The 288,358-nt window shown below is 36.8% G+C and overlaps 1 long non-coding RNA gene and 1 pseudogene across 1 annotated transcript; both read right to left on the minus strand.

Annotated features, from left to right (window-relative positions):
• Positions 1 to 42,695: 42,695 nt before the first annotated feature.
• On the minus strand, positions 42,696 to 171,636 carry LOC132593807 (uncharacterized). Its single transcript, XR_009559665.1, has 3 exons — positions 171,345 to 171,636; positions 66,565 to 66,745; positions 42,696 to 42,765 (listed from the first exon to the last, which is right to left on the minus strand). It is a non-coding gene; the product is annotated as an uncharacterized lncRNA (long non-coding RNA).
• Positions 171,637 to 279,519: 107,883 nt separating this feature from the next.
• Positions 279,520 to 279,935, minus strand: LOC115858354 (zinc finger CCCH domain-containing protein 18-like; annotated as a pseudogene).
• Between the last annotated feature and the right edge of the window lie 8,423 nt (positions 279,936 to 288,358).

Below are 288,358 nucleotides of genomic sequence, written 5' to 3' on the forward strand. Positions count from 1 at the left end.
CTCTACTTAACAAGGAAACCGCCAATATTGTGTCTCATGGTTAATTTACCAGAGAGATTTATTATTATTTTTCTTGAGAGATTTATTATTGATAAAGGTGTTTGCATATTTGGTGACTGCTGTTCTTTCTATAAAAGGGAAATTCTTTATTCTCATATTTGAGGGTTAAATACGCAGCTTGACAAACAACAGTGGATGCTTGTATCCCCTCAATAACTAGAAATCTAGAAACTGTTCAAGGAAGCAATGAGAAATGTATGCAATGACAAAGTCTCATCAAAAGTGTAACATATGACTTTAAGTAAGCATCTGTTATATTCCTGCTTAGCATTTAATGAAAAGCACATTTTCCAAAATGTTTTCTCAAAATGGGCATATTAAATCCATAGTTATCTGAATTAGAATTTTTCCCCTATTAAATGCAATTTTTTCTTTAAAGTAGATGTGTTGTTTCAATGATCTCTGCTCATCAGTTAAGAAGGGAAAAACACATTTTACCACACGGATTCACGATAAAGCAATGAAGGTGCTTTCTCATAGCTTACTTAATCCTCCATTACAAAGGGGTGAGAAGAAAAGGGATAGTCAATATTTTAATAAGTCTTCAGACTTTCTTGCAGCCCAAATGGAGTTTAAGAAATGTGAAACATGAGATACTAAAGCATTCTAATCATTGACAAACTGCAAATATACCTGCTTTATTTTGCTTAGAGTAATCATCATTATTAATTTAAACAGCCCTCAGTATTTGCCTATATCTTTCACAAAGTTCAATCTTTAGAAGTCTCAAATAGCTCACATTTTGGAAGAAGGCAGGCAGCTGGAAATGTGCTCTTTGCACATTGATCTTCAAGCAGTCATTCATTTTCTCTGGTATTTTATGTAAGCTCCCTTATTGGGAATATGCTAATGACATCCGCCATGATTACTGATTTTCTTTGAATCATTATTCCTCTGTGGGCAAAGCAATCAGAAAGGGAGAACAGGAGATTTCCTTCTTGCTTGTGTGCCTTCTTTAACCATCTGCTCTCTCCTGATTTATTTGAATAAGATCCGTAGTTTTTACATTCTTTACTACGACACTCTAAGGCATTTGATAGCTTAAAAGTAGTTAATCGTTATCTATGTCACAAATGTGGTTCTTGGTACATTCTAGCTGTAAACTTACCTACCCAGGGTTTACATGGGCAAATTAATTTTTTAAGTAAAAAATGGTAATGTGGGTTAGCTGCTTCATTATATGGAATGTGTCAGTTCTGAACACTTTTGCTATTAATGGCCTTGGGCACAGACGTTGCCAAAAAAAAAGAGTAACCAATGTATTAAAACAAAGTATTCCAAGAAAAGAACTGTGGATTCTCAATCTCCCAAGGTGAAGAAAAAAGTAAAACTGCAGAATGAGAGAGACAGAGAGAGACAGAGAGAGGCTATGTATAAAAGGAAGTGTTGACATACCCTTTTTAGAGTAACATTTGTAGGCATTTTGACAAGCATCTTGGACTAAGAATCAAGACTTCTGAGTGCCAGCCCATACCCTGCTACCAAAATACGGTGTACTCTTAGAAAAGTTACTTAATTTCTCCCAGCTCCTGTTTCCTCTGTGGTGACAGGAAATGAATGTCATAGGTGACATTTAAGGTTTTCTCCACCAGCAAGATTGTGTGACTGTATTATTTATTCCACAAAACACATTGTAGATGATGGGAAAGTTACTTTATGGTTTGGTTTTAGCATGTGCATTTGATCTTGCCCAGGGAAAAGCCGTTTCAAAATAACTATCTACCTTCAGAAAAGGGACTCAGAGCCTTCTGATTACACTTTTAAAAATGATGAGTACAGTCGTAATTTTAAAAATGGGACACCACATCTTGCTTCAGTTTACATGGAACAGATAAATTGCTAAGAATGTTGCTGATTGATAGAAGCAAGTCTTCCACTTCAGTGAGTGAGAATCAGCAAGATTCTGACACTCCTAGCAAGGCAGAGCTAACTTAATATGCAGAATTGGCATTTAGGCAAGAGAGTTTGCAAAACTTGGGGCTATTAGGTCAGTGAACATTGTCAAAACATGAAGGAGATGTGAGTTTGGGAATGTTGACACTCTTTTGGTATTCAGCTCATTTAAAAGTGAATAGACCTGTTAATGTAAAATTGTTTCAGAAGGTGCCTGGATCTTGTCCTGCTCACCCAACAACTTCTCTTATTTCCTCCACGTTAAGAATCAGACTGAGAACAACCCAGCTGCCCCCATGTTTTAAAGAGTTATGGGATTTTTGAACAAGTATATAGCATCCACTGACCCAAACTTCTGATGATGAAACTGCTGGCTTGTGCTGTGAATGACCAGTGACCACTCCCTTCACCTTATAAATGTAATTCTTCTGATTCTGTGCATTTTCTCTGGCAACCATTACTGATTTGTGTCCTGGTTCCTGTTTGATAGTTCTGGCTTATTACAAACTGAGTGGCAAAGCCAAGACTTAAATAGAAATTACTTCACTGATGTGTTTCAGCTGACCAGAGACAAACTCGCACCCAAAATAACCTCCACTCCCTTCCTTCCACATATCCCAACAAAGGGAAGAAACATACAGGCACTCTGTCTTCCTTTCTGATGTACTATACAAACAGAACACTTTTGAGAAAAAGGACTAAAAATAGGAGAGCACAAGTATATCTTAATATTTCATGAGCTAAATTTCAAGGGCCTGAAATTGAAGATAGGCAGGTAGCCAATGATATAGGAGAGAAATATTTATTGCAATCATTGGCCTATATTTGAAGAACAACAAATATTCTTTCACTAGGAGTTCAGCTTTTGTCTATTGTAATACACTGTCTTGTAATTGTGATGTGCTGGGCAACCTGATATTGCATCTGCTCAGCTATCACGCTATTGCATTTCGTTTTTTAGGATTTTGTTTGTTTGCTCCATATATATATATTTCACAGATCTCCTTAAGATTGAATGACTGCCTCTTGTGATAGTTAGAGGTGTACAGCATTTAGATGAGGGTATTTCTCAATAGTACTAGGATTCTATATTTTTTAAAAAAAGGATTTTTTAGTTCCTTTTTTTCAGGTTTTATCTATTACTTACATATACTTTTTTTTTTCTAGATTAAAAAATATACATTATATACTTGGTGTCAGAAGAGGTCATAATTCAAGTCATTTTATATTGCTCACATACTCTTCTATTCCCCAAACATATGACATTCCCGTTCTGTTTCTGGATGAGGAAAAAATCCAGAATGGAAGTACATTCATTAGTCCCTACATCAGCACATTTCCAATCGACGTCAGTAGTACACCCTGCATCGGCACATCAGAACAGTATCTGGACGGCAATATTAAATGCCTTACTGTTTAAAATGTCTTTCTGAACTGAGAATATTGAACAGTATATCCAATTTTGAGGATGATTTTATTCATATGAAATCAGTTTTTCAAAGTTTAGAAATGAAGCATTTTTAGTTTAGGTTTAAATATTGCACAGTGATGATTTTCAACGATTACAAACACGTTTGTCCTATAGCACATCTAGGCCCAAGTATTTCTCATTTACAATCCATTTTTTTTTCCTAGCAATAATCTAAGTATTTCTAGGTTTTATTATATTTCTTACTCCCATGTGATATTGGTCAATAGACTGTCATTATCACAGTAAAGTTCTCTACATTTAACTGAATTTTGAACTTATGAAATATACACAAATCTACTTAAAAATTGGTATTAAAAAAGTTAATAGAATTTAAAGTGTTCTTCACTTCTTTGGTCATTTTACAAAAATAGTTATGTAAAAACAACTTCTCGTTTGTATGTTTAACATTTACCATTTGCTTTTCTTCTTTTATTTATTCAAACTATATATGCAAAGTCACAAGAGTTTTAAATATATTAGGTAAAGATAATCAAAATATTAGATTGGAAAAAGGATGAAAGAAATATCACTGAAGATTGGCAGTTTTATTTTCTATTAGAAACAGACAAAACAGTTATAATTAATGCACACTCTTTACTAAAATATTTCACTGAATTGAATGCATTTTGTAAGTATTTGTAAGGCAAATGTACTTTAGACTGACATATATGTATATTTTTCTACATCTCCTCTTCAGCCTGCCCATTTTTCAAGTAAGTAAGAGGTTACCTGAATACTCGGATAACCTTCTGCTTCAAACTTTAGAGTATAACCTTGAAATGGTTATGTGAGTTGACAGTATTATTGAATATACAACTTTAGCTCCTTTATACTTCATCAATATTGCCCATTTTCTAATATATCTTTAAATGTGTTTATATTGCTTGAAATTCAGGCATGACTAGGCCCCTTTTATATTTCTTTGTTTTCAGTTCATGCAATTAGCCTGTCCGGTACTTGTGTCTGGTCATCTCAACACTTCCTACTACATTTCTAAAGTCTTAGACACTTTCAAACAGGTACACATTTTGTTGAAGTTACTTTTTCCCTGTTGAATCAACAGTCACAAAATAGAACTAGAAATTAAAGTATTCAGACATTTAGAAATCTGCCAAACATGAGACAGATTTTCTAACTCGTATATCCAAAGCATGAGAAATGCATCTCCATGTACAGTCCGAATGAAAAAAGGACAAGGGGGAAGACTTCTATAACTCCGGAAGCAAAAGATAAATTCAGAATCTGTGAGTTTTCTGGGAGAAAAAAAGACATAATGATTATAACTTGATATTCATTTTAAATAATTCACTTCTATTCATTAGCAGTATACATTTTATTGAAATTTTATCCCTTTGTAGTAAATGTTCCTCATTAATCTATCAATAATTGGATTTGGCTTTTAAAATCTCAGAATGTGTATTTTTTTTTTTTTTTTTTTGTGATACGCGGGCCTGTCACTGCTGTGGCCTCTCCCATTGCAGAGCACAGGCTGCGGACGCGCAGGTTCAGCGGCCATGGCTCACGGGCCCAGCCGCTCACTCCGCGGCATGTGGGATCCTCCCGGACCGGGGCACGAACCCATGTCCCCTGCATTGGCAGGCAGAGTCCCAACCACTGCGCCACCAGGGAAGCCCCCGGAATGTGTATATTTTTCTCTCGAATAGTTAATACTTATGACAAAAATGTTGATTTTTTACGATTCCTTTTTGGACTGCCTTCAAAGACAACTTTTGAATCACACAAAAACATCAGATCTTTTCAACCAATGGGCAGTGTGTCAGGGGTTGAAATAGAAAGATGACAATAACTTGGGTCCTGATCTTGAAAATCAGCCTTATAAACAGATGATGTAGATAAAGTTCAGGAGGGTCAATGAGAAGGATGCACACACATGGGTTTTTGACCACGTGTACACTGTCTGACTTATTAATCCAACTCACTAAACATGGCTACAACTACCTTTTGCCTCGTTTCAAAACCAAACTCCTCTCAGAAATTACAATCTCCTCTTGCTGAGGATGTTCAAAGGAAAGATTTAGGCATGTTTTCACAAGAAAGTTAGCACTGTGGCTTGTATATGAAAGGCATCAAAAAAATTGTTGAAGCCGTACATGCACACAAAGCATGAGGAAAGCGTTGTACATAGGGCGGAGGTGTTGGCTCCGTTGATGTCTAATCTCTCGTGGAGGTTAACTCTTGAGTCTTTACTTTTACATGCTGATTGTCTTTGATCTTCAGTCCTTCACTTGATTCATCATTTATACATGATTCATTGATAGGTGAATCAGGCTGGACTGCTAATCAATGTTTACTTGAGTGGATCTGGTTCTCTCTTTCCCAAATGCTTGTTTAGTCTTCGTGGAGTCAGGGGCAGTGTTCATCAGCAAACTTCCTAATGCAGAAAAGTTACACCACTCTTTGGTACCTGTTGATACTTTTGTGTACTCTACAGCAGTGCTAAGAGATTATTATTTCCCTAGGATACTTGTGCTCATTGCTCTTGAGGCATCTTAGAAACACCTCTTTAAAAATAAAATATTGCATTTAAACCAAGCCACACAAGTACCATTTAAACATATAAAGGAACATTTTGATGTTTATATTCTGCTTCAATAACAAATATACTTCAAAGTATACCATTTTAATATGTGACAGAAAACTTTTGTCACATATTCCTAAAATCATTTGAAATCATAAAACAGGAGAGACATGGAAACTCTAGGCTTTTAATTTGAGTTAATTTTGCCTTTTCAGACAACCTCTCTTATAGACCTTTACATTTTTCCCTCTGAATTCTTCTGATCTTGAAAATCCCCTTAAGATTTTGATTTCTTTTCTCAGTTTCTAATTATTGTACTCCACTGTAAACTTATTTTCATTCTTCAAGCACTTTAAAAAAAAAATTCCTTGCTTTTCATCTTTAGACTCAATTTCCCAGTCTAGCTGAACTAACAATGTTCTATCTAGGGGCATTTGAATATCATAGCTTGTCAGAGCACTCAAGGCATACGGTATATTTATCATCCTATAAAGTTTTTAGTTTTTCTTCTGAATTGCCCTCTGAATCTGGTTTCTGGCTTAACTAATAAAATAAGACAAAAAAGGAGTGAAATGAAGACAAAACTAGATTTTCCAGATATTTTATGCACAGAATCCTTCATTTGCTTATACTAGCTTCACTCAGATTTCACTTACGGGAAGGGTATGTGAGATATGCAAACCTCCTAGTTTTGAAGGGGAACAAATAAATGATATTTGGGCATTTCAAAATTGTTTTTTTAGTACAGTGCATGGAAAGATGAAAAATTATTGTAACAATACATTTTCCTTTATAAAATGGCGCTTTTTTTCCTTTTAAGAGGCTGTGCTTTATGCCAAGTCGTCCTGTTCATGAAGCAAAAACCTAAAATCCTACTTCCGTTGTGTACAAGATAACCTGCTATACACTACTTGTAACTGAATCAAAACGGAAGCGAATCATAGTTTAGAGAAGAAAACTAAAAGTGGCTCTTCCTGCTACTGGTTTTACTCAGCAGTAAAGAAAAATCCTTGCAAGTGTTGTTTACACAGTACGAAATCCTTGTAAAGTCGTAGTGGAACAAGTCTGGTATCTGACCCAGCCTTTAGGGCTCCTTAAACACCTGTGGATTTATGGAGTTCAGATGTCTGCAAGGGTCTGTGTGGAAGTTCATTCAGAAACCTGGAGCCCAAATAAAATGATCTGTTGACATGGGCAAGCTGTTTTGTTTCTCTGTAGTCCAATCAGCCTTTTGAACTTTTAGGAAAGAAATTAAGATTTAAGAATGTACTCTTTAAATAATTAGATTTAACAACAAAAAATGTGGAAGTATTTTTTATTCATTGTGTGATTTTGATCAATTAATCTTTGAATTTTATTCTTAAATTTAAATTTATAAAAGCCAGATCAATAGGGGATTTATTCCCCTACATTATGTGTGTATAAGTAGCCCCCAGCAGGTATACACACACATCTGGTGAGGGGAGCTGGCCCTTTTATACTGAAGACTTACACAATTTAAAACATGAAAATCTATACTCTTTGGAAACCTATACCCTTTAAAAATGATCAAATATAGCCACAAAGTTGTCTTAATTAACTCCATTACAATTGCTTTCATTTGGGGATTTGACTTAACCTTTTGAAAATCAAGACACCATGATTTAGAGAACATTTTTCAGTCTTATTTCAGAGAGCTTGAAATGAGCTTATTTTATAATTGTTAAACATGTGTCTTCCATTTCCATATGTCTATTAAAAGCTTTATGAAAGGAAATATGGTTGAAAACACCTTGTTTAAACTCAAACATCAAGTCACATCCAATGTAAAAAATACTCTTGTCAACATATCTCCTATTTTTATTCTCTAATCATTCTGGGACTGACAATATGTGTGGAGATGTGGGTAAGACTTCACAGTGTCTGGCTTCTTGATTCTGTTTACACATTGTTTTTTTTTTTTTCCTTTTGCTTCTGAAAAAGAATATATATTCCCATGCAGTTTTGGGTTTATGTAGTGTTATCACTGAAAGAATAAATTACCCTGAAGTACAAATAGCTGTTTATCAGATAATAATTTGGCTCATTTATGTACTGTTCTGCTCCCTTTTAAAAATTTACCCCAGGAATATTCTGTAATTTGTCAGTACACTTCTATGCTTCTAAAGGCACCAAGGTGCTTGAGCATTCATCTTGGCTGTTTCATATTCTTGACTGATTCGTCTATCTTGTTAGGATACACCAACCACGAATCTTTTTTTAAATGGGTTAAAAAAGATTCAATATGAAAGGCACTTATCACTCCTAACTTGAACTTAAAGGTCTAAAGAGTGTCTCATAGGAGGCTACATAAGACAGACATAGTTTTAGAAATGATCCTGTGATGTTCACGTTAGGTTTGGGTTTAGGTTTCCTAAAACAGCTCATGGAGAATTATTTTAGTAGTGAGTCCATGTTCTGAGGATTATAGTTTTTTACCCCTTGTGATGTCACATGGTGGTCAACTTTGTAGAGTAAGTGTGAAGACAAACCAAATAAGAAAAATAACCCCCAAGGCTTGGGTATATTCATACATAAACATATTGGAGAAAGCAAGAGGAGTCAAGGAGGAACTCGTGACCAATTTAAATAAAAGTAGAGTGGTGTATAATAGGTCTCTGTGTGCTTAATGTAAAATGTAAGGATGTATATCATGCAGGTGTAAGGCTTAAAATGATAATGTATAAGAAGGAATTATCTATATCACATCTATAAACAGAATCCTACCTAAGGTCTGCTCTGTTCATAAATACGAAGTAATGATATATTCCTGCTGTGATATATTTGGTCAATTTTATACTTATTATTATCCTACTAGCATAAAGCACTGATAGTGATAGAAACACAAGTGAAAAGCAAAGGGAAAAAACTCAGTGAATTCTTTCAATGTAAAGTGGACACAAGGCAATTAGTATATGTGGCTAATTCAGATATTTTGGCTTCGGCTTCAGAATCATACAGACAAAACAAGGTACAAATGGCTATTTGCCTAATTTCTGTATAATAAATTATATGTGTGAGTTCAGGTAAAAAAGATAGTAATTATATATTTTTGAATTAAAACATTTTCTCTAATGCACATGTTTTACTTGGGTAGCAAAAAAATAATACACATTTTTAAAGTGGATACTGAAATGAAGCCTCCACTAGCACTTTTCCAAGGGAAAACAATGCAGAAAGATACAATGCTTTTTTAAAACTTTTTTGAGGCCACAAACTACATTCTATGTCAGAAATAACCAGTATGTTTCTACTAAAGACAAAATAATTGCTTAGTGCAGTCATAGCAGTGCTAAAATATCAAACACTTTGATATTTTAAAATAATATAAGCAGTTGGTATGTTGGATTTTTATTTTTCAAGGGAATATTTAACCTTGTATAGATAGAGACTTTTCAGGCTGAAACAGGGATTAGTGAGGTCTGTTAGGAGAAAAAGAGCTGTAGAAAACAGAATTTGTGGACACAGTGTGTCTGGAGACATCAATGGAACACATAGATATGGGTGGAAAGATCCTAAAGATTTGCTGGTAATTGGCTTGAAAAGATGGGAAGTGAATCTGGGTGAGATGGAGGGGAAGAAACAGGGAAGGACTAAATATTTAGGGAGGGTGGAAGTAAGGAGTAGGAAAACAAGGAATCTACATAGGTGTAGCTACAAAGTAGTTGGATGTACTCTGCCGTTTTCAAAGTGTTTTCTGACCCTCTTTGAAAATAAGCCCATACTATAAACGGGGCCAAAAGTGGGTTAGGGAACATTGTAATCTCATTTCACCTTATTTTGCTATGTGCCAGAGATCTCAGCAGGTAGGTCAATTAACTCCCATTAGTTAAATGAGAAGAAAATGAGGTTACCCAGATTAACAAAACACAACTCTTGGTTCTCCTCCAAAACAAGGGGAGGAAGGCTTCTGGCTGCCCATAGCTGGTCCAGCCCCAGGCAACTGTCCACTTGCCCAGGAGCTTCTGAGCTAAGGACCATAGCTCCTCCCTGCAACCTCACCAGAGACAGTGGAAACAACCTCAGAAGGATGACTAAAGCATTAAAAGTGAGGTTGAATATTGCATTCTTCTAATTTCTTTCTCTCTTTTTATGGAATTAATGCATAAGCTTCATGGGGAAAAAATTTCCCATGTGATTTTACATCTGAGATAATTTGAAAAGGAACTTTTTTTTCCTAAAGCTTGAATTCTGTGGAATTATTTCCCTGTTGACAGTTTATTGGGTTTCCTACTTCAAAAACTGCAATTAGCTCCTCTATTATTTTCACAAATAATTTCCCAATATCTACAGTTTTTTTTTTTTTTTGGTACGCGGGCCTCTCACTGTCGTGCCTGCTCCCGTTGCGGAGCACAGGCTCTGGACGTGCAGGCTCAGTGGCCATGGCTCACGGGCCCAGCCGCTCCATGGCATGTGGGATCTTCCCGGACCAGGGCACGAACCCGTGTCCCCTGCATTGGCAGGCGGACTCTCAACCACTGCACCGCCAGGGAAGCCCTACAGTTATTTTTAATATGTTTAAAATAATTGTCAGTAGACACTGATAGAAATAACTGGGAAACATTTAATGAACAAATATTTTTAGTGTTACCCAAAGTTCAAATTAAATTTCTTTAGTTTGTATCTATTGTCAACATTATTGAGTAGGTTTACTGACAATGACTGATTTTAACAAAAAGTAACATAGGGCTTCCCTGGTGGCACAGTGGTTGAGAGTCCACCTGCCCATGCTAGGGACACGGGTTCGTGCCCCGGTCCGGGAAGATCCCACATGCCGCGGAGCGGCTGGGCCCGTGAGCCATGGCCGCTGAGCCTGTGCGTCCGGAGCCTGTGCTCCGCAACGGTAGAGGCCGCGACAGTGAGAGGCCCGCGTACCGCAAAAAAAAAAAAAAAGAAATAACATACATGCTGAAATACACATATGTTATAATCTGGGCATACAAAAGTTTAGGGCATCTCTTCATTACTATAATCAATATATTGGCAAAATTACTCTTACAAGTAGTAGTCAACTTATTTTAAGACAGTATATTGTGATGGTTGAATGTGGGCACTATTATTAGACTGACTAGCATAAATTCCTGAACTGCGTGACCTTGCCTCTTTGCACCTCAGTTTCCTTATCTGCAAATGGCTTTAATAAAAATCATACAACAGATAATTTTGTTGTGAGAATAAAATAAATTTATAAAAAGTAATTAGTAGTTAAATAATGAATGCTAGCTATTACTGTTGATCTATGATTATGATGAACAAGGAGAAGCAGCAAGTAATGTTGAAAAAAATGTGTACTTCCTTTCCTCAATATGTTTATCTATACCTTCTGCTATTTATAAAATATTTTCCAAATGTTTTATATAGAGGTAGGGTAGGTTTACACCATATGTTCTGAAATAAAACTTATATTTGAAATATCACTCTATTTCACGGCGAATTGTCAAGATAAACACCATATAGCTCCTAACTGACCAACTGAGAATATTTCAGTTTCATCTGGTAATGTTAGATTAGGCATCTACAATTTTGATATAAAAGAGAAATGAAGGTAACTAACATATGCTGTGCCAAATATCTGATCTTTTACCTTATCTAGTCTTCATAATAATCATATGAGTGTGATACGATTTTGTCTATTTTATAAATGATAAAACTAGGTTCTGGGAAGTTTAGCTGCAAGACCAAAGTAACATGGTTAATAAATGTCTGATCCCATAATTAATACCTAAGGCTGCATCACTGCCCTCGTTGGTTGTTTACTAGGTGAGAGAGTATGGTGGAAGGTAGGTAGGTCAGTCTAGAGCCAGTTAGCATGTTTCCACCCTTTTGTTGTATACCAGGGACTGAGCTTGGGATCTGCCAACTCTGTCATCAGCTGGGTGACCCCAGCCCACAACTTAGCTTGTCTGAATTTCAGTTTCCTTATCTATAAAATTCAGAATTGTCATGAGAACCAAATTTGATAAGGTCCAGAAAATACTTTGCATACAATTTAAGGTATAATTATGACACGTAATGATAATTTTAAAAGGATGATCTTGAAGTTGAGAGAACAAATGAAGACATCTGGTAGGTTGCTTAGAGTATGATGTAAAAATGAAGTAATTTTAATTTGCACTATTTCATTCCCTATCTCCAAATCTTAGGTACCTGATGCTTAGAGAGTATATAAAGGAGCTTAAGAAGAAATCAAAGAAAAGGCAAATATTTTAATCAACAACTCTAATCTTGGGGACAAAAGCCAACAGACATACAAATTGATTATAAAATAGATTAAAATGCTATTTATGTAATAACTTTCAAGCACAACACACATCAAGATAATTTATAAAGAAATAGGTTAAATACTGATGGTGAAATAACTGTACAGAAAAACAGAATACATTAAGCACTTACATGTAACTCACCGTGCAGTTTTAGGTATTAACACTCATGTTATTGAGGAAGAGATGCAATGAAATGGAATGCATCTAAAAAGCATCCCATTTTTGGCCCCACTGAAACAAGGAAAAAACCCTCAGATAAATGCATGCAGATGCCGGTATTTTTCTCATAATTGCAATGATCAACAAGCACCACCCAAAATGCTAAAAGCAATCAGCACAAACTTTGAACCACAGAGAAACACTGATGCCCGTATAGAGACTTGCTTGGGGTGCATATTATAAAGGAGAATCTGAACACTGCTGCTACTAATAAGACTACAAATTGTAGCCCATCAAACCAGAAGGAGCCTTGAACGTATTTTCTGGGCATTGCTTAAGGCTTAAACACCAGGGACTTGAAGCAAACTGTTCTTATCACCTTTTTCCAAACAGAGATTAAGATTTACAATGAAAGTGCCAGCACCAGCTGCACTTAAAGAAAGCACCACAGGTCTCCACAAACTCCAAGAAAATGGAATGGAGCCCAGTTCAAGCTGGAGGTGTCATCTTGCTCAAGCCAGCTGGGTGACACCATGCTGAAAGTGATGAGGTGCTCACTAAAGTGGATGAACAGAGTCTCATCGTAGGTAACTTCCAGTGGCCTCCACAGAACCAGCTAGAACCCTGCACATATTGCCCAGCCTGCCTGGACACAGGAACCAAGCATGAATTCCAGCATCTCTTATCTGGTACTTCACCTTTCAGATTTTCCCCACAATGGTCTTAGTTGGAGATGATGACTCCTCTTGTCCATTGCACCTATTTACCACTTCTCCTGAGGAATAATTATCACACGATGCAAAGTGTTGAACACAGACCCCTTCTGAAAGCAGAGATTAAAACAACAACCACTGGGCTTCCCTGGTGGCTCAGTGGTTGAGAGTCCGCCTGCCGATGCAGGGGACACGGGTTCGTGTGTCCCAAGATCCCACATGCCGCGGAGCGGCTGGGCCCGTGAGCCATGGCCGCTGAGCCTGCGTGTCTGTAGCCTGTGCTCCGCAACGGGAGAGGCCACAACAGTGAGAGGCCCGTGTACCGCCAAAAACAAACAAACAAACAAACAAAACAAAACAAACAAAAACAACCACCACTAGATTAAGGTCTATCTTAAAAAATAAAAACGAACGGAAACCCAAGCTGCATATAACACAGATGTACTACACCTATGGGAAACAAGCAAAAATCACACCCAAACATACAAGAAATGTTCTCTTCAATTCTGCAACACAGCATCAGATTTGTTCCATCATATTTTTCATACCTCTTCCTATTGAAACCACACAAGACAATGTTATAGCCAGAACTACATTATAGTGACAGATCATTTAGAAATGTTTGCAGCAGCCCTGGTAACTGCTTTTCAAAACAGAACACGTGACATGACCTAAAGCAGCTGAACCACTAAAATAAAGAAAACACACTTTTTTTCCTATATCTAAAATGATAACTTTACCAAAGTTTTCCTGATGTTAGACTGTTTAATACACAGCACACTGATTATCCAATCTGCAGTATATTTATTCAATGTTCCTGTGCATCTCTTCAGTTTTTCACATGATTAGTAAGTAAACTACTGAATCTATCATCCAAATGAGGCAGTGCCGGGGAATATTATCCTGTCGCGAACTTTAGTAGTTTGTGTAGTCTAAATTTCTTTTCTACCCAAAGACTTCTACAACAGTCGTGAGTCTGAAGCCATTACTTTGCCAGGAAGCTTGTTTCTTTGCTGTATAACGCCACCTTTAAAGAAGTTCTTTAATAGACTGACTGAAATCTTATATTCACATAATCTCAATGCATTGTTCCAGTTCTACCCTCTGTAGAAACAGAATAAATCCACCTCTTCTTATACATCTTTCCTTCAGGTTGACATGAAAATGTTATTTTCTCTCAAAACAGTCAGATATCAGTAGTAATCCTCGCTCCATGACTTATTAGCCTAGTGTCCTTTTGGTCAAGTTACTTAACCTCTTAGTGCCTCCATTCCTCATTTGTAAAATGGGCATAATAATCCATTGTGGAGGGTTGTTGTGCTCATTATATGATATGACACATATAAACTGTAGTGAAGTGCATGGTGGGTAGAGAGTATTGGTTCAAAAGTAGGTTGCCAGGAACTGTCAACCGATCTGGAGAACAGAAGGGAAAGTGGGTCTATAAACAGAGTAGATAAATTTTATTTTAGACAAGTTGAACTAAGGTATGTGTAGGACAACCATGGGTATTTCTACTGGGCAGGTTGAACACAAGGCCAACATTTAGGTAGTCTAGGCTAGGCAGGTAGATCTGGGCATCAGTCATATAAAAATACAGTTTGATCCATGGTTGTCATGAACATTTCTGAGGTCAAACATTTCGAATGAGAAAGCTGAGGACAGAATCTAAGAAAATATTGTCAGAGTAGGAGGGGCCAGATGAGGGGCTGGAGAAAGACGTAATATGACTACCAAAAATCCACAGGGTCTCTTACGTTAAAATAACATAATGTTACCTGAAAGATGTAATGAAAGATGTGTAATGATGCACTGCAAACTGGACATTTAGCAAATCTTTAAGTAGGAACTTAGTGAGATTCCAATGGAATGGAATGGCATCCATTGTAAGGAGTTGAGAGGTCAATGGAAGAAGAAAAATGGAAGGTTACTGGGCACGCTATTCTTTCAATAAATTTGTCACACAAGAGAAGGAGGAAGGATCTTGCATGAGGGGAGGGAGCATAGGTGGAAGCTTTCACTTTGGAAAGAAGGAAGGCTGTTGTTTCCATAGTAAATCCAATCCATCTTTTTCTCTTTTTGAGCACTGGAAGAATATTTGCCTCATACCTAGATTTCTAGAATTTTGGGCACTCTCTACAATTCTTTTTTTTTTTTTTTTTTTACTTAGAGTAGCCCATCAATCATGTATTCAAGTTCTCTCAGTGGTTTAAGGAATAATAATGAAGACCTCAAAGATGTGAATTAGTCTGAAAGAGTCAAATGATCTTATTCTCCTCCTTTTCTTTTTCTTTTTTGGGTATATGTTCTTTCCAAACCATGAATTTGTTTTAAATTTAAATATCTAGTGGGAAGAATATTCTACTCAGTGGAAAAAATAAAATCAGAACTAGTTCCTCAATGTTGGCATAACTAGGATTCTCTGACATTGATGGTGACTCTTCGTCCTCTGAACACTCACTGGTTTTCTTGTTGTGGCAGAGAACTTTACCTTCTAGAATAGAAATGGAAATACATGGCTTCTGTGACCCTACTACCCCATTCCTGCACTATGATCATGACACTCTTTCCTACACAGATTGTAGTAGCCTTAAAACTTTTTTAAAGAACCTGCTCCAAATTTTTTTTAAAGAACCTGCCACTATTAACCGAAGTTGACGAATTGACGACAATTTGATATTCCTACACTTTGTTCCTTTTCTATCTATTTGATCTACTTGTCCCAATGTTTACCCTACTGCTTCCTTGTCTTTCGTACTTCTCTGCCCATCTCCCATAGACTGCTGTTTTTCTCCTCAAGGAAGATGAAATCATTTACAAAATTATTAATGGTTGCAGCATTCTTTTTTCACCATCCATGAAATGATGGAAATTAGATTAAAATTGGCCCCATTTTTATTTCAAGAAATAGAAAAACAGAGATTCCTAGTTCCCTTTCATAAAATATTCTAAAATATGCATAAATGTTTAAAAACTTTTTGAGAAAGATTTCATCTATTTAGCTTAAAGGCGAGTTGATACCTTTGAACAAAGATGTCAGGCAGCGAAGAAAGAGAAAGAGCTACTGGGACTTGGACCAAAGTAATGGAAACTGTGATGGTCAACCTGGGCTCAGGGGAGGGGCTGATTATCCGCACTTCTTTTCAGGTAAGTTCACATGCCCAGATAAAAGAACCATTGCCATCTTATACTTTGAAATACAATAATCATGAATATGCTACGGGTATATTTTTATGCCTATGAGTATATTTTTCAAAAATGTTCAGGCATGAACTTTTTTTAACTAGAAGTTTAACATTTTATCACATTTGTTGACTTTGAAGTACAAAAACTGATGTCAGTGACTTCTAGAACAGAAATAGAACACTGAAGCCTTATAAACCTAAAGAACTAATCATGTTGACTTTTAGGCCCTGAGTCCTCAGTGCAGGGATCACAAACCACCTAACAAGGTGTTTTGCTAGAGAAGGTTAGACTCCAAACAGGTGGCAACATATATCTCTGTCAAAGTTACAATCTTTCTCACTTTTACTCGAATCTACATAAAATAATGAAAAGTGTTCATCATACTCAAAACTCAATCTCCAACAAAATGACCAGTAATTGAAAAAACAAAGGTAATTGGCCATGAATGATGGAAGAAATTTTACTAAGGATCTTACTAACTGAACGATTTTCAATAACTCTAAAACACTGGAAATATTTGAAGCACCACAAGCTTTAATATGAGACTACTGGTAGGGAAAATTTAAAAGAGTTCTGGATAGTACAGAATCATGCAGTGATTTGACTATACTCTATAATTTCTAAAATGGACTGCATTTGCTGAACTGACCAGCAATCCCTCCCCTTGTCTACCAGCCACTTCAGGCTTGTTAAATGACATAGGCATTGCTTTTCCTAACAGAAGAATCAAGTTTATTGAACATGCTAGACTCCATAGGTACAAAAGGAAGCACTTTCTCTTACAATTACTGCTGCCTTCAATCTTACAGTGTCAGATTCATTTATTCATCCATTCAACCAATATTTATTGCATACCTACTATGTGCCAAGTACTGTTATAGGCCCATTGGAGTATGCAAGTGGAAACAAAACAAAAACAAACAAAATGACTCTGGCTTCCTGGAGCTTAAATTCTAATGGAGGAGGGCTTCCCTAGTGGCGCAGTGGTTGAGAGTCCGCCTGCCGATGCAGGGGACACGGGTTCGTGCCCCAGACCGGGAAGATCCCACATGCCACAGAGCGGCTGGGCCTGTGAGCCATGGCCGCTGAGTCTGTGCGTCCAGAGCCTGTGCTCCGCAGTGGGAGAGGCCACAACAGTGAGAAGCCAGTGTATCGCAAAAAAAAAAAAAAATCTAATGGAGGAGACAGACAACAAATGTAATAGATCTTTTAACGCCTCTGAACTTGGAAATATTCCATATATTTTCTGGTCTTTTTCATGTATTAGAAGTATCACTTTCAGCTATTAAAGAGTCCAGTTCTAGCCAAACCAGAATGTTCATTTTGCATACTATTCAAATCTTCTTTCTTTTCTCCAGCTCAAGCCTGCTCACATTAGGAAACCTCCAATAGGGAGAGGGGAAGTGGTCTCTTCCTTCTGCCTTCTTGCTCTCCCTTCTCTTCTCCTCTAACTATAGCCTCTGACTTTCTCCATTTGCAAGAAACCCAAGTTAAGTTTTTCTAAGAGCTTTCTTCCAACTTCAGCTCCATGTACCAGGGGAGAAAGTTGCCTAAGGGTTTCTGCAACCCTACAAACATCTATATAGTGTGAGGTGTCAGTCTCTCCTTTGGATCTACACCTCAATCTGAACAAAGGGTACTCTTTTGAAGTTCTTTGCTTGGCTTGAGGTGGGGAGAAAGCACCATCCCTTGTTCAATGGAAGGAAGATGCCACAGTGCTACACTTGGCAGGTCTATATTTTTCCTTTACAAAGCATTCTTCACTCTCCAATTAGTTTGACAATATTAAGCTAGAAGTGGGTGATGGGATGAGGGTCATAGAACCATTTCTACTATCTGTTAGCAAGGGTCTCCTGGATAGTACAGTACTGTGCTGTCCAACAGAAATATAAAGCAAGCTGCATACATAATTTAAAAGCTTCTTTTAGTCACATTTAAAAAGTCAAAAGAAAGAAGTAATATTTCATTCATCCAAATTAATCCAAAATTTTATTATTTCAATGCATAGTCAACACAAAATATTAATAAGATATTTTATATTCTTTTTTCATACCATGTCTTTGAAAACTGGTACACACTTAACTGCACATCTCAGTTCAACTAGACACATTCCAAGTGCTCAACAGACTCATGTACCTGGTATCTACTCTAGAATGCACAGGGCTAGTCCCTCTCTTGAAAGTAAGGTAATGGTCACTTTTTATTCTCACTTTTTGGATCTTTACTGAAACTAGGGCAATTGGATAACTCAATTCAACATTCTAAACCTACACAAATCTTTCTTGCATATCTCACCATTCCCTCTGTCACTTCTATCACCATTATCCCCTACCCTCCATGTCTGATTTGCTTACATTGATCCATCTAGGTCACATAACAGGCTCTGGAGTCCTAATCGTGAAGAGAATTTCCATAAAATAGCTGGGAAATTAATAAATCGGTCTTCAAATAGACCTTCCTGCTCTCAGTTTCCTTCCTACTCCCGCCAACTGTTTTTACTTTCTCTTTCTTCCTAAAGTATTTAATATGTTAAATCATAATCTTACGTAAAATATTGCCAACTTGAAGTGTGGATAGAGAATCAGGCAAAGAAAAACAGAATCTTCCTTATATTGTCCTAAAACTTCATTTTCTTTCCTAAAATTTCATTACAGTGCCATTTTGTTTAGAGTTGGGGGTTAGCAATGTAGGGTACTACCAGGGCACATAATGAGAGATATTTAGACTAAAGATTTCTTTTAGGCTAGTGGATTTTCCAAGTTCTCTTGTTAATGTTTTTGGCTAAAATGCACATATAGGCTATCTGACACGTATTCAGAGAAAAAACATGTAAAGTTGGGATTGGGAAAAAAAATATCCAATAACTCCCTCAGATATAGATAACATGTTTTTTTTTATTTGATTTTTATTTGTTTTCTTTGAACTTTTCTATTTTACATGTAGGTCATGATATGTCAAAGGAAAGGAGATTTAAATTACATTTCTTCATATCAGTATGGAGCTTCAAAAAGGAAGTTATTTGGTATTTCAGGGAAAAGTAATTTGAGGGTAAAATATTGAAGAATGAATGCTCAAGCCTTCTAACGCTAAGTTTTGACAAAAATTTACATTATCTTTAGCCAATAGCCAATATCCTGAAGTAAATGATTCCAGAAATACCTTAGATTATTTATTCTCTCAGAATTCCTATTCTAACAATGGGTAAGATGCTTAAAATTTTAAATATGGTTTTATCCAGTTATGAATAATAAAGATCTCACTTATTAAATGAAATTTAAAATTTAGATTTTGTCCAGTTATGGATAATAAAGATCTCATTGTGCTTCTGCAAGTAAAATATGTGGAAAAATCCAATTAGGGCATTATATTAGGCCTATATAAACTTTTCTTAGCAATTTTAATTTGATTCTGGCTTAAAACTCTGTTTCTATTCAACAGCTGTTTACTGTTACATGAGGTGAATCATTTCAGTTTCTAGTGGCATGAATTCCATAAATACTACAGTAAAACACTCTGAAACCCTTCAATATTAAACTACCTTGCAAAGGGTATACATTACTTAATCATTAAATAGGATACTAATGAGTCTTTATTAAACCTTCCAGATAAACATTGTATTGACATCTAGTGGCTATAGAGGCTGATAACAGATATACTATTTTGAAAGCATATGGAGCATTTTAATATGTTTTCCATTTAAAATTCACTTGAATGAAAAATGGGCAAAGTATACATAATACTGAATAATGCTAATTATTGATAAGAAAGTATAAAATCTCTTTGTATTGGTATGTTAAATGCTAGGGATGGATTTGGGGTGGTCTGAAAACAGAATCGTATCAGAATGCACGTAGCAGAATGCCCAAGGATTATAGGGAAAATACCTAGATACTTGGTAAACGGTTTACTGAGACATGTCGATAGCAATAGTGTCAACTGCCATTTACACAGTTCCTCCTACGTCCCAGCCTTGCAATGTGCTTAACAGGTCTTATCTCATTTAGACCTCAAAATTTTCCTCCAGATGAGTTATGACTTACACCTGTATGTTACCAATGAAGAAAGAGACGATGAGAGGGTTAGTTGCTTGCTGAGGGTTACACAACTAGCAAAAGTGAAGTCAGGATATGAAACAGGTCTGTCCTGTTCTTAAGTCCAAAGGCAGAGAAACCACTCTTCTCTCTATAATATACAAGTAACTCTATATGTTAATGACTTCATCTAAAATTAACAAATTAAAAATAATATGTCAGTTCAATTCATTTTTCCAAAACTCACTTTGTGACATTTTTAACTTTCCCTGTGATAACTGAATCTTGCTTTTTGATTCTTGAGCAATTCTTCTTGTATGCTATTATGAGCTTGTTTCTACATCCAAAACGGTGTACATAATCATGTGACACATGTGTATTAAATAGTTTAGAAATATAATGCAGAAAGAAGTTGGGGTTCTTTCACTGGCATATATATATATATATATATATATATATTCCCCCCCCCCACTGGTATGTATTTGACTTTAAAAATGTGGGGTTATTTTTTTGTTTGTTTCTTTTCCTTTGAAAAGAAAAAAGACTTTGAAAAAAGTCTTACTTGAAAAATTACCATAGACAAGTGTCATGGCAAGAAGTAAATTTACAAGGTAGAGTTGAGAAAATACAAGGTGGTGACTTGGTAAATGAGAATGTAGAAATTGAAAGTAGGTGATGGAGACAAAAAAAAGAATAGGGAAGACAAGAAGTAGTTGAGTGTAGAATCTGATGAGAAGGGAAATAGTGAGTGGGAACACCAGTGGGCAGAAACAGGGATAATGATGGATTTTACAAGGCTCAGTTTATGTAGGAAACGGGCCTTTGAGGTGGAAGGCAAAAGGACATTCATTTCTTTTATAAAAATTTTCAAATAAGTCTGCAATTTGCATCATCTGAAAAAGAATAGAACACATACATAGATGTTTATAACTCTCAGTTCTGTGTCTTCCTTCCTGGCTCTATGGATGATCCTGACTCAGTGTTAGCTGTGTGAATCTGAATAAAATGAGTTGAGGAAAGGAGAAAGAAATAAGGGTAAGGAACAAATGTGTTTCTAAGGCTTACAGTAATTCCTTGACATCTAGAGAGGCTCTTGGTCATCCATGTTGTGGAACAGCTCTACAAATAGCATCCCTTTGGTGCAAAAGCATTACGTATTGCTATCAATCCCAAGGCAGACTCTCATCCAGACCTATAATTCTGGGGTTATTTTGGGACTGAAGGAGCCCCTGGGAAAAGAGAATAGGGAGACAAATTGGATGGGATGTGTTTAAGAAACAACACTCTTGAGATGTTCATAATGAGCAAGGGAAATGACAAGAAGTCTGACAGTAGCATTTTGCACAGGAAAGCGATGAGCCTATTGGGAGGAGACAGAAAACTAGAGTCTGAAACAGAAAAGTCCACTATAATGAGATAAAAAATTGCTAAGAGTCTTAACTTAGCTCTAGGATGAAGATTGAAGAAAGGAATAGAGCCTGCCTGTGGGTTTTTGGATAAAGGGAAAGAAGTAGCTAACACTGAAAAGGAAACTTTTTCATGCTTAAACTGGAAATAAGATACCAAAGATAGCTAAAGACAGGAAAGTGAATAAGAGCTGAAAACTCAGAGGGATAACAGTTCATCTGTAGTAATTTAGGGGATGAAAGAGTATAAAAGGAACAATAAGAAAGAAGCTGAGAGTGGATGAGAGGCTCTAAGTGAGTCTGGCAGAGGCACTGAGTATGGTGATGTGATCCTTCTCAGAAAAGATAGCAGATCAAGGAGCCTTGTGCCTGATATCAACTGTAAGATGGAGAAGCATTTCTTTTTTTCTTTTTTTTTTTTGCGGTACGCGGGCCTCTCACTGTTGTGGCCTCTCCTGTTGCGGAGCACAGGCTCCGGACGTGCAGGCTCAGCGGCCATGGCTCACGGGCCTAGCCGGTCCGCGGCATGTGGGATCTTCCCGGACCGGGGCACGAACCCGCGTGCCCTGCATCCTGCATCGGCAGGCGGACTCTCAACCACTGTGCCACCAGGGAAGCCCCCGGAGAAGCATTTCTTGTAACTAGGTACAGGAGAGGACACTGGTGTCTTTTCAGACAAAGTTAGAGAAAACTGAGGGAGAAAGCATATACAGCCCTGTTTCCCAAATTTTGCTACACATTAGAATCTCTTGGAGAGCTTAGAAAAATCTCTTGATGCCTGAGTTACACCCCGTACCAAGAAATCAGAATGTGTATGGTGGGAGCCAAGCCTGGGACTTTTTCAAAGATCCCCAGGTGATTCCAATTTGCTGTAAAGTGTGAGAACAGCTTACAGAGCATGCCTTGAAAATTTGAAGGGAAATTGAAGAGCAGATGGTGGGTCAAATGGTCAAAAAAGTAGGACAGAAATTGTCTCATGATATGGAAGCGTGGATTATTAATGACCCACATAAATCCTAACACTAGCCACTCACTGGATTGTACTTGTTTTCTTGACCTCTGACTTCCATGGAGGCTCCCTGACAGTCTATTTTTGTTATTGTGATACATTGGATTTTCTCTTACTATCTCAGTATATTAACATACTGAGCACACAAATTACAGAACTTTGTACGTCAATTGAAAAATGAAAAATGCTCGGTTGATGAAAACTTGGCATAAATTAGTCACAACATATTCAAAAAATGCAGCTTGAAAGCTGAGCTACACACAGGATATGCATGAAAATCTGATGTGGTGATTATTTCGTGCACAGGGTATTGGATTTACGCTGTCATCCTTTAAATATTAACAACTTACGAGTTATCGAAAATGCTTCTATTCAAGTTTGGGAGGTGGTTTCAGTCACACATTTTGCTCTGCTTTGGGTTTTTTTTTTTAAAAACACAGTTTGTGTGCATTGTTGTCACAGAAAACAACTTTTCCCACAAGAAACCAACTCTTATCAAAGTACCCTGACAAATGATGGCATGCATCTTATTTTTATTCTTTGATTAGGCTTGTTTAATTCTGTATTATCTGCCTTAGCTTTAATGCCAAACAAGAGTAAATTTTCAAGTATAATATGCTAAATTTATAATGGTGAATTTAAAACAAAATTACTTATAAGAAACCAACCTCAGCACCTAGGGACAAGGATGAACTATTAGCATAATTTATACCAGTAAAGATATTCTACCTTAATTATTTGTGGCCAATTATCAATTACTGGTCAATGCTAGAATCACTCACCATAATTATTTCCCTAAGGAATCTTCTCTGGATATAATGGAGAGCTTCATCATATTTCTTTTCTTACAAAAATAACACATCTTTTTTTCTTCAAGATTTTTAATCTAAGAGAAAAACAAATCTAAGCTTTTACTACCGAGGATTTCTCTAAGACTTTAAATCTTCGGGTCTTAAATATCTAAAGCAAAGAGCTGAATGTATGTATCCATGACCAGCTTGAGAAATTTCTAGAAAAGACACCTAAAATATTGCTATTTCGTCCTCTTATTATTTTTGATTAATTTCAGTTCTGAAAAAACATTTTGAAATTGGAAAGATTAATTTATACTTCAGAAGTTAACATTTTAAACATTAATTCCTTTCCTTACATATATAGTTCCTTTCTATTAAAATCGGTCTCAAAGCCTGCAAACACTATCCTTACATTTGAATTCCTAATGACTCCTCCTATTGTCTCACTTCTGTTTGAACCTGTCAATCAATGGTGAAAAGTGTTAATCACTCCCAGAAACCCCAATCTTGCTCACAAAAGTACCAGTCACTGAAAAAATAATACCGATTGGTCATGGATGGGCAGGAAATCTCACTAGGGATCTGAGTGCACAATGGAGTTTATTAAGTCCATTTTGCTCAAGTCCAGCTCTCCCTGCATGCAGGGTTTGGAACTTTAATTTCAAAGTCAGCTAAAACCAGCTAAGGTAACTTATATTCATTAGCCCAGCTCTGACTGAAGTGCTGTGAAATCTCTTGGCTAGTGCTTTTGGCTCTTGATAATAGCAGCAGCATTTATTTTTACTATTTTTCTCCCCTTCTTTCTAAAGAGCAGAAAGAGACTTAGTTGGATGCTAGTTGTTTTAAATTTTTAATTGGTCCATGTTCTTTTTCATCTGCTTATTATTTTCAAACTTCATTCTTTTAAATGACTAAACAGCCACACGAAAGATATTTCCCATTAATTCTCCCTATGCAGCAGTGCCCCCTCTCAAAGCCATGGCTGCATTTATTACGGAAAAGCAGTTATGATGTGTATATACAGCATGGGTCATAAAGTATTATAGCCTCAGGTCACAGAAAGGGATGAAGTTCAGCAGTCTGATTGTCCACATATGCAGAACACCAACAACTTTCTTCCAGTCTTGTTTTTTTAACTGCAGCTTATTTGCTTTCTGAGAGGTGGCAGCTGCAAAGGGCTGGTGTGAAGGAAAAAGAGGAAGACGGTACTATCATTAAAGAATAAACAGTAATTACCTTGTAGAAATCTCTAGAGTGATTGATTACCTCTGCAGCTTATAAGAACAGGCCTGGGAATATACAATAATTGATTTCTATTAGTCATGTGTGTTTTCCCTTTAACTTTCTGAAGAAGCAATGTAGTTTAATTGACTTTAATTTCAGATTATGTATTTTTATGACTTTTTCTAGAGTTGGCTAGGAATTAGAATGAACAGAGTTGCTGGCCCCATGAGCCATATTATCAATAGAAAGTAGGAAGATAAGGTGTGTTTGTGAGATATATATTATATGTACCTAGCATTGGGTTGCTTTTATCTTTTAATATAAGTAGTTGTTAGATTTAGATGGGTTTAGAGGAATTCCAGGGTTTATCAAATTTGAGAGTGAGCAGTGTAGTTTTAGCAAGGTCTGGCAAAGACACAGTGGGGATGAAACCTCTTCAAGGCAAGCCTGACAGATAAGTGTGGGACAGTCCCTTGAACAGGGTCAAGCTGGGCACCATCAGACATCAAATTGTGCTGGCCCTGCTGTGATGCCATGGGTTCAGTCACATTCCTATGAAATTGCAGGGAACTGAATTTATTTAACCGACACCTTCAACTTATATTGATACTTTGGCATCGTGAAAATCAGACATGTTTTGGAATAACAGTATGCCTTTTGCTGCCTGGGAAATTGAGGCATGGATTGTCACATAGGGCATCCAGGAGAAAAAGAATCAAATTATATATAACCAGACCCTTGCCCTTGACAACACTGACAGTGGCTTGGGCTAGATAATATTTTGCCATTACGTGAAGCAGAGAAGATGGTATTCTCTGAAGCATCGTGTCTCTTGGCTTCCTGCAAATTACTTCTGGAATGCTTCTCTGACATTTTACACGTTTTTGTACACTGTACTTTCATATATATAGGTATATGTCTATACCTATATATAGTACCTTTTCACATCAAGCCATAAATATTGGTTAATGGACCATTTTGCTTCTTTTTGAAAATGATTGCTGCCTTTTCAAATTCTTATTTCCATTGCTTAGCCCAGTCTGTGGCACAGTTTACGTGACTGAAAATATGTGTTAGGAGTCTATAATGACTGATCTCTGAGATACTGATTATATCATTCATGCAGATGCTATGTCCATTCTGCTTTGTTTGGACAAAAGTGATTAGGATGCTATTTATTCTTTGGTACTATAAACAAAGCAATGTTACAAAATAACAAAAGACAGCAGAGCTAAAGGATACCTACAACATTTCTCTAATTTCAATATACTAAGGAAATGAAGATGGCTATAAAGAAATCTAAAACTCCCTAGGAACTGGTGTACCCATATTTGGGGGACCTAGAAAAGATTTTTAAGTTCTTAATATTACTGTGAACTATGATTCCGTGAAAAAATCTACTAGATTAGCAAAAATCATGTTATTAGCATCTGCAGCTTAAAAGATTTAGGAGTTTTCCAAATGGAGAACTTTTTTTCCTCCTTCTAAACATGGAGCACGATTAATTATTTTAATGTAACAGGTATAAAAAAAAGTGAGTTAATTTCTGTTATTTATATATTACCTTATACAAATAAAATCATGTTCCAAATATTCAAATTATTAATTTCTGATATCTAATTTATACATTTCTCTAAAAGTAATAGAGAGACTTTTTCAAAATTCAAACCTAAAGATCTTAGCTCAGTAGATTCTCAACAAGTTGACACTGCCGAATAGCTTTCTGTTGAAAGAATTATTGCTTTTATGTTGTGTAAAATATTTGTAACTCTAGGAAATCAGATTGTAGTATTTGAAGCTGTCACTTTAATAGTGAAGGATTTCACAAACAATACAGTGGATCTAAACAATGTAGCTGATATATGTGACCACAGACATCAGGGTATCACTTGGACAATGCCACCAATAGCATGAGTGACACTTGACGGTGAAACAGTGGGCGACTGGTACTTAGTGGTCTTGCGCTTTCTCAAGTATTCCTTTTTCTTTTCTTTTCTTTTCTCTCCCCAGTGGCTACTTGTCATTCTCGGAAGACTACAGACTTCCCTTCCCCTGGACCTTTTTGAACTCTGCTGTCTTTGAACATCATGGATATTGCAAAAGAAACTATTTACTAGGCAGTAATTATATGCCACCCCTCATGTAAAGGTAAATGATAATGAGGTATGTGTGAAGAATAGGCAGCTCTGTCAAAGGGGAAAAGAGCGGCTTTTAAAACTTAGAGCCATGCAAAATGCCTTATAGACTTGTTCTGGAGTAACTGTATCAATTAACCCTGCTAAAAGCTCTAACTCAGATGGGCACTGCACACAGCATGTCTACTAGTGTTTTATTATCAAGTCCATTATGATGAGTTCTTGTCCTAGACAAAGGGAGAACAGAAAAAGAATTCAGGCTGACAAATTAGACTTGAAATCAGTTTCATTTACATAACGACTGGAAGTTCATTAATAACAGAGTTTTAATTATTCATGCTCTTGTTTCACTAGATACAGCAGTTTTCCCCCTGCTGTGCGGGATGTCTGGATTAGCTAAAATGAACCTTAGCAAACTGATAGGCTGCCCAGATCCTCAAATGCTTTTCTATTTTCACACCACTAGAGACGGGGGTGGGGTAGGGGAGGATGGAGTGTGTGTACAGATTGGGGCTGGGTAAAGAGGAGAGGTAGGAAGGCGAAGAGGAAGGCATTAGAGAAAAAGAAAGGTAGCTGGCAGGATTCTTTTGGATTTACATTTTGCCTTTGCGGAAAAGAAAGAGAAGGAAAAAAGTCAACTGTTGTAAATTTATACTTCATGGGAGCTTCCACTTGAGATGATAATACTTTAAATATCAATCATTTCAAGATTTCCTGATGGGGCGTACTACTAATATGATTGTGTGCATGAGCAATTCTTTTCTTTCAGATATAGGAGCACTAATAGGGTTTATTTTGGTTTGCATTTTGAAAAAAAAAAAAGGAAGGGAGGAGAGAAGAAAAGAAACTTTTTTCCTTATTTTACATTATCTGGACAAGTCTGAGAGACAGGTTTAAAGCCGGCTTCCTTACAACTTTCTTTAATAAGGGCAGTGGTGATATTTTCATTCTAACTAGTAATAAATAGTGGCACTAAGAATACTTTGCTGCAAAGAATCTGAACTGTTTTCACACACATCAGTCTTCTCACTCAGCCTCAGCACTACCTCATGAAGTAAGTAGTTCAGGGCCAATTGGGCAGGGGATTATTGCATTTCTGGTTCATTTATTGTCTATATATTTTCCTGACTAATTTAGGTGACTGTCTCAAAAAAAGAGAATCCACGACAAATAAAAACAAGACTCAATTGTTCCCAACACCTTTAGAGTTCAGCCAGAGAGGGAACGAGGCCAGAGGAGAACCTCTCTTCATTTTGAAATCAGACAACAGCTGCAGGTTTGGGTTTCCAGGGCTGTCTTTGGAACAGCTTTGTAACAAAAATTCTTAGTTTGGGGAACCATCATTTACAACAAATAGTAGAAATATTTTAAAGAAAAAAAAACTTAGTACAGAGAAATTATATTTAACAAAATCTGACCGAGTACCAAACACTTTGTCTAAGTTCTCCCGCTTGATTTAAATGACACAAAAATTATTATATCCATTTTACTGAGGAAGAAATTGAGCCTCAGAGAGACTAAGAGTTTAGCTAGTAAAGAAGGGGGTAAGATTCGAAATCTTGTCTGTCTGACACCAACTCTCCCCCTGCTATATACACATTTGAAGACAATGATTATTTATATTTTTTAGATAAAGTTTGTACAACTTGTTTTATTTTTCTATGTCAATTTTCTTTACCCTCCCACTGATAAATGATTTTCTACAAAATAAATACAACAGCCTGTTTTTTCAGAATATGGATAGCTTTCTTAGATCTGGACTAACCAGAAAGTCATAAAAGTCAAATATTTAAACAGGTAATAATACAGGAGCAAGGTGCTAACATGAGCAAGTCCTATTTCGTGTAACAGATAATTGAGTGAAAATTAGACAGACTACCTGATAACTTTAAGTCAAATGCCACATTTGTAGCTCACATACGAAAAAAATTAATCACCAGAAGCTGCCATCTCTCATTACTTTAAGTTTGCTTCTAAGTAGGCATTTTGTCAATGTACTGTGAAGAGCAATCCCCGACTAATTAAGCTAACTTTTCTTCCCTTCCTTCATTCCTTCCTTTCTCCCTCCCTCCCTCCTTTCCTTTCTCTCTCTCTCTCTCTCTCTCTCTCTCGCGCTCTCTCTCTCTCTCTCTCTCTCTCGCTCCTTCCTCCCTCTCTCCCATTTTTCTTCCTTCTTTCCTCTTTATTTTCTTTTTTTGTAGGGCTACCAGCTATTCATTTCTGCTTTGAGGAATTCATGTTTACTTGCTACTTTTAATTTTTATTTCATTCCTTCACTCGTGGGCAGATCCCTCCCCCAACCCTGTTTTGGCTTGTTTTATAAAGCTATCTTCATATGGGAAATTTGCATAATTAATTACTGCTTCATTGTGATCAGAAGCTCTCAACATATTTACAATATTTTATCTTTTTATCTCTTTGAAGTATATATATAGATATTAAAGTACAAAGAGGTTACATGACAAGCCTAAAAAAAAAGTGTTTTGAAAAGATAAAACAAGATACTTTACTAGAGAGCTACTCCAAGCAACACACTGGATTTCATAGTAAAATGCAATAAATGGAAATAAATGGACAGTTAGAACTATGTACTGATGAAAATCAGAATCAGTGCAGGTGGCTGGGACATTATTGATACTCAGACATCTGAGATAGTACTTTCTCAAAAATTGTCTTAGCCAATCTAAAAATTAAGCCAAGAAAGACACTCTTCTAAATCTCTGACCAAGGATTACTACAAAAATCTGCTATGTTTTTGAAAAAGATAATGAAAACCAAACTTTTTAAAAGACTGAAACAAACTAATTTTTCAAAAAAGCTTTAACTGATCAATGGGTGATGTGTTTGTTCTGCTTTAAAAAACATATTTTGTTCTATTTTCTGGGCTCCTTTAAAAACTTAGAAATATTGCCAAAGGACAAAGAAAACAATGGAAGGTTGTATGGGGAAAAGGAGGAGACAGAGGAGACATCTGGATTGCGTTTGATCTGGCAGCTCTCTCCCTGTCTGGTTAGGTGGATGCTGCCCTGGGCAAGCAGGAGGGGTCTGCCTGGGCTGATATTTGATTTCCAGGTGCAAGTATTCACTCATCTAAATCCTGACCATATGCTGTCATACATCTGCATAAGTACTGCTGTTTCCTTTTGAACTGGATATGAAACTGAGACATACAAGATAGATGGTCCTGAAGCGGTGAAAACTCCAGCAATTTTGCAGGGAAGATTTAGGCCATGGAAATGTTTCTTACAGCTTGAGTTCTGACATGTCTTTTGCCTAGTTAGAAGTGGCATTCAGAGGCAAATTGAGAGGAGTAAGGAGATCAAAATTTTCTAGTCTTGTTTCTGACCATTTTGCTTGTCACGTATAAAGTAAAAGGGGTAGCTCTTCAAATCCCTAGAGGCATATCCAATCTGTGGCGGGAGACATGTTAAATGCACAAATTCTGCTAAGTTGCAGTTATACAAGATAAAGAAGTTCTAGAAATCTGCGCAACACAGTGCCTACAATTGACCATATTGTATTGTACACTTGCAAACATATTTTAAGGCTAGATCTCATGTAAATGTTCTTAGTACAATAAATAAAAACAAAATGAAACAAAAACATTTACTAACCATTGGTAAACTGCTATTTCGCAGGATGTTGCTATTTGCCAAACAGAACAGAAAGTCTATGTAGAATAATTATTGATTTAGTGCATTTGAGTATCATTGGTTTACTCATCTGATCTTGTTATTTTCTTATATTGGGTCTTCGTAAGAATTCAAGATAATACAAGTAAAAGCATCATAGCTGCTTAAAGCATGGGAGTAATCGTTATTATCTGACTGAAAGTTAGGATGCCAGTTTTATCTACTGGGCTTTCAATTTGTAATTTGAAGTTACATAAATTCTGTAGTGGCAAATTAAAAGGCATGTGTGATTTACTCTCAAGAGTGGGACCAATGATTGCAAAGGCGACTCCAGCTGTGGAATGATGCGGGGCCTCCATCTGGAGAATGCAGCAGGTATTCAAAGAGAATACTTTGAAAATATCAAAACTTTCATATTTCATCTCTGGGCCATTTTATATATAAACCCATTACTTAAAAAAAATTATTTGGCTGGAAATTTCTGTTAACTCTCATTTTGTAGATTTTTGGTAGTTTTTATAATTATTAAAGAGAAATTTAAGGGGAAAAAATTAAAATATATTTTTGTTAGTGGCATTTTACTATATTCCAATCCTTTGATTGTTAGTTATCATATATATTATGTTAATAAGTTAAAACTTAATTCCCTGACAGTGGTAAAGGATAGATAATACTATTAAAAAAAAAAGGAAAGAAAGAAAAAAAATTAAAAATAAAAAAAGGAAAGAAACATTTTCAGAAATAATAGCTAGTTAGTATTGAATGTCTAACTTTTCTTCTAGTGCATTAAGAGACCTATTTTTTTAGCATTATTTTAACATTTTAAAAATAGAAAATGTAATTAACGTTCTTGTTCCATACTAACTGACTATTGAGGAAAAGTATTTTTTCTATATTGAGGACTACAGAGACCTTTAATAGTTTCTGTTAGCAGGGAAAAAAAAAAGTAAAGGTTAAGAAAAAAAAAATGTCTCAGCACTTGGAAAATTATCCTTACTACAATTTGTGGCATCTGAATTTGGTAGAATTTTTGTTCTCTTTCATGCCATAAGTTTTTCTTTTAACAGTTGGAAAATGAATTTAGCACTACATTGGGTGACTCCTTTGGTTGCTATTTAAAATATCCAAAGGGTAAATAAAATCTGAATCAGACTTACAATTCTGTGTGCTGCGTTTCAGTTTAGGTAATAACATAATTAGGGAAAGAGGAAGAAAGGAAGGGAGAAGAGACAGGGGAGTGAAGTGGAGAAAAAGCTGTAGAAACTTAGAAAAAAAGCCAAAGATAGCAAAGAGGGAAAGAGGAGGAAGAAAACAAGGGAGAACGAAAATAAAAGGCAAAAGGAAGAGGCCTGGAAGTGGCATGGTGGATCCTTTGAGAAAATGTAAAATCACATACTTAGTGGGAGGGCAACTCGAAAGGCAGATACACAGCAATGGAGTAAAAACATCTGTGATGAAGCCACTTGAAAATGTTTTGCTCTCCTAGTTTTAAAGCTGTAACCTGTTTAGGAAAGAGGATGCAATAACACTACAAACTGAATTTCATCAATAAATGGGTAATTATGGGCCAGATACATGACTAAGTTCTGTGAAGCAACTAAATATGCAACAAGAATAATGATGAATAGAAAAAAATAATTTGTATAAGCATTTGCTGTTTCTTTAAATATTATATTCTAGGTAAATTATTTTAAATCCATACATACTGTAAATGTAACACTTTGAAGATAATCTCAGCAATAAATTCTAACAGTGCATTGATACTTAAATTAATTGCATAGATCCTTACATATTTATTTATTGCTTTGTTTATGAGATTATTACACCTCATTTTTTTAAAATGAGAAACTTTGAAATTTGCACCTATAATTTCTGATAATTTTAAAATTATTTGAATCCAAAGATTCAAGTACCTAAATGCTAAACATCAAAAACTCACCATGACCTTTATAATATCTCACTATGGCCTCCATCCTTGATTCACCCCTTTGTCTTCACATTCTTTCTAAAGTCTTCATTTTAATTCCAAGTGTCTTAAAAATTCCAAATTCCCTTTAGTGTTTGATGCTACATCTAAAATGCTGAACTAGCATGTATGTTTAGGTCTTTGTTAAAAATAATTTGCCAAAAAGCTAGGATACATAAAAATTTTTAAAAAATTGTTCTCCCTTTTCCACTTTCTCTTAAATGACTTTTTCAAATACTACAGGGAGGGGAAAAAAAACAAAAATACATGGCTTCCTCCTTTATCATCTTCTAATAGGTAACACACCTTTGGGGTACATGGATAATATGCCCAATACTCAGCATTGCATGCACTGCCACATTTTATTCTTATGAGGAAAAAACTTTTAACTGTTGCCATTTTTCAGAGAGGCAGAAATCTACCAAGTGTCACACAGCACAGTGTTGAAGACAGAATAGAATTCAGGTCTGGTCAATTCCAAAGCCCATATGCTGGGACTTCCCTTGGTGGTCCAGTGGTTAAGACTCCATGCTTCCACTGCAGGGGGCATGGGTTTGATCCTTGATCAGGGAACTAGAATCCCGCATGTCACGTGGTGCGGCCAAAAAAGAAAAAAAAGAAAACCAGAAAAACCCCAAAGCAACAACAAAAACAGAGCCCACATCCTTGTACATCCTGCCTTATAGTTAGTTATCTACTTTCCACCTTCCATGCGAAGGCTTCTGAAAGTTAGGTTCTCTAGGGCAAGTACCAGGTTATACCCATCTGTGCTTTGATACAGTGACTGGCCCAGAGTAGGTTCAAAAAAGTTTTGGAAAAGGATAAAGTCCAAGTTTCAACTTTATAATTAAATTACTCTTAAGCTTTGGAGAAAGTGACTGCTTCTCCTTTTTGGTTAGGTTTCTGATTACCTAAAACAGATCTGGATGTTCTGTGAATGGGGTTCTGGAAGGAAGGAAATTACAGTGTGATATACCTGATCATGTACTGGGCCTCCAGACTTCCTGGTCCTACACCAGCAGTCCTCAATTTGTTGTTTAATGTTATTTATACAAACAAGATGTTCACTCTGAGTTTCTGCAGAGGAATCCCTTCTATTGTTAAACTGAGAAATCATCAAATACTAGGGTGGTACATGCTTTAGAATTATGGGGCCTTTTCTTCCCCCTCAGTTTTGGTTCTAAAACATATTAAGCAAACCTGGCTCGGTGGGACCAAAAGTGATAGAGAAGGAAAGCAAGGAGCATTCCAGAGATGGAGGTCCCAGATGAAAGCTTTGCTCTTACTTTATGAATGTTTGTTAAGCAGCATTTTCAAGTTTGTAGTCCATTTATTGCGATGTTTTTGCATACTCTCACCAGGTGTTTTTCAACGAAGCACTAAACTTCCCCTTGTAGACTCAAAGGGGATACCTTCAGGTAGGTTTAATGTAGAAGATTAAGACTGCATTAAGATCAAGTCTTAAATGTTCTGCTACCAATTAGCCCTCTAGTATTTCTGTAAGCCTTGAATTTTTGATGCGATCAATGACACCAGTGGAGCCATCTTCTGTGGAGTGGTTATTAAAGATATAAAAATCAATACAAAGATGATACTTGGAAATCTATATCACAAGATAATGAATCACCATGAGAGCCAACTAAGAATGTCAGCAAACCAAACAGAAGTTTTGTGCATAACAAAGTGTTTCATGCTGGTAGAATTTAAGCTAAATTTTGCATGAGACAGAAGTCTTCAGTCTACACTTATGATACATTTGCATGACAGCGTTTTAATAAGATGAAGACACAAGTCCAACTATGCAAAGGGTTTCTAGTGCATTTGAAAAAAAAACTAAAAGAGCAAAAAAGGAGAGTGAAGATAGAGATGTTCACAACTGAGCAAATAATAGCATGATTTAACTTTAATGACAAAATAGCATCAAAACTTTCCCTGTCAGTAATCCTCATTCAATTTCTTTTAAATGAAATATTATTTGCCTGCACCTTAAGTCTGTTAAGTACTGATTGTTATTGGAGCTGTGTATTGGAGCTTCACAGAATAGTCCAAATTTAATTTGAACTGGGGATTGATTTCATTTCCTTCAAAGGAAGATTTTATTTCCTTCCAAAATTGAGCTGGTGCATGACTTTGCAAGTTCATTTTGGTTTTCTACTTGACCCAATTGTAAGTGACAGGAGAACATTTATGTGTTTTGTCCTTAAGGGATATCACGATATTGCTAATGATGCCACAAATGACTAGGAGCTATTCTTTGGCTTTAGAGATATGGATTCCCTATGATCCCATATTATTCACTGCCAGAAAAAGCAAAAATAAGCAGGCCCGCTACAGTAGTCAGTCGGCTACACCACTGTATATTTATTAGATATCGAGTTTTATGCCTGAGATTTCCCAACTTACAACTACATAAATAAAGTTTTATAGTCAGGGATTAGATGAGGGTGTGTTTTTGTATATGCTGGGTGGTGCAAAAGTCATAAATGTTTCTATTTCCTACTTTCTCTAGGCACATATATGAGTCTCTCCTTGGAACTCTTAAGTGGAAGCTGTTTTGGAGGGACATGCTCAAAATCACTTCACATCAAGTCCTTAATGGCAAAGTCTGGCTCTTCATTAATCAGTAAACTTACTGATTTAGAGGTAGATGTCTTTGCTTTTCTTGGAATTTTTTTCATCTACTTCTCATCCTGGTGCCAACACATTTTTTTTAGAAAATGAAACAATGATTCGTTTATTTTATTGAATACTAAGTTTGGTTTTCTCGGTGTTTTCATTACATGTTTCAAAGGTTGACTTAATCACCTGTGAGTTGTTATGAAGTCAGTCAGGGTGGAATTCCCAGAGATTTTTTTTCTCCCAACATATCACATAACAATAAGAGAGCTACACACACCTTGTGTAGTTTTAACAAGTCTTTGCAGTTTCGACTTAATTTGTTTCCCTCTACTTTATCCCTCAGGCTCCCAAAGCAAATGAACCATTCAGTAGCATAAAACAAGGGGAATTAGTTTAGACTTCAATAAAACACAGACCTCTAGCTGGCAGTATCTTCCCTGATGCAGTGTCTGCAGTTTAAAATATTGCGGTGTCTTGATTGTCCTGACACCTCACAATTGTCCTCTTGAACCCTCATTGCCTGGGGAACCTCAACACTCACAGCTGTTCAGTTCTCAGGCTCATCCTCAATGGTGCTGATATTTCATCTCCTTTATCTTTATCTGTAAAATCTACCCTACAGATGCATGAATATACTTAGCAGTTTTCCAATAGTTCTAGACTCAGGGGTTACCTTGGATAGTCTCTTTTAAGGAGTATGAAAAAAAAATAAATTTGAGAGATGCTATTCTCATAGGCAAGAGGTTCATAGATAGCATTTGAGGAAACATATTTTTTTGTGGAAGAAAAGGTTTTTGCATCTCATCCAAGCTATGAAAACCTTTAGTCCTCATAAGTCAGGAGTTCTGTGTGCTTGGGGAATAGGTTTTGATGTCTTAAAAGATATTATTGATTCATTTACAAATAGCTAATGATGGTATGCTATGTGCTCAGTGCTGGGGATACATTTTGTATCAGGGAAACTGTGAGAAGGGTGTTTAGCAAGACTGTGAAGCTGTTCCTCCTGTGAGATCACGTTTTACAGTTTTGGGGGGAACAGTTGGTTAGTGTCTTTAAAAGTTTGGTTAGCAAACAAATTTAAACTGGGTAAGTGTCTAAATCTGTAGGAAATAATCAAACATTATTCTTAATAGGTGAAAGAAATGAGATGTATAGCAATTATCTAAGAGCAAATCCTTCCTAATGGGCTAAATGATAAAAAAGTTGACCCCAGAATTGGGCAGGTAAATCATATGGAGAAAGTTAAGGTTTCGGACAATGTATGTTTAACAGATAAAAACTGGTGGGGATTAAATAAGCTGGGGGGATAAAAAGGGTCGATATCTAAAAAAGGGCAAGCTGAACAAGAAAATTCCACCTTCCATACAGTTAAGATGGGCTCTTACAAAGGGGAGAAAACCCACAGAGGGCATTTATAATACCATGTGAACACAAATAGTTTTTAAAATCTATAATTTAATTTAGAAATCAAGAAGACAGATGTATTATTTTATAATGCCATGTCTTACATAATCCAGTATTAATGTATTTTTCTAGCTTCTATGAAATGAAAGAGTGGTTTTAATTAACAGGAAATTAACACAAGATGGAAGCCAAGAGAACAATTACCCAGGAGTTGCACATCAGACCATTTTGGAGATTTATCTTTGCAAACAAGCCCAGAAATAGGAATACTTCTAAACTTTGATGAGTCAATGCTTCACCAGACCTCTTAATGGTCAACCTTCCTACTGGCTAGTTGACTCCTATGAATCAAGGGAATTGGGTGAATCCAAATCTTAGTGGGTCTGGTTTCAGGAGAAACAAAGCAGGATAAAAATATAGTAAGGCAGGGAGAGTTTAAGTTATAACAAAACTCAATATGTTTAAAAAAAGAATAGAAAGAAATATAACAAAATGTTAACAATGCTTTTCTCAGGGTGTTGGCATAAACAATTACTTTTTTTTCTTCTTTGCATGTTTTGATATTTATAAATTTTCTACAATAGCATTTCTACTTTAACCAGAAAAAAATAGATCAATGAAAAGTATAATCTAACAGTTAAAATTACTATTATTATATACAGAAGAATACATTTTACCACTGGTAATGCCTTTGGCTATAGAGGAATGATGATTCACACAGAAAGATGTTTTATACCTAGTTAACTGGAAAAGCTTTGGGCAAAATCAGAACTACGGATCCTAGAAGCTGAAAACAGTGAAGATTTGATTGACATGAGGAAGAAAAGGTAAGATGAATGGAAGGTCTTCCAGACAGTGAGAACAGTCTCTTAGAGTGTGTAAGAACATGACGAATGTGAAAACAAGGCAAAGTGAGCCTTTTATCAAAGTGAATAATAAATAAGAGATTAGGAAGTAAACTGGCCTTGAATCTGAAAGTAAGAGCAATGACAAAATTCTGTATTTTTGACATCAAAATTAAGAAACTCTGTTGGGAAATAAGTTTACGGAATGAGTAAAATGAACCTTAGAGTCAGACTGATTTCTACTTTGGGGGGCGGGGCTCTAAGTCATTAACATTGGGTCTGTTTTATTAACACTATACTTTCCCTTTACTTCCAAGAAAAAGCACATTTAATGCTTTTACTCTTCATAATTCTCTTGCTTAGTGAAATATTCATTGATTTTTCTGAATCTGTAGCCCATCTGCTTGCAAAACACTCATTGACTTCATGGGACTAAATAATAAGTATTGGCTGACTTTAATGTACATACATGCAATAAAACTGTCAACTCAGTCATCTTCCTGGTATACCTGAGTATATAAGAAAATCATCATTAGTCAGGGAGGCAGCACTGTCTGAAAGGTGATGTACCTAATGGAAAGAGCATGGCCTTTGGCTTCAGAAAGTCAACAGTTCAAATCCTGGCCCTGTCACTTGTTACTTGTTAAATTTGATCAAATTAAAATTTTGAGCCTTATTTCCTTTTTTTAAGAATTTATGTATTTACTTTTGGCTGCGTTGGGTCTTCATTGCTGCACGTGGGCTTTCTCTAGTTGCGGTGAGCGGGGGGCTACTCTTCATTGCAGTATGCGGGCTTCCCCTTGTGGTGGCTTCTTTTGTTGAGAAGCATAGGCTCTAGGTATGCGGGCTTCTGTAGTTGTGGCATGCAGGCTCAGTAGTTGTGGCTCGTGGGCTCTAGAGCACAGGCTCAGTAGTTGTGGCGCATGGGCTTAGTTGCTCTGCGGCATGTGGGATCTTCCCGGACCAGAGCTTGAACCCGTGTCCCCTGCATTGGCAGGCAGATTCTTAACCACTGCATCACCAGGGAAGCCTTGAGCCTTATTTCTTTGACTTTAAACTGGGAACAATACATTTTCCTAATAAAAATTTTGTGAGGATTAAACAAAATATATGTAAGTTAAAGCATAAAGTGCCAGGCATACAACAAACTCTGAATAAATGGCAGCTATGATTAGCATTGTCTTCAGCTTACTCATGGTTTACTTTCCCAGCACAATGCAACTTAGAGTTCCAAGAACAAGATCTAATTTTAGTTTTCTTTGAATGAGTCAAGCTTTGGATTATTAATATGAGAATTATCTCATTTTTTGCTTAGATAGCAAATGGTTAGTTTACAGAACTAGATATGAAATAGACTCATCTTTTACATTCTCAAATATTTCTCTGTCCAGGTCAATGATACTAGCTTTCTCTTTCACATTGGGGCTGGTCAGAAACCCAAAGAAAGTAGTTGATGAACCTCAGAGACGCTGGATTTCTATTTCAGATAGATGCGATTACTCAGTAAGCTTTATACCCATGACCAACATTTGGGTCTTAAAGGCTTGAACTTAGCTACAATAGCTGTAGTTCTCCCTGAGGGAGATGAATTCTTTCCATCCATTCTGGAATCTTCACTGCTGAAATCTGAGGGGAGAGCCTCATATTCCAGCTAAGCTTGGGATTTTCGTGGTAGGTCTATTTGCACTTTCACTGGGCATAGAAGAGTGAAAGACTTGTTTGCTGGCAGTTACCCAGCTTTCATGGTGAGTTAACCAGTCCCATAAACTCCTCCTTTGCTTTGCTTTTAGTGGTCAAACAGCTTATTACATAGACCCTAGATAATATAAATATAGGACCACTGGTTATTTAGCCCAGAGAAGCACTACATATCCAAGCTGTATTCATTATTAAAACCCTATCTTGGATCCCACCTCTTCCATCATATCTTCTACAAAATTCATAATTTATAATACTGAGATGAGTACATGCATGTATTTTTTTTTCTGATGTTAATATTTATTTTGTATGTGTTGACTTTACCTCTATAAATAAACTTCAGAGAGTAGGGGCCATACTTTACACTCTCTTTATACTTCGTTGTGAACAGTTTTGGACATATTATAGACCCCCAATAAAATAAGTTAAATGATTTTTTTTAAAAGTTCTCCAAGGGCTTCCCTGGAGGTGCAGTGGTTGAGAATCTGCCTGCCAATGCAGAGGACACGGGTTCGAGCCCTGGTCTGGGAAGATCCCACATGCCGCGGAGCAACTGGGCCCGTGAGCCACAACTACTAAGCCTGCGCGTCTGGAGCCTGTGCTCTGCAACAAGAGAGGCCATGACAGTGAGAGGCCCGCGCACCGCTATGAAGAGTGGCCCCCGCTCGCCGCAACTAGAGAAAGCCCTCGCACAGAAACGAAGACTCAACACAGCCAATAAATAAATAAATAAATTTATTAAAAAAAAAAAAAAGTTCTCCAAACATCTAGTTGGTGAGACTAAAAAGTAAATTTAGTGTATATTTTTCTGTGATTTTAAAGTTTCCAGTGAACGTGAAAAGGTTCCATTTTAAATTAAATTTTCATTCTTGAAATGATGGGATCAGTGGGGTAGAGTAGGCAGGTAAGTGTATGAAAAGACTGACAGCAGAATGTAGATTTGATGCATGTTAAGATTTGCTAAATATCTTTGTTACTTGAAAGTTTTTCCTAAAAATCAGCCTTTATTTTTGAGTCTTCTTTATTTATTTCTTCAAATTATATATCAAAAATTTTACTCAGATACATGTTAATTGATCAGCCTCACTCAGAACATTCAGATGCAGATTTGGGGCTAGAACTCAAAATTGGGATACCAGCGATGTGTTTTTAACAATGATACTTTCCTGAAATGCTGGTTACAGAGAACAGACATTATCCATTCATGTTTCTTACATTACCATAGCAATCAAAGTTTATTTATAACATAGAGACCCCAGAAAAATTATACTGGAATATTTTAACATAAAACAATTTAAAATTTCTAAACTATTACACTGAAGCAACTGTCTTAATAGCTAATATTATCCCTTCCAACTATTACTTGTCTTACTTTCAATATTATAATTATGATATTATTCAGGATTATATTAAGATCTACTATATTTACTAGATATATTTTGAAAACAGGAACATGAAAGAAATGCACTGAAATTTGAGTAAGAATCATTATGGGGACTTGTATCTATTTTATTTATTTTTAAATTTGAAGATCTAATTAGCTTTATTAGGCAATTCATGAATCGGGCAATATCCCATGTAGCAACTAGAAGGGCACCCCCTAGTATCTATTGTTTTTATGAAAAATTTTCTCTTCCAATAAATAACCTACTGTTAATACCTATGCTTTAGAACACACATCATTATGTCAACTTTGCCAAATTTTGCCTCTTTAAATGACTTTAACACTAAGTATCACTGTTGACTAAACATTATAATAGTGTGGTTAATTAAAACAAAATTCTAACTTCAGTTTAGGTCTTCTTATTAAAATTAATAGTCTCTAAATGGTTCAGCAGATAACTTGCTTAAACCTTATAATAGCATTTTCCTCATTTGGGTTATTAAAGTAAAAATATAGCCATAATCAATGATAATATTAGTGACAAATAACTAAATTAAGTAAAATAAACCACATCCCTATATATTTTTATCTTTAAAGTTATCTTTGGAAATAGGATAGTGATCAATTACATTTTGGAGGTGAGAAAACTAGGTCAGACAGCAGTTAAGGGTCACTTTTGGATTGAACCCAGGTTTTTGAGGGTTCTATAAACCATGCACTGGTGGTGTTTTCTTTTCTCTAATCTGTTACTTTTGGTCATGAAAGGAAAGAAGGGGATGGTAGATTTGAGAAATTGCTTTTGGTAATGGAGGAGGGGGAAATCCAGTGACTTGTTCTGACCAACAAGCACTATGGCTATGCTTCTTAGAAGGATGGATGCGAGTGGAAACGGACTATTGGCAAATCTACTGGAGAGATGAAGTCATTAGCCATATGTAGGCTCATTAAGCTCTAATGGTGATCATAATCATCAGTGATTTGGAAGAATGGTGTCTCCATTTCCTTGAAAGGCTTTTTGTTTTGTAGGTTCCTTTTAATTCTGCTTCCTGAAACTCTATGCCAATTGATGTTTGCATGTTTCTGAAATGGCGATGAACCTTCTAATTGATTCTCCCACTACACGGTGCACTGAGCTGGCAGGCGCCCCGCTGTCAGGTCACTTTCACGTCACACCACCTAGGGCTGGCCAGGGAGCCATTCAAAGAGCAATGGGATGCCAATTATTCTCCTTCCTGGCATTTACATGAAAGGTATAATATATCTCCTTTAGGAGAAGGGCTGCTAAAAGGGAATTGGGAGTTTGGTTCCCTTAATAATTCCCATAACCACTGAGTTCCTGGACTAAAGGAAAATTGAGAAACTGAAACAAATAAAATGAGGCGGTACAATAAAAGCATTTTAGTTAATCAGTAAATCTAGTGTTTAGTAGGTGTCACACAATATTTTAAGTGCTTTACATCAACTCATTTGTTTATACTACGCCATAGCTTTTGGGAGTGAATACTATTATTTTTCCCACTTTGTAGATGAGAAAATTGAAGACCACAGTGTCATAGCTAATAAATGGCAGAACCACAATTTGAGTTTAGGTTTGATCTAAAGCCTAGGCTTTTAGTCATTCTGCTATAGATGATAACAAAGATCCTCTTGAGTCTACCTTAGTATAGAATCGATAGCTTCTAGGTATATACAATTATTTAACAAGCAGCAAAGCAAATGATGGTTGTGATTCATAGAAACAGAAAATATGAGGCCATCCTCTATAAATCCTTTTATCCCACACATCCTCATCTGACACCACCTATGGTAGAAACAACCTTCATGGGATGTTTTGTACATCTTCCCACTTCTATAGAGGAATGCATCCTAATAATTTCAAGTTTCATTTATGAAAATGACAGATCTAATTGCTCTCCAGTTGACTATGTGACTTGTGATGTCCTGGCATACTCCAGGGTAGGAGTCTCCTAAAATCATAAGGATATTGTTGTATGAAATTGAGGTAGGTAGCCAGCCTTAAGCAACATACAACAAATAGCCTGGCTCTGAAGAGAGGGAACTCACAGATGTACTGTATTCATCCCTCAGCACTCCCCAGGATTATGAGTCTACCCTCTACTAAAAGATTACACAGGATCATAACTTAGAAACTCACCACAGAGTAATAACGGATAACACATTTACACAACGCTAGAATTCACACTATAATTAAATCCATTATGTCTTATTTTGAAATTAATCATTTACCTTATGAATCTATGTAGGCTCCATACTCTTCAGAACTAGTTGTGAGGTTCAGAGTAAGTGGTCTGTGACCTAGAAGGAAGACAAACAAATTCACGGTTCAAATTCAGCATGAAAAGAACATCAGTAGGATTGAAGAGGATCCACATGTGTGTTAAATACTGTTTTGAGTCGGATTCAAATTATAAAGACATTTACCAGTTTGGAGGTTCAGAGAAGATAGAATTTAGATAACACAGAATATCAGTGTTTGTGCCCCTGTGCTTTAAATATCAGTTTAGACAAAAAAGTTAAAGAGTCTAAAATGATCCCTGGAACTGAACAGTGTAACTGAACCCAGGAGAGAGGAGCAGCCTGCCACCCACCTGGGGAAACGGGTTAATAAAAAGATCAATTGCACTCTTATCTTGTTAGTCATTAGACAGCCCATTGATACCACCTGCTTACTTTAAAAGTACAGGACCGCCATTGCAAAGCTGCCACATCTCTTCGGAACCCCCTTTCTTTCTGCTCTAGTGATAGGAGGGAGAAGGCCAAACTCTGACCCTTAGAAGCTAAGCATCTGTTCCTCTGTTAAACGCAGATGTGATGGCAAATCAGAAAGCAAGTCTTTTCCCAGGGGAAGGGATAGTGCGTGGTTTCCTCTTCGACAAATATACCAGAATATGAGGAGTTTGTAAAGTTAATACTATTGTGAACTCAAGAAACATTTTTAATGTAAAAAATAAAATGGCAAAAAAAAAAAAAAGGCTCAGAGGATTTTCTTTCTTCTTCTGTCTTGAGGTAATTATATCTCTCAGATCTGAACTGGCTATATATTTAAAATACACAGATTATACAAATTTTTACTTGCTTTAATGGTCTGGGAGAACCACTGCCTGTTTTTCAGTTGTCAATATTCTTTTCCAAAAGCATAAGGAAAGGTTTACCTGTTTTACTTTAGTATCAGTTGCCAATGATTAATGGTTCAAAAGAAACATTATACATTTCCTAAAGCAAAATAAGCACCTGCTTACCATGGTGGACAGGGAAGAAACTTTTTTTTTTTTTTCAGTTGGTAATAGGATCTTTTTCCCCAGCAGTTATTGTCTGGTTCTCTTAGCTTCTGCAAACTCCAGCTATAAATGGGCCTCCCAATTTTTTTTTTTTTTACCCCCGATACTACACTTAGCTAGGCATCAGATGTGCGATGGGAGGAATCCAGACCATCTAACCTTTGTAATGCTTAAGGGTTTGTCTTGCCAATTTTTTAAATTCCTGGTTAACTAATAGACATGAGATTAACATAGAAATGGTGGACATTTGATTTTGTGAAATTTTGTGAAAAAGGGATATTTTCATCTGTAATAAAAAAAAATTTCTTAGGATGGATTAACATTGGCTATCAAACTATGCCATCTTAAGAGGACAAAGGTAATTGAGTAATTGTTAATATTTGTAGTAATGAACATAGCTATTGAACTAATAACGAGATCTCTACTTTTCCGATAGACATTTATATTTGAAAATGCAGGGTTTGAGGAATTTTCAATATTTTCTTGAGAGTTCAGGCACATGGTAAAAGTTTCAATGAACATCAAATATGACAATTTAGATGTTATAGAAATACAAATGAGTTCCTATATGTGTCTTTTACAAACAAAACATACACATTAACTTTGTGAATAAACCTAATGAGGTCAGCATTAACCAAGTGTAGTCAAATGTACAAAAGAAGTTATTTTTGCTAAAGTTCGAGAATGCCTTATCAGAATGTGACTTGATAGTCACCTTTGAATACTTTTTCTTACTGTTGAATAAAAATTCCTCTCCTCTTTGAAGACAGTTACTCTTAGAGGAATATCTTCAAATTTTGAAGTCAGTTTCTCTGGTGAAATTTCCAAGTTCAAAATAATAGCATCTAAATAAACAAGTCAGATGTTTGAGTAACTCATTCCTTATGCAGTGGTGGTATTGTCACCAGCAAAGCTCACTGGGGTCCCCGGGAAAAATATGATGGGATCTTCTTCATAAGGTCTAACCTCTCCTTTGGGCTTAGTCTAGTTTCACTTGCCTGCAGGGGGCCTTGCACAGAGGCCTTGCACCAAATACGTCGGATTAGAGTTCCCAGAGCAGAACTGCAGTGTGCAGCTCAGAGGTCCGCCCGCAGAAGCGCCAAGCACAACACTGTAACTGAAGATGGCGGCGGCAGGCCGTGCGCAGAGACGCTGTGCCTCGCCCTGCCCTCTGGAGCCTGAGAAACACAGCTCCGCCGGCCCCGCCCGTCCTGCCAGAGCTCCGCCCCCTCCCCCAGGAGAGACCCTTATACAGCAGCCCGGCCCACGACCTGTTAGAAAGAGTGTGTATCTAGAGAAGCAAGTTCGCACTTCTCCATTTTTTGACCAAAGCTAAAGCTTTCTTTGCTTCCAAACCGAACTCAGTCTTGGTCTATTGGCAGGAGCGACACCAGGCAGGACTCTTGTTGGCCCTGACTGGATAGGGTGGGTAACAGTATCAGTATTAAAAAATGAAAGGTCAGAGGGCTTCCCTGGTGGTGCAGTGGTTGAGAGTCCGCCTGACGACGCAGGGGAACGCGGGTTCGTGCCCCGGTCCGGGAGGATCCCACATGCCGTGGAACGGCTGGGCGTCCGGAGCCTGCGCGTCCGGAGCCTGTGCTCCGCAACGGGAGGGACCACAACAGTGAGAGGCCTGCGTACCGTAAAAAAACAAAACAAAACAAAAAACTCACGGAGATGAGAGTAAGTAGCTGGAAATGTAACATTAAAAATTAGGGGAGGGCTTCCCTGGTGGCGCAGTGGTTGAGAGTCTGCCTGCCGATGCAGGGGACATGGGTTCGTGCCCCGCTCCGGGAAGATCCCACATGCCGCGGAGCGGCTGGGCCCGTGAGCCATGGCCGCTGAGCCTGCGCGGCCGGAGCCAGTGCTCCGCAACAGGAGAGGCCACAACAGTGAGAGGCCCGCGTACCACAAAAAAAAAAAAAAAAAAAAATTAAGGGAGATACTAGAGCTAGAGATTTGGGTGTCCTTCCAATGGATGAGATAATTAAAGCTGTGGGATTGTCTATAATCATCAAAGGTAAGGGAGGAGGCGAGTCTCCATAGAAGTGGGCATCTAGGGAAGTGACATAATTAGGGGAACTGTAGCTAGAGTTAAAGCAAGTAGGAATAATATCAAACAGTTAAATACTGATGACTTTGTGATCAACACTGTTCTAAAAACTTTGCAGCGGATAACTTACTTCATTTTCACAACCCCTAGGAAGTAGATTTTGTTATTAACCCTACTTCATAAATTAAAGAATGGAATTAGAGAGAGGTTGGTAAGACCACACAGCTCATAGGTGGTAAAGATTCAAATCTAGAGAGCTTAGTCTCAGAGTCCCCTTCCTTAAACACTGCCCTGTAGCACCTCTCAGGTAGAATGAGTGATTTTGAAAAGAGGGTTCCTCTTATTTTATTTTATTTTTTTTGGGGGGGGGTTTGCTCTTATTAAAACAGAAACCCTACAGATTAAATTTAAGTGGTTAGGTTAGCAAAGAGGACATCTACAGGCATAGGGCCAAACTTGAGAATGATAGCAACATGCAGGTGAAAGGGGGTTTTGGTACTAAACAAATGACTACATGCAAAATAATGTTGTTACACTTTTGACAAGTGATTGGAAGGAAAGTTACAGGATTCAGTGGGAGTCTACAGCAAGGGGTCCTAACCTATTTTATGCGAGGTACGGGGGTTGCTCTCAGGGAAGTCTACCTTGAGAAAGGGACATTTAAACTGAGACCTAAATCTGGGGTAGGAGTTAGCAGCACAAAGAAGGAAAAGGAAGGCACTCCAAATTCAAGGGCGCTTCAGCAGGAAGAACTTACAGGATTCCAGGAGTAAAGAAATTCAGGGCAAAGATAAGAAAAAAAAAGGCCTTAAAGATTTTGAATTTTATCCTAAGAGTAATGGGAAGATATTGAAAGGTATTAAGCAGGAGAGAGATAAATTAAGGCACAGAGAGTTCAAGTAAACTGCCCAGTATCACAGCTACTAGTTGACTGAGCCAAAAAGAAATCCAGCTCATCCCAGTTCCAAGGTTCTTCCTCTTTCAAAACTATATCACTGTCCAGACTGGGCTGCAAAATGTTTATCAACCAGCTCTCTGGGCAAAATTGATGATTTGCAGCATTTTCTGACGTAAATGGTATAAATACCATTGCTGATTTCCAACTACTAACAGGAAGTTATGGAAGCAGAGTTGGGGAGGAATGCTCCATATCATACCATTTTATGGTATTTCTAAACATTCAGAGACAATAGACCAAAATATCCTCAAGAACACAAAAAATAATACAATGTACTACAATAATTAGGAAGTGATGAGTTCTGTGCATTTATTACCTTTGTTTTTAATATAATGTATTTAATTCAAAATTCATACAATTAATTATTAATAGTGGCTTTCTGGGGAGACAAACAGCTTGCCAAATACCTGAAAATTTAATAATAAGATCTCCTGACCAGGTACAAGCTGACGCCAGGACACCACAGTTACCACCTCGAAGAGCCATTTGAGCCATTTCTTGGTATATTTTTTTTATTTTCCTGCTTTTGTTTTGGGAGATGATTCCCGGCATCTCAGATAAAAGCTCACTCATGTCTTTGCACTTATCTCATTGTGTGGATCATTGTGCATATCCAGTGAAAATAATTTTTTTTTTTTTTTCCCCAAACAGGCCAAGAGTAGAGGGAGAGTTTAGCTCCTGGGAGGCAGGGCTGTGCAATATCCTTCAAGGGGACACCTGGTGACAAATAGCAAACATTTCTGGCTGACCCCTCACCTTTGCTTCCAAATAGTTAGGAGAGCAAGTTTCTGATTTCAAATACAAATTTATAACTGTTAAACTGAAGCTAAACTTACAGTCTCTGTATCTATTACCATTCAGTTCTGTTATTGTCGTGCAGCCCCCTCTTTAGGAAAACCATTGGACCCTAAAATAAAATGCTCAGAAACATGTAGATGAAAAGCTCTCAGACTTTGGCAGTGTTCTCTGGCCTCAGAAGGGACAATCATAATATTTTTCTGACTGTCTTCTCTTGATTTATAATTTGAATCTCCATAAATGATAATAGAGAGGGCAATTATCAAAGAGATGGAAAGGGCAATTTTCATTAAATTGAAAACACATCACACATTCAACAGGATGAATGACGGAGCTAAAAACAGATTTTGTGGATCTTGCAACTGTTCCAAAAGAACTTAATGGAAGCAACCTCATCTCTCCCCACCTCCTCCAATTAACCAGATGACTTTGGTATATTTTCCTTTTTTTTCCTTGGATGTTAACACAAGGTCTGTTAATCTAATCTGCCTGAATACTGACACTACTTATGATATGTAAATTTATGAGACTAAACCAGTTGCTGTTTGCCTAGTGTGAAAAAAAGTTTTTCTTTTTTTGTAAAAACAGTAGAGAAAAATTAGTTCTCTTGTTTGTACATTTGTGATTCCAGGAGACTGCAGATACCCATCTCATCTGTTCTTAACCCTTGCAATGAATTTTTTAAAGTGAGGCAACATGGTATTTTCATTCATGAGGTTAAATAGTAGACTGGACATTGAAATTCCCATAAAGGGCTTTGGTTTGGTTGGATAAATTGAACACATTATGATCCAATCTCTAGGCATTAGTTATCACTCCTACAAATATAGAAGTAACAGGTAAATGTTTATGATCCTTTCATGGAGAATTCTTACCATTTGGATTTACTATTTTAAGGAGTGAAATTATAGACATTCTTTGGAAGGGATAAGATGTGAAAGGAGAAAAAGAATTACTTTTATCAGCACATCTGAATAATAAAAATAACTGTGACATGAATGTCAATATCTGTCTATATGAAGCTTTATATAATCTGATCAAATCATATTCTGATAGGAAACAGAAAGGGTTTCCCCCTTTTACATTAAGTGCGGTCCACAGAGCAGATAAGCTCTTTGTAATATACGGATCATGAAGAAACTAAATATGGAGTGATGGAAATGCTCCGATGAATTTAATTTATATTTATTTCAACTGGCTTCTGCTTTCCCCATGCTGGTTCTTGACAGAGCCAATCACCTACCATTGGTTAATTCTTAATCAGATTAGGTTTGTTTACTTGAGAACAAAGAACCATGAGATGATCCCAGCACAAGTGGCTATACTCTTAGTAACAGTTCAGACATTATGGTAATAGACATAAATGTAAGGAAACACAGTTCAAAAGAAAGAAGGAAACAACACTAATATTTACTAAACACCTATTATTTGTCAGATACATTAAATACATGTAACTTTAATGTTGCCACTGTCTGACATCAAACCTGTTAGTGAGTCTGGTATTCATGTGTCCTCCCCAGCCCAAGGACAAATGAATTTAATTTTACTATGTTATACTCTGTGACTTCCACAAATACATTCTCCTTCACGCTGGAGCCCCGAGCTGTGTCTGCCATGTGCCCATTCTGGTGCTTTGTTGCTTGGAGAACAGAATATATGCTGTACTGTCTAGCTGCCAGCAATATACAACATTAGTGCTGAATATTTTCCTTTTAAAGACATATGATTCTCTATTGCATCATTCTTTTCTCTAGGTTTCATCTTCCACATGTCCTAGAGCAGTCTTTCAATGTAAGAAATATTTGACAACTCCTAAACAAGAAAACAGACACAATTTCTGTCCAATTTACCCAGTATGAATTTATATAAGTATATGTGTGTGTAAGTATATGTGTGTGTACCTATAAATTGCCCATCTTGAATTGATTACACATACAAATATCTGTTTTGAGGAAGTAAATTCTTAGGTTTATCATAATTCATCTTGGTCAATAAATTTATTTTGAAATACTAAGAGCTCTATAAAACAAGATGAAATGTTTTTTCTTTAAAATTCCCCAAAGTTCTGAGTGCTCTGAATTTGTTGAACTCTCAGCAATCATCATCTGTTGATTAAATAATTTACTTTTGGGTATCCTCAAGGAGGGGGTTGGAGCTGGGGAAATTCCCCTTGAATTCTAGGAAGTTGTTCTTTGGACATGATGTTTACTTCCTTTGATGTCACAATTTCTCTTGATAAATGTAAACATTTATTTTTAACATGGTTGTTAAAACTTATTCAATATTCTGTTTCAGTTCCTGTGCCAAATACTGGTGGAGTAGAAAGGTCAATTTATGGATCAATGTGCTCACAGTTTGAATGTTGAGTTAGTAGAAAGTGAACTTAATATTATTTTAATATTTTTAATGTGCTTGAAACATAAGTGTTTTTGAAAAATAAAAATCGCAAAGCTATCCACTCTAGTATAAAGTATAACAAAATTCATGTCAATAAAGTTTCTGTATCATTATTATTTTTAGGGATTGGTAACTTTTTATCAATTATACCTAGTCTTTTTGTTGAAACCCTTTGTCAGCTATATATAATTTTCACAGAAATCCCATGAGGTATGCCTTGTTGTCTGATTTTACAACTCAGAGAAGTTAAAAAACTTTTCATGTCAGGCAGCAAGCAAACAGCAGAGTGGGGAGTTAGAGCCAGAGCTCTCAGGTTCTAAGGCCTGTGGATGGAAAAATGCAGTTTTCTAATTGTGCCAATTGTGGACAGCTATTCTAGAGGCAAAGTTGTCCTTGTTCGTGTATTTTGTACTTCCTAGGACAGTTTTAGTTAAAAACTGCTACAGATAAAAGATGATATTGATCTTAATTTTTAAAAATAAATCAGAATGTCGAACTCTGCTCATAATCCTTCCCCAGCCCCAAGTGAACTCCCGTTTGTCACAACCAAACACCTTAAATGTTTGTTTCCTCCAATTCTATATCCACTAGGCGTTCATTCACTTTTCATTCTTTCACTCAACAAATATTTATGGTACTTTCATTATATACCAGACATTTTTCTAGGCCCTGAAAAAACATGAAGTCCCTATGGTTGTGAAGTTTATACTTGGATGGGAGAGAGAGAAAATAAGCACATACATGCAAACATAATTACAAGTAAGGTCAAATAATGATATATGCAATGAGGAAAAATAAAATGGGATAGGACTTAGAAAATAATAATAACTAACTTTTATTGAAAACAGTGTCAGACACTGGTCTAAGCACATTACGTGGATTAATTCATTTAATACTCACAAAACTCTAATTCATTTAATTCTCACAATTAATGGGTAGATATTGTATTTGTGGTGGATTGGAGATGGAAGCAAATTATTAACTATTCCTCGAACTGACAGGTGGACTTGAAGTCCTCTCCCTTTGAATCTGATCTGGCCTTAGTGACTTGCTTGATGAATAGAAAGAGGCAGAAGAGACAATAGCCTGGGTCTGAGCCTAGCTTGTAAGTTGACTGGCAACTTCTGCCTTGTTCTCTCAGAGCCCTGCTCTGCCATGTAAGAAGTCAGACTAAGGCTTCCATGCTGTGACAAAGTCCAAGCCGCAAGGAGAGGTCAGGTGTAAATTGAGACCCGTGAGAGTTCCCAGCCTGCGATCAGCATGGGAATGAAACAGCCCCTGAATCCTTCAGATGACCCCAATTGCTATCTGATGGCACCAGGATGACAATCCCCAAGTGAGAACCACCTAATGGAGCCTAGTCCATCCATGGAAAAGTGAGATATAATAATAAATAGTTGTTTTGAACTACCGAGTTTTGGGGTGCTTTGTTATGCAGCAATGAATAATTGGAACAATTATAATCTTCCTTTTATAGAAGAGTAACCAAGGGAAAGAAGTGTTAAGCAATTTTTTGGCCAAATCGTAGAATCTGAATTCAAACCCAGGCAGACTGACCCCCAAGCACCATTTAAAATTCTACCCTTCACAGCCCTACCCTTAGATGAGATCTGCATTCCCAGGGTACCCCTGATGAAATTTGGTAGTTGCCCATTAGTTGACATTTCATTTTCTCCACTGAACCACAGTGGTTAAAACTCAGGGCACACTGCCATGGGAATATGATTGCCCAGCTGGTGTGCTTGTGCAAAGGAACCTTGTGGTGTCCTTTGCCCCAGAAGTATTATGTCGTCTATGACCTTTTGTGGATTGGAATCTTAAGAAAATATAAGGAGGATATGGAGAAGATTGACCTTGTGCTAATCTATAATCCTTTCATTGTGTTGTAAAATTATGAGAATTATTCAAGTAAAAATAAGAAATTGCATGGTATTTTGATTAAAGAAAAGGAGCATGAGGTAATTTGGTTAAATTAAAGGGCAAATAATGGTCACCAAATCAAATTTCTTGGCATACAAATATGTCACATCCCTTGTCTAATACACAGAACTGATATTTGGATGGGAAAGGAATAAACGGATGTCTGTAGCATGATAGCATTAACCAGCTAGTCGCTGAGCCAGATGTTCCTTCCTCAGCAAGGAAGGACAGATAAAAGTACAATGTGCCAAGCAAGTCCACAGTACAAGTTTCCAAAGACGTTTTTCCTTAGGGTATTTACAGTTTAGTTTAGCTGTTTCCATTCTGAAGACTTTGTATACACAACAATAGAACAGCTCTTAATAGCTCAAAGGAAAGAACTTTATAGATGCTGCTGCAAATGTTCCCCCCTCAAGTGTTCCAGGGGAAACTCCTGGTACTCTTGAAACTTTCCTGTCAGACTATGACACAATCCAGTGCCTTTTCCAAGCAGGAAATATGATGTTCCAAAGACAACTTGACTTCCTGTTTGAAAATGGGGGTGGGAGGGTGAGGTGAGGGGACAAAACAGTCATGGTCTAAGTATACTTGATTCATAGACCCACTCACAAATACAAACAAGTTAATTTTGTTAAGAACACATGCTAACATTTCACTTCAGACAAAATCCCAATCATTTATTCTCCTCTGGAGTACTTCTTATGCATCCTTGAGTTTTTAGAAGTTCAAGTGCTGCATAAAAAATCAACATAATTACAGAAAGCAGTCCTCAAACAAGAATATCCTGTTTTGTTTCCTGCATACTCACTGGGGTGGCTCATCTGAATCCTTGACAACATCCAACTCCAAGAAGAAAACATCAAGACTGCTTACTGATCTTGATTTTTTACATACAGCTCGTCAGCAGTAGGGCTGCTGTAAGCCAATGTGTAAGCCGACAATCACCCTATTGTTTACTTTCCCGTCAGAAAAGCGATGCTGCTCTTCTTTACCATGTATGGTCTCTATAATCCTAACAGTCATGTTCACTCAGTAGTAAGCCCAAATATATGTTTCCCAGAGGAGTTTAAAATACATGAGATAGATTAGCATCTCTGTGGCTTGATGCAATCTGTGAAAGATTCAACAGTAATAAACATCTTCGAGTGTGGTCAGTATTAAATTATTTGCTGAAGACCAATTTTGTTCCTGAGGTAGAAAAGAAATTAGCAATAACTTTTGGGTAGTAAATACACTGGCTGAGAGAATATTACAACAGTCCTGAATCTCTTGCCCTCTCGGCATTTCATTCTGTGTTAAGAGAGGAAAAAAGCCCAATTGTGTGCTGATGAATTAGAAAACTTCATGGACATTCAAGAAATACACATGCCACTACAAATTAACCATTAACACCGCAAGGTATTCATCCTTTCTGTCAGATTCTGTGGGAAGTATGCCTTATTAGCACTGAAGCCCAAAGAAGTAATATATCACTCCACATTCACTTATCCTAAAAAAAAAAAAAAAAAGGCAATCTCAGTTCTGGAAAAATAGTGTTTTTCTTCCCATCCCGATTTCATTCCTAAAGCTGAAAATCACCAAATGAAATCCCATTTCTTCTCGGCTTCCACTTTGCCTCGGTGTTTACCACGGGATGCGGTTTTGCATTTTAAATCAGTTCCATCATAACCCTTAAAGTGATCACAAGGCTGCTAATTCTTGGTCTCCAGTTTCCAGCCCTCCCCGACTTTGCAACTTTGAATTTGAATAGGACCAGAAGCCTCTCTGGGGGCCACATTTGTGGCCCTCAAGAAGCAGCCTCTCTACTGCTTTCAGCTGGGTTCCTGGCATGTTTCATGGGGATTTGTGGTGAGTGGCAGCTCTGGAATCACTTTTCATTCTGTCAGGTTGTGGTTAGGCTTAGTGTAGTTTCTTTGTTATACTGGCCACTACTAGTCAATTCCCTTGAAAATATCTGGTTTTCTCTTTTTCCCTTAAAGAAAAAAAAAAAAAAAAAGGCAGCTCCAGACTCCCTACCTTTTCCCCCGAACAGAAACACATAACAAACACGATATCCCTTGGAAATTCTAGGGGGAGACCGAGAAGGGGGAGAGGACCAGATTGTTCTCAACATCCCAATTTAATTTTGATGTCAGACTATAAAAGATCTTGGGAGAGCCCAACTTCCCGTACCTGTTCTGTGCGGAATGCTGTTTTATTAAAGAATCAGGGACAAATTTTACTACCACTTTTTCATGTTAAAACAAAATAAAATCAACCAAACATATAAAATGTGGACTTTTGGAGCACAGTGTTTCTTTTCCTTTCCGAATAAACCCGGGAAATAAGAAGTAAGTACCAAAACTAGTAAAACAAATCAAATGCTTAGAAGCGGGTTAAAATGGGGTTCTCCACAGACACAGGGGGGTTGGCACTTTCAGCACATATCCTCTTAAGCCAGGGCTGAACCACTTTATATTTCATGAATTAGTTTGGGGGGAAAAAAAGAGAACAACATAAGGGGGCCAACGTCTTATATTGCCAAGTTACGCTATTAAAAAAAAAAATCCCAACTAACATTGAAATCTGACATCATGTTAACATCAGTAGGGGGTAGGAGGAAGGAGGAAAGCCATAATCTTAGAATACAAGACAGGTATTTCAAGAATGAAGAACTGGCAACTTGTACACCGACATGCCACAAAGGCCTTCAGAAACAGCCAGTTCCTGAAACAGGCCAAACCCCTTCCCACTGTACTGACTTCACACCAACCGTTCCTCTGATAGGAAGTCTATTCCCTGGGACACTGGCAGAGCTCTCCACTCAGATCCAACCATGAGGCGCAGGGTTTCTCTAACCACAGGGTTGAAAGCCCCTTTCCTAGACCCCATGCTGGCAAACCCTCTCTTTTCCCACTTGCATTCCTCTCCATTCCCATTCCTCTCCATTTCCTTACCGGGCTGTAATTTCTGTCCAGTACTCCTTACTACCTGACTATATATTATTTGTTTGCTTGCTATTTATCTTCCCCATTAAAATATAAAATCTATGAGGTCATGGGTTTCATATCCTTTGTTCACTTCTTTTTCTCCACTACACCAAACATTGCCTGGTACATGTGAGGTACTCAATACAGGTTTGCTCTATTTGTATTTGTGTGTAATTGCATAGTCCTTATTTTTCTCATTTTATTGTGGACAAGGAAAAACGTCCACAGTGCCTGCGCTGTTTGGTATATGGAAACCACTGTTTTAAGAAAGAGACTGAAGAATCCCTCAGGCGTAGATCAGGGCACAACCTAAGGAAGAAGACGTTTGGTGCAGGCATTCTTTACTGCGTCCGATTTTGAGTAGCAGGAGTGAGAGTTCCGTTTCTTAGGACTGGCAACAAACTGATAACAGGCTGAGGTCTGGCCAGACTACGTACTGATTTAAGAACAAGGAATATTTCTAATAACACAGACTTAGGCTGCATTTGTATCCTCTTCCTCCCTCCCGAAATTACTGTTATGTAGATTAGGTATGGCTCCTTAGTACCTCTTAAATTGTGCATGCATTTTTTTAAAAAAACAAGAGAATGTTTACCTACTATAAGAGTGCAAATACCTATTAGATTAAAAAAAAAAAAGAAAGTAAAGAAGCAGCAGCCTTCAGGAAGCCCCTTACACCTGGTTTTGAAATGCATTATGGATAGTTCACAAATACAGATAGTAGGTTTCAAAAGTGTATGTTCCAAATTTTTGTGCCATTTGTGGTCCTGGGTAGGTGGCTCAGGTTTTTTTCTGAAAAATATCTCTTAGAGGCATGTGGTGCTCATTTTGGCACAGATTTTTTTCCTCTTAAAAAATAGAGAATGGGCTTCCCTGGTGGCGCAGTGGTTAAGAGTCCGTCTGCAAATGCAGGGGACACGGGTTCGTGCCCCGGTCCGGGAAGATCCCACATGCCATGGAGCGGCTAGGCCCGTGAGCCATGGCCGCTGAGCCTGCGCGTCCGGAGCCTGTGCTCCGCAACGGGAGAGGCCACAACAGTGAGAGGTCCACTTACCGCAAAAAAAAAAAGAAAAAAAAAAAAAGAAAATAGAGAACGAGCCCAAATGTACCTAATGCAAGTTTGCACAGACTTTTCTTTTTTGTTTTTTAATTTGGGTCCGATATCTGCTCTAGCTGCAACACTTCTGAGTAGGAGTAACAGGTAGTATAAGACAGTATACAAATACGTGAGATCTGGCAGTTGGTGAAGAAAATGACAGTTTAGAGTACTTGTGTGTGTTTGTGTGATGTACATATATGGTAGGGTCCATGTATGTTGGTTATTATAATGATGATGAAATTAATGGAAACTGTAAAAATGTAGATCACTTGAAGTTCCCTTCATTTTCTCTTTCTGTCTTTCTCTCTCCCTCTGTCATTCTTTTATGCTACAGAATGGAATGGAGCTGGGGGAATCTAGAAAGCCTTTGCTGATTAATCCATCATACTTTGACAACTGAATTCCCGGAAACAGAGTATTAGACTTTCACACACAGTGATGTTTTGACTGGAATCTTTCAAGGTCAAGCCTGTGAGGTTCGGAGAGGAGGACCACCCCATGGTGGGTCCTCAACTAATGGTAGCTTCTAGGGTAGTTTCTGTTTATTGCCCTCATTAAGAAACCAAGGATTTCAATTTCCAACCAGCCAGTTCTACCATCTCAATACTATCTCAACCGTTATGTCAGAGAATGTTTCGTAAGAAATAAAGACTGACAGCCGTCGTGTAGACTTTTACACTGAAGGGGCAGGATAAAAATGTTAAGTGGTTTTAAAAAAATCAGGAAAGTGAGATTTTGGGGCCATCACCCAGCCGATAAACTTGTCTTATTTTAGATTGTACATAATAAAGATTAAAAATAAAACCCAAGCTTAACTACATTGATATTTGAAATAAGAACATTCATTTACTTTTCAAAACTGCCCCAGCACAATGACAGAGGCAGTTATTTTTGGTAAAAGTGGATTGTGGACAGAGTAGCTGGCGAAAATGCTTGTAAGTATTCATGTTAGGACAAAAACCTTCCTGGCACTGAGAAATCTCAATTGGTTTTTCAGCTGCACTGTGGTTTATTGTGTTCTTTAAATCAGCTCTAAGACTACACTACATACTATTGTGTCTGTTAGAAAATCATTATGGTGCAATTAAAAGCAATGTTGTTTCACATACAAACATGGAATTTTCCTCCGTGTCTGATGGCTGCGCACTTCCTTCGTGCCTCTTGTGATTTGTACACTTGTGATGGTCAAGAGATACAGCTGTCGGGAAAACACTCAACAGATGGCAGTTGCGAGGTGATGCTTCATCCTTTTTTGGATGCTCTCTGACACCTGAGCGCGGGACTTCCTTAAATGCTGGTGTGCAACTGACTGTTTTGAAGAAACATGGGTCTGGAATGTTCAGTGACAAAATTCATCTTGCCCCAAGAATGAAGAGAAATTGAAATGTCCTTATGATATGAAATGTGCAATATAATAGTAAAAGGTATTGTCCTTGGAAACTTTTTAACTATTCCAATTAAGAATGGCTATGAAGAGAGCCTGAAGCATTGGTAGATAGATAGATCTCTTTCTTCAGGAGGAGAATGAGGCAAGATCAATCAGTTCTTTCATTTTTGTAAAGCTCTTTAAATATTGGCTTTATATATTTTTAAAAAAGAGCAATTTAACCTTGGCTTCAGTAATGACATGACTTGTTGAATGACATAGTCGCAGATGCAATTAATCTAAGTGGTTTAAGAATTAATTAAGTGGTTTCTTTTTACATTTTAGGTAGCATTTTAACATGAAGCACTTAAGCTTCTATCTTTATTACTTATACAATACGTATGAGTGTATAACATTATTATGAGAATAAGAAAATAAGAGGAAGTTGATCGACAAAGATACCGAACTATGTGCCGCACAATGCTTGTAATTGGGCTAGATCTTTCAGTATTCAGAATCTGAGTTACTGATTCTGTATGACTGACATGTTTCTTCCTCTCAAGTTTATACAAACCCTTTCAGGTTCTAGAGTCTTATTTCTGCCCAGTGAACATTCTGAGCTATCTGGATGTATACATTTTAACACGATGACAAGACAGTGTTGAATAATAGGCATATGTTCTGCTTCTGTGTTCTAGAGAGTATTCTGAGCATACCTGCCTGCCGGCTCAATCCCCCCTCCAATGCTGCTAAATAATATCTGGCTATCTTTAGTTTGACCTGAATATGAGTATAGGCCTATAAAATCTCAAAAGCAGCCAACATGGGGATAACCATGTCCTATAGCATTAAGTTTAATTTTGTCAAAATTGTTGTCTTTTCTTTTTGTGTTACAAAATCATGTCCAGCAGTTCACAAAGATTTATATTTCTTCTCAAACATGACACTCTGACATTTTCTGTTTGTCTATTCATGTCCCAGAAGAGGTAACCACATGCTATATATGTTTTCTGTTAATATATTTGCAAGTTGGTCTTGCTGGTTGGTCTCAGAAAGATTTCTAGTGGATAAAACATGTGGAATGAAAAGCTGTAAAAAGAAGTCTTTTTAGTAAATGCATAGCAGGTCAGGGAACAGGGGCAGACGTTGTAGGAAACATGATAAACTACATAGTATAGCTTTGAAACACATTGTATGTGTTTTGCAACAAAAACAACATTTCACTTATTCTAAAACTTTAATATATGCCAGGTATTATCATAAGTATTTTACATCTTTTATTTTATTCTCACACATATGTGAGATCGTCGTTATTATTCCCATTATGCTAATGAGAAAACTGTGGCACAGAGCTGATTAGTAATTTGCATAAGGTCCTGCAATAAGATGGTCTTTCAGGTCCTTATAATTTCTTACAAGAGTATACTTGTTTCTTCCCTAAACAAAATACAATTCTGTGCACGTAAGATATTCCATGATATTCCTACTGGATGTAGGTGCTAATTAATAAAGCAATGAAAAAATAGATCTATTTTTATAATAAAATGTATCTATATAGCTTTTAATACGGTTTCTATAAAAAAGTTTGATGGATATAAAAATGTGTGTTCTTTTGAAGGATTCAGACTTTTTTTTTTTTTGGCCACATCACACTACTTGCGGGATCTTAGCTCCCCAACCAGGAACTAAACTCTGGCCAGCGCAGTGAAAGCGTCGAGCCCTAACCACTAGATCACCAGGGAATGCCCAGATATTTTTATAAGTTGAGTATTGGTAATTTTCCCTCAAAATTTAATTTGTTTTCTGATGGATATAAAGATAATTTCATGACATCCTTCAATAGAAATTAAAATATAGTCCTTCCTTTCATCTGTTGAGTGAAATAAGTCTGTAAGTAAGATTACTGTACTAAGTAAATTTTAGAGACCCTCTTTCTATTGTCTGTAGAAGGTAATATGTTCCCAGTTGAGCCAAGTGTGGGAATGACCTGACAGGACACATTTTCAAAATAAGTGTACCATAAAAATGATTGGTAGAACACATTCTATGCAATTAAACTTTATGTTTTCTCCCCAGATTTTGAAAGTAGCAACCTCTGTTGTCTTACACCAAAGAAAGATGTCTAATTGTATACCTAAAAGTGAATCCTAGATTTTCATTTGTCTTTTATTCTAGTACTATATAATCAGGGGAGGGGAAAAATATGTTAGTTGAGATGCTCTACAGTTACCTCCAGTATCTTGCCACAATACTGGCTTCTAGTGTGACACTGGAATGAAAGGTCAAATACTTATGTGGACAAGACAAACCCACAGTGGAGCAAAGCACCATGAAAGCACATGCAGCAATGAAGACAAAGAAAGACCATTGTCTTATAGTAACTGCTTAAAGTTGTGAATATATTACTATGAATCTAAGCCATGATGAGAGTGGGATATTATAGTTATAATTGCTATTTGAGATTCTTCTCCTGCCTACTTCAAATAGATAAGAAGAGTCTAATTTTTTCAACAGTTCTGAAGCCGTATTTTATGGTATCCATTATTGTACAATTTTAGATTTGAACCAGTATGAGCTTTATCTCTAGTTATGATGTTCACATCCCCATAAGTAAGAGGAGAATCAATAGTAAAAGGAAACCAGCAAATTGTAGTCTTTGCAATAAATCTAAGGTATTAGGCGGGCATAATTTAAACAGCTGTTTTTCTTTTCCTGAAGAATAAACACATAATAGGAGGAAAAATGAGGCTCTAAAGGGATTACACATTCCTAAATATTTTATAGCTGGGTTAAATGCAATGTTGTGCTTTAGTTCCACCACTGAATATTTGCTGATGATCATTTACTCACCAACTGAAAACCCAAAAGATGTTATTTGAGGTTTTTGGTGTGGTTTCAGCTTCAGATCTTCTGTCAGGGTTTCACTGTGTGATTGGAAAGAGCAACTCTTTGCATGTAAGAATACAGATGCGGGTGATTTAAGCAGGGAAACGTACCATCGTGTTTTGACTCAGCTGATACTTAATGATTTACCATTTAATGTAGTTCATCTTTCATAACCCTGAGTTCAAACAGAAGCACCTGCTATTAGGGATGCAATAGTATTGAACTTCCCACCAATGACCTAGGAGAGCTTTTTTGTAGTTTTAGATACTGGACCCACCTGGCCTTTCCCTTAACCACAACAACTGAAGGAGAGAAACAGTTTACTTCCCATCCATGGAGACCTGGACAGAATGTATAATTATGCCAGATAAAGATTTTCAAATCAAAACTCCTTGGGTTAACATCACTCTGCTGCATTGGAAGACAAAACAATGCACTTTATCTCATTGCCAAAACAACAATGAGAAAACTCAGAAAGCATCTGAAAAATCATGCTGAGCTGAAATCAGTTTTAAGGATAGGCATGTCCCTGGTTTCAAACTTGGAAGATAAACTCATTTTCTTATAATTTCAATTTGCTTTTATTAGTGTGGAAGCTTTTTGGTAAGGCATCTGAAAAGGCCTCCTCTCCTCTCCCTGATTTTAGAAAATATCTAGGTAGGTAGAGATATAGATATTTAGATAGGTGGATGGATTGTTAGATAGAAAAATGATAGATAGATAAAGTATTTTTTTAAAAAACTAAAGCATAAGAGATAGACATCTAATGAGATTGAAGCCTTTTGGAAGAAGATCCAATATGCTGATGAGAATTATGGTATTAATATTATCAAATAGAATGGTTTAAATACATTTTTTCTCTCCAAAGCATTGTTTAATTTAATAATCTGTTTTCACTTTGGCATCATTGGTAAGCAGTTGAAAAAGCAGATTATAGGCTAGGTAGCTTCTCTTTTCTGTCTTTTTCCCCGCCTTGTTTGGGTAAAATTCAAACATCTGTAAATTAGGATTTACAAGGAAGGAAGAGGATTATAAACTTTCATTACAGGTTCACCAGACAACAACTGTTGTCTAGCTATAACTGTATCTAATCCCTTGACTGCTTACAGTAGAGAAAGAATATTTTTCTTTTCCAACAATATTCATAAAAGATAGTGAAGGCAACTAGACCTTCACTGTCAGATGTTTTCACTGTGAGAAACATACTTCAATGGTGTCCCCTCTGATGGAATTTCATGGACTCAGACTACTGTATGGGTCCCTTCTATCTCACTGAAGAATTTTTTGCTCATAAGTGAGAGTCAGGTCTTTCCTCTAGAGGTTTTCCTATTTAAAGTTTTTTCTTTTTTCTTTTTTTAAGCTTTGCCCATGGTTCAAGAGCATTTGTATTTACCTCTATGCATTATTTGAAAATACTGTCCTAGAGATATTTAGGCATTTTCCAAAGTTTGATGATGCTTATAATTTTGGGTTTGTCATTCAGCAAGTAAATACAGAATTTGCATAACATTTATAATTATGCAATTATGCCACTTAAAAAGATAAAAGAGATTTTCTGTATGAGGAAAAGGCTTTGCTGAAACGGAAGCAGTCAAAAGTATAAAAGTGCGTTACGTTACACTTTACCATCATAGTAAAGTTGTTGATAGAAAGTTCCTTTGTCCTCTTTTGAGGTGAGTTCCACTGCCTGATCTGCTACTGGTGCAGTGCATAGGATTCCTGGATTCTCAGACTCATCATTATTTGTGGAGAAAACCTTTCCGTTGTTCATTTATTTGTAGCATTTAACAGAATCCATGTGAAGGAATGGATACATTAATGTAGGGAATTGGGCCAAAATTATCATGATTTCATTTAAAAAGGAATGATCAAAGTGTACATTTTATTTTCACTTGGAACCGTTTAGATAAGTTGCCACGAATTGGAAAGCAAGTGTAAATGTATCAGCCTCAACAAGTTAGAAAGTTTGATTTGGAATACTACCTAAATTCATCCTTTCAGCCTGAATACAGACAGGTATTTTATGAGATTTTTATTTCCCTATTTGCTCAATTCCAAGATTTATGAGAGTTCTAATTTGAACCATGGCAGAAATGCCACCACAGAAACAGTGGGGGGCTTTCTCCACAACATTTTATTATAACTGTTTCCAGGCCCCAGGGCATACTATCATGTGGAAGTATGTATTTTAAAATGGTGTTTCAAATTTATTTAGCCTTTTAAACTTTTAAAGTAAAAATCTATTCTTTTTTAGTTTGTTTTTAGAGGGGGAGTTATTCTGGTTCATTCTCTTTTGATTAGCCTTGGCATATTTCTTGGTTAGCTCTTGTTGGACACTACATTTTCACAAATGGCCAGAATAGATTTCAGTGTTCAGTGAGCTAGATTATTCATATTATATGAATGTGGTTAGAGCACTCAATGAAACTAAACATTTCACAATTGTCTATTATTATGAGCTGTTTCCAAGTGAGCTTCTTAAAATACTTTTTAAAGGGGAAAAATAAAAGTAAATGTGATATTGTCATACAAAGAAAGTCTCTAAATAATGCCACATTTGACTCGAGGTGGCTGTTAGGGTTAATATCAATGGAAATTTCCTAATGTAGCCTAGGGACCATTGACTTATCTTAAAAAAAAAAAATCACCAGATCACACAATGACAATATTCAAATTAGAAAAGGTTAAAAATGTATCAAATCTTTTTAAAGAAATGACCTATCAACCTTAGAAGAAAACCATGTCTGTAACTCAAATTATGAAATAACAAGCCAACATTTCTGTGAGAGAATGGTAGACTCTAACACAACAAGTAGAAGCTAGTCACAGTTTTTCTATCTACCCTGTGACCTTAAATAATGTCACTGTTCACATCCCATGGCATGATACCATAATACTAAAGGTCTTGTAGAGAAAAATAATCCACTCAAAGAGGTTGAAGTAAGGTATTATTGATATAGGAAGGAAAATAGATTCACTTCTCTTACTTACACGATTCTAAATCACAGGAAAAAGTCATACTGGGACCTAATGGAATATTTTAAGGGAAAACTAGATAAAAAAAATAATAATAATAAAATTAAAGAAAAGCACCAAGTGGAAACTTCTGAATAATTTTGTAAAATAATAGTCAAAGTTAATGACTAAAAATCCATGGCTTTCATCTTAATGAATTACCATTTTAGAATCAAATAGTGGCAATTAAAGCATTTTTTTCTTATCATCAAAATGTGAGTTTTTAAAAAATCACATTTAACACTCCTCATTTATCCCTACACCTTTTAGAGGAAAAACAACAACAAAAAATCCTACAATATTCCTCATGGTCACAACATGTAATGCACAACATGTAATGATAAAATGCAATTCAGGACAATTTAAATTGTATTTTATAGGAAAAAGAAACAAGGAAATAAAAGAAGATGTTTGTTATACTTAGAATAAAACATGGCATGAAAAGAAAAATCTCTTTAATTCTTAAGGCAGCGATCCTTAGTGCATGTTCTGAGAACCACCTCCCTGAGAATTACCTGTGAAGCTTGTTAGAAATGCTGCTGATTCCTGGGCTCTCTGCCAGATCTACTGAGCCTGAATCCAGGGAAATGAAATTCAGAACCTGTTTTACTACATACATAGTCACAGATGCATCTTTAGTGTGGACAACTTTCAGAATTACTCTCTTAAAGGCAAATCTTTAGCCTATATGATGACTTAGAATTACTGGCCAAATCAGAGTAAACCAGTGGGGTGAGATTAACTCTGAAACACATGGAATAAAGAGAAGTTAAATATTTTCTGTTGCATTCTTGGGTTTGTAGATTATCTTCTACATGGTAGCTTTCATCCAATGTATATTAAATGAATAGATAAATGGAATTTCATCCATAACAGAGACAAATATCATTTAGATACAAAATATACATGTTAGAATAGGAGATCACAATGAGGACTTTTCAAAGGAAACATTATTTTATCTACTATATGTATATGATACTTGGAACATAGAAGATAAATAATTTAAGTTACAGAGAAGGTAACAAGGAAGGAGCAAGCTTAAAGATAATCATAAACTCTTTAGCAAGTCCCTAATATAAGAGAGAGAGATGAATTTGCTAGCCATTACTTTTTTAAACTTTATATATATATATACATATATATATATGTGTGTATATATATATATATATATATTTTTTTTTTTTTGCGGTATGCGGGCCTCTTACTGTTGTGGCCTCTCCCGTTGTGGAGCACAGGCTCCGGATGCGCAGGCCCAGCGGCCATGGCTCACGGGCCCAGCCGCTCCGCAGCATGTGGGATCTTCCCGGACCGGGGCACGAACCCGTGTCCCCTGCATCGGCACGCGAACTCTCAACCACTGCGCCACCAGGGAAGCCCCAAACTTTTGATATTTTTAAGTAGTTGATTGTTTAGGTTAAGCACATTACAGTTCTGTATTTAGGGATAAAATTATAACACTTAAAATCAAGAATATGAATGTTCTTATCCTTACATATTTGCTGAAGGTAAGATTACTTCCGTTTTAGCAACGAGAACAATGAGAAACTCAGTTTTACATGTTTATGCATGTACTCATTTGGCAAATATTTACTCATTGACCACTCTGTTTACAGTTAAATATAGGTATGGTATAGTTAAAATAAATATAGGTATAGGTATAGTTAAATATAGGTAAATAAGGTATGGTCCCTGACCATGGAAACTGATAATTCAAAATATTGAGAGAAATGGCCTAATTATATTACAAAGGGATAAGGGCAAATCTAGATCTATAAACATGTTGTGTCATATTTTGTGGATGACAGTAGTATATCAGGGACTATATCTTTCTTTCATAAACCTATCTCATGAGTCTGCATGGAGACCACATAATTTAACAGGTAAATACGTACTTGAAGGTGAAGGTCAAGGACTAGTTGCAGGAAAGATGTCTCCGTTGGTATTTCAGCGCAAGCCCAGAAGGAAGCATTTTCCTTTTAATCACAGATGGTTACCTACCAAAGTCAGATGCTCTGAGTTGGGTTATACTCATTGGGAGTATTTGTGAGCAAAAGGCATTAGCACTTACATCTAATTCTCTCTTTGTTGAAGCAAGCTGTCATAGGCTTAATAAACATGTACTCTATTGTTTATAGACCATTATTAAGAGCAGCGGTAATATTTCCCTTTCCCCTTCTATCTTTGTTAGGGACACCTCCTTCCCCATTATTGTTAAACTGGGTGTGTCTATATCCTGCTCCTTTTGTAATAATCTGTTTAACCTCTTTAATAGTTTTGTCTGTTTAATTAATGGACTAGCCCCTAACTACTGAGGCCACTTTTGTGTAATTTTAACAAAGAGATTATATAAACACACACACTGGTGTCTCTTAATTAGAAATATGACGGGTAGATGAAGGTATTTGGCAATAACTGAAATCAGCAAGTCATTAAAAATTCTTCCATGCTACTACAAATTTGTTTGTAATAGCCTTCTAATTGCAGCATATAAACAAAGACAAATGTGGGTTAGACTATAAATAAAAAGTATCCATCTTGTGTTTTCTGCTTAAGACAACTATAATTTCTACTGTTGGTACAGTTGAAATAAGGATAGAAAGCTATATCCCATGCCTTTGGCTGGCAAGCTTCTAATGTTCAGGTGCCTTTTATGAAAGGTGGTCTTCCTTTATAAAATGTTTGTTGTCAGTTGGTAGCATTGTGTAGTCTAGGAGAAATCACAAGAGATGCAGGTGCCTTATGAATAACCAGATGGGAAACGGAAGATGATCAAACTTCCTCCTAGACTCTTTGAGTCAAGTAGGAAAGACAAAAGATTTTCCTCTGAAATGGTGAGGAGAGTGAAACTGAATTTTAAAATGTCTTGTATACAAATGACGATAATGCCTTACATAAGCCTCTTTCTTAAAGACACAAAACCTGTTTTCTTGAGCTTTTCCCATCACCAAAATACAGCCGGAGTCTGCGATTAGACTCAGCAGCTGTTTAACAGTGCCAGATCCACTTACGAACTTCCAAAACTTTTCTTTCAAGCAAAATAATATCCTCCAAAATCACACTCTGAATTCGTTCACCGCTGACTCAGAGGGAAGAGTGCCATCTATTGAATCCTGTCCTCTGTATTCACAGCACCTGATGGATCCTTCCCAGGCTCCCTTCCACCCACCTACCGGCACATCCTGTTTCCCTCAGAGAACTGGATATAATAACACTCTGAGGTGGTCTGAAGTTCACGTGTAAGTGTGCTCATATCACGCTCTATAATTTGAGGAAAACACATGAATTTTAATCAGTTTTTAAAACAACCAGGCCTCTCTTCTCATTTACTAGAATGGAAAAAATTCACTTTTATTACCTTAAAGATGCCAAACAGTGCCATTTTATTACTGTGGGAAGCTGGAAGTCATTTCCGAACTCTTTTGGCAAGGGTGCTATGTAGAGCATCCAATTCAGTCCTTTAAGTATCTTCTGAGAACCACCACACAATCTGTGATTTACTGTCTCCAGGAGTTAAAGGGACCCTTTCTACCCTGAAACTGAAGAAAGAAAGGTGAAATGTGTTTAAGAAGCATCCCATGGGACTTGCAAGAATATGAGACAGTACAGAGTGAGCTAGATCTAAAGAATATTTTGATAACCCACAAACACTTTCCAACTTGTAATTTTCAATTTGGTTTTTAAAAGTTGTGTTGGTAGCCTTTAAAAATTGCGTTTTGTATATTGATTGATAGGTCTTCAGGCCACTTTCACAAACTTCTTACATTTTGTGGCTTAGAGGCTCCATTCCACCCCCCCACCTTGCTAAATAGGTTTGGTACACTTTTGCAGCAAACACAACATCATAGTTAAATATATGTATACTATGTTAATTTTTATACACATATATACATAAACATATACACATATACATACTCCCATAATATGCAGCACTTAAATTTTATAAACACGTATTTGACTAAGACAAATTAAAACAAGAGTCAAATGGAGAATTTGCATGTTTTCTATTTAACATACCAGAAGATGGCATGCCATTCAGTAGCAACCAACAACAATCTGAATTTACATATTCTTTAGCTGACTCAAATCTCTAGTATTTAGCACTATGTAAGCTGAGAGACTGCTATGGTTGTCAGTTAAAATATACTCACACATGTATATTTTGCTCCCAATTTTATTTTGTTTGGATATTTTGCCTGGCTAGTTTATATTGGAGGCAGAAACCCAGTAAGAGAGAAAAAAGATATTTAACCGCTAGTCAGAAAATATATAGTGCCTGACAAATGGTGGGCTCTCTATAAATACATGATAAAATAATGAATGGATAAATTATACCACTGTGGAAAATAGTCTATTACATCACAAATGAGAAGCTGTCTGATAGTGTAAAAAAGTCTAGCGTATGATTTTTCTTGACAAAAATCAGTGAACTACTGACTTTAAGTAAAAGGCCAATCTTTACTTGCTTTTATATTTTTAAGCTTTGACTAGTAATTGTCTAATGCAACTCTCAAAGGAGTGGATAATTTTTCTCTGATTATAAACAACCCAAAATCTTTTATGGCAAAACGTCTCTTCAGTAATTACATTCTTAACAGAGTATTATATTCATAAATGGTATCACAAAAGCATCCATGATGGTAGCATGCAGTTTCCATGTCTTTTTTTAGGTGAAATTAATGTTTTCTTACAACGTTGTGGTTATTAATGAGGAAACCATTATTTTTCTTGTTCTGCCAGGTAGGTAAATATAATTTGATGTTTGGAGTGGCATACTATTAAGGTATTGGGAATATTATGTGTTCTGTTCTTTGTTAGGACCAGGATGATATATCTGTTCTGAAGTAGAAGATTCACACTTGGCGGTAAGTTTAAGATTTCATGCTGCTTTCATTGCTAAATCTAGTAGGGGTAACAGAGGCCAAAGCTTCAAGTAGCACCTGCCAGGCAAATGGTGGATGGAAAGGAGGGCTTCAGCTGGGGAGTGTAATACAGTGCCTCTATCCAAAGGCATCCAGGATATACAATTTAGAGGAGTAAAGTCAAAGCTTTGATGTATATATAACAAAAAAGTAGAGAAAATTTCCAAGAGCAAATTTATCACTAACTTGCGAGTCACCATTAATGTCTATTAAAGGGAAACAATAGAAGAAAGAATGGTATTTAAAGATAAAGTAGGAAAATGAGTCAGTTAAAAAAAGTATCTTTTTTTTTTTTTATAAATATGTCCAAGAAGCTCTGTCCATTTAAAGCTAGCACATACACTGGACTGACTCATACATTTCCTATATGTATATGTCACTTAATTTCTTATATTTCCATCTTTCCACCCATCAATCAACCTTCATCCAGTCATCCATCTATACCAACAAAGTATTTACACATAATTTTATTTTTTCATCCATTCATAAATCCAACCTGTTTTGGGTACCGGCTGCATGACAAGCACCATTACTTGTGATATAAAGACATAGAAAACAGAGTCCCTTCCCTCAAGGAGCTTAGAGTTCAGTTGAAGAGAAAGTTAAGTATATCAATACTACACATTGTGATAGATGCTAGGATAGCACTACCCAGTGAGGATAGAAGGGCTTCTAAATCAGACTGGTGGGTCTGGGAAGGCTAACATTAAAGTTGAATTTTAAAAGACAAGTAAGAAAAATTAGGTAGATGATGAAGAGGAAAGGAATTTTAGATGAAAGGCATGATGTATGCAGAATGTATCCTTAATAACTGGTATTCTTTTATGTTCACAATATAGTCATTTAACAAAATTCTATCCCTTTACACATAACAGGACACAATGACTCAATTAAAAATGACCTGGGGGCTTCCCTGGTGGCGCAGTGGTTGAGTCCCCCTACCGATGCAGGGGATATGGGTTCGTGCCCCAGTCCAGGAAGATCCCACATGACGCGGAGAGGCTAGGCCCGTGAGCCATGGCCGCTGAGCTTTCGCGTCCGGAGCCTGTGCTCCGCAACGGGAGAGGCCACAACAGTGAGAGGCCCGCGTAATGCAAAAAAAAAAAAAAAAAAAAAGACCTGGGAAGGCAATAGAGTTTAGTGATTACATGTACTGGCTCTAGAACCAGACTTCTAAATCCTGGCTCTTCTCCTTTATAGCAGGAGGAAATTACTCAATTACTTGGAGGAAATTACTCAACATCTCTCTGACTCAATTTTCCTTTATTCAAATTGGGGATAATATTATATCTCTTTTTTTTTTAATTAAAATTTTATAGCTTACTTTCCATGTACAGTTATTACAAAATATTGGCTATATTCCCCATGTTGTGCAATATATCTTTGAGCTTATCTTGCACCCAATGGTTTGTATCTCTCCCGCCCACACTCCTATATTGTCCCTCACCCCCACTGGTAACCACTAGTTTGTTCTCCATATCTGTGAGTCTGCTTCTTTTTTGTTATATTCACTAGTTTGTTGTATTATTTATTTATTTAATTAATTAATTTTTTTAACATCTTTATTGGGGTATAATTGCTTTACAATGGTGTGTTAGTTTCTGCTTTATAACAAAGTGAATCAGTTATACATATACATATGTTCCCATATGTCTTCCCTCTTGTGTCTCCCTCCCTCCCACCTTCCCTATCCCACCCCTCCAGGCGGTCACAAAGCACCGAGCTGATCTCCCTGTGCTATGCGGCTGCTTCCCACTAGCTATCTACCTTACTACGTTTGTTAGTGTGTATATGTCCATGACTCTCTCTCGCCCTGTCACAGCTCACCCTTCCCCCTCCCCATAACCTCAAGTCCGTTCTCTAGTAGGTCTGCGTCTTTATTCCTGCCTTACCCCTAGGTTCTTCATGACATTTTTTTTTTCTTAAATTCCGTATATATGTGTTAGCATACGGTATTTGTCTTTTTCTTTCTGACTTACTTCACTCTGTATGACAGACTCTAGGTCTATCCACCTCATTACAAATAGCTCAATTTCGTTTCTTTTTATGGCTGAGTAATATTCCATTGTATATATGTGCCACATCTTCTTTATCCATTCATCCGATGATGGGCACTTAGGTTGTTTCCATCTCCGGGCTATTGTAAATAGAGCTGCAATGAACATTTTGGTACATGACTCTTTTTGAATTTTGGTTTTCTCAGGGTATATGCCTAGTAGTGGGATTGCTGGGTCATATGGTAGTTCTATTTGTAGTTTTTTAAGGAAACTCCATACTGTTCTCCATAGTGGCTGAACCAATTCACATTCCCACCAGCAGTGCAAGAGTGTTCCCTTTTCTCGACACCCTCTCCAGCATTGATTGTTTCTAGATTTTTTGATGATGGCCATTCTGACTGGTGTGAGATGATATCTCATTGTAGTTTTGATTTGCATTTGTCTAATGATTAATGATGTTGAGCATTCTTTCATGTGTTTGTTGGCAGTCTGCATATTTTCTTTGGAGAAATGTCTATTTAGGTCTTCTGCCCATTTTTGGATTGGATTGTTTGTTTTTTTGTTATTGAGCTGCATGAGCTGCTTGTAAATTTTGGAGATTAATCCTTTGTCGGTTGCTTCATTTGCAAATATTTTCTCCCATTCTGAGGGTTGTCTTTTGGTCTTGTTTATGGTTTCCTTTGCTGTGCAAAAGCTTTGAAGTTTCATTAGGTCCCATTTGTTTATTTTTGTTCTTATTTCCATTACTCTAGGAGGTGGGTCAGAAAGGATCTTGCTGTGATTTATGTCATAGAGTGTTCTGCCTATGTTTTCCTCTAAGAGTTTGATAGTTTCTGGCCTTACATTTAGGTCTTTCATCCATTTTGAGTTTATTTTTGTGTATGGTGTTATTGTTGTATTTTTTAAGATTCACATATAAGTGATATCACACAGTATTTGTCTTTCTCTTTCTGACTTATTTCACTTAGCATAAAGCCCTCCAGTCCATCCATGTTGCTGTAAATGGCCATTTTTTTTAAATGGCTCAGTAGTATTCCATTGTAGATACATATCACATCTTTATCCACTCATTTTTTGATGGTCACTTAGGTTGCTTCCGTATCTTGGCAATTGTAAATAATGCTGCTATAAACATTGGCATGTATGTATCTTTTCAGATTAGTGTTTTTTTTGTTTTTGTTTTTTTCATATATATACCCAGGAGTGGAATTGTTGGGTCATATGGTAGTTCTATTTTTAGGTTTTTGAGAAACCTCCATATTGTTTTCCACAGTGGTTGCACCAATTTACATTCCCACCAACAGTGTACAAGTATCCCCTTTTTTCTACATCATTGCCAACATTTGTTATTTGTGTTCTTTCTGAAGATAGCGAGAACAAGTAATTTTAAAATTTGTATGGAAACACAAAAGATCCCAAATAGCCTAAACAATCTTGAGGAAGAAGAATAGAACTGGAAGAATCACAGTCCCTGACTTCAGACTATACTACAAAGCTACAGTAATCAAAACAGTATGGTACTGGCACAAAAATAGACACAGGTCAATGGAACAGGATAGAGAGTTCAGAAATAAACCCACACACTTATGGTCAATTAATCTATGACTAAGGAGGCAAGAATGTACAATGGAGAAAAGACAGTCCCTTCAATAAGTGGTGCTGGGAAAACTGGACAGCTACATGTAAAAGAATGAAATTAGAACATTCTCTAACACCAATAAACAAACAGAACCTAATTAAACTTAGAAACTTTTGCACATCAAAGGAAACCACTGACAAAAGGAAAAGATAACCCCCTACTGAATGGGAGAAAATATTTGCAAATAATATTATATCTCATAGTGACTATTAAATTAATTTATACATGAAAGAGTTATGTATATCTGGCATAAAATAATCTTTTAATATATGCTAGCTAGGATAATATTTTTTCCTTTGTTAAAATTTACTTATTGATAAGAATAGTGATGATAATAATAAACAGGTTTAAGGGATGTATAAGAGCTATCAGAAACTGAGATTTACTACATTCAGAAGTTAAAGAGATTTAACCTTTTTTGAAACTTAAAACTGCTTGCCACAAGATAGAGAAGTCACTAGCGCTTCAGTTAGATGTCCTGAGCTCAGATTTTGTCGCTGTCACCTTCCAACTCTGAAGTCTTGGTCATGTAGCTTAATGCATGTGCCTCGGTTTTTTATCACTCATGGTGCTACTAATGACACCAACATATCCATCACGGGAGTCTGGGAGGATTAAATGGGATGACGTGTATAAATTTGTTCCATCATCCAAAAAAAAACCCTTTAAAATGCTTAGAAAATATGTAATGACTAATCTAAGGATTGTGAAAAATATCTTTCCCAAAATACTTCCTACAGTTTGAGAGATAACATATAAATATTCTCATCTGCATTCACTACCTCTGGAAAACACTCTTGAATGTTATTGCTGACTCTGAATGGCTGCCTTTGTGTCTTTGCCAGAACTTGCTCTGGGTTGCAGCTATTCATAGAATGCCCTTGGATAATGTGATAGGTTGAATTCGAATTACTCCTCCAATCATTTTGGATGCAGTAATAATGCTAACTAGAATGGTCATCTGGAGAATAAACTAAGCATGGCATTTTAAATAAAATCTTTCTTTTTTTTGTTTTTTTTTTTACATTTATTTTATTATTTTATTTTTCGGCTGCATTGGATCTTTGTTGCTGCGCGCAGGCTTTTCTCTGGTTGTGGTGAGCGGGGGCCACCCTTCGTTACGGTGCACGGACTGCTCATTGCGGTGGCTTCTCTTGTTGTGGGGCATGGGCTCTAGGCGCAGGGGCTTCAGTAGTTGTGGCTCGCGGGCTCTAGAGCACAGGCTCAGCAGTTGTGGTGCATGGGCTCAGTTGCTCCACGGCATGCAGCATCTTCCCAGACCAGGGCTCGAACCCGTGTCCCCTGCACTGGCAGGAAGATTCTCAACAAGTGCACCACCAGGGAAGCTCAAAATCTCTTTCTTTTTTTTCTTTAGAATAACACAAAAGCAGATCATATAATGAATGCTATTTGAGTAAATAAGCATTAAACATGCTAACATGTTAATGAATTTCCTGTAGATAGATATTATAGACTTTAAAATACCAATAATCTCAGGTGGAATACAAATACAAAACAGCTTTTTAAAAAAACATAAATTATAGAAAGACAGATATTGCACTAGATCTTTTCTGGAATTACTTTTAATTGCAAATATTGCTTTAAGATTGAGAACCCAGCCTACCCAAGCATATACAGGTTAGCTTTAAATAAATTCAGCTTATACATCATGTTGCTAATACTATTAAGATCTTTGGTGTCACAAACATCTTTTCTGCTTTTTTCCACACATGTCAATTACTTAATACTGTTACTTCTAAGGCCAGGGCACCTTAGTCTGCCTGAAGGAGTATGGAAGTTCCAGGCTACCATAGCTTCTATTTAATTAAATTTTTTCTTTCTTGCCTTCAACCTGATTTCTTCTGGGTCTGACCTAATTCCTTTGATGACTGGGGCTTGGAGGCCTGTGCTAATCTGCATCATGGGTATGTGGAGGAAAAGTGAGACAAATGAAGGAAAAGTAAAGGAAGGAAAGATGGCACCTAGGCAAGAGTGCTCTTCAAAATCAAATAAGCATTTTGAAAGCAGGCCATTTTTGTTCTACCTCATCCTTTAAAGAGAACCCCAAATTCAATGCTTGGTCTCAAATACAAATCTCCCCTCCGCTCTAATTCTTTACTTTTTTTTTTTTAAGCTACCTCGTAAAACATTTTATGGCGAGGACAAAAAAGACAATGGCAGAATGCTTATTATTAGCATCATGTGATAAATCCAATGTAAGAAAAATATCTGTTTGTGAAAAAGTAAGTCATGTTCTAAAAGTCATAATGAAAGAATATGTTTGTGCTGACTTTGATGTAGAGATCCTGCAATAGCCTAAGCTTTGTCACTAAGCTTTGGGACGTGCTGATGTTCAGAGCTTTTTAGACCTGTCCACTAACTTATTGTTCCTCTTAGTCTGTTCCCAGTTTTTTTCCCTTTGGGAAGCAGATTCTTCTTACTGCTCAAATATGCATTCAACATCTTGTAGTCATTAATATCCCAGAGGCAGGGGGTAAAGGGGCAGCTTTTCAAAGTGTCTCTGCTCACTTGATTTTGGATTACTACTACAAATCCTGGAGAAGTGGGAAGGTGAAATTTATCCTTCCTCGGTAACAAATTACAGGTTTTCTTCTCTGAGATGTTAAGGAGTTGTGATTTTGTGTGGATTTACCAAAAAAGGGGTGTATTTGTCCATCTGTGATTTGATGAATGACGATTCACAAAGCCATCAGTACACCTGCTCCCATGAGAAGAGATATACTTTATCTAAAGCAAGAAAATGATCAGTTACAGTAATTGTTTTCAGCACAGTAGCATGCATTGGTTCAGGCATATTTTCACTTCACAGATGTTTAAAGTCACTCGGCACTCAGCCTTCAGACTTGTTTTTTATTTGGCATCCAAATTCATGTTTCATAGCCATGCGGCTACCTAATGTGCCATAAATAGAAACAATCCTCTGAATTTCAGAGCTATACCCTGGGCCTGCCCTAATCTATGCAGCTGCCTAACCTACGCAACTCCTGTGTTTCAGGATATATTTGCAGATTCAAAATACTTATTTGGTCAGTTGCGTAAAACCATTTATTCCTCAGATATCTAGACCTGCTAGTCAATATAAATCTGTGTTCTTTTGTATTTCTCTCCAGGGTGGCGGGTGTCTTCTTTATAATCTCCTTTTATTTGTACTTGTATTTGAATTGTGGATACACCAGTGAGCAGGAGAATGATCCTACCCTGGTACTTAGGAGAAAAGAAAAAGAACAGAGATTTGTCCAGATAATTCACAACCTGGAAAACTAACGGAGCCATAGTCCATAATGAATAGAATTTTAGAGAATATTAGTTTAAGTCATTAGGAATGATCACTTTGTGTGTGTGTGCACGTGTGTGTGCATGCATGCACACTACTGGTATATTTAAACACAAGCCCATGGAATCAGCATTTTTTATACTGATGAACATTTTTTGCAGTTCAATCTGAACATTGTTCCTGGTAGAGCTGGGAATGCCATTTCAAAATAGCGTTAAGCCTCCCCGTCATTTGCTACTTGATTCAAAGAAATAGAAAGTCATATAATGGTACAAGATGTTGCTACTTTATTTCATTGGCCCCTTCCACATAAAGTAATGAATCTCTAAGGGCAGAAAATCCAGCTATAATTTAGGGCCTCAAACCATTCATTTTAGTTTTCCTTTAGCAGGGCTAGCTAAAACAATCTCATATTTAGTGGTTTATATTGTTCAATTTTGAAATACATTATAGTTTGAGTATTGGGCAGGTAAGAGATTAATTTGCCTTTGTAAAATTGCACACCCTTGGGGGCAGTAGTATTCTATGCACAGGTAAACAGGAATTTTTTATCAGCAAATCTATGGAGCTGACATTTTTATGCATTCTACTTTTTTTTTAAAGCATGAGTTTAAGCCCATGAACAGCAGATTCCCAGTTTTAAATTGCTTGTTGAACTCATCTTTCTGTTTAATGTTTATGTGGGTCATAAACCAACATTAGGTGTAAACTTTACATATATTTATGTATGTGTATATATATATATATATATATATATATATATGTGCTTTCCTCAGAGACAAAAAATTTTATTATCAAGTTGAGTAAGTGAATAATTTTTTTCTACTTTAATACATATGACCCATTTCATAAAGGATGAAATATATACAAATATACATATATAAATTTATATATATTATAAATATATATAAATATGTATCTTATTTTACTATAATAGTGAAATATATTTCACTATTGTGGTGAAATAAGAAGAAAACTATAAAAATGAGCATTGTCATCATACAGTTATCTAGGACAGATTGCCTATTTTTTTTGCTATATTTTTGCAAAAATCAAAAATGATGATGAATATTGATTACACTGGCTTTGTATAAGGTTTACTCTGTCCAAATTCCTTTACAAACAATTTTATTTTTATAAAATTCTGATGAGCAGTATGTGGTGCTGAATTCCTCAAGCAAGCTACGCTGAACGCCTATGATAATGATCACAGCAATTACAAACACAATAGATGTACCTCGCCCCAAATGAGATCTGAAGTCCTGATAAAAAGAAGACTGGGCCTCTTCCTTTTTCCTGTGTGTGACTTGTGTAGCAGCTTCTTTATCTATAACTAACAGGTCAAAATGCAAAGAGGCGATTTTGTAATATAATATAAAGAGAAACAGCAACCAAACCTCTTGCATTTCTACTGCTATGCTCACCCTTTTCTCAGATAATCTTGGCAGCTTTGCCTCTCTCTAATTTTGCTAACATCTCATAGATATAAAACTGTGCACCCCCAACTCTCTGGCTCCTTCCCCTCCCATCTCTTTTCCTTCCCACTGTTTCATTACATTTTTTTATGTGCATACCATCAAGTCCTCTTGGACACATAATAAGATTTGTGCCAGACTATGTTTCTTGGCTTTAATGGTTAGTTAGCTTTCCAGAATACACATGCTGCTTTATACATGCTTTTATTACTGACATCATGAGAATGCATCTCTCCTATGTTTACAATTGGGTGTTCACCCTTAAATAAAAACAATGAGATCAGGTTGTTTAAGAGAATCTTTAAAAAGCAGAATAAAAACAGCTGTTATCTGCTTGAATCATTTCGTTTTCTTTCATGATCTGAATGATAATTATGTGTAGCAGTGGGCAGTCTCCAGCTCTCATTATATGCCATACATCAGAGCCTCTTTCAGGCTGGAATTGGGACTCTGTCCTCCAGTTCCAACAGGATCGTTTCAACCTCATTTCTAACAGGTGTTGGTATTTGCGGGAGGGGTAAGGGGAGGATGAAACACCTTTGCTTGTTCCAACTGAGCTCCAGATTCAGGAGGCTGCTTTTCATTGGCAACGTGGGTTTGAAAGTCAAACCAGGTCCTTTCTGAAATCTCTCTCACCAGGAACGAATTACAAATATTTCCACATGTCAAACCAGGGTACAATAGGGTGGTCCTTATTAATCAAAGCTCTCTTAAACCAAGTACAGATGGTAGCAATGAACTTCTCTTCCATGAAGATTTCTTGAAAAGGGAGGAAAATACATCTCACAGAAGTGCACATTTCTTCACGTGACACCAGACGAGGAATAAGGAGCTTACACCAAATGTAACCAAAACCAAACCCAACAAAACAATAATAAATAAATAAAAATGTAAAAATCCCAGTGTTTGGAGCTCAACAATCCAAACCAGAAGGTAGATTGAGCTGATTTCCATTTCACACAGCCCTCACCACAAGCCGTTTCTCAAGATTCCACGACATTTGCCTAGAGACTGACAAGCTTAAATTGGTCTTAACCTCTAGAGTCCCCTTTTCATATCACAGATGTTGCTGATTGGGGAGCACAGTTTCTTTCCCCAAAGTCAGTGATTTTCAAGCTCTGGTGTCATCTGCCACAGAGAGTGTAACTCCTCTCAGACAACAATGTAGTTTGTTATTTTTAATTAACAGAAAAATGTAGATAGGAATGGTTGAAATTGCATTGTATTCAAAACTTGAGAGTAAGGAGAGTCAGAGAAGCAATTCTATTTAAAGAACAGCCCAGAGGCTGGACCCATGGCTGTGTTTCTCTGACCCCAGCTGTATTATCTAAGCCTCTTGGGTAGCAAAAAACTGGGTTGGGGAATCTCCTGGGAACAAAGACTCCTTGGGATGGTCTGTATGACCAGGTGTTACTATTTAGGAAGAGTATATTTCAGATGTTTTAGCAAAATTGGCTCCACTTCTCCACTCAAGATTGGTGCTATTATGGTCCCGTGCAGTCCTTCAAGGTGAGGGATCAAAAGACACTAGGGTGTCACTCAGTTCACACCTTATCTCAAAACAGTGTTAAACCTAACTTGTATTTGAAAGGTGAAAATTCTGTTGTGAAGCCCTTAACACAGAAGGTCTGTGATTTCCACTGATAAAAAAAAATTCCATGATGTAAAAACTACCAGAGGCCATTTCTCTCTAGCCTAAATCTTTTATACTGCAGCTGAGAGTGTATTTCCTTTTGGTCTGTGCTCTGTAAAAGTGAGCAATATTCAAAATTGTTTAATGTATGGGTAAAAATTTTTTAAAGTCTCATCTCAAACTTTTTCAAGATAATTACAGTAAAGATGGAAAATTTTTCTACTAATAGATTAAATGTGTTTATAACCTCAGATTAATTATAATCTTTTTCAAGATGACAAAAGTTTTATAGCATTTCATGAGGTAACAGTTGATTGGATTTTAAAAAGAAATGAAATAAAAGTGTTATATATAGGGCTTCCCTGATGGCGCAGTGGTTGAGAGTCCGCCTGCCGATGCAGGGGACACGGGTTCGTGCCCCGGTCCGGGAAGATCCCACATGCCGCGGAGCAGCTGGGCCCGTGAGCCACGGCCACTGAGCCTGCGCGTCTGGAGCCTGTGCTCCGCAACGGGTGAGGCCACAACCGTGAGAGGCCCGCGTACCGCAAAACAAAACAAAACAAAACAAAACATGGGCAAATGCCAAAAGAAGACTTCAGTCTTCCAATTTTCTTGTGGTGTTAAGTGAAAATATCTCAGTGAAATTTAGTTTTGACTGTGCATGCTCCCCATCACAGACCAGGCGTTCCTTAGAAAATATTTGTATATGCTTTTGGGCTTGTTACTGAACCATCATAAAATTCAGTGCTATTTGTGTACTCTGTGGTATAAACTAACAAAGTAATATCTATGCTGAGAAGACAGTGAATGATTTAGAACACATATTGAAGTCTCAACACTATTGAAGAATGTCTGAAAATTGTGTAGAATATTAACATGCACTTTTAGAATCTTTGCTAAAAGCCATGTTTACCTTCAATTCAGATATTACACAAGTCTAAAAGTATTTTATAGTAATCTTGGTTTGTCTACTAGTCTATTAGAATAAAATTAAAATAGGAAGATGTCACATATCTGTCCATTAGAGGGAATTAGTGAGAGTGCCCATGAGTGAGAAGAGAGAGAGAGTAGAGAGAGGATGATATTTTAATGGAAGAGTCAGAGGAAGAAATGAAGGAAAAGGAAGAAGAGGTCTAATTCTCCACCTAGATAATAGTAGGTCCCAAAAGTTGCTGTAATTTGTCTAAAATCATAGATCTAGTAGGTGGTGGTAAAAGGGTTGATATTCTGTTGTCTGATTCTGGGGGCCATAAGCTTCACTGTGCTCTAGTGAGCTAACAGGACATGAGGTCTATCCATCAATTATTAACTACCAAATAAGATACTTTAATCAGATCTTCTGATGAAAACCAAAGACCTGGACTTTCTCTATCTACAATCTCTGTCATCTTAGGAAGGAGCCGTAGATAAGTTACCAAAATACAAAAAGACATAAACTTCAAACATATATGTAAACATTTTTTTTTTCTGGAAACATTTAATTTTAAGTCCATTTTTTCTTTTCAAGAGTACCACTTATTGAACTCCTTGATGATAACATCACTTTTGATATGAGAACAGGAGGTATTATCATTAAAGAAAAGTGTCATGCAAATTCCATTAGATTCTTTATTTTCTATTGCTATTATTCTGGAATTAATTGCTTGTTACCAAGAACATCTCTTCCCAGATTCCTCTGAACAGATGAGACCTGTTGTTTAGATTTTCCCTCAACTGAATGAACCTTCTTATCTTATACATGTCACAATTTTTATTACACATTTTAAAAAATGGTTGAAAAATGAGTGCCACCTAGAAATGTATTCAGCATAGAGTGGGATAGTTAGTAAATATTTTTCAAATGAATAAATGAAAGTCACTGGCCTTTGACAAGACTCTTTGGGGGTAGAGGTGATGAGTAGATCACATAAAGACCGGTTGCATTCTGGGGACGTGGTACAAGCTGTGTGAGTAGGCATGCTCTATGGACAACACCATTTCATGGAAAGATATGAAGAATAAAACTGAGCAGCCTGAAGAAAATGGAGAAAACAAGAGTGACTTAAAACTGAGTTATCATTTTGTTTCAAAGGGAGATAGGGAGTTTAAGAGGAAATTTTTTACTTTTTACAGTAGTTTTTGTAGTTTCAGAGTCCCTTTCTACAGTCTTATTAAAACAAGTTGGCTGTGGTTAGAACCTGTAGATTAGAACAATGTACACCAGAGGGTTGATGGCAGCAGTAATATCACCTTTATATGGTGGATTCTCTTGCTGTGTATCAAGGAATCATCACCCATTGACCCTTGAGTGCAGGAACTCGTATGTGATTAATCAAGGAAGCACTATCTTTGTTGAACTCTGGAGAAAAAATTCTGTACCCAGCAGGTGAATAACATATTAGGGAGCCTGGCAGGCAGAGTGGCATATTCCCTCCTGACCTCAATTTCCCAAAGACTCTGTGTAGTCTTGTTTGTGGATGACACACTCAATGGGAAAAGCACCAGGCTAAGAAAAACAGTGAGGATCCTACCATAACCCTATGGTATAGGGAGATAGTCGTCTTCTCATTTAGTTAAAAAAGGAGGCTAGATTTCACTGGTATTTGAGAAAGAAGAAGGATAGACTAGTTTGATTACCTGTTTTGAAAAGAACTGTGTCATGTACTAAGTCTTTTGTTACCTGTTTGTATCTGTTTAGTTTACTGCTATTGGAATTGCAAAAAAAAAAAAAAAAAAAAAAAAATCTGTTCTTAATCCTTTAGAGAGAAAGCCTGGTTATTTTATTATTTCTTCTCTATGGTTGAATGAGTGGTTATTTTCGAGGGGGGGATGTTTATAGAGATTTAAGCATAATATATATTTGAGTTTATTTTTATTTTAAATTTAGAAGTTAAAACTGGGACAAAATTATGTGGGTTTTATTCCCCTAAACAGACAATCCACTAATGCACAGTCAGTTTGAGCAGGTAGCTGAAAATGATGCTACTTAATTACTTCATGGACAACTAAGATGTTTCCTGAAGTTGGTTAAAAAAAAATTCTCAGAAATCACTCTCATAAAGACTCTCAAAATGAACAGGACAGTGGTATAAGCATAATAGGTGTTCAATTATTAATTGGCCGATTGATATATATCTATTAAAAGGGGTAGAATCGCTATTTATTGTCCTTATGCATCCAGTGGGTACAGGCTTCTTCAATTTTAAACTTTGGCCGAGTGATTGTATAAGCATTTTAAATGCTGGAGGCAGGTAACAGCATCGTCCTACCTCTTGAATCATATAGGCCTCCAATTGGTGTTTCTTCCTTACTGCTAAATTAAAACAGACGATAATTCTCAAGTAATTAAAAAAGTAGAAGCAACTTGCAGAATCCTCTTTTCTTACCAAAACTTAAGCTGGAATAAGATTTCATTTAGAGAGCAATAAGAACAGAGACTGGTTAGCTAACAGGGGCTCACCTATGAAATCATTGGTGCTTAGTTTATGAATGTTCTTAAATTTCAAGAGAATGTCTTCCGTGAAATTCTGCATATGTACAATGACTTTTCTGGGGCATGAAATTTTGTGTTGTATCTGAACTTTCAGCATATCCAGGTTTTTTTTTTTTTTTTGCGGGGGGTACGCAGGCTTCTCACTGTTATGGCCTCTCCCGTTGCGGAGCACAGTCTCCAGACGCGCAGGCTCAGCGGCCATGGCTCACGGGCCCAGCCACTCCGCGGCATGTGGGATCTTCCCAGACCGGGGCACGAACCCGTGTCCCCTGAATCAGCAGGCGGACTCTCAACCACTGCGCCACCACAGAAGCCCTGCATATCCAGGTTTTAATCACTGATCTCCTTCCCACCCCAAAATGATAAAGATAACTAAAACTATTTAAATATTACTTGCTGAGAATTTCTGATTCATTAAAAATGTAATTGTTAATAGCATTTTAACCAATTTATCTCCTCTGTAATGAGAGACTAGGGAACTAGTTATATATATATATATTTTCTTCCTCTTTTCCTCTGTAATGTTAGATCTCCACTGGAAAGAAAAGGACAACAGCTGAAACTTATAACTATTTGGAAACATCAACATTGTTGAAATTTACACTCCCATGTGCAAATGTTATCAGACAATCAAAAAAATGTGTACAAACAATAAAAGAGGAAAGCAATGTTATCAAAGGAGCATGATTCAGTTGGATGGGGCACAAAAAGTTATACTTGTTCATTTTCAGAATAATATTATGAATCAATAAAATGAGATAGATTTGATTATAGCAAGATTTTGCAAAAGAGTTTCTAACTCAGGGATATGCATGGTCCATACTAGATGGCTGAATTTATGAAACGTAAGTGGTTTTCCCCCACCACATTGTATAAGCAAGAGAGGCTGAACTATAACATGAAACTGTGCCACTTGGCACACTTTCCCAGTGGATTTCAAGATTGTAGTCTAACACGTTATCTCCTGAATACTTGGGCCTGGTCTCTTACTAATATGCTTCCAGCAGAGAGGTTGCACCAAGTCTTCCACTGCTAATTTATATCCTGCTTATCTAAGAGAGATTGGTTAATCCAAGTATGGCCTTTGGGATTTGGGATTAGACTAATACTCCTCTAATATAGATAGCATTTTTTTTTCTTTTTTTGCGGTATGCAGGCCTCTCACTGTTGTGGCCTCTCCCGTTGCGGAGCACAGGCTCCGGTTGCGCAGGCTCAGCGGCCATGACTCACGGGCCTAGCCGCTCGGCGGCATGTGGGATCTTCCCGGACCAGGGCACGAACCCGTGTGCCCTGCGTCGGCAGGCGGACTCTCAACCACTGTGCCACCAGGGAGGCCCTAGATAGATATTTTTATTTGTCTAGATTTTTCCTCCCTGGGGCTTTATCTGCCAAGCTAGCTTCTTTGCTAGCATTAGCTTGCTCCTCCAGCATAATCTAGTAGACATTGGTAAAAATGGATGAGACTTTAGTATCCATAAAGACCCTAAGGCTGCAAAATATCATGGGAGGGTAGGTATAAAACTTAAATATCTCAAATATCTTCAAAACCTCCTTCCTAAAATAAACTTTATTTTTATTCATTGCATCCAGGCAGGAAGTTTGTTTTTAATTCCAGGGAATGTTTTTTTTTTTTTTTGTCTGGGGGTGGGTTGTTGTGAAGGGCAAGATGTGTGTATTTTGTGCTTTAACACGTGGTTTAGAAATATCAGTACTCTGCAGATTTGAAAACACCTCTAGTTGTAGAGGTGTTCAGTAATGGTTCAAAGTATGCACAGTAGAATCAGACAGACCTGAATTCAAGGCTTGGCTCTGTATTTTGCAGGTATATGACTTGGTGAGTTACCTTCTCCCCTGCATCATGCTTCTCATGAATATATTGGAGATAATGAGTGCTATGGAAATTAAATAAGATGATATATCTAAAGTGATTAGAAAGCACTTATCACAAGTGGTCAGAATTTAGTAAATGGTAGCCATTATTTATATTATTATTATGTTAGATGCATCCCCAAACTTCACTGACAACAGTAAAATACTTGTTTCTCGATAGTCTCTATTTCTCCTTTCCAGAGAAAGTATCCAAACAGGCATCTTCTGGTCAGAGAGAAGTCACTAAATAGCATTCAGCGTGGATAGAAAGTGAAGTATGTGGTGAAACTGTCAAGCGTTAGTCTGGCTTTTCCATAGGCAGACTTCTGCAAGGATAAACACTGATGCATTCAAAGGGCACATAAAGATAAATAAAGGAGCAGAGGACTTGATAGAGAAGTAAGAGTAGAAAGATAAATCCTCTTTTATTTTAGAAGAAAAGTTATGTGAGCCACAGATAGGAAATTATTGCAAAGTGCATGAAAACTGAAGCTTGTTTGCCAAATTCTCTGTTTTTTGTTGTTGCTTTTTTTTTCTTCTGCAGAAAACATTGAAGTTACTGAAAATGCCTGAAGAATGACTGCATACATTGGTAGAGAGAGCAGTGGCTCTAGTTCATCATTTTCAGTATTTACATTAAAACAGCAAAATCACAGGGCAGCTCTTCTGTGATAGCACTTGCTACATTGTACTGCAATTTATGTTAACATGACTGTCTCCCACGAGTGCTACAAGCACAGGACCAGATCTTACTCCTGTATCACCAATTCTGAGCACAGAATCAGTGCTCAACCAACCAGTTTGCTGCATTAATGTACCAATTTCGGTGAGTCCCAGATAAGGGCATTCATTTACCTCATTTGTTAACAAATTTGATTGCCTGTTGGATACTTCAAAATAGCATATGCTAAACTAAAGCTTAAAAAAAATTTCTAACTCAGTAGTTACCAAATGATGTTAACATGAGGATCTCCTTTAAGTGTCAAGAATTTTCATGAACATTTGTACTCGAATTATCTCCTGATAGAGAAAATGCATGACCCAGCAGCTGCCAAAGCAGCTTCCACATCTATTCAACGGCTGTTGAAGATCTATTCACATCTATATAACGGCTGTTTGTGGCAGCATCTCTGTTATAGCAGAACAACTGAAGGCAGGTTACGAAAACATAATAAATGTCCACCCATAGTGGATTGGTTAAATAAATTATTCTACACTCACATAATGAAATACTTCACATACTAAAAAAGAAGCTGGTAGATCAATATGTACTGATATAGAAAAATGTCCAAGCTATATTAAGAGAGAACATCAGATTGCACCATGGAACATAAAGTATAACTCCCTTTGTGTACAAAAAGCTACACAAAAAATCTATTGGGAAGAATATGGAAAAATTCTGGAAAAATGTACAATACCTTGAAATGACTGTGATAGGAAGGGGTCATTTATTTTTTCACATTAACACCTATTGTATTGTTTGAATTTTCCCCAGACGAGCATGAATTATTTGTATTTTAAAAATCAAAATAGTGTATATATGTCAATCCCAATCTCCCAGTTCATACCACCTCCCCCTTTCCCCCCCTGGTATCCATACATTTGTCCTCTACGTCTGTGTCTTTATTTCTGCTTTGTAATTAAGGTTGTCTATACCAATTTTTCAGATTCCACATATATGTTTGTTTTTTTCTTTCTGACTTACTTCACTCTGTATGACTGTCTCTAGGATTGACATATATACAATGTTGATACTATGTATAAAATAGATAACTAACTAGATAGAACCTACTGTATGGCACAGGGAACCCTACTCAATGCTCTGTAGTGACCTAAATGGGAAGGAAATCCCCAAAAGAGGGGATATATGAATACATATAGCTGATTCACTTTGCTGTACAGTAGAAACTAACACAACATTGTAAAGCAACCATACTCCAATAAAAATAAAAAGAATAAAAAAAATAGCATGTCTTTATATGAATTATCTGTCTTTCTATTATATATATATATATGCATACACACATGTGTGTGCATGTGTGTTTGTGTGTGTGTGGTGTGTGTGTGATATTTTCCCCCCTTTGCTTAACACCTATATGCTCTGCCAATGGCTGGTTGGTACATGCCTCCAGGTGAAAATCCTTTGCAATAATTCTGCAGTTCCCCCATCATTCTTTCATCACCATAATGAAAACCAGTCTTACACAGTTTCATAAACCTTTTACTTTTTTTCAGAAAACAAACCAACCAGCAGGTTTTCAACTGTTTGCTAGCTGCACTATTCGTTACGATCAGGAAACATTACAGGAATCCCACTATTAGAATGGATAAAAGCAGAAATCTTCTGATTGATTTCAGAATGAAGTTTCAAAACTCCCCTCCTCCCTTGTTCTGTGACAGCCTAAAGTAGGAGTGAGGGGTAGAAGTGTGGAAGGGAAAAGCCACAGAACACTTAATGTTCCAGGGAGCCCAGTGCCACTACCTCAATCTGCGCTATTGGATCATTTGGTTGACTCAAGGTCAAACAAGCTACAGAAATGAAATTAGAATTCAGTTTAGCAGACATGAAATTTTATGCATACAGTTTCTTTTTAACCTTATAGTAGCTCCATGTTGCAGAAAGTGCAGGAACCACACTTTGGCTGCCTTCACACTCACTTTCCCTGACAACTTCCATCCAGTACCAGGCAGAGTGCCTTGTATTTATAGATAACCAAAAACTATGCAGTTAATTAGTGATTGAATTAAATTGAATAGGTTAGATGACTTTCCCAAGACGACTCAGCAGGTAAATGACACGCGGGATCAATCCCTGAAACCCCATTCCCAATTCAGACCTCTTACTATTATACCCTAATCATACTTTGCTTAAGTCATTTGTCACAAGGCATTTAACTTTAAATTCTATGTAATTTTAAATTCCTTTGTAGGTTATTGTTGATTTTTTAATTTCCTTTAAATTTAAGAAAAATAATAAGCTATTAGACAATGTCCCCCTTCATCTGCATCCCTACACTAATATCTATCTCAGCTCATTGTCTATTTTCTTCATAGTTCTTATCACAACTCAGAATGGCTTTGTCTTTTTACTTAACTTCTTTTGAGTATGATTCTCTGACTAGAATACAATCTCTATTAGGAAAAAACCTTGTCCCTGTTATTCATAGGGTCTCTATTTTCAATAATGGCTACATTATTGAATGTTGAATGGTTCAAAAAAGGTTACATTATTCAGAGAAGTCTTGCTGAAAACAACAACAAAAGTTCATATTAAAAAGCTTTTCTTAAAAGCATCTAAGAGGCGATCTAAGATAGTAAGAACTACAGAATAAAATTGCAGAAAAACTGGCATTCTAGAAAAGCAAGTACAGCGTAGAGTACTTAAGTTGCCTTTGACTGAAGGGTATTTTGTATTCCATCAGATTAGACCTATAGCTTTGGTAGACTCGTCAAAGGTCTCCAACTAAGGGAGTGTAAAAGGACATCATACTTAAATTAAGCTGGATCCCCAAAAGGTCCCAATCCTCAATGGACAAGTGAATCAATAGTAACTATGACTTTACCCTTCCATCTTGTGACATCACATCACAGAGCAGGTGAGAAAAGGAAGGAGGAAAACAACCTGTTTTAGAAAAATTGTTGCTGATATTTTTTAGGGATTTGCCGCCTATACCATACACTACTTTGGGGGTACTGGGTTCTTCAATCTATGATCTTGATTTGTGATGGTTCTAGACAGTGCCACTAGGGGTCTGGCAGAAATTAACATGTATTCACCAGGAAGAAGGCACCTCCCTGCTAGACGTCAAGGAATCCCCATGACTAAGTATATGAGGAAACAAAGAACTGTGAGTGAATACCAGGAGAAACATTATTCAGAAAGGATAAGTCTACACACCTCAGATACTGGAATTATCTGTCAGAGAGACTGAAACTACTACTGCTGCAATTAAGCAATTAAAAGGCAAGTTTGAAAATAGCTGCAGAGAACGAGAGCTATAAAAAGTGACATAGTAGGTTTGAAAAAATGCCACTTTAAAATTTTTTCGGAAAACTTCCAAAATCGAGATTAAAATCCAACAGACAGATTTAACAGGACATAAAACACCACTGATGTAGATCAGAAAAATTATTCAGAACAAAGCATAGAGAAATGAAGGAAAATATAGAGGAAAAGGTAAAGATATGTATCATAGAATGAAGGATTTTAGTATATGTTAGATTCCCAGAGGGGAGTTGAGAGAGTATGAGACAGACATTACTTGGAGAGAAAAGAGCTGAGAAGTTTTCTCAATTGAATAAAGATACTGATCCAAAGGCTTGAGACACTCCCTATTCCCAGGCAGGATAAATAAAGAAAGGCATACTACCTACATCACTGTGAAACTGCAGACTGCAAAAAACACAGTGCCTGGAATATAGCAGTTGGTTAACAAGTAACTTTGGAGAAGTGAACTAATTTGTACTTAACACTGAAGCCTTTGAGGTTAGATTGCCTTATTCAATCATATGACATAGGCTAGCTTACTTCAATTCTCCAAGCTTCAGGCTCCTCTTGTGTAAAAGAGGATAATAATAGTATTTACTTTATGATTGTAGAAAGGATTAAATAAGTACTTAAAGCATGTGACATAGTGCCTCACGTGGAAAACGTAATAAATGTAATCTTCCTTAAAGTTGTTATAATACAAAAAACAAAGTAACTATTTGCATGATTTAGCATTTATAAAAGAAAAGTTTCTTTATTTTCTAAGTTTGTCTCTACAACAGACACACTTTGCTGGTATAATCTTCTTGTCTGTGATTTTGAATTATTTTAGAAAAAATATTGGTGACTAAAATATTCTACAGTGTTTGACACAGACTCAAAAAATGAATAATGATAACAATTAACATTGGTATATTATTTTACAAGTTCAAAGTGCTTTAATATACACCATTTCACGACTGACTTTCAACACTATCAGCTTCTGAAGAATGAGTAATTTCCTGTGGAATCTTAAATCACAAGCAAAACTAGCTGAAGTTAAATCTAAAAATAAGGATCAACTTCCATTAAAGTCAGAACCCTATTAAAATCAATTCAAAAAAAGCCATGACTGTCTAATATTGTGACACATTGCCTAACCACTCCTCAAGATAATGATAGAACATTGGTCTCAGTGGTCCTCATGCAATATAGATTGAATACTGATGGACAGCAGAGTCGAAAAGACAATATCAAGGACAGTAGAGATGAGAGGAGATTTAACAGGGTGCAATTTAAAAGTGTGCTTCTACTCATGAGAGTGGTAGCAAAAGCCACATTTCCATAATGACCATTGATTCAATAAACATTTATTTAGCACCAACTGTTTGTACCATATTGGTCAAGGGTTTTTTAAACCTAGTGTATACACAGCACACCATTTATTTTAATGTGCTTTTATTAGTTCAGTATAAATTATTTTGTAAGACCTGGTGACCGAAAGCAAAATGTACTAGCACAAAGACAATGTAAACTTCTAGGTTATTGCAGAGAAAATCATGGCCAATAACAGTACATTCATTTGGTCTTTGCTGGGGATTTGTTATCATGTGGTTACCAAATAGGAGAGGAAAAAGAAATAACCTGAGGATATTTTGGTGTACAATATGAAAAACACTGTGAGAGAAGACATTATGGAGACTAGCAAATAGAAGCAGTTCAGTTACCACCTTGCCACCCACCAAGGACTGCTTGTCACCTTTGAAATCAAGGCCAGAACAACTAAGCTAAATGAAATGGTTTCCTGCTTACTAGGTTTATTATATTAGGTCCCTTATAAAAGAGCCTGTGTCTGTTTTATTTCATTTAGATAGAAGAATAGTCAGACATATCATTAGATTACCTTTGAATTTGACCTTGTACTTGTCATATTTTATGGTAAAGAATAGGACTTTTTTCAGGAAAAAAAAATAAAATTCTTTCAAGTCAGACATTGAAACCTAATAGATTGTACTATTTAAACAGAAAACAAATTAAGATCGCTCTGGAGCCGTTTTTTTTTTTGTAATTAGCCACAAGTTCCTAAAGGACATTAGATAATTATAGAAACATACTGAGCTATGTGGTCTCAGACTTCAAGTTAACACTTCTTTTCCTGGTTTCTGATGACCCTTCATTTTCTTTAGCAATAATTTTGGGGACCATTCCCTTTTGCTTCTGAGTAAATCTTTGTATTTACTTAGCAGCAGCTCTAGATTAGAAAAGTAGAATTGTCTTCTTAGTTTTCGTCAACAGAACTGTCTTAACGTAAATGTTGCAAGCCCTCTTTAGTTTTTATCTTAGTTATTAATTAAATATAGAACATTTTTCATTATTAACTCATTTTCTAGTTATCCTAATTAACAAACTTTCTCTAATACTAGAGCAGGCATTCCAGTTTCATTGAATCACATCTAAGGATTTTTCCTTGCCACCCTTTCCAAAATAGTGTTTGATAGCCTTATGTATCAGGAAATATTTCTATGTGTTTTCTCTAAATCACCCTTGTGTTTTTTCTTTCTCAATGACACTTCATCTTCCTTTTCCCTTTTATTTAATTTACTTATCAACCAACTGTTATGAATAGATCAAATTTTCACCTTTCACAGATGTAGTACTACGACATCTTTTGAGCTCTCATTTCTATTTCAATTCAGGAAAATAAAGTCAGTTTAAAAACTATATTTTTATGCTAGGCTTATATTCACATGGCTTTATGATTTTCCAGTACTCACCCAAGCCCCCAAAGCTGTACCTCACTAAAGAAAAATAGTGGGTTTTAAATAAATTTATAAGACCATCACTTTTATATGGCCATATAATAAAAGAATATATGAAAATAGTATTGATAAAATTTAATACTGCTCTTCAGGTGTAGCAGAACAAAGGGTTGGAATACTATATCCCCCTTTTATATATTTATCACAAGATACCCAACTATAGGCAACATATGTAGAATTGACCACAACTTATTATCCTGTTGGACAACTGTAGAGGTTATGGTAGCAATTGGGCTATGATGTTTAAAATAAATAGGAAAAAGATAAAGTCATGTTTTTAATAAGCATTAGCAACTGGTAGAGAAGATAATACATATCTGAAAATTATTTTTAAAACATCCTGTGCTTAAAGTGAGCGGATGTAATTGATAACTTGGTTGCTCCTTTTACCCTAATCTATTATGAGTTACATTATGAAGTAGCCTTTCTAAGTCACATTTTCAAACATGTTAGTTATCATTGACACATGGTCACATAATATTCTAAATGTTCAGCAGGTATGTGGACTGAATTATGTCCCCCTCAAATTCATATGTTGAAGCCCTAATCCTCAATGTAACTGTATTTGGAGATAGGGCCTTTGAAGAAGTAATTAATGTTAAATGAAGTCGTAAGGGTGAGGTCTTACTCCATTAGGACTGGTGTCCTTATAAGAAGAGGAACAAGGGGCTTCCCTGGTGGCGCAGTGGTTGAGAGTCCGCCTGCCAATGCAGGGTACACGGGTTCGTGCCCCGGTCTGGGAAGATCCCACATGCCGCGGAGCGGCTGGGCCCGTGAGCCATGGCCGCTGAGCCTGCGCGTCCGGAGCCTGTGCTCCACAACGGGAGAGGCCACAACAGTGAGAGGCTCACGTAACACAAGAAGAAAAAAAAAAAAAAGAAGAGGAACAGGCACCAGAAATCTCTCTCTTCCTACCACACAGAGGAAAAGCCGTGTGAGGAAACAGCCATCTGCAAGCCAGGAAGAGAGGTCTCTCCAGAAACCAACCCCACTGGTACTTTGATATTGGATTTTTAACTTTCAGAACTGTGAGAAAACAAATGTCTGTTGTTTAAGCCACCCAGTCTGTGGCATTTGTTATGACAACCCAAACAGGTTAATACAGAAGATATTCAAATATTTCAGATCACATATCAGTAAAATTAAAAAAAAACATATAATGTATAGAATTATAGTGACAGTGATGGAAACAGTACATTCTGATTTCACATCTGTTATAAACTTGTTATTATATACTACTCAAACCAAGAAATGATTCATTATTTAACGATTAATTTAAAACGCAAAAAATGATTAAACAGTAGGAAGAGGCACAGAGTGAAAAGTAAAAGTCTCCTTTCTTACCTCTTCAAACCTCCCCACACATTCTATCCAGGAAGCTAATTTTAAGAGTTTCTTAAATATCTTTCTGGTAATATTCTAGTCATACACACACACACACACACACACACACACACACACACACACACACACACGCCTCTACCATTTTTATGCAAAAAAGATTGTACTATACTTCAGCAACCTATTTTTTTTTTTTTTTTTGGCCACACTGTGCAGCATGTGGGATCTTAGTTCCCCGACTGGGATTGAACCCATGCCCCCTGCAGTGAAAGCATGGAGTCTTAACCACTGGACCACCAGGGAAGTCCCCAGCAACCTACTTTTAATCAGCTAAAAACATATTTCCCAACATATAGTCCATATAGACTTTTCTCATTTTTAAGGGCCACGTAACATGCCACAGTATGAGTATGAGTATACCCTAATTTATCTAACCAGTTCCCAACTGATAGGCATTTTGATAGTTTCTGTTTTCTGTGATAAACAAAAGTACAATGTATATTCTTGCATATATCTTTGCACATTTATAAAAGAATTTTCATAGAAAAAAATCTTAGAAATAAAAATACTCAGTGAAAGGGTCTGTGCATTTTTGGTTTATTTTTAGTTTTGATAGACATTGTTACATTTCCCTTCAAAGATGTTGTACCAAAGTACCTTCTCACAACAGAGTTTGCAAAGAGTCTGATTTCCTATGCTTTGGTTAAGTCTGGGTGATATAAAACCTTTAGATTTTTATAGAGTATACCTTATAGTTGTTTTAATTTGCATTTTTTTAGTTATCAGAGAAGTTGATCACCTCTGACAAACTCTTCTCTGGAGCACTTGTTATTGTTAGATAATGAAGAACATATCACTTGTGGTTGTTCAAATAACTACACACACACACACACACACACACACACACACATTACCCCTCTCTCTTTATCTCTCTCTCCCACACTGCTATGGAACACTCAGAACCTCAAAACCTTTTTTTAGCAGTTGTGTCTTCACGTGAGATATTTCAGTGGTACTGGATCAGGTCAATCACTTTGATCTACTACTGAAATCAAACCCTCTTGCACTGTTGGTGGGAATGTAAATTGATACAGCCACTATGGAGAACAGTATGAAGGTTCCTTTAAAAAACTAAAACTAGAACTACCATATGACCCAGCAATCCCACTACCCTGAGAAAACCATAATTTAATGACGCATGCTCCCCCTTTTCATTGCTGCACTATTTACAATAGCCAGGACATGGAAGCAAACTAAGTATCCATCAGCAGACGAATGGATAAAGATGTGGTACATTTATACAATGGAATATTACTTAGCCATAAAAAGGAATTGAATTGGGTCATTTGTAGAGAAGTGGATGGACCTAGAGTCTATCATACAGAGTGAAGTAAGTCAGAAAGAGAAAAACAAATATCGTACATCAATGCATATATGTGGAATCTAGAAAAATGGTACAGAGAAACCTATTTGCAGGGCAGGGACAGAGATGCAGATGTAGAGAACAGACGTGTGGATGCAGGGGCCAAGGGGGCTGGGATGAATTGGGAGACTGGGATTGACACATATACACTACCATGTGTAAAACAGATAGCTAGTGGGAACCTGCTGTAGAGCACAGGGAGCTCAGCTCGGTGCTCTGTGGTGACCTAGATGGGTGGGATGGGTGGTGGGAGGCCCAAGAGGGAGGGGATATATGTACACATATAGCCGATTCACTTTGTTGTACAGCAAAAACTAACAAAACATTGTAAAGCAACTATACCCCAATTAAAAAAAAATCAAATCAAATCAAACTAAAAGAAATATTAAGAGTTGAGTTTTCAGTTTAAAATAACTCCAGAGGAATAAGCTCTTTCTAAGTATCTAAGTTTTTCTCCAATATGGTTCAATAGAGACAGGTGGAGTGATGGATGGAAAGAGCAGATGTTGTGTGAATGAGAAAAATATTGGAAACTTGAGGACTTGTCTTCACTGCTGTATGCGCAAAGCTTAGGACAGTGCCTGATTTGTTTTACGTGCCCAAGACAGACAGGCTAAATGAATACATGAACGACTGTAAATGCTAAACATGTAAGTAAAGTAATTAAAAAGTTATCTTGAAGAAAGAATCCTGGAAATTTTCCTTGATAAATAGAAACATCCCTGAACATACATTAGTTAGGTTTCCTATGGAAACGTTCAAGTTTTGTAATCACCAGACTAACAGAATGGGATCTCCCAACACATTTAATAAAATTTTTCATATTTCCCATTACTCCCAGAAATTCTGGGATCTTAAAGTAAGAAGAGTTATATCAATCCAGTTGTTTCTTGATTTTTTTACCGTTTATTTTTGGCAGATTTTCAGCTCAGACAATGGAACGATAGCCTTTAAATGAAATTTTATCTTTGATCAAAGTTATTTCCTGGTTTACCTCCTTTATTCACCTCTGCTTTTTTCCCAGCGCCTCATAATGTCTTTCAATCTTAAATAAAGTTGCTTTTTAAAGAGCAAATAATGTAGACAATGGCATGCAATTGAAAATAATTCACTTCTGTCTCAGGCATGTGTGGGTCATCAGGCACACAAAATGTCTAGCAAGTGGTTAGCTCATAACAGCTACCCCTATTGTGTGTTAGTCTGTAACGGACATTCAGACTGTTATTATTTTAAGCTTAAATAGCAATAGAAGTCTTGATAATGATGGGATATTGAAAAATCACACACGCTGAGTCTGGGTAATTTTCAAATTTCAATCAGACAAAAGAAAACAAAACCTGCATTATAGCTATGAATGCTGATGTGATTTGGTGTGAGAACTGAGGGATTGATAACTGTTGGCGAACAGCAGAATAACTCCCCTGGGAAAATACCATATAATGATGACTATATAACTTATGCCATGGTATGCTGAGACTTATTTAGAACTTTAAAGCACAGAAGGGCTCAATTAGGCCAATACATGAGAAGAATATCTACAAAATTCTTTTATGTCAATAATTAGTGAAACACAGGAACAAATACTAAGGGAGAAAAACTAAACCACTGTTGGACAAAGAAATCATGACCAATGAAGGTCATGACCTTCCTTAGCACAAATCAGGCCAGACAACTTAATTGTTGTTTTTTATAGGATTACCAAATTGGTGGATAAAGGGACGTAAGTGGGGTTATAAGAGCAGGACTGTAGGGAAATGTTTGATGCAACCATCATTATTTGTTTACATTATTGGGTTATAAGTCCATTGTTGGAGTGTTTTGAAAAATAATTTACCACAACCACATGAGGTTTAATCTCAGGAAAGGAAGCATTTTTCAGTATTATAAAATTTATTCATAGAGAATAGCAAATTGATATATTTAAAGGAAACGATATGTTTATGTCAAAAGTTTCTGAAAAGGAGACAAAATTTCTGCAGACGTTCTTCATGAAAACACTAAAAGGAATAGAAGACTATTTCTGGGACATGATAAAGAGGCACTACTGTAAACCAAAAGCCTGTATTTAATGGTGAAACCTAGGAATAAGATAAGGATCCTCATTACCATCATTAATTTTGTTTTTATTTGGGGATTTCTGATTACACAATATATCATGAAACAAAATATAAGGTCTAATTACTGGACAGTTATAATCCCCCCAAAGTTATATAAAATAAAAGTTTGTGCATATGACTTATAATTGCATTTATTATAAAGCTAGAAATATAACTAAAAGAAGAAAGCCTAGTCAAAACATCAATAAAAGATAACAGTAACCCAAGATATTTGTAAAATGAAATCTCTAAATCTTATATAAAGTTACAAATATAGCTGCAATCTATTTAAGTAAAATATATAAAGAAAATTAAGAACTGTATTGAGATCTTTAAGGATAAAGCATGATTCTGGAAGAGATAATTGAACCTCATTTATTAAATGTGTAATATAATTCCCACACTTATTTATATGTTCAGGTAAATGAAACAAAATAGGAGATTTAGGGAAAGTTAAAACTTTTTTTTCTAACATAACACTCAATAGGAAAGAAGGCAAGACTCAAAGTAAATTTGAAACAACTATACCGTCACCACCACCACCACTACAGGACACATTGTAAACTTATCATAAGTAAATCTACGAATTTTGTATAAAAATAGATAGCTGAATCAAAAAGAATAAATAGCCCAGAAATAATTGTCATTATTTATAAAAATGTATAATAAAGGCAGTGTAAATCAGTACAATGGGGAGGACGTGGCTTAGTCGAAAGGGGTATGGAAGACTTAGCCAATTGGAAAATACCATGTATTCCTCACCTTACATTTTATTCCAAACATTAAAATGAAAAAAGAAATACATTGTTAAGGTAGCAAAAATAGAAGTAAATAAAATAGATTTTTGGGGCTTCCCTGGTGGCGCAGTGGTTAAAAATCCGCCTGCCAGTGTAGGGGGCACTGGTTCAATCCCCGGTCTGGGAAGATCCCACATGCTGCAGAGCAACTAAGCCCGTGCACCACAACTACTGAGCCTGTGCTCTAGAGCCCGTGAGCCACAACTACTGAGTCCATGTGCCACAACTACTGAAGCCCATAAGCCACAACTACTGAGCGCACACTTCACAACTACTGAAGCCTGCACACTTAGGGCCGGTGCTCTGCAACAAGAGAAGCCGCTGAAATGCGAAGCCCATGCACCACAACGAAGAGCAGTCCCTGCTCGCTGCAACTAGAAGAAAGCCTGCACACAGCAACGAAGACCCAACGCAGCCAAAAAAAAAAAAAAAAAGTTTAAAATAGATTTTTGGATAGAAAATAAATATGAATTCACAAATAATTAAAAAGTAATCATAAAAATTCAGTATATTTAGTTTTATAAACATAAAAATACTTATAAAGGATACCTCACTGTATTTAATAAAGGGTTAATATCTTTGTTATTAAAAAAACTTACAAATTCATAAGTACTGGGCACAGAACACGAACAGACAATTCACCAAAGAGGAAATACAACTAGTAAACAAACATATGGGAAAATGTTCAACTCATTAGTAGTCAAAGAAATGCAAATTCAACTTAGATTGGGGAAAAAAAAGTTACAGTTTGTTTTCGTAGCTCAGTCTTCTGAAAAAAGGAGGGAGTAGAAGCAGTTTGAGTCTTGGGATTTCTGTTTGTTAGGGAAGGTGTGAGATGTGAATTAGCAGGAGAAAACCATGTCACAGTGACCTGGGAGAAAGCTCTCCCCAAAGTTGTCCTGGGAACAAGTGCCTGGGTGGTAGTGGGGGTGTGTGAAAGGAGAAAAGCGTGGATGGAAGATTCGATTCTGGGAAAGATGATATTTTCTTTAGCTAATTTGAAGTAAATTTTAATAAACAGGTAAGAGTGGTGTTAACAAATATGAAATACAGCATCATTTTTCAAAGATTACATCAGCAAAACACTGAAAAATTAAATAAAATATTGTAGTGGTGTGAACCTGGAATTTTACTACCTAAAATAACATTTATAATATTGCCTTTAGGATGTTAACAAGCAGTTAGAGATGGTTAAAAGATTAGAGACTAATCTCAACTATTAAAATGCGTAAGGTTTAGTGAGTACTATGTTTTGAGCATTGCAGGAAGCACTTTACATGGATTCTTTAATTTAGTTCTCACAATGAGGTATATGTTGTTATTGTTCTTATTATTACCTCACTTTTACGTAAGGAAAAATTGAGTCTCAGGGAGGTTAAGAGATTTGTAAAGTTTACATTGCTAATACACATTGTAGGGAGCTACAATTTGGACCTGGACATTCTGATGACAAAATCTGCTCACAATGACTGCGTTATATATAACGTGAAAAACCATGCCATGAGATTGTATGCACATTATAATTTTGACTCTAAAAAGTGCACAAAAATTCAAAACATTAAAATGCTGAGAGGTGGTGTTAAGGTGGTGGGATAGCTAATTCATCATTTTTCTCTTTTTGAAGTTTTTAAAAAGTAGGGCATGACACTTTAAAGTAAGATATTTTTTAAATGAACTGTCAGGCAATTAAAAATATTTACAAATAACATCACAAATTTGTATCACAAACAGGAAGTGCTAATGATCAACATGGACTTAGGATGATGGTGAGTGTCACAAAGTCCCCTTCAGGAATCTCAGAGGTAGTAAAAGACTGAGAATTTTCCAACCTAAACTGCTTCTGGGATAATACCTTTCCTGCTGTCTTAGTATAAGTACACACCAAACAGCATTCAGACAATATCAGGATATGACATGATTTTACTAAAATAGGTGCTAATATAAGATTTCACAACTTTTGATACTGACAAGAGCTAGAGCATGAGGAAAGTGCTGATGACAATAGCACCATTTACTGAGCATTTATGGCATGCCAGACAACATACTGAATACTTTTCTTGCATGTCAGCTCTCAGAGTAAACTTACAATATTATTATTATCTCTGTTTCATATATTTGCTGATGATTGATTTTTTCCTGAAGGCGTTATTTATCCCTTGGCTCCAGTTCGTTGTTTTTGTTTTTTTTTTTTTTTGGTACGCGGGCCTCTCACTGTTGTGGCCTCTACTGTTGCGGAGCACAGGCTCCGGACGCGCAGGCTCAGTGGCCATGGCTCACGGGCCCAGCCGCTCCGCGGCATGTGGGATCTTCCCAGACCAGGGCACGAACCCGTGTCCCCTGCATTGGCAGGCAGACTCTCAACCACTGCGCCACCAGGGAAGCCCCCAGTTCGTTGTTTTTGATAAATGTAAGAAGTCATGAATTTATCTTCTTGACCAAACACTGTGCTACGGGTGTTGGCAACCCCTGCCTGAATGCACTGTGCCTCCAAAAGTCACAGCTCATGTTCAGTCTGGTTGGGTCTCATGAAGTGGCCAGCTAATTCCTGGGGTGTTCATCCTCTGCTGTCATGTAGGAGTAAAGTAAACCTCACACAAAATCACAAAGTATTGGGGGGTGGGTAATTGATAGGAGATAGTGAAAGGAGAGAATGAGAGAAGGAGGGGGGAAAGGTAGGGAGGGAAGGGAGGAAAGGAGATAGAGTGGGGGAAGGAAGGGAGGGAGGGAGGGAAAGAGGAAGAAAAGGTGTGACTCTTATTAACAAAGTTATAACATACAATTCCATGAAATCACTACAAGCTTAGTCAACCAAGTCAGGCATTTTGGGAACAGTATAGTGTTTGGTCTGCCTCCATGAAGCAGGCTGGAAAAAATCCCAGAATTTCAGGCCATGAGGCAGTTTTTTCTTGGTTGGCAGTATTCTGCTGTTCCCGTTCTCAGCGCTGAAAAAGTGTGAAAGTAAAATTTACCCCACAGGCAGCTGGGAAAATGCCTAATGGTTCTCTGGAATAGGTTAGCAATAACCTAGTGTGTCCAGCTTTGGACTTCACAGTTTTGAACTGAACAAAATGGGATTTTCAAAACTTTGTAAACTGACTTCTGAAGGAAGGTTAAGGATATCTATATTATTCAGCCTAAGAAAAGGAAGAGAGAACAGGGCCAATGCCAGGAATGGCAGGGGTCAATCCACTGAAAAGTGAAAGCTGGTATTTATTGCTGTCTTGGTAATGATGTTGTTGTTGTAGCATTAAAAATTGAATTAATTTATTGAACATAGTGAGCACAGGACCTAATACGGGTCTCTTTGTTCTAATTATCAGAGTGTCAAAGGATGTATTTTCTTGCTTTTAAAAATAGCATCAAGGATAGCATTTTGAAAAAAAAAGATCATTAAGTCCAAGTGATGAAGCAGAGCTGAAGTTATCCCTGAGGCCACCATTACATTATAGCATGAATCTAGTGCAAGCCTTCACAGAAGGAGGGGTCCCAAAATTTCATTTACTAAGGGATTGTTTTAAACAGTCAAGGAGCCCTCCAAGATAGGACACTTAGTAAATAATGTGAAACCATTTCAAGTACTGATATTCTTTTTTTTTTTTTTTTGCAGTACGCGGGCCTCTCACTGTTGTGGCCTCTCCCATTGCAGAGCACAGGCTCCGGACCTGCAGGCTTAGCGGCCATGGCTCACGGGCCCAGCCGCTCAGCGGCATATGGGATCCTCCTGGACTGGGGCACGAACCCGCGTGCCCTGCATCGGCAGGCGGACTCTCAACCACTGCGCCACCAGGGAAGCCCCCTGATATTCTTGCAACATTCCTCTTTAATATTCTCTAATCTTAGAACCAGTGGTAGAATGTTAGAAGCACCTAAAGATGATCATAGTTTCAATGTTTGTAAGCAGTGTCATGTTCTTTCCATTTGTATAAATTTCTGAAAACACAAATGTTCAGCTGATACTTGTTGCTACAGTTAGTTCATTTACAGCCTCTTAATTGATAAAATTCCTCTTCTTGTTTACACACATATATTATTATAGATGATCAGTTCTTGCTGCTGTTTGTTACCTCAAATACCTTTGAATAAAATTCAAAGCCCTTCCTAATTCGGACCTGCTTAACCACTAGCTTCATCTTTTGGCCTTTCAATGGTAAAATCTGATCATTTATCTTCTAGCAAACACCTATTCATCCTTTAATTTTGAGCTTGAATGATCTCCTATATAAACACTTCTTTGATTCCCTGAGCCAGACTTAAGTGGTCGATGTTGCTGCCATTATATTTTGTATATACTTGTAAAGACAGATAGCAAACTGAATCTGCTCACAGGTACTCACATCTCAATTGACTACAAGCCTCCTGAGGACAGAGATAATATCTTGTTATCTTTGTGGGCTGGGGACCTAGCATTATATCTGGAACAAAAACTCTATGATAACTGACCTCCCATGGAAATCCTAAAGCAGACAGACCACGACTGGTGGGCACGGTCTTCCACCCACCCCTGCTCTCAAGTGAGGGCTGACTAGAAAAAGGAGTATTCTCCACTCAGGAAGGGGGAGGCAAATGATGGGTCTCTATGTCTTCAGGACTCTCATATCATTTTTCTGCCTAGGGACCAATGAAATTGGTGCCGACTAATCAGGAAACGCCTGCTGTGCTGGAATTCTCAGTAAATCCCAGGATCCTAAATAGATATGTTAGTCAGTATGTACGTAAGCTAGAATGGGCCATTACTATCACAGCTGGGACCTGCGCATGTGTGAACTGCATGCCAGGATCCCCAGGATTGGAGTGGATTAGGTGGGCAGGTTTGTCTGAGTCATTTCATTAGTATCCCAGCAAGGCAACTTTGCATTTTATGGGATTAAACATTTTTACCCTACTAACTGTGTTATGTTGGGGCTTTGTTGTGTGTTTTAATAAGTGTTTTTGAATCAAGAACTGGATAAAAGGATGGGATTAAGTACTCTGAATAGTTTCATTAATCTCAGTACCTTAAGGAATGGACCTATCATCCTACATTTTCTGATACTATACTTTCTTTCTCCCTCTCTATGTATGTAGTATGTATATGTATATTACATATGTCTACTTATATGTATGACTATATATATTTGTATGTGTATTCATGTATATTTAAAGGTGGTCATTGATGACTACTGCTGAATCTTTCTCATGCATGGTGTTACTGAATCTTAGGTTTATGTGATTAATCTTCGGGCCTACTATATTTTCACATTATCAAATTTATTAAGTATAATCTTTGCTTCAGTTTATTGCTTCAGATTATCTGGATATGGCCAGATTCACATTCTGTCTCCTAAATCACTTGCTTTTATTCCCCCCAGTTTTGAATCTTCTATGATTTTGATGGCCCACCCTCCATGTCACCATCCAAACTCTTGATGAAAACAAGCATTTGGGCTTCCCTTGGTGGTGCAGTGGTTGAGAGTCTGCCTGCCGAAGCAGGGGACACGGGTTTGTGCCCCGGTCCGGGAAGGTCCCACGTGCTGAGGAGCAGCTGGGCCCATGAGCCATGGCCGCTAAGCCTGTGCGTCCGGAGCCTATGCTCCTCAACGGGAGAGGCCACAACAGTGAGAGGTCCGCGTACAGCAAAAAAACAAACAAAAAACCCCCCCAAGCATTTGAAGTTAAGTAATGAGGTACCACATCTATGCCACACCACTAGAAATCGTCTTCAAGGCTGACATCAGTATATTCATCTAGGTCTTCATTAATTAATCTATCTAATCTTTTAGACATGTAACTTATCTTTTTTGATGCTGTGCATGAGAAGCAAGGACTTTCTGTGGTCCCAGATACCTTATGCCTATTGTATTTCCCTGATGTACTTTCTAATGACATTGCTAAGAAAAAATGCTGCAGTTTGTTTGTTCTTCATGAACCCCTAGGATTCTCTTGATGGCTGCTTTCCTTTTTACATTTTCACAACCCAACTCTTTAAGAATATGTTTGGAATCTTGCCAAGGATTTCTGTGGAGCTCATTTGTCTATCACTGAGGAAACTGAAGATTGAAACACTGTTTGCCATTTCCAGTTATAGGTTTTCAGTTCTCTCTATGGTCTTGCCTCCAGGCTCATCCTACTTAGGATTTTCAGAGGCCAGCATTTTGAGAAGTGGGATCAGGAGCTATTTATTCTTTCCTCCTTGAAAAACTAAACCAGGTACAATTATTTATTCATTTATTCAATGTTTTCAATATTTACTGAGCATTTTCTAAAAGGTTCTGTACAGAGGTAAGAGTCAGTTACTACCACTTAGGTATTTATCAGGTATTGGATATGACAGTGGTTCTCAAAGTTTGATCTCCTAATTAGCAGCATCAGTATCAAGTGGAAATTGTTAGAAAGGTAAATTTTGGGGGCTGCACCTCAGACTTACAGAGTCAGTAACTCTTGGAAGTTATGTTTCAGTAAGCCCCGTCCCCTTTTATAATTATAATGATGCACATTAAAGTTTGATAACTATTGGAATAAGACACATATGTAAGGAAATAACTATAGTGTTATATTACCCTTGTTGTCAACATACTTCTGGAGAATAGAGGAGTGACCAACCAAACTAATGTGGAAGTACATCATAAATCTGTGTGCCTTAGTCATATGTACAGGTGAACAGGTGTAGTTTGGTTTCACAGGTTCCCTGATGGAAAGAAAATATCTCTTTATGTGCTTGTTGATGTACATTATTTTAACAGAGGGCAAAATTTATTACTAAACCATCAGAAAACTTGTTACTGCTAAAATGTCTTTGAAATGAGATGGGGTAACAAACAACAAACCAATCAATTAATTAATTAATCAAAGAACCATAAGCATAGGAAGCCAAAAGCTGTTGTGGTAACATACTGAAATTTATGCAAAGTAAATCATAATCAGTGAGTCCAGCAACAGATAAGCTTTCCAGGTTGTACAGGTGCTTGTAAATGGAGGTGAGTAGGGTACAAATGAGAAAAGCACACTTGGCTGCACTGATACTCCTCTCTTGTATCTGCCCTCTTTGAGCTCCTTACATAAGGTGAGTCTTTGGCCTTGCCCAACACCTCTATATCTTACAGGGACATAGTTCTGAGCTCTATGATGCACTAGCATTCTTTGAATAGTTTATGGAGACTTTTGCTCACTTTTTATTCTAAACAGAGTTTGACTTTATTCATCTTTATTCTCAAATGATTCATTAATTGAAGTATTGTTGTAATGGATTTTCAGTTTTTTTTTTTTTAATTGATTGATGCAGAGTGTATAAGGTCTTACTGACATTGCAGATTTAAGGATGACCTACCATTTCACATGAACAACGAACAGGTTATTGGTTTCACACTGGTGTGTTATCTAAGATCTTTATGCCACAGCTTACTACTGGGGGAAAAAAGAGACCTCAGTGTTCTAGGCCTCCTATGCTGACCCTTCTCACATGACTGCCCTTTAGCTATACCTACACCAGATCTCCATTTCAGCACTTATTCCATTGTTCTTTGTTTATCTGTTTATATATGTGTAACCTCCATTAGAATTTGAGTATGCTGGGTTCTCTGTCCATTTCTATGTGTCCAGCAGTTAATACAATGCTTGACAGATGATTTGTTCCATAAGTATTTAATGAATAAATGAATGAATGGTTGGATGATGTAGTGCATGATTTTTCTTGTTCAAAATCATGTCATACTTTCTGAAAAATAACCTCTATATTTCCTAGTAAGCAACTGCAGTAGAAACTATCACAGAAATTTAAGGCTATACCTTTATACCGTATTTCAGGTTACTTCTTGCTTTTGATAGAACATTTCACTTATAAAGAACAAAGTGATTAATTATGGAATACATATTCTATTCTGTGCTAAATGCTTTACATTTCATCTCTCACTTTATATTCAAAACAAGCAAGTGTTTATAAGTGATAATATTGGTAGACATGTTTAATATATTTGATGGAAATATTAGTTTTGGAAATCTAGGTTTCATTCCACAAACTCATCCTTTCCACTTATAGTTTTCCTTCCCCATTGTCCTACTCACCAACTTTTAATTGTCTTTCTCCAGCTCTAGATTATTTTTCTGCCTTATGTTATTTCAACCTAACTTGGTATATAAAAATAGAATTTGAGGAAATAGCTACCCCAATTTATGCAGAATACTAAGGTTTTAGCCCCCATAGCTGTGGTCCAAACAAACATAGAAGGGAGAGGTGGCTGGTTTTAGTTTCCTTGATTTGTTTAATGGTTCTGTGGGTGGTGGAGACCTTAAAGATGCTGCTTTTCCACTCAAGGCCAATATTAATGAAGTACAGAAAATGAAAACTTATTCTGCTTTTCGGTAACATCTGCTTCACTTGGCTACATATGGCCCAAATAGATCAATTTTTAAAAGCACTTTATTAGCATACTGAAAATTCCCATTAAACACTAGACTAGAGCTCACTAAGTCACGCACTATATTAAAAACTATCCTTATGAGACTTCATAGGATAGGCCTGATACATTTTTCTCATCTCTAATATCAATGATTCTATTATACTTAATATAACTCAATTCTTTTGGTATTTCCAAATGAAAATTTACTTCATAATGTCAATTTTTTTTTTAAAAGCACAAAGGGATAAAATCATATTTGATGAGGGATGAGATGATTTTAAGTGCTATAGGGTGTTCCTAAAAGAATTGGAAACATTCAAAATTTCTGAAGTACACTGCCCTTAGCATTCTAAGATAAATTTTAACTATCTTCAGAGCTTAATACCTGAAAATTTTTTGAAGGGCGGAGCCTTCTGAGAATGAAACACACAAACATCTTTAGGATACCTATATTTAATTGTACAAATAATGTTGTGAATATAATAATTTTCATGTGGAAACAATAGCAATTATTTCAGTTTCTTTGATACACGATATGGTTTTAATGTATCACCTTGTTTAAATTTTTTTCTCAGATAAAGCAAACAAAAGCATTACATCAGATAAAATTAAGATTATTTTCTGTTAACAACAAGCATTGTGCAATTTTGTGAAAGGCAAAAAAAAAAAAAATCCCTCCATCAATGATTTAATAATTTTGGATTTTATAAAGTTTTATATATTTCCTTTACAATTCTGGGTCAATGCCAAAGTTCAATTTCTACTATATCAGTTGTACTCCATAAAAAAGGTAAAAATCAATTAAAGTCATATATTATAGAAAAGCATGTAAATGTATGGAAACATTATTAAGTTAAAGCGTTTTTTTGTTTTTTCTGGCAGTTCTCCTCCAAATTGTGTCCAAACCATTTTGTTTCACTGTAGAATAAAGGAAGCTGTGTGTTTTCTTTTTTTGGCAGGTGAAGGCACAACTAATACAGAGAGGAACTTCTTTGGTAGTGTATGGGGTACTACAGAAACTGGCTAACTGATGACATCACCCTGTAAGGAAGAAACTCTCAAGCCCATTCCACTGGCTCTGTAAATCAGTACAAGCTGCTGTCCAGTTTGCAATACCTTGGAACCAAAAAGCTTAGAGATAATAAAAAATTAATAAATAAAAAATATCCAATCCCAATACCAAAGGTAGTCCTAGTGCTTCCTATAAGATTACAAGTGCTACATGAAAATTAATCCTCAAGTTCAATGATGCCTTGTTTTATGTGACTAGTTTTTCTGCCATGGCTTTTCTGAGCCAAAGGGTATTTTTCATGTCCATAGGAAGTATAAATTGGTTTAGTCTAGCTTTCCTTTGCTCATAGAAAAAAAAGTATACATGCCCTTTCAAATGAGCCAATCACTTCAGAATAAGGTCATCCATTCAGATGAAGCAAGATTGCTTTTAGAAGCAGAACAATAGCCCTGTATAGAGAGGCATGCATATTGCCAGAAGTAGACTGTATCTGAACGCTTTGTGCAAAATCCTTTAATTCAAACAAAAAACAACCCTGGTAATGTACATTGTGCCAAGTGGCTACTAGTCTCAGAAAACTAGTATGTGTGTGTGTGAGAGTGTGTGTGTGTGTGTGTGTACTTATACACACACATATATGTATTTTTAGGTATATGCAAATGTATAAGTATATATGTATATATATACAATACGTACACACACATTCTTTTTTGTCTCTGATATGTCTAATTTGACAGAAAAATAAACCTACCTTTCTATCACCATATTTTAGCTGTCATTTGTCAAAAATGCATGCAGTTAAACATATTGTAGCATCTGTTTAAAGGGGAAAATTTAGGAATTTTCTATTTAGGAATTTTCCTTTGGTGAATCCTCAGAGAGTATTGTTTCAAGGTGAAAAAATAGCCCAAATTGCAAATATATTAATGATAATTTTAATTCTGTTGCCAAATATTTTATTTATTGAATCCCCAAATATATACTTATGCATTCTCTCTCTCTCTTTCTGTCCCCATTTCTTTTTTTCTCTCTATGTATCACTATCTCTGTCTGTCTCTCTTTCACAAACACACACACACTCCTACAATATTAATTTCCTTCTATTACTCCTTTTCACTTTATTCAGATCACAGGCCAACCATTTATTATATATCTATATATGTATATAAGTGTGTGTGTGTGTGTGTGTGTATATATATATATAGTGTAATAATGAAAATATATGAGTCAGATTTTCTCAGAGGGAGGAGGACATTTGTCTTGCAGGATATTTTATGGTGATAGGGAAAATTTTGTAAAAGAGTTATGCCTGAAAGGGGTAGAAAAGTAAGAATGAGCTTCCCAAGATGGGCCTGTGATGTTCATGCATCAGGAAAGTACATTCAGTGGGGTAAAGGGATGCAAAATAATGGTTGGGGGGAAAGTGGAGGCATAGAGGTAGTGAACAGACTGCCAGCAGTTCAGTATACGGGAATGTAAAGTGTGAAGAAGAGACATTAAAAACAGATGTTGAAATCATTAGGGATCTAATGGTAAAGGTCTTTGTATGCCATTGATGTAATTTCGGCTTTATTTATACATGGCAGAGAGTCATTAAAAGATATTAAACAATGGGTTGACATCTCCAGATGTTCATTTAGATCAATCTCTCCAGCAGATGTACGGTGAATAGAAAGAAAGGGGGCAAGGAGAAATATTAAGGCCCTAACTATGGAAGTGGGCAACTGAGGTGGAGATAGCTAAACTTTTTGAGAGATATTAAGGACACAAAACTACTAAGACTTGGTAAATGATAAGATACGGGAAAGGAAAAACAAGCTAAAGATTATTATCTGGCTTGTTCAAGTATATGGGAATTGGTGACGCCAAGATAAGAGATATATGAGGAAAAACAAGGTTGGCAAGAAGGATCGCTAGACATTTGAATTTGACTGTAAGATAATCAGTTGACATCATATGGCCCTAGAACTCAGGAGAAAATTAATGGTAGGAGAATGTGTAAGTCGTAAGCATTCAGAAGGTGGTTAAGATCATCTCAGGAAAACATGTAGCATAGAAAGAGAATAGAGCTTAAGATAAACCACTTGGGGGTGAAACAACACATAAAGGTAGACAGGAGAAGAGGAGAGCTAGAAATAATCAAAGAAATAGAAGGAAGAAGAGAGTCTTATAGAATGCAATGGGTAGGAGGCTTTGAAAAATGATAGCTTTGAAAAGAAGTAACTAAAGTTCATTAGAGAGTCTAAAAATATACATAAAGCTCAACTTTAAACATTAAGGCATTTTATATTATTTTATTTTAAAGGAAGGTTAGTTGAATCTACAGTCCAAGTGTGAAATTCAGGTTAATACAAAATATTTCTATGTTAAATCAGAGGCTAGAGAGTTTAAGAGAGTTTAAGAGTTTAAGAGACTGACAGAGAAATGTCTTCTTGGTGTTTATTAAAGAGTATGTGATCCTGGGCTAGTGAAAAGCATAGTGACAGCAACAGTTAAGCAAGAAAACTAAGTAGAAAACCTAATATCTGTATAAAATAAGTGCTGCATTTAATTTTACAATCTTTTGTTTTATTACTCTCTGGCGACAGTGGTTTTGTAGGATTTCTGGTATGTTCCTATGAATATTTGTTCACTGAACCTGCTTCTTGAATAAATGTGATTTAAAAAAGAACAGATCCTGCAGAATTAGATTTACTGTTTCTTTGTCTGGAGCCATATTTATCATGTCCAGGTGAGTTCCCTAGTAAAGAGCTTATGAAGAGATGGGGATGTATGAGATTCCTTCTAACGGCATGACTTACTCTTAAACATTACTGTAGTAATCAGTTCATTTGTTTTTCAAAAGTGGGGAAACACAGGAAGTTTATGATTACTAAAAGAGCCAGTCTCTAAAGATTTTCATAAGAAAGGTGTGAGAATATCTGTTGAGAAGCAACACAGGACCACTATTCAGAAGAGAAGGAAATTCACTGGAGTAGGAGAGAATGGAAAGAAACTATGTTGTGACAAAGTACGAGAGAGGCATGGACATATATACACTACCAAACGTAAGGTAGATAGCTAGTGGGAAGCAGCCGCATAGCACAGGGAGATCAGCTCGGTGCTTTGTGACCACCTGGAGGGGTGGGATAGGGAGGGTGGAAGGGAGGGAGACGCAAGAGGGAAGAGATATGGGAACATATGTATATGTTTAACTGATTCACTTTGTCATAAAGCAGAAACTAACACACCATTGTAAAGCAATTATACTCCAATAAAGATGTAAAAAAAAAAAAAAGAAAGAAACTATGATTCTTCAAGAACCTGTGGGGAGTCACTTTCATATACATTAATAGACACAGTTAGCTTTTAAAACAATTCTTTGAGATAGTTTACCCCATTTGCCAATGAAGAAACCAAACCTTGGGAAAATCAGGCAATGTGTTGGAAATCAGATGATAATCAGTTAATCAGTGATAGAAGTGTCATTCAAAGTTAAAGGACCCAATGTCAGTGGTATGATTTAAAATCAAACAGATTTCAAGTAAGGTTGAATAAGTGCAAAAACTGAATCAGGGCAGTAAAATGTAGATGTTGTAATCATGCTATAGATATTACGGTCATCAAATGAAGATTCTCCATTATTGTTCCCAACCAATATTACTAGATAATTCAGTGTCATGAAGAGATTTGTTTTATGTCACAGAGCTGGATTCTCTCACTTCCTTTAATTTTCTTTAGTGATAGAAATAAACATAACAGAAGTGGAGATAACCACTGTGATGTAAAGAGGGAGGGTGGCATATATAACAAATTGTTTATATACAGTTTGAAGGTAGTGTAAGTTATTTATTATATATGGAAGGAAATGCAAATAAAAATAGTGCTCATAAATTCCATTAATTACTTTTCCTATACTTGTTAACAACTTTTCACCTGTCTACTTTCTATGTCACCAGTCTGTTTTGGTTGCCACCTTCGTTCAGTGTGACTCACTGTCTAAACCACCACTTTATCTTCCAATTCATGATTTGCTGCCTCCCTCTGGCTTGACCCTGTTTGACTGAGCTCACACAGATGGACTTTCTGTTAAAATTTTGTACCCCTCTTGGTAGAATGTCTCAGTGGGAAGCCCAGTTAGTCTTGGTCCAGTGTACTTCCACCTGAGCTCCAGCATCAGGTGGATCAGTTGCCAGGTAAAATGGAGAAAAAAATAGAAGCAGATAAATGCAGGGAATAATTGTTTATCTCAATCCAAGTCTTAGATGAGTCACAGATGTAAAATATTTGTTACCAGCATTCTATTGTTCCTAACTCTTCAAAGATATTACTGGTTGTGAAGAATTCTGGTGACTGATTACAAAAGTACTGCTTAGAATTTTGCAGTTCTTACCAATTGTTTTACTCTTCCTTTTTCGTAGTAATAAAGGTAATAAAAAATGCAATTTTAACCTTTTGAGAACTCAATTTTTTTTTTTTACCACTTTTCATGTTAAAAAGTATTGGCTCTGAACAGCAGAGTTAAACATCCATATCTGCCAGTTTATTGTCCTGCACTTGGATCCATCACATTAAAAATGATCAATTTTCTATCTTTAGCATGTTTTGTATCTTTATTCTTTTGTGTCTCCACTTAGAGAGTGAATAAGTTCAATTTTGGTTTCAGAGAAGACCCATGAAGAACAACACTTGGAAAATGGAAATGGGTCAAAATACAAATGATGGGCTTCCGCTCTAGTTTAAATAACAGAAGCCATGATCCTGGACCAAGGCAAAACCATAAAAAAAATAAAAAGAGAAAATTTCAAGTCTCATTCTTTCTTTGTCCTACAGTCTGGCTTTCTGTTGGTTTTTAGAGTGGTGAGAGGTAAGGGGAAGAGTGAGAGGAAAAAGAAAGCTGAAATAAATAGATGATTTAAAACAAAAACACAGCAGAAAAAAATAAAACAAAAACTTAGCAGAGATAATTGCTGAGGAATGACTTATGTCCTCTACAGATACAGAATGTAGAGATTATTCACCCTCATAAAGAAACAGAAGTCTGTCAATGACATTAAATGCTCTTAAGAAAGTCATTTGCAATGCAGTTTAATGGAAGTTTATAATTTCATATTAGAATAGGAATGCATAATAAGGAGATATTTATAGAGGAGTCTGAGGAAAATAACATGGTATAAGTATTTGTAGGCTTCCATTATTAGGCTTTTATTTCCTCAGTACAATATACAGGCATTAATATATCTTCCAATATGAATTTCAAAAAATCTCTTAACTTGGAAAGTAAAAGTTAATTCTCTGAAATGGGAAAAATAAAATGCAATTCTTCTACAACATGGCTGCTACACAGAGATAACATTTAAATGAGTTGTTAATTGGTTAGCAGTGTACCAGATGACTTTGTCATTTATTTCACCAAATGAACCAAAGGTTTAGGTCTAGGTTAACACAGCTTTGAGGTCTCTCTGGTGACTGCTCCTTAGTGAGAATTCTACCTCGTTGGTAGTCCTGCACTACACCCAGAGGGAGGGTAATTCTGCATTAGAACACATTTTTTTTTTAATTGTCAAACTTTATGGAAAATTTGTTATGTATAGACATCTCTAGAGACAAAAATTATTCAGCTAGATTATCATAGGATTGACTCATTAATAGCCTAATTTGAATAATGACCAAATTACCCTTTAGCATGCTTGACTGTAGCAAGGGGATTATTGAAATATCACAGAAAGCCTCTTTTTCTAAGATCTTGATATTTATGGCTGTCAGGAATACTACACATTACTAAATTTTGTCTTCTTATGTATTTTTTTCTTCATGTCAATAATTATATCCAAATAGTTAAATGATTTAGGACATTTATTTTGCTTAATAAATCTTTACTGGGACTTCCCTGATGGTGCAGTGGTTAAGAATCTGCCTGCCAATGCAGGGGACACGGGTTCAATCCCTCGTCTGGGAAGATCCCACATGCCGTGGAGCAACGAAGCCCGTGCACCAAAACTATTGAGCCTGCGCTCTAGAGTCCGTGAGCCACAACTACTGAGCCCACGTGTCACAACTACTGAAGTACAGGCGCCTACAGCCTGTCCTCTGCAACAAGAGAAGCCACCACAATGAGAAGCCCACGCACGGCAACAAAGAGCAGCCCCCGCTTGCCGCAACGGAAAAAGGCCCACGCGCAGCAACGAAGATCCAATGCAGACAAAAATAAATAAATACATTTATTTTAAAAATATATATAAAAAAACTTTACCAATATATAAGTACATACAGGAAGTATATACATGCTGATAAATGAAAGAAGAATTAATTACAATAAATACAATAAAGTAATATATATGTGTATTTGGAATAATCTAATAGGAAAAGTGGTGGAAAAGTCCTATAGGTTGATAATCCCATAACATAACAGGGTTACAATGATTAAAAAGCAGGAAACAACCTATATATTTAAGATGTTAGGATAGGTTAAGTAAATTTGGTATATCCACTTAAAGGAATATTACTTGATAATTTGAGAAGAGATTTTTAGTAACATGGAAAAGGTTTTATATTTAAATAAATTGTAAGGAGATGTAACAAAATATTAGCCATATGTGATTTTTTGAGTGATCAAAGGATATGCATTTTTCTCTCTCTTCTTTTAGTTAAAAAATAGTATGGACAAATACAAGGAATATAAATTCTATGAGGGCAGGTACTTTTTAACCTCTACTGATCACTATTCTATTCCCTGCAAAAAATGCAAAATATATTTTATATAATTTGAAATTAGTTTCCACTTAAAAAAATTTACAGCATAAATTTGGAGACCCTTATTTTCTGGGTTTGTGAAGAAGTTAGCATAATGATAAGAGGAAAATGTAATCTTATTTGATGGCTAAAGTTTGGTTGCATTCCTGATTCTAAGCTTCCTGATAGTCAAAAAAGCAAAATCAAAAAGGCAGCTGCAAAAGTTATAAGATTATTCTTGAACATAATGAAAATAATTATTTGGGAAAAGCAAGGATTTACTCAGTTCTTAGTTTTGAAAAATCTTCTCATGTGATACTTCATAGAGAGAGGGAACACAAAGTGACATAATGAAAAAAATCATGCTCAAAAACACTTCCTATATTAAATGTCAAGGTAAGATTCCTATGGCATTTTACTATAGGAATACTTAACGAAAACCTAGGACACCATACCAAAGTACTTTGGAGGAAGCAATCCTGTGGAGGGCCAAAACAGTACCATTTAATGTTTAGCTTCTTGGGCTTCCTCAATCCAGACTTAGTGTCTATTAAACCTTGAAGGAAGAATAGACTCTACATCATTAACTAAACATAAACCAGGAGGACCGTGGGCTTTCCAGGAATGGAGGGCAGCAGTAGTAGGGAATTTGGTTATGAAAAAAAACCCCTGTGAACTCTACTAGAGCAGGGAATTATTGTAGGGGAGGCAGGAAAAAGTTCTAAAGCTAGGTAGAGGTCTTCATGGGGTTGTCTCTTAATAGGTGTCCTTTGAGGGCAGAAAAATCCTCAATTGCTTTGTGTTCATTCCAATGCCTTGCATATAATAGGTGATTAATAAATGTTGATTCCATAAGAAATCAGGGAATAGAAAGAGTTTATACCTTTTGAACTTCTAAAGGAAGTTTCTATTTTACTCTTGGGTTCATGAAGTAGAAAATCAGATTGACAGGGCAGATTGCTCATTTTTCTCACTAAGAAACTAGAAATTAATACTGATTTATTTATTCACTCAACAAACATTTATTGAGTGTCTCTAATGTACCAGTCTTTTTTGTGATACAGTGATTTATAACATAGAGTCTTTGTCCTTAGGGAGCACATAACCACAGACTTCTTCAAGGCTTTGGGCCACCCTGTGTAGAATCAACGAAGTCCTTGGCAAGAACTCTGATACGATTTGCAAATTTAAAGTACTGAAAATAAGCCAAAAGTGCTAGCAGAGCCATCTTTTCTCAGCAAGAGTGTAGTCCAAACCCCAATCAGGCTAAGTTTGCATATTACTGAGAGACTACTTTTGTAAAAAGCACATCAGAGTATCCCAAATGGCATCATAATATTTGCACTCAGCAGTCTTCAAAATGGCAGCTTAGAGACTTTGAAATCAATGGAGCTCCACTCAAAGGGAACAATACACACTCTGAAAATGTAGCCCAGTGCATCATCTAATGAATGATCCCCCACAGAATAAAGATGCATTTGAGTTGTCATTGTGGTTTGTTGTCTTTCTTTCCTTTTACTATTTTTTTTTAAATAAAACTAAAGGGAAAACAAGATAAGGCAACTAACATTGTTTAACAGTGAAAAATTAGATCTTCCTTTTTTTTTTTTTTTCTCTTTCTCTTGTCATTTGCATTCCTCTTTTATCCATACATTTACTACTCAATTTTTCCTTGTAGATATTAAGTAAGTTGACTTTCTCCTCAGGGTGCATTAAAATGTTTTTGGAATGCTTTGGGCAAAATATTTTTTCCTTACATTATATCTAGATTGAAGAGTGAATATGAAATATAAGGGATGCTAACTTGTTTTATTGGACACACTAGCTGTGTATTTTCTTTTTTCCCTTATTTGTTCCTTTGTTCCTTCCCCCTTTCCTTTCTTCTTTTCTTCCTTCTTTCCTTTCCTTTTTTTTTCTAATTAATTTTTATTGGAGTATAGTTGCTTTACAATGTTGTATTAGTTTATACTGTACAGCAAAGTGTTTCCTTCCTTTTAATAAATACTTATAGATCACTTTCCCAGGTACTGGAAGTATAGTCATAAAAAAGATAGATATGATTTCTTTTCTCATGAAATTTGCATTTAACTTGGAATAGACAGAAAGTAAGCACATTTACAAAAAAATAGTAAGAATAATGCAGAAAATAAAACTGGATAAAATTATAAAGAATGATTTGGATGAGCAAGATACTACATCATATTTGTGGTTGGGAAAATTCTCTTTGATGAAATAATACTAAAACTGACAACTGTATGACACCTGAAAAGAAAACAAAGTTCCAAGCACAAGAAATAGCCAGTTCAAAGGCCCTGTTTGATTTGTTCAAGGAATAGTAAAATAGCTTTTGTGAGGGAAGCTAAAGAACAAAAGGAAAGCATGGAAGGAGGGAAAGTGGGAGAACTAGAAAAAGAGTAGATGATACATAGTCTTGGAGGCCTTGTTGAATGTCAAGTTTTTATTCAAATAGAAAGTAATTAGAGAGTTTTTAAGTTAAGATGTGACACAATTTGATCATTACTATCAAATAATTACACTGGAAGCTGTGTTGAGAAAGGATTGTTACCCACTGTAGTAGTGAGGGATGGCTGTGAAGATAAATTCTGGATAAATTGTTGAAGTAGAGCTAAAAGGACTTGCTGATGGATTGGATGTTGGAAGGGTGAGGGAAATAGAGGAATATAGCAAGACATACATTTTTGGTTGGAGAAATTGAAGGTGCTTTCTCTCACTGAGTGTGGAAGACTATGAGAGAAACAGGTTGGGAGTAAGGGGATTTAGTGGGTAGATGAAAAGTTCTGCTTAGTATGTTCAGTCTGAGATTCTATTAGATATTTAGGTAGAGATGATAAGTATGCAGTTGGATATACAATGCTGGAGCTCAGGGGCAAGATAAAGGCTGCAAATAAAAACCTTAATGATAAGCTCCATGAGGCATGTTCTCATCCTTCCTCCCATACACCACTTGGGGTGGTGATATACTTGCACTCTTTCTCATCTTCTCCCTCTTATGGTTAGTGGCAGAGGATTGCAGAAAACATTGGGAATACAGCTTAAAGCTTCATAACAAAACAAAGTAATTTGTACCTTCTAAAGACCATGACTTGATGAGTGTCATGTTTATTAGTGACTAGATTTAGCTATTCACACATCAGAAATCACTTGTGAATTCCCCAAAGAGTTCCTTCTATACCTCCTGGGAACTTATACCCAGATCTCTGAGACATCCGAAATGTAGTGGAAAAAGAATGGGCAGAGCAATTATGAGTCTTCAGTAAACACTTAAACAAGATCCGGGAACAAATTTAGTCTAAAAGATGTAACTTCCTAACTCACCCTTTCTCCCACATACACACATCTTATAAAAATATCTTCAGTTTATTAGGAATTTCATTTATGAATTGGTTCATATAGTAGAATAATCTGTATATAGAAATGGTATATGGAGCTCCTCTTTGAAAGTGTAACCAGAAATGTATTTTATTTTCTAAAGGGTCATCACTTTTCCCAGAGTGGAGGACACAAAATGAATAAATGAACGAATAAAATGTAAGATAGAAATGGCTATTATTGAAATATAGTATTTGAATCAAAACTTGAAGTACCTTCTCATTTGAAGAACATAGGTAACCAAAGATGGACTGGAACTATAGACTGTAAGCTCTGTGTGGACAGAGCCTTTCCTGTCTTGTTTATTGCTCTATCTCTAGTCAACCTTCTAGCACAGTGCATTACAATCACAGATGCTCAATAAATATATCAGGAATAAAGAAATCAAGAGTAAGTATTAAGCTAATACAACCTTTTTTTTTTTTTTTAAGATGTTGGGGGTAGGAATTAATTAATTAATTAATTAATTTTTGGCTGTGTTGGGTCTTCGTTTCTGTGTGAAGGCTTTCTCTAGTTGTGGCAAGCAGGGGCCACTCTTCATCGTGGTGCGCGGGCCTCTCACTATCGTGGCCTCTCTTGTTGCGGAGCACAGGCTCCAGACGCACAGGCTCAGTAGTTGTGGCTTGCAGGCCCAGTTGCTCCGCGGCATGTGGGATCCTCCCAGACCAGGGCTTGAACCCGTGTCCCCTGCATTAGCAGGCAGATTCTCAACCACTGCGCCACCAGGGAAGCCCAATATAACCATTTTTAAAGACTACTTATTTCTTGTTTGTAGTTAAGAAATTATGCTTAAGCGTGATCTGGCCTCCATTTGTATGTGTTGACTTCCCCCTGCCTCCCCACCCTTCCAGTTTGTTTTTCATCTTTTTGGGAGAACCAAAGGCCCCTCCACAACAGGGCTTTTAAATACACTATTTTCCTTTCCTTGAATTCTTTTCTCTCTTCCTGCTCCTCCATCCTCTTCCTCTAATTAATTCCTGCCCATTTTTCAGATTTCAGTATCACTTCTTCTGGGGGCTCTTCTTTTTTTTTTTTCGGTACGCGGGCCTCTCACTGTTGTGGCCTCTCCCGTTGCTGAGCACAGGCTCCGGACGCGCAGGCTCAGCAGCCATGGCTCATGGGCCCAGCTGCGGCATGTGGGATCTTCCCAGACCGGGGCACGAACCCGTGTCCCCTGCATCGGCAGGCGGACTCTCAACCACTGCGCCACCAGGGAAGCCCTGGGGGCTCTTCTTGACGGCACTAAGCAGATCTCCCTCCTATCATCTGATAATTCTCCTGTGTAGCACTTATTTAAATTTCTAATTATATACTTGTATAGTTGTTTGGTAATATCTTACTTTCCCATTATAATTTAAGCAGGTCTGTTTTGCTCATGGTCGTATCCAGGAAAGGACAACCATAGGTGCTTAATAGAAATCAAATGTCTTCATGATTCTTAAAGTGACAAGAATTATGGAATCTCTAAATACAAGAAAAAAAACAAGGCTGTTTTATTCAGGCTGATTTTTAAACTGTACCAGTAGGAATTAATAAAACTATTGATGAAATTTTCACCAAAACTAAAATTTCATGTATACTCTATCTTTAAAGAAATTAGCACAAGCGCAGCATTTCCACTGCACACATATCTGTTTTAAAATTGGGATTATTCAGAGATTCAGAGTGAATTTAATACAACAAAAATCGAGGACACCACCAACTTCAGGAAAATCTAGATTCAATGCTTGTACTTTACCCTGAGCACAGAGCGTGCAGTGGCATCTTTGACTTAGTCATCAAGGCACATTCATTTCAAGGGAAGCGAGGTCACTGCTTTCTCTCACTGCACCTTATTCACATGATGTGGGAAAAATATTCTCATACCTGCTTATGAAAAATCTGTCTTTTCCCACATTGCCTTGGAAGTTCACCCTCTGTCACACAGTTTTAAAAGTGTAAAATTTACCCTGTTTCCATAAATTAGTTTTTGTGATTATTATTTATTTTATTTTATTTTTTCGGTACGTGGGCCTCTCACTGTTGTGGCCTCTCCCGTTGCGGAGCACAGGCTCCGGACGCACAGGCTCAGCGGCCATGGCTCACAGGCCCAGCCGCTCCGTGGCATGTGGGATCTTCCCGGACCAGGGCACGAACCCGTGTCCCCTGCATCGGCAAGCGGACTCTCAACCACTGCGCCACCAGGGAAGCCCTGTGATTATTTTTTTTTTAATTATGTTGACAAGGGAATTAGAGATCTAATTTCCACACTTGGGATCTTCATCCTTCTAAGTAAAACTGGCTAATATTAAGTGACTTTTAGTTTAATATGTGTAATAAGTTACAGGAAAATAATTGTTACCCAGCATTTACTAATTTACTTTATTATTACCCATATTTCTAGATTATTTTAATGTTTATCAAGCATTTTCCCTTATTTGATTTTCACAAGAGCATTTCGAGCTACCCAGCGATCAATACCCTCCTTTTGTAAATGAATGAAGGCTTAAGGAGTTTAACTTCAGAGGCATAATAGTTTAGTGAAAAGGGCATGCATAGTAGAGTTAGGAGAGCTGAGTTTGTATATGGATTTTATTAGTTACTAAATATAGGACCTTAGACAACTTACTCAGACAACTTACTCATTAACCCTCTGACACCGGCCCTCCACCATCTGCACCCACTTTCTCCTCCCAGCTTCATTTATTTCTGTAAATAAATTTATTTATTTATATAGGTTTATTTCTGTAAATAAACCTGTAAAATTATGGTGGTGTTATTGTTTCTCTCATACCATTGCCATACAGATTAAATAACAAGACATTTCTAAAATTAAAAAAAAATAATCAAAATGGTGCTAAGATTTTTTAGCTAGTCCAGTAATTTTTAAAAATAACATCATGCTACATAAAAATAATTAAAGGGGTAAAATAAATTGAGTTATTTTATAACAAATTTGCTGGAAACTTTGAAAGAAACAGCTAGTAAAAGAGTAAAGATGGATGACTTTAGTAGACCTAGGGTTTAGCAAAACAGTCAACTGGATGTAAAGGAGCCTAGAATAAAAACTTAGGGGTTGGGGAGCCAGATGCTGTATTTTCAAGCGTAGGATGTTTACAACCTAAAAACTGAAGGGAGAGGGAATCTGGGAGCCTGATCACAAAATATTAGTCTTTCATTGCCTATGAACATAAATCAGGAGACAAAGGATAAAGCAAAACATGAACAATGACCAAAGACTCAGTGATCTTCCTTCAGAGTTTGTCTCTCCAGGCTGAAGAGAGGACAACCCAGGAAGGCAAGTCTTGCTATGTTTCCGCTCTTTCTCATATGGTCTTCGGATGTGAGTAGCCATTACGTAGCATCTCTTGGACAGATGAGCTTTAAGTACCTAGTACCTTAGATGAAAGGAAATCTGTGACTCTTAATGGGCTTCAAAACAAACAAACAACAAAACCAAAAAACACCTCCTTAATGCTCCCTGAAGATAGACTGAAGTATCCCACTGAGAAGATGTTTAGAAGGCTTCTGTCAGAAGAGACTCCACCAACACTGAGAAAATAACCAGGCATTCCTTCACAAAGAATTGGATGTAACCTCTTACTTCTTTCTCCTTATTCTTTTTTGCTTGCTAAGTTTTGAAGCCCCACTGCCTCAAAAAATCAGTCTCAAACTTAGTAATGTGCCCAAGGTCATAGAGTAAACAAAGGAGACAGAAGGTGAAAGCATGCCTAGCAAAATCCCATATTGTTTTCATTGATTCACACCCTTTTCTGATGTGATTTGAGAATCTTTTCTTTTCCTCTTAAAAGGAGCTAGCATTTTGCAAGGTAGAACTTAAGCCTCAGTGAAATTTTAGGTTGAATTTAGCATGCTTAATTTTTAACACTCCTGTTAGAGATGACACCATTTCCCTTAGTTCATTTTAAATCTAATTGAGGAGAGCAATTGTATAAATATCAGGGGTGGGAATGAGGGAAGCATTTGAGAATTGTCCTTGAGTGCTATCTCAGGTCCTTTTTTTTCTACCCACTGGCAAATCATTACCCAATAGAATAATTGCCTGTCAGTGGTAAGCATTTGGCTAGGGTTCCTAAGCAAACAACGTGCATATCCTACCCAAGATAAAAAGAATAATACCAGGAGGGGGAAAATATGTAAAGGTGGCAATAAGAAAATATTTTTTCTTAATTTTGCACATGATGAGGGTCTCAGGCTGTTGTCAGTGTTGTCTGTATAAATGCAGAACAAAGGTCTAATCTAAGAGTTACAAACAGAGAGAGACAAGGTCGGGCCAAGAGGGAGTAGGTTGCCATTCCTTGGGTAATGGCAGATAAAAAGCAGTCCTTGTTGCCCACAAAACACCTGTGAGAATTCAGAAGCTGCTGTGTGAGTGAGAGCAGGCAAAGCTGCCTTTCCAGAGTGAACCTGCTTCTAGTCACCTCTCTTCTCCCCGTGAAAGGTTCTGCATGTTGCTGCCTGCAGTACACTTTCTGAGACAGGAATGCTTTCTTTCCCAAATGCCAGCCAACATTATACGTTCCTTTTATGGACAACTATACCCCTTCACTTCTATCTTATCCAACTAGGCACCTGAAGTATTACTTGGTAATTTACTTTTTGGGCCATACATCCAAACAAGTCTATAGATTACAAATATATATATATGGAAATATGTAGTATCCCAAGTTTCAATTGAATACAATTTGAAATGCATAAGACATAAAAGCTATGAAAATTTGGATTTATTAAAGCATAGAAAAGGTCTGTCTGCTGTAACAGTATGTAGCAAAGTACCTTACAGAGAGTCACTGTGAATGTCTGGCATGTATTTTTTTCCCTATACAGTTGTTTTTACTAAAATCTATATTTTATATCCTTTAGAATCTTTCTGAAAAAGATGAAGGGACAGTTCAGATATTTGCGATACAGTCATGGATTAAATGTTATTTAATATTGTTATTTTAACCAATTAAATCAGTCAGCAAACAATTACTAAGACCTGTCTGGTAACAGGCATGAAGCTAGTTGACCTGAGGAATACAGAAGTACACACATGTCCCTGCAAAGCTTGCAGCCTGCTTTTAAAGTAAGAAGTAAGAATCCAGAAGGGGAATTGATTATATAAGACAAAATAGAATAAATTCTAGGAAAGTGGCAGAGACAAATGTTGAATGAGTACAGGAGAAGGAGGTCTGTCTCTGGATGAGACTGACGAGGAAGGCTTTAAGTGTAAACGTAAGACAAGTGATGTGTTGGTTTCAAATAAGGTTAGTGGGGAGGCCTTCTGGTAGAAGATGAGGTGATGAGAGGAAAGACAACAGTTATACTTCAACCCTTGTTCTTTCTTTCACTCAATCAGTGTTTATTGAGAACCTACTCTTTTTCTGGTAGTGTGTTAGGTGCAAAGAAATGCAATGATTAAAAATATATGCAACTCTGGGCTTCCCTGGTGGCGCAGTGGTTGAGAGTCCGCCTGCCGATGCAGGGGACACGGGTTCGTGCCCCGGTCCGGGAAGATCCCACATGCCGTGGAGGGGCGGGGCCCGTGAGCCATGGCCGCTGAGACTGCGCGTCCGGAGCCTGTGCTCTGCAATGGGAGAGGCCACAACAGTGAGAGGCCTGCGTACCGCAAAAAAAAAAAAAAAAATATATATATATATATATATGCATCTCCTTGCATTTGAAGTATGGTAGGTTAGCATATGATTATGAGTTTAGCTCTGGGGGAAGAAGTGGAAACCTAATTTCATCATTGACTAGTTAAGTGACCTTGAGCAATTTCCTCTCTAAGATTTTTGTCCCCATCAGTGAGATGAAACTGGTAATTGGAGTTTTCTTGTAGGATTATTTGGGGACGATTAAATGAAATAATGCATATAAAGCACTCACACAGTGCCTGGTTTATAGTAATTACACAATAAGTTTGAATCTAGTTCTGCCGCACTACAAAGTCTATGCTCTTCACCACTATATTTTATGCCCACAATCCCACATTCTTCCATTCTATTACTCTCCCTTTCCAACCTTACAACCTTCCCAACACTCTTCAGATTCCTCATTCGATACCCATTAAATGCTACAATTCCCAGGGTTTCATGTTAGACTCTCTTACTCCACATGTTTCATTCTGGGACATCCTCTCCTTTTTACTTGGTTTCAACTACCATCAGTTCACTGCTGGTTACCAACTACTAATCTGTAACTTTATCCAAGGCTTCTCTCAAGAGCTCCAGGGCGCAGCATCCTAGACATGTCCACACTGTCATCCCAAAGCCACTTGAAATACATTATATTCACTCTTTTCTCTCTCTTGGGTTCTCTAATTTTCTGAAGACATTGCTCTCCAATGAGCCTCCAGGCATCAACGTTGGAATCAATCTCGACCTTTCCTCGTCTTTCCTTCTCCAATCAATCATCATATATTGTAAAATCTTCTTTACATATTTCTCTTCAAATTAATCCCCTCTCTCTACTATTCTTGCTGTTTCACTGATTAAAACTCCCATTATCTCAAAATTCTTTGCAGATGTGATGTGGAGCCCCCAAAATCTGCATCTTTATAGGCTCAGAGGCGATTGGAGGCCCAGTCATCAGAACCTGTGCCCTAATCTTAGGTCCCTCTCCTTCCAAGCTTGACCCTCCACAATCTGTCCTTGATTTAGATAACAAGCAAGTCTGATTGTGACATTCATCTGTTCAAAAACCTTCAAAGGCTCCCTAACATCTACAGAATAAAAAAACCCTGTTTGAACTGTTCATCATGCCATGCAAGACTCTTGGTGTTTTCATTTTTCCCTGGCAGTCCAGTCTCATGACTGCTTCTGGCAGTATAGATGATACCTAAGTGCAAGGGTCTGGCAGAGAGACTGCCTGGGTACAAATCCTGTCAAGTAAAGTGAAGTTAATAATAACACCCAGTTATCAGGTCCTTATGATGATTAATTGACTAATGTATATAAACATGTGGAATATTGTCCACTATGTAGTAAGCATTTATTACATGTTGGCTACCAACACTTCTAGCCTTCTTTGGAGCCCCAGCACTCGATCCATGTTCCATCCCTACTATCTCTGAGTATTTCTTTAATATTTGTTTTGTTTTTCTATCCCACTCCCTAACCTGACTTGTTTACCTGGCTAAATCCTTCATTTCCTATTTCTTAAACACTAATTTAAATGTCATCTCATTTTTGAAGCCTTTCTTGACTCCATCAATCAGATTTAAACACTCTTTCCTTTTACTTCCATTGCTACTGCTTTAATTCTACTAAGTTGTTTATACGTAGTATTTCTCCTTTTTACACTGAAAGTGTCTAGAATATTAAAAGAAATGGCTATAAACTCAACAGGTGCATAAGATTCACCAGAAGAATTATATATATAACTTTCCTTTCTCACATGGCACATCTTAAACAGGGAGGAAGGACATGTGATACTAACATACAACACTATTTAACCACTATTGGCTTTAAGAATTTAATGGAGAACTTTGAGGTACAACAAAATTTTCCAAAATTTCCAAGACTGTCTTGTTTGTCCAACCCCCACTGAGAGTTCTAGAATTCCCTAGAACCTCCAGAACTTGCACACTGACTAACCTATGGCTTAAACTATTCTTTACACCATCTCAGGCTGTTCAAACTCAAGTTTTTATAGCTAGAGTTTAAGCTTGTTGTGTAAAGTTATATTTCAACTAGAAGGGGTGGGGAAGAGATATAGAATATTACTTGCATGTATTTTGTTAGAATTTTGTATGATTCTAATTGATATGTTGCAGGTAAATAAACTGTAAGAAGATTTCAGAAGTTCAAACTCGGGTATATTCCATCAGAATGTCCACTGGCATCTTGAGACTTCGTCTGTCAGATATTTGGGATGATGAAAATTCTGCTCTACTGCTAGCAATTTCGCATTGGCATTCAGGCATCCACAATGTGGCATCCTTCACATTGATAGCCAGGCTCAGTTAAGGAATGGAGATCGGTGTGGGTGATTGAAGGCAGCCAGAACCAAGTACCGATGGGTGCACCTAGTGAAGATATTTGCTGTGACTCTTTGGTCTATGCAATCTATTGAGGCTGTGCCTTTGAGGTCAGAAGCAGCACAAGCCTCTGGAAAACATGTATGTATGCCTGTATGACATCTCTGCTGCCATTCTCTGGCTTTTGTGTTTTGGTTACCTGCCACTGAAATGAATGGCTTTCAAATTGCTTGAAAAGAGCAACGGCACTTTTGTATAATTTTAGAACAAGAGAGCCACTCTTAATCTTTTTAAACTGACTTAGACACTTGCCAGTTATTTGAAGGGATTTATAACTTTCTCACCTATGTAGTCATTCATGTTCTTAAAAAGCAAGTAGTCAGTAACAGGAATATTTTTTGGGGCAGAAAATGTAAGCACTAAAAACACTGTTTAATTTGAACTTGATTGTGAACATTGAGCACCTTCCCTCTAGGACTCAAACCTCCTTCCATCCACTTGTAGGTTTTACATTGCTGAGTAAAGGACATCAAGGACTTTTCCACAATTAATCTGAAATCATTTTTTTTTTTGGCTTTTGGTACATTTGCCAAATACTTTGTCCATTCAGTAGGATTTTTTCATTTGGCTTAATATATTCTGATTGCAATTTCTCATTGGAATTTAAAATTCATTTTTATTTATTATCCTCATAATACATATAAATGATTCAGGAATCAGGTGGACTTATTATCATCATAGGGCAGGGAGGAACTCCCTACATATTATCATATTTTTAAATGACAATATTTATAGCTCTGGTACAGAAAAATAAAAAGCTTAAAGTTTTTAGTTTTTGTGTACTTTGGAAGTTACCAGCTGTTTTAGGAACATTTTTAGTGAAACAGAAAAGAAAGGAAAGGGTAAAAAAAAAACTCACACAAATAAATAAGAAACATCTGTTCTGGCAACTTGTATAAGTTCCAGACTCCTGCAAATTTAAACTACCAAGCATTAAACTTCTGAAAGTCAAGATTTGTAATGGAAATGCTAAGTGACCCTTAAAAGGCTTAAAGAGACGCTGTCAAATAATTTAGGGTCAAGTTTTGACCAAGTTTTAAATTGCCATAATCTGGTGGGAAATATGTTCCAGGTTTTAAATATTTTTATTTTTGTAACTTTCCATTGATTCATGAAAATAAATAAAAACATAACGGGCATTGCTTATTTAGAATCATCCCTTTGAATTTTAAGTCAATAAAAATGAGCAAGATTTTTTCTTCTCATGATGAGAGATATGCTGATAGAAAAATCCACATTTTACTACAAAATCAACATGTAAGTCACGTTGTCTAGTGCACATGTGTAAAAAAAATGCCTGCGTGTAAAAAAAAAACAAACTAAGGTTTTTAAATTGCAATATGAAACAAAAAATTGTTAAATAACCTAACTTCGTTTTACTGTCATTAAATTTTGTCACTGAAAGATCTTACTCTGGTAGATTTTGCTTCTGTGCTTTCTTTATACTTCCATGCAATCTGACCCTAAAATTCTGTTAATGGAGTTCAAACTATTCTATAGTTATGAAAGAAATTCATATTCAAATATTTTCATTTAGTTTCTCTTCAATATTTCATGTTATTACTCTGGCTTCTTCACCAACTTGCTTTAGATTCAAATCTTGGCAATTCTTTTTAAATTGCCTCCAAAATAATTTTGGGTACTTTGCACAGAAATCCTTGAGGATTCTGTTTAATCTTTGTTTACAGGACAAGAATATTTTACAAATATTTATTTGAGTCAGTCTCAAACCTCTGCTTACTTTGTTCTTTGCAAATTTCTGGTAGTGATAAGCACATGTGTTATTGTTAGGACATTCTCAGGTAAGTGAATCACTGCCTCACTTAATACAACACAAACTGTGAGAAAGTGGTGTGTGGGATAGTTATGAGTATGCACTAATGAAATCAAAGAGAATTCTTTGTCATTTAGTTTGGTTTTTTTTCCCTTAAAATTTTTCAACAGAGGTAAATGAACTTTTCAACAGAGGTAAATCTCAAAATAAGAGGAATGAAAGAAAGGTACATAATAAATTGTAAGGTTGCCAAAATATTTCACAGAATACCCAAATGGCATTTGTAGTAATTATTTTAAGTTTGATATGGGATAGGAAGGTGCAGGGGGAAAAGAAAAAGATAAAAGAGCATGAAAATAGAAGATTGTAAAGTGCTATTCTGACTAGGGAATGAGTATCTAAAGCATGTTTGAAGAAAATATATTTTTCTTTTGTTTGATTTTTTTCCGCACCTTCCTATGAAGCATTAGAAACTGGTCACTCTCAGAGGCAAGGTACAGAAATAGATAAATTTGTGGTCTGATCTGATATGGCAAATTGGCAATTCCTATTTTTTTTTTATATCTGTTTCCAGTCAAGCATGGACATGCTGAGGAAAGAATGCTTGGATTTACTGAATGAATGAATGCTGATGTATGTGTGTACAACTCTTGCAATACACTTTTTAAAAAAGTCTTTTTTTTTAAAAAAAATCTATTTCTTTGGATTTTTGGAGAGATTGGTGCAAGGAATGTGTGTGTGTGAGAGAGAAAGAATAAGAGAAAGAAGGAAGCTTTTAAAGAGTTCTAAATCGACAGCACTAATACTGTTCCTACGTTCCTGCCATTCTTGTCATCACTTATTCTTAACTCCTATCTTTCCTTCTCAGGTTAGCTTGTGTGCTAAGGTTCCCTGGCTCCCAGGCTAAAAAGAAATGAAAACAAACAAGGAAGTTTACACCACAAGACATGAATAGAAAGATCAGCTTGAGACTGAACACCATATAAACAAAGAAATTCCCTGATAAGAACAAGCACCCATCACTTAGCATTTGTTCAGCAGCACCTGACTACAAGCAGACATCTCTTTAGTGGCTGTGGAGTGAGGCCCTTAGAGGGTTCTGGTGCCAACATCTCTACCACGGTTAATGGCTTTGCTTGCATTGATTTAAGCCTGACCCTAGCTCTTGGAAGGCAATTTTGCTCAGGTGCCATGATTCTTTCCAAAAGAATCAATAGTTATGAATACACAATAATAAAACTTTTTCAATGAAGAAAAAAATATGGTTTAAAGTGTAATCAAAAATCACTGTGACTGTTAGAATCTCAGAGTATTACTGCAGATTACTTCCACTGGTGCAGCAAAAGGTCATGCAGTTATATACTGTCTCTTAAAATCAGTGAGTGCATAATAGTTTTTGCTACTCTGAACAAGAATCATTAAACAAATTCATAAATCAATGAAGCATACAGATGCATTAGTTTAATTATCATTTCTGCTCAGTTGGTTTATATAATGTAATTGTTTACTGTTTCCCAGTATTACACTGGAAAGGCTTGACTGAGCCACCAGCCACCTCATGTTTCATATTGTCCTAATTTTAAAACTTTTTTTTATTTTTTGATGACAGCAAGAAAGAGTAGTCTTTGAAAACAATTCAGTGTGAAGTTTTGTTGTTTTTGTCCTTTATTCTTGGGTATTTTTTTCCTTTTATTTTTTGCCATTTCTAAAATCTGGGTCTCAAACTCAAGAATGTGCATCTCAATTTATGTTTCTTTTAGGAGGGGTCAAGGAAATCATCCCAAGTTTTCAATAAAGTTGTCTTTGCTCTTCTCTCATCCCCACCCCAGTTGTAGACCTAACATCCTAATTGTATCTTTTATAGTCAGAAAAGTAGAACAGATATAAAAGAGAGGGGTGACTTTTAAGAAGTTAGATTCTGCATAGCACTAAAAACACTGCAATCCCAGGGAATGCTTTTGTCATGATCCTGTTTTAAAACATCAGGAGTAGCTGAATTAAATTAGTGATGTGTGTGTTTCATAGTGGTGGTAACACACATAGTGGAGAGTGTGTTTTAGAATCTTAGCTATGGGAGAAGCTAAGATCCATTAGTTCTTAGGACAATAATCCTCTTTGGTTCTGTGCTCTGCTCTCCAGGCCCACAGTGGAGGCGCCATCACCTCTATGGCTCTGCAGGGCAAGCTCACCCCTTAGTCTCTAGGATAAGAGTAGCAGCCTGGGTGATCTCTGAATGCTTTGGGGTAATTCTTCCCTTTTATTAAAAAGTAGCACATGTTTGCAGCTGAAGAGTTCTATGGTCTGGTCCTATGTAATTCAAGATGTCCAACAGCTTCCCTTCCCTCTGTCCTGCTTTCTCTGTCACCTTTATTTGAAACCGGCAGTGACTCTTCTGGTATAATCTCCCCATTCCTGGCTTCTGCTGAGATGGCTGGTAAGTCCATGAGCTACACCCATGATCTCTTTATCAAATGGCTGTTCAGCCCTACACTTAGCGTTCTCTTCAACACTAAGTGAGAACATGAGAACAAATCAGAAAAGTGAAAAAAAGGAGAAAAGCTTTCTCATTTTTTTGCGGTATGGATAAGGTGAGAATTTTCTAAATCTCCCAAGTTCTGGTTCCTTTTTTCTTAACAAGATCTTCTTCAATTCAACTTTTTTTTTTTTTTTTTTTTTTTTTGCATTTTACTATAAGCAGTGAGGAGGATCCAGGCAGTATCTTAGAAATGTCCTCTGCTAAATATCCAATTTAATCACTCTCAAGTTCTACCTTCCATAGAACATTAACACTCAATTCAGTCAATTTCTTTGCCACTTTACAACAAAGATCAGCTTCCCAATAATCGATAATCTAGTTTCCAAAACTATTCCTCATTTCCATCTGAGACTTCACCAGAATGACCCTTAATGTCCCTTCTTCTACCAGAATTCTGTCACGATTATGTGTGTGTTCTCTAAGAAAATGGAGGCTTTCTCTTCAGGTACTAGCCAATTTCGTTTCTGGTGAGACCTCTTTTTCTGGCTTATAGATGACTGCCTTCTTCCAGTGTGCTCACAAATGGGGAATGAGAGAGGGAGAGAGAGAGAGAGAGAGAGAGAGAGAGAGAGAGAGAGAGAGAGAGACACACACACACACACACAGAGCTATCTCTTCCTCTTTTTTTTTTTTTCTTCCTCTTATTAATGGCCACAGTTGTATTGGATTAGAACCTCTTATGACCTCATTCAACCTTAATTATCTCCATATATAATCACATTGGAGATCAGGGCTTCAACATATGAATTTAGGAGAACAAAATTCAGTCCATAACCGTTTCTGATGCTTCTGTAATTGAATCTGGAATGCGGAGTATGTAGAGTTTGAATAAAGATCCATCTTTGAGGTAAAGATGGTTTGCCAAATTGTTCCTTCTGATTATGAGATTATAATGCCACAAACGTGGAGTGAGTGTTTACATTAGTCAAAAGAATTATAACAATTGCAAAAAAATGTGACTGTGACCTATTTCTACATAAGTATGATGGATAACTTTCATTCTGCAAATATTTTGCAAGCCTGTGAAGGAAGAATTTTATTCCCAGGTAAGTATCCCTCACTCCGTTCCCTTTTTCTTCGCTTCCCCACCCCAAATATCTGTCATATTTCTCAGCATACAATTTAGCTTTGGGTTAACAGACAATACTTTTATAAACTTGCTGTGGAAACTGTTATGGAAGAGCAAACTATTACTGTTGCTGTATTATATCTTGTCACAGAAAGTCAAATGTGAAACAATAGAGACTAGAAATATAAAACATTATTTATTCATAAAATTCAGAATCTAAGAGCAGATCCAACAAAAGCTTAAATCTTTTGAAATGGTACTTATGTAAGTGAATAGAATATATAATGAATATTCCAAACTTCAAATCTCAACTGAATATCTAGATTTTTACTAACAAAGTTTAGACTATGATTAAAAATTTTCCTAAGCATTATATTTTAAATCATTATATATATAGTTTCTTCCTTTTTATCTTTTTCTCTCTCTTTCTCTCTCTTCCTTTCATTAAATAGTTCTAAATCTAGAATAGTTATGGCCAGTAGGCCAAAAGTAGTTCACCTAAATTTTCTAGGCACTGTACAGATTCTGTGGCATTAATATTTATAAAGAGAAAATTTTTCTCTATATGTATATTTCATTCTGGCATTAATAGATAATTTACTTATCACTTCTCTTTCTAATATATTGCAAAAATACTATTAGGCTTCCGATTACTTCCAGGAAATCATTTTGTGGGGATAGGAATAGACGGAACAATGTAATAGGCTGCATGGCTTTCAAAACATATTTGACCAGTGTGGTTCCTTTAAAACTATTGATAGAATACTGGCAGCTGTTATTGAGATGAAATATACCACTGTGGATAAGAGCAGGAGAGACAGAGATAGAGAGAGAGAGGGACAGAGAGAGAGATGGATGTCTCCTTTCCTTGGATGTGGCCTGGGTTCAGTGACTGACTTAGTCTGAACTACTGTAACAAAAACACCATAGACTGGGTGGCTTGTAAACAACAGAAATTCTGTTTTTCACCGTTCTGGGGGTTGAGAAGTCCAAGATCAAGGCACAGGGAGATTCAGTGTCTAATGAGGCAGAATTTCCTGGTTCATAGATGGCCATCTTCTCAACATAACCTCATGTGGTAGAAGGGACAAGGGAATTTCTTTTCTAAGGCTCTAGACTCCACTCTCTTGACCTAAGTACCTCCAAGGGCCTCACCTCCTAATACCGTTACACTGGGGGTTAAGGCTTCAGCATATGAATTTGGGGCCAACACAAACATTCAGTCAATCAATAGCAATGACCTACATCTAACCATTTTTTGAGAACAATGCTAGATTTAGATTTGTTTCAATAGAGAGAAGATGCTGTATGAGTTTTAAGGCTAGGTATGAAAAAGGTACAATTTCTCATCTGGTTCTTCCTCCCGTGGTCTGTTTACTCAGGAAGAAGCCTGATGTCATGTTGAGCAGCCCCGTGGAGAGGCCTGCACGGCCAGCAACTGAGTCCTCTTGTCAGCAACCGGCACCAACTTCCCAGCCGTGTGAGTGAGCCACGTTGGAAGTTCAGCTCAATACTATGCTGGCAAATGTTTTTCTATTCTCTGAAAAAGAGTGTGTGTTTCTCTATATCTACCTATGCGCACACACACACACACACACACACACACACACACACACTAGTTTATTACAAAGAATTTATAGCATAAAATTTGCTAATAATAATAAAATATATAATATTCTTGATTATAAATTCCATATACCTATACTTCAGTGTGGCATCTTATTTCTTGCAAAATTCATTTCCAGTTTTTGTAATTTAAAACCAAAAATCATGTCATAAAATCAGATTTTGAATAAATGCTTTAATACTAGTCAATTCAGCAAAGAATTCACTCATATTATTGATGTACAAGTGTAGTTCTGAGACGAGTACTGGTTGATGGTTTCGTTTACATTAACAAACAGAAGTGGAAAAACAATGTTGGAACTTCACTTATTCATCAACAGCATGAATAACTTCTCTAACAAATTGAAAAATACTTCCAAATACTAGAAATATATTTCCTCAGTTTTTTATTCTGTTGACAATGAGATAGCTACGGACACAACACACTTTTAAATATACACTGCATTATTAACATTTTCTGTATCACTTTCCTAAGTTTAGGCAATTAACAAAACAATAAATCAAGCCTCAATTTATAGTGTTTGCCCATATCTATTGTATAAATCTTCACACTATGACCAGTTTCAACCTAACAATTTAGGTCAGAGGATGTGGAGTTGGGAAGAGATATAGCACACAGTAGCACACAGCTCTAGAGTGTTTCCACTACACAGATAAAAAGAGAAGTAAATAACCTCAAAAACATTGACTATAGTAAAACAGTAAAATTACTGAAAGTGATTAGTTTTCAGTATTACCTTAGATTTTAATACAATTTATGTATAGATAATTTAAAAAATAAGTTATTAAATATAATGTTTATATACTTGAATTTTTAATATACCTTTATTTAGCAGCTAGCTTGTAAAATTCCTGAAAATTTAAGAATCCTCTCTTGTCAGCCAGGTGAGCCAGCTCTCGCTCACCACTGTTGATGACTCTATCTGATATCTTGACTGCAACCTCATGAGAGACCCTGAGTCAACCACCTAGCTAAGCCACTCTCAGATTCCTGACCCATAAACACTGTGAGAGGTAAAAATGTTTATTGTTGTTTTAAGCCACTAAGTCTGGAGATAATTTATTATGCAGCAAATAGATAGCTAATACACATACAAACTTTATATTAGCCCCAAACTCTCAGTAAAAAATGAAAAACTAAATCATTTTTTTCTTAAGAATAAAACAACAAGTCTTATAGGATAAAATAAAACATAAAACATAGCTTCACATTTTTGGGAAAATTTGACACGCAAGAAAAAATGATCTTTTTTAAATGAGAAAATGATTACAAATATCATTTAGCTGTTTGATATGAGTACAGAGTGTTAAGGGAAAGAAAATCACTAATTACATGATCTGCACAGTGAATTAGGATGCTTAAAAAATAACGTTTCGTGTACAACAATTGCTTTATGATTTTTGAGGACTTACAGGCTATTTGCTTATCTTTATTTGGAATTGTTCCAATTTTGCTTATTTGATTCAAATACTCTTTTTGTTTAAAATGTTCTATCAACCACAAATTCAAGGAGAAAATTTATGCTGTGTGACTAATATAGGCTAAAAATAGCAATCAAAAATATCAATACTTATTAAAGTTATAAGACAAAACATGTAACGTAGTCCAGAAATTAATGTGGAGGTTACTTGGTAAATGCTGCCAATGAGGATTGAACAGCATTCTTTTGTGAATCAGATGATGCCTTATTTGAATATCTGGGTTTCTCAATATGGCAAACAGTTTTTTTTTCTCCCCTCTCCTGCAAGCTTCCACATCTCAAGCACACGAAATTGGATCAATCATAAATCACACAAATTGTAACTCTTGACTCATCCTCATTGTTGATTCACCTCTGACCCTCATTTTTAAATTTTTTTCTTTGTAAAGACCTCATCAACCTACCAGCAAACCCCTACAACTAGACTATTGATAACAATTTACATTTTCTTATGCTTTTCTCCCCTACACTACCACATAACTATTTCCCACCTGAGGTGTTATGGACTGAATGTTTGTTTATTCATACCCTCAAAATTCATATGCTGAAGCCCTAACCTCCAGTGTGCAGGTTTTAGGAGGTGAGGCCTTTAGGAGGTAATTAGGTTTAAGTGAGTTCATGAGAATGGAGCCTCCGTGGTGGGATTAGTTCCTAATAAGAAGAGGAAGAGATACCAGAGCGCACTCTCTCCACCACATGAGGATACAGTGAGAACGTGACGGTGTGGAAGCCAGGAAGAGGGCCTTTACCAAGACCCCAAACTGCCAGCCCCTTCATCTTTGACTTTCCAGCCTCCAGAACTGTATGAAATAAATGTCTGTTGTTTAAGCTACCAATTCTATGCTATTTTGTTATAGCAAACTGAGCTGGCTAAGACATGAGGAAACTCCAGTTCTGAATTTTGTGTTAATCTTTAACTGGCTTTTACAAAATATTTTATTATACACACTTATAAATAGATAATTTATTGTTATACAGATTGTATAATAATAATTATATAAGTGCACTTATTATTTGCTTTACATGTACACTAAAGTTTTTATTAAAAAACATTACTTGCTTTTTCTTCTTTTTCTACTAAAATATCTATTAACATCTCTAGAAAAACACAGAGAACAATTTGAAAAACTCTGATGTGATAAAGAGCTGAGCTCAAATCTAATTTCCATAACTTACTAGCTGTCTGTCAGAAGAAAACCTGGCTAACATTTGTGGGCTTTGAATTTTTCATTTATAAGGTAGGGGACAATAATACTGACCTCACTAGGATGTTATACAGATAAAATAATATGCTAAATGTAAAGAACTTAATACACAAATTAAGAACTGAATTTTTTTTTAAAAGTTACTTAATGGAAAGTTAAAACTTGTTAGATTACTTTATTATTATTATTATTTTTTACCCTGCTCAAGTGGTTGATCCAAGTAGATTTGAATTCCACTGACATCAATTTAAAATTGTATCCAAATTGCCATATGGAAACTTTTTCCAGCTATCATTTGTTGTAAAATGGTGAACTGACCTACGAAGTACAGTAAAGGCATAGCTTGATATCATTTAGTAGCATAGCTAAATTCAGACAAGGCCAATCAATTTCTTCCAAAATTATCATAAAATGAACATAAAATTGTCAAAGGCCATGTGATAAAATTGGAATACAGATCTAATTTGGTTTGATCAATCCCAGTGTAACTAATTTTTCAATATTTGTTGTAATTTCTGTGGGTTCTTAACATAAGATCTGAAACACATGGACATTTAAGTAATATTTTAAAATAGATTAACTAGAGTATTTATAATAAGGATATTACTAAGGGGAAAAATTCCTGCAGGAAATTTTGGTCATTATTAAATGGTTGTCTATTCTTAAATACTTATACTCAGTTTATTCTAATTCCAGACCTGTAGCTGGGTCCAAAACAATCTTTGTTTTGTAAGCTTGATGTCCAGGAGCTCTGACTGTCACTAACTCAGAAAGTCCTGTTCCACTTACAGAGATAGTTAGCAACACACAACATTCACCACTACTCATCTCCTATTCTTTTCTCAGGAAATAACTGGTTTTCATGAGGTTTACTCTTCTTAAAGGAAAATTAAAAAAACATAAAACTTGAATTTATATTTGTTCTAGTTCAAAAGTTGACCTAAAATAGATATAATTACTGACATTTACTGTAGGCATTGGTATAATTCTCCCTTAGTGTTGATGGTTTTAGCAGATAGGTACATGATGGACACATAAACGTACAGAACTCTCAGTGAGCTACACAAACATGTTTTTACGGAAATGCAAAATCATCTAATAGTGTTATCACATGTAAGTAACATTAAGTATCATTCCCATTAAAATGCTTAAGAGGGCTTCCCTGGTGGCGCAGTGGTTGGGAGTCTGCCTGCTGATGCAGGGGACACGGGTTCGTGCCCCGGTCCGGGAGGATCCCGCGTGCCACGGAGCGGCTGGGCCCGTGAGCCATGGCCGCTCAGCCTGTGTGTCCGGAGCCTGTGCTCCGCAACGGGAGAGGCCACGACAGTGAGAGGCCCGCGTACAGCAAAAAAAAAAAAAAAAAAAAAAAAAAAAGCTTAAGAAGAATAAAGTAAACAGTAAACTGTTACTTCAACTTTGAAAATAACCTGCTTTTCAAAGGAGAAAATAAATTTTCACTAGGGTGAGAAAACTGACTCTTAAGTGTTTAAATGCCAGACGATAAAATAAAAGCATAAAAATAGGCCTATGTAAGAAACAAATCACAGTTTTCTACAAGGCAAATAGCCCAGCTGATAAATCATTTTTGTCCTGTCTGCCCTGTGTGAAGAGGCCAAAGGGATGACATATCTTTTAAAAAAAATTAGAAGCTTTTCTCATTTAAACTATCTTTGCTGCTATATTTATTCTAGAAACTAAAATAGTTCCATGGCCTTTCAAAACAACGTTTTTACTCCTAACAATCAATTTGAGTTTCCTTTTAAATGTAACAGTTTAATTTCATTTCCTCTACAGGCATAGGACTCAGCACAGGTTTAAGCCAGGCTGTATAATTTTGAAATGTCTTAAAGATTGCATTTTACCTCAACTCCACGTAATTTCAGGAATACATTATCAACAATTTATTATCTTTTTCTCCACACATTGTAACCACCCATTACTTTAGAAAATGCAAACAGGTTTCAAATATATGACTGGGATGATGGTAAAAATAAAATTAAGCAGAACAGTATATGCTATGGACAACATGAAGAATGATCTTGTTTTAGAAGAGGTATCTCTATTAAGACCCTTAGGGTTTCATTTGAAAAGACTTTTGCTCTTTAAAAACTTCCCATGAGAGATGCTTGGGTGACTTGAATTTATTGGGCTTCAACCTAAATAAGATTCGTTCTAGAATGAAGTTTGTATAGACCGCCTCACACTAGAGCTCACATTTCCTCTCCTTGTCTCCCTAGATAGGCCTCTAAACTCTAAAACACCACTGAGCAAACCACTTTCTTATCTGGCATGCCACAGACTTTTACCATCGATTTAATTTGGTCCTCACATTTTTATTGTCATAGAAGTGCTGCCAAACTGCCTCTTTTTTCTTACTTTTAATTTTAATCATAAATGAGTGTCAGAGATGGTTTTGGCCATAGATAATATGTGAATGCTTCTTGGAATGAGTAATTTCCTTTGACACTGCAATTTAATTCCCTTCCTATTCAGCCAGGACCATGGAAAGTCCAATCAGATGACCCTGCTACCCTAGTAGAGAGAAAAAATTGCTTCTGTACCAGAGCATTGATGTGGACTCATGACCCCGGACAAGCACAAGTTGGGTAAAGGATTTTGACTCTTCAAAAAGCAGAGGCTTAGATATTAGTGATAAGGTTAATGTGTCCTTCCATTGTTAATTATAATACATTGAAAAAGCATGAAAAAGGCAGAATAAAACATCAATCTTCTCACATTATACCTATATTTTGAAATAAAAGAGTTACTAACGTACTATTTGTTTGTGACAATGTCTTCAAATTACTTTCTTTACAAAATGACAGAACACTAACACATAACCTCCCAGTAAAAAGCATCTTCTTATACAGTACTATTCAAAATATTTTCTTTGGATTTCTCATTTATTCATTTACTAAATGATTTTTTGAGCACATTTAATGTGATAACACTCTTCCAGGCATTGGGATACTGAAATGAATATAGCATAGTTCTTTTTGATAGACTCCTGGGGGAAGAGATACAGGTAAACATAATTGTAACATGATGCAAATCACATGTCCTGCTCTCATACAGACTTGGATAAAACAATACAGAGGAAATAACACATGAACCCAAAGCTGAATCAGAAGAATAACTTGGAGTTTGTAAATAAGAGAAAGGAAACAAAGGCATTCCAGACAGAATAATCTTTGTGTGTACAAAAATAAGGGGAAGGCAAACTCTAGGAGACATCAGTGCTGGTACTTTGTACTAGGAAATTGTGAGTATACAGGTGGGTCTCACCTAGAGTGGGAAGAATAGTAATTGAAACCCTGGGAACCACCATGAAATAAGTATTAGGTGAAGGACTAAAGGAAAAAAAAAAAAAGAAAAAAAAGAAAAAATTCTTCAATATGGAAGAATCAGGAATACAGCAATTAAAATTTCAAGCTATATTTCTTTGCTAGGTACTGCAGTAGGAACTGGGGCTCTGACTCTCAAGTTTTTTCAATAAAGGTAAGAACAAAAATACAAATATTATGATTATAATACAACATGTATATGGATATGGTGCTTAAGAGCAAGGTATTTGGAATCAGATTGCCTGAGTCTGAATCCTGGCTTTCTCAGTTACCACTAACTAATGAATTCCAACCTTGAATTCCTCAATTATTGTTATGCTGCAATATTTTTTTTTTTTTTTTTTTAGGAATGTTTGCTGCTTGGTCAACTGTGCTTGAAGCCAAACAGTCAACATCTTCCCTGCTCTGAGGAGAGCCAAATTTGCAGAGAAATGAGCTCAGAGCTGGAGGGGCAGTTGGGCCTTCTGTTATGCTGCAATATTCTTTCTATGAAATAGAGGGCCTTCTCTATAGGGTTTTTGCAAAGATGGAACAAAATAATCCATGAAAAGGCATTAATGCTTGGCACATATTAATGCTCAACAAATATTAGTTATTATATACACACATATACATATACACAGGGAACATTGGGAACACCAAGGAGGGTACCTCTAAACCAGACTAAAGATTCAAGGGACTGAGTAAACCATGAACTGAGTTTTGTAGGATGAGTAGGAGTTAGTGCCACAGAGAAAATGGGGGAAGAGCATTTCATGCATTAAAATAGTGTAATGGGGTGGGAGAATAAGAAAAGAGTAAAACTCTCAATACAAGGGGAAGAGGAGGGCATTATAATACCCAGAGGCCCAGAGGTCAAAAGCAGAGTTCAGTGAGCAGTGTGCCATATGCTTGTTAGGAACTTGGGCACTGGAGTCAAACTGTTTGGGTTCAATTTTTAGTTCTGCCATTTGGAGGTTGTCTGAATTTACTCAAGTGACATAATCTCTCTGTACCTCAATTTCCTCATCTGTATAAGAGAGATACCAATATTTGCTATAGGTGGAATAAAGAATTACTTAGGACATTATCTGGTACGTGGTGAATGCTATGAAATTCTTAACTATTGTTATTAAATTTCCAGGTTTATGGTAGAGTTAGCCTAAAGTAACATCTGCAGTTGTGAAGGAACTTCCTGGTCCCCTGAGCATTCTTTACCCCTTCTTAGTTAAGAAGTCATTTAATTTCTATCACTGTGAACTCAAAGTTAGCCTTGACCCTTTACTATCAGTTAATATGCTAATGCCTGGTCTACCTATACACTAGGAAAACATTATGCTAAGAGAAGTGTTAACTGTAATAAGTCAACACCACCTTCAGGGTAGATAAATTTTAAAATAATCATATCAATAAATATGTATATTATTTTTTCTAAAGAAGTTTATTGGAAAAAATGAAGAACTGAAATTTGAGAGTAATATTTCACAGACCTGGGAACTCCGGCCCTATTTGGATATCCATTTACAAATTACGTGACTGAAAACTTCAGCAGATTCGCAAAATTCATCGTGCACATAATGGAATCCCAGATGACTAAGCCTGACCATTTGATACAGTCCAATGTTCTAAGAATCACTTTGAACAAAAGAAAACTCCAGTGTAGAAAATATATGGTAACTCTCATTAGGAATTTTTTGTTTGTTTGTTTTCTAGTTAATCCTGTAGACTAATGGAGATCTTAAAAGAAAGTACATCTGGACAGTGGAATAACTTGGTGATGAACTTGAAAGAAGACATAATTAGCAGCCATAGAAACACAAGGACAACTCAGTTTCCTCCTGTTTAAAGCAAATGGTATTCTCTGAGGGATTTCAGAGTGCTAGAACGATACATGCGATGTTTATGAACTCTTTCCAGAGGAAGATCAGATCATCAAGATACCCCAAGTGAGGATGAATCATCTCCTCACTCATGTGGGATTAAGATATTAACAGAATAAACTTGTGCATTGATAGCCATAGATGTATAGACCCTCTGCACTTCACATTAACAGCCCTCAGTGACCTGGGCAGTGAGCACAAGAAAATTAACAAGGCAATGATCAGGTATTTCCAACTTGATCTTCAGATGGAAGATCAAGGAGATGGACACAATTAAATGGCCCTATCAAGATTTAGTCTCAACTTGTTCTATGTATGGCTATTATTCGAAGCTAGAAAACTTTCTAATCAGCATAAAGAGTGAAATGAGGGATTATAATGAGCTACTATGGAACTATTCCCTTTCCTAATCCTTGATTATTATCAGTATATTTATAAAAAGCAGCGTTATTATGGCTTACACAAACAATTTTCAGAAATCCTGTACTGAATGTTACAGGCAAAAAAGGGAGGTAAGGGACTTCCCTGGTGGTCCAGTAGTAAAGAATTCACCTTCTTAAGGCAGGAGACGTGGGTTCGATCCGTGGTTGGAGAACTAGATCCCACATGCCATAGGGCAAGTAAGCCCGTGCACCACAAATACTGAGCTCGTGTGGCTCACCGAGAGAGCCCACGTGCTGCAAACTATAGATCCCACGTGCTCTAGAGCCTGAGCACCACAATTAGAGAGAGAAAACCTGCATACCACAACTCGAGAGGAGCCCACGTGCCACAACAAAGAACCTGAGCGACAACAAAAGATCCTGCATGCCACAACTAATACCTGACGCAGCCAAAAAAAATAAAGAAAATAAATAAATAAACAAACAAATGAATAAAAGGGAGGTATAACAGGTCTGGAAGCAGCAGATTGGCATAGCAGAGGAGAAACTCAGACAAGGCCACTGAACATTAATCAGGAGCAAAAGGAATGATAAAGTGAAGGTCATCACAATGGGACTATGATAATAATCTCTCTTTTCTCACAAACAGCCACATTTAAAGCAGCCTTGCACTTAAAACAGGGACTTGCTGAGGAGAAGGAAGTGTTAGGAAATTTTAGGGTCTAGACTTCATTAATTTTACCATGAATGGAACTAAAAGTTTTCCACTAAACATTGCAAGAATTGATGAATCCCCTGAGGGAAAGGTGATAGCTTGTTTTAAGATTACAGACCCATACAATCCTACCTCAAGAGACTTTTTCTTCCCTTTTCGTTTCCTGGTGCGCGAGGAGAGGGGATTAAGAGCGCTGCTTAAAGGAGCTCCAGAGACGGGCGCGAGCCGCGGCTAACAGCGCGGACCCCAGAGACTGGCATGAGACGCTAAGGCTGCTGCTGCCGCCACCAAGAAGCCTGTGTGCGAGCACAGGTCACTCTCCACACCTCCCATCCCGGGAGCCTGTGCAGCCCGCCACTGCCACGGTCCTGTCATCCAGGGACAACTTCCCCGGGAGAACGCACGGCGCGCCTCAGGCAGGTGCAACGTCACGCCGGCCTCTGCCGCCGCAGGCCCGCCCCGCACTCCGTGCCCCTCCCTCCTGCCGGCCTGAGTGAGCCAGAGCCCCCGAATCAGCGGCTCCTTTAACCCCGTCCTGTCTGAGCGTAGAACAGACGCCCTCCGGCGACCTACACGTAGAGGCGGGGCCAAATCCAAAGCTGAGCTCCTGGGAGCTGTGCGAACAAAGAAGAGAAAAGGAAATCTCTCCCAGCAGCCTCAGAAGCAGCGATTAAAGCTCCACAATCAACTTGATGTACCCTGCATCTGTGGAATACATGAAAGGACAACGAATCATCCCAAATTGAGGAGGTGGACTTTGAGAGCAAAATTTATGCTTTTTTCCCCTTTTCCTCTTTCTGTGAGTGTGTATGTGTATGCTTCTGTGTGTGATTTTGTCTGTATAGCTTTGCTTCCACCATTTGTCCTAGGGTTCTATCCGTCCTTTTTTGTTGTTTGTTTTTTAATTTGTTTTTATTAATAATTACTTTTTATTTTAATAACTTTATTATATTTTATCTTACTTTATTTTATTTTACTTTATCTGCTTTCTTTCTTTTTTTCCTTTGTTCCCTCCTTCCTCCCTCCCTCCTTTCTTTCTTTCCTTCTTTCTTTCTTTCTACTTCTACTAACTCTTTCTTTCTACTTTTTCTCCCTTTAATTCTGAGCGTGTGGATGAAAGGCTCTTGGTCCACAAGAGACCTCCCAGCTCCACATAATATCAAACGGCGAAAATCTCCCAGAGATCTCCATCTCAACACCAGCACCCAGCTTCACTCAATGACCACCAAGCTACAGTGCTGGACACCCTATGCCAAACAACTAGCAAAACAGGAACACAACCCCACCCATTAGCAGACAGGCTGCCTAAAATCATACTAAGTCCACAGACACCCCAAAACACACCACCAGCCGTGGACCTGCCCACCAGAAAGACAAGATCCAGCCTGATCCACCAGAACACAGACACTAGTCGCCTCCACCAGGAAGCCTACACAACCCACTGAACCAACCTTAGCCACTGGGGACAGACACCAAAAACAACGGGAACTATGAACATGCAGCCTGCAAAAAGGAGACCCCAAACACAGTAAGATAAGCAAAATGAGAAGACAGAAAAACACACAGCAGATGAAGGAGCAAGATATGAACCCACCAGACCTAACAAATGAAGAGGAAATAGGCAGTCTACCAGAAAAAGAATTCAGAATAATGATAGTAAAGATGATCCAAAATCTTGGAAATAGAATAGACAAAATGCAAGATACATTTACTAAGGACCTAGAGAAACTAAAGATGAAACAAACAACGATGAACAACTCAATAAATGAAATTAAAAATACTCTGGGGGCTTCCCTGGTGGCACAGTGGTTAAGAGTCCGCCTGCCGATGCAGGGGACATGGGTTCGTGCCCTGGTCCAGGAAGATCCCACATGCCGCGGAGTGGCTGGGCTCATGAGCCATGGCCGCTGAGCCTGCGCGTCTGGAGCCTGTGCTCCGCAACGGGAGAGGCCACAACAGTAAGAGGCCTGCGTACTGCAAAAAAAAAAAAAAAAAAAAAAAAAAAAAAACCTCTAGATGGGATCAATAGCAGAGTAACTGAGGCAGAAGAACGGATAAGTGACCTGGAAGATAAAATAGTGGAAATAACTACTGCAGAGCAGAATAAAGAAAAGAGAATGAAAAGAATTGAAGACAGTCTCAGAGACCTCTGGGACAACATTAAACGCAACAACATTCACATTATAGGGGTTCCAGAAGAAGATGAGAAAAAGAAAGGAACTGAGAAAATATTTGAAGAGATTATAGTTGAAAACTTCCCTAATATGGGAAGGAAATAGTTAATCAAGTCCAGGAAGCACAGACAGTCCCATACAGGATAAATCCAAGGAGAAATATGCCAAGACACATATTAATCAAGCTGTCAAAAATTAAATACAAAGAAAACGTATTAAAAGGAGCAAGGGAAAAACAACAATAACACACAAGGGAATCCCCATAAGGTTAACAGCTGATCTTTCAGCAGAAACTCTGCAAGCCAGAAGGGAGTGGCAGGACATATTTAAAGTGATAAAGGAGAAAAAGCTGCAACCAAGACTACTCTACCCAGCAAGGATCTCATTCAGATTTGATGGAGAAATTAAAACCTTTACAGACAAGCAAAAGCTGAGAGGGTTCAGCATCACCAAACCAGCTTTACAACAACTGCTAAAGGAACTTCTCTAGGCAAGAAACACAGCAGAAGGAAAAGACCTACAATAACGAACCCAAAACAATTAAGAAAATGGAAATAGGAACATAAATATCAATAATTACCTTAAATGTAAATGGACTAAATGCTCCCACCAAAAGACACACATTGGCTGAATGGATACAAAAACAAGACCCAGATATATGCTCTCTACAAGAGACCCACTTCAGACCTAGAGACACATACAGACTGAAAGTAAGGGGATGGAAAAAGATATTCCATGCCAATGGAAATCAAAAGAAAGCTGGAGTAGCAATTCTCATATCAGACAAAATAGACTTTAAAATAAAGACTATTACAAGAGACAAAGAAGGACACTACATAATAATCAAGTGGTCAATCCAAGAAGAAGATATAACAATTGTAAATATTTATGCACCCAACATAGGAACACCTCAATACATAAGGCAAATGCTAACAGCCATAAAAGGGGAAATTGACAGTAACACATTCATAGTAGGGGACTTTAACACCCCACTTTCACCCATGGACAGATCATCCAAAATGAAAATAAATAAGGAAACACAAGCTTTAAATGATACATTAAACAAGATGGACTTAATTGATATTTTTAGGACATTCCACCCCAAAACAACAGAATACACATTTTTCTCAAGTGCTCATGGAACATTCTCCAGGATAGATCATATCTTGGGTCACAAATCAAGCCTTGGTAAATTTAAGAAAATTGAAATTGTTTCAAGTATCATTTCTGACCACCATGCTATGAGACTAGATATCAATTACAGGAAAAGGTCTGTGAAAAATACAAACACATGGAGGCTAAACAATACACTTCTTAATAATGAAGTGATCACTGAAGAAATCAAAGAGGAAATATAAAAATACCTAGAAACAAATGACAATGGAGACACAACGACCCAAAACCTATGGGATGCAGCAAAAGCAGTTCTAAGAGGGAAGTTTATAGCAATACAAGCCTACCTTAAGAAACAGGAAACATCTCGAATAAACAACCTAACCTTGCACCTAAAGCAACTAGAGAAAGAAGAACAAAAAAACCCCAAAGTTAGCAGAAGGAAAGAAATCATAAAAATCAGGTCAGAAATAAATGAAAAAGAAATGAAGGAAACGATAGCAAAGATCAATAAAACTAAAAGCTGGTTCTTTGAGAAGATAAACAAAATTGATAAACCATTAGCCAGACTCAACAAGAAAAAAAGGAAGAGGACTCAAATCAATAGAATTAGAAATGAAAAAGGAGAAGTAACAATTGACACTGCAGAAATACAAAAGATCATGCGAGATTACTACAAGCAACTCTATGCCAGTAAAATGGACAATCTGGAAGAAATGGACAAATTCCTAGATATGCACAACCTGCCAAGACTGAAACAGGAAGAAATAGAAAATATGAACAGACCAATCACAAGCACTGAAATTGAAACTGTGATTAAAAATCTTCCAACAAGCAATAGCCCAGGACCAGATGGCTTCACAGGTGAATTCTACAAAACATGTAGAGAAGAGCTAACACCTATACTTCTCAAACTCTTCCAAAATACAGCAGAGGGAGGAACACTCCCAAACTCATTCTACGAGGCCACCATCACCTTAATACTAAAACCAGACAAGGATGTCACAAAGAAAGAAAACTACAGGCCAATATCACTGATGAACATAGATGCAAAAATCCTCAACAAAATACTAGCAAACAGAATCCAACAGCACATTAAAAGGATCATACACGATGATCAAGTGGAGTTTATTCCAGGAATGCAAGGATTCTTCAATATACGCAAATCAATCAACGTGATACACCATATTAACAAATTGAAGGAGAAAAACCATATGATTATCTCAACAGATGCAGAGAAAGCTTTCGACAAAATTCAACACCCATTTATGATAAAATCCCTGCAGAAAGTAGGCATAGAGGGAACTTTCCTCAACATAATAAAGGCCATATATGAGAAACCCACAGCCAACATCATCTTCAATGGTGAAAAATTGAAAGCATTTCCACTAAGATCAGGAAAAAGACAAGGTTGCCTACTCTCACCACTCTTATTCAACATAGTTTTGGAAGTTTTAGCCACAGCAATAAGAGAAGAAGAGGAAATAAAAGGATCCAAATCGGAAAAGAAGAAGTAAAGTCACTGTTTGCAGATGACATGATATTATACATAGAGAATCCTAAAGATGCTACCAGAAAACTACTAGAGCTAATCAATGAATTTGGTAAAGTAGCAGGTTACAAAATTAATGCACAGAAATCTCTGGCATTCCTATACACTAATGATGAAACATCTGAAAATGAAATCAAGAAAACACTCCCATTTGCCATTGCAACAAAAAGAATAAAATATCTAGGAATAAACCTACCTAAGGAGAGAAAAGACCTGTATGCAGAAAATTATAAGACACTGATGAAAGAAATTAAAGATGATACAAATAGATGGAGAGATATACCATGTTCTTGGATTGGAAGAATCAACATTGTGAAAATGACTCTACTACCCAAAGCAATCTACAGATTCAATGCAATCGCTATCAGACTACCACTGGCATTTTTCACAGAACTAGAACAAAAAATTTCACAATTTGTATGGAAACACAAAAGAACCCGAATAGCCAAAGCAATCTTGAGAAAGGAAAACTGAGTTGGAAGAATCAGACTCTCGGACTTCAGACTATACTACAAAGCTAAAGTAATCAAGACAGTATGGTACTGGAACAAAAACTGAAATATAGATCAGTGGAACAGGATAGAAAGCCCAGAGATAAACCCACGCACATGTGGTCACCTTATCATTGACAAAGGAGGCAAGCATATACAATGGAGGAAAAACAGCCCTTCAATAAGTGGTGCTGGGAAAGCCGGACAGCTACATGTAAAAGAATGAAATTAAAACACTCCCTAACACTATACACAGAAATAAACTCAAGATGGATTAAAGACCTAAATGTAAGGCCAGACACTATAAAACTCTTAGAGGAAATCGTAGGCAGAACACTCTTCAACATAAATCACAGCAAGATCCTTTCTGACCCTCCTCTTAGAGAAATGGAAACAAAAATAAACAAATGGGATCTAATGAAACTTCAAAGGTTTTTACAGCAAAGGAAACCATAAACAAGAGAAAAAGACAACTCTCAGAATGAGAGAAAATATTTGCACATGAAGCAACTGACAAAGGATTAATCTCCAAAATATACAAGCAGCTCATGCACCTCAATATCAAAAAAACAAAAAACCCAATCCAAAAATGGGCAGAAGACCTAGAAGGACATTTCTCCAAAGAAGATTTATAGATTGCCAACAAACACATAAAAGGATGCTCAACATCACTAACCATTAGAGAAATGCATATCAAAACTACCATGAGGTATCACCTCACACCGGTCAGAATGGCCATCATCAAAAAATCTAGAAACACTAAATGTTGGAGAAGGTGTGGAAAAAAGGGAACCCTCCTGCACTGTTGGTGGGAATGTAAATTGATACAGCCACTATGGAGAACAGTATGGAGGTTCCTTAAAATCTAAAACTAGAACTACCATATGACTCAGCAATCCCACTACTGGGAATATACCCTGAGAAAACCATATTTCAAAAAGTGTCATGTACCACAGTGTTCATTGCAGCTCTATTTACAATAGCCAGGACATGGAAATAACCTAAGTGTCCTTCAACAGATGAATGGATAAAAAAGATGTGGCATTATGTGCAATGGAATATTACTCATCCATAAAAAGAAACGAAATTGAGTTATTTGTAGTGAGGTGGATGAACTTAGAGTCTGTCATACAGAGTGAAGTAAGTCAGAAAGAGAAAAACAAATACCATATGCTAACACATATATATGGAATCTTAAAAAAAAATAAAAAAGATTCTGAAGAACCTAGGGGCAGGACAGGAATAAAGATACAGATGTAGAGAATGGACTTGAGGATATGGGGAGGGTGAAGGGTAAGCTGGGACAAAGTGAGAGAGTGACATTGACATATATATACTACCAAATGTAAAAGAGATAGGTAGTGGCACGCAGCTGCATATCACAGGGAGATCAGCTCAGTGCTTTGTGACCACCTAGAGGGGTGGGATAGGGAGGGTGGGAGGGGGACACAAGAAGGAGGGGATATGGGATATATGCATACATATAGCTGATTCACTTTGTTATACAGTGGAAACTAACACAACATTGTAAAGCAATTATACTCCAATAAAGATGCTAAAAAAAAAAAAAATTATTGTGGACCCAGTGCTTGGTAAAGGAGTCTGGTTATTAGTAGGAGTTCATAAATGTAGAATAAAAGAAGGAAGGAAGGAATCTCAAAATCATTAAAACTGGGACAAATGGTGGAAGAAATGCACACATTGTATTTCTCCTTCCAATACTGATTTTGAATGGGGGGAAATGGAGGTGGGAGGAATGTTTAGGAGCATTTGGGTTCATACATGCAAATTATGTTTAATCCTATATTTGTTTATGTGTACTACAGAAGGGTTGTTTAAGGTCTTTTGTGTATACAGATTTTATTTCTCACAGTAAATTGCTTTTTTTTTTTTTTTCTGTCAACAAGATTCAGAGCTTTTGGCTTGGGGGTGAGGACTTGCTTATGTAGACTGCCTTTTGATATTTTATGTGTGCAATCAGTTAGTGAATGAATACAATGTGGTGTACTGGAGAGACATTAGACTAAGAGAAATTGTGGGTTCAAGATCCAGCATGGCTTTATGATTTGAAATTACTTTCACATTCTGAGCTTTGCAATTTCATCTGCAAAATGGAGCAGGTTTTTCTGGGGTTTTGTGTGTGTGTAAGGATCAGGTGAAATGATTAACAAAAAGTTGTGGTTTTTTTTTTTTTAATGCAAAAACATATGTAAATGCTTAAGAAAACGTATCTTTATCTTACTGTTATCACAGCATTCATCAGGCTTTGGATTCAAACCAATTTGGTTTCATATTTTGGCTCTTCCATATATGGGACATTGGGCAAATTATTTATTCTCCTCATTTCTAAAAGGAGGAATTTGTGATGGTTAGTCACAGGTGAGGAAGGCTCATCAGGGGTAATAGAATGCACTGTGGCCAAGGAATATGCTAAGCCCTTGGCATACCCCACTTCATTTAATCATCGCTATAGAAGTCTTTCTTTTCCTTTTTCCTTGAAAACTTTCCCCTGCCCCTCAGCTTCCACTGTCTTCCACACAACTATCCTGTGAGAATTCTTACTGTCTCTGGCTGGCAACTAATCCCACTAAGGTGCTGACTGATAATCAATGTGTGATAATGACTGGAGACAGGTGAGCATCCATTTTTTTACAAGTGCCAATTCTGGGAAAATAGATGCGTTAATAGGCCATAAAAAAAAGAATACTGTAAAAATCACCTGAAATCCTAACACCTATTGATGGCCCCATTTAAATATTAACAAACTATTTTCTTTTTGTTTGTTTGTTTCTTTTATTAAGGTTTTTGGAGAAAAATATATACATGTAACTTCTCAGTGTATTGGCCAGAAAATCACCTGGCATTTCTTTTATGCCACAAAAAAAGTAATATCTGCATTATATTTGAGGAGGTTGCAACATGGAAATCATTTTCTAACCTTTCATCCTAAAATTAGAAAAGCATTTAAAAGGAATAAAACCTGTATGGCAGAAAGACTGGTCATAATAATAGTTAGTAATATCTAATATTTTTGAGAATTTATTTTATGTTATAAACTGTAATTAGCACTTTATGTGCATTATCTAATTGATGCTCACAAGGTTGCCAAGATCTGGGTATTGTTTGAAGAGATGAGGAAACCAAGACACAAGGAGGATGAACAACTTGCACAGGCTCATGCCGACAAGTGGTGGAGCCAGATCAAAACCCAGGCTGGCTGGCTTCAGAGCCTGTTCCATTAACCATATGATCCTCTGAGATTATTGGGAAAGGTCGTATACCTGCTGCTCCTTCAATCCTGTCATGAAAACTGGATCTGGAAGCTGGGATTGTAAGCAAACTCATATCTAGGCCAAATTGGATGGGGTTATTAATAATATATTGGGTATCCTTCTAGTGACCGAAATCTAGTATAAGGGATTTACTTTTCATATTTTCATGTATAAGTAGAGATAGTGAAATCATGCTGTCATTTGGTTAAGTTGCCATACAAATTTTACTTTATATCCGTAAAAGGTATCTTTTACTGATATACTTTTATGAATATAAACCGATCTGACACCATAAGGTATTTACCCAACTTGATTGGCACAAAGACTATGAAAACTCTATATACTTATGGTTTTCCCCCAATTTCTACAAAAAATATGTCTTTCACTGATTAAATATACTGATAATAAAATGGGAGACTCTAGAACTGAAGGCAGAAATTGTGTTGTCTAACAGGAAAAAAAATAAAGCTGTGAGGGTAAATATTCTAGAACCCTGAATGCATATATTTATTTTGACTTCTCCCATCTTAGTTCTAAATATAAAATCTACATTGTGATTTTGCACTTAAATGAAAGGCGTGAAGTTTGACAATTGTTTTCTTCTCATTTCAGCTGGAACGCTACTACCATGACATCTCTAGCAATAAGCACCCTTGGGAATTGCAGAGTCCATTTGTCGCATCAGAACATCAAGTAGAACTTCGGCTCGTGGCAAGTATGTGTTGGTGTGTGCATGTGGCTGTAACATGGATTTATCTTGTGCCTAGGTCAACAGATATAACTCAACTGACATAAGTGACTTGACTAATTTTTTGTGTGTATTTTTTAAAGTTAAATACCCTGATTAACTTATATTCCAATCTGATGTCCAATCAATTGGTGAATTTACCTTAATTAAAATGTTCTCATATAATCTTCAGGGAAGTGATATGAGGTTTTTCATCATAATGCATACTAAGGACTCACAGTTTCAATATTTTTTATATTTAGTAAATGTCAATAAATCTATGGCATGTAAAAGGGCACTGCTAACATGGCAACTATTTGAGTTCTATACTTTGTCAAATATATGTACCTCTTAATTCAATAATCCTTAAAGGCAATGCTCATTGTGGTTTCCCATTCAGGATACCTGACCTTTCCTTAATGTCAGACATCATTTTCCGCTAGCAAGGGAATAAAGTATATTATTTATATAAAGCTAATAATTATTTGGGGAAAATAAATATCACATGGAGGTAATAATGGTAAAAAGATGAGCACTTATTCATCTTTCTATCATGCCTGTGAGCTTATATATCATTATCCATATTTCTTCTGCTTGGATATCATGGTCCAAAATATTAAAAAAAATAACATACACACAAAGGGTCAACATTTACCTAATCATTATTTCAGAGCCTAACTATTAGCACCAATTAATTCCAGAACTATCCATTTTACTTGCAAATGTGAATTATCTCTTCAAGATCTATTGTCTTTAGCATTCCTGCATATTTCTTATTATTCAGGGCAGTTCCATACTATGTGATTTTTTTTTTTTTACGAAATTAAATGAGGTATGAGTATATGGAAAGTAAAGAGGTTTAAATGTCAAAAATCCTCCCCTTTTCAATTGATGCTTGGTTTGACTTAGTTGCAAAGTAAAATACTCATTATAATCAAATATTTATTGAGAATACAAGTTACCAGGCATTGTGCCAGGTGGTGTGGGGCTTGAAAATAAGTTTAAGAAATGGTTCTAGCACTCATGAAGTGTATGGTTCAGTAAGGTATGTACTTATCAACCAAATTAATCTATGTTGTTAGACTTTAAAATGTTAGTATCAACAGTTATTAATATGTGTTCTGAGTTCCTCAAAAACATCCTCTGAGCAACCCTTACGTGTTTTCTCGAATGCACGCAGCAGATAACAATAATGCAGAACTTAAACACGTTTTTGCACTTCTACAAGGTGCAGATGTTACCCTCCGAAGGTGTGGAAGGGTTCTTTCCAGGACATGATTAGCATACACTTGTTGACTGATACATCTGCGGGCAGCCGGTAGTGGTGAGGATCAAGTATGCCATGTGCTAACAGCTTTTTTTTTTTGCAGTACGCGGGCCTCTCACTGTTGTGGCCTCTCCCGTTGGAGAGCACAGGCTCCGGACGCGCAGACTCAGTGGCCATGGCTCACGGGCCCAGCTGCTCCGCGGCATGTGGGATCTTCCCGGACTGGGGCACAAACCGGTGTCCCCTGCATCGGCAGACGGACTCTCAACAACTGCACCACCAGGGAAGCCCTGCTAACAGCTTTTATGTGTTTAGATGATAATGGCATGGTATAATAGGAAAGATCCATTAATTTGACTAAATTTGAAAGATATCCCAGTTTAAAATAATAGTTTCTGACTTAAGGATATCTAAATTCTCTAGATAACTAACCCCTGGAGTGTACTTTAACTCTGATCAAGGAAAATATCTTAAATATTTTTGGATTGAATTTAGATAAATTAGAGTTGGAATTCTCTGCTTGTTCCCCTGCAGTAGAATATTTTCCAAGGAAAAGTGCACACGTGTTAATATAAAAATGTATGACCTCTCTTTTCCTTAATCGACTGTGACCTACAGATGTCATGAGCCAGGCAGTGTATCCCATGTATTTCACTCAGTGGCCTGTGACAATTTGAGAAATCTGTTTGAATTAATCCCCGTTGGGTCAGTATTTGAGATTATCTTCTGACTCTATTTTTCTGTAAAACATCAGCATATTTCAGATACTTTTGTCATCCTCATCATGATGATGAGATGCTAAACATGGTCAGAAAAATTCATATTTTAATACTCTTTAACATTATGATGTTCTAGTTTATTAGCTTAGAAACTAAAAAGCTTCTTGGATGAGCAAAAATATTGTCATTTATTTAAGAGCAATTTAATCAAAATAACAATTTTCTATTTTACTTTGACTCAGATTAAAAACTGATCATCAGGAACATAAAGAGCAAAAGAAGAGAATGTGCACTAACACAGTTGTCAGATAACAAATAATCTGTAAAGATCAGAATTTCTAGAGCAATGTAATAATGTGCTGGTAACTACAATGTCTCAGGCGAAACAGAATAGGAACATGTTACAGTGTGAACCTGACAAATTTTCTCTCTGATTCTCTTAAGCTTGGAAAAATAACAGTTGCTTAAACCACAAACGCCTATCACCTCAAAGTTTCAAAGTGGAAAATAAATAGGCACCTAAAAAACGGTTCGTGGTTTGGGCAGGTTTGATTAAATCAAATTACTTTAAAGTTGCCTTTTATATTTAGAACTTTCACTTCCAAAATATGATGCTGCTGAAGCAGGCATATGGGGCTAAAATATCTTAGCTAACAGAATCTCCATCTAGCTTTCGGAGGAGTATTTTGCATTAAATTTGAGGTTACAGGTCCTCCAAATAAGCCACCTTGGAAGCATATTTAAGGAGCAAATTTAAAGACTGTATAACAGAGACTATTAACTGCCCAGCTAATACACAGTATCCTCCTCTTCCTAAGTAACAGAATCCCTACATTATTGGGAACAGTGATGTGTCTATCTACAGATTACCTATCAGCCCCTTTTCAAAGTAGGAGATACAAATATGAATCTTTTGGTGTGTGGTGGTGGTGGTGAGGTTCTGAGAAGAAGGCAATAGGATGATTCCACAGGCCCTTTTCCTCTTTCCTCCTCTAGTGCTTGGAAAAAGAACATAATGGTTAGAGCTTCAGTGCTATCTTGCAAACATAAGGCAACCTTAAAGAAGAGAAGCTAACATTCAGGTGGCAGAGCAGAAAGACAGCAGGAACCCATGGATGACTCGTGACTATGCTGCTGCCATTCTGCTCCTGGGCAGACCACCTCCAGGCTGCTTCTGCATGAAAAAAGACATTAGCTGGCTTAAGCCACTGTTTACTGGGTTTTACACTATAAGTAACCAAACCCTATCCTAATATAGATTGATAGATTCTCTATAGATCATGTAAAATATTCTTTACTAGCAAATAACAAAGGAAATGTAAATTTTATTTAAATAGTCCAGCTAAAGGGCAGAAATATAAAATGATAATTAAGTACATCTGCACTTTCTGATGTTTTGAGTCAGTGCAGTGTCTAATAGTGTGTGTATAGGAAGGGAGGCTGTATTGTGTGGATATAGATATTGGAATAGAGGTGATTCTTACTCCTGGGTAGTTAGCCATGTTAAAGTATTAGAATATTGTTCTCTCCACTCTATCCAAGTGGAAAGATGTGATGTTTACCTTGGCTAACTACTAAATCATCTTTTTAAGGTATGCCTAACCAGTACAGTTTCAATATTATGAATTCATTTTACAATAGGTTTTCCAGGATATTATGAAAACATTTTTACATAGAAATTATAGTTCATGAAAGTAGACATTATGAGGGGGAAGTAGAGAGAAAAAAAGGAGACTTATTTATTGCTTTCAGTAAACTTCCAATCTAGTTCTGAGGCTTAATTTTTAGCTTTCTGTTAGGGATGATAGGTTGGCTTGACTTTTACATTTACAAAGGCCTGAGATTTAAGATAAAACCAGGTTTCATTTTCAGGGGGTAACAAAATTTGATGTTTCCTTTGTTTTTTACTGCTAGAATTTTTCTTAACATTTGAGTTCTGACTCCCTTCCAATGAAAAGTGTCAATTTACCCTTCTTTGGATTAAAATGATAGCCACCTAACACGAAGCCATTTCGGGTACGGTCTTCCCCTCTAAAGCTTACTGTGAGGATGTGTTGGTACTGAGTCTCTTCTGAAAAGGAAAAGGTTGGAAATTTGTGGTTTCCTATAAATGCTCCTTACTCTACTTTCAGTAAGAAGTAGTAGTCTTGTTCTTATCTGGGACACAACTTTCTAAAAGCCTTTTTGTTTTTTTTTATAGAGTCTATAGATTGTTTCCAAAAAGTGATTTAGCCACCAAGGTACAGGGTCAGGTGGGGGCCATCAAACTGCTTCCCTGGGTTGTTCAAATCTAACACTGAGCAAGATAATAGCTCAAGAAGCAGCTAATGGCCCTTGTCCACAGTCCTGAGGGCATGTACCAGGCTGACCCATACATTTTAACCAGTCTTTGTATCGATTCACAACTCTTTCAAAGTTTAAAACTGGGCTAAGTTGTATACAAGAGCAAAGTCATAGAACAATGATCATTTAACATACAGAGGGCATGACATTTGATTATATCTAAACTTCTTCAAATGCCAGGAAGAATCTGAAGAAAGATATTTGATATTGACTTTTAAACGGTCCACATAGATAAAATTAATAAATCTTATTAAAGTTTATTTTAAGGATATTGATTTTAAAGGTGAAATGCACCCACAAAGAAAGTCCCACAATAAAGGCTAATGTGTAAATTCCTTTAAAATCCTAGTTACTGTAATTATATGGAGCATTTTACAAGCAACTTGGAACTTCTTTGGATAGATGGCTGAAATTTAATCATTTTCTGGCACAGACTGCTTTCCTTTCCCACCTCACATTTCCAGAGCATTATTTCTAGGGCAGACCTGTTCAGATAGTGAACCTTTATTATCACATTTGATCTGTCTTTGAGCACTTTCCAAAAGAAAGGCTTCCACAGATCTCCTAGAAGATAAAGGAACAGGATGATTTTTCTCAATAGCACATGTTCATCCTCCCGCCCCATTCCATTCTCAGCAAACTTAATTCAGCTCTACAGTCTGGATTTTATAATCATACGGAGCATTATGTATGAAATGCATAAAACATCGATGTGCTAATGCTGCCACCAGAGACTATCTGATAAAGAAGTAAGCATATCCCTTTGTACTCTTAGGGCATAAGTGTTTGCCCTGAACCTCTTTATAAAAACAACTCATTTCATTTCTAAGCATTTTGGGTTTCATTTGTATTAAGTAGCCTAGGTCTGCCAGTCTGCTGAAGGGAAATCTGAGTTTGATGTAGTTTTTTAGGCAAGGGTAACTGGAAAAATAATCACAAATGATGAATGTGAAAATTAAGCTACCTCTAGAGTTTATGTTTTACAAGTATGAAATCGATCAGTTAATCTCCCAGCTGATTTAAAACATATCTGATTATTTCTGATGGTTCAAGATGTGATGGTCTGAAAGTCTTAATAGAATTCTTAGACTTATTAAAACCTGAGGATCTGAAGATATAACTGTCTGGATTGATTACTATATTTCTGCTGTGGAGAAAAATAACAGCCCTGAGTGACTGCTTGCTGTTCACATCTTCATTAATGTGCTTAATATATTTCTGTCCCTAGAGAAAATTAATTTTTTACTTCTTTTGTATTGTAGTTTCACTTAAACTTAGATTCTTTGAACATAGTTGGATGGCAGTGTGACATCTGAGTCCCAGAGATCAATTGATAGTTGTTAAAGATTATGAAGAATGGTCCATTAAAACAGTTAGTATATGACAAATAACAACGTTTGTGTTTAGTGTAGAAATTTATCAACTAGACAGAGCACTTATTCCTGAGACCCGAATGAAAGTCTACTTGAACCAACTTATTAATCAGTCAGTGCCGTAGTCTTAACAGACTGTCTTATTAAAGAGCTCTAGATATATTAAAATTGAACTCTAATGTGATAGATACTATCCCTGAACCAAAATCACAAAGCCCACAATTATTACTGAAGACTAAAATCTATGAAAAAGAAAAGTAAGCTTTTTTCTCCCTAGGACTGAGATGTTTTGCCTCAAATCTTTGCCTCTGATTACTTACAATATAGTGCCTACCATGAAATGTCTGCCTATGTGGCCCATTCTTCTCCCACTCTCTGTTTAAAGCAGGATCATACACCAAGATATCATGACAAACTCAAGGACACAGTGATCTCTCCACCTGCATGTATTTATATAGACCACACTGCAGAATCTTCAATTTATAAAGATTTTCAGGGAAAAAATGAAGCACTACCAAGGGAAAAAAAAAAGGAAAGATTGCTCTGGCTGGCAAGTGGTATTAATTCTCAGCAAGATGCTTTGAGCTTAGAAGGAATCATCACAGCTTTCTATCCCTGGTGGAGTCTGTGAGGGTAGACATCCTTAAGAGCTGTGAGTCATGGGGTTGAGCACTCATGACAACTGCGTTGAATATCATCTCAAACGACAATGTCAACCAGAGAGTATTGATTGTCTGGAAGTGCTGGGTAGAGAAGGATGCTTGAGGCTAAGTTTAAGCACAGCAAGAAAGAAAGCCATAATAAATTAGTGACATCTGCACGAGGAGAGTTTAGGGTCATAATGGAAGAGAAGTCTCAGCTTTTAACCTCGGCAACCCACTTCTGGCATGATGTTGACCTTTGCTTACCCGAGAGGGAAAGTGTGCACATTTCAGTAAACAACCAATAGTTGCTTGATGTGATCAGTAGCCCTTCTGGTAGAAAAGTGCCAGGTAATCAGCAATTAAATGGTTTACCAAACGCCTGTGGTGACCTAGGTGAGAATCTTTTTTGATTTCTTCTCAAGGTTTTAACACTTGATATCTGGAATTAAGCACAATAGTACTGAAAGAGACCCAATTCCAGTCTTCCACAAAGTGCAGAAATCTTTTAAAAAACACCTGTAGACTTTGGTCTCTGCCAATATAGCTACTGTAAAGGGAAACATTCCCTTCTAAGGCAGTCTTCTTTTTCTTGGATAGTCTATTTCTTAAAAAGAGTTCTTTTGTGGACTGAGTTGAAATTGACCTTCTGGTAAATTTGACATTGTGGTTGTGGATCTATTCTGTTGAAGAAAACAAAACAATTCTGCGCTCATTTCCACCTGAAAATTCACCAAATATTCACCCAAATAATATAAAAACTCTCTTTACAGTTTTTGTTGTTGCCATTGTTGTTTAAACAACTCATCCTGCTTCTCAAACTTCCTGTGGCCAAAACAAGGCATTTGAACTTTTGCTTTAAAGTTTCTTCACCTCTTTCTCAGAATTCATCTAGTTACATCAGAAAATGGGGGTCTTGTTTGGCAACATATTTCATTCTCCAAAACTACATTCAATCTATTATCAAATTCTCTTGATATTTCCTCTGAAATGCCTTTGAACCTCTCTTTTTTATTCAATCTCTACCCTCTCCACTTGAAGCCAAATGACCTTTAATCTCTTGCCTCTTCTACTGCAATTCCCTCTGAAGTAGATCCCCCATCACCTCTAGCCCCTTTCTAATACATGATCCAAACAATTTGTAAAAAAGCAAATCTACTTACCTTTGTGCTTAAATTCTTCTGTAGCTTTTCCTGGCACTTAGAATAGGAGACTTAATGTTACTCTAAAGGGGCTACAACAATCTGGCTCCATTTTTTTTCACACCATTCTTTCTTATTCATATATATGCCCTAATCACCCTTTCTTCTTTCCATTCCTCAGTTTTACCAAGCTCTTTTCCACCTTAGGGGCCTTGATTATGAGACTGCATTTGCTATTCACTACTTGGAATGAAGCCTGCCACCCCCCAACCTTTATTTGATTTAAAGGTTGCTTCTTCAGAGAGCCTCCCTTGACAATATGCTTCATCCCAATTAGATCAGATCAGTTTATTTTTTTTTATTGTAGTGTTCCCTTTCTTATCACTACTTATTATCAAAGGTTTGTTTGTGTGATTATTTAAAGTCTTGTCTCCTCCTCTTGACTTTAAAGTCCATTAACAAAGGGATAAAAGATTAGTTTACTTTTCATTTTCTCTGTTTATCTAATACTAAGCACAGTGCTTGCCACTGGGTGTCAATAAATATTGGTTGAAAGATATCCATATCCATTACTGATTATATCTCCCCTTAGTCTTCTCTTTGCTAGGCCAAACACTTTGGTTCCTATACTATTCCTCATAGGACATAGTTTTTAAATCCCTCTCCAACTTGGCCACATATTTTTTGACACATTGTGTTTTTCAATGTTCTCCTTTAAATATAGAAGACTAATTGCAATATGCTAGATGTGATCTAATAATTAGAGAATTTAATGGGACTAGTCTTTTTTTTTTTTTTTTGCAGTACACGGGCTTCTCACTGTTGTGGCCTCTCCCGTTGCGGAGCACAGGCTCCGGACGCGCAGGCTCAGCACCCATGGCTCACGGGCCTAGCCGCTCTGCGTCATGCGGGATCTTCCCAGACCGGGGCACAAACCCGTGTCCCCTGCATTGGCAGGCGGACTCTCAACCACTGCGCCACCAGGGAAGCCCCGGGACTATTCTTTTCAATGTCTTTCTTACAATGTCTATTAATTTAGCCTAAAGTTGTGGGTATGTTTTTTTAGCAGCCGGATCTCACCATTGGTGCATATTAAATTTATGATTAACTAAAATCCATAAATCTTTTTCTTTCTCAGTTTCTTAGCTAGAGAGTTCCACTTAAAGTTGTGCATTTCATTTTTTTAATGATTTACAGAATTATCACTTATCTTGTATCAAGTTATATTTCTTATTGTCATATACGGTATTATCATTTTCAGGTTTGTTTCATGTGTAATCTGGATAAGCATGTTTTCTTTGCTCATGTGCAACAGAGAAAAGGCAAGTACCAAAAATAGAACTCTGTGTTTTACCCCTTCCTCATCCTCAGGTAGGGGTCAGGATCCACACTACTTTGTTCATAATTATACATGTATATATACATATATATATACACACTATATTACATTATACATATTATATATAATTATACATATTGTATAATATAATGTATATATAATATAATTCATATGTTTTAATAAGCTTACTTAATAAGTTTTTAAAATATGTTGATAAAAAGGTAGTAGTCCATCCAAATATAAAGTCAAAAGCATTTTATTTCCTTAGTTTTGAAATGAGTGTTGTGCTTCAATTATTTTAACGTTAATTAAAAACAAAAAAGTTAAAATTGTTAAAGTCTAATAATAACCGTATCTTATGAACTTTAGCTATATATATTTACATAAAGATGAAAAGAATAATTCTAAAGACTTTGACCTAGAAGGCCTAGAAGACAAAATGGTAACTGGATCTTACTTTCCTCTTTAGTTATTGACTTATTCTAAGAAATAAAATTAATGGATGGAATACCAAAAAAACTTGTGATAATTTGACTCATGATTATTTTAGTCTTTATAGAACCATTCACTAGGAACATTCATTATTCAAATTCCATTCAGAAAAGCATTTGCTGGGCTCCATTTCTGTGATCAGCCTGGTAGAAATGTTACTCTCAAAGGCAGGTTGATACATTGGCCTGTTGGGATCTGTGGAGGAGAAATGGATGGAATTCTTCTAGTTTGATGAGAAATTTGCATATTTCACAGCTTCTTATCTACGAAGCACCCTATTTAAAAAATCTTGTTTTATATTTATAATTATATTGTTCTGGTGAGCCATGGCAGGATGTGGAGATGTAAAAAAAATGCTATTGGGTTTACCAAAGAAATTTAAGTCTGGAAACTGCTCTCAAAAGCTTTTTCAAACAAACTTGCAAACAACTTTATAAACTGATGGGAGATAAAATGAATGTTATATGCAACAGAAGTATGGAAGTAGGAGAAAAAAAGACAGCGAAGATTAGAGTAGTTAAGTACACGAGTTATGCTCAATATTACGACTGCAGTAAGAAGAAAACATGTAAGAGAATTTCTTTTGTAATTTTTTTCTAATATAAATCTAATTTTATGTTATAGAAATGTTATTAGGTATATTTCCCAGATAATAAAAGAAACTCTGGATTGATAGTGCCCTACCACTGCTATCATTACTAAAATGGTTACCTCTGCAACTACTACTATGTTAGAATAGACACCGTTTATTGAACTAACTTATGTGTCTATGGATTCACAAAGATTATTTTTTTATATCATTTATTTTATCTATACAAAAACCATATGAAGGGCTTCCCTGGTGGCGCAGTGGTTGAGAGTCTGCCTGCCGATGCAGGGGACATGGGTTCGTGCCCCCGTCTGGGAAGATCCCACATGCCGCGGAGCAGCTGGGCCCGTGAACCATGGCCGCTGAGCCTGCACTCCGCAACAGGAGAGGCCCAGCAGTGAGAGGTCCCGTATCGCAAAAAACAACAACTACAACAACATATGAAGTAGGTATTAGTAAATGTCAGTATTCTGCCCATTTTACAGATGAACATGAGGCTTGGGGGTTAAAAAACTTGCTTAAAGTCTCACAGCTTATAAATAGCAGAACCAGAAATGGAGTATAAATCTTTCAGGTTCTAAAGGTGCATTCTTAATTTTTAAACTCTATTGAAGTAAACTTTTTGTTTACCCAAATTAGGTTCTTACAATAACATTTATTAATCAAAGACTTGCCAGATTTTGACTTCACTCTTTCTCTTCGTGGAATAATAAAGGGTCATAGTATTGCCAAGATACAGAGTAATCAGCATTACTGTTGAAAGATGTAATAATTGATGTAAAAGGTAGTTCTGGACTCTCATTGATTAATATTAATAAGTTCACTCATCACTTATTATATATATAATTATATATATATAAGATATATTTTCATAATTTGATACTATTATTGACCGTATTCATAACCCAAAACACAGATATCAAGAAACATAAAAATAACAGTGACTTCATTAAAGGCATCCATGTTCTTTAGAGGTGGAGAGTGCAAATTTTATTGCAAATATGATTTTGGCAAATTAACTATAAGCAGTCATTAGAATCTGGAAAATTTAATAATGTAAATGTGAAAATATACTTCATGTAGGTATGTGTATATATTCATGATACTATCTTGGAGTGTCTTCATTAAAATGTATACCTTATTGAAAATATATATATATATATGTGTACATGCAATCATGCCATGTTTCATAAACACATGATTATATTTTAAACACATCCAGCTATACATATATAAATAAATATGCAAGCAGACCCCCTACTTACAAATGGTTGTGTTTCAAATTTTTTTAAAACAGTTACGCTTTTAAGTCAGTAACTACAATTTATATATTTAATCCACAATGCCTGAAGTAGTATCTTAAGTGCTATTTAAGCTAAACCCAAACACCCTGTGCAGTATTGTTTCTAGAGGTAAACTTAATTTCATGTAACAGCAAGTCTTAATAAGATAGTTATTGTCCCACAGACTATGCTAGATGTTAGCAATACAAAGTACAATTCTCAGGAGATTAATAGTCTAGTACGGGATAGAGAAAAGCAAATCAATCATCCGAGTTCAGAGGGATACAGTGGTGTGGTAACACAAAGGTGTGCCATCATAATCAGTTGAAAAACCAGTAGAACTTCCAGAAATGAGGTGATCAGTGCCCTGAGGGTTCTGAGGGATGAAGAGAAGTTAGCCAGACACAGATGAGAATGATGTGGAGTTGGGGTGTGGGGAGAAATGTACTATAGAGTTGAGACACATGATGAAGAATCCTCTCCCTTTTTCCTTTAAGAGAAGGTTTTTCATCCTTGGGGGCTATTGACATTTTTGGCAGGATAATTATTTGTTGTGGAAGCTGTTCTGTGCATTTAGCATCATTGCCTGACTTCTACCCACTAGATGTCAGTAGTACCAATACCTGCCCCCCTCTACCCGAACCCAAAATGTCTCCATATATTACCAATGTCCCCTGGAAAGCAAAATCATCTCTGAGAACTATTTCTGTAAGCAAAAAGAGAGAGAGAGAGAGCTACCTTTGGGTACTAGATTAATTTGCTAACTTCATGTTGACAAAAAAAGGGCAAATCATATTTGCATTCTCCCAAGTTGCTCCCTGGATGTCCTAAATTGGGGTAGATAAAAGAGAGTTATGTGGATTTCTTATGTACTACCCAACTATCTGGGATCTAGTACTTACAATTTAGGGATTGCCTATTTATGTATATGAGTATAGGTACACACACACACACACACACACACACACACACACACACATTGCAGAGACATAAGTCAGAATAACTCTGATTTGGCCATGATCACGATACTTAATGGTTATCTACCTTTCATTCCTATGTCTTGTCAGAAAAAACTTCATGAACTTATCAGGATAAAATATATGTCTTGTGGCAGAAATGAGTTGAATCAACTTTACAAACACCACGATACTGAATTCCAAGTCTCCTTAAAGGGGGAACATCTGGTTAGTGAAGTTTCATTATATTCCTCTTTAAAGAAAGAATAAGCTATGAAAATGGTAAAATATGATTGACTTAAAATACAATATATCCAACTTCAATCATTTTCTAAATCCAAAGATATTTTTAGATGAAAGCAAAGGAGGTCATTTCCAAATCATTTTGTGAAACTTAAGCCTACCCAGAGGAAAGGTAATTTTGTTTGATCCTGAACATCAAGTGAATTTGTTCACCAAACCATTTATTCCAAAAGCTAATTAAAATAATGTAAAATTGATCCAGTATAGGTTTAACAAAATTAACTAATTATAATCTGCTTAAACCATTTAACCTTTATAGTTCCCACAAAAAATGTTTGATTTTCTTTGGAAAAATAAACAATGTGCTTTAAAAAGGAGGTGCCTCTTCATCTATCTTTCTTTTTCTTTTTTCTTTTTTTCCTTGGTGGGCTATCCTATGCTAAGATGTCAGTATAGCAAATAGAGTTGATAAGCAATTAAGGGAAAAAAGTAAGATTTTCCCCTTAAGTCAAGAGCACATGTGAAAAGGAGGAGAAATATTATAAGATGAGGAAATCAGACTCTTTACTTTTTGGTAGTAACAGTGAGTTCTGTTACAGTAAGCATTGATATTAACACCTCAGTACTTAAACCTCTAAACAAAATGAAAGGTATATCAATTATCCCTTCAGTATTCAGATTGATCTGTGGACAAAATAAATATATACTGCAACTTAGCATTTGTTTGTTTTCAACTTCTTTCCACTTATTCAAGTCGTTGTCAAGCATACCCTAAAAAGTTCAACAAATTGAAAAAGTCTAATTGTCTGCCACTGGCTACATTTATTTTATACTTATCCATTCTAATCACAGACAGAAATACCGAGTAGATAGAGGTCAAGATTTGGAAAGATTTTTAGGGGCTCTTAAGTGTCCGTGAGAGGTATAAAATGGTATGTAAAAGAAGAAACTTGCTGTGACAGCTCCATCCTTTAAAAAGAGTGGAAAAACTAGGAAACACCTTAGGGAAAAAATGGTAGAAGTAACCATGAGAGTTACTTCTAAGTAACTCTCATGAGAGTCCCCAGAGACTTTCTAATCCACATCTGTCTATTATTAATTCATTATGACTTACTACTTTATTTTGGAGATAAAATTGTCATTTATGTCACTCCTAAAACCAAATGACATGATGAAAGACTCTTCCTGGTAAAAATATTAACAGAATTGACTGTCATTGCTACATAGAGACAAACAAGTTATACATTGGGGGAAAAAAAATCTGTGAATATTTTTGATAACAGTGAAGCAAGTCACCCATTATACCGAGGTTAATTTGTTGGCTCATGATTTCCACTTATCCAATGATATCGAATCATATGAACAAAACTCTACATCTAATCAGATTTTTTATTGAATTGTGACCTTTAATCCACTTTCTTCTTGATTATGAATGACAGTGACCTTTATCTAATTTAAAGCAGACACTCTGATGCAAAAATATGCAAACTACACATGTAAATTCTGAATCAAACTGAAGATGAGCATAATCTATTGGGGAGAAATTATTTCAGAAGACATTTATTTTAAGGCCGAATGAGGTATTTGAAAGTAAGTGAATTAGTCAGCATATGAATTGTTGGTCGGGAGAGTTGCAAAGACCAAATGCTGTTTATATTTTCTCAGTTTCTATTTAGAAAAACTGAAATGTCAATATACATATCAATTTTTATTATTCTACTCAGCATTTTAGGGCATTCAGGAAATGATCACAATGTAATAAAGTCAGACAAAATTATTTTTCAGAGAGATTGGCAAACTGTGCCTGAGTATTCAATTCATTTTCATTTCGATTCATTTTCTGCTGCACGAAAATCTGGTAAAATTCAGCCATGGCATGTGTGGCATGTTGACTTCCTGATGATGTTTTATCTCATTAAGAGGAACTTCGTGCCCAATAGCAGCTGGCAGTCAGCAGTGTTTCTAGGATATATTTAGAAACTACTATCTCAAGGAAAAAAGTTAGAATAATAAAAGAAGCACGTTTGCATTGAGATTCGGATGAACATCCTATACCAGACCTCCCTTTCTTGATTCCCCTTCTTTGTACTGGCTCTTTCCTTTTTCTGTGGATTAATACAAATGGTTCTGAGCTGACATTACTGAGGGCAAATCCTGCTCTGGGCACAAACTGAAGCAGCCTACTCCTGTAATCCACTCTCCCCTTTCTCAAGCTATTCCATTCTACACAGGGCTGTTAATGCAGACTGGACGTTGGTGCTTCTCAAAATATATTTTGTTTTCTATACGTGCAAAAACACCAAAGTATAAGTGTATCACATATGCCTAAAACACATGATCCACACATATGCTTAAATCACATGATCCACGTCTGCATTTTATTACATAGATACACATGCATATGGGTTTATATATGATGAAGATTATGTCACAGCAGGAGGCCATTGAGAGCATTTTGCTGTCAGAAACCCACCAATCTCTACCTGGCACGAGCATGTACTTTCTCGATTAACACCAGGGGGTTGTCAGATTGCTATATCTGAAATAAACAGATTTATCCTGACAGTTAATCAGCATTTTGCACTGCCTAATACATGTTTATCTTCCACTATTGATATAATTACACTAAAAGTGCACTTAATATAATCTTTCATAGGAAATTAAACAGATTTTAATGATATACTTATAATGGATTGGGGACAGAGTTGAGGGAGAGAAATATCGATACTAGATGTTTTGGGAGAACACATATATGAAGCAATGATGAGGCAATCAATGAACATTGGAAAAAATCAATGACAGTCTGTGTTTAAGAAATGCATTTACATAGCTTCCAAAGAAATCAGAAAAATCTTGCAAAGCTGTGAAATACCCTCCTGATTTTCTCATGCTTCTTTTCTTCTGATGTGTGCTCTGTGCTCACTTCACACATTAGAAAAAACTAAAAGAACTAAAAAAAAAAAATTCTGTTGAATGGATTTTATGTTGGACTAATTCATAGACAACACTTCCAAAAGTTCTCATTCTGGCTTTTGAACTTGGGTATTGGGAACTCTCACAGTGGCCTGCACAAATCTTACTCGGAAGGAAATTCAACAAGGTCTGTAGTTAGCTCCTGTCACTAAAGTGCCTGGGAGTACAGACAGACATGCCATTTTAAGAGCCATAGAAATTAACACATGTTGGTCTTTAGACATCAAGACTTAAGGATATTAAATCAGGATCTGGGAAGCAGAGGTAGTTGAAAATATTAATTTTAATCAAAATTATAAATATAACCCCTAGCATAAGAAGCATCTTTCCTAAGAATTTGCTATTCACGGCTATAATCAGGCTCACTGCCACATGAGAAGACCTAAGAATTTTAAGTCTGACTATCCTCAAATACTAAGCTAACAGTTAGGATCAGTGCCCTGTTGTCCCTCAAATCTCTTTTCTTTTCTTAGCTACAAATTAAAATTAAGCCACGAAACATCTAAATACATATGTCTCTGAGCGGGATCCAGAGTTATGGAAATTTGATTTTGGACAGAAAACAAAATGATATGAGGAAGTACTGTTAAATGTCTTCCATGGTCTCAGCATTGTTTGGAGCATATAGGAGATATCATTTCCTTTTTTACTATAAAACTGAGAAGTGGGTATTTTTATTTCCAGAAACTCAGAAAGACTAAATAATATTCCTGTTAGCTGGGATTCCAGCCCAGGTCTGTCTATCTGAAGCCAGTGTTCTTTCTGTTTCTTTACACTTCCTCTGTAAACTCAGTTCACGTGATTTTAAATGCCTTTGATTTTTGTCTTCCAATTAAGAATGCAGACTTTAAACCATGTCCTATATCTCTTGCATCAATTAGAAATAATGCCTCCATAGTCATCTGCAGGCTGCTCTGTCCCTCTCTGAATCCAACAAAATCTCAGTAGCCAGTATGCAATGGCTTTTCACTTGCTAATCAGGAGAATTTCACAAATCATCTTTAACATCCCCGTGGCTAAGGACCAGAAATGAAGTGACTGTGAGCTGAGACAACAAAATATCTCTAGCAAGAGGCCAGAGTACCCCAATGCGGAGGGGCAGCCATAATTTTAGTGCCTTTACCCTGAATCCTCCGAGGAACTAAGAGATTTTTGTTTCTCCTGGATCTTGGCACCCAGAAGGGGATAGATGGGGAGCCCTGCTTCCTATGCAGGTGGTGAACCCCAAACTGCTTCTTCGGTTTGACTTCTGCCAGAAATGCTTCCTGAAGCCTATGTCTTATTCCACGCATCCCAGCCTTTTTCCAGGAGTGCGTTGGTTGACAATCGTACCTTTCAAGCTGCCTTGAAACCCACTCCTCCTACAGGCTCCATCTCTATCCTGCTTAGGTGTCGATGTCTGCTGGGTAAGACTGGATTTACCAAACTCCTTTTAGAATTTGATTCATGGCTGTAAACTTCCTCTGTGGGATTTCTTACTGGACTGACTACTGTATAGTTTGCATTAAAAGCCACCTTATATCCTCTTTGCTTTCATCCTTATTTAGGATCCCAACCGCATTTAGTGTGTTCATTCCCAGGGATCCAAAGCTTTAGGCCAAAAAATAATTTCTCTTTGAAATTAATTACACTTTCTATTCCATTTATAGTGTATGAAGATTTAATGATAGAAGTTAAAAAGCTGTAAACTGTGGTTAATGAGAAATGCCAAGGTTTGAATTCTTTAACATCTTCTGAAACCCTCTCTCATCTCTCAAGATCTCTCTCCCTTCCCCATTCCTCCATCACCTGCCTTCTAAATTGCCCTATTTTCTCTATCTTTTTCATTCTCCTCCTGCTTAGATCTTTCACCTTAGTTCCTTCACTAGTTGCCTCTCTCTTTAACTTCTAAACATGAGAAATTATATATATAATCTTATCTATTGAAATAATCTCTTTTTCTGTTGCTATTTTTAAAATTGAGCATGTATAAACTTTCATATTCTGTCCCAGCATAGGTCCAGTGTCCAGAATATAGCTAGGTCTTAAATGGATGTATGTCCCTCTCTTTGCCCTTGAAACAAATTTTTTAAAATATATAAACTAAGCTAACTAGATTTTTAAAAAATTCAATGAGTCATTCAAATATGAATCAAGAATACTCTCTGACCTTCACACTGAGTCAAGGTCTGTTAAGGACACAAACTAAGTATGATTTTTTACCCTTAAATAGTTTACAAGCTACTTGAAATGTAAGAATATAATCCATAAAACAAACAGGGAAATATAAGAAAACAACACGGTTAGAGGCTGACTTGTGTGGTGTAAACTGTAAGTGCTGTGAATATGCAGGGAAGAGGTCTCCATGACTGTGGGAAAGACACTTGATTAATATTTCTGGGAGAGGATTGATAGGAAAGTAACATATATAACAACATCCATAAACAAACAAACCAGACTTTCCAACCCTGGTTTAAGGGTTCTTACAAATTTTGGCTTTGCTTTCCAAACTTGGCTCTTAAAAGCTAGGGAAGATTTATTTTTGAGCCCAGATGTGTGAATAACTGTTCAGTCCGGACTGATTGCCAATATATTTAAGAATTGAGTTATCTGAATATTTTTTGCCTTTCTCACAAGCTTCCCAGAATGAGAACAATCTTTTGATTTTATTTTTAATTTCAGGAAATTAACATCTTTTAGATAGAAAATTCAGTTACACAGCTGGCGCATTTAGCAATGAGGGACACGGCCTTCAATGGTTTTCGGTCATTTTTAAACTCCTTTGAATTTTTACATCAACACATAGCTTAAAACCACCATGTCCTGTTCTCTTCCCACCCCCCGTCCGACCTTTCCTTTTTTTCCAAGGTAAGTATATCAACCAAGTAATAGAGAAATCAAATCTGAAAGGAATGTCTCACAGGCTAAGGAACTCACTCAGCAAGAGATGATGGAAGGGTAAGCTCAAATTTAAATTAATTCCCAACCTTTCCTGTACCAATGGTCTATGTCTAACTTAGCTAATCCAGGCAAAACTGATATTTTAAAATAACTTTAAAGATAGGTTCGCAGGCTTTCTGCCTGCCAGCAGATAGAGGATCTGGATATATAGGGCAGTCCATCTGCTTGATACTTCAAATAAGATCTAAAAAGCATGCTGGTATCACAGAAAGGCATCATTTTTTTTTTTTTTTCATTTGTTACTGGAGAAATGTGTAACTTGCTCGGTTGCTACTGACCCCTGTTTCCCACATTTCTGCCACTTGATTATGTGTTAGTCCTGTTCAGATTTTTGTTTACACTGCATATTTGATATTCGAAGGTCGAAGGAACACAGTCTTTAAATTAGGTTTCTATGAGTTCTGTGTATAATAGTTCATCTTCTTTCACAGGAGGGGTGGGGTGAGGAACAGCAGGAGAGAGTCCAAGTTATTCAGAATAAACGGACAGAACTAAAGCCACAAATGCTTCCCCGTATGGACCTGTTCTTGTTCATTTCTCGCTAGCGAGACAATACCTTCGACACAAGAACAGATAGTTATCAGTTCAGTGTTTCAGAGTCTCAGCATTTAAAAATGCATTTCACTTCATTTGTGTTCTTTATCTGCTTTTGGAATGTGCCAGTATATTTCAACTGGGGAAATTTTCATTCATATGTGCCCATGGAAAGAAAGACAAGGAAAAGGGATTCTTTTCACTACCCAGGAGATTTTGAAGAAAGATGACAAGACAGAAGAAGATATTTTTTCTGAAGGGAACAGTTGTTTGTATGAAAATTTTAATTGTTACCAGAACTTCAATGCAGTTGCAAGGAAAGGTAGTTAGATAAAGCCTCAGGTTAATTTCCATCATTACCAAGGACTTTACACCAGTGAAAAATTCCAAACATATAAAGAGATGTCAATCTTGTTCTTTAGACAGGGGGAAAAAAAAGAAGGTGTTGGGTGGGGGGGTGGGGTGGGTTAATGCTTCAAAGGCTGTCAGTAGACAAGCTAGTCAATTACAAATCTGATTTAGTTCTTAACTCCTTGAGGTAAAAGACTAATGTTCGTCGAGAGTAACCATTTCTGGCATGTATTAAATGACAATACTTTTAAAAACTCTGCTATGATGGTAATACAGATAGGAGTGAAGAGCTGTGAAGAGTTCAAAAATCAGAATCAGATATTTGAACCAAGACTACAAATAGGTAAATAGTAATGTTTTTGCTGTGAGGTGGAGGGATGTCCTTATGTGTTTAGTTATCTGAGCTAATTAGCAAGGAAGGCATTATTGTGTGATGTTTCAAAGCCAGTTTCAAAGCAGATGGGTTCAAATCTCAGTTTTACTACAACTCTGTGGCCTTGGCTAAGTTATTTAACTTCTCTGTACCTCAGTGCCTTTATCTATGAAATGCAGGTGATGGTTCCATCGACCTCATAGTGTTATACAGATTAAATTAAGACAGATGAGACAATTAGTATCTGCTGAGTTTTCACTTAATATTACATTTAATTCATACACAGCAATGAGTTTCAAGATTTAGAAAATAAATACGGTATGATACAATCCTTCCTGAGAAAATTTTCAAGTCTACAGATGATATAAGCATTGAATGTCTGCTGATGAAACACATTATTTTCCCTCAGGCAGGGTTGCAAGTTTCTCTGGCCCGACTGAACACTTCTGAAGTTACAGAGAACTTATTAACGCCCTCTATAGCATCCTTTTAAGATGATAATTTATCTTTTTAACTGTACTCAGTAACACCAGCAGAAAAGAGCCAGGTGGGAATAACAACATGGTGTTATATACAGCTACAAGGTTTACCAGTTCTATAGATTCTGCTGCAAGGCACACTAAAATGGAATAAAATGTAACTTATCTTGAACAGTTGCTTGAATGAGTTACTAGAGGAACGGCAAGTTTACAGAGGAAGCAAAAGAAACCCAGGGGAGTTGAAGGCTGTGACCATTTTATTTAGGATGCACAGTAAAACCTAACTTAAGGCATACAAGTTAGGTCTTTGGAGAGTTTCCTAGGAGGTTTGCAAACAAATGTGAAAGTCTATAAAATATGTGCTTTTGAAATAACTCTGTGAAATGATGGTTGGAGACTCCATGGGGGAATGCCGTCATACCTATCAAATACTAGTAATTTGGTTGAAAAGAGAATGCCTCCTTGTTTGCATTTTCTCTGTCCCCAAAAGATCTCCCTAGCCACTTTTTATATCTATACTCAGCTTGACTGCTGACAGAGTATTACATGGCTTTCCTTTGTTCTGAAAGGGCATCCTTTAGTTTCACACTAGTCTCAAGTTCACACAGCCAGGCAATCCCACACACCTTTCCATCTGGTAAGGTTTTCCTGTGTCTGTTGCTTCTCTCAAAGTCATTTTAATTATGAAAGAATCACCCTCTACCATTAGTGGCCAATCCTTTTTCTTCTCCCCTGTAACGCTGAAGATGTGAATGGAATCCTCCAGTGACAGTGTCTGGGAAGAAGATATTCATGGGCAACTACATGATTAGAATAGATAAATTCAATTAGCCTTTCTTGGGAAGGCTCAGTTTACTTTATCACTCAATATTTCAAAGAGTTCTAAAGAAATTCTAATTACTGTATAAGAAATAAGTCAAATTCCTTTTCTCTCACTGTGAAGGGCTTTTATTACCCACTGCTGTAAAACATATATCTTTTTTTTTTCTGTTGCTACCCTAGCAGAGTAGCCTGCATACCAATAGGATCACTAAAATGCCACGAAGCAGAACATATTTATCTGTTAAATTCTATGTACAGTAACCTAACAAATTCCAAAGACAGAAAGATTGCCCTCTGCACAGTAATACTTGTGTAGATGTCTTCTTTATGCTAACAATGACAGGGCTTCATACCTTGTACTGTACTCAAAAATCAGAGTGCATTTTTTTTTAAACAGAAGACTCTGCATCAAAAAGAAAAAGAACTGCACATTTTTGGCACTGAGATATTTTATGTGGATAATAAATTTTTTCCCTTGAACTCCACTAACTACAAGGATCTACCTAGAAGATGAAATCTAAGATTTATGTCATCAGAACTATTCAGTATACCAGAGGATCTTTTTCTGTTCTTTTCAGGACTGTCAACTTTGTTTACTGTTTATGTTCAATTCTATACTATACAAGAGATTAAATAGTCTTGTCATAGCCACATGTCAAACCTTGTCAGAAAAATAAGGTAATAAATGTAAAATGATACTAATAAGGAGTGCTTTCAAAGACATATTAGGTTTATTGAAATCTAAATTGTAACTGGAATATAATTATATTTGTACTAATCAAAAAGAGATTTTTGCATAGACATTTAGTATGTTTTAAAATTGAAATGACTGAAAAATGATTACAAAATCATTACAAGTAACTTCAAGGAAACACATATGAAGTAATGTAAGCTCAGGAATTGCCTTCATAAATCAACATGTATATCGTCAAATCTTGTTAGCCTCTTACATGCATTTTTAATCCAAAGGTAAGCATTTGGCTATTGAAATCGGTCTTAAAAAATGATCTCAAAAGGTGTTATACAAACATAAGATTTTTTTTAGCCTTGTTACGTTAAACTTTTTTATAAAGCAATTTCAATCTCAAAACAATAAATAATAGCATATATAATGACAGTAACTGAATCCTAACTTCCACATAGCCTAGTAACAATCTATGAATTGTGAAGAATAAATCTATCTGACAAGCTTGTTAGCAATAAGGCCTTCAGCTTCTTGCTTTGCAGCAGAATGAAGTAAAATCTATCCTTTTCTTGCTGTTGTTAAAAACATTTCAACAGTTAGTTCTTTTTCACAGAAAATGCTGCAGGAAGGTTCCAGGTTAAAAAAAAAAAAAAAAAAAAGCACGGTTGAATTGTACACTTGGCTATTATTGGCCAGGATACATGATAAGTTAAAACATACTAAGATTATTTCTTTTAAGAAGGAAAACTTGATAGAGGTTTGTATTTCTATATTAGAGAGTGGACACTATCATCTTTCTGGCGTTGTAAAACTGAAACTGGCTGCAGGGAAAATAAACATTACAATTCCCCGGCACTTAAACAATTGTACCTATACGGTTAAGTAACAAAAGCGTGAGGCACCTGGAATCACAGCATTTGTGCCTAATGCCAGCAACAATATAAAGCATTCAAGTGACATTTGATAATGAGCAGACAGTGGAGGCATCACACACGTCTTTAGAAGAATCAGACTTCCTACCTTGAAAAGACAGATGGAGGTAAGTTCCTTTATAAAAAAAAGTTGTAAGTAAAGCCAGGCAGCAGTTGCAGTAAATTGAGTCCTTTCAGTCACTGTATACATACAGCAATTCTGCAATAAGGGGAAAAATATAATGGGAGGAGCGGCTGTGAACGAGTGACCTCCTCAAGCTGAGTCCTCTCTGTGAACCAGGCATTGAAAGCCACTGCTCCTGATTTGCATGGATTATCTCCACTTGAACAGATACAGAGCAGATACATTTAAATTGAGCTGGCACAATGGCAAAGATATGGAAGAGTGAATGAATGAGGGGCAGCGCAAGAGAGGGAGAGAGAAAGAGAAACAGACACGCGATCGGAAAGCGTGCATGAGCTGGCGCCGGCAGAACTGCGTCTCCGAAGAGCTACAGCTCCCTCTTCATGTCACAGCTGTAAGATAAAAAAGGCTGTCATTAAGAACTGGTTAATCATAGCGAAAAATTTACTCAGATCAGCGGATGCTCCACCTGATCCGATTTTTATGAACATTTTATGACTGTTTTATCATCAGGATTTTAGACACTGAAAATCTTTTGATTAGTAGACACGTAAACAAATTTGGATAAAACGCTGGGTTTTGAATGAGATCAGAGCTTTGACCCGACTGGAATATGTGTCAGTAAAGAAACCTAGATTTGAATGTTAAACAGAATATTTATTTTGAAAGAAAATTAATACCTGTTAACTTTTAAAGAGCTAGTGGTATATACTGCAATATAAAAAGAAAATGGTATGTAAATATTTATTAATGATTAATTATTTGAAAGGATCCAAATGTACAACTAAGAAAAGAGGATTTTTTAAAATTTAAGTTGCTAATTGTTTCTTTTTTTCCCCTTCATATTGTCTCTTGCTGGCATTTCAGAACAGAAGAAATCCGTTTTTCTATACAATACAGATGTACCTTAAAGTATACAATTGTTTGATTTCCCATTTAGCAACTTCAGAGCTTTATACATTCATATTCTCATTTTGGAACGAGAAAGAGGAGAAGGGAGCATATGATTGTAATTCTTGCCACTGGTCACTCAATAAGTCCGTGGCCTATCTCAGAAGAAAAGAATAACCCTCATTTAGCAAGTTAACATGAAGTCTGCCTTCTCTTTGTGTAAAGGTGTCTGTGGATACCCAAACAGCGAGGGAATTAGGTCAAATTCAAAGGAAAAATCAGTCAAACCAGCTGGTTGACTGAATTGATCATAGCCTTGGGGAAGCCAGTATTAACTTGGCATAAACCAAATGACATCAGTTAAATATGTTTCAACAAATGACACTAAAACTCTCAGCAAAACCATGTGCGTGATATTTGCAGAAAGTAGTAAGGAGACCAGTTAGATTTTTGCTGCCTCTGGGAACCCACATCTTTCCTGTCAGGAAAGATAAAGAATTTAAACACAGGATACTTACAGGAACTTTGATTTGATGGACAGATACTTTAAAAGAAATCTCCAGGAATATGCCAACATATATTTCCATGCGATTTAGTGAAGATCTGGAATTTCTGAAGTCTGCAGACTTAGTGACTATAACTGTGTTTAGGAAACAATTGCTTGAAAGTAAAAGGGTGAAGACAGTAGTTATTTTATGATTCTGACATCCAATAGTCTGATCACTCTCTGAGTGGATGGGTGAGTTCTCAGGTTTCTGATATCAGTTTGGAAATAGCTTGTACACAGGTCAGATTTGGAATGTTACTGAGGTCTTACTGGTACTTTTCAGGTTGTAAACTCTTTGGAGTCAGGGACCATGTAATATCCTTTAAACTGTTTCCTCAAACACTTTGTAAGTGTTCTTTACATATTTTAGGTGTTTCCTAAATGTTTGTAGAAAAGATATTGGAAATAATGGCAAAGCACTTATATTCTCTCTACCAGTTGTTTCATGTAAAAATTAGATTCAGAAATTATAATCTCTTCTGTACCCACATGAAATAAAAGGAATGAAATATAATTTAAATGTCTTGTCGTATATAGGATCGTAATAACAATAGCAGCAGTGCTGGATTGTATATTGACATGTAAGCTTAATTAGGTACCTTCTTCATTATACCAGGGGGTACCTTCCAGAGATAAAAAGGTATGTTTAGGATTTGAGTAACAATTTTCTGAGCACCAGTGCTGACTCGGACAATTACCAGCTTTGTGACCATGGGCAAATTACTTGTTTGTAAAATGGGGATAATAAAATAACCTTTATTATATTGTTGGTGTAAGGAATAAAGGAAAGGGCTTAGCATAGCACCTTGGTAAACACTTAATCTGTGTAACCTCTTGCTACAATTATTATAAATCTGTTTCCATTGAACTTGATTGCCTCTCTTTGAACTGGAAAGTGTTATTACAGTGTCTATTGGATGTAGAAAAAGGTGGACTTCTTTGTCGGTTCTTGGATTTTTCTGGCTATTGTATGAGAAGGGCTTCTTCCTGGTCCCTGACAGCCAGAAGGGCTGGTGCCTCTACCTATTTATAAAAGACAGAAATAGAAATACTATTCTCAGGAGGGTTAGACAGTGTTGTAGCAGCCGATCCACCTGATGTACGGGAATAGGAAATGGCTTGTGTGGTATGACGTGAAGGGCACCCAGAAGCTCCTGGTCCAGAAATATCTTCCCATCTGTCCCTTCTTATTTCCTGAAATGCCACCATTAGGGGTTCATTTCTATGTTTTACTGGCTTCCCATTCTCTTTTTCAATGCACATACTACTGGCAGTATTAACACATCAACAAGTTTACACTTAGAGTAACACATGGATTCATAGTTGTTTTAATTATTCTATTAGAGACGCTTGCTTCTAGTAACTTGCTGAAGATCAGCAATGCCAAGGAAAAGCCAGATTTCAATGAAGATGCATAAAAGCCTATTTGGTATATGGGAGTGTGTGGGGATGAAATCCTAACGAGGATGGTGCTCTACCTGTGCTCGTGTGCACTTGGATGTGCCAGTATGTGAGAGACTGCAACAGGCACTCAGAGAGTAACGTGGAGGTGCTGGCCCCTGGTGCACTGGGATGAGGAACAAGGACTCATTTATTGGTTCAACAAAGTGGATTGAGTTTTGTTAGCAAAAACCTGGACTACATATATGAAAATAGACAGGGACTTCCCCGGTGGCACAGTGAATAAGACTCCGCGCCCCAATGCAGAGGGCCTGGGTTTGATCCTTGGTCAGGGAACTAGATCCCACATGCATGCTGCAACTAAGAGTTCGCATGCCACAACAAAGGAGCCCATGAGACGCAACTAAGGAGCCCACCTGCTGCAACTAAGACCCAGTGCAACCAAATAAATATTAAAAAAAAAAAAGAAAACAGATGATGCTTGATCTCATTTCTAGGGGAGATGATGGAAACAGGTATGTGAACAGGTCGATCCTAATATTAGATATCTGTACAAAGGAAAAGAACACAGAGGAAAAGCACAGTTGGAGTAATTAAGAAAGCCTTTATGAACTGGACAATGCTTGATATGACCCATGAAGGCACAGTGGGAGCTGTTCAGACAAGTAAGAGGTGCAAGAGGAGAGGTTACAGGTGTGTTCCAGGCTGACTAAACATGGTACAGAGGCAGGGAGGCTTGAGAGAGACAACCAGCTGGGACAACCTGCTCAGAGAACAGAGTGGAAGGATGAGGGGAAACGTGAGGGAAGAGCTGAGGACCAGGTCACAGAAAGGAGGCACAGACACAAGCACATCAGAGCCTTTGTACCTCTGGGCCTTAGTCTTGGACTTTCGTCCTTCCTCTTACTCTGTACACCTGGTATATGTGTTCACCTGGGTTCCCCAGCCCTGCAAACACACACATAAGCAAATATTTAAATGACGAGGAGAGCTGTCCTCAGTGAGAAAAGGGGGATGTATTGCCAATTAGATTAGAGATTTAAGTCTTTGGGGAGTTGAAATATCCCCAAATTGTTTGTGAGAATCTGCCACCCCATTCCCTAACCTAAAGTGCTGTATGGCATACTGATATATGAATTAAACTTAATTGTGTTTGGAGACTTTGTGATGAAGCAAATCAGGGTAGAAATCACTGCTGGAGCCCTGGAACTCATTTAGCATATAAAAAATACAGCACTTTGAAATCCTTAGTGAGACAGATTACCAGCATTAATGCCATTAATACTAATGATGGTTAATAATTGGAAAATCATATTTATAAAAGCAATAATGATAACAGAGTCAAACCAGATAGCAAACCTCCCAACTCTAATAAAAAATGCTGTATTATAAGTTTCCCATTTTCTTCTATTGCTTGAATCTTGGCTATTTTGACATATTTATCCAGAAAATATTGAAGTTTCTATACTTAACCCAGGAATGACAAATTGCTTCTTGTAAATATTACACTTACAGTAAAATTCACTGTAAGGTAAATGATTACATAGATATTGGACCCAGTAGTGGGAAATATATTTGAATTCTAATAAGGACTGGTTCAAGTCTAAAAACAGTTAATAACTGTCAATTTCCCATAAACACAATGACAAGTAAAACCTCCAAAAAGGGCACACAAACCACAAATGATTATGAAATTATGCTGATTAACAGAATGACTGAATACAATAGGATTCTTTTAAATTATCTTTTGATTGTAGCACCCTCCCCGATCCCCATGGAGGTGGAAAGAGTGCAGTTTAGTTCAACATTCAGCTCTTCCCCGAATATTTTAAAACTACTTAAACTTCTGTGGCAGTCAAGGAGGTGTGTCACGTAGATGTCTCTTCAAGAAAAATCTTGTGGTTCTGTAGCAAGGAGTGAAGTTAGCTGTCAGCCTCCAGCTATTAGCACATTTCATCGTTCACCTCCTTGGGCAGCCCTTAGACCATTAATAAGCATAATGGGGCTCTTAAGACTTTTCCACTTCTGCCCAGTGCAGGACTCCTTTGAGGCTTTCCCTGTCCAACCCAGCCTCCTCCATCCTTCGACTTTCATAGGCTTAGGTCCCTGATAAAACTCATAGATAAAACTTAGCAGACACAAGTTTCTAACAGTCAACAATACTTGATTTGGAACCAACTTCTCTTTCTCCTTCAGTGTCCAAAAAACTGAACTCTTATTCTTCCTATATTCATAGCTCTTCACTATGTTTCTACTTTCCAGATATGCTTGTTCTTGGAACAGTAAAACATTCTTCAGAGACCTAACTTTCTCCAGGAGTTGCTCTCACTGAATTGCTTCTCAGATTACTACTTTGTTTCCACACCTCTAGTGTACTGAAAACATAGGCACACTACCAAACACAGAACTGAGTAGTCCAATAGACTTATTACACTAACTGCAACAGACAGACAAGCAGCACAAACATGTTGATGTACTTAGATCAATAAGGCTCTGGAAGACATTCAGGTTCAGTGTCGAAGGAGGTTCACATTAAAGAGAGTCTGAAGGATGTAAGAGACTCGAAAAGGAGCTTGCTGATAGGTAGTGTAAATTCTTTGTGATATATGGAGTAACAGAGAAAAATGAATGGGGCTTTAGGAATGAAGTCATTAGTAAAAATGATTGGGCACTGGGATTTTAAATTCAATTCTTACCTCTATCTCCAAGGTACTTATATGTTTTCACTGCAAAAAGGATAACAGCTTGCTGTTGTTTCCATTTATAAAACACTGGGAGTCTCCCAGACAATGGCATTGTTTAACAGTAGAGGCATATTGCCGTTAATGAATCCTTTGCATTTTAGATTCTAAAATGAAAATCAGTAAGGAAGAAAGGAATCTTTTTGAAAAGCTCTGATTTCTGTAAGGCATTCCTAAATAAACTCATGTGACCTATGCAAAGAAGAAACTTACCTGAACTCTGAACCTTAAAGAAAAATAGGTCAACATAATACCTGGTATAACTAAAGAAGTAAGTGTATTGTTAACTTGTACATACAAAAATAACTATTCCAAAAAATAACCTTAAAATAATTCATTGTTCTAGTTTTATACAAAGCCAATTATATAAAAATTGGCTATATATAGGAAATTAAACCTCTTAAAAAGTTATTTCAAGAATTTATAATGTTTAATTTTGGAAGTAATGCTTATCTTGACCATTTACTGTATATGGCCACATTAATTCAGATCTTTAATTTGAAACAATAATTTACTGCACCTGCAAACACAGGTTATAGATAACTGTGTGTATAAAGATTCTGATGCAGACTCAGGAGAGTGGAAGTAGACTAAGTGACCATGACATTTATAGAGAGTTGCATTATAGTTTGTCTACCAATTGACTCTCTCCTTCATTCATTCATACCTTCATTTCTTTAAAAGTATGTATTCAAAGTCTACTTTGGGATTAATAGTGAAGAAAGAGAGAGTTGTTTCCCTGCTTGTGGGGTAGCTAACAAGGAAGAGAAACACCCAAGTAGTCAATTATATTAAGTGATGCAACAGATTGCAAAAATTGCCACAATACTAAGTTCTCCAGTAGATGAATGGAGTCTATTTCCTCATCCCTTGATTCTGGACTGGTTTTATGACTTGTTTTGACCAATAGAATTTAATGGAAGTGAATCTGTGCCCGTTCTGAACCTAGACTTAAGGAGACCTTGCAGCTTCTGCTCTCATACTCTTGGAACCCCGTGACAGCTATGTAAACAAGCTTAGGCCAACCTGTGGAGATGAGAGACCCCATCGGAGAGACCCCAGTCATCTAATCCATTTCACCTGATGTCATTATGAACCAGCCAGCCACTACTGACTCACTAGATAATTGCAAATGCATGAGCAAGTCCAGCCAAGATATACAGTCCATAGTCCAGAACAGTCAAGCTAAGCCAATTGTCATTCTGCAAAACCATGAGCTAAATACATCTTTTTAGATGTTTTATATCACTAACTTTTGAGGTGGTTTGCAAAAGCAAACTAAGACAAATGACAAAAAAATAAAACTATCATAGAGATAAACTTAGGGTACAGAGCATAGAGACATATTAATCCAATCTATTGAAGTTGAGGAAGACTTCTGGAAGGAAGTGATGTCCTACCTGAGACCTGATGGAAGAGGAGTAACAACTAGCTAATGACCTTGATCCCAGCAGTATAGAAGCTTTAGAGGAAAGAAGACATTCCTACCATATATATCAATAATATCTCACAGATATCAGGCCCCAAACCTTGGATTCATCCTTGACTCTACTCTTTCTTTTATACCTCACATAAAATCTTCTGTAAATTTTGTCATCTTTAAAGTATCTCTAGAATCTAATACTTCTCACCACCTCCATTTTTAATGTTTAGGTATAGACTGCATACTCAATTGAATTACTACTCTGTGTCCTATTGTCTCTTAGATTCTGCTGTGCAGTCTTTCTGTTTTTCTTATGGACTATTTTCACCACAGGAATAGAATGAACCTGTGAAAATATAAGTCAGATCTTGCCACTCTACTCAAATCTCTATGTAATAGACTGAATAATAGCCACCACAAAAAAATAGGTATACATGTTAACCTCCTAAAACTGTGAAAGTGACTTTATTTGAAAAAAAAAAAGTCTTTGTAGATATAATTAAGTTAAGGACTGCAAGGTGAGACCACTCTAGATTATGGGGATGGGCTGTAAATGCAATAACAGGTGTCTGTATAAGAGATAGAGGAGGAGAAGACAGAGTGACAACAGAGGAGAAGGCCATGTGAACATGGAGACTAGAGTGATGTTGTCCAAAGCCAAGGAATGCCTAGAGCCACCCAAAGCAGGAAGAGGCAAGGAAAAATCTCCCTTAGAATCTTTGGAGGCAGCACAGCACTGCCCACATGTTTATTTTGGATTTTTGACCTCCAGAACTAAGGGAGAATAAATATCTGTTGTTTTAAGCCACTTACTTTGTGGTAATTTGTTAAGACAGTCCTAGGAAGTAGTACACCTCCAATGCCTTCTTATCTCATTCAGAATAAAGCTTAACTGCAAAAGCCCTCACATGGACTTCAAGGTCCTACCTGGACTTCCCCCTACTCCTGACCCTTCTGACGTCATATTCTACACCTGCTCCCTTACCCTCTCCCCTTGAACCTCTGAGGTTTTCTCATTGTTCCTCCAACACAAAAGGCATGCACCCTCTTTAGGGCATTTGCATTTACCATTCCCTCTGCCTAGTGTGCCCTTCCCCTAAACATCCTACCTATGTGACTCTTTCACAATTTTTTCAAAATATCTTTCAAGTAGTGTAGTGAAGACTTCTCTGATCACTATTAAAATTTCATACACTGCCCAACATCCCCCATCCCCAGCCCAGCCCTATTCTCCTTCTCTGACTTACTTCTGTCTATGGCACTTAACCATCCTCTGACCTAACAGACATTGTATTTTTTATTTGTTAACTGTCTTCCCAACCAGAATGCAAACTTCATGACAGAGAGAGTTTCTACTTTTCCTTGTTTTTTTATACCCAGCATTTAGGAGAGATTCCCAGTAAATAATTGTTCAGTTTAATAAATGGTATGTTTATGATCTAAGGAAAGTATTTATATGGGGAGTCTAGGAACTCCCAACTTCTGCTACTTCTAAGTAATGTTTCCAAATCTCTCCAGAATTCCCATTAGCTGTTGAATAGAATTCATGCTGCTAATTCTCTGGAGTAGAAGAGCAAAGATCCTCTAATTTAGTAGGACAATGACACTATTCTGTTATGGCAAGAAGATCATATTCAATTTGTACTTTGAAGCCCCTTGGTTCTCACTTGTCACTTTACATTTGACTTCGTACTAGGCTCTAGAACTCTGAGTGAAATAGTAATGAGGGAATAGCAGCAGTGCTAGCAACAGGTAATGCAAGTTGAAATTTAGGGATTTAAAGAAGGTTTGAAGGCAACAGGATCAAAAGGTGTATACACATGTAAAGCGGTCTTGGGATGAGGGACAGAGAATATATGTCCTTTGCTGATTTTCTTTGATGGAATTTCAAAGAATCTAGGGCATATTTTTACAGATGGATAGCTTCTAAGCATCAATTACATATATACTTGGTCATATAAACACATATAGAATTTGCACTAATCTTGCCAGTCCATGCTTTCTACATAGGGGACTATGAACTTAAGTCCAATATATATATAAATGTATCAAGCAATATAAATAAAGTAATAAAGTGTCACATCTTTTGCACCATCCTTAGTCATCAGAGAGGGAAAAATGGATAAAACAGAAAGCTCCAGAATTTCCTGTTACCATATCTATGTTATCTGACTTTAGTAATTTTGCTTTCTTTGTGTTAACTCCAGATATGTTTGCCTAGCAACAAAAAGTGGGACAGACAATACTTCTATCCTTTGAAAAGCAGTGGGAGAGCTGAAACGAAAATATAAGCAATCAGCAAGAACATAAATGAGAGGCAGTTTTCCAGAGGTGGAATTAGTTGAACTAAACCAATGTCTAACATAGTCAAGGAGTTAACAATGTTGCAGTATGTTAATCAGGGTTGGAGTTTGGGTTTAATTCAGATAAAAATCCTCAACTTCTTATTCCTAGCATACCAGGACTGCCTAAATATCTTGGTCTGCAAAATTAGGCTGGGAATAGTGCCCAAACAGGATTTCTGAAAAAATTTTGGGGACTTTCTTCTTTGACTAAGCCCTGAAATTCTGCAAGGATTGCAAGAACAGTCTTTTTTTTTTCTTTCTTTTTTTAATGTTTTGGCTAGAAGCTGGGAGTGAAATAACACGAGAAATGTTTATGTGTACTTGCAAAGTTACCTACACTGCTTCCTATATTAAAACAAGATTTGAATGGATTTTTAGCATTTTGCTCAAGACACGAACAATACAGAAGCAGACTTAACCATCTGCTTCATTTTGATGATAGAAGATAATAAATGGATAAGCATTTAAATGAAAATTCCAGTACATCTAGAAATTGGTCATATATGGCAATATAAGAAATTCAGTGGTCAATAGGAGTAAAAAAATGCATTTTAGCATTAAAAAAAAATTCTGAAAAATTGCTTTCTTAGTGCTTTGCCCTAGCTGGATTTTATGTTATCTCTTCTATTCTTTTTTGTACCTACTAGAAAGCTGTCAGGGGATGGAATTTTTGTGTATCTAAATGAAATAATTTAGAAATATATGCAAATTAGTTATATAAGCTCAATGAAAAGTGATGAAACAAGAGAAAAGTATATTTTATTTATTCAGGAACAATTTATTGAGCACTTTGATGCTGAGCGTACAGTAGACAAAACAGACCACGGAAGTTACACTGTAATGGTCAAATGGGGGCGGCAAATGTTAAATAAGTAAACAAAGGCCACCTTTCTGTATCTCTCTCTCTCTCTCCTTCTATCTCAATTTATTACCATTATCTATCTAATTGTGGGCCACATTATGTTTTATGAAGGATACAAATTAGATAAATATAATAAGTGGAGGACCAGAAAATATTATAGAGAAAGGTCAAGGGAGATTTCAGATTTATGAAGAAAATAGAAGAGTATGAAAAAGTTACCATATGAGGGATGGGGAAAAACATTGCAGGGAGAGAAAGCATCATGTGCGATGCTTTTGCATAGGAAAAATATTTGGCGCATTTAGGAACAAAAGGAAAGCCGGGACTAGAACTTACGAGGTATAAATGGAGAGGTAAGAAAGCCAGAGAATTTGGGGACTCCAAGCAATGATAAGCATTCTGACTTTCTCCTAAGTATAATATGGAGACCTTGGAGGAGTTTGCACGTTGTCTCATCATGGGGAAGAGGTAAGGTGGAGTAACTTCATCTAGTTTCCATATTGAGATCACTCCTGTCTGCTGTGGAGGTTGGCCTGGAGCAAGACCAAGAACAAGTGGGGAAACTAAGGAGGAGATCATTGACATAGTAGAGATGTAGCCTAAGGGTGGCTTGGACTAAGATGGTAGTAATGGAAATAAATAGGAATGGACGGATCTAAAATACAACCTGGATGTAGAAAAATAAAAGGACTTGGTGATGGGGATGAGAAAAAAGAAAGACTGGAGAAAGATTTCTAAGTTTCTGGCTTTAGTGGTAGGTAGATAGATGGTCATGCCACTCACTGTCAGAGATGGCAAAGTTTAGGGGAAGAACTAGATTGGAAGAAAATGAAGAATTTGAACATGCTATCTTTCTGAGCCCATGATACCTCCAAGTGGAGATGATGGAAAGAGCATAGGCTGTTGGATATGTGTATAATGTGCTCAGAAAAGAGGCCTGGTCTAGGGATTTAAATGAGGAAATGTTAAAATCAGGTATCTCCTCTGCTTAAACCCCCTCATTGGATTCTCATTGCTACAACATGCTATAGTTCGATGTCTTTAAGATGTTGTTAAAGCCCATCTACTACCTTACCTTTACAACATTACAGGCTTTGTGATACATGAGATTATTGTTTCCTGGATAGTAGTATGAGTTAAAATGTAAAGTGACAAGTGAAAAGTTAGGGGCTCAATTCAGCAAGATGGTTTCCACTTTGTATTCACACTTTATTTTTACCTTAATAATAACACAATAGATGAATCATCATTTATCTATCTATGGTGCTGTTTACTCTAGTAGAACATGCATTCATCAAGGACAAAATAATTCTTATTAATCTTGTTACACCCAAGGCCTAATATCCAGGGCCCAGAGTGTTTGACAGATACTATATGCTTAATAAGTCTAACTGCTAATGAATATTAAACAGAACGAATAAGAATTAAATTTGCTTGGGGAATTTTATAGACTCTATGAGCTCAATCCTGGAGTATTGTTGAGCCAGTGCTGACAATTCCATAAGAGGGTGAACTAAATGCCAAAATATGACAAATCTGATCTTCTGTGCAATGTTAAATTGGAGTATCTAGTATGTTCTTTGCTTGGTTATGAGTGTTCTGAACTCCCCTGCCATGCTTGATACCCAAGGAGGAAGCTGAAAGGAGGGGATGTTGTAAGGAAAAGAAACCTGAGGTCCTTTTTCTCTCGCATAACTTGACACTTATGCATGCCATTACCAGAACAAGTGGGTACCATCTTCTCTCCACTTCTACACATATTTGGGTTGCTCCTTGAAGAATTTTTTCCCTCTTCAGTTCTGCCTTGGAAGTGAATTTTCAACTGATTTTATTTCTATAACAGTACATTTGGAGTCAGGGAGTACATTTTATCTTGTGCTGTGATTGGCCTCCTCATTCCCTAGGGATGGCCTTGTCTAGGCACAAGTTCCAGTTCCAGTTCTGCCTGGTTCTTCTTCAAGAGAACTTACAGTGATCTCTAGAACCAACCTGGTCTCCAGGTGGCAACCAGACCAAGACTTCTGGAGGATCTAGTTTCCTAGGCCTCAACTAGTCTGATTGCTATAGCAAGTCCCAGAAGACTCAGAAGTTTTAGAACTGCTTTATAATTGAGAATGTGAACATGGTTATATCTGGGGAAAACAGGTGCATTGAAATAAAAAATGAAACATGAGAGTAGCAGCTTGAGCTTAAGTCTTAAGAGTGGTTTCCCATTGTGTAGTAAAAAGCAGAAATTCTAAGAGCCTAGAATGAGGGTCACAAATTCAAGTGCTGTCATGGGCCAAGAAAGTAAAGTGAATGAGTGAAGCAGGCCTGGTATTAGACAATAGAGCAAGTATAGTAAACCCCAGTCAGCTGGACAGCGCGTGCCCTGCCTGACCCTACAACACACACAGTAATTAAAAAAGCAAAACATGAGAGAGTGAGCCTTTAGGAATGTACATTAGATCATGTTACTCCTTTGCTTAGGCCCTCCAATAGCTTTCCCTCTCTCCCAGAGTAGAATGCAAAGTTCTTTCATTGCCTGCTGAGGCCCTTCTTGACCTGGTACCTCCCTGACCATACCTCTTACCACCCTCTTCTGTTTCTAGCCATCCCAGCCCCTAGGCGCCCTCATGGTCCTTGAACACAACTAGCATGTCCAAGTCTCAGGCCTTTGTACGTGTTGCATCCTGTGTTTGAAATGATCTTCCCTCTAACTGAACAGGCACTCCATCAGTTTGGCAGGTCTCTACTCAAATGACACCTTGTTACAGATGCCGTCTCTGATAGCATGACAGCATTCTGCCTCCATCACTCCCTAACCCTCTTACTCTGTCTTATCTTTATAATATTTTTCACAAGAACACATTTTAATATTTCTGAAAACATTGAAAGTGAATATGCAGTATTACTGCAGTAGATTTTGTGTGTTTATTTATTATTATTATTATTTTTTAACCAGTATATCTTAGTTTAATACTGCTTAGACATGTCAGTGTATGTGTATAGTGAAGGAACTGAACTTTGTAGGGTTTTAAGTAGCACACAATTTTATTCTTTTTCTTAATTTCTCTTTCAGCATACTCTGTCGATTGTTTTCCCTGACACAATATAAACTTGTGAGCTCTTCTCCTTACATTCCAGGTCACTCTCTTTAAATAACACAAAATCTTGTTCCAGATTATAAAAGCTAGTTCAGTCTCATTCTCTGCTCTCATTTAAAAATGTGGAAGCACCAGTCTGGGCCTGACTCAGCTGAGTGAACTGCAATGAGGAAGAGGGTCGTGGCTGGCTTCCTCAGTCTTTTCCTGTCTTACCATTTCATATCTCTCCTGCTCTTCCCCAAGTCAGAGTGAGGTAAGAAGTGATAGAGGTAATATTTGAAGGTGCCACTGCAAACTGGAGCAGGTACCTTCTGGGTGTGATAGATACCCAAATATTGACTATTTCATTTAGGGGGGAAGTTTCATGGATTCTTCAGAAACCCTCCTGCTGAAGGTGTCCTGCTGGACTATTCGTTAACTCTGACTGCATGCCTAAAATCACCCATCAGCTTTTGCTTTCAGTGACACAACTCCGCTTTCTCCTTAGATCCCTCTCAAACTGACTCAAGACCAGCTACCCTCTGTGGGTCTACTTGACCCAAAGGAAAATTCCTTTATTCTTGCCCTTCACCACCCCTCCCCTACCTTGTCTGGTGGAAGAGCAGCTGTCTCTCTCTGAAGGCACTGCTCCTCTCCCTGCTGTGCTTAGCCAACCTCTTTCTTTGGACTTCTCCCTGTGCCTACTCTCAAACTCCAGGAGATATATGTAAGGCATTTTGAATAGCTGTCAAGAAGTTCCTTCATTTGATCCCACCTACAACTATCTTCAAAGAAACCCTTTTTCTATCAATCTCCTGGCTTACTTTTATATACCCTCAAGGTATAGTTGCTAAACTAGTTTCACAACCTTTTAACATATCCTACATAGATGTTGTTAGCATCTGTTGATCTTAGCCTTTGGAATCTTGGACAAAACTCTAAGAAAAAAGGGAATGCTATACTTAATATTCTACTACACATATATTCAATGTATAATTTATATATTATATTTGCATCATATTAAAAAGGTAGGCTTTTTTTTGGTGTAGCAAAAGCCCTACAACTCAAAGAAATGCAAAATGGATCATTAATCCTTAAAAATATGCTATTAAATGAGTAGAATTATGTAAAATATAAATGTATATATATTTAAATGATGTTTATATATTTTATTTATATATTATTAAATACAACATATAGATTTAATAGTTTTTTTAACATGAAGAAAGATCAATGGCAGTATCTGCTAATATATTTGAAATTTCATTATAGTGGGGGGCATTATTTTAGGGAAATAATACAGTGGAATGAGTTTAAGGCAACTGAGACAAGATTAACTACAAATCGGCTCAACAATTTGTCTATAATGGCACAGAATTTGAGAACAATATCAAAAAGAATAAAGAAGTCTTCACATTTTTGCAATAAATAACCTTTGCTTCCATCACCCATCCCCTTTAAAGATAAAGAGAAACAATTTTAGAAAGAATGATGGTGAAGCATTATGAAAGTAATGCAAAATGCTAGGGAACTATTTCTGTGTCTCCTTATACATCTTAAATTGCTGTTCCGGTGTCCTATATTTGCTTAAACAGTTAACTACTGCCAAACATAGTAGTAGTTGATTCTCTGGAAAAGAAAAACCTGATTGTACTGCGTGTTTGTGGAACACGGAACAAACAAATGCTGATGGACTCCCAGACAGTATGAAGGCCCTGCTCAGACTGAGCCACACGACCAGTGATGGAACCCTTGGAGAATGTTGCCTTTGAACAGTTAAAACTTGAATTTGCCCAACTTGGCAATGGAATTAAAATCCCTACCCTCAAATAAAGCATAGGATAATAAAGTTTAAAAAACTGAAATGCACAAATAATATAAGCTGTAAGATAATACTGAATCAGAATTCTTCAGAAATTTCAGACTATCTGAATTTTATTCAAGCTTTCTTCTTTTGCACCTTTATGCAGACTTTCAGAAGAGGAGGTTGGGCATTAATTCCCCAATTTCTCATCCTTAGAGTAACAGTTTATCTAGCTGCTGAGGAGTGGGAAAAGGGACAAGCTCTGCTATCCAATAATTGGGGTTTTGTTTAAGGGACTAAAATATTATAATGGGCTGAAGCCATCAGTGACCTGTTCATTTGGAACAGATTTAAAATCTCACAATATGAAAATGATTCTAGAGGGAAGAAAAAGCACATGTATATTCACATATTATGTAGATTATTAATAATAAGTAAATAAACCTTTTCCTATTGATCTTCAGTGTTCCTTGTAAATTGAAAATTACTGAAAAAACTGGAAATTTCACATTTACTTAGTTACTAAATAGTTAAATATCCTCTATTCAGAAAAACAAGTTTCTGAAATCAAAGTGAATTATCAAGCATTGAAATTAATATCTGAAGAAATGAAGACAAATATTACCTTTACTATAGTTCTCTCAATAGTTCTAACCAAAGTATTGTGTACTGTAAACCCATCTAGAGACACAGTGGGTGTTCATGAGAACCCAAAGACAGAGATCAATGAACCTTTAGACCTATGGGAATGGCAGCTCAGAGGCTGTAAGGAGAGAAGACCACTATCTCAGGACTACATAGTGAGGTCATTTCTGCTTCTATCTGCTTTATCTTTCTCTCTCTTTCTCCACCTCCCCACTCCCCATAGATTCCCAGAAGAGTCCAACAGATTTAAATTTTGGTCTGTCTTCATTTTACACATATGTGATAGGGGGAATTTAATTAGTCTCTCTAAATTTCAGACTTTCCATCATCATATGGGATAATAACACCATCTACCAACAGGTTTAATAGTGATCTGAGGTTTAAAATAGATAGTGGATGATGAACATTTAGCAGAGGTTCTGATGTAGAATAAATATTTAACATTTGTTAGCCATTACTACTTTTCCTTTTCCACCACTGACTTTGGCTATAACAGTTTATCCAGCCTTAGAGATTATATAACTTTTAAGCTTAATTCTCCACATCTAACCAATTCAGTGTCTTAGATGCTCAATTACAAATTCCCAAAAGAGGAAATTGATTGACTTAGGCCAGAAAGTCACTACCGTACTTATGAACTGTCTGCCTGTCCATTGGTGCCCACCCATGGTTGAATCAGCTATGCCTGGGGGATAAAAAGAGAAAATATGGGGCTTCCCTGGTGGCGCAGTGGTTGAGAGTCCGTCTGCCAATGCAGGAGACACGGGTTCGTGCCCCAGTCTGGGAAGATCCCACATGCCGCAGAGCGGCTGGGCCCGTGAGCCATGGCCACTGAGCCTGCGCATCCGGAGCCTGTGCTCTGCAACGGGAGAGGCCACAACAGTGAGAGGCCCAAGTACCGCAAAAAAAAAAAAAAAAAAAAAGAGAAAATATGGAATCTAGTGGTTTACTGTTCATATAGCAGGAGTTGTTGGTAAGGCCATTTACTTTAGGATACATGTGCAGGTTGAGGCAGTAATGGTAAAAGTCCCTAGCAAACTACGGTTCCCCATTTTACTGATATACTATAGATGTACTCTCAGTTTTGCCATATCATGTAGTTTAGGTCTCCAAATCTAGTTTAAGGATTTTCAGAATTTTCATATTTCCACTATTGGCTAACTGTATTGAATGATTTCCATCTCTTCCCTTCCCTCTGATGACATGTATATAAACAGAGAAATAACTTGTCACTGTGACCAAATTGGTCAGTATTGTTTGTCACAGCAGGTCCTCACAATCAATCCAGAAGTGCCACAGTCCTGCTGCAATCAAGATTGATTATTATGAAAGCCAGCTGTGGCTCATCTATCTCATTGCAGATGGCCACAGCCTTTGATTCCACTGAGAAAAGTAATTTGTCACCGAAACCTCAAATGCCGCCTTCACAGTATTTTACTTTCAAAGACATAGGGAGGATAAATGACCATATGGAACTAAATGTGGATTTGTCAAACCTGTTACTGAGAGTCTTTTCTGTGTTGCAAGTGGTGAAATGGTGGCTGTGAGTTCCCAGTTCTAAAGTTCCTTTGTATAAACAAATTTCAATGAACTCAACTGGACATAATTTGTGGTCCTTTGCCTTGTGCAGACCTGGCATGTCTGGTTTCAGCTTTAGAAATCCATGTAACTCCTTATGAAAAGACAAATGTATCACTCCAGCCATAATAATATAATCTAATAATATGTAGAACTTTTAACAAATGGTTTTATTGTTGTACTTATTGCTTTCCAGTTTTGATAAGCATTTAAGTTTCCATACAAAATTACTTTATTCATTTCAGTAATAAAGAAAGAAATAGATGAAATAGAAGTTTGATTTAAAAGTCTCTGTTTTGCTCCAGATAAGCTGGTAAAAAGACATTTGTTGAAGCTACTAAGGACCAATTTTCAAAAGCTCCCTGCTAATTTGAACCCTATCAAAGGAACACACATATTTTTCAGTATAAATCAGGAAATATGAATAATTGAAGTGCTTTTATGCTCTAAATTTTCATTAAATATAACTTAAATACTCATCCCAGGCCTCAGTCTTGTTTCAGGTTTATTTTAGCAAAATAAATTAGAGAAATAATGGACCAAATAAAGTGTTTTATCAGGAAATCCTCTCAAACTGAGTAAAAAAAAAAAAAAGTTTAGGAAAGGTAATGGATTTCTTAGATTCTTCTAAATGTATTTTTAAAATTATTTTTAAGGGTATATTATTTTAGTCATTCAAAGAAATGATCTTCACTACCTAAATGAAATCAGATTGCTCTCTAGTGTAAGGAACTCCCAAAAGAATGAAAAGACATGTTTCCAGGGAAGAATTCAGGAAATCTTGCTTCATAAATTGCTGCTAAAACTTGAAAAATAAAATATAAAAGAAAATAAATGGCAGTAGATGTTTGTGAAACAAACCAAGTACATTTTCAGCATGTCATTTGATAATTTATATAACATATGTAAGTCACAAGTCATAATGCTAGGCAAAGTATATATGTTATGTTACTGTACTCATTCTACATTCTTATTTAAAAGAGCATATTATCAGCTTGGATTTTTATGGATAAGCTGGAATGTAAGCCTTTAGGAAAGCTTAAGGAATTTATGTGGTTAGATACCCTTGGATTCTGAATACTTCTCTGACAATGTGCAGTCATCAGATACCTAGAGATTTGCTTTATTGTTTTGTCCTTCACCTACAAATAAAGAAGTGATGATGTTTGTCAGAAATTATAGCAGATGGAAGAGCAGCAAAGATCAATAGGTTAATATTTATAAACCACAATTCAAATGATACAATGTCTACAGAGGCATAAAATAAACATTACGCTAATGATAGACTATTGATTATAAAAAAATTACCTTGCTCCACGGTAAAAACTTTTATTTGTTCTGTAGGTTGTATGTATGTTAGTCCCAGACAGATATTAAGTAACAGTAATAATTATTGTTTAATAACCCCAAGACTGATTTGAAGAGCAGAGGTTTCAATATACTTTCTACAGGGATTTTTCTTTTAATTACTGAAGTTATATACCTGAGACTTGAAAAAATTAAAACCTTTCATAATGTTCTGTCAGATAAAACAAAGCATATACTAAGATGGCATGATGCACTCTTTTGTTTTAGTTTTTCATTTAGAAATCTTATAAATAAAAAATCACTTTGAAAATAATTTATATTTTATCTAATATTTTTAACTTTTTCAAATGATTTCTGTTTCCTATATTTATATTCTATTTACTGCTTATGATAACCAAATGAAACATGTGAATATATAGGAAGGTCAGAGAGAAATTACTATTCCCCATTCTAATTGATGATATTAACATTCTTCTAGTCATTCAGATCACTACCTTCATTTTAATCTCCATTTTTTCTTCTTGCTCACTACCTTGAACCGATTGTCAGTCCTATATATCCCTACATCAAAATATCTTGTGCCCATCTGTTTCTTTATTCCCATAACAGCCTAGCTTAGGTCTCATTTCTTTTCATCTGTATCATTGTCATAATCTTCAAATTGGCCTTCCCGTCACTGGCTCTGCCCTTCTTAATCCAGTCTTCACTTTAAAGATCCACTTTTCTATTATCTCTGCTCAGAACCTTCCATGGTTCCTTACTGCACCTACACTGATTAAAAATGTAGTAATATGATTTCCTTTTACAGTCCTAAATACTGGTTAAGTACACAAATTCTGGAATTGGATTGAACTGAGTTTTTTTTTTTTTTTTTTAACATCTTTATTGGGGTATAATTGCTTTACAATGGTGTGTTAGTTTCTGCTTTATAACAAAGTGAATCAGTCATACATAAACATATGTTCCCATATGTCTTCCCTGTTGCGTCTCCCTCCCTCCCACCCTCCCCATCCCACCCCTCCAGGCTGTCACAAAGCACCGAGCCAATATCCCTGTGCCATGCGGCTGCTTCCCACTAGCTATCTACCTTACTGCGTTTGTTAGTGTGTATATGCCCATGACTCTCTCTCGCCCTGTCACAGCTCACCCTTCCCCTTCCCCATAACCTCAAGTCCGTTCTCTAAGAGGTCTGTGTCTTTATTCCTGCTTTACCCCTAGGTTCTTCATGACATTTTTTTCTTAAATTCCATATATATGTGTTAGCATACGGTATTTGTCCTTTTCTTTCTGACTTACTTCACTCTGTATGACAGACTCTAGGTCTATCCACCTCATTACAAATAGCTCAATTTCGTTTCTTTTTATGGCTGAGTAATATTCCATTGTATATATGTGCCACATCTTCTTTATCCATTCATCCGATGACGGGCACTTAGGTTGTTTCCATCTCCGGGCTATTGTAAATAGAGCTGCAATGAACATTTTGGTACATGACTCTTTTTGAATTTTGGTTCTCTCAGGGTATATGCCCAGTAGTGGGACCGCTGGGTCATATGGTAGTTCTATTTGTAGTTTTTTAAGGAACCTCCATACTGTTCTCCATAGTGGCTGAACCAATTCACATTCCCACCAGCAGTGCAAGAGTGTTCCCTTTTGTCCACACCCTCTCCAGCATTTATTGTTTCTAGATTTTTTGATGATGGCCATTCTGACTGGTGTGAGATGATATCTCATTGTAGTTTTGATTTGCATTTCTCTAATGATTAATGATGTTGAGCATTCTTTCATGTGTTTGTTGGCAGTCTGTATATCTTCTTTGGAGAAATGTCTATTTAGATCTTCTGCCCATTTTTGGATTGGGTTGTTTGTTTTCTTGTTATTGAGCTGCATAAGCTGCTTGTAAATTTTGGAGATTAATCCTTTGTCGGTTGCTTCATTTGCAAATATTTTCTCCCATTCTGAGGGTTGTCTTTTGGTCTTGTTTACGGTTTCCTTTGCTGTGCAAAAGCTTTTAAGTTTCATTAGGTCCCATTTGTTTATTTTTGTTTTTATTTCCATTACTCTAGGAGGTGGGTCAGAAAGGATCTTGCTTTGATTTATGTCATAGAGTGTTCTGCCTATGTTTTCCTCTAAGAGTTTGATAGTTTCTGGCCTTACATTTAGGTCTTTAATCCATTTTGAGCTTATTTTTGTGTATGGTGTTAGGGAGTGATCTAATCTCATACTTTTACATGTACCTGTCCAGTTTTCCCAGCACCACTTATTGAAGAGGGTGTCCTTTCTCCATTGTACATTACTGCCACCTTTATCAAAGATAAGGTGTCCATATGTGCATGGGTTTATCTCTGGGCTTTCTATCCTGTTCCATTGATCTATCTTTCTGTTTTTGTGCCAGTACCATACCGTCTTGATGACTGTAGCTTTGTAGTATAGTCTGAAGTCAGGGAGCCTGATTCCTCCAGTTCCTTCTTTCGTTCTCAAGATTGCTTTGGCTATTCGGGGTCTTTTGTGTTTCCATACAAATTGTGAAAGTTTTTGTTCTAGTTCTGTGAAAAATGCCAGTGGTAGTTTGATAGGGATTGCATTGAATCTATAGATTGCTTTGGGTAGTAGAGTCATTTTCACGATGTTGATTCTTCCAATCCAAGAACATGGTATATCTCTCCATCTATTTATATCATCTTTAATTTCTTTCATCAGTGTCTTATAATTTTCTGCATACAGGTCTTTTGTCTCCTTAGGTAGGTTTATTCCTAGATATTTTATTCTTTTTGTTGCAATGGTAAATGGGAGTGTTTTCTTGATTTCACTTTCAGATTTTTCATCATTAGTATATAGGAATGCCAGAGATTTCTGTGCATTAATTTTGTATCCTGCCACTTTACCAAATTCATTGATTAGCTCTAGTAGTTTTCTGGTAGCATCTTTAGGGTTCTCTATGTATAGGATCATGTCATCTGCAAACAGTGACAGCTTTACTTCTTCTTTTCCAATTTGGATTCCTTTTATTTCCTTTTCTTCTCTGATTGCTGTGGCTAAAACTTCCAAAACAATGTTGAATAATAGTGGTGAGAGTGGGCAACCTTGTCTTGTTCCTGATCTTAGTGGAAATGCTTTCAGTTTTTCACCATTGAGGATGATGTTTGCTGTGGGCTTGTCATATATGGCCTTTATTATGTTGAGGAAAGTTCCCTCTATGCCTACTTTCTGCAGGGTTTTTATCATAAATGGGTGTTGAATTTTGTCAAAAGCTTTCTCTGCATCTATTGAGATGATCATATGGTTTTTCTCCTTCAATTTGTTAATATGGTTTATCACATTGATAGATTTGCGTATATTGAAGAATCCTTGCATTCCTGGAATGAACCCCACTTGATCATGGTGTATGATCCTTTTAATGTGCTGTTGGATTCTGTTTGCTAGTATTTTGTTGAGGATTTTTGCATCTATGTTCATCAGTGATATTGGCCTGTAGTTTTCTTTCTTTGTGACATCCTTGTCTGGTTTTGGTATCAAGGTGATGGTGGCCTCGTAGAAGGAGTTAGGGAGTGGTCCTCCCTCTGCTATATTTTGGAAGAGTTTGAGAAGGATAGGTGTTAGCTCTTCTCTAAATGTTTGATAGAATTCGCCTGTGAAGCCATCTGGTCCTGGGCTTTTCTTTGTTGGAAGATTTTTAATCACAGTTTCAATTTCAGTGCTTGTGATTGGTCTGTTCATATTTTCTATTTCTTCCTGATTCAGTCTTGGCAGGTTGTGCATTTCTAAGAATTTGTCCATTTCTTCCAGATTGTCCATTTTATTGGCATAGAGTTGCTTGTAGTAATCTCTCATGATCTCTTTTATCTCTGCAGTGTCAGTTGTTACCTCTCCTTTTTCATTTCTAATTCTATTGATTTGAGTCTTCTCCCTTTTTTTCTTGATGAGTCTGGCTAGTGGTTTATCTATTTTGTTTATCTTCTCAAAGAACCAGCTTTTAGTTTTATTGATCTTTGCTATTGTTTCCTTCATTTCTTTTTCATTTATTTCTGATCTGATTTTTATGATTTCTTTCCTTCTGCTAGCTTTGGGGTTTTTTTGTTCTTCTTTCTCTAATTGCTTGAGGTGCAAGGTTAGGTTGTTTATTCGAGATGTTTCCTGCTTCTTAAGGTGGGCTTGTATTGCTATAAACTTCCCCCTTAGAACTGCTTTTGCTGCATCCCACAGGTTTTGGGTCGTTGTGTCTCCATTGTCATTTGTTTCTAGGTATTTTTTGATTTCCTCTTTGATTTCTTCAGTGATCTCTTCATTATTAAGTAGTGTATTGTTTAGCCTCCATGTGTTTGTATTTTTTACAGATCTTTTCCTGTAATTGATATCTAGTCTCATGGCGTTGTGGTCAGAAAAGATACTTGATACAATTTCAATTTTCTTAAATTTACCAAGGCTTGATTTGTGACCTAAGATATGATCTATCCTGGAGAATGTTCCATGAGCACTTGAGAAAAATGTGTATTCTGTTGTTTTTGGATGGAGTGTCCTATAAATATCAATTAAGTCCATCTTGTTTAATGTATCATTTAAAGCTTGTGTTTCCTTATTTATTTTCATTTTAGATGATCTGTCCATGGGTGAAAGTGGGGTGTTTAAGTCCCCTACTATGAATGTGTTACTGTCGATTTCCCCTTTTATGGCTGTTAGTATTTGCCTTATGTATTGAGGTGCTCCTATGTTGGGTGCATAAATATTTACAATTGTTATATCTTCTTCTTGGATCGATCCCTTGATCATTATGTAGTGTCCTTCTTTGTCTCTTTTAATAGTCCTTATTTTAAAGTCTATTTTGTCTGATATGAGAATTGCTACTCCAGCTTTCTTTTGGCTTCCATTTGCATGGAATATCTTTTTCCATCCCCTTACTTTCAGTCTGTATGTGTCTCTAGGTCTGAAGTGGGTCTCTTGTAGACAGCATATATAAGGGTTTTGTTTTTGTATCCATTCAGCTAATCTGTGTCTTTTGGTGGGAGCATTTAGTCCATTTACATTTAAGGTAATTATCGATATGTATGTTCCTATTCTCATTTTCTAAATTGTTTTGGGTTCGTTATTATAGGTCTTTTCCTTCTCTTGTGTTTCTTGCCTAGAGAAGATCCTTTAGCATTTGTTGTAAAGCTGGTTTGGTGGTGCTGAACTCTCTCAGCTTTTGCTTGTCTGTAAAGGTTTTAATTTCTCCATCAAATCTGAATGAGATCCTTGCTGGGTAGAGTAGTCTTGGCTGCATGTTTTTCTCCTTCATCACTTTCAGTATGTACTGCCACTCCCTTCCGGCTTGTAGGGTTTCTGCTGAGAGATCAGCTGTTAACCTTATGGGGATTCCCTTATGTGTTATTTGTTGTTTTTCCCTTGCTGCTTTTAATATGCTTTCTTTGTATTTAATTTTTGACAGTTTGATTAATATGTGTCTTGGCGTATTTCTCCTTGTATTTATCCTGTATGGGACTCTCTGTGCTTCCTGGACTTGATTAACTATTTCCTTTCCCATATTAGGGAAGTTTTCAACTATAATCTCTTCAAATATCTTCTCAGTCCCTTTCTTTTTCTCTTCTTCTTCTGGAACCCCTATAATTCGAATGTTGGTGCGTTTAATGTTGTCCCAGAGGTCTCTGAGACTGTCCTCAGTTCTTTTCATTCTTTTTTCTTTATTCTGCTCTGCAGTAGTTATTTCCACTATTTTATCTTCCAGGTCACTTATCCGTTCTTCTGCCTCAGTTATTCTGCTATTGATCCCATCTAGAGTACTTTTAATTTCATTTATTGTGTTGTTCATCGTTGCTTGTTTCATCTTTAGTTCTTCTAGGTCCTTGTTAACTGATTCTTGCATTTTGTCCAATCTATTGTCCATTCTATCTCCAAGATTTCGGATCAACCTTACTGTCATTATTCTGAATTCTCTTTCAGGTAGACTGCCTATTTCCTCTTCATTTGTTAGGTCTGGTGCATTTTTATCTTGCTCCTTTATCTGCTGTGTGTTTTTCTGTCTTCTCATTTTGCTTATCTTACTGTGTTTGGGGTCTCCTTTTTGCAGGCTGCAGGTTTGTGGTTCCTCCTGTTTTTGATGTCTGTCTCTAGTGGCTAAGGTTGGTTCAGTGGGTTGTGTAGGCTTCCTGGTGGAGGGGGCTAGTGCCTGTGTTGTGGTGGATGAGGCTGGATCTTGTCTCTCTAGTGGGCAGGTTCACGTCTGGTGGTGTGTTTGGGGGTGTCTGTGGCCTTATTATGATTTTAGGCAGCCTCTCTGCTAATGGGTGGGGTTGTGTTCCTGTTTTGCTAGTTGTTTGGCATAGGTTTTCCAGCACTGTGGCTTGCTGGTCGTTGAGTGAAGCTGGGTGCTGGTGTTAAGATGGAGGTCTCTGGGAGATTTTCGCCGTTTGATATTATGTGGTGCTGGGAGGTCTCTTGTTGATCAGTGTCCTGCAGTTGGCTGTCCTACCTCAGAGGCAGAGCCCTGCCTCCTGGCTGGAGCACCAAAAGCTTTTCATCCACAGGCTCAGGATAAAAGGGAGAAAAAGTAGAGGGAATTAGTAGAAGTATGAGGAAAGAAAGAAGGAAAGGAGGGTAGGAAGGAAGGAAGAAAGAAAGAAAGAAGCAAAGAAGGAAAGAAGGCAAGAAGGAAAGAAAGGAGGGAGGGAGGGAGGGAGGAAGGAAGGAAGGAGGGAAAGAAGGAAAAAAGACAGAAAGAAAGAAGATACAGTAAAAATAAAATACAGTATAATAAAGTATTGAATTACAAACTTCTTATTTAGAAGAAAAAAAAAAAAAAAGGGACGGAAAGAACCTAGGACAAATGTTGGAAGCAAAGCTATACAGACAAAATCTTACACAGAAGCATACACATACACCCTCACTAAAAGAGGTAAATGGGGAAAAATCCTAAATCTTGCTGTCAGATACCACCTCCTCAATTTGGGATGATTCGTTGTCTAAAGGAGGGAAGGAAGGACGGAAAGAAAGAAAGAAAGAACGAAGGTAAAGTATAATAAGGTTATTAAAATTAATTATTAAGAAAAAAAATTAAAAAAAAAAACATGGACGGATAGAACCCTAGGACAAATGGTGGAAGCAAGACTATACAGACAAGATCTCACACAGAAGCATACACATACACATTCACAAAAAGAGGAAAGGGGAAAAAAAATCATAGATCTTGCTCCTAAAGTCCACTTCCTTAATTTGGGACGATTGGTTGTCTATTCAGGTATTCCACAGATGCAGGGTACATCAAGTTGATTGTGGAGCTTTAATCCGCTGTTTCTGAGGCTGCTGGGAGGGATTTCCCTTTCTCTTCTTTGTTCTCAGAGCTCCCAGGGCTAAGCTTTGGATTTGGCCCTGCCACTGCGTGTAGATCGCTGGAGGGCGTCTGTTTTTTGCTCAGACAGGATGGGGTTAAAAGAGCCGCTGATTGGGGGCTCTGGCGCACTCAGGCCGGCGGGGACGGAGGGGCACAGAGTGCGGGGCGGGCCTGCGGTGGCAAAGGCCGGCGTGACTTTGCACCAGCCTGAGGCGCGCTGTGCGCTCTCCCGGGGAAGTTGTCCCTGGATCCCGGGAACCCGGCAGTGGCGGGCTGCACAGGCTCCGCGGAAGAGGGGTGTGGAGAGTGACCTGTGCTCGCACACAGGCCCCTTGGTGGCGGCAGCAGCAGCCTTAACGTCTCCCGCCCGCCTCTGGGGTCCGCGCTTTTAGCCGCGGCTTGCGCCCGTCTCTGGAGTCCGCGCCCTCAGCCACGGCTCGCGCCCGTCTCTGGATTCCGCGCTTTCAGCCGCGGCTCGCGCCCGTCTCTGGATTCCGCGCTTTCAGCCGCGGCTCGCGCCCGTCTCTGGATTCCGCGCTTTCAGCCGCGGCTCGCGCCCGTCTCTGGGGTTCGCGCTTTTAGCCGCGGCTCGCGCCCGTCTCTGGAGTTCCTTTAAGCAGCGTTCTTAAACCCCTCTCCTCACGCCCCAGGAAACAAAGAGGGAAGGAAAAGTCTCCTGCCTCTTCTGCTGGTGCAGGCTTTTCCCCGGACTCCCTCCCGGCTAGCTGTGGTGCACTAACCCCTTCAGGCTATGTTCAAGCCGCCAACCCCAGTCCTCTCCCTGCGCTCCGGCCTCAGCTCTCAGCCCCGCCCGCCCCGGCGGGTGAGCAGACAAGCCTCTCGGGCTGGTGAGTGCCGGTCGGCACCGATCCTCTGTGCGGGAATCTCCCCGCTTTGCCCTCCGCACCCGTTGCTGTGCACTCCGCAGCTTCGAAGCTCCCCCCTCCGCCTCCCGCAGTCTCCGCCCGCGAAGGGGCTTCCTAGAGTGTGGAAACTTTTCCTCCTTCACAGCTCCCTCCCACTGGTGCAGGTGCCGTCCCTATTCTTTTGTCTCTGTTTTTTTCTTTTGCCCTACCCAGGTACGTGGGGAGTTTCTTGCCTTTTGGGAGGTCTGAGGTCTTCTGCCAGCCTTCAGTAGGTGTTCTGTAGGAGTTGTTCCACGTGTAGATGTATTTCTGGTGTATCTGTCGGGAGGAAGGTGATCTCCGCGTCTTACTCTTCCGCCATCTTCCGCCTTCCCCCCTCTGAACTGAGTTTTAATCCTACTTCTAACTCTTGCTCTTTGTATAACCTAGCAAATGTTACTTACGATCTTGGAACTCATCATAGGGTTTGTGAGAGGTATAAATACCACAAATAATTGATTGATTAATTAGACAAATATTTATCAAATGTCCTTTTTATGCCAGGCATTGTTCTAAGACTGGTAATAAAGCAGTGAACAAGAGTTTCTAGGGAGATGGAAAATAAACAAATAGTAGACACACACAAACACAAAAATATTTTTAAAATAAACTTTTTATTTTAGATTAGTTTTAGGTTTATAGAAAAATTATAAAGATAGTTCAGAGAACTTCCTCATACCCAGGTTTTTCTATTATTAATATCTTACATTAATGTAAAATTTATTAACCAAGTTCATAGTTTATTAAGATTTGCTTAGTTTTTACCTAATGTCGCAAGAAGATCCCATCCAATATACCACATTACATGTCTCTTTAGGCAACTCTTGGCTGTGACATTTTTTCAGATATTCCTTATTTTTGATGACTTTGACAGTTATCTTTATGTTAGGTATAGAGAAGTATTATGAAGAGAAATATCCTAGATAAATGATTAAAGAATAAAGGGAGATATTATTTCAGATAGCATGGGCAGGCAAGTCATCTTTTTTTGCGGTACGCGGGCCTCTCACTGTTGTGGCCTCTCCCGTTGCGGAGCACAGGCTCCGGACGCGCAGGCCTAGCGGCCATGGCTCACGGGCCCAGCCGCTCTGCGGCATGTGGGATCCTCCTGGACCGGGGCACGAACTCGTGTCCCCTGCATCGGCAGGCAGACTCCCAACCACTGCACCACCAGGGAAGCCTGCAAGTCATCTTTTGAGGAGTGACAGTTGAACTGAAATTGCAATGCGTTAAGTGTTCAAGTGATAGAACTATCTATGGAAAGAAATTTCTAGACACAGGAAATGCCATTGTAGACACCCTGAAGTGGGGCCTTGGTAGATTGTGTACATATATGTGTATCATATCCTGTCTTCAACAAAGGACTGAATGAAAGAAGAAGAAACATGAAGAAAATGGGTTGAGAGTAGAAGAAATCATTTTCAAGATTCCAAAAGCACAACACTGGTTTTAGGATCTGTGCTACTGTCAAAGATATCCTGGAACAACCATCTGTTCCTTGCACAATTCCTTGACTGTAGTGGGTGCTCAATAAACGCTAGTTGAAATAGATTCCTAATTTTATAGATGAGGACACAGGCACTGGTTAAGTGGCATGCCCAAGCTCATGGTGCCACTTGGAAGAGCTTGAGCTAGAAAAGAGCAGTGCTGACGCTTGGCCTGTGCTCTGTACTCAGAGCCATGCTGTCAGGAAGGTAAAGTGTTCTCTGTAGTCACAAATTTACTTAGAAGATTCCTTTAGCAGAAACTTACTTGGGACCCTGTGGACCTTAAGAATTTCTTCATAAGTAAGTGACATAAAAAATAAAGATTATATTTGGCTATGAGAAAACTAAGACTAGGTCTGAATATACAGTTTGACCTGGAGAAGTAAGCCAATTATTTTCCTAAATTTCAATACACGATGTAAAAAGGACACACTGTAAGTGTATTTGGTAATGACCTGACTTTATACCAACTGAGAATGTCCCCCAAATTTCTGGCCTAATCTCCATGAACATCAACCAGTCATTGAGTGAGTGCCTGTGCTTAGTACCCTTCTAATACTAGGTGCTTCCTTCTAAAGTACTTTTAGTACTTAAATCAATTATTTAGATTATGATGGCATTTTTTTTTACCTGCCTCAGATAAATTATTTACAAGTAGAAGCCCATAACCTTATCAATAAATGCCTTGACAAAATTCTTTACTGAGCATGGCCTGTCACAGCTAATCATAGGGCTGGTTATCACCTACACCTACAAATTGCTTTTGGATTGATTTCTTAATTTGTTCCTGACAACAGCTCTGAGGCAGCTTTTCCTATTACCTTTAGTTGTGGAGATGAGGAAACTGGGACAGCTTTTTTACAAGTGGTTTACACAGGATTTGAACCCAGATATTCTGATGCCAAATTTTATCCTCTATAAAAAAAATACTAAAATGAAATAACATATATTGGCACTTGGCAAATAGAATATATGTTTATTTATCAACAAACAAGCATATATAAACACACACACATATTGTGAGTCAACCCTGATCATGTTGGGGTTAAAAAAGAGAGTACTTGTGATACCTACTGCCTACAATAATATCTGGTCAAGGAACTTAGAAAAAAATGTCTACAAGGACATTACTCTTATTGGTTTTGTTTTCTAAAATCAGAGCGTGGTGGCTTATGTATAAGGGTTCTGGGATGGCCCAAATGCAGTCCTCATTGGTGGAGGGATGTGGTGAAATAGCAAACAAGACAAAGTTTGGCTTTGACAGTATTATTTTACTCCCCACATCCCTCATTCATGACTCTTTATCTTTTTTTTTTTTGAATGTTCTTTGATTTTTAATTTATTTTTACTTTATTGATTTTTGGCTGCATTGGGTCTTCGTTGCTCTGTGCAGGCTTTCTCTAGTTGCGGCGAGCAGGGGCTACTCTTCGTTGCGGTGTGTGGGCTTCTCAATGTGGTGGCTTCTCTTGTTGCAGAGCACGGGCTCTAGGCATGTGGGCTTCAGTAGTTGTGGCTCACGGGCTCTAGAGCGCAGGCTCAGTAGTTGTGGCACACGGGCTTAGTTGCTCCGTGGCATGTGGGATCTTCCCAGACCAGGGCTCGAACCCACGTCCCCTGCATTGGCAGGCAGATTCTTAACCACTGCGCCACCAGGGAAGTCCCATAACTCTTTATCTTATCTTTAACCTCAGAGGCTCAAGGTCCTCAGATTCTTTTCCAGATGACTGGTCTCATGAATCTTTCACTCAGCTCTACCCTGTAACCAGAATGCTTGAAATAGTTTGATCCTTTTCTTTCCTCATCATTTCTCATCCCCCTTGGTGCTGCTGATCCTGGCAAAGTCTTAGGAAGAAAGTAAGCTCATGGACCAATCTAGGAATGACTGTTAATTTTCATTCGTTACCAAATGACTTTCATTCTGAAGGGGATTCTTCTCTTCATTCATCCTTTCATTCACTCAATAATTATTTATTTATCAACCAGTTATGTACCAGGCATGGTGCTAATTTTTGTAGATAAACAGTGAAAAAGAAGACCTAGATCTAGGATTCATGATTTTTTTTTTTCTACCAGCAACTACTTCTGTGACAAATTAAGTATAATTGTAATTAATGCAATGTTAAGCAAGATGGCAAGATGTTAATACCAATAACCTTTCGGAGTCTGGGGTGTTAGGAGAGGTTTCTTGACAAAACGATTTGTAAACTGAGATCTGAAGATACATGGAAGTTTGCAAGGTAAAACAAATATTGATTACACAATGAGAAAGTAGAGAAATAGACTAAAGATAAATCAGACCAAAGAAATTTCAAATATAAAACTGAGATTAATCTATAAATATAGTAGAAGATAGAAAGTGTCATAAGAAATATATAGCAAAGTTCAGTGATGGTTCAGAGGAAAAATGAAAATATTCCTAGTTTGGAGGAATAAGAATAGAATTTGATGTGGGCTTTCAGAGATGGTATAGTGAATGCTGTGTTGTAGCACCCAAATCTTTCTTCATAATCAAGATACTCATTCCCCAAGATCTTGTGAATATTGGGTGCTAAGAGCTAAGAACTGTGTTCCTCTCCAGTGATTGTTTTTGACTGAAAGGAACATGTCTCTCCCAAACTTACACCTCCTTCCAGGGGAAGCCTTTAACCAGGAACTAGTTAGTGTGGCATCACAAAGATTTGGCTCCTTTGCCTTGAGCTAAACTCTGAAGGATCATCTCAGTATCATAGCTTTCAGGTCATCACCTGCAATTATGTCACATTTAGACTTCCCCCTTCTGCCCACTGCAGCTTTCCTTTCTCTGCCTTCACAATTGTTCTCAATAGCACTGCCCAATAAACCTCTGCACACAAGTCTCTGATTTTCAGTGTCTGTTTCCAGGGAACCTAATTTGCATCAGTTGGTACTGAGAATGGTGCTAGGAAGCAGACCATAAAATGGAATTTTGGAGCTGGGCAGACCAGCTGGCCATGAGGATTCCATCACTGATGGTGACTGGAGCATGGATAGCTCTTGACATGCTATAGTAGAGCAATTGTTAAAACTTTCCTTTTTTAGCAGTGGTGAGTTGGATGTAGTATAGAATATTGGTGGAAGGGACTGCACTAATAGGTGCAATATCTCAAGTTTTGAGAGATTTGAGGGAAATTGTAATTATAAGTGTCATGGCTTGGATGGCTGTGTTGAGGGAATCTACACATTGGAGAAAGCCAATGGAAGGCTGAGAGTAATCACGAATTACAAGCTAAGTGTGAAAGCCAGGGGGCCTCCTCATACAGTGTGAAAAAGACTCTCATCTCCCGTGGTTTGAAGGCAGAAGAATCTGAAGTTCAGTCCAGGGCTTAGTTATAAGAGTAACAAATCTCCAGAGGAAGTTGAATTCTCCATGTTAGCAAACTTGCTATGCCAAGGAGAAAAATGGGTTAAGGTTTTATGCTCTAAAATTCTTGAATATTTAGACTCTCTGAATTGTCTGGGACTACAGAATTGGGCCACTGCTCCCAGTTAAAGGCTACTGCTTGATACTGAGCTCTCTGCTTTGCAAGACAGTATACATAACCTCTACATCTAACCCTACCTTATCTCCTGGTGCCAGACCAATAAATAAGTTCAAATCACAATAATAAATCCAGCAGATAAATGCTGAGCCTGCTAACTTGGGAAAATAACTATTACCCTGATAACAATGGGAATGGCAGGATCCCAAAAATAATAGGCACAATAGAAGCAAGAGAAGTTGTGATGCAAGATTGGAGTGGTAACTAGGATGTGGGGAGATGTTGACTTGCTGAGAGCAATGGAGATGATTAATAGAACATGTTTTTCTCTAGGTAAATGGGCAGATATCAAGGATATTGTTTACATATGCCATTTTTATTTTTTATAAATTTATTTATTTTTTATTGATTTATTTTTGGCTGCGTTGGGTCTTCGTTGCTACATGCCGGCTTTCTCTAGTTGTGGCAAGCGAGGGCTGCTCTTCATTGCAGTGCACGGGCTTCTCATTGTGGTGGCTTCTCTTGTTGTGGAGCATGGGTTCTAGGCACGTGGGCTTCCGTAGTTGTGGCATGCAGGCTCAGTAGTTGTGGCTCACGGGCTTAGTTGCTCCGTGGCATGTGGGATCTTCCTGGACCAGGGATTTAACCGGTGTCTCCTGTACTGGCAGGAGGATTCTTAACCATTCACCACCAGGGAAGTCCCTATGTCATCTTTTTAGAAGAAGAATTGATAACTAGAAGGACAAGGGAAACTGCCATAAATAAATCATATCCCTTGCTCAGTTTCTATAATTAAGCCTGTTTTAAGGTCTAGACTCATCACTGACTGAAGAAAAGGTCCCAGGAAGACCCTATAATACTACAGCAAGTAAATATAATAACTAACATATTAATTTTTTAAGTAAAGAACTCATGCCCTTGTACACTAGTAAAAGAGGATTACTCAGACATTTTACACTTGATCTTAGCCGAAAGGCCGAGAAGCGATTACTCAGACATTTTGAGGACTGTTGGATAAAGGGTCTCAGTTAATCTTGCTATCCAGGGTACTTGTTAGAGTGGAGTATATGAGGCCCAAGAGGAGACATACTTGATATTTGGCAAAACCAACTACTGCACTGATTCCTTCACTCTATGGAATAAGAGCCATCACAGGAAAGGCCAAGCAGAAGTCTCTGAAACCTCTCCCTCAATGGCCTAACCCAAATTAGTTAATCAAAATAATACTGCAATCTGGAAATAATGGCAGATACTGCTGCAACTATTAAAGACTTCAAGGATGCAAGGATGGTGGTCCCCATAATATCCTCCATTTAATTCTCCAGTCTAGTTTCTATGGAAACACAGACGAAGCCTAGAAGATGACAACAGACTTCTACCGAATCAACCAAGTAGTAACACCGATTGAAGCTGTTATGCCAAATGTGCTGTCTGTGCTAGAAAGATCAACATGGCCTCAGGCACATGGTATATTACCAGTGAATTGGAGCGTGTACTCTTTTTCATCTCCATCAACAAGATGGACCAGAAGCAAATTGAATTCTCACAAGGTGAACAAAAGTATTTATTTACTATGTTGTTTCATATCTTGTGCTCTCTATCAAAATATAATCAGAAGAGATCTAGACCACCTATACCTGCCAAATAATTTCACATTGGACTACTACACTGATGACATCATGTTCATCAGAGCAAGTGAGCAAAAAGCGGCAAGTACATTGAGGGCCTTAGTAAGTATGTGCACTCTGAAGGATTAGAAATGAACCCTACAAAGATTCAGGAAACTGACTCATTGGTGACATTTTAGGGGTCCAGTGCATGCCAGCACATCTTTTCCAAAGTAAAGACAAATGGTTGCATCTCATATTCTTACCACTAAGAAATAAATATGGTATGTGGTAAGCTTCTTCAGGTCCTGGAGGCAGCATATTCCACGTTTAGAATTATTGCTCCAATCCATTTACTGAGTTACATAGAAAGCTGCCACATGCAAGGAATATGTTCCAGGCTGCATTTCAAGCAGTCTTGCCACTTAGGCTATACAATCTGGCCTTCCCTCTGGTATTAGGTATCTTGGTGGGTAAAACTCCAAAAGAGAATCATAATATAGACATGCAGCGATCTGGAGTCAGTCATGCCATCTGCAGCATAGAGTTATACACTATTCAAATAAACAACTCCTTGTGTGCTACTGACTGCTGGCAGACATGGAGAATGGGACCATGAAACATCAAATGTTCATGTGACCAGAGATTCCCATTGTGAGCTGGGTGCTGGCAGACTCACTGAATTATAAGTTCAGGCAGGCCCAGGTATACTCCATATGATGGAAATAACTCATTTGGGATGGGGTATGAATAGAGCCATGGGGTACAACAGGCTTGAACAGGTTGCCCAGAACCACATGTCATCTATCATAGTTGCACTGTCACCTTTTCCTTAGGCTTACACGTATGACCACACGAGGGGGTGGCCTTTAGACCAGGTGATAGAAAAGAAAAATGGCTGATTCTGTTTCACAGTTGGGTTGACTTGGAATGAGGTACAAATGAAGGAGAGTTCCACTCAGAGATGGTCCCAACAGTGTGTTAAAGGGAAATTCTCTCGTTTAGCACAGCTTTGGTCAGTGTCCCTAGTCAAGCACTCCATGCGGAAAGAACCCCAGCTAAGAATATATATTTGGGCTTGTGGACAGTGTCAAATGGCTCAGCTCATTGGTTAGGTGGCTTGAAAAGAGAAATTAGTATTCAGCTCATTGGTTAGGTGGCTTGAAAAGAGAAATTAGTATTCAGAATAGAGAAGAGAAATATGAATAGTCCTATGTGAGTGACATAAAGTGATGTGCTCTCTGAAATGCATGTTAATTTCCACCAGAGAGCATTCACTATGGGAAAAGTTACTAATCAACCAAGTAGGCAGCATCAATCAGCTGGTTGACATCAGTCAGCCTTTTGTTAACAGCCACCCAAGTGCTGCCAAAATGGGTTTATGAACAGAGTAGCCATGGTAGAAAAGATGGAGCTCCAGAATAAGTGCACCTACTTACCAAGACCAATCTAACTACTCTTGCTACTTAGAGTTCAGTATGTTGGCAACAGAAACTAATGATGAGCCATTGATATGGCACCAGCCCTCGAGGGGATCAACCACCAAATTAATGGCAAGCTGATTTCACAGAATTCTTTTTACTCTGGAAGGGGCTGTGATGGATATTGTCTGAGATCATGATAGGCTCTTGGTATGGGTTTTCACTTCCAGCATCTGAGCCTCAGCCAGCACCAATACCTGAGAGTGTTTGATCCACCAACATAGAATCCTGCTTAACATTTTCTTGGCTCAATGAACCTACTTTACAGCAGTAGAGGTGTGACAGTGGGCACATTGTTATGGGATACAGTACACCTGTCCTATCATATACTGTACCATCCAGTGGTTGCTGGTTGAATAGTCTCTTGAAGGTACAACTGAGGTAGTAATTTGTTGATAATACCCAGTGTTGATAAGTATCATTCCATGGGATGCACTAGTCAATAAAATAAATGACCATTATAGGGTGCTATGTCCCCAAAAGATGAAATGCATGTCTGGGAATCAGGGTGTAGAAATATAAGTGGCCTCACTTCATATTTTTTGCAGTGACCTACTTGGGAAGTTTGTACTTCCCACATCTGTAACTAGTCTCCATACACCTAGAAATACTAAATCTTACAGGGGGATCAGGGGATATATCATGAGTTCCATTAAACTTTACGTGATGGATCCCACCCAGTCACATTTGATTATTTTTGCCAAGAGACCAACAGGCAAGGAGAACAATAGTGACCTTTGTAGGTTAACTCATTCTTATAATCAGGAGGAGGTAGGGCTGCTGTTACACAGTGGGAGCAAAGAAGAATAGATTAGGAACCCAGGTGATCCACTGAAGCATTTCTTAGTACTCTCCTATACAACTTGGTGGTAAAAGGAAAAGGGAGCAGCCATTGTCTGATAAATTTGTGGTGACCAGGGAACCAGACACCTCAAATATTAGGATCTAGTTCACTTACATGCTGACCTACTTAAACTAACAGAAGTACTGGACTGGGGGAGGATAATTTACAGCAGATTTTGGAAGAAGGAAAATGAGTATCAAATGTAGCCATGAGCTCTACTTTGTCACACTAACCTTCCTCTTGTAAGTTGTCCCAGTAAAAGAGCCCATCCAGAATTCTGGAGTTTTTCCTGGATAGGGTGAACCTACTCTATGAAGCAAGTAGGTCTGAGTGGCACAAGGGGTCAGCTGAAGTGGATGTGTTGTGGTGCGCTGGTCTGCTTTTAAGACCTGCTTGAGTCTTGGCTGACTACTTACAGCTAGTTACATCCTTCTCTCTTACCTCTAGTTTAAGAAATCTTCCTTGCCAAAGGCTATGTCCCATTTTCAGGGCAGCCTGCATCCAGTGACTGGTATATACAGAGATACAAAGGCCTATCTGCTTTACCTAGGCTGGGGACCTCTCTAAAAGACCTTCCCAGTTTCCGAGTTCTCAGTAGGGTCAGTTGGGTCCACTGATCCAAGTGCAACTTCAACCTCTGCCTGTTTCCCTTGCTCTTTTTCAGGTATCATTCCAGAGAGTACACCCCAGTGAAACCCCTGTGCATACATTTCACAGTCCCAGAGTCAGTTTCTTAGGGAGCCCATCCTATGACAGGAGAAAAAGTATAAAGAGAGGATGTTTCCTTTAAGGAAACAGCTTGTATAAATTCACAGAGTTGATAAAATGATAGGTATGAGCATTAACTTACTGTTGTTAAAGTTTAAGAAGTATTGGGGAACACACATGGGAAGAGGGATAAAGCCAAATCATAAAAGACTTTGAATGTCAGGTTGATTGCCTGAATGCCTATTTTAATGGACAATATGGAATATTCATGGATTTTAGAGAAGGCAACCAAAATGATCTGAATTTGCTGTGGGAATGTAAAAGGCATTGACATGGAGGGAGAGTTCACACTGAAGAACCATTTGAGGAATTACCTTCAGTGTCCTAAGGGAGAAATCATTGTTTTGGCAATGGTAGTGACAATGGAAATAGTGGGGAAAACTGATGCAAGAGAGTGTGAAGGTGAGCAGACTTGGTATTTGATTTGATTTGAGGACAAGTGAGAATTGGCAAAATGCAATATTTCTGGAAGTTTGAGTAAAACGTTTTGAGGCCTTTATAGAACTCTTTAGAAGAACCAGGAAGTGCCAGTTGCCTGTGTTTCCCTGGAGATAATATTCTAAAAATCTTCAAAGGGCATGTGGAAGCTTTTTGTTCAGCAGTTCCCTACTATAATCCTCCCAGCTGACTACAGAAATGTTTCCTAATCTCTGTGCCCATTTTCTCCCTAGGTTCAGCCTGCTCCATTCATCCCATGGTTTTGTTCTTTTGGGGATTAGCTGGGACAAACTGTGACCAGGCCAAATAGCTGCTTCTCTATACCACAAACTAGGGCACTATTGTATAGGTCCCCTTTAAAGAGCAAAGTTTCTTAATGACCCTAAGCTTTGACTTAATTATTCTTATTATAGTATTACTTAAACACATTTAAACATAAAAATACATATAAACTCTGTGTGCTTATCAGCTTTATAAAACCATGTATAAGAAAAAGCATTTTACAAGTAGAAGTCAATAAAAACTACAAAAGTCATAAAATTTAGATTAAGATCATTAATTTAATGGACAGATGAAGTGGCTTTGTGGAAATTAAATTGCTGCTCACAACCTAAATGACAATCAGGCTCCTTTGAGCTTGGAATGCCAGTGCTATCTTGTCACTTATTATGACTTAATTCTCTCACCAGTTTCTATATCAAACTATAGAAAAATCTTTATCAGGATTTCAAATGACATTAGTTGGCCTTTATTGAGCAGGTACCCTTCATTTATCTATGAAGCACACTTCTCATTAGCCTTAGACAATTATAGGGGTGCAGATTGATCCAGTGATATCCTGAACACAAATGTGTATCTGGGAGTCAAAAGTGAGTTATAGTACATGGTTAAAGAGTTGTCATCCAATGATCCACAGTATGATTCCTGACAAAATTTTAGACTATCAACCTAACGTACATCTACTTTTTTAGGAGCTCAGGACTCAAGCAGATTTTTTTTTTAAATTAAGTTCCTTGGTCTACTGATGGACTGTAAACTGCTGCAGTGATGTTAGGGTCTTCCTTTGCTCTTTTGGATCAGTGACAAGCAATTCTATAGGATTTCATCTCAATGTACAAAGCCCAGTTATAGGTAAAATACTATGTAATTTATTCAAGGTTCCATGATTTGGTGTTTATAAGCCAAAATTTGTATAGTCTTAGATTTGCTGGATTTCTTTCTTTACTAAATAGTCTCTGACACACAGTGCTTGATGATTCTGAGAAGCTTCTAGAGATAAGTGGCACTTTCACCATCCTTAGGAAGGTTGGTTGCATGAATGTTGTGAAGCCTGTCTTGGGTTGGTGATGACTTTTTAATTATTATTCTTAGCTTTTAATTATAAGTTCCTTCTAGTTTAACTTCATCGTTACCCACTTTGTTGTGTATTGCTTAATTAATTCTATAGTGGGTAGCAAGGCACAATTTTATCACTAATTCTTTTGTCTTCTAATCTTATAACTTGACTCTAAGATAGGTATTGTGAATTATATATGAATCATCTAACCCTAATCTCTTCCAAATTTAATTGTACAGTGAATGACATTTCATTTCTATCATGGAGTAATATTTCCAGTGGGAATTAAGAACAGGCAATGTAAATGAGTTTCAGGGTCATTTGCCATGTTGAAATGAGAACTGCTCAAAATAGTTTGAGAGTTACCATTCTAATTAGCAGGAGAAACCAAACCAGATTATTTTTGTTCCTGGTTCTCCTCTAGGAAAGTCACACCTAAAAATGTGTTGTTTAACTAAATTATCTTTATGTAAACTAGTTTTCATAGTTTACTGCTTAAAATCCTAAGAAAGAATGTGGAAAGGATCCTTAGTGTAATTCTAGCCATAATAGGTCAGGTTTGGTATAAAACTAGTACATGTTGGATCAAATCCAGATGGGTTTATTACCAAATGAACCTGAAGAATCTAATTATAACACATTCACATAGAACATGTTCCATACAATGGATTTTAAGGATAACATAGTGAGAATGTAGTACAAATGAGAATGAGATGGATAGTTCTTTGATGGATAAGGGATGTAGGTAGAATAGGTGATAGAACAAATGTTTTAGAGAACACAGATGAAGATGATATAGAGAACCTGAGTCTGGTGTTATTTTAGCACTGGCCTTTGGGTATGAAAGGCAAATGAAACAAAAAGTAAAGTCTATGAAATTTAGGTGAATGTCAGAGTAGTTCCTGGTTGAAAACATTTGAAACTGTTATACTAAAATCTGTTCAATATGTTCAGCATTATTATTATTTTTATAACTAATTTTTTTTATACTGTTGAGTACTATAATAAACTAAACTTCTCAGAATCTTTTTCTGGCAGCTTTCTAGAATAGGGCCTTACATATTTTCTGCTATCTGGGTTGTTTAAGGCATTCAGTTGTCTACTAATTTCCCTAGGTGTCTTAAGTACAAAAATATAAATTTAAGACAATAAGAAAAAGGCTTTTTTTTTTTTTTTCGGTACGCGGGCCTCTCACTTTTGTGGCCTCTCTCGTTGGAGAGCACAGGCTCCGGACGCGCAGGCTCAGCGGCCATGGCTCACGGGCCCAGCCGCTCCGCGGCGTGTGGGATCTTCCCAGACCGGGGCGCGAGCCCGTGTCCCCTGCATCGGCAGGCGGACTCTCAACCACTGCGCCACCAGGGAAGACCAAGGCTTATTTTTTAAAAATAAAGTTGCTAAGGGTTATGGGTAACCAAATAGAACTTTTTCATATAGTATTTCATTTCATATTTTCACTGCATTTCTTTATTATTTGCATAAAGGTCTTGCCTTTGGGATATATTGATATAATAGACTTTGTTAAGTACAAATCGATGGCAGTACTTTTGGAAGAAAGATTGGTGGTTAGTTGATGGTGCCAGTTTTAAAACCAGAAGCTCTGGTTTTTAAAATATGAATGTTAGTGCTCAGCTTTTTCTACAGAGTGAAAAAGGATGTGGATAGTACATATATAAATCTAACACTCTTCTTTGGGAAAACAGAAATTACCAAGATAGTCTGTTTATACTAATCTATTTCTGAGTCTAATTTCTTAAATTTTCTTAAAGTCACAACGGATGGGCTTCTCTTTCTCTAGTTGCTTATTTTTCTATCTAAATCTACATGTGCATAATAATTACAAAGTGACTAGCTGGAGTTGCATTAAAATAGTTTTTTAACTTTGTGGCATCTTAAGCAAAACTTTACTTTTTTACTTTTGCCTCTACCTAAGAATATGCATCTGAAATGATGTTTTCTTAAATTTGTAATGGTTGTTATTTAGGCAAAAGTTTTCTGATAAATTCAGTGAATGAAACTCATACTCTGCTTTACCTCTCTGTACTTTTTTCAAAGCAGCGTGGTAACAGCTATGTCTAGAATACTGAAATTCCAGGACAGCAGGACAAGTGAACGTGTAGATTTTAGATCTGGGAGCTGGACGTGGTCTGGTTTCAGTACAGTTCTGTCTTCTCCAAGTTTGTATAATCCCCACATACTCCTTCATCCGTGACTAGCTGTTCCCACACTCTTTTTGTCTCTGGAATTTTTTTCTGTTTATGCCCTGCCAACCATCTCTTCTATTGCTTGCCAACTATGTCCTGCCTTTGGTCTATTTTTCCACTAGGAGACATTTTCTGGTCTCTTTTAGTGGCTACATTAAAGGAGAGGAGACAATTTTGAACAAAAATGTATTTATACACTTTTTTTTCCTGAAAATTAGAAAAATTTTAATCTCCCCCAGACTGAAATTTGTTCAGATAATGTCACATGTAGTATAACAAAGTCATATAGAACTTCATTATCTTTGTGCATGTAAATAATTTTCCAGAACTTATCCAGGTCTTTTTTTTTTTTCTTTTTTTATGGTACGCAGGCCTCTCACTGTTGTGGCCTCTCCAGTTGTGGAGCACAGGCTCAGCGGCCATGGCTCATGGGCCCAGCCGCTCCGCGGCATGTGGGATCTTCCCGGACTGGGGCACGAACCCGTGTCCCTGCATTGGCAGGCGGACTCTCAACCACTGCACCACCAGGGAAGCCCTATCCAGGTCTTTTAAGAGTACAGTAATTCATTGATTGTGTCTACATAATGCCCAAACATCATCCTGGAAAATTCAGCCAAATCATTCAGTTGTTTGTTCCACAAGACACCAAACATTTGGATATTTGTTTAATTAGAAGATATCAAAGAACTGTTTCTTAATATCTGTATGAACGGGTATCACTAAATAATGACACAGATTTTTTTTTAAGCTACTCTGGTTTCAGTAGAGACTACTTTGTGGATGCTTTTTTAACACCTAGGGAGTAATCTATGTACTGTGAGTTCACTGCTGATATTTTTTCTATAATCAGGCTTATTCTAAGAAAAATGTTAGTTTCAGTTCATCACACAGGTTCATCTTTATTACATATGTCACATAATTAATAGGTCTTTATGTATACATATATTATAAATTAGCACAATTCATAGAATTCAGTTCTAACACAGAAATTTATTTTATCATGCAGTAATATATCAAAATAGTAACTGAAAATTTACTTTTATACTCATAAGATGTGCAAAATAAAGAATTTATACAGGAAGGGGCAGGGATAAAAGAAATATTTACCTAATATTATATTGGTGTGAATATAAGAACTCTTTATCAAGAAAAGTTACTATTTATTTCATCATTAGTATCAACTATTTTTGTCAAATGAATATTTATTTATTGGTTTAATCAGTTTTTAAATTTCATTTCTTCCTTCCTAACTTCCTAAGTATTTACACAATTCTTAACGTGAACAGGCGTTTTGTACTAAATTTACATGGAAACATCTCCATGTTGCATTGTAAATGTTATTTTTCTTTTGAATTTCTTTTTGATACTGTTCAAAAAATTTTCTAAACTTGTGTCTACACACACACACACACAGAATTACACAGAATTTAAATCATGACCAACTCAACATTTTTGGGGTATTTTAACCAGATTAATCTGTTATAATAATGGAATTTCTTGGTCACAATAAGTTAAATAATTTATTGATTTTTTTCCCCCTTAATCTATTTTAGCAAGTGTTTATTAAGCACCCATTTTGTACTTGAAACAATATGTGTACATAATAGCTCTTTGGGTTAACTACAAGGTTCAGTGCAGTCAAAGCAGATAGTGATTTAAAAATACAGAAATGGCATTTATACTTTTTGTTTTTGTGATGTGGTTGTACTTCTTCACTCAACCTTATCCCTATGTTTTCTAAGGTAAACTTTTATTTGTTGAATATAATATAAAAATAATTATTGATTCATAGCTCTTGTATGGATAACTCAAACACTATAATTGTGATTTAATAAAATAATTAGAATTTCAAATAATTTGATAAACTAAAGTTCAGAAAACCTCAGACATAAAATTTCCACTCTTCACATAAAAGAAAATTATTTTGCTTGCATATAACATAACTAAATAGTTTAGAAATTTATATTACTTCCTTTACATACTTTTTTCTCTTTAGTTTCTATTTGTTGCCTGTATATGCATATCATAATATTTGATAGTCACTTTATTAAAATCTATACTAAATTGTTATAATGACTTCTATGTGAATTTGTATTGCTTATTTCTTTAAAGAGTCAAACAATATTTATTAATTATCAGAAATAGAACTTTTGTAACTGTGTATAGTCTCTGCAATGTAATCAGATGTAACTATGACAAGTCTTTGAAAGTAGAAGAAAACATTACATGGAATCTAGAATAGTAAAGATTGGTTCACCAAACATTTATTCAAGTGCTAGATCTCTTTCTCCCTAGCACTAGACATCAAAATGTTTATAAATATTTATAAGTTTATAAATTTATACACACACGTATAAACACAAATACGGCCACATATGAGTACTTAAGATTTTTGTTATTTCAATTGTTTAAAAAACAACAAAAACAAAATGGAAAAAGATCTTTCCAAAATGGTTGGATATTTACCTGAGGTAATTATTCTTATGCAAAATTTCTAGAAGAATATCACTAACAAAAAAAATTACTGGGGCCAATAACACTGAAAATATTCCTCTTTTTGTAGCAAAAATAAAGACACATATTTCTTAATGAAAGAAGAAGGAGACAAGTAGTCTGAAACATCTAACCAAAGAAAATGGCTTAAATGAGCACATATTAATTAATAAAAATGAAATGAAGAATTTACACACACACACACAAAATCACTATTAGTGATAAAGAAGAATATTACATGACCTTCTTTAGGACTTCAGTCAGAAAGAGTTTGAGCTTAGCTTCCCACTGTCACTGCTAAAGAGATTCGTGATGTAATTGTCATCTAATCTGATGTCCTTCTAAAAAAAAAAAGAGTGGAATTTGAAATGCAAATCAGAATTTATTGAATCTTTTATGACACAGTGGAAGAATGAAAGAACTCTGGTTTATAATGAGAAGAAAAGAATGATAGCTAGGTGAGACCAATGTTTTTTAGCAAAGTAACAAAACAAAATAAGTCTTATGACCAGATTTTGGGTGGTTTCATTGTAATAGGTAAGCAAATCTTTTTAAACTATTGTAAGACAATTACAAAATTTAAAAAATTATCTTCTAGGCATTTAAGCATTCAGATGGCTACCTTCCTTTCATCTAAGCCACTTACTTAATGGGCTCAAATGAAATTCACAGAGGAATCTTAAATACTTGAAAGTCCCATTGTTGACAATGAGAATTGCCTGTATACACATACTATGCTCAATAGTTGCAGCGCTTAACTGTGTCAATAATAGTGGACATATTTGTTTTAGTTTCAGGGACTTAAAGGAGCCTGACAGACATATCCAAGAATTTATATTTATATTCTGTAATGCAACATCAAGTAATATTGCCTATTTCATAACCTGCATTATAGAGGGAAACTCTATATAATCCTGGGTCTAGTTGAACTCAATCCAAAGAATTTTAGTGTGCGAGAATGTGTTTTATAATGCAAAGGCAGATATGGAGACACTGTTAAAGAAACATGAGTTATTGGTTTTAAACAAAAGAAAACAAAAATGAACAAGTTCCCTGTTGAAAGAACATGGTCACTGACTTGACCAGGAAAAATAAAGGATGTCATAAACAGTGGCTAGTTAACTCCTTGGAGTCTGTGCAGCATTAATTGTGATGTTTGTAAAGCATATATTACTTGTTAAATCTAGGCACAAGAAATACAGGAAGTGCCGCCTTAAAACAACTTGTCCTTTTTTTGTTTTGTGGATATAAACGAGATCACCTTGGACTGGTGCTCAACTGACTCATGAAGAAAATATTAAATTTATAAAGGTAAGACAGAAAGTGGAGATCATTTTGGGCAAGGGGTATAACACACGAAAAGTGAAAAGCTTGAATAACAATATTAGTTTATGATAATAATAATAACTGTAGCAAACATTTATTGATTACTTGCGTGAGACTCTGTTCTAAGCACTTTACATCTACTACCTCAATTCATCATCAATCTTTCTTATAAATGAAGAAATGAGAGTCATAGAGAAGTATGTGACTTGCCAATGGAGGAGCTGAAATCCAGACCCAAGTAATCCTGGAGCCAGTTTACTTTCTTGGTTGAAATGCTCAGATGTAAAACTTGATGGTTATGGGAAAGAATCCACTTAGTGCTGATGCCATATGGACATCTTACTTGGTTTTGCTAACTAGTGTCAGGTATGACATATTCTTTTTTTTTTTTTTTTTTGCGGTATGCGGGCCTCTCACTGCCGTGGCCTCTCCCGTTGCGGAGCACAGGCTCCGAACGCGCAGGCTCAGCGGCCATGGCTCACAGGCCCAGCTGCTCCGCGGCATGTGGGATCTTCCCAGACCGGGGCACGAACCCGTGTCCTCTGCATCGGCAGGCGGACCCTCAAAAACTGCGTCACCAGGAAAGCCCTGACATATTCTATTTTAAAATCAGATTATTGGGTTTCTCTATTTTCAACCATAGGAAATTTCAATTTCAGTGTTTGTAAAAATAAGTTACTGGTCTTATCCAAATGTGAACAGTACATGGCCAAAATGAAACATTAGTTTTTAGTAACTTTTAGTTTAATTGTCCTTTTTACTGATTTTCTTTACTGCTCCAAAGCACATTCAATCGGTTAACTCAGAAAAAAAAAAATCATGAAAGATAACGTTTAAAATGACCGATTGTTTGACTAGAAAAATGAAAAAAAATCTCAATCTGTGAACACAGTCTAAATATGGAAAAACCATTAAACACTAAAACTTGGGGCAAACTTACAAGTTCTCTTTCTAAATTAACATCAAAATTAATATTACAAAGTCATTACACTATAGAGCTGGATATAAATGTAATTAATTGACATTAGAAATATCATACAATTTAATAGAATTATTTTGCCAATAGATTTTGAATTGAGACTTTGAAATATAAAATAAGTCATTTTGATAGATTTTTTCTGAGAATCCAATAGACACTGTTAATATACATTATTTATGCTCAGCAATGTTTTTTATTATGTACATGTGCCCAAAGGCTTACACAATGGGCGAGGATTTTTTAAAATAAATGGAAAGAAAAAATAAATTAAATAAAATTAAAGCCATATGTTACTATTTTGGGGGGGGTGGGAAGCCATATTTATGTGACTGTTGGCTACTCCATGTTAAGCTTGGGTCTGGCTTCAGGTAATCTTATGAGTAAAGGCCTATTCCCTAAATAGTCTAGGGCAGTCTGTAGTGACATACAGAGAAGGCAATGGAAGGATATTCAAGTGCAGCAGTTCCTCAAGAATCTTAAACACAATGCATGGAGTCTTTGACATAGCTGTGAGGCATCCTGGCAATTTAAAGGGATGATTTCTCCTAAGTAGGTAAATTTAGAGGTGTTCAGTACAATATTAGACAGTTTAGATCATCAGACATGGGCTTTCTTGAGGCTCTTCACAACCCCAAACCTGAAAAAAATATGAACCAACCAGAATTCTCATCTTTTCCAAGAGACAGTCTGGAAACGGATCAGAAGAAACAATATACTCCTCTATCTACTTTTTCTCTTCATCATCAAATGTAAGGGAAGAAGGGAGATAAAAATGTCGGGAAAGCAATAAGAAATTTGTTAAAAAAAATCTGCTATTATGGATTTACTTCCAATCATTCCCTGACTATATGATTATGTATTATGACAGTGTCATAATACCAATTTTTTGATGGAATGTCAGAAACATTTTACAAGTCTGTGGTTCCCTGAAAACTCAAGTGCTTTTATAACTCCATAAAGTTACTATAATAGGCTTTATTCTTTCTTTTAAATGACTGTCAGAGGGACCTACCATTATCTTGACACTTATATTTGAGAAACTTTTGCTGGAGCTCTTATATACCTTCATGGCAACATTCAATTTCTAGGCCCTTTTGCAGCTTCCTCTGTCTGCTTCTCATTATGTCTAACCAGCTGAACGTTTTGTCTGTTTTGATCAGCAAGGTTAGAAGTGAGCTGAATTCTGAACATTTTTTGCACTGTTTTTCAGTTCTGCTTAAGAAATATTTACTGAAGCTCTGGACCCATAAAAATAAAGTGGATTTTGAGATTTTACTATTGTAATTGAAGAGGAACTATTGCCCATTGTTACTATATCCAAAACATTTTAGAAGTACAAGCAGAGAAATATGTCTCTATCATCAGAATTTAATATGAAATCATGTTCTTCTGTCATACAGAAAATTTGTCATAGATTTTATCTGCAATAAAAGCTATGTCAGTGGTGCCACATAATACATTTGTAAAGGTTAGAGATATTTTAACCCTCATCTGTGACCAGAATTATAATAGTAAGTAACCCACTGAAACACCAATGACAGATTGTTAAGAATCTAGAAATTTCCTGCAGACATAAATGCAAAAAGGAATCCACACACTGTAACACAGTGGGATCATTTTGAATAATGTTCTTGAAATGATACATTTATTACACAAGTAAAAAATACGTGATTACAAATTCCATCAATCTCACGTCCTTGTCATGGATTTGTGTTTTTAAAGTCCATAGAGATTGTGCTGTTGTATTGGTTAAATTCTCACAAAAGCCTGTGAAAACATAACAGCCACATTACTTTAATGACTTCCTTTTTGAAACGTGTATTGTCTCAGAAATATAGGTTTTACTTCTCTAGATTTCAATTTCCAAAATTTATGTAATTCTCTGTTTTTAAATTCTGATAATTAGGGAAACAAATATAGAAGTAAATATTTGTAGCTGGATGGATTCCTTGGAAAATTAAAGCTGCTGCCATTCACTTTTGTAAAATTGTAATATCTCTTGTTTCCTTCCTATTTATATTTCCTGGTTTGACTTTACAGACAGAATTTACTTTCTCCTTAATTGAACATTATATTTTTAAATTTAGAGCTGAATTTCAGACGCTACGACTTTTCTAACAGGCAGTTCAGCAATTGCTGAGCAGCCACAAGACATATATTTCAGTCACGATAACCAAAATTGAATTATAAGAGAACTGCAGTTCAGAACAAGCTAGAAAAATAAAGTACATTCTTAGATTTTCTTTTTCACTGCATGTACATAAGAAACAAATACTATTTGTACTTAAGAAAATCCAAGTAAAACTTTTTTTTTTTTTTTTTTTTTTTAATAGCCCAGACAGTAGAATTGTCCCAGCAACTGAGTGCTTTGCTTAAGGTTCAGTCTGGCTACTGGTCATTTCATTCCGACGTTCAGAATATATTTTGAATACAAGATGATTTAATTTAGTTGGTTTAATCCACAGTTTCAACTTTTGCCTTTTCTTCTAAAACAAGTTTCATAAAAGCATCTGCAGAAGCCTTGTTTTGATTACCCTTTATCCTTCAGCCTTAGATCAGTATCAGTCTTTTCCCCTTGCTCATAATCCATTATAGAACATACTATAGATTTCGACAGCATGACCAAAACTCCACATTATGTTTGCAATTTTCCGTAAGATTTGTATAGTATAAAGTAAAAATGTTTGCTTTAAGAGACATCTGCTATAAATAAAAAGACAGTGTAAACTTTCAAGAGAGCTGCACAATTGCTGTAAAGTCTCAAAACATGAGCCTACTAGAGCGGGTTCCAGCACTTCGTGATTTTCCAATGAGTCAGTAGTGTTCACCTCAAGGTTCTTGAACTGCCTCCCACCCCAACTGCTGGTTCTCTCAACCTCCTTCCCAGCCCCTGAAATTGCAATGAAATTAGACTGTAATGCTTTCAACGCCCCGGCAGATCAGCTTTCATTCTCTGGGAAACATGTGAATGGCATTAGAATACGCTTCCCACTCTCACAAAATATTTCCTCAGAATACTTTAGAAACTCAAACCAGTTACTTCAGATTCTGATAGTATCTTTCCTGAATAGCATCAGCCAGCTTGAAAGGGTCAGCCATCCTGGTCAGTGGCACATATTGTTTAAGAAGTTCCCAGACCTACACATTAAAGCTCTGCCTCAGGAGAAATTTGTTAGGGAGAAGAAAGACAGACTGGCATTTCTTCTTCCAAATCTTCCTGTTAGCATTCTTTAAAAACAAGTAACAGAATTCTCATAATATGCTCTTTTTGAATGACAGAATTTTTTTATGTTTCCTCAAGTGAAGATCTCCACAGTGGTCGTGGTCAGAAACTGAGTTGAAAAATCAGTGATAGGAATGACAATGATAGCCCAAATAGCCATTGAATTTCAGAGGATAGCAGAGCCGCTTTATTAAAAATGGCCATTGAAGAATATTAAGAAAAAATTCATTTAAAAACTCTTCATGAATGCCATTTATATTTTTTAATACAGAAGGTGAAATCAGAGCATCAAATAGTACTTCACAATTTGAAATACAAAATTCTGTAGAATAACAGATATATTATATTCAAGCTTTGACCTTAATAAAGGCTTCAGGGTTTGATGAAGGAATATGTAAATTAAGACTCATTATTTTCCAGATAACAAGAAAGGCAGTAGCAACTCGTGTGAATATTTCTTCATTTATTTACTGCATATCTAGTATGAAAATATTTTTCAGTATTTATAGAAATATATTTTAAATTGCTTTTTCATTATAATACCCCAAAGGCAAATTAGTTTATTGGAAAATCGATTTGCTATCAAATAAAATAGAGATAAGAGTTTAAAACATCTAAACTAGTCAAATGGTAGAAATTTAGCTCACAAACACTACTGAATGTGTTACAATAGATTTGTATATATATATATTTTAAACCTTCCCCTATTTTTTGTCCTCAAAATTGAATTTTTGTAGCAATGGAGGAAATGTTAGGCTGCCACTTTTTCAGACAGCAAGTGCCTAATGCACACAGAAATTATATAAATGGTTCTGACTATGAAAACCAATTGCCACATTTTTTTTAACAAAATACTTCCCCCCCTTATAAATGGTTTAATTTCCCCCTATCTCTTTGAGTCTTTTATCTTCTCCAATGTCCTACCCTGCAGTATGTGTGAAATTTTTTCAAAAGCTTTCTGATATTACCATAAATTACTGTGTAAGCAGAGCTATTGCTTATCTGTCAAGGGGGCTTTTTTCCCCCTTTCTTTAGCAATTTTCTCCATTTCTATATGTGTGAAAGGTTTTCCCTGATCTTTCTTACCAAGGACTCTACCTTAAAGTCTCTGACTTTTAGTAAGGGGATGTAGTAGAAACTTGTCCATAGAATAATCTCATGACACCACAAAAGGGCAAGAAAAGCATTTTAGTTCATCTGTTCTTCCTTTAACAAGTATTTGGGAAGAATAATTCCTATATGGTGGGACATATTCTTATGTTAAATATAGAAAATATATTTCTTTACTGTGTTTAATGTATTTTTCTACCCTTTTGTAGTTCATTTTGGTTGTTTATTTTTCATGCAATGACTATTTACTATTTTTCCAGTTATTTATTTTTAAATCTCTTACAATATGTTTCATTAGTGCAACACAGTAAATGTTAATCTTTTGATAGGAATTATTTTACGGGGCTTTATTGTACCTGGTTAGTCATAATTTTTGACAACCATGCAATTATCTTTTCTATTGTGAGTTTTCTTAAAAAATATTCAAGGTTAATTGGATGAATATTATACTTTGGAAAGAAGTTATGATGATATCCTATTATGGACTGTATAATCTGGAAAGAGGCTGAATATTAGGGTTGTTTTATTACTGCCACAGGCAGAGATGGAGTGAAAATTCTATTTTGGGCAGCACAGGGAAAAGGGCACTTTGAAGATCCAGACTTTAAGAAGAATTGCCATAATAACAGAATATCTAAAAATTACTTTAAAGAAGAAAACCGTAAAGCCCTAGATGATGTGCCTGGGGTCTCATCAGTCAGCTGGAATTCCCTGTTTTGCACGCAATGACTTGTCCTGCCATATCTCTAATTTTACGTAAATGCCACCTCAGGCATATTTCAAAAGCCTTTACAAAAATTAGACAACCCATCCTTCCTTTTTTAGCACACACCATGTATTAGCCTCACAAGTGGATTGAAAAGCAAAATAGGAAGATGTGTCTCTGAATCTATCCATAATGAGATCTATACAGTAGCAATAGAAAATGTTCATATTTACCAAAAGACTATGTATGTCAACAGTGGTCAGATTGCTTTCAAAGGCAACAGGAAAGATAATAAACAATGACACAAGCAAACGCCTCAGACTATCAGGCTTCCTTCTTCAATGGTAATTTTCTTCTCAGCACAGCTACTACAAACAGATGCCTTCACTCTTTGACCACAAGGCATGGCCACCTCTGCACACTTGATAGGAAATATACTTAGGCCAGCATGTCTTGTTATACCTGTTCTTTAATCACTGTATTCCCCTTGTATATTTAATGCCTTTGGTGAGGGTAAAATTGAGAGTGCTTCTTCTGGAGATGATACATTCTGGGTTCCACCACTGATGCTCCCAAGAACTAGATGTATGAGCTATTATGAGCTTGGACAAGAGTCAAATAACCTGGGTCAGATTCCCCATCTTCAAGATGGAGATAATCATGGAAACTACATCAAAGTGATTTTATAAGGATTTTAAAAATTTATATATTTATCTATTACCAAGTTACCAATGACATGTATTTATTTATTTAACTTAATAGACTTAATTGTGGGGGACATTTTTAGGTTTACAGAAAAATTTCACAGGAAGTATAGAGAATTTGAATGTACTCCCTGCCCTGAAACTCCCTGATTATTAACATCTTGCATTAGTGTGGTATATATGTTATGATTGATAAACCAATATTGATACATTATTATTAACTAAAGTCCATACTTTACAGTAGGATTCACTCTTTGTGTCATACAGTTCTATGGGTTTTGACACATGCATAATGTCATTCATTCTCCAGTAGAGTATCATACAGAATAGCTTCACTGCTCTAAACTGTTCCCTGCGCTCCACCTATTTATCCCTCCCTCCCTCCCCCAAAGCCTTGATCCTTTTACTGTTCCCATAATTTTGCCTTTACCAGAAGGTCACATAGTTGGAATCATACATTATATAGCCTTTTTACACTGCCTTCTTTCCCTTAGCAACATATATTTAATAATTCTCCATGACTTTTCATGACTTGATAACTCATTTCTTTTTATTACTGAGTAATATTCCCTTGCATGGTTGTACTACAGTTTGTTTATTCATTCACCTATTGAAAGACATCTTGGTTGCTTCCAGTTTTTAGTTACTCTGACTAAGCTGCTATAAACATTTGTGGGCAGGTTTATGTGTGGATATGTTTTAAACTCATTTGGGTAAAAGCGCAATTGCTGGATCATATGGTAAGATTAAGTTTAGATTTTTAAGAAAGTGCCAAACTGTCTTCCAAAGTGTCTGTACCTTTTTGCATTCCCACCAGCAATGAGTGGCAGTTCCTGTTGCTTCACATCCTTGCCAACATTTGCTGTTGTCATGTCAATATTTTGGATTTTATCCATTCTATTTTTTTTTTTTTTTTTTTTTTTTTTTGCGGTACGCGGGCCTCTCACTGCTGCGGCCTCTCCCGTTGCGGAGCACAGGCTCCGGAGGCGCAGGCTCAGCAGCCATGGCTCACGGGCCTAGCCGCTCCACGGCATGTGGGATCTTCCCGGACTGGGGCACGAACTCGTGTCCCCTGCATCGGCAGGCGGACTCTCAACCACTGCGCCACCAAGGAAGCCCTAATATACTTATTTTAAAAACAAATATTTGTTAGCTTTTATGTACCTGGCACTTTCTAAGGACTGGGGCTACAGGAATGAATAAAACAGACAAAAATCCTTCTGTGGAACTTGTATTCTAGTGGGTAGAGGCTGGAAACAAGAAAAATAGTGGGTAAATGTATATAATATGTAGGATGCTGATAAGTATAGGGGGTGGGGACTACAATTTTAAATTGTATGGTCAGAGGAGGTGTCACCCAGAAGATGACATTTTAACAAAGGCCTAAAAGAGGAAAAGTAAGCAGTCTTGCAAACATTTGGGGGAAATGTTCCAGGCAGAGGGAATATCAAGTTCAAGGCCCAGGGGAAGAAGCATGCCTGGAAGGTTTAAGAAGTGGCACAGAAGCCAGTGTGAGCAAGGAGGAGATGATATCAGGGAAGTCCTGGGGGCCACCTTATGTAGGACCTAGTAGGACAGGATAAGGGCTTTGACTGTTACACCAGGAGAGGTGGAAAGCCATCGAAGGGTTTTGAGCAGGAAAATGATATGGTACTATTTATTCTTTAAAGCATCATTGGGCAAGATATACTGAAAATAGGTTGTAGGGGTCAAGGGCAAGTAGCAGATAGTCAAGGTTGGAAGCTACTGCAATAATCCTCAGGAGAGATGCTGCTGCTTGCATCAGGTTTGAAGAGAGTGGTTCTAAAGTGCTTGTAACATTGCCTGTCCCATGGTATTATAGCTATTATTATTTTTCTTATTATTTTTATCACTAACATAAAAATATAAAATATCTCTATTTCCTACATCATGTTTCCAGTTACTATGATATCATATTCTGATGTTAATTATTAAACTATTTTTGGTAAAATTATTGTAACTATAGTTATGAATCAAAAAAAAATCTAACCTCTTCTACTTTGAAGAGTTGAAAAAGTTCTTATTGGATTACAGTTTCATGATATTGCTAGGATATATCTTTTAAATATATTTCCCCTATTGGAATATATTTAGCTCATTTAAAATATAATTCAGTTTCAATTTGCAATCCTTTTAGCTAGCAAGTCAAAGTGTCACATGAAATAAAGGCAGAGGCTTGTTAAAGTTTCAGGCTCTTAAACTTTTTTTTTCTTCCCCAGGAGCAGCAAAATTAGGGGGAGGAGTGTGGTTACAATACTTGTCATTCAGAATTATGAATAGGGCACTTTTGTTGGAGGTTCAGATCACTGAGAGTGGGACTGGGGAGATTGTAGGGAGATAGCTATTTTTTTTTTAAACAAAAGATTAAATCTGGAATGCTAAATGTCCAGCTAGCTGTGAATGGGAGAAACTGAAATCAACCCTGCTATCCTTCTTCTTTCACCCTAGATTGGAATACGGTCACTGGGTCTCAGGCAGCCTACAGAACCATCAATTATACTACAAATGAGTAAGAATTCTAGAGAAACTCTCCAGCAATTTGCTACCTGAATGTGGCATTAGGCAGTTATCTAAATTCAGCCCAACAATGACCTAAGTGTAGATATAAATATAGATGTTCGATCATTTAAGAAATATTTACTGACATGCTCTATATATGAGGAACTCTTTTAGGAACTAGGGTTACAGAGATAAATAAAACAAAAAGTCCCTGCCTCATAGAATTTACATTATAGTAGGGGAGACAGCTGATAAACATTTAAGCAATTGCGTATATAATATCATGTTACATTGTGATAAAGACTAAGCAAAAAAACATGAAGCAGGGTAAAGGAGAGACAGACTGTGCATTTTGGATAGACTTTTTAGGGAAGAGATCTCTGAAGAAATGACATAAGGATGAGATACAAATGCAGCAAACATGCAAGCCATGTACCTATTCCTGGGGAAAGCATTTCAGGCAGAGAAAATTCCACGTGTGAAATCTCTGAGGTGGGAAAATTTCTGGTCTGATATAGGAAGGAGGCCACATCACTACCTACCCTGAGGGACAGAGGAGAGGAGGGGTAGGAGATGAGGCTGATTGGGAAGGATGCTGGGTTTCCACATCATGGGAAGCCACGGGTGGTTGAGACCATCAGAGTATTATGCTTTGATTCTCATTTTGAAAAGATCACTCTGTAGAGCAGGAAGAGTAGGGAAGAAGAGACAGAAAGAGAAGGTGTAATCAGGCACACAGGGAAGACCAGGGCTTGGACTAACTTAGCAGTGATTAAATTTGAGATACATTTGTAGGTAGAGGTGACAGTGTTTGCTCATGTGAGAGAAAAAAAGAAAAGAGATTTGGTGTGAATGGTGCTATTTTACCAAATGAAGAGTTGCGAGAGAGAAGTTGGGGTGCAAGGAAAAATTTTTCAAAGTGAGGAAAATACGTCACTTTCTTATGTTCTCCATAAAGCCCACAACACATCTGAGACATAAAAAACAATTTCCATTGTTTAAAAAAGAGTATAACTTGAGATAAAAAAGGAGATGAACTATTTACCTTTACTCCCTTTGAGATGAACATAAATATTTTCTAAAACAGTGATTCTCAAAGAATATTCTGTGGCCCATTGGTGGTCTTTAAGCGACCTCCCAAAGAGCTCAAATGTACAGGTGATCCTTTACATCATTAATGAAAAATCAGGCTTTATTCCATAGACCTATCTTATCTTTATTTACAACTAAGAGGTTTTTGTTTTGTTTTATTTTACTAGTAACATATGATATTAACACTTGGTATTTATATACCAAAAATATCAAGTTGCTAGAGCTTCCTGCAGACTAATTCAGCTTTATACTCAGAAGTGTTGACAATGCTTGACAATGTTCCCTCAGTTTTAAGGGAGGACAGTTTGTTATCGGTGAACCAGAAATGTCTAGATTCGGCCATTATTTTAATTGTTGTTATCTGTGTTTTTTAATTATAAATTAATTGTTGGTTTAGTTTAATCATTATCATTTTAGTTTCTTATGGGATGTTTCACTAAGCTTGCAGTGGGTAGTCATGTGTATTTGATCGAATAGTATTTTTAGATTGTAATATCCCCAAAGCATTGAATCCTAAAGTATTGTGATTTGAATATGAATCATCCATACCCTCTGTTGCTAAAACAGATGTCTACATAATTTCCCTCCTTCATCCCTTAACTTGCTTAGGCAATGACACATTATTGTTATCACTGAATTCATTTTCCACTGGAAGAAGTGATCAGGTAGGGTATGTGAATTATGGAGTCTTTGCTATGATCAAATACTTTAGTTGACAGTTTAGATCAAATAGTGCTACCTGTTGGTATACCCACAAATCTTTGTTTCTTCTAATTTCTCCTCTCTATCATGAAACACTTTAGTGATGAGTTTTATATTTTTTGTTCTCTTTTAAGTTTTCAGATATACAAGGAAAAATGAATAGAAAGGACATTCAAAATTTGGGGAATTTTCCCTATGCTTCATTTAGAGTCAGACAGGTCTGCAGTTAAGTTCTGGCTGCACTAATAACTAGCTGTTTGATCCCTGACAAGTTACCTAACTTTATAGCCTCAGTTTTTACAGTGTAAATTGGGATAATATTTTCTTGAGATGGAATATATGAGTTTTATTACAGGTCAGGCACTAAAGTGATTTCAAAAATATCAATAAGAAGATGATAATAAAAATATTAGCCAATATTTAGAGAACAATTACTGGAATAATACATGATTTTAAAAATCATTCTGGTCAACTGTTAATAGAATGATTTCAGTGAGTTTGACAGATTTGACTTTGTTATCAAAAGTATGGCTTTTAGATGCAAAGATTGAGTGAAGAATTAATCTGATGTAAAAAAACACATTGTAGAATATCTTTCCATTATATAGGATAAACTAATTACAGAGACTCTTTTCATATGAGTGAATGTATTTATGGCTAAAGATGAAACTTTGCATCAAGAATATATCTAAGTGGAGGACACCTTCAAGATGGCAGAAGAGTAAGACTTGGAGATCACCTTCCTCCCCACAAATACATCAGAAATACATCTTCATGTGGAACAACTCCTACAGAACACCTACTGAATAATGGCAGAAGACCTCAGACCTCCTAAAAGGCAAGAAACTCCCCACGTACCCAGGTAGGGCAAAAGAAAAAAGAATAAACAGAGACAAAAGAATAGGGACGGGACCTTCACCAGTGGGAGGGAGCTGTGAAGGAGGAAAGGTTTCCACACACCAGGAAGCCCCTTCGCGGGCGGAGACTGCGGGTGGCGGAGCGGGGAAGCTTCGGAGCCATGGAGGAGAGCGCAGCAACCGGAATGCGGAGGGCAAAGCGGAGAGATTCCCGCACAGAGGATCGGTGCCGACCAGCACTCACCAGCCCGAGAGGCTTGTCTGCTCACCCGCCGGGGCGGGCGGGGCTGGGAGCTGAGGCTCGGGCTTCGGAGGTCGGATCCCAGGGAGAGGACTGGGGTTGATGGTGTGAACACAGTCTGAAGGGGCTAGTGTGCCACGGCTAGCCGGGAGGTCGTCTGGGAGAAAGTCTGGAGCTGCTGAAGAGACAAGAGACGACTTTTTCTTGCCTCTTTGTTTCCTGGTGCGCGAGGAGAGGGGATTCAGTGCACCGCCTAAATGAGCTCCAGAGATGGGTGCAAGACACGGCTATCAGCGCGGACCCCAGAGACGGGCATGAGATGCTAAGGCTGCTGGTCGCCACCAAGAAGCCTGTGTGCAAGCACAGGTCACTATCCACAGCCCCCTCCCGGGAGCCTGTGCAGTCCGCCACTGCCAGGGTCCCGTGATCCAGGGACAACATCCCCTGGAGAACACAAGGCACGCCTCAGGCTGGTGCAACGTCACACCGGCCTCTGCCACAACACGCTCGCCCCGCATCCGTACCCCTCCCTCCCCCTGGCCTGAGTGAGCCAGAGCCCCCGAATCAGCTGCTCTTTAACCCCGTCCTGTCTGAGCGAAGAACAGACGCCCTCAGGTGACCTACATGCAGAGGAGGGGGCTAATCCAAAGCTGAACCCCAGGAGCTGTGAGAACAAAGAGGAGAAAGGGGAATTTCTCCCAGAAGCCTCAGGAGCAGCAGATTAAATCTCCACAATCAATTTCATGTACCCTGCATCTCTGGAATACCTGAATAGACAATGAATCATCCCAAAATTGAGACAGTGGACTTTGGGAGCAACGATATAAATTTTTCCTTTTTCTCTTTTTGTGACTGTGTATGTGTATGCTTCTGTGTGTGATTTTGTCTGTATAGCTTTGCTTTTACCATTTGCTCTAGGGTTCTGTATCTGTTTGTTTTTTTTTTTTTAGTATAGTTTTTAGCGCTTGTTATCATCGGTGGATTTGTTCTTTGGTTTGGTTGTTGCCTTCTTTCTTTCTTTTTTTTATTATTTACTTTTTTATTTTTAATAATTATTTTTTAATTTTTATTTTAATAACTTTATTTTATTTAATTTATTTTTCTTTCTGTCTTTTTTCTTTCTCCCTTTTATTCTGGGCCATGTGGATGACAAAGTATTGGTGCTCCAGCCAGGTGTCAGGCGTGTGACTCTGAGGTGGGACAGCCGAGTCCAGGACCTTGGTCCACCAGAGACCTCCCAGCTCCACGTAATAACAAACAGCAAAAATCTCCCAGAAATCTCCATCTCAATGCCAAGACCCAGCTCCACTCAATGACCAGCAAGCTACAGTGCTGGACACCCTATGCCAAACAACTAGCAAGAAAGTAACACAACGCCACCCAATAGCAGAGAGGCTGCCTAAAATCATAATAAGGTCACAGACACCCCAAAACACACCTCCTGATGTGGACGTGCCACCCAGAAAGATAAGATCCAGCCTCATCCACCAAAACACAGGCAGCAGTCCCCTCCACCAGGAAGCCTACACAACCCACTGAACTAACCTTAGCCACTGGGGACAGACACCAAAAACAACGGGAACTACAAACCTGCAGTCTGCGAAAAGGAGACCCCAAACACAGTAAGTTAAGCAAAATGAGAAGACAGAGAAACACACAGCAGATGAAGGAGCAAGGTAAAAACCCACCAGACCAAACAAATGAAGAGGACATAAGCAGTCTACCTAAAAAAAGAGTTCAGAGTAATGATAGTAAAAATGATCCAAAATCATGGAAATAGAATGGAGAAAATATTAAAAAAAAAAAAAGTTTAACAAGGACCTAGAAGAAAAGAAGACCAAACAAACAATAATGAACAACACAATATATGAATTAAAAATTTTCTAGAAGGAATCAGTAGCAGAATGACTGAGGCAGAAGAAAAGATAAGTGACCTAGAAGATAAAATAGTGGAAACAATTACTTGAGAGCAGAATAAAGAAAAAAACAATGAAAAGAATTGAGGACAGTGTCAGAGATTTCTGGGACAACATTAACCTCACTAACATTCAAATTATAGGGGTCCCAGAAGAAGAAGAGAAAAAGAAAGGGACTGAGAAAATATTTGAAGACATTATAGTTGAAACCTTCCCTAATATGGGAAAGGAAATAGTTAATCAAGTCCAGGAAGCACAGAGAGTCTCATACAGGACAAATCCAAGGAGAAGCATGCCAAGACACATTTTAATCAAACTATCAAAAATTAAATACAAAGAAAAAATATTAAAAGCAGCAGGGGAAAAACAACAAATAACATACAAGGGAATCCCCATAATGTTAACAGATGAAATTTCAGCAGAAACTCTGCAAGCCAGAAGGGAGTGGAGGGACACATTTAAAGTGAAGAAAGGGAAAAACCTATAACCAAGATTACTCTACCCAGCAAGGATATCATTCAGATTCGATGGAGAAATTAAAAACTTTGCAGAAAAGCAAAAGCTAAGAGAATTCAACACCACCAATCCAGCTTTACAACAAATGCTAAAGGAAGTTCTCTAGGCAGGAAACACAAGACAAGGAAAAACCTACAATAACAAAACCAAAATATTAAGAAAATGGTAGTAGGAACATATATATCAGTAATTACCTTAAATGTAAATGGATTAAATGCTCCAATCAAAAGAAATAGACTGGCTGAAAGGAAACAAAAACAAGACCCATATATATGCTGTCTACAAGAGACCCGCTTCACAACTAGGGACACATACAGACCGAAAGTGAGGGGATGGAAAAAGATATTTTGTGCAAATGGAAATCAAAAGAAAGCTGCAGTTGCAATTCTCATAACAGACAAAATAGACTTTAAAACAAAGAATATTACAAGAGACAAAGAAGGACACTACCTAATGATCAAGGGATCAATCCAAGAAGAAGATATAACTATTGTAAATATTTTTGCACCCCAAATAGGAGCACCTCAATACATAAGGCAAATGTTAAGAGCCAAAAAAGGGGAAATCTACAGTAACACAATCATAGTAAGGGACTTTAACACCCCACTTTCACCAATGGACAGATCATCCACAATGAAAATAAATAAGGAGACACAAGCTTTAAATGATACATTAAATAAGATGGACTTAATTGATAATTATAGGACATTCCATCCAAAAACAAAAGAATACACTTTTTTCTCAAGTGCTCATGGAACATTGTCCAGGATAGATTGTAATTTGGGTCACATACCAAGCTTTGGTAAATTTAAGAAAATTGAAGTCACACCAAGTATCTTTTCTGACCACAACACTATGAGACTAGGTATCAATTACAGGAAAAAAAGTGTGTAAAAAATACAAACATATAGAGGCTAAACTATGCACTATGTAATAAACAAGAGATCACTGAAGAAATCAAAGAGGAAATCAAAAAATACCTAGAAACAAATGACAATGAAAACACGATGACACAAAACCTATAGAATGCAGCAAAAGCAGTTCTAAGAGGGAATTGTATAGCAATACAATCCTACCTTAAGAAACAAAAAACATCTCAAATGAACAAGCTAACCTTACACCTAAAGCAATTAGTGAAAGTAGAACAAAAAAATCCCAAAGTTAGCAGAAGGAAATAAATCATAAAATCAGATCAGAAATAAATGAAAAACAAATGAAGGAAACAATAGCAAAGATCAATAAAACTAAATGCTGGTTCTTTGAGAAGATAAACAAAATTGATAAACCATTAACCAGACTCATCAAGAAAAAAAGGGAGAGAACTCAAATCAATAGAATTAGAAATAAAAAAGGAGAAGTAACAACTGACACTGCAGAAATACAAAAGATCATATGAGATTATTACAAGCAAATATATGCTAATAAAATGGACAATCTGGAAGAAATGGACAAATTCCTAGATATGCACAACCTGCCAAGACTGAACCAGGAAGAAATAGAAAATATAAACAGACCAATCACAAGCACTGAAATTGAAACTGTGATAAAAATCTTCCAACAAACAAAAGCCAAGGACCAGATGGCTTCACAGGCAAATTCTATCAAACATTTAGAGAAGAGCTAACCCCTATCCTTCTCAAACTCTTCCAAAACATAGCAGAGGAAGGAACACTCCCAAACTCATTCTATGAGACCACCATCACCCTGATACCAAACCAGACAAAGATGTCACAAAGAAAGAAAACTACAGGCCAATATCACTGATGAACATAGATGCAAAAATCCTCAACAAAATACTAGCAAACAGAATCCAACAGCACACTAAAAGGATCATACACCATGATCAAGTGGGGTTTATCCCTGGAATGCAAGGATTTTTCAATAAATGCAAATCATTCAATGTGATACACCATATTAACAATTTGAAGAATAAAAAACATATGATCATTTCAATAGATGCAGAAAAAGCATTTGAAAAAATTCAACACCCATTTATGATAAAAACCCTTCAGAAAGTAGGCATAGAGGGAACTTACCTCAACATAATAAAGGCCATATATGACAAACCCACAGCCAACATCGTCCTCAATGGTGAAAAACTGAAACCATTTCCACTAAGATCAGGAACAAGACAAGGTTAACCACTCTCACCACTATTATTCAACATAGTTTTGGAAGTTTTAGCCATAGCCATCAGAGAAGAAAAAGAAATAAAAAAAATCCACATCGGAAAAGAAGAAGTAAAGCTGTCAGTGTTTGCAGATGACATGATACTATACATAGAGAACCCTAAAGATGCTACCAGAAAACTACTAGAGCTAATCAATGAATTTGGTAAACTACCAGGATACAAAATTAATGCACAGAAATCTCTTGCATTCCTGTACACTAATGTTGAAAAATCTGAAAGAGAAATTAAGGAAACACTCCCATTTAGCTTTGCAACAGAAAAAAATAAGACACGTAGGAATAAACCTACCTAAGGAGACAAACGACCTGTATGCAGAAGACTGTAAGACACTGATGAAAGAAATTAAAGATGATACAAACAGATGGAGAGATATACCATATTCTTGGATTGGAAAAATCAACATTGTGTAAATGACTATACTACCCAAAGCAATTTACAAATTGAATGCAATCCCTATCAAACTACCAATGGCATTTTTCACAGAACTAGAACAAAAAAATTCACAATTTGTATGGAAATACAAAAGACCCCAAAGAACCAAAGCAATCTTGAGAAAGAAAAATGGAGCTGGAGGAATCAGGCTCCCTAGCTTCAGACTATACTACAAATCTACCCTGATCAAGACAGTATGGTACTGAAAAGACAACCCTCAGAATGGGAGAAAATATTTGCAAATGAAGCAGCTGACAAAGGATTAATCTCCAAAATTTACAAGTAGCACATGCAGCTCAATATCAAAAAAACAAACAACCCAATCCAAAAATGGTCCGAAGACCTAAATAGACATTTCTCCAAAGAAGATATACAGATTGTCAAAAAACACATGAAATAATGCTCAACATCATTAATCATTAGAGAAATGCAATTCAAGACTATAGTGAGATATCAGCTCACACCAGTCAGAATGGCCATAATCAAAAAATCTACAAACAATAATTGCTGGAGAGGGTGTGGAGAAAAGGGAACCCTCTTGCACTGTTGGTGGGAATGTAAATTGATACAGCCACTATGGAGAACAGTATGGAGGTTCCTTAAAAAAGTAAAAATAGAACTACCGTATGACTCAGCAATCCCACTACTGGGCATTTACCCTGAGAAAACCATAATTCAAAAAGAGTCATGTTCATTGCAGCTCTATTTACAATAGCCAGGACATGGAAGCAACCTAACACCCTAAGTGCCCTTCGACAGATGAATGAATAAAGAAGATGTGGCACATATATACAATGGAATATTACTCAGCCATAAAAAGAAACGAAATTGAATTATTTGTAGTGAGATGGATGGACCTAGAGACTGTCATACAGAGTGAAGTAAGTCAGAAAGAGAAAAACAAATACCGTATGCTAACACATATATATGCAATCTCAAAAAAATAAAAAATAAAAAGGTCATGAAGAACCTAGGGGCAGGACGGGAATAAAGACGCAGACGTAGAGAATGGACTTGAGGACACCGGGAGGGGGAAGGGTAAGCTGGGACGAAGTGAGAGAGTGGCATGGACATATATACACTACCAAATGTAAAACAGATAGCTAGTGGGAAGCAGTCGCATAGCACAGGGAGATCAGCTTGGTGCTTTCTGACCATCTAGAGGGGTGGGATAGGGAGGGTGGGAGGGAGACCCAAGAGGGAGAGGATATGGGGATATATGTGTACATATAGCTGATTCACTTTGTTATACAGCAGAAACTAACACACCATTGTAAAGCAATTATACTCCAATAAACATGTTAAAAAAGGTATATCTAAGTGGAGTAAAATCCATTCTCTTCTGGAGCTATAAATGGTTATGATTAAATGAATCTGTTAATATATCCTAAGTAGACATTGACTCAAATGGTTCTTTTCCCCTTAAGAAAAGAGACTAAGGTTAATTTTGACAGATCTGGCAATTAGCTGATAACTGCCAGCTTATTTTGTTAAAAACTACCCAATAGCAAGAAACTTTGATTATCAGAAATCTTATCTGTAAAAAGCCATATAGTGGCACACTAAAGGGACAGTGATGGTAACCTGAGAACCAAATTTTGCTCCAAGAAGAGAAGGACCGTCACCAGCAAAGCCCATTAACTATTCCCTGGGATTAAAAATAGAGAATCTGTGTAATAAAATAAAGTTTAACCTTTTTTTTCCCTTTGTGTTTAGTCTAGTTTCACTTGCACATAGTGTATATCATGCAGAGGCCTTGCACTTGGCCCTTCAGACCAGAGTCCCTTGTGTGAAACGGTGCCGACACCTCAGATTGGTGGGCTGTGGCAGCAGCATCGCGAGTGACCTCCTCAATCCAAGATGGCGGCGGCAGGCTGTGTGCAGAGACGCTGCACCCGTGCCGGGCACTGCCATCTGGAACCTGAGCAGCACGCCTGCGCCTGACCCACGAGAACTCCGCCTCCTCCTCGCGGAAAAGAACCCTACACAGCAGCCCTGCCCACAGCCTGTCAGGGAGAGTATACTTTAGAGCGCGAGCTCGCACCTCTCCGTTTTTGATGAAAGAATAAATCTCTCCTTTGCTTCTGAACCAAACTCCGTCTTGTTCTATTGGCACAAGTGATAGCGGGCAGAAGGAGCCTTGTTGGGGACCGACTCGGGAGGGTCCTTAATAGGTCAGTGACGAAATTCAGGGCCAAAGTGAAAACATTCCCTGGCCAGATAGGTGGTGGTCTGCTAACCCTCATAACTAAGAAATGAGAATGGAGATTGTTTTCCCCTAAGTCTTGGTGTAGAAGACTGATTATTATTAACATTTGCACAAGACTTTCACATTTTGTTAGGTGCTTATAACACAATAATGAATTTTAAAGCGGGACCAGGAGAGAAAAATGAGGTAAGAGGTCAAAGAAGGAAACGGCATTTCAACGCTTTGACTCTTATTGCCAGGTACAGTTTTTCCCAACTCTCAGAGCCCTGTTAAGTCCTCTTGAGAAGGAAATTGGACCATGGCTTTCTCCTAACATCATTTATTCTTATTCTGTGCCTTAGATTGTCAAATACCCCAACTGCCTCCCCTCCCCCCATCCCCACCCCTGCCCAAATGGCTTAGTCACTAAGGTCAGTTTATAAGTAGTAATGGAATGGTGATAGGAAAGACCAGTGGTTGAAACTAAACAGTTGTTTTACTAACTAGAAAGGCTGAAAATATGGGCAAGGTTTTTAATAAGACCCACAGTGTGAACTCAAATTTGTGCACAAGTGAATAAGCCTGTGTCAATGGTTGTCACTGTACCACATAGTGCTGTTCTTGTGTAAGGGCTCACATACTGGTGAGACATCACTCTCTGATGGTGAAAATTGGACAGCTATATAAAGTTAACATCCTATTTTAATGAGTCTAAAAGGTGCTCAAGGCATTATAGAATTTCAATGAAAAAGGGAAGTCTTGGGGTTTTGAGAAATGATTCTATCAGGATCCAAGTCTAGGAGTTATGAGGCTAGCTGTAAAACACATTCCAAAAATCGTAAGCTGGAAGTTGTAGATGAAACCCAGCCCAAAGACAAAGAGATTGGGCTCTGATGGTAAGTTTTAAGACACGTGATCCCTAATGTGAAAGAGCCATTTTCTTTCTTCTGGCCCTTTGCTTCGGATCAGAAAACACGCAAGAGACTGAGGAGATTTGGTCCCCATAGCTGTGAGAAATGTAGTCACATTTATGGAAAGTCAGAGCAGTACTAGAATTGGTTGGTTTCATGATTCTCCCTGAACCCAAGTCTTAGCAGGTAAAGAGTTAGAAGATGGCCTTTATCCTGACTGTGGTGTTCCTGTGGAGTAAGAAATGGTGTATCTAGAGCCCTGACAGTACATTCCTGAAATTCTGCCTGATTTCTGATCCCCTGATTCCTAACCTAGGGGATGCAAAATGTCTAGAAGGACACTGAGAGGATACTTATGAAGCAGTCGAGTTTATATAGTTCCTTTTTGCTTGCTTTAATGAAAGTTTATTTTCTTTGACTTTTTCATAGAAAGTACTTTCATTACCCTTCATAGTCATGTTTTTGTATTCAGTATACCACTTGTTTCCTATGGTTTCTCTCTTGAAGAGACAACATAGCAGATAGCCTAAAATTATTTCCTTTACCTAGAGGCAGCTACCCCAGAACTAAACTCTGAATGAAGCGCAAAAATTATTCCCAAAGTCATGAGATCATGAAGTCCTGAAAATGTGAAGGGTCTCATGATAATAAAGTCCCTCATTGAAAGAGGGGAGGGATGTCACCATTCTTATTGTGGATGGGAATCCCAATAAACGACAATAGAGAGGGCAAGATAGCAAAAAGGAGCCTGTGACATCTAACGTTTTCTTTTTTGGCGGTACGCGGGCCTCTCACTGTTGTGGCCTCTTCTGTTGCAGAGCACAGGCTCCGGACGCGCAAGCTCAGCGGCCATGGCTCACGGGCCCAGCCGCTCCGCGGCATGTGGGATCTTCCCGGACCGGGGCACGAACCCGTATCCCCTGCATCGGCAGGCGGACTCTCAACCACTGCGCCACCAGGGAAGCCCTCTAATGTTTTTAAATATTTATAAATTAAGACTTTGAGGATTATCAGAATCAGATCAGTTTTGAACCATTTAAGCTAATGAAATTTCATCTAAGCCAAAGATGTGGTTAAGACACCCTTCAGAACTAGAATGGCTACATTTAAATTCTTTATGCCATTTACTAGTTATGTGACCTCTGGCAAGTTATTTAATCACTCAGTTTCCTTATCAATAAAATGGAGACCACAATTGAATTAACCAAATTAGGTAGATTATATGAATCAATATATAGAAAGTTCTTAGAAAAGTGCCCGGTGTTTCACATTAGTAAATACTATGTAAGAGTTAACTTTATTATAATTGACTAGTTTCTAAGACCAGATCTTAAATTCTACTAGGTCAGTTATCACCTGAATTACTAAAATGCCTCCCTGTCTAAGGTCAGCCTTCTGCAAAGTATGAGGAAATAGGGCCTAAATTGTAGGCTTAGTATGATGGTCTTATATATATATATGTGTATGTATATATAAAAATCCAAATAGGTACCCCTTACTATTTTTATCATTATTATTTTTTTATAATCTCAATGCATGCTACTTAGTGTTTTTTTTTTTTTTTCTTTTAGCGATTTAAAAAGAGTGACTACTTTAATTCTTCAGTACCATTTAATGAATTCACACATTTGTTTACTCTGGAAAGTATGCAATTGTGTTTACTAAAGCATATGGATGTTTACTATAAATGCTTCATTCCTAGGATCTGCTTTCCCATGTGCATATCAGGCATAATGATAATATTTTAACCCTAGTAAAGTAATGCATGCTATATCAATGTGTATAATGTGCTTCATAAGATCATTTTCATCCTCACGTTAATTATTGGAGTAAAATGCAAATATTTAATTGAATGTAAAAATTGATCCTTTACATATTTATCTGCTTTCTCTACTCTCAGTATATTTAGTATGATTACTACGAGCATAATTTCAACTGACTTCTATGAAAAAGGTTTCACAGTTACCTGAAGTAATAGCCTGCAGTCGTCATTATGGAAAGCCCTCAAAAGGAGCTTGCAAAATCTTGGGAGGATTTCCTAAATCTTATGAAAAAAAGAAAGAAAGAAATTAAAAGCAGATTTCTCCTCAAAAAGAAATTTGAAAATGCGGTGGTAAAAACCAAGGAGTTCTTAATCTACTGACATTTTAAACTCTTACTATACCTAGATTTTTCTTTCATTGTTCACTTTACGTTATTATGTATCTCATTTCAATAGTACTTAAAAATTGCTGCATATTCTTAAGCCACAAAAACAGATGAAAATTGAGATGTAAAATTTTTGTACTTTAAAAGTACTTGCAAAATGGTTTCTTTGAAGGGTCACACACCAACAAAGGATAAAATTAGTGCATTAAGAGAAGCTGGAATACAATATGGTGTGGCTCACCACTAGAAAATATGATTTTATTTCTATCAAAATGTATCTTGAAAACTTCACAGATTATACATCTCTTTTCAATGTATTGTTTAGAGGATAAAGGACAGAAATACTGATGAAAAATTAATGGACCAAGACAGGTTTTGTGAAACCCAGATCTTGCTGTTAATATGTTCATAAATAATACGTGAATGTTACAGCCCAACAATTTTTTGCCCTATTCAGGATACTGTAAGCTAAAATATTTTACATAAAATGCATGTTTTTTTTTTCTTGCCTTCTTTTTCTGTTTTGTTATCTTCAGGTTATACTGTGTTTTTGATATTATAGCAACCTGGACTTTGCACCGCTAAATGTAACTCTATAAAGGGCCTCTGATACTGTACTTTGTTATATTTATGTTTTTAAAATATAAAAACAATATACCCTTGAGGGTAAACAAAAACTCAGAATTGCATGATTTCAACTCATTTGCAATGTGACTTGTTTGACATTACATATAGTATAATTATATCACTCGTAAAACAGAATATTTACAATCCTTGTACTACCTCTACAATCTCAAGAATTTTAACACTTGAATTTCATGACATCTTAAGAAAATATGTTGGCTTAATGGCCACCTAGCCTAACCTGGGATTTTCATGTAATTTTAAAAGTTCTGGGCAAAGACAAGAGAACAAAATTACTTAACTAGGAGTCATTAACATGTAATCACCTTATTGTTTTTTGATTTTGGAAGAGTGCCCTATGAAAACTTACCTATATATGAGAATGATCAGAGATGATCCTATAATATTATTTATAAACTTTCTTACAATAATCTATATTAGCAATTTTCACCAAAAATATCTTTCACCAAAAAATTTTATCCTTGTATCCTCTTTTGGACCTCCTTCAATGGGTCATAGTTATTCTTGCATCCAATATCAAATTATACAGACACTTTCACACAAACACATTCATAAACAAAGCAAATTGAGAAATATGTCAAAGTTAATGTGGGTTATTGTATATTTTAAAAATGCCTGGGAATTCCCTGGTGGTCCAGTGATTATGACTCAGCGCTTTCACTGCTGAGGGCGTGGGTTCAATCCCTGGTCAGGAACTAAGATCCCACAAGCTGCACGGTGCAGCCAAAAAAAAAAAAAAAAAAAAAAAAGGCTGAAAGATAAAACTAAAAAAAGAACTACTAATACAACTGTGGAAGATCTCACCGTGTTTTCCATGGACTCTCCTATCCATCAATATTCAGCGAAAGCTGAAAACAATCATTCCATAAAATCTTCTCAAAATCCAAAATATTCTGTTTCTTGCATGTGAACCTCAATAGTACTTACTGTCTCTTTTTTGTCTTCAGAAGATGAGTTCTACTTGTGTTGCTACCTAACTTGCTGCGTAGTTAACGTCTCTGAATTACTTAACGTCTCTGAATTACTATTCCTTAATGTGAAAATTTGGCTAAAAATATTGGTCTCTGTCTATCTCACAGGATTGTTGTGAAGATCAAATGAAGATTATATACACTAAAACATGTATATATAGTTTATATACACAGTATTTAGCTAGACACATAGCATTAGATGCAAATAATTTTTCATTCTTAGAAAGTAACCTATGGCTCCTCATCTTTTTTTTTTTTTTTCCGCGGGCCTCTCACTGTTGTGGCCTCTCCCGTTGCGGAGCACAGGCTCCGGGCACGCAGGCTCAGCGGTCATGGCTCACGGGCCCAGCCGCTCTGTGGCATGTGAGATCTTCTCGGACTGGGGCACGAACCCGTGTCCCCTGCATCGTCAGGCGGACTCTCAACCACTGCACCACCAGGGAAGCCCGGCTCCTCATCTTTTATAGACACTTACTTCTGTTTTATTTATTTATTCTGCAAACCTTTATTGAATATTCTCATTCTGAGTGATGAGTGTATGGTAGAGCTGTCCATAGGGAATGCTGCAGGTGAGATGTCTGGAAAGTAGAGGTATCTGGGTCTTACTTTCTGTGCCAGTCCTTGCTGTTGAACTGCCTGAGATTTAATCAGGGGCTGTAACAAGAGGCTGTGCAAGGTCCATACTAGGTGCTTGGGGGTGGGAGGGATGAAATTCAACCTCCTCTCTGATGTGCCTCAGGCCATATGCTCTGGCAAGCAAGAGAGATTCTGTATCTGCTTGGAGCCCGGGGTTCCTTTTTTCATTCTTCAAAAACCAGAGTGTGAGATAACCCTGTGTCTCTTTCCTTGGGATCATCTCTATTGTCTTCAGGTGAAATAGGATTATTCTTAGCCCTGTAAGAAATGCCAGCTCCTTTTTTTTAAAAAAATAAATGTATTTATTTATTTTTGGCTGCATTGGTTGTTTGTTGCTGGCTTTCTCTAGTTGTGGCTAGTGGGGGCTACTCTTCGTTGTAGTGCGCAGGCTTCTCATTGCAGTGGCTTCTCTTGTTGTGGAGCACGGGCTTCAGTAGTTGTGGCATGTGGGCTCAGTAGTTGTGACTCACGGGCTCTAGGGCTCAGGCTCAGTAGTTGTGGCCCACAGGCTTAGTTGCTCCATGGCATGTGGGATCCTCCCGGACCAGGGCTCGAACCCATGTCCCCTGCATTGACAGGCAGACTCCCAACCACTGCACCACCAGGGAAGCCCAGAAATCCCAGATTCTTCAAGACATGTTTTAGAGAGTTTTTCTCTAGGTCCTAACCATTTCTCAGACCACAATACAGGAAATTTGCCTGACCATATATTTCTAACATCCCCACAGATTCCACACATCTGAGAACTGCACCAGAGTCAAAACTCTGGATGAGTTGACATGTCCTTCATCCTTTTGTGAGCACTGACTTTCAGCTCTCAGGCTCAAAATATCACCCACATTTCAGAAACTTTCCTAACCCCATTTTTTCAGTTTCACTGTAAAATATTTGGGTTGAACTTCTCTGCCATTTGTGCAAACTTCAACACAGAGTTCTGAAAGTGTGCTATTGATATGGCTTGGAAAGTTTTACATCTTGGACTGTACACAGAGAAAAGTTAAAATTCTAAATATGAATGTCCAGTTAAGCTACAAAGGGATCTTTAACTATTGCCATATATTCTGTCCTTGAAAATCCTTATTTCCCATTCATGCAAAATCATTACATAATCTAAGAATATAGAATTATTAAAGCATATAAATTCTAAAACTTGTGGCTTGTTTCTGGAAATAATTACATTGATTGAGGCACTGTGAATTTGAAGTAGAATGCTTTTGTGACTTGCTGCAGGAGAAAACTCTTAGGCTTCATAAATCTAAATTGAGTGACTGAGAAAAAAGAAAAGGTCTATAAAGCTATGAATACCTATTCTAGTAAAGGATGCAAAAATTTCAGTAAAGAAATAATTGGTAATCTTGAATTCAGTGACAGAAAATTATAATATGTCTCTTTTATGAAGTCTTTTGTGTGAAATATGGATGTGTTGAGGTTATGAAAAAACATGTTTACCAGCAGGAACCTAAATCAACAGCTTTGAACATGATAGTTCAGAAAGCAGCAGGGAGCCACTGTTCCTGAGATGGGCAACACTGACATTTATTTAATTTTTTACTTTCCCACTGTATCCATTTCATCTCTTGTCCTGCACCTCTCTACCTTTGTCCTTGGTTAAGACAAACAGTCATAGCGTTAAATCTGTCTACTACAGTTAATTACTTCAGTTCTGGGCTGAAGCGTTTAGTTGCAGCCCCTTCTCTCTATGGGTTTATGAAAACACAGTTTAACAGTTTGTATGGTGGTTGATGTACATCTTCAAACCATAAACACCATATCAAGTGCTCCAAGGAATAATGAAATATTAATTTCGAGACAAAAAAAGTAAGTGGCTTAAAGCAAAAGCTGTTGTCTATCCCATGAGTGGCTTTTAAGACACTGATATCTGTGCTTTGAACGTAAAAATTCTTAGCCATTCAAACCACAGGTAATGAGCCGTAAGTAACTGTCTACCCTCAACTGTGTAGCACACAGATTGAAACCACCAATCCTTTCTTTCTGTCAGAGCACAAATATGAAAAAAGCCTCCCTTTTCTTATCCACAGTCTTTTATTTTTTGACAACACTATGCCAATATAAAAGACCAGTTATTGTCTTATAAACAAGAAAACTGGAGAAAAGAAATACATCTAATGCTTAAAGAAATAGTAACAACCAAATATTTTGTGGTATGTATACATGTGGATTTGGTAATGCTTTTCCATACTTATTTCATTAAATACTTTACTTGTGAAAAGAAAACCCCAAATCCCAAATGGAAATCTTTTTCTCATTCATTCATACAATAAATATTTATAGAGCATTCTTTGTGAGTAAGGGTTGATACACAAATGATTTGCTCATCCAAAATTTTTTTAAAAATCATTAAAATAAAAATGGATAGAAATAAATTTTTGTTATAAGAAGAGACTTAAATACCACTGGCTCTCAATAAATATTGAGCAATGATAATAATTTCAAAAAGTAAAAAAGAAAAAAAAATACCTTTTTTTGGCTATATGTTATTGGCCTTGAAATTAAAAGCTACATTCATAAGTGTTATACTAATTTGATGATGGCATCAGCTTTTTTTTTTAAGGATTTTTTTAAATAGATCTTTATTGGAGTATAATTGCTTCACAATACTGTGGTAGTTTCTGTTGTACAACAAAGTGAATCAGCCATATGCATACATAGGTCCCCATATCCCCTCCCTCTTGAGCCTCCCTCCCATCCTCCCTATGTAGGAGGATGGGAGGGAGGCTCAAGGTCGTTGCAAAGCACCGAGCTGATCTCCCTGTGCTATGCTGCTGCTTCCCACAAGCTAACTATTTTACATTTGGTAGTGTATATGCTACTCTCACTTCACCCCAGCCTCACCCTCCCCTCCTGTGTCCTCAAGACCACTCTCTATGTCTAGGTCTTTATTCCTGCCCTGCCATTATGTTCATCAGTCCCTTTTTTTTTTTTAGACTCCATATATATGTGTTAGCATACGGTGTTTTTCTCTTTCTGACTTACTTCACTCTGTATGACAGACTCTAGGTCCATCCACCTCACTACAAATAACTCAATTTTGTTTCTTTTTATGGCTGAGTAATATTCCATTGTATATATGTACTACATCCCCTTTATCCATTCATCTGTCAATGGACATTTAGGTTGCTTCCATGTCCTGGCTATTATAAATAGTGCTGCAATGAACATTGTGGTACATGTCTCTTTTTAAATTATGGTTTTCTCAGGGTATATGCCCAGTAGTGGGATTGCTGGGTAATACAGTAGTTCTATTTTTAGTTTTTTAAGGAACTTCCATACTGTTCTTCATAGTGACTGTATCAATTTACATTCCCACCAACAGTGCAGGAGGGTTCCCTTTTCACCACACCCTCTCCAGCATTTATCATTTCTAGATTTTTTGATAATGGCCATTCTGACCAGTGTGAGGTGATACATCATTGTAGTTTTGATCTGCATTTCTCTAATCATTAGTGATATTGAGCATCTTTTCATGTGCCTCTTGGCCCTCTGTAAGTCTTCTTTGGTGAAATGTCTACTTAGGTCTTCCACCCACTTTTCAATTGAATTGTTTGTTTTTTTTGATTCTGAGCTTCATGAGCTGTTTGTATATTTTGGAGATTAATCTTTTGTCCATTGTTTCATTTGCAAATATTTTCTCCCATTCTGAGGGTTGCATAACAAAGAAAACCATAAACAAGGTATCAGATTTTTTTTTTTTTTTGCGATATGCGGGCCTCTCACTGCTGTGGCCTCTCCCGCTGCGGAGCACAGGCTCCGGACGCGCAGGCTCAGCGGCCATGGCTCACGGGCCCAGCCGCTCCGCGGCATGTGGGATCTTCCAAGACCGGGGCACGAACCCGTGTCCCCTGCATCGGCAGGCGGACTCTCAACCACTGCGCCACCAGGGAAGCCCAAGGTATCAGCTTTTTAATTTCACTACCAATTTTCCTGCAAAGCAGTAACTGTGAATGCTTAATTAACTCAAACAATAATTATTTGTAAATGGTTTGTGGAACTAGGGTAAGATGGGAAGGGGTATAGAGACAATGTATTGGGGACAATTCTGATAAGGACTGACTGCAAGCTTTAGGACAATTCTTGAAGCCGAGAGATGCTGGTGGAAAAGATGAGTAGGTACATGAACCAGCAACCTCTTAGAAAATCCTCAAAGCAACACTATAAGAACATGGTGGAGAAACATCATTTAAAGAGTAAGAGCTTAAAGGGATCCCTTTTCTCATCAATAATTTTATAAAATATACATGGACCACATGGATTATATGCACACATTATGTTGAGGGACATGATGTCATGAGAATCTCTTCTGTTAACGTTCCCAGAACTCTTTGACAGAATCAATATTCATTGTCCTGATTCATTAAAAAATACATCTGTCTCCAATATAATGAAAGCTTACAGAACCAAGGTTTTTAAGCCTCTCCTACTTAATATTCAAGACCTGGATGGCCAAATAGGATAGATATCTTACTGATTGATTCATGGGCTTATCAAATACCTTCAGCAAACTGTATTTAATGCTCAGGATTGGTATGTTATTCATAACTAGAATTACTATTAGAAAGATCCACCGTTTGACTTCACAGACAAAGCATGTTTATAATATTATATAGCCTGAAAAAACCCAGGCTATTCATGAATATATGATTTCTCATCACCATCTCTTTCAGATGGTTTAGTCTGCTCTTAGTCTATGCTCTTTATTTTGTTGCTCTTATACACTGGGGTTTGTTTGGCTTAAATGTTTATTTATTCCTAAGATGTTATGACAACCACTATTTTAATTTCTCTGTAGAGTTTCAATTTTTTTTTTTTTTTTTTTTTTTTTTTTTGCGGTACGTGGGCCTCTCGCTGTTGCGGCCTCTCCCATTGCAGAGCACAGTCTCCTGACGCGCAGGCTCAGCGGCCATGGCTCACAGGCCCAGCCGCTCCGCGGCATGTGGGATCCTCCCGGACCGGGGCACGATCCTGTGTCCCCTGCATCAGCAGGTGGACTCTCGACAGCTGCACCACCAGGGAAGCCCTAGAGTTTCAATCTTAATAGTCCCACTAGGAAGCCGATTGAGGAAGCAGGGCTTGAGTGTTGAATGATTACATCTGGAATTTTGTCCCACTACAGGTAGAAGAAACTGCAAATAGCAAAAGGCGGCGAAGTCTCAAAGAGAGCTGTACTGCATCCTCAGTATTAATCTCTGGTGAGACATTTGTCAATTTACATCTACAAACCAACTAGTGCTTCTATCGACACCTTCTCCAAGTTGCTACTTTTAGCATCCCTTCCTTCTGTGTCATGCACTGAACACAATATGTCCTCAGATACATTTAGTACCATGAATGTAGCAGCGCTCAAAATATTATTAGTCTCTTGGAATAATGCACCTCAGCAACACTTGAAACTGATCTAAAAATGGGATTTCTTTTTTTATCCAGAGTGTCAATGATTTCAACACCTGAGAGTTGTCTCTTTTCATTAACAAATATAAAAGTAAATGGAAAGACATGTACCAATCTGGTGTGAGACGTTGACATTGGAGGAAGCTGTGACTGTGTGAGGGTAGGAGGTCTAAAGGAACTCTCTGTATTTTCTGCTCAATTTTACTGTGATGCTAAAACTGCTCTAAAAATAGTCTATTTAAAAAGGGGGAGGGAGTAATACTTCATTTATATAAATAGAGGTGACACATTTAATATATTATTTTAGAGATTTGGTTTCATGTTTCAGATTGATTTTATATTTGCCATCATTTACTGTTTAAGGTGTACTTATTAGTGAATTTAAGAGTCTTAATCCAAACTTTTCCACCATTGTTTGCTGAATGCAGCTTTCTCTGAAGTTGTAATCACCATGCCGAAAATTGTAAGGATTTTATACATTATTTTTCAGCCTACACAGTGGAATGAATGAATGTAATAGGCAAGATTTTGAATTATAAAGATGGCAATGTAGAAATATAAGATTCTCGCTTTTGATATTTTTCTATATGTACTGTAATATGAAAAGGAAATGAATGGAAGAGAAAAAGTGTATGAGGAAGAAGGACACTAGAATAACTGAGAGATCAACCTTGTTGAAAAACATACTCAACATTGAAGACTGTGTTATTTTTCTGCTTCTTACATGTTCATAAATCTATCCTTATGTTTTATTCACTACTCAGTTAAAGACCTAAACTTTTTTTTCCATATAGTGATCTAGAAGACACCAAATCTAAATCAGAAATGAGATGCAGTGCTAGAGCCTTAGAGTGTGTATAATGTTGAAAGCATATATATAAATCAAACAATCTAACTCACTCATCAGAAAAAAAAAAGGATCATGGGTATACTTGCGTTGCACTCACCAAATAAAGCACCTGCTTTGGTAGGAGTAAAAACTTGTACAGACAGAATCTTTCTAATCTCCATCTCACATATATTTTGCAATATTTAGAAACCAGGAAAACAATTCACAATGTGAGACTTGGTGTTCAGAATGTTGAACAAAGAATTTGAACTGTTCATTGCTCCACAAACAGAATTTTCAGAATCCCAGACAACCAAAGCCTGGCACTCTGTGCAGAATGATGTGCTTGGATCTGAGAGAAGAAATTCAACAGCACTGACACAGTCTGTCTTCATGTGATAGAGTCCTACATGGCAAATGGATTTTTTTTTCCCCCAAAAAAGTTTTAATTTATTTTCCCAAAATATAGACTTCTTTTACATCCTCTTAAAATATATAGAGTTTTTTTTTGCATCAGGTTTGTTTTTGTAGGGTAAGTGATTCAATCACTCAGGGACTCTGTCAGCAAAGGCTGAGGGATTCCTAAGTGCTAGAAGGTGCTAACTTGCCTCTTCTGTAGCCTGGATTCACAGAGAAAATTAGATTCCCCCACACTATGGCAAAGATATTAGCTCTATACAACTAGAGTGTAGGGCAATTCTCTCTTCTCCCTGGCTCCTTTTCAAATAGGTTAGCAATAAAAGTTGTGTACATGAAGAGAGAATTAAATGCCATCTAATTCAGACTGCACTGGGGTATTCAATAGATTGTAGGAGGGGCCAGATTTCCTTAATATTCACAATAATAGTGGAATGTTAGAAATAATTTAAAATATATATTAAGAAATAGACTTCTATAGATTTGAAACTGGCTGCCCATCACCAGGGAAGAGAACAAAGCATGGGGATGTTGATACACACACAAACTGAAATAGGCGACCCTAGTCAAAGACAGCAAACAAAACCACAAAGAAACAGGAAAAGGGATAAAGCGGGAATCAATATGTAACCATGCAAAAAGAAAAGTTTGGATTTAAGTCTAAGCTGCTAAACACTGGGTGAGCAGGTTTATTGTTCTCTTGAAAAAGAAATCGCTACTCAGCATTTAAAGTGAGAATATACTCAAGAAGGCCCCTTTAGGCTTTGGCTATTTTCACAGTACCCTATTAAAACGTACCATTGCATACTAATGAAAGTAAACATAGAGGAGGTGAAGGGGAAGTTGGGGAGATTGAGAGAGAGTGACAGAGAGAAGTAGAGAGAAGGAAAGAAGGATCAAGCCTCTCTTTCAAAAAGAATTTAGAGTTTCTAAAAAGCAGAGTTCTCAAACCACTGAAGAATTCACTGTTGGTTTTTTTTCCCTAATTTTTATAAGAGTAGAATAGCCCTAGAAGAAATCTCCTAGTGACAGTTTAAATAGGAACTGAGATAGAAGTTTGGAGGAAAAGAGAATGGAAAACAACAAATGTAAAACAGAACCAAAATAAATATGCTAACTTAGTCAATCAAGGTGAGTTTGCGTGAATTATTCTAGCTTCTCTACAACAGTCAGTTTGTACCACTGCAGCTGCTTTTCTCAACTGCCTGTGGCATTAACTTTTAAAACTTTAATTTTCCAGTCAGATGCCAAGCATACCTGAGTTCACTTATGATGGGCATGATTAGCCATGCTTGTTAGGCATAGTAACCATGGGGTCTTTACTGCAATGAGGAATTAAACTTTAAAAAGTCATTCTGATTTACAACTATACAAATTCTCACAACGTGGTAATAAAGAGGCTACATGATGAAACCTGACAGGATGTTAAGCTTATTGCACAAGTGTGGACAGCTGAAGAGGCAAGAAATAATACAGTTGTCACTGGGCTGTTTCACCTCAACACGGAGCAAACAAAAAGAGCGTTGTTAATCAGTTCAACTCTTTGGCTGGATAATCCTAAACCAGTAATTGATAAATGGGAAAACCAAACGACCTCAACTCTGTGATTCATAAAACACATGAATATTCATACCATCTCCTTTGGTCAAGAGGCATTCTACATGCTTCTGGGCAGGCTTTGAAAGAGGAATACAAATAGTTTCTTGCTCAGCAGTAAAATACTGCCTCCCCTTTCAGGCATATTTTCTCCTATTAAAAGTGAAGTTTAGCAATACACAGAGGACAGTAAACACAGTAAATGAAGGTAAATGACAAATGGTTCCGTAGGAAGTGCTGTACTTTAGCTTTTTCATACTGCTGCATTTGGAAAAATATTAAATCCTTAAAGGAAACTGAAGACTTACACTACCAGAGAAATCGTGCTGGCAATATAACATATTCATCCTGGAAAAACGTACTCAAGCTCTGCATTTATGAGAATCATTTCTTTCCCACCCCACCAACTCTTAATATCTGAATTATTGATACTCTTTATACAAATAGTAGATTTTGGACAATATATAAAAATAATTTTCAGTATAATGTTGATATAAAATATTCTGCTTATTCTTAATAAAATCCGTTTTAAAAGTACATAAAAATAAAGTTTATGGTATTTGTATCAATTAATTTTACCTTTAAAAATGTATCAAAATTATAGTGAAATAAACTCAAGGCACATATCAACAGAAATTTGTGCACTAAGGCATATAAGTTAATATGTTATAAATATGAGTATACTTTAAGCACATTTGTAGTTTTAGACCTTGTGGGAAACCACTCATATAAAACGAAGAATTTGTTCACAGTTTTCTCTCTTGTAGAAACTGATTTTAATATGTGACTTTTCCTTAAATCAGAGCACCTGTTGCTATACCTCATTTATGATATAAATATCATGGATTATTCCAGACTTCAAAGATAAAAGCAGAGGAAGAACCAAAATTTAAGGCAAATAGTGGTGTATTTTGTTATACAAAAATATCAAATATTCAATATAAGGATACTCTTCAACATTATTTAGAATACTAGTAAAGGCTAACCAAAATGACCATTGCAAAATAAGGACTGATAAAATAAAATAAGATATACTCATGAATGGAATTCCAGGCAGCAATTAAAAGTCATAGCTTGAAGAATAAGTAATGATATGTGTAAGGTCTCATGTTATAATATATTTATAAAAATGGGTCAAAATCACTTATGCAGTGTGATCCTGATATATGTGTACGTATGTGTAATTAATCTATATTATCTATATATATAATTAATCTACATGTTTGGGGGGATTTTTCAATCCCCAGACTCTCCCCTGTAGTTTTTCTCAAACATATTAATTCTGCCAGATCACTCTGCTCCAGTCCTTAATTTCTGTTTAATAAGAGTTTGATTTTAAATTGTCCTTTATTGTGTTAGTTTTGTTTCTCCAACTAAATCATATGCAATTTGAAGATAGGGAAAATTTATATATATAGTGTGTATGTGTGATTCTAACAATGTACTGCATGTAACAGAGTGTCAGCATACTCTATTTGTGATTGTTCTTTGAATTTTCTATTATTTGGATTTTAATGAAATTTAAAAAGTAATTCTTCTGGCACAACCCATGGGGAGAAAAAATTTCTCCATCATGAATGACATCCTTTTCGTCTTCACACTCCATCAAAAAATAGAAAATTTTAAAGCAGTACAGTGATCCATTTTTTGTTTCACTGATAACTTTTCTACAAATTTTATTTTACATACAAAATGGAAATAACTTTTCCTAATAGGTAATTTAAGCTTTTGCATAAAATATAACCAACTTCGAGGAAGTAAAGTCTCTTATTAATTCCTACTCTTCACACCATTAGTTTGCTGTGTAATTTCTAGACTCTACTCAATTGTATGCAAACCTCCGCCACCCAACATTTTAATATGAAAATTTTCAAACATACAGAAATGTTGAAAGTATTCTACAGTAAACACCCAAATACACATTACTTAGTTTCTACAATTAAATTTTACTATATTGTATCTTAAGCTTTTAACATGTAAGAAAAATCATGTGTCTTATTTCTTAATCATTAAATGACTTTCATCTTACTGGCATGCAAAGTATGTAATGAAAAGGAATCTTAACACAAGAAGAGAAGTGTCATTTATATTTTTTCCTGGTTCTCTGAGGACTTCAGACTAGGAGTGAGAAAGAGGCTTGAACTGGAACAGATTGAAAGCTTGACAGAAAGTGAAACGTGTGTCCTGTCTACTTAAAGAAACCCCAAACCAAAAACAAAGAAGCAGAAAAACTTCATGTGTGTTAAATTTAAAATAGGTGGCAGCTGATTACTTTCCCGAGTTTTGTTTCCATAAACGTTGCCAGCATCTACTGTTATCTTGCAGGTGCAGCCTGAGAGGATGGCTTGTAAGTGTTGCAAACTTTACATCCAGTTCTATCACCATCAGACCAAGAAAGGAGTTAACAGTTTTCTACAATTGCTTACTTACGCATTTGCTGCCACAGGTTTGTCTACAAATTGCATAACAAATCTCCAGACTCTAGGACAAACATTCTAGAATTCTGGAGTAAAGATTTATAGCCCCTAGTAAAGTCAATGACAGATAGTTAAATATAGTGAGCAAAGAAATGGCAAACTTTAAAAAAGTCTTCCTATTTTTAACACAGCACAGTGCTTTAGGTTTAAAATATCCATTCAATCCATTTTAATCTATAAAATGACGTTAATACAATACCCATCACAAACATATCTTGAGGTCAAAATGATACAACATTTAAAGCCTGTAATCTACTGACTGACTGTCATATAATAAATAGTCAATATATCATAGTATTTGCTACCTAGTGCTATTCTCCTTATTTTCACAGAGAATTAAAGTGACAATTTGCTGTAATTATACTGTATTTCTAAAAAAATAGGTAACTATATGGATTATATATACAAATATAAACATATGTTTAAATTGTTTTATCAAAATATATAGGTATCCCTTCCAGTTAGACTATAAATATTCCAAGAACTCTAAACTGTGTTTAGAAATAGTGTATATATTAGGATGGAATGTCACAAATTAGTTGTGCTTTGGGGAGAGAGAGAGGAAGGGAGACTCACATAGAAACACTTTATTCCTTCATTCAGCAATGAAAGTGGTTCAAATTCCAGCTACTAAGGCACTACATGTGGCAGGCTTATGAACAGTGTAAGATGCCACAGATGCAAGAATTTACCATATTATCGTGAGAATTATATTCTACCTTTCAGAGTTACCAGGACCTAGTGAATTTAGGACAAGATCTTTAGAAGAAATTATATATATATGAATACAAGAAATTATATATAAAAAATTATATATATTTTCACACACTTTCAAGATCATAGTTTATTACTTCAGATAAAAAGATAGTATATATATACATATTAGGGAACCCCATATATATATATATATATATATATATATATATATATATATATATATATATATATGGGCTTACTTATGACTATGCACTTTAGTCCTATTTCACATTTTGATCCAAATACAGTCTTTTAACAATAACATTATCTTTTCTTTAACCAATTTCCCCTTTAACCATCACTCTGAATTGTTTTTAAATTAATAGTAATAAAGTATTTAAGAGGAAACTTTAAATATTTTTGGTTTTAATTCTTTAACTTTTGTTAAGTTTGAAATTTCCTTATTCTTTCTGATTTAATTTGTTTAGGAGTGAACATGACCCCTGGAGTTTGAGAAAATTACAAGGACTGTCCCAGAAATGCTTATGAACCAACTGAGACTGTGCTTAACTTTTAGTGATGAGGATTTAAATATTTGCCCAAAGATTTAGGTACATAACTGGGAGAAAGCTATAATACTGAACTTTCAGACATTTACTTACTAAAATTATAACAGACATTATTAACTGACATTTAATGTGAACAGCTCTGGGCAGATCCAGACTCAACCTATTTTTGTCCGTCAACACTTTGCTGACAGGTTTAATGGACACCTTTGTAAATTATTTTAACTGGTATTAACAATACCAATCCTTAAGCCCCCTCAAACCTTATCCCACAGATTGACTTCCAATGGATTAACTGAATTTAGCAGACAAGAGCTGCCAAAGCATTAGCATTTCTTTACATTTCAGTTTTGGCTTTATGCTAATATGTCAATGTTTACTTTAAAACTAAACCCGATCTCTGCAAAATATTTTTAGTCCATGTGCCAATAACGTCTCACGCTATGGCACAGGTAATTATAAGTAATGGAAATCGGCAGTGATAAACTTGCTTTATAATAATCTCAGAGATGCTAGCAGTACGTGGAACACATGCTTTTTCAATCCATTATTAAAAACATCTGATACATCTGTGAGAACTGGAGTTCCCCCCCCCCCGCCCCCTCTAGTGTTCTGAGTACTCGGAACAGTTACAACTACAACATTTTGAGAGGCGGATTTTTTTTCTTTAAACACAAAACCATGAAGGAAGCTTTTACAGGAAGTAACAAATACTCCTAAATGACATTTCATTAAAAATGTGTTCCCTTGGAAAGCGGACAGAACTAAAAGCCATGATTTTACTTGGCAGAGAAAGTGGTACAGCAGGCAATGTGTGAAACTAAGGAGCATCAAAATCTACTTTGCCATGGATGTGAGCAGCATTCTGACCTAGAAAATAAAAAGGCAAAGGAATTTTACATGCGCTTTGATATCTTCTAAACTAAAATTTCAGTGGAATTCCCATTTCAAGCAAAGAACAAACAGGAAATGCAGACAATTGTATAAACTATGTTAGTATAAAACTACCAGATACATTCTTGGTTTCATTTTTTAAATATCTTATGTCGTAACAATAAAAACTAAGTGTTTCTTTTCTTTTTTTTAAGAAAAGTAAATTTGGTTATGCTCTATGCTAAATATGTCAATTTTCAACTATGGATAGATCAATGACAGTGTGTCAGTTTTTTCCTCGTATACCTTTTTCTTCTATTTTCCCCCTTTCCTTTTCTTTTTATTTCTATTATTTTTCTTTTTTTTCTGTTTTTTTGTGTTTTTTTTTTGCCAAATCAGATTTAGCTAAAGCTAAATTGTTTCTGTGATTAATTGAAAAATAATAAGAAAATTTTAAAAGTTGTAAGCACAGTGGCCAAAATAATACTTTAGGTCATTCTTACCTAAGACATCTGCTTTTAGCTATTCTTACCCAAAGGACAAATGATTAATGAGACGTTTCCTTCTCTTCTAGATAGAAGCATACGCAAATCATCTTTCCTCTTGCCCCCTTCTAGGTCCTAAAAAAGGAGATTAAAATTGTCATTGAAAAATCTTATGCCTGTGACAAGTTTTAACATACTCAGTAAGAGTTTGCAAAGCAGAGTTAAAACTCTACTGGGAATGGCATTTCCAATTTGTTTTTCAAGGTTACTTTCTCTTCATCAAAAACTGTAAAATAATAATGAAGAAGAAACTGCTTCCCATTAAGGAAAGAATAAGATCACTCATCAGTTTTACTGTTCCCCTACTTGAACTTTCTCTTGGTTTGAAGGTAATGCTGCTGGCTCCTGTTTCTGTAAAAATTCTTTGCTTCACATTCCCTGTAAACAGAAAAGAGCCATAATTACACCACATTTGATCCATATCAAAGCAAGTGACCCATGTATCGATTTACATAAAGTAAAGCATATAAAACATTTTTGCTTTTCACCCTTACTTCACCACTTTCTAAGGCAAGTTTCCTTTTACATACTTCATTTGAATACAAAACGCTCCCGTTGAAATTTGTGATGTTAAACAAACCATACCAGTCATTCAACTTTTTAATTAAGGATTCAGTGTTCCATCCCTTTTCTGACATTAAAATTCAGGTGCAGTCATTAATCTTTCTAAACGAATTCACCTGTGGCTAATACTGATGTATTTTCTATGAGGCTTGTCATGGGCTGCATGCTGCATGCATAGCCACTCCACAGTTAATTACACAGGGGATTATCGTTAGCGTCATAAAGATAAAGCCTTGCTAGCAGCATTATAGAGAAGTTTCTTTTTCTTTCTCCCTCTTCCCCCTTTTTTTGGAGCAATGCCCTATTTCATTTTAACATACAAATGGGTGTTTAAGAATAAACACATCGTGTTTACCTCAATGGCAGGCTGAAGATAGAAGTCAAGGAAAAAGAAGGTAGGCATGAAGGGATACCTAGTTTAGAGTTTTGTTATGACAAACTAATTTGTAAGATACAGCCCAAACCATAAAACGCCGAGAATAATATAAATGAAATGTACTTTTTCAGTTTTAGGCACCTTGATTAAACATATAAAATAGATTTCTTTTTCCTGAATTCGTGACTTGAATGGTAGCTCATATACCTACATTCAGAAAACCAAAAGAAAAAGATTTGCCAGTTTTAGTAAAAGACCATTTGAGATATGTAATGAGTAAAACTTACAGAAGAGTTCTTTTCAAAAAATATAAAGTAATTTTACAGTCTGAATTAACAACAATAAAAGAAATAATCAAAAACAAAAGATAAATAAAAACCAGGACAGCAAGTTAGATGTGTTTTACTTCAGCAACTTAGACCAATCATATATAGCAATTCTATGTACTTATACTTTGTTAGAAATAAAATCAGAATGATTTTTTATAGTCACACATTGAACTTTAAATACATACATTCTGGTTGCAATTGACTGATAATTTTCTTTGAACTTGTTACCCACAGTATAGTACTGAGTATAGTACATTCTCAGAAAATAGAGAAAAATGTGTAAATATAAAATACAGGTGAAATTAAGTGAAGATATAAGAGGTACATAAGCTTCAGTTAAAGACAATTTAAGATTACTTTAACCAACAACAATCTTAGTTAAAGAGTCTGAAATGCCATCCGATACATTACAGTAAGGGAGAAATTAGGACAAAAGAAACTTTAAAAAAGCCTAGCTGCCATCAAAAGAACAGAAAATGTAGGGGTTTTTTTTTTTCCAATTTCTTTAATGTGGATTAATTTTTAACAAAATATGGAAGAATAGAATTTTTATTATACCTTTTGATACCATTATATTTAGAAATATGAAGGAATTGTTCCTGTCAGAAATTTAGGTATTTCCAAAATCTAGGCAATTGCCTGTATTTAAAAATTTTATCTATGGTTGGCAGCAAGTAGATGCAGCCACATTGTTTTTTTGTTTTGGATAATGAAATGAAATCTATTTTTAATCCACTAGGAGATGATCAATTTGACTGTTTTGCTTCACCAAAAAGCAGCTTCTTTTGTTTTGAGTAGACATGAACTGATTGCTAAACTTAAAAGATTAATTAATGATATTTCTCACAAAGTTTTCAATTTCTTCATATTAAAAATTTAAAGTGCAAACACATGGCATTCCTAGTTTTTCGATTTATCTACCCACTTGAAAACTATGATTATACTTTGCTTTTTTGTTTCTTAAGTTCTTAGTTTCTAAAGACATGTTTCTATAAAAAATAGATCATGAGATCTAGGCATATAATTCGATTTAAATTGATTATAACAATAATGGAGTAACGCTGTGGTAGACACTGAGCCTCTCAGTGGACAATCTTTTACTAGCATCACTGCCTTTGTCGTGAATGATCTGAAATGGAACCAAATATCTTTCATGGGCCAGATAGTTTGCATTTAAGAGTTTGGTCACTAAAGTCCATCAGCAGAGTTTTCTCCCCCATGGCAATGTGATTGTGAACAACCAGGCCCTAGGACGTGATTGTGTTCCTCGTTCTTTTGATTAGGTGCATGGTGATAACTTAAATGGATTCTTTTCTATGACTTCCTTATGTTTCCTAATGTTTTACATTCATGTGTTCTGAAGAATGTCTGATGTTTTCATTCTTAGTGCATAAAATGCTAACAAAGTTAAATTAATAATACAATCACTATGAAATACAAAAACTTTTTTAAGTAAGAATAAAATTATTTTTACCCACTCAACTTTTCTTTAAAGCTTTCAAACTTGATGGGAAATTTTTTTGAGATTTCTGTTTAAGTTATATAAGTATATTCCAAAATATACTTTTAAAATCATGACTTTTCATATCATTCCTAACGTGGTAGGCATTTATACCTTTCAGATATTACTTCATACCAACTGCTTTTATCATTTTTTTTTCATAAAAAGTTATCCTCAAAGCAATCTTCACAAAAAGTCTTGCTTTTCATCCTCACAATTTAATATAAAAATTATTACTCTCTTGATGGACATTAAATTTGAATTAATCTGCAAAAGGAAATAGAGGGAGTATAAGAAGATAAGTGTGCTTGGATAATGAGGTTTTCAAATTTTGTGGTATTTACTATTTTCTTACCCCTGTTAGATTTAGCGCTGATTGTAACTATACCTTTAAAAATTTGGTTTTCTTCTTGCTTTAACTTAAGTGATTTAGAGTTATACAAACTTTATAATACCATGTATTATTTAAAAACGTTTTTTTACTTTCAATACTTCCTACCCCCACGCTGTCTATTCAAAACTGCTTTCTGTCATCCTTTCTATGTACATTCTTCCCATCCCTCAAAACTAAAATACTGACTAAAAAGCAAGTTAGAATGTATAGCTGACAATTCTTTCATTTTTAATGTACTATTCTATACAAGATACATTGCAGCTCAACTAGTGTAAATATTATCCAGGAATGCATATGTAGGTTTCTGAAATTCTTAGGTAAAGTAGAATTAATAATTGGACTAATCAGGCTTAAACATATATTGACTTTTTTTATGTGTGTTATAATAGTTGGAGCGTAAGATGGTGATAAATTTTATGTGTTAGATGCAGTAGTAATATCTTGGCAATTTAAAAAACTACATCTGTGGTCTCTGTCAGTTTAACAGATGATTGGAAAGACCTAAATCTGTGAACACTTAACATGATATTTTCTTGCCATAGATCTAGGTCAGTATATGTCATATTGGTCTATAATACTGCAAATCATCATAAAGCTTTAAATAATCTCCTATGCATAAGATGGTCAATTTGACTCTCCATGATTTGTTTGGAAATGTTGACAAATATCTGCTATAATGACAAAACTAACATTTTTAAAAACATTAGATTGCAATATTTATTCAATTTTGGTTTGCATTTATTGTCTACAACTTTAACCTAAAGACCAATAACATTAAAAATACGTATATGTCAGAGTGTAGAAATGTGCTGTATGAATTCAGAACAAAGAAAAAAATAAATGAGGTAAAATCTGTGTAACTAATACTTGAGGAGACTCATAAATTTTTACTTCAATGTTTTAGAAAGTAAAATATTGATTTAAATATTCTTTTTTAGCAGAAATCATCTTATTTCTCAGTGTTCTTGATTAAATTAATAACAGGTAACTGAAACAACATGTGCCAGAAGAGAGATTGTGTATATTCACAATTTTTCATTTAAACCTCACGCCAATTACCTTAACTGAAGAAATAGAGAAGCTTCTTATTTTAAAAATCTTTTCCATTCATTGGGTTAGAATCAAGAATTACAATACCAAGTATAAATTCCAGGAACCTATTTTCAAGCAATATTTTAAGATGATTTTCAGGCCATGACCTTCCTTCCTCCCTCTCTCCCTTCCTTCCTTCCTTCCTTCCTTCCTTCCTTCCTTCCTCCCTCCCTCTCTTTCTTATTCTTTCTTCTTCTTCTTTTTTTTTTTTTTTTTTTTTTTTACAATTTCAGATACTATACAAATCTCTAGTTTGAATTGGCTGCCAGTTATTAAATTCAAAAACATTTAATACAAATTCAAACTCAGGTAGTGAAAACAATATCCTAACAGACAAAGACAAAGTTCAGCATTGTGAGTTAAGATTACCACTGATCTCACAGTATTTTCCTTAATCATAATGATCCTTTCTAGTTTTTGCTTGCTGTGCATACTCCTAATCTAATTCAGGATCTTGAATTTCCTTGTTCATCAATATCTCTACTCAAACTGAAAACATATTTCTTAGCCTAACTTTTGTACCTATGGAAGAAAAAGAACATTCCATCTACCTTTCATGCTGGTTGTGCACAGTAGACATAAGCTGCACCCCTAATAGTCCCAGACCATGACTTTGGTTTTATTGCAGACAGCTTGCAAACCTACTGACAGGATGCAGTATAAACACACCAGGCTTTATGGAATTAGTTGGTGCACTTGCAAGGTTAATGTAGCATCTGTGATGCAAATATGTGACCATTCTAATAGCTTTATCGGTAGACTGATGCCATTTCTCAGATCTGCTCTTGAGTTCCATTAAGCAGTTTCCTAGTCACCATTAACTTCAAGTATCATTTACGTAGTAAATATATGAATCTATGGAAAGGAATACCAGAAGTGTAGCCCATTTACACACCACAGGATACTGTTGAATCACAGAAGCACCAATCGCATTTAGAATATCCTGAACTGACAGCACATTCCAAAGCCTCACTTTGCATTTCTGGACACATGTTCAATTTCTGCTCACGAGTAAGCTGGTCACTGGGCTGATACATTTGTTATGAAAGGCTTCATTTTCCTCATTTAGGGGTTCAGCAACATGTCTTGCTGAGGATATTTATGTCATACTCTAACAAGCATGGGATAGACTCTGGAGTCAGGAACAAATTTCACACAGGACAAGCTTTCTTTTTTATCTGAGAGCACTAAGGCTGAGAGCCCAGCGGGATTCGTCTAGTCCACAAAAGCTCTTCCATCTTGCACACAGTGTGTGCTTAGCCAGAACACCCACACATCGTGTTTTCTTACCAAATGACATTTTCTGGCTGCTCACTTCATATTTGTCACTTGTATACAAAGTGTAATGTCTAAAGAAAGCATGATCAGCTTGTGCATCACTAATCTCATTTGTGTAATAGCTCTGAAAACATGCAACAAAAAAGTAACTGGTAAGCCACTACACATACACATGCCATGCTCAGCATGCACTCATTGAAATGTGAAATTCACTGGCTGCTAAGAAAGGCAGTGGTCAGCAGTGCCAATCTGACTTCTCACTCCCTGTTGCAAATGAAGAATAACTCCTCAGACCTAAATGAAAGGTGTGCTGACAGACCTATCTACCTTAACACGCTGTCAAGTACAAGGGGGCAGGGTAATACCCACCAACTTTTCAAATCTGATTGAATATTTCTCTTTTTGGAGACAAGAGCAAAGGAGCTCTGTCTGTCCATTTAAAGTTTTCTTATTGTCATTTATTCTCCCTTTCATTAGACTATGACTCCTTAGACTTCAATTTGAGGTCTATGGAGACACAGATTACATCATTACTGTTATGTGGTATGTTACACACTAATCATAACATTACCACTTACAAGTCAACAGCTTCATTCAATTAGCTGCCTGACATGGATTTTTAAGTTAATTCATGGTGAAGGTCAGCAGTGGTCAGAGTGGCAGGTGCATTCTGCTACTCTTTGAATGCCAATTATCAGTCTTGGATAATTAGAGTGATTCTTAAATACAAGTTAATTAGAGAGATCAAAACCTAAGATATGGAACTTATGTAACTGTCCAGTACTATAAAAAATCATATAGGATAGTCTATGTATTTAAATAAATACATATCCCTTAACTTATTCAAAATTAAAATCTATATCTTTACACTTAACTCTTTATTCTTATTACAAAAGAAAATGTGTCTACCATGGATATAAGGGTATATATAATATCCTTAATATATATAATTGACTTCAATTGATAGGCAATAGTAATAAATCATAATATATGTTTTTGAAAGTACTGTTAATTATAATTTCAGATATTTTTCTGCATAAAGTTTGTAAACTAACTAGTTTAAGCTTCCCCCCACCCTTTCCAAAATTGTCTTTCTTGAAAAACTAGAGTCTATTTCTGATCATTAGAATTATATATCATATGCAGTCCTCTGTGTTGTGCTTATCAGGAAGCTTGGTGCTAATTACGGTGTTCCTTTAAAGTATCTATATTAGCCATATCCTTAACATATTGCTTTCTTTCCTGATTCATTTACTTTGATTATTTTAGATCTTTTAGGTAAGTGATATCAATATATATTATATGCCTAATAATTTCATGTTATAGATTATATATCTTTAACAATTATATGTATTTTTGAGACAGCTTACCTCCTGTCTCAAAAGCATATGTTTGTATTTGACTGAGCACACACACACACACACAGGCACACACATAGACATATATACTTAAATCATTTTAAGTGGATAAATACTATAAATCAGTCACTAACTAAAAACTGGTTATTTGGTGGACCTTCAAGATGGCAGAGGATTAAGACATGGAGATCACCTTTCTCCCCACAAATACATCAAAAATACATCTACACGTGGAACAACTCCTACAGAACACCTATTGAATGCTGGCAGAAGACCTCAGACTTCCCAAAAGGTAAGAAACTCCCCACGTACCTGGGTAGGGCAAAAGAGAAAAGAAAAAACAGAGACAAAAGAATAGGGACGGGACCTGCACAACTGGGAGGGAGCCGTGAAGGAGGAAAAGATTCCACACACTCCGAAGCCCCTTCACTGGTGGAGACGTGGGGGGTGGTCGTGGGGGGGGATCTTCAGAGCCACGGAGGAGAGCGCAGCAACAGGGGTGCAGAGGGCAAAGCAGAGAGATTCCCGCACAGAGGATCGGTACCGACCAGCACTCACCAGCCTGAGAAGCTGCTCTGCTCACCCACTGGGGCAGGCGTGGGCTGGGAGCTGAGGCTCAGGCTTCGGAGGACAGATCCCAGGGAGAGGACAGGGGTTGGCTGTGTGAACATAGCCTGAAGGGGCTAATGCTCCACAGCTAGTGGGGAGGGAGTCCGGGACAAATTCTGGACCTGCCTAATAGGCAAGAGACCATTGTTTCGGGGTGTGCGAGGAGAGGGGATTCCTTCCCTGTCTGCCCACAGAAGGCAGAGCACTGCCTAAATGAGCTCCAGAGACAGGCATGAGCCTCAGCTATCAGCTCGGATCCCAGAGACGGGCATGAAAAGCTAAAGCTGCTGCTGCAGCCAACAAGAATCCTGTGTGCAAGCGAGGTCACTATCCACAACCCCCGGGAGACTGTGAGCCCGCCACTGCCAGGGTCCCATGATCCAGGGACAACTACACCAGGAGAACACGCAGCATGCCTCAGGCTGTTGCAACATCATGCAGGCCTCTGCCGCCACAGGCTCACCCTGCATTCCAATTATAACTACCGTACCCCTCCCTCCCCGCGGCCTGAGTGACCCAGAGTACCCTAATCAGCCGCTGCTTTAATCCCATTCTGTCTGTGAAGGAACAGAAGCCTGAGGGCGACCTACATGCAGAGGTGGGGCCAAAACCAAAGCTGAACCCCAGGAGCTGTGCAAAAAGAAGAGAAAGGGATATTTCTCCATGCAGCCTCAGGAGCAGTGGATTAAATCCCCACAATCAACCTTCGGTACTCTGCATCTGTGGAACACATGAATAGACAACAAATCAACCCAAAATTGAGGTGGTGGCCCTTGGGAGCAACTGTAGACTTGGGGTTTGCTGTCTGCAACAGACTTGTTTCTGATTTTTATGTTTATCTTAGTGTAGTTTTCAGCACTTGTATCATTGGTGGATTTGTTTATTGGTTTGGCTACTCTCAGTTTTATTATTACTTTTTTTATTTTAATAATTGTTATTTTCTTAAAAACTATTTATTTATTTATTTATTTATTTATTTATTTATTTATTTATTTATTTATTTATTTATCTTTCTCTTTTTCTCGCTTTTCTTCTGAGATGTGTGGCTGACAGGGTTTTGATTCTCCGGCCTGGTGTCAGACCTGAGCCTCTGAGGTGGGAGAGCCGACTTCAGGACACTGGACCACCAGAAACCTACCAACCCCACATAATATCAATCGGCAAGAACTCTCCCATAGATCTTTGTCTCAATGCTAAGACTCAGCTCCACCCAACAGCCAGCAAGCTCCAGTGCTGGATGCCCGTTGACAAAATCTAACAAGACAGGAACATAACCCCACCAATTAGCAGAGAGCCTGCCTAAAATCATAGTAAGTTCACAGAAAAACCCTGAAAAACACCACCAGAAGCAACCATGCCCACCAGTAAGAAAAGATCCAGTCTCATCCACCAGAACACAGGCACCAGTCCCCTCCACCAGGAAGCCTACACAAGCCACTGAACCAACCTTACCAACTGGGGGCAGATACCAAAAACAAAGGGAACTATGAACAAGAAGCCTGTGAAAGGAGATCACAAACAGAGTAAGTTAAGCAAAATGAGAAGACAGAGGAATACACAGCAGATGAAGGAGCAAGGTAAAATCCCTCTAGACCAAACAAATCAAGAAGAAATAAGGAGTCTACCTAAAAAAGAATTCAGAGTAATGATACTAAAGATGATCCAAAATCTTGGAAATAGAATGGAGAAAATACAAGAAACGTGTAACAAGGATTAGAAGAACTAAAGAGCAAACAAATGATGAATAACACAATAAATGAAATGAAAATTCTCCAGAAGGAATCAATAGTAGAATAACTGAGGCAGAAGAACGGATAAGTGACCTGGAAGATAAAATAGTGGAAATATCTGCCACAGAGCAGAATAAAGAATAAAGAATGAAAAGAATTGAGGACAGTCTCAGAGACCTCTGGGACAACATTAAACACACCAACATTGGAATTATAGGGGTCCCAGAAGAAGAATAGAAAAAGAAAGGGACTAAGAAAATATTTGAAGAGATTATATTTAAAAACTTCACTAACATGGGAAAAGGAAGAGTCAATGAAGTGCAGGAAGTGCAGACAGTCCTATACAGGATAAATCCAAGGAGAAACATGCCAAGACACATATTAATCAAACTATCAAAAATTAAATACAAAGAAAAAATATTAAAAGCAGCAAGGGAAAAACAACAGATAACAGACAAGGGAATCCCCATAAGGTTATCAGCTGATCTTTCAGCAGAAACTCTGCAAGCCAGAAGGGAGTGGTAGGACATATTTAAAGTGATGAAAGGGAAAAACCTACAGCCAAGATTACTCTACCCAGCAAGGATGTCATTCAGATTCGATGGAGAAATTAAAAAATTTACAGAAAAGCAAAAGCTAAGAGAATTCAGCACCACAAATCCAGCTTTACAACAAATGCTAAAGAAACTTCTCTAGGCAAGAAACACAAGAGAAGGAAAAGACCTACAATAACAAACCCAAAGCAGTTAAGAAAATGGTAATAGGAACATACATATCAATAATTACCTTAAATGTAAATAGATTAAATGCTCCAACCAAAAGAAATAGACTGGCTGAATGGAAACAAAAACAAGATCCGTATATATGCTGTCTAGAAGAGACCCACTTCAGACCTAGGGACACATACAGACTGAAAGTGAGGGCATGGAAAAAGATATTCCATGCAAATGGAAATCAAGAAAAGCTGGTGTTGCAATTTTCATAACAGACAAAATAGACTTTAAAACAAAGAATATTACAAGAGACAAAGAAGGACACTACATAATGATCAAGGGATCACTCCAAGAAGAGGATATAACTATTGTAAATAATTATGCACCCAAAATAGGAGCACCTCAATACATAAGGTGCTACATAATGCCAACAGCCATAAAAGGGGAAATCGACAGTAACACAATCATAGTGAGGGACTTTAACACCCCACTTTCACCAATGGACAGATCATCCAAAATGAAAATAAATAAGGAAACACAAGCTTTAAATGATACATTAAACAAGATGGACTTAATTGATATTTATAGGACATTCCATCCAAAAACAAAAGAATACACTTTTTTCTCAAGTGTGCATGGAACATTGTCCAGGATAGATCATATCTTGGGTCACATATCAAGCCTTGGTAAATTTAAGAAAATTGAAAGCACACCAAGTATCTTTTCTGACCACAACGCTATGAGACTAGATATCAATTACAGGAAAAATGTGTAAAAAGTACAAACATATGGAGGCTAAACTATGCACTATGTAATAAACAAGAGATCATTGAAGAAATCAAAGAGGAAATCAAAAAATACCTAGAAACAAATGACAATGAAAACACGATGACCCAAAGCATATGGGATGCAGCAAAAGCAGTTCTAAGAGGGAATTTTATAGCAATACAATCCTACCTTAAGAAACAAGAAACATCTCAAATGCACACCTAACCTTACACTTAAAGCAATTAGTGAAAGTAGCACAAAAAAATACCAAGGTAAGCAGAAATCATAAAATCAGATCAGAAATAAATGAAAAAAATGAAGGAAATAATAGCAAAGATCAATAAAACTGAAAGCTCTTTCTTTGAGAAGATAAAGACAATTGATAAACCATTAACCAGACTCATCAAGAAGAAAAGAGAGAACACTCAAATTAATAGAATTAGAAATGAAAAAGGAGAAGTAACAACTGATAATGCAGAAATACAAAGGATCATGCGAGATCACTGCAAGCAAATATATGCCAATAAAATGGACAATCTGGAAGAAATGGACAAATTCTTAGAAAAGCACAACCTTCGAGACTGAACCAGGAAGAAATAGAAAATATAAACAGACCAATCACTAGCACTGAAATTGAAACTGTGATTAAAAATCTTCCAACAAACAAAAGCCCAGGACCTGATGGCTTCACAGACGAATTCTATCAAACAATAGAGAAGAGCTAACACCTACCCCTCTTAAACTCTTCCAAAATATAGCAGAGAGAGGAATACTCCCAACCTCATTCTACAAGGCCACCATCACCCTGATACCAAAACCAGGCAAAGATGTCCCAAAACTAAAATTACGGGCTAAGATCACTGATGAACATAGATGTAAAACGGAATCCAATAGCACATTAAAAAGATCATGATCATGATCTTGTGGGGTTTATCAAGTGGGGTTTATCCAAGGAATGCAAGGATTCTTCAATGTACACAAATCAATCAATGTGATACACCATATTAACAAACTGAAGAATAAAAAACATATTATCATCTGAATGGATGCAGAAAACACTTTCAAAAAATTCAACAGCCATTTATGATAAAAAACCTCAGAAAGCAGGCATAGAGGGAACTTACATCAACGTAATAAAGGCCATATATGACAAACCCACAGCCAACATTGTTCTGAATGGGGAAAAACTGAAACCATTTCCTCTAAAATCAGGAACAAGACAAGGCTGCCCACTCTCACCACTACTATTTAACATAGTTTTGGAAGTTTTATCCACAGCAATCAGAGAATAAAAATAAATAAATAAAATGATCCAAATCGAAAAATAAGTAAAACTGTCACTGTTTGCAGATGACATGATACTATACATAGAGTATCCTAAAGATGCTACCAGAAAACTACTAGAGCTAATTAATGAATTTGGTAAAGTAGCAGGATACAAAATTAGTGCACAGAAATCTCTGGCATTCCTATACACTAATGATGAAATATCTGATAGAGAAATTAAGGAAACACTCCCTTTTACCATTGCAACAAATAGAATAAAATACCTAAGTATAAGCCTACATAAGGAGACAAAAGACCTGTATGCAGAAAACTATAAAACACTGATGAAAGAAATTAAAGATGATACAAACAGATGGAGAGATATACCATGTTCTTGGATTGGAAGAATCAACATTGTGAAAATGACTATACTACCCAAAGAAATCTACAGATTCAATGCAATCCATATGAAAGCACCACTGGCATTTTTCACAGAACCAGGACAAAAAATTTTCCAATATGTATGGAAACACAAAAGACCCTGAATAGCCAAAGCAATCTTGAGAAAGAAAACAGAGCTGGGGGAATCAGGCTCCCTGACTTCAGACTATACTACAAAGCTACAGTAATCAAGACAGTATGGTACTAGCACAAAAACAGAAATATAGATTAATGGATCTGATTGAAAACCCAGAGATAAACCCACAAACATATGGTCACCTTATCTTTGACAATGGAGGCAAGAATATACAATGGAGAAAAGACAGCCTCTTCAATAAGTGGTGCTGGGAAAACTGGACAGCTACATGGAAAAGAATGAAATTAGAATACTCCCTAACACCATACAAAAAATAAACTCAAAATGGATTAAAGACCTAAATATAAGGCCAGGCACCATAAAACTCCTAGAGGAGAACAAAGGAAGAACACACTTTGACATAAACCACAGCAAGATCCTTTTTGATCCACCTCTTAGAGAAATGGAAATAAAAACAAAAATAAACAAATGGGACCTAATGAAATTTAAAAGCTTTGGCACATCAAAGGAAACCATAAACAAGGCAAAAAGACAACACTCAGAATGGAAGAAAATATTTGCAAATGAAGCAACAGACAAAAGATTAATCTCCAAAATGTACAAGCAGCTCATGCAGCTCAATATCAAAAAAACAAACTACCCAATCCCAAAATGGGCAGAAGACGTAAATAGACATTTCTCCAAGAAGATATACCAATTGCCAACAAACACATGAAAGTATGCTCAGCATTACTAATCCTTAGAGAAATGAAAATCAAAACTACAATGAGCTATCACCACACACTGATCAGAATGGCCATCATCAAAAAATTTGCAAACATTAAATGCTGGAGAGGGTGTGGAGAAAAAGGAACCCTCTTGCACTGTTGGTGGGAATGTAAATAGATATAGCCACTATGGAGAACAGTGTGGAGGTTCCTTAAAAAACTAAAAGTAGAAGTATCATATGACCCAGCAATCCTACTACTGGGCATATATCCTGAGAAAACTATAATTCCAAAAAATCACATAACGTAATGTTCATTGCAGCACTATTTACCATTTTCAGGACATGCAAGCAACCTAAGTGTCCATTGACAGATGAATGGATTAATGAGATGTGGCACATATATTCAATGGAATATTGCCCAGTCATAAAAAGAAACAAAACTGGGTTATTTGTAGTGAGGTGGTTGGACTAGAGTCTGTCATAGAGAGTGAAGTAAGTCAGAAAGAGAAAAACAAATACTGTATGCTAACACATATATATGGAGTCTAAAAAAAGTGGTTCTGATGAACCTAGGGGTAGGACAGGAATAAAGATGCAGACGTAGAGAATGGACTTGAGGACACGGGGAGGGAGAAATATAAGCTGGGACGAATTGAGAGAGTAGCATTAACATATATACACTACCAAATGTAAAATAGATAGCTAGTGGGAAGCAGGTGCATTGCACAGGGAGATCAGCTTGGTGCTTTGTGACCACCTAGAGGGGTGGGATAGGGAGTGTGGGAGGGAGACGCAAGAGGGAGGGCATATGGGGATATATGTTTACATATAGCTGATTCACTTTGTTACAGCAGAAACTGACACAACATTGTAAAGCAGTTATAATCCAATAAAGATGTTAAAAAAAACTTTACTCACTGTAAATTTTTTGAATATTAATTATATCAACAGTATATTCTGTAGGCTGTTCCTATTGAGACTGTAAGACTCTGAATTCATAATTTAGAAAACATGCCTTGTGTCAGACAGTGGGTTGGCTAGGCAGTAGGCATAAATAGTGAATCAGACAGACTTGGTTCTACTCACTGTTGAAGTTAGAGTCAGGTGTGATGCCCAATATACCATCAATTCAAATAGAGTGTGATAAAAAATATGCTATGAAGGATGGCAGAATGATAACTGTATATTTAATTGAGTTACATGTGCTCATGATACCATTCTCTCTATATTGATATATTTGGAGCAGATTAAGCTCAATTTTTTAAGGTAATGTCCTTCTTGTGGAGAAAGTGACTTATCAGCTTAGATGGAGCTTGGTAGATTCAGCCAAGAGAAGGCACCTGTGAAGAAATGATTGTGGTGGGATAGAGAAAACGGCCTCCTCAAACACTGCAAGTACTTGAGTATTTTCTCGGCAGTAACAGAATGTAGTTCAAGACGAAGTCATGAGACATGAGCCTGAAGAGGAAAGCAAAACCCAAATCACCAAGGCTTTTCAAAGTAAGTTTCTATTTTATTCTGAAAATACCTTGTCTAAGGCCAAAGTTTGTAAGGAACTCTGTTATAAGTAGTAATGTATTTTAGTAATAACATTTACATTTTCAAGGAGTTGAATCAATGCTTTGGGGACAATGTTTTATTTTTTTGTATGTGAATAAATAATTATAGAGACTTTGAAAACATGATACATGAATATAAGAAGTTGAAGACACTTTATAAGAAGTCTGGACAGAGTTTCAACTGATTTTTCTAAATAGACATTTATACAATATTGTAGCCCTTAGTTTAGTAGAAAGAGTCATTGTACAATATAAAGTCATATCACAGAAAAGTTTATGGAACAGTGGAGGTGGCATGAATGCTGACTGGGATAGTCAGTTTGTTGATAATTGAAAAGCCATATAAATGGTGTGAAAGTGCCTGTTCTGGAACAGTCTTCTATAGAGACAACTATAGCCTGACACACAGCCAACTGTTCAATAGGTCTTATTTGCTTGAATTTATACTAGACATAAATTAATACAGTCATGAAAGAACGAGATGAAAGGAATAAGTTATTAAGCTGACCAATACTTAGTTTGAGGAGTCCTTCAAGATTTTAGAATTTTATTTGTTGTTTATATCAGTCATTCCTGCATTTTATTGATTCTTACATTTCCTTTGATTTATATTAACATTCTACAATCCTAAATCTCCTAAAACAGTTCATCGAAACAATGGTAATGAAAATCTAATGGCATTAGTTAAAGGCATTAACTTTACAATTGTTACTTTACAGCCTCATTCCCAAAAGTTATGAAAAATACCTAGAAATTTGGAGAAGTAAATTTGCATGCAACTCTTTTTTTTTTTTTTCTAAGATCATTACTATCTGTAAGCACAGAACACTTCAGAAAATAACTGTAACAACTTGTAGAAGGTAATGGTATACCGGGAAAACTATTGATTTTTAAAATTTATTTAGAAGGTAAGAGGAAAAAAATCTACTGTCTGGACTAAGTCAAAGACTCAGCATGAAAAGTTGGTAATCAGTCCTGATTTTCATGTCTTTTGCAATAAGAAAATAACATCCTATGTGTAATGGGACAGACACAAACACAGACATTTAGGTTCACAAATACCAGATGATTGCAGAAATGTGACTCTGAATGGATCACCTGGATTTACTTTTCCTTCTGAAAAGTAATGCTCTTTATTTATATTAATTGGATATCTCCTTCATTTGAAAGTATAAATTACTCATCAGATGTCAAGGACAATATGTCACTACTGTAGTATGGTGGGTGATTTTAAATAATTTGTTAGAGAACTTTTATCTTTTTACTTCTCTTGGAAGAAGTAGCATATAGTTTAATAATAATATTTTGGAAATTATTCTTGTCTTTAGCTTTGAATGTAATGTGTTATTTTACCTAATTTTTAAAAGCTCATTGAAGTGTTAAATATTAGTATATTTAAAACACTATAACATACCATCTGAATAAAAGACAATATGCTCTAAGACACTCTGTGAAAGAAGATAAATTATACTATCTTTGAGAAATAATATAGAAAAAGAAGATCTGAAGCAAAACTAGCGACTACTGTCTATAAAGGGAAGAACTTTTAACTCGTTCATTGATTAGCATCCTATTTTTGTGAGGTAATTTGTGGGCTTGTGATTGGCAATTTATGAGTAGAATTTGGAATCCAACTACAAAATATAAGATGCACAAAATTTAAATACAGTTTTGTTATATAGAAACTATGATAAATACAATAATTTATTCTAAGATACATGAAGAGAATATATTTGACCACAATAAAGAAAAAAAAAGAGATGAATAGAGTTTGCAATACAAACAGAATTCTAGTTAAATGTATTATTTTTCCCCTACTCAAAACACCAGCCCCTTTTGATTTTTACCAATAGTACATAATGTCTAGATTAAGTGAAAGACTTAACATGAAGCCTAGATAATTATTCCTGGCTTTCATATCTTTGTCAATAAAAAAAGAGTGTCCTATTTGGCAATGGGACATACACAAGTACAGATATTTAAGTTACAAATGTCTAATGGATGAAGACATTTGACTCTAAAGGACTATATTGATTCTAAATATATGTTGATTTTTATTATGGAATGAAAGAAGAATTTATGGAAATGCAGAATTGACTTTTGGCTTTTCTAGAGAAAATATTATACACAGTAAAGTAATAGTGAATAACATTTCATAGATTTAAGAAAGGACAAAAATGTGTGTGTTAGTGGAATATATTACTCAGAATTATGATTTAAAATTTCATGGATAGTGATTTGCTTGGGAATTATTTTTTGATGTCTTTCATGGAAAGCAATTGTATTTAAACTTAGCTGCAAGAGGTCTGAAGACCTTGAAATATTAGCACTGTTTCTAATTGATTTATTAAGAATTTTATGTTTTTAATAAGAAGCTTACTAAGAAATGTTAGTTGCTTGCTGCACTTCTAATATTTTGTCTTTTCTTTTTCAAGCCATATTTAAAGTTATATTGTATACAATCATGACATTCTACCTACAGATTTTTCTTTGCATATAGGTTCCAATGAAATTAAATATCCACATAAAATATTTATTCAATATGTACTTATTATATACTTACTACAAATGAGGTTCTGTGCTAGGTACTAGGATACAAGAATAAAGGTTTATTATTGATAAAGATTTTTTTATACCACAAGTGACAATTCCCAAATAAAAAGGTATTTATTTAACTTTTTATTCACTTTTACAATTTTTTAATATGGCAAAAGTATATACAGCACTTAGAAATGAAAATCAGAAAATTCACTTATGATTTAATCCTATCTTTGAAATTCACCAGTGAAGGACACTAAATTAAAAAGTTAAGTGGAAGTTAAAAGAAGCTGTAATATTTTACGACGGCTAGGTATTAATTGAACAAACTTAATTCTGCAAACTATAACAGTGACATAAGGGTTACCAAAAGTAATCCCACAAAGATTAAATTTGCAGTGTTATGGAAAAGATCTTTCTCTTTTCCCACCAAACTGAAGATAACCTAAATGCACTTTGATTATTTTGCAAAGTATTCTTAAAATCTTTCTCTGACACTTGGAGATAAATATTGCTAGTATAGATGCCAAATGGCCAATTGTTTATTGTAATTAAAAAATTATGTGACAAAATCTTTTAAATTATGACCATTCTATATAACCTTTTTTGAATTATGATACCTATATGTGATATTTATTACACATATACAAAAAGAATAAAAAAGTAACTCACAATTTAACAAAATGTGTATTTATTTTATTCTATATGCATTTATTATAGTTAAAATATATAAATCAAACTATCTAGTGATAATATGTATTTATGCAAAGTATATATTTATTTGTATAATAAATAAATAACATGTATAGTATGAAATAACAGGAATGTGTATGTGTATGTTATGAAAACAGCAATATACTTTTCAGAAATATAACAAATGATTTCATGAATTGCTTTGCACTGGTGTGTATGCTACATAACTAATTTACACTAATAATCCAGAACAATAAATGTGTTTAATATGATTCTTCACATTTTATTTAATAAACTTAGATATAAAATTTGTTCTGTATAGATACCAATGCATTAAATTTTAATATTTTTTAGCTACATGGAACATAACGTCTTCTACCATAATTATCTATGTATGTTTCACACTTTTTTTTTTTTTTGCATTTTTACTTTCAATTTTTTTTAACATCTTTATTGGAATATAATTGCTTTACAATGTTGTGTTAGTTTCTGCTGTATAACAAAGTGAATCAGCTATACGTATACATATATCCCCATATACCCTCCCTCTTGCGTATCCCTCCCACCCTCTCTATCCTACCCTTCTAGGTGGTCACAAAGCACCAAACTGATCTCCCTGTGCTATGTAGCTGCTTCCCACTATCTATTTTACATTTGATATTGTATATATGTCCATCGCACTCACTCACTTAGTCCCAGCTTACCATTCCCACCCACCCATGTCCTCAAGTCCATTCTCTACGTCTGCATCTTTATTCCTGTCCTGCCCCTAGGTTCATCAGAACAATTTATTTATTTATTTTTTAGATTCCATATATATGTGTTAGCATACAGTATTTGTTTTTCTCTTTCTGACTTACTTCAGTCTGTATGAAAGACTCTAGGTCCATCCTCCTAAATACAAATGACTCATTTTCATTTATTTTTATGGCTGAGTAATGTTCTATTGTATATATGTGCCACCTCTTTATTTATCTATGGACACTTAGGTTGCTTCCACATCCTGGCTATTGTAAATAGTGCTGCAATGAACACTGTGGTATGTAACTTTGAAATATGGTTTTCTCAGGATATATGCCCAGTTGTGGGATTGCTGGGTCATATGGTAGTTCTACTTTTAGTTGTTTAAGGACCCTCCATACTGTTCTCCACAGTGGCTGTATCAATTTACATTCCCAGCAACAGTGCAAGAGGGTTCCCTTTTCTCCACACCATCTCCAGCATTTATTGTTTGTAGATATTTTGATGATGGCCACTCTGACTGGTGTGAGGTGATACCTCATTGTAGTTTCGATTTGCATTTCTCTAATGATTAGTGATGTTCAGCACACTTTCATGTGTTTGTTGGCAATCTGTATATCTTCTTTGGAGAAATGTCTATTTAGGTCTTCTGCCAATTTTTGGATTGGGTTCTTTGCATTTTTGATATTGAGTTGCATGGGCCGCTTGTATAGTTTGGAGATTATCCTTTGTCAGTTGCTTCGTTTGCAAATATTTTCTCTCATTCTGAGGGTTGTCTTTTTATTTATGGTTTCCTTTGCTGTGCAAAAGCTTTTAAGTTTCATTAGGTCCCATTTGTCTTCTTTTGTTTTTACTTCCATTTCTCTAAGAGGTGGGTCAAAAATGATCTTGCTGTGATTTATGTCATATGGTTTTCTGCCTACATTTTCCTCTAAGAGTTTTATAGTGTCTAGCCTTAGATTTATGTCTTTCATCCATTTTGAGTTTATTTATCTGTATGGTGTTAGGGAGTGTTCTAATTTCATTCTTTTCCATGTAGCTGTCCAGTTTTCCTGGCACCACTTATTGAAGAGGCTGTCTTTTCTCCATTGTATATTCTTGCCTCTGTTGTCAAAGATAAGGTGACCATATGTTTGTGGGTTTATCTCTGGGCTTTCTCTCCTGTTCCATTGATCTATATTTCTGTTTTTGTGCCAGTACCATACTGTCTTGATTACTGTACCTTTGTAGTATAGTCTGAAGTCAGGGATTCTGATTCCTCCAGCTTCGTTTTTCTTTCTCAAGATTGCTTTGGCTATTCAGGGTCTTTTGTGTTTCCATACATATTGGATAATTTTTTGTCCTAGTTCTGTGAAAAATGCCAGTGGTAGTTTCATGGGGATTGCATTGAATCTGTAAATTGCTTTGGGTAATATAGTCATTTTCACAATGTTGATTCTTCCAATCCAAGAACATGGTATATCTCTCCATCTGTTTGTATCATCTTTAATTTCTTTCATCAGTGTCTTATAGTTTTCTGCATACAGGCCTTTTGTCTCTTTAGGTAGGTTTATTCCTAGGTATTTTATTCTTTTTGTTGCAATGGTAAATGGGAGTGTTTCCTTAATTTGTCTTTCATATTTTTTGTTGTTAGTGTATAGGAATGCCAGAGATTTCTGTACATTAATTTTGTATCCTGCTAATTTATCAAATTCATTAATTAGCTCTAGTAGTTTTCTGGTAGCATCTTTAGGATTCTCTATATATAGTATCATGTCATCTGCAGACAGTGACAGTTCTACTTCTTCCTTTCCAATTTGGATTCCTTTTATTTCTTCTTCTTCTCTGATTGCTGTGGCTAAAACTTCCAAAACTATGTTGAATAATAGTGGTGAGAGTGGACATCCTTGTCTCGTTCCTGATCTTAATGGAAATGGTTTCAATTTTTCCCCATTGAGAATGATGTTGGCTGTGGGTTTGTCATATATGGCCTTTATTATGTTGAGGTAAGTTCTCTCTATGCCTACTTTCTGAGTTTTTTTAATCACAAATGGGTGTTGAATTTTGTTGAAAGCGTTTTCTGCATCTATTGAGAAGATCATATGGTTTTTACCCTTCAATTTGTTAATATGATGTATCACATTGATTGATTTAAATATATTAAAGAATCCTTGTATTCCTGGGATAAACCCCACTTGACCGTGGTGTATGATCCTTTTAATGTGCTGTTGGATTCCGTTTGCTAGTATTCTGTTGAAGATTTTTACATCTATATTCATCAGTGATCTTAGCCTATAGTTTTCTTTTTTTGTGACATCTTTGTCTGGTGTTGGTATCAGGGTGATGGTGGCCTCGTAGAATGAGTTTGGGAGTGTTCCTCCCTCTGTTATATATTGTAAGAGTTTGAGAAGGATAGGTGTTGGTTCTTCTCTAAATGTTTGACAGAATTTGCCTGTGAAGGAACCTGGTCCTGGGCTTTTGTTTGTTGGAAGATTTTTAATCACAGTTTCAATTTCATAGCTTGTGATTGGTCTGTTTATATTTTCTATTTCTTCCTGATTCAGATTCGGAAGGTTGTGCTTCTCTGAGAATTTGTCCATTTCTTCCAGATGTGCATTTATTGGCATGTAGTTGCTTGTAGTAATCCCTCTATATTCTTTTCATTTCTGCAGTGTCCACTGCTACTTTTCCTTTTTCATTTCTAATTCTGTTGATTTGAGTGTTCTCCTTTTTTTCTTGATGAGTCTGGTTAATGGTTTATCAATTTTGTTTATCTTCTCAAGAAGCAGCTTTTAGTTTTATTGGTCTTTGCTATCGTTTCCTTCATTTCATTTTCATTTATTTCTGAGCTGATCATTATGATTTCTTTCCTTCTGCTAATTTTGGGGTGTTTTTGTTCTTCTTTCTCTAATTACTTTAGGTGTAAGGTTAAGTGGTTTGAAATTTCCTTGTTTCTTGAGGTAAGATTGTACTCCTATAAACTTCCCTCTTAGAACTGCTTTTGTTGCATCCCGTAGGTTTTTGGCTGTTGTGTTTTCATTGTCATCTGTTTCTAGATCTTTTTGATTTCCTCTTTGATTTCTTCAGTGATTTTTGGTTATTTAGTAGCGTATTGTTTAGCTACCATATGTTTGTTGCCTTTTTTTTTTTTTTTTGGTATGTGGGCCTCTCACTGTTGTGGCCTCTCCCGTTGTGGAGCACAGGCTCTGGATGCGCAGGCTCAGCAGTCATGGCTCATGGGTCCAGCCACTCTGTGCCATGTGGGATCTTCCCGGACCGGGGCATGAACCCGTGTCCCCTGCATTGACAGACAGGCTCTCAACAACTGCACCACCAGGGAAGCCCCCTGTTTGTATTTTTTACACAGCGTTGTGGTCAGAAATGATACTCGGTACGATTTCAATTTTCTTAAATTTACCAAGGCTTGATTTGTGACCCAGGATATGACCAATCTTGGAGAATGTTCCATGAGTACTTGAGAAGAAATTATATTCTGTTGTTTTTGGATGGAATGTCTATAAATATCAATTAAGTCCATCTTGTTTAATGTGTCACTTAAAGCTTGTGTTTCCTTATTTATTTTCATTTTGCGTGATCTGTCCATTGGTGAAAGTGAGGTGTTAAAGTCCCCTAATATTATTGTGTTGCTGTGATTTCCCATTTTATGGCTGTTAGCATTTGCCTTATGTACTGAGGTGCTCTTATGTTGGGTCCATAAATATTTACAATTTTTATATCTTCTTCTTGGATTGATCCCTTGATCATTATGTAGTGTCCTTTTTGTCTCTTGTAATAGTCTTTATTTGAAAGTCTATTTTGTCTGATACGAGAATTGCTACTCCAGCTTTCTTTTGATTTTCATTTGCATGGAATATCTTTTTCCAACCCCTCACTTTCAGTCTGTATGTGTCCCTAGGTCTGAAGTGGGTCTCTTGTAGACAGCATATATACGGGTCTTGTTTTAGTATCCATTCAGCCAGTCTATGTCTTTTGGTTGGAGCATTTAATCTATTTACATTTAAGATAATTATCGATATGTATGTTCCTATTGCCATTTTTAAAATTGTTTTGTGTTTGTTATTGTAGGGTTTTCCTTCTCTTGTGTTTCCTGCCTAAAGTAGTTCCTTTTGCATTTGTTGTAGAGCTGGATTGGTTGTGCTGGATTCTCTTAGCTTTTGCTTGTCTGTAGAGGTTTTTATTTCTCTGTCAAATCTGAATGAACTCCTTGCTGGGTAGAGTAATTTTGTTGTAGGTTTTTCTCTTTCATCACTTTAAATATGTCCTGCCCTCCCTTCTGACTTTCAGAGTTTCTGCTGAAAGATCAGCTGGTAACCTTATGGGGATTTCCTTGTATGTTTCTTATTGCTTTTCCATTGCTGCTTTCAATATTTTTTCTTTGTATTTAAATTTTGATGGTTTCATTAATATGTGTCTTGACATGTTTCTCCTTGAATTTATCCTGTATGGGCCTCTCTGTGCTTCCGGGACTTCATTGATTATATCCTTTCCCTTATTAGGGAATTTTTCAACTACAATATCTTCAAATATTTTCTCAGTCCCTTTCTTTTTCTTTTTTTTTTTTTTTTGGTGTTTTAAAACGTTTCAGTTTGTATTCCTAAGTACATTTTGTTGTCAATGGTCACATATATCAATGTGTCCATTTGGGCAATTTAACAATAAACCTGCAGATCACAATAACAACAGAAATATAGCTAACAAACATTTTTTTAAAAAGCATTTTCAAAGATGTAATTTACATACCATAAAATACCCCCATTTAAAGTGCACAATTCAGTGGATTTTGTACATTCACAAAGTTGTGCAACCATTGCCACTACCTAATTCTAGAACATTCCATCCCCCAAAAGGAAACCCTGTACTCAATGGCTACCCATCTCTCTCTGGCCTAGATAGTGACTAACCTACTTTCAGTCTCTATGGATCTGCCCACTCTGGACAATTCCTGTAAGTGGAACTGTACAATATGGGGCCTTTCGTGACTGGCTTCTTTTACTTGGCAGTGTCCTCAAGGTTCAACCGCGCTGTAGTATCAGGATGGATCACATTTTGTTTATCCGTTCATGAGCTGATGGACACTGGGGTTGTTTCCACATAGTCACGTAGCTGTTGTGTCTATGCTGCTAGTACGAGTCTTTGCGTGGCTTACGCCTTCGTTTCTCTTGGATAGACACCCAAGAGGGGAGTGGCCAGCTCAGAGAGCAGCTCCGTCCATCACACTGAGCAGGCTGTGCCCAGGGCAGCCACACCGGTTCACGTTCCCACCAGCTTGATATGAGGTTCCATTTCCCCACATCCTCCCCAAACACAAAAAACTTCATTTTATTTTTAAAGTGACCCTCTTGCTACTGGAGAGAACGGAAACGCATTCATCTCAATTTAACACCAATCTTACAAACTGCAGGTAAGCAAAAACATTTACATCCAAAACCTTTCTCATAACTAAGAAAAAGCAGGATATGTTCCAGAACACCCATTTCCTTCTGTACTCTATCCCATTATTCTGTAGAATAAACAAACAGTATGGGGGAAAGGTGACTAAATATTAAAAAAATACATTCCTGAAACAAGTTACGGATCAGGCCCAATTAAACTGCAAAAAAGACCACTTCCCACTACCTTCAGATTTTTCCACTGCGAAATGCCTGACTCACTGGTCTCACTCCCCAAAACCCCAACTGAGCGCTCAGTGTGACCTGGAGGCACCTCCCCTCCTACTGTGACGTGACCCCCAGACGCCCCTGGAGAGGGCACACTGTCCTCGTCTGTCCAGGCACCTCCCGATGATGCTGACCTGCAGTACCACCACCAACTTTGCTTCATGGTGTGTGTGCTTCTGGGGGTAAATTCTGGGAAGTACTTCAGCAGTGGGACCCCAAGCACCTGGACCAGAGCCTCTGTGGCCTCAATAGTGGATGCTGCTGCCTCATGCCCTTGCTGCCACGGGGGCCTCCAGCTGGTCTTGACCGATGGCCAGGTTTCTGAACCACACGGTTTGTGGACAGTGCTAACTGGAAATGACTGCAGTACATATATGTGTATGCATGCGTGTTTGTCTCCATCATTTTACTCCAGAAATTCCAGAGATGGGCTGACGTCATTATGAAAAAGAAGTCTACGGCTTAAGTTTAAATTTTCTGAAATAATGACATTTAAAATACCAAAGCCTTTGAAGACCTGTAACAATTTACTTTCTACAAGGTACTGCACACGTATCTGCATCCTGAGGGCGGCTACGCTCCCGTTCCATGGGCACAGCACACACGGAGCCATTGCATGGCTGTCTAATTCAGACGAGCCGGACTCCCCCACTCGGCAGAAACCAGCAGCACAGAATTAGCACGGCCAAGAGGACACGCCCCCAGCACTCGCTGACAGGGGTCCCGAGTGTTCCTGTGCATCCTCTACCTTGGGTCACCTCGGGACAAGGGACAGGCTTCTTTGAGGCCACTTGTAGGACGGGGCTCCACCGCCGCCATGCCCCCACCCCCCGTGCAGGCCGCACGCAGCTCCCGTGAGCCTTGTCATGGCCGCTCTCTGCCCTCTGAGTCTCCCCCTTCCCCTGGCTTCACAGCAGTATTCTGGATCCAGGAGAAAGGAGTCTGGCCTCTGGAGCAGGGGGACTGTGAGGTACTAAAGAGATGAATATCGTATATTTTGTACCTTTAACCTGGACTCTGAATGGTATGGAATTTGATATTGGTGAAGGAGGAGTGGACAATGGTGTCACAACATCTTTCATGAAGAATCGGCAGGTGGGACGAGCCCTCACCTTCCTGTCACTGGAGTCCTTCACTTCACCCTCCTCCAGGTCATCATCGTCGATCTCTCCATCGTTGATCTCTCCATCATTGTCCTCTTTTCTTTTCTCCTTGGCGGCCTCCACAGGCTCCCTGTCCTCCATGCCGCGGACGCCCGCCTTCCCGTCCTCCCCCTGAGCCCCTTCTCTCCTCTCCTCGTCATCCTTGGGCCCGGCCTTCTAGGTGTCGTCCTCCTGCGTGGCGGGGGCAGGCTACTTGGGGACCTCCTCATCGTAGTCTAACTCGTGCTTGTCCAGGTCCCTGGTGACCGACGAGGCCTCGTCCCTCAGGTCGCTGGTGCAGTCTTCCTTCCCCGGGTCCCCCTCAGTCTGCGGGGGCCTGGCCGGGCCCCCGCTTGGCTCCTGAGCCTCAGAGTCCCGGTCCTCCTCGTTGGAGCGACTCTCCTCTTCCTCCTGGCTCAGTCCCGGGGCGATGTTCTCCTCGTCCTCCATGTCAGAAGCCCTCCCCCCGCCCCATCCAGATCCTGCTCAGACCCACTTTCCCTCAGGATGTCATTGTCAGAGAGCCCCTGCTGCTCCACTTCTTCATCCTCTGGAGAGCGAGGGTCCCAGTCAGGGCTCTCGGCCACATCCATCAGTACCCACGGTTCTCAGCACAAGGGCAGAGAAGGGGCCATGTCTTCGCAGGTGTCAGGGCAGAACGGAAAAAACGTCCCTCAGCCCTTCCACTCCTCACAGGCTCCGGCTTGAGGCGCGACGCAGGCGGAACAAACAGGCTCCATTACCCGAGGGGGCCGGCCATTGTGCGACGTCATCAGGCCGCGACGGTTGTCTGCGGGCCGGCGGGCTTCCCTCGCTTTGCCACGCCCTCCGGCCGCTTCCTTCCAGCCTCTGCACGGCCGCCTCTGCGTGGCGGCGCCCCCACAGCGCACCTCTTTTTCTGTTCTTCTTCTGGGACTCCTATAATTCGAATGTGGGTGTGTTTAATGTTGTCTCAGAGGTCTCTGAGACTGTCCTCAATTCTTTACATTCTTTTTCCTTTATTCTGCTCTGAGTAGTTATTTCCACTATTTTATCTTCCAGGCCATTTATCCATTTTCCTGCCTCAGTTATTCTGCTAATGATTTCTTCTAGAGAATTTTTAATTTCATTTATTATATTGTTTATCATTGTTTGCTCTTTAGTTCTTCTAGGTCCTTGTTAAACGTTTCTTGTATCTTCTCCATTCTATTTCCAAGATTTTGTATCATATTTACTATCATTACTCTGAATTCTTTTTCAGGAGACTGCCTATTTCCTCATTTGTTTGGTCTGGTGTGTTTTTACTTTGCTCCTTCATCTGCTGGGTATTTCTCTGTCTTCTCATTTTGCTTAACTTACTGTGTTTGCAGTCTCTGTTTTGCAGGCTGCATGTTTGTAGTTCCCGTTGTTTTTGGTGTCTGCTCCCAGTAGGTAAGGTTGGTTCAGTGGGTTGTGTAGGCTTACTGGTGGAGGAGACTGACGCCTGTGTTCTGGTGGATGAGGCTGGATTTTGTCTTTCTGGGTGGCAGGACCGCATCCGATGATGTATTTTGGAATGTCTGTGAACTTATTAGGATTTTAGGCAGCCTCTCTGCTATTGGGTGGGTTGTGTTCATGGGGTGTCCAGCACTAGAGCTCGCTGGCCTTTGAGTAGAGCTGGGTCTTAGCATTGAGATGGAAATCTCTGGGAGAGCCTTCACTGATTTATAGTACTTGGGACCGGGAGGTCTTTGGTGGTCCAATGTCCTGAACTCGGCTCTCCCACCTCAGAGTCTGCAGGAAAAGCTTTGATAATTTTCTGGACCTGCCAGCCTTTCGTCCTGGAGTATTCAAGGTTCTCTCAGCCCATGGGTGCACTGCTGGGGAAGAGGGAGGCAGCCACTGACCAGATGCGGCATGGAGCCTGGAGCCAGGCAGGGAATGCACTCAAGCCCTGAACCCCTGGCTGTTTCACCTTTAGTAACAGTTTTCAACTTTGTAATATGTATTGTGCTTTCAGTTAAATTTTATAAAATATATTCATCTGACATTTGGGCCAGATTGTGTGACAAAAAGCAAATGTCATGCATTATAGAGAACACCTTCAATTTACTTTATAACAGTCTAATAGTTCGTTTACTATTATTTTTGATGTTCAAATAACTGTCGCAGAAAACCAGAAACATTGAAAAAGAAGTCTAATTTTTATTTGTTTAAATCTCAAAGGATCACATTTCACAAAAGAAAGTAAAGTCAAGTCCAGGGGCCTGGTATAAGGCTCTTAGCTCTAGCAATTACTTGTTGTGTCCTCTTGGAAAAATGACTACTTGCTGCCTCTTTTTTTCTCATTTGTAAAGTGGGAAGATTGTAATAGAACCCACTCCAAAGAATATAAGGAGGAGAAATTAAGTAATCTACAGCAAATGCTGGTAATTAGGAAACAATTGGTAAACATCAGCATTATTATCTGATGTTACCATTTTGAGTACACATACATGCTTTTCATTGTCATAGTTTCCTGTATGTGATTTTTTTCCCTTCACCTTGGTAATATTTTGTTCAAAGGCAAGAGGATGAACAATAGATATTCATTAGCCCACAGTTTGTCTGAAAATGATCATCTTGCATTTTTGGTACGAGTTGCCGAACTTGAATAGTACTAAAGATTTAAAAAATGATAAAATTGAGCATCCCTGGTGGTGCAGTGGTTGAGAGTCCGCCTGCCGATGCAGGGGACACGGGTTCGTGCCCCGGTCCGGGAAGATCCCACTTGCCGCGGAGCGGCTGGGCCGTGAGCCATGGCCACTGAGCCTGCACGTTCGGAGCCTGTGCTCTGCAACGGGAGAGGCCACAACAGTGAGAGGCCCGCGTACAGAAAAAAAAAAAAAAGATAAAATCCAATGAATATGCAGATTATACTAGATACTAGATGGACCAAAACATATTAGAAGGACAGAGCAACAAATTTGTTTTTCTCTTCTTTTAATTGTGCCCTATGAAGTTAAAATGTGTAACAAAGTAATTTTTTAATCTCTGAAAAGAATTATTTTATTCGCTTTTTATGACATACCAAAATTATTTAATTAACATGGAATTAGATAATTAAACATTTAATCTACATTTGGGAAATATAAGCAGAAAATGCCACTATAATTAAAAAACGTATTATGCATTTATATAAAATATTCTATATTCTTTGTATATTACTAGGTAATTTTTGTTGTAAAATTAAACTATTGGTCCTTATCTTTAAAAGCATAGAAGCTCAGAGTGATACTGATGATACAAATATGTAAGAACTTAGAAACAACTGAAAAAATAAGGAACTAATACCAGTGAAACAAAGTTCTTATTTGAAGTACACTCTGGTGGGATTAGACTTTATTTACTCTGAGAACTGTGATTGTATTACCTGCAGAACTGGGTGGGTGGGTATTATTGTATGCTTTGTATACTGGCAGGGTTCAAAAGTTCACAACTCTCTTTTTGCCAAGGGTTATGTCTGCTGTTTGGATTTTCCTCTAACCTCCCTCTCCCCTCACCCTGCGCGTGCGCGCACCCACACACATACACACACCCCTCACTTGTAGTTTCTGTATAGCCCATTCTTTACTCATCTTCCCAGATCTGAACTTGGATCTTACTTCTGGCATATAAATTAGCTGTGAACTCAGTCCAGTTATTGAAGCTCCATGAGCCTCAGTTAACTGGGTTCATTCACTCATTATGACAGTAACCAACTCACACAATTTTTTTGTCAAAGATATGAGTAAGTAAAATATTTAAGCTGATTTTATGAGTTTCACATCCTTGCTTTAAAATACTTCCATTAATCCAATGAACCTGTATATTCCTATAGAAAATGTTCAGGGAAAAAGGATTTCTGTGAAATCCCCCAAATGTGAGACTTTAAAATAATGTGTTTTATAAATGCATGTGTGTTATAAAATGCCTCCACCAGTGAAAAAATATTGCTTTGAAAGAAAATTCTGAAGCCAGTAAAGATTTGATTAGAGGCAACTTCTTTGGGAAACTACCTGGTTTGTAAAGGTGACATTAATTCTCTTCTTACTCTCAGAAATTTGACAATACTTAAATATCTTATTTCCTTTCTATTGCTCAGAACTCTCTTGACTCATCCTCTATATTTTTCTTTGTCCTGTTATCCCACTAGACAACAAAGCCCCTTGCACCTGAAAATCCTTTCCCTTTGGATCTGCCAAATCAAGGCCTTCTGCAAATTCCCTTTTCATGTTGCTTCTCTGAAGTTTGCAATATGCACTAGACAGAACACTAGTTGAACAACAATAGGCACCCCAGGAATAGACTGATAAATAATAGATAGACAGACAGAGAGATGGTAAAAGCTATTGACTCTTTCCTTCCATAGTTAAAAAAGAGAAAAATGAGCAGGAAAGATGAACAGGGAATTGGATCAAAATTAGCCAAACTTTTAACAATTGAGCCTTATCTTATAATTCATTAATGCCCTTATAATAGCCAAGAAATATTTTTTTGTAATAAATATATTAAATGAGGCTAACATTATTAAATGGATTAAGTTTCAACTGCTAAGCACAAAGAGCAACTTAATTAGATGTTAGTATTGAGTAGTAACTTAATTAGATGTTAGTATTTATCATATGTAAAGATCAATGCCTCCAGATAAAATAGCTAATGTTTATATAGTGTTTACTATGTCCTAGGCAAACTAACAAACTCTACCTAGATTAACTTAATTCCTACAGAAAAAACTATAAGCAATATACTGTTACTGAGGTTAAGGGAGGTTAGAGAGATTTGTAATAGGGTAAAGAACTGTCTGCATTTTTTCAGTTTAGAGGTAGAAGGGTCCAGGTATGGTTGCTGATCATTTGATGCTTCCAGAGCCAATGCTCTAAGCCTTTGTGCTGAAAGACCTAAACAACAAACAAAGCTGGAATAAACAGCAAAACATACTTTACAAAAAGACAAAATAACTTCTGACTTGAATGGCATTTTTTATGTTAGAACATGATTAGCCAAATATAATATTGTATTAAACTATTCCTGAATCAGATATTTTTTCCATGTCTAGCAAAGGTTTTAATACAAGATATTATCCTGCTGGTATGCAGACAATTTACAAAATCAATATATTTTGTATAGTCTGTGAATAGATATTTCAGCAGAGCATTTTGTCTCATGTATGTCCAGCAACATTATTACACCTCTGAAAAAGAAAGCAAAGGTTTAAAAATATTTAATTAAGAAATATTTTTTTAAATTGCCCTTAATTCCATGTATTTTCCTATTCATATGTTCATCTGAAAAATATTTACTTCCAGATTGTCAGTGCAAAAAGCGAAAGTGTTTTTTCACATTCATCTCTATATCTTTCTCCAGTACATTGTATTCTTATGTAATTCAGATATGAAATAATTATTTTGTGGTTTCAATGTTTTAAAATATAGACATATCTACATTCATCCATGAAAAGTGACTTGTTTTTCTTTACATGTATGTAATTGGGGTAAAATTAAAATTATTTTACCTAAAGAACTTATTCAAGAAGTCATCTTTTGACAAATTATATGCTCATTTTTTTATCCTTAAATTTCAGACAGTGTTTTACAAACTGATTTTTTTAAATAACACATATTATTTTCTTTTCCTATACCACTAGGGAAAGCCATTCTTAACAAATAGAATTAGGATTGGTATTGCACCTACATATATATACATATATTACGTTTAAGACTTTAATAATATTATAAGCCTAGGTTAAGACAAATTTCAATAGATGCTAACTATTAAAACTGAACTGCTCTGAGTTCAAATTTTCTATCAGGTGGAAGGAAAGTAAGAAGCTCAAAACAACATGTTCTAAGGAAGAATTTTGGAAATTTATCCTAAGGAAAAAGAAATTTTATTTATGTGACATGTACTCAGAAATTATTAGTACTATTGTGAAGATTTGAAAATAGTTTATCTAAAAGAACCAGAAAAGGAAGAACAAACTAAGCTGAAATTTAGCTGAAGGAAGTAATGAGATCAGACCAGAAACAAATGAGGGACTAAAAAGACAACAGAAAAGATCAATGAAACTGAATTGGTTTTTAGAAAAGAAAAACAAAATTGACAAATCTTTAGCAAAACTAACTCAGAAAAAATGAGTGATGACATAAATTGATAAAATAATTAATAAACAATGAGACATTACAACTGATACCACAGAGATACAGAGAATAATGAAACTACTATGAGCAATTTTGTGCCAACAAATCAGATAAATTAGGATAAATAGATAAATTTCTAGAAACACACAACTTACTAAGACTGAATCATGAAGTAATAGAAAAATCTAAGCAGTCCAATAACAAGCCAGGAGATTGAACTGTAGTCAAAAATTCCCCAACAAATAAAAGCACAGGACCAGATGGCTTCACAGGTAAAATCTACAAAATATTCAAAGGAGAATTAATACCAGTCCTTCTCAAATTCTTCCAAAGAACTGAAGAGGAAGGAACACTTCCAAACTCATTTTACCAGGCCACCATTACCCTGATACAAAACCAGACAAGGACATTACAAGAAAAGAAAATTACAGGCCATGTCCTTGAAGAACATAGATGTAAAAATCCTGAACAAATATTTGCAAACCGAATTCAAGAGCACATTAAAAGAATTATACAACATGATCAAGTGGGATTAATTCCTGGGATGCCAGGATGATTCAACATATGTAAGTCAGTAAATGTAATACACCACATTCACAGAATGAAGAATAAAAATCATAAGATCATTTCAATAGATATAGAAAAAGCATTTAACAAAGAGCAACAAATTTTCATAATAAAAATTCTCAAATTATTGCATAACTTTAATATGTTGAGGGAATGTTCCTCAACATATTAAAAACCATATTTGACAAATCCACAGTTAACATCATACTCTGATAAAAAGTTAAAGACTTTCCTCTAAGAACAGGAATAACACAAGGAAGCCCAGTCCTTCCGTTTCTATAGCATTGTTTTTTCCGTTAACATAGCACTGGAATTTCTAGCCAGAGCAATTAGGCAAGTAAAAGAAACCAGCCATACAAATCAAAAAGGAAGAAGTACAGTTGTATCTGTTTGCAGATGATGTAATCTTATATTTATAAAACCCTGAAGACTCCACCAAAAAACTGTTAGAATTAATAAATGAATTCAGTAAATTTGCAGGATATAAAATCAACTACAGAAATCAGTTGTATTTCTATACACAAATAACAAATTATCTAAAAGAAAAATTAAGAAATTTCATTTACAATAATATCAAAAAACAATAAAATACTTAGGAATAAATTTAATCAAGGAGGTGAAGACCTGCATACTGCGAACTATAAGGCATTGATGACAGAGATTGAAGAAAACACAAATAAATGGAAAGATATCTCATGTTCTTGGATTGGAAGAATATTGTGAAAATGTCCATATTATCCAAAGCAAACTACAGATTGAATGCAATCCCTGTTACAATTCCAATGGCATTTTTCACAGAAATAGCAAAATTATCTTAAAATATGTATGAAGCCACAAAAATCCCTGAATAGCCAAAACAATCCTGAGAAAAAACAAAGCTGGAGTCATCAAGCTTCCTGATTACATGCTATATTACAAAGCTTTTGTAATCAAAACAGTATGGCAGCAGTTCCCCAACTTTTCTGGCACCAGAGACCGGTTTCGTGGAAGAAAATTTTTCCATGGACTGGGGGAGGGAGATGGTTTTGGTATGATTCAAACACATTACATTTATTGTATACTTTATTTCTATTATTATTACATTGTAATATATAATGAAATAATTATACAGCTCACCATAAAGCAGAATCAGTGGGAGGCCTGAGCTTGTTTTCCTGCAACTAAATGGTCTCATCTGGAGGTGATGGGAGACAGTGACACTGACGTGTGTTGCTTATGTCTAGTCTACTCCGTAATCTCGTTTTGGTTGCTGTCACTGCAGAACTCTGCTTCACAAAGATAGGATATTGGAAATGGAAGTACGCTTTTCATTGCTTTTGTGGCAATCTCAGGATATCCCACCTTGACTTTAATCCAGAACGTATGGAGATTTGAAGTTGTGTCAGACACACTTTTTTTTTTTTTTTTTTTTTTTTTTTTTTTTTGCGGTATATGGGCCTCTCACTGTTGTGGCCTCTCCGGTTGCGGAGCACAGGCTCCGGACATACAGGCTCAATGGCCATGGGTGGGATCTTCCCAGACCGGGGCACGAACTCGTGTCCCCTGCATCGGCAGGCGGACTCTCAACCACTGCGCCACCAGGGAAGCCCTCAAACACACTTTTAAGGCCACCATCACTTGCAGTCTCAAGCAGTTGATACTCTTCTAGCATGGACAAAGTCTATTCACCTGGCTTATTCACAAATTGGTCACGGATCCATTCCTTCCCAGTTCGGAGGTCTTTTGTGGTTGGGAAGTAATGCTCAAGCTCTTTTGAAAGCTGAGATCAGTGATCGTGCACCAGCTGGTAGAAAGTAGGCCCTGGCTCATTCTCTTTCAAAATCTCTGCTAATGTTTGAAACATGTCAGAAATCCCAATGTTCACTCGTTGTCCCCATAATTCTAGTTTGGCTTTGATGCAGCCACTTCATCTGCCAACTTGAACACAGTTGTTGTTCTCTCCTGACGTGACAGATTAAGTTCACTGAGCAGGTTGAATATGTCACACAAGTAAGCAAGTTTTGCAACCCATTCTGTGTCACTGAAATGTGCTGCCAGTCGTGACTGTTCTTCTAAAAGTAATCTCTGGAGCAGCTCTCATAACTCAGAAACTCTGGCCAGTGATCTACCTTTAGAAAACCATCTCACTTCTGTGTCTAAGAGAAGACGTGTGTGCTCTGCGTCTGTCTCCTCACAGAGCTGCGCAAACAGATGCGAGTTAAGGGCATGTACTTTAATGTGGTTGATAATTTTAATCACATCCTGCAAAATGTTGTTAAGTTCAGGTGACGTTTCTCGGCTAGCCAGCATTTCTCTATGGGTGACACAGCACATAGAGTCACATTCAGAAGCGA

Source organism: Globicephala melas, chromosome 1 (assembly GCF_963455315.2).
Source record: "Globicephala melas chromosome 1, mGloMel1.2, whole genome shotgun sequence".
Lineage (NCBI taxonomy): Eukaryota > Metazoa > Chordata > Mammalia > Artiodactyla > Delphinidae > Globicephala > Globicephala melas.